This window comes from Toxotes jaculatrix, chromosome 16, assembly GCF_017976425.1.
Source record: "Toxotes jaculatrix isolate fToxJac2 chromosome 16, fToxJac2.pri, whole genome shotgun sequence".
Taxonomy (NCBI): Eukaryota; Metazoa; Chordata; class Actinopteri; family Toxotidae; genus Toxotes; species Toxotes jaculatrix.
Window position 1 is genome coordinate 20,653,046 of NC_054409.1, and position 274,762 is coordinate 20,927,807.

General features: G+C 40.4%; 5 protein-coding genes and 2 long non-coding RNA genes across 9 annotated transcripts; 3 read left to right on the forward strand and 4 right to left on the reverse strand.

The window, feature by feature from the left end:
• The first annotated feature begins 8,452 nt into the window (after positions 1 to 8,452).
• ptger4b (prostaglandin E receptor 4 (subtype EP4) b) lies at positions 8,453 to 12,789 on the forward strand. The gene is made up of 2 exons (XM_041058968.1): positions 8,453 to 9,621; positions 11,116 to 12,789. Exons 1-2 carry the CDS (start codon positions 8,845 to 8,847, stop codon positions 11,692 to 11,694), a joined length of 1,356 nt encoding a protein of 451 aa, XP_040914902.1. The 5' UTR covers positions 8,453 to 8,844; the 3' UTR covers positions 11,695 to 12,789.
• Positions 12,677 to 27,047, reverse strand: ttc33 (tetratricopeptide repeat domain 33). Its single transcript, XM_041058970.1, has 5 exons — positions 26,834 to 27,047; positions 26,182 to 26,412; positions 22,573 to 22,654; positions 19,341 to 19,472; positions 12,677 to 16,747 (listed from the first exon to the last, which is right to left on the reverse strand). Exons 2-5 carry the CDS (start codon positions 26,409 to 26,411, stop codon positions 16,373 to 16,375), a joined length of 819 nt encoding a protein of 272 aa, XP_040914904.1. The 5' UTR covers position 26,412; positions 26,834 to 27,047; the 3' UTR covers positions 12,677 to 16,372.
• Positions 27,048 to 27,643: 596 nt separating this feature from the next.
• On the reverse strand, positions 27,644 to 37,937 carry prkaa1 (protein kinase, AMP-activated, alpha 1 catalytic subunit). The gene is made up of 9 exons (XM_041058967.1): positions 37,752 to 37,937; positions 35,992 to 36,133; positions 33,907 to 34,000; positions 33,563 to 33,707; positions 32,625 to 32,712; positions 32,307 to 32,531; positions 31,582 to 32,101; positions 31,289 to 31,415; positions 27,644 to 30,562 (listed from the first exon to the last, which is right to left on the reverse strand). The coding sequence occupies exons 1-9, from the start codon at positions 37,846 to 37,848 to the stop codon at positions 30,279 to 30,281; spliced, it is 1,722 nt and encodes a 573-aa protein (XP_040914901.1). The 5' UTR covers positions 37,849 to 37,937; the 3' UTR covers positions 27,644 to 30,278.
• Positions 37,938 to 42,450: 4,513 nt separating this feature from the next.
• On the reverse strand, positions 42,451 to 53,103 carry aif1l (allograft inflammatory factor 1-like). Of its 2 annotated transcripts, XM_041059764.1 has the most exons (6): positions 52,992 to 53,103; positions 52,757 to 52,818; positions 50,468 to 50,534; positions 47,852 to 47,893; positions 46,949 to 47,111; positions 42,451 to 44,624 (listed from the first exon to the last, which is right to left on the reverse strand). In XM_041059764.1, the coding sequence occupies exons 1-6, from the start codon at positions 53,014 to 53,016 to the stop codon at positions 44,537 to 44,539; spliced, it is 447 nt and encodes a 148-aa protein (XP_040915698.1). In that variant the 5' UTR covers positions 53,017 to 53,103; the 3' UTR covers positions 42,451 to 44,536. The 2 variants fall into 2 exon arrangements, with proteins under 2 accessions (XP_040915698.1, XP_040915699.1); XM_041059765.1 differs by lacking the exons at positions 52,757 to 52,818; positions 52,992 to 53,103 and adding an exon at positions 51,414 to 51,467.
• Positions 53,104 to 60,267: 7,164 nt separating this feature from the next.
• lamc3 (laminin, gamma 3) lies at positions 60,268 to 181,705 on the reverse strand. Of its 2 annotated transcripts, XM_041059177.1 has the most exons (29): positions 181,152 to 181,705; positions 172,956 to 173,260; positions 159,589 to 159,719; positions 157,535 to 157,701; positions 144,075 to 144,263; positions 142,892 to 143,009; positions 113,678 to 113,776; positions 112,655 to 112,791; positions 112,351 to 112,470; positions 104,472 to 104,670; positions 96,548 to 96,657; positions 94,024 to 94,251; positions 82,449 to 82,637; positions 81,914 to 82,159; positions 80,719 to 80,872; positions 80,472 to 80,614; positions 80,124 to 80,302; positions 77,879 to 78,059; positions 76,495 to 76,739; positions 75,300 to 75,376; positions 74,824 to 74,958; positions 72,893 to 73,112; positions 72,244 to 72,390; positions 71,862 to 71,964; positions 71,169 to 71,371; positions 70,716 to 70,856; positions 70,505 to 70,604; positions 66,617 to 66,703; positions 60,268 to 61,611 (listed from the first exon to the last, which is right to left on the reverse strand). In XM_041059177.1, exons 1-29 carry the CDS (start codon positions 181,534 to 181,536, stop codon positions 61,496 to 61,498), a joined length of 4,854 nt encoding a protein of 1,617 aa, XP_040915111.1. In that variant the 5' UTR covers positions 181,537 to 181,705; the 3' UTR covers positions 60,268 to 61,495. The 2 variants fall into 2 exon arrangements, with proteins under 2 accessions (XP_040915111.1, XP_040915110.1); XM_041059176.1 differs by lacking the exons at positions 60,268 to 61,611; positions 66,617 to 66,703 and adding an exon at positions 68,468 to 69,941.
• LOC121195602 lies at positions 124,153 to 124,597 on the forward strand. Its single transcript, XR_005895493.1, has 3 exons — positions 124,153 to 124,265; positions 124,366 to 124,443; positions 124,531 to 124,597. It is a non-coding gene; the product is annotated as an uncharacterized LOC121195602 (long non-coding RNA).
• Positions 133,751 to 134,120, forward strand: LOC121195603. Its single transcript, XR_005895494.1, has 3 exons — positions 133,751 to 133,777; positions 133,866 to 133,940; positions 134,066 to 134,120. It is a non-coding gene; the product is annotated as an uncharacterized LOC121195603 (long non-coding RNA).
• Positions 181,706 to 274,762: the final 93,057 nt, after the last annotated feature.

A 274,762-nucleotide genomic window follows, 5' to 3' on the forward strand; every position in this document is an offset into this window, starting at 1 on the left:
AGAAAGCTCAGCGCTTGCCGCACATTTCCCTCACATCCAGGAAGTCAGGACGGATCCATCTCTGTCTAAGAAAATGAGTGGCTGGTCAGATGTGTGACAGTTTGGCTTTCCCCCTGCAGGACTGCCGGGTCTTTATCTTTGAACACACACTCATGCATTTCTTCATACTGCAGCTACTCAGTGGTCTCCCTTTCAAGCATGTGTTGTCAAGATAGTACCAAGCAGGCAGAGCCACTGCCATTAGGTGATGAGTCATGACTTAGAAACGATACATCTGTTTGGTGGTGGGAGTAATAATTACATTTTTTTTTTCCTGTTTCTGTTTTTGCATTATAGTACACTGTAGGCTGTATATACTTTTTTGCAGGAGAAAATTAAAATCTTATCTTTAGTTTTTTTTTTTTTTTTTAATTTTTTTTTATTTTACTGAAACTACAGATTTTGACTGCTCAGTAAAGACGAGTCATCTGGCTTCACTTTGTGCTCTTTGTTTTGTAATACCTCATTCCTCTGCGTTCTTCTACTTCCACTAAACAAATAATCTAAAAATCAGCTCGGCAATGTCTAGATTTAGTGATCACAGTGGTTTGATCAAAGTGTTTTGTTTTTTTTTTTTCCCCTGTACTTAGATACACAGCTGTGGATTCTGGTATGATATCAGACTTGCGTGGGTTAATTATTAACCTTTCATTTTGAAAAACCACATATTTGTGTCTGTTAAGGAAGGACAGCATTACCTGGAAGTTGACATCATCTCACAACGTCGCTGACCTTGTTAAAAAAAAAAAAGCATTTGGGTTGTGTCTGTAGCCAGTTGAGCTGGATTTTAACACACATAGATGGCTACTATTTACTGTACATACACAATAAATGATTGGTACATTGAACATAGTTCACTTATTCGGTTCAGTCATATTTTTATCAGCTGAGGAATTAATTAGATCAATTTCTTCTTTTATTAACACTGAGAAAACTGTATATGCTTTCGTAACCTCCCAACAAAGCAAGCATTTCGTACTCAACAGAACAATCTTGGCTTCATTGCACTGACCCCCAGTCCCCTTAAAAATCCATTTTTAAGTACCATTAATCACATTCAAGACTCGCGAAAATGCTCTATAAATAAGTTACTATTATTGTTATTATTCCGCGTTACTATTCTTCTGATACGGTCACAGTAAATTTTTCCCATGGGTGCTCAGAATTGACCTTGGGTGCCATAGCTCCCAAGATCACATAGAGCAATCTGTGTTTTTGTGACCCCTGAGATCAGATTTCACTTTAGTGTGAACTAAATTTGGAAAAAAGATTTTATTACTATCCACAAAACAAAAACTAGGCAACTTATTTCTTATCTTATTTATGCTCCATTGGTGGAGATCTACAGCACATTGCTGTGTTATTGCTCAAGAAAACACGGATCGGTGTTGTCATGACCTGTTTCTCACTTTAATGACAACATTGACATGTGGTTCATGCACGTATTTAAGCTTATGCAGATGACACAGCTGTCTATGCAGGTCCTTGATGTATCGTGGGCACTATTGTGTGTGGTCAGGTGTTAAGCCTAGTCTGACCACCTTTCAGTATTGCTTGTGTAACCTGATCTGACTGTACCCTCACTGTGTGTTGTGTGCAACCATATTTGAATACTGACGTACTACATGTGAACAGACATGAACAAATAACTGTGGTTTTCATAAGCATTTTTACGGTTAACAAAATGACGTAAAGATTCTTGCCCTGTTTCAGAGACAGTAGTTGCACAAAGAATCTAACATAATGAAATTTGTCTCAACTAATATTACAGGACTAGTTCTCTGGCTGTGTCCTCGTTGCTGCTCGGACGCTTTGAGAGCAGTTAAAATCTAAATCTGACTCAACATTTGCTGTGGACGGTGAATTACTAGACATAACTGTCTCTAATTGGATTGCTGTTTCTGTTTCAGCTGCCATTGAAATATTAAGAAATTCTGTTGTCAGCCCAGCCTCCATGGTAGTAATAGTGATACCAGGGGACTCGCCAATACACAAAATGTTAAAATATATTAAAATACTAAGAATGAACTATAATTAAATGTTTTCAAGCAGGTTAGAAATTCTAAATGGAGGGATATTTTACTACGTGTAGATATTGTATGAATGATTGCTTAAAAACGCATGGTTGTTGAGAGCAGGCTGCCATCGGCCGAGCAGCTTTCGCTTCCACTTTTTGCCATCAGTTGTGTGTCAGTGTTTATGGATTCTCTTTTAATCTGTTTTAACAACAACTGATCCCACTGCTGAAATAATTTCCGGAATGTTTATTGGGGTTAAATCAAGAATACATCCTCGTCCCAAGAGTTCCATGCTGTTTTATAGAAGTGGGGGAGTAACCTGACTCCCCAAGGGAAGGGGGGGTGGGGGGGTTACTCCTTATAAACGACATGGGAAGATTGTGTGGGATGTTTGATTAGCTGGACGTTCTCTAGGGCAAACACACACAGCCATATGCAGAACACCACCAGCCAGTTTCAGAATTGTGCAGTTTCATTTTATAGAATCAATAATACCACTGAATTTGTTTTAAGGAATGCAAGAACTGACAGGGGAGTACAGACAAATCAGGACTTGCCTTTCAGTGATCTGTTCCCTTATTTAGAACAAGGAGGATCTTCAAAATTTAATAACGCTCTCAAGCTGTTGGCACTCAACACAGTGCGAGAGCAAAACATACACAGTCATAAACCGCAACAGTAAAATAAACAACAAAATACAGATCTGCACTTGTAGGCGAGAAACAGAGAATGTGATACTGACTGGGACATTCACACTCACGTGTAAACATAAACTGATTTTTTTTTATTCTTAAGTCCCAAATCTGTTAATTTACTCAAGGTCTCACAGAGTTAGGGAGCACGTCAGCAGCCAATACATTTTCTTTGTGGTAAATGGCGTTTTCATTAGATCCCTGGGGAAAGCTGAGCTATCAAGGAATCTGAGGTTTTGTCAAATGTACTGACTCCGCGAAGTGGACCTGAGTTGAAATGGGCAGAGGGATCGAGGTTGGGGGGTGGGGGGTTTGGTGGTGGTGGATGGGAGGCTTGGTGCTTATACCTCCCTGGGGAACTCAAAAATTTCTCTGGTTTTCCCAGGGTGGGATAGAACTTCTTGTCAGTCTTTAGGCACTCGCTTAGAATCAGCATTCCTTCCCTACATATACAAGCATCCATGCTTTTTCAGTCAGTTTCATCCACTGAAGCATATGAGATCTGTAAGTATTACGAATATTAAAATACAAACTTCTTTGCTTGTTCTGCACAGACCTCCACACAAATTTATATGCAAGTGTCTTAAAAGTCTTAAAAAGACTTACAGACCGGCACTGCCAAGGCAAATGTTGGTTAAATCTCCTACATGAAATCTCCTACTGTCTCCTGAGTTTCTGCAGAAAAGATAACCAGTGCCAATATGTATTACAGGTTTCTTGAATACATCTTATACTTATCCCAACAGATGGAGGTCATCACTCACTTCTGGGGAAAAATGTATCATGAGTTAGAAATGCACCCGCAGTGTTATACTAGGAATCTATGATGTCCAGTAACTCAATCCGACCTTGCTTTTACGTTTGACTGTTTCATTCTTCTGAAGCCGTTTTATTGATAAGAGGCTTAAAGGGGAAACAAATGATACAGATTTACACACAGGAAAGTAATGCACAACCACATAGAAAAAGAACTAACTTATAATGTCTCTGTCATTTACACCTGTAAAAATTTGTGCAGTTTACAGAGGCTAACAGGTTCACTACATCTGCAGGTGCTGTATAGCGTACTGTAAACACATCATTGCTTTGTGTTCTGTCAACCAGCCTGACTGGTTGGAGCGCACTTCCTTCCTGTCAGGTTGTGGTGCCTGACGACCTTTTTCTTCTTCTTCCATCTAGTCTTTTGAATTGCTAACTTCATAAGTGGCCGTCTAATTGTATATTAGTGCATATTCACAGGTCATGCAGGAAAGGTTTGCTTTATTGGTGCGTCTATAATTTATATTTTTGTGAAGAGGACAATGGAACAATGGGAAATGGTGTCACTTATAGTGACTTATAGATCCTACAGAGAATTATCACCTGAATCTGAAACGACTTACTGTACACTACCTGCCCAGTACCAAACAACAGACAGACAAAGTTAACAACTAGCTGGTGAACATAACCGAGAATTTAGCAGCTAAATAGCTAGATATTTCCCTTAGGAGTGTCTAGACAAAAAAGTGAACTGAAAGAGAGAATACTAGAGTCACATCCATCATTAGCTAATGTTACTGCATTACTGCTGGAAAACAGCATTACTAGCCATAGTTTGCCACATTAACTGAAATGATGGAAGTCAGTGTTGTGCAACTTGTTTCCGAAAAAATCAGTTCTTGCAGGTTTAAGCCTAATTCTAGGTGTAACTCTGAACTCTATTCTTACAGCATGTAAAGATTCTACGCCACCTCAAATATTTGACTAATTTGTGAAGGACAGACCACAGCAGACATGTCCCTGGGATTACATCATTGTTCTTGTTTTGCATTTAGGTTTTATACCCTTGGGTGTTTACAGTTACTCTCTGCTGCCAGGCATCGTGTCTCAACAGTTAAACATTGTGCTGCCACTCTTATCGCTGTGCCAAAGCCACATCAAGTATAAATCAGACTTCACTACTTAGTTGGTCATTTTGTTTGGTGAGTAAGGTAGCTGCTGTCCTGAAGGGAAAACCATGTACAACCCAAGACACTGTCATCATCAAGCAGAGGTGAGGCTTTTAAAAATAGACCAGTGTATAATGATAAACATGATAATAAATACTGTATAAATAGTCATAACCAAGTATAAGCAGGATTTCAAGTAAGTGTTCCACTGGAATGAGGAAAACTCTCTTTTACTATTGCTTGAAATCTATTTTGTTTACTTGAATATGGCTTTAAGGGTTTTTCATAGTACTCCCATACCCAGATGAAAAATACTGAAACAGTATTTGATCGCTGTAATTGTTACTCTTGTTAATATGCAAAGAGATACCTCTCCAGAGATACCACCTGTGATATAATCTGTGATATAATCCATGAAAGTCCATGCTCAGTGCTGAGTACTGTATGTTCTAAAGATCAGTAAAATAAGGCAGTCTGAGGTAGACAAATTAGGCGGGTATCTATCAAAATTATGGTCTTTTTAGTTCCAAATTCCTTATTTTTTTATGTAAAATATTTTTTGCGGCCACTTTGGACAGAAGGAACAATTACGGTACCTCAATCGTAAACTCAGAGTGTCGTTTTGAGTCACAATTGAGAAAATGTAAATCCATCTATTCAAGACATCTGTGCAACTTGACACCTAGAAACAACGACAGGGATGGAAAAACCATTTTGTCATAGCAGATTAAAACAAAAAAAGAGTACTAAAACCTTATAGTGTACATCAAGGGGAGTTACATTACAGGAAGTTGTATTTATAGATACAACAGAAAGCCCAAGCAGATAACAAAGCAGATAAAACATGTCACTTCCTGTTAGCGTGCAAAAAATGTTCTGCTTAATCAGACAAGAAAACCTGTTGTCATCTTGAGTGAAGTCTTGAATCCATATTCATGCCAATAATACAGAACCTAGATGCAAATCAACGGTCATTTTTTTGGTTTAAAAGAAATAGTGAGATTTGATGGGAACAGGCGATGAACATGATATTTTGATGGGACGTGTGTGAACAACTGGAGCAAAATCCAGCATCTGTGCTCCTGCATCCTTGCTAATAGCACTAACTTCAAGCCAACAACACACAAATTAGGGGTGTGCATTACGTTACAAAGGTCTACGTGCATGGAAAACATCAAAGAAAATCATTTCGAGTAGATGGTGGGTATGACTCAGAAATGATTAAGTACCTCCTGATTTGGGCTGAGAATCGCTTCTAGTTCACACCACCACCTGCTTTTGCCACCTGATCTCATGGGATTGTGTTTAAATGACACACCGTTTTCACGGACATTTCGCATGTTATGTCTATGCATTTTAGACTTTTTGGGTGTCAGTTAACAGCATTTTGTTCAGGGATAGGGGTTGGTCAGTAGAAAAAAAATTGCTTGATGCAGATTTAACAAAAGTGCAGGGTTAGTATTAGCAACTCCCCACATATGAAGACATATGTGGTGTGTTTGCTGCCTGACACATCACTTGCTTTATCACCATGTCAGCAAATCAAATTCTGTTTTTGCTGATCAAAGTTTAGTGCTCAGCACCTCTCTCAGGAGAGAATGCTATATTAATGCATTTTTTGCTAATTACAGGATAGCTTTATATTTGTTAAAAAAATATATATACTATTGACTTTGTTGTGCATAATAATAGAGCAAAGCCACCCAGGTCAAAGAGAGTTTTCAGTGCTATGATGCACGTGCTTCCACCTTGTAGACACAGGAAGTGGCACCTTTCTGAAGGCTTCCTCAGTATTTTTGGTGGAGTACATGACACATTTGCAACGGGTACAACAGATCACGCCACCGCCTTGTAATAGTATACAAACACTAACATCCTGCAGTAAAGCACCTTGTTTACAGAGCATCAATAACAGAATTAATTTGTTAGTAATTCTCTGTTTGAGTCAGTGAACACACTGTCAACTTCCTTGTTGACTTGTGTCCTAACAAACATTTAGATATTTATCTGCTGCAGCTGTTTTTGGTGATCACAATCCAAGTAAAACAGAAAGAAGACAAAAATAATGTCAGACATGCAATGAAGATGATACAATGTTTTAAAGCTGTGCCTTTACACTACTTTAACACCACTTTAAAAACTATCCTGATATAGATTAGTTTGTCAAATTGATGTTTTGTAAAAACATATTCGATTTTTACAAGGACAGATTTTGCTCTGCAGCCTTACTATTTCTTGAAATGACTCAGTGGAATATTTACAAGATGGAAACTGTGGGTAAGATGTTACCGCAAGTTCAGAAGTACATTTGCGTGACGCATGAATGTCTTCCCATGTTTCTGACTTTGAAATGCTGAGCGTTCAAAAGAAAACTAGCTAGAATGGGACTCAGCAGCCTCCATACCACTGGCCGAGGTGAGAAATGCCTAATTTCACAATGTTAAGGAAGGTGATAAAAAAAACCTAAAAATCCTGGATTTGCCCCTTTAATCAAGATTTGCACCAAAATTCAGCAGGTTTTTTTTTTTTCGTCCCATCACCAAGTTTGGTGCAAATCAGCTCAGTACTTTTTGAGTAATCCTGCTGAGAAATAAACAAACAAACCAATGTCAGCATCACTTAACACAATTGATGTGTTCAGCCATAGTTTTGTATTCAGAGTATTTTTTACCCTGGGATATTGCTATTGCTATATCTAAGTAAAAGATCTGAATACCAGTGGTGGAGAGTAACTTAGTGCATTTACTCAAGTACTGCATTTAAGTACAGTTCAACTTCTTTTACTTTTATACTTTACATTGTGCTGATAACAGTTACGTGATTTAACTAAAGTAAGATTTTAAATGCAGGACTTTTACTGTAGTTTTAAATTGGGGTATTGCTTACTCTTACATGTTTTCCATTCCAGCAGTATGAAACATCTTAGTATGAAACATCTTACCCGTAATCAGTGTCCATATATGATTGTGCAGGCTATACAACTCAGTGACAAATCCTTATAAAAACAAATACTCAGAGCAGAAGAGTCATTGGTCAACTCAGGATGAATCACTTCTATTTCATTGTTGTTGCTGACTGGGCTGATGCATCAGTGTTTTACTCCAGTAACTAGTTGTTTTTACTACTTTATGTATTTTTGAGAACTTCAGTCAACAACTGGGTCCTAAAAACTTCACTTTCTTAAATGAAGTGAAAAAAAAAATCTGTTAGTGAATTGTTAATGAATATTAGAACCGGTTATCAATCGGAATTGATAACCGGTTGTAAAATTTTTAGTACATGTTTTGAGAAAAGAGGCCTTTACAACTCAAGTATGGACTAAAAAGACTTCATATTATGATAATTTTGCAGCATCATAATCGAAAGAAATGATCATGTGGTTTGTATGAAACATCTTAAAGTAACTAGTGACTAGAGCTGTTAAATAAATGTGTGTGAAATAAAAAGCATATTTTCCTCTGAAATCTGGTTAAGTATAAGTAGTAAATAGCGAAAACACACTCAAGTACCTCAACCTTTTACTTAAGTGCACTTCTGGGATAAATGTACTTAGTTACTTTCCATACAATTTACGTGCACTGTTATTTCTGCAGACTTCTAAATAAAACCGTTGATCTTGTTTAAACTGGTTACGGCTGTGCTGATGTCAACACAAAGACGATGAGGATGGAGGTGAATTCAGGACTGCGAGATACGAGAGGTACGAGAAAATCCAGAACGGCGAAGACCTGAAACCGGGTGTGCAACCTCGAAAACAAATGCGGTGTCCTTCTGACGAGTGCGCTTCTGCTGCATGTGGCGCTTGGCTGAGCAAACAACTCACTGTCTACGCGAAAGGCGGAGGAGGAGCTGGCGTCAGTGGCTCAAGAAGAAACTTCCCTGTCAGTTGTGAGTGTGATAACAATGTGAGGAGCAGCTCGTGGTCTGTGCGCATCATTTGCAAATCCAAACCTTCCGAGTAAAGATCTCCCGTGGATTCCTCTTGTTTTCATTAACTTGGCAATATGTGGAATTTTGTTTCTGTGCCAAGAAGAGACGTTTGGATAGAATGGATTTGTTTATTATCGGAGAACTTGGGGTCCGCGCATTAATGGAAAGTGTCACTACTTAGGAAGTGAGAGGAGAATCATCTCGTAGTGTGAACCAGTGAAAGACGTCCCTGCAGGCATGAACACCACCGCAGAAACGAGATTTCAACCCCCCACCATCCCAGCCATAATGTTCATTTTCGGGGTGGTGGGAAATGTCATCGCCATCGTGGTCCTGCGAATATCACGAAAGGAACAAAAGGAGACGACTTTTTACACGCTTGTGTGTGGCCTGGCTGTGACGGACCTCCTGGGCACCCTGCTGGCCAGCCCCGTCACCATCGCCACCTACATGAAGGGCTCCTGGCCGGGAGGTGAGCCACTGTGCCAGTACTCCGGCTTCATCCTGCTCTTCTTCTTCTTGGTCCAGCTCAGCATTGTGTTTGCAATGTCCGTGGAGAGATACTTGGCAATAAACCATGCATATTTCTACAACGAGTACGTCAACCAAAAACTCGCTGCGCTGGCTCTTGTGGCCATTTACATCCTCAGCACTGTGTTTTGCGCGCTGCCCAGCCTGGGGCTCGGCCAGGTGAAGCGCCAGAAACCCGGGACATGGTGCTTCATCGACTGGAAGAACAACAACACGACAGTCGCGACTTTTAATTTGATGTACGCTGGCGTGAATTCGGCTCTCGTACTGGCCACTGTCATATGCAACGTGATGGTGTGCGGGGCACTGATCCTGATGCATAAGAGGTTCATCCGCCGCACGTCTCTGGGCACAGACCAGCGGCGCCTCGCGGAGCTCCGGCGGAGACGGAGTTTCGGACGATTAGCTGGAGCAGAGATCCAGATGGTGATCCTGCTCATAGCTACCTCCGCTGTGGTTCTCATCTGCTCCATCCCTTTAGTGGTGAGTACTGGAAACAATGAACCGGCGACACTTTACACCGTCTGTGTGCGCAATAGACGAGTTTCAGGCGAGTGTCACACATTTTAACACTGTGAGAAAGAAAAAAAAAATCATTTAAAAAACAATGAAATGGAACAAAAGAAATTGTGCGCCCTCGTAACTACAAGAAATTCAAAAAGAAATTTTGCCAAATAAATAAAATGCTAAAAAACAATCAAAAACAAACAGGCAGGAAATGGTTAAAATGGTGATATGCAACCTGAACTTTGTGTTCCAGGTTTAGATCTTTGTGGTTAAGTGACATTTCTCTGAGGCACACTCCTTTACCATTTTAGCTACAGCAGCACGTACGTTAGTTTCGAGTGTAATAGGAAATTATGTGGCCCCACAAATGATTAGAGGAAACTGTCATGTGTCGTTTGCAAACAGTCCCCGGCAGTTTGCGCCCTCATCACTACACTTCAGCCTGAGCCAGCGCCAAGGATCAGTGTGAGATCTCCCAATGTCACCAAGTGTAGGACGACAAGCTGCAATTCCACATCACAAATCAGTAACGGACAGGATATGTTCACAATGTTTGTGTCCTAAAAAGATAGTCAGGTGTCTATATGTCAACTGACGCTGTTTTTACTTGCTGCTATCGCACCCCCTGCTCATACTGGCAATAACAGATCCTTTCCTAACATGCTTTCAGTGGAAGTGATGGGGGACGAAATTGACAAATACATAGTGTGACAAAAAAAATGAGTAACTTCTAAAGTTTATGTTTCTGTAGTACAAAATCCCCTCTTTGTGTTATTGTCCCTTCGCTGCAGCTCAACCTTTTCTTAGGAAATACTAAGAAGGCATTTGATACTAAAAAGACAAACTTTGGAAGATAAGCACAGGATTTTTCAAACTCACAGTGCTGAGGCTTCATATTTACTTCAGATAAAATTTGAGATATTTGCACAAAAAAGAACTTTTTGTTCCCAGGCTCTTCCATCTGAAGCATGTTAGAAAACTATCACTTCATCTCTCGATGGCCAGTATGAGCAGGGGGAATGATGACAGCAAGCAAAATGTGAACTTGTCCTTTAAGGACCTTGCTCTTAATTGACAACAAGTTAAACATCAAGGCTTGTGCCTTTTGCTTGAAATGATTATGAGACTCTGGGGAAACCCAAGGGCCAAAGGCTCTGGTATGATGAATGACAGTGAGAAGAACTCGTTTTTATTGGCCTCTTGCCATGTCTCCGCTGCCCTGATTGCACAAAAGTCATATTTGGCCAAATGTCTATTTAGATTTGTCCTTTTCATGCCAACTTTGTAGCAACATGTAAAATAAACATTTATTTAAACCACGAAAATGAACCGTAAGTTTGAGCACGCTCAGATTTTTGCTTCATTTGAACTGTTGCTCCATTGTCCTTTATATGACAACCAAAGATTTGTGGATTCTCATTAAGTTCCTCAACGTATCCACCATTGCTGTTTTCTCTCCTGTGTTGTTAGTTGAGGATCTTCGTGAACCAGCTGTACAGAAACCAGACAGAGGAGCCTTTAGGACTGAATAAAGACCTGCTGGCCATCCGCATGGCCTCAGTCAACCCCATCCTAGACCCTTGGATCTACATCCTGCTCAGAAAGACAGTGGTCCTCAAGCTAATGGAGAAAATCAAGTGTCTGTTCTGCAAAATGGGCGGGAGGGGACGGAGGGACGGCGGGCAGTTCCGCTGTGCCGAAGGCCGGCTCTCCTCCTCCATAGTCTCCCGGGATTCGCCGTCACTGGTGTCGCGTGAGCTGCGGGAAATGGTGAGCACCTCGCAGACCTTTCTATACCCGTCTGAGGGAAACACCAGGAGGTCTGGGTCATTTCAAGCAGGGACACAGGTCGGCTCCAGTCCACCTGCTGTACAAACATTACAGGGCCACCAGGAGGTTGAGGGGCCTCAGAGGGGGATTTCGCAGAGTGATTTAGAGGACACAGCGCCAGGCAGGCCACGGAAAGAACTTTCAATGGACCTCAAGGACCCTGCTTTACATGTGACCTTCACAGACGAGACTGCAAACATTCAGGAGAAATGCATATAATGGTCAGCATGAGCTCAGCAAGCATTCATCACTGTAATGGGACTGTCTCGGGACAGAAGATAGGAACTAATGAGAGCACTGCAAAGACATGATAAACTTGGAAAAGCTTCTGAAGACTGAATAATCATCCATCAATCTGTAGATATCTAGTGGACTGCTAATGACATTTGACAAATTTATTACTGAACTAAACACCTATTATTATTATGTATTACTCCTCAGTCATAGCTTACCACTGACACCATATCACTAAATACACTTCAACACCGTCACAATAGCTATATCAACAAAACCACAGAGAACAACACAGCGTTGTAGAGGAGCTCTTTTGTTGCACTTTTTGAATTCTAAAACCACTGCTAGGCTGTTAGTAATGTTTGTTTTGTAGCATTTCGACAACCTGCACAATGACTGTAAAGAATTAATGTTAAAATGTGAACAGTGTTCCATGTTGTTAATTTATTCTAAGTATGAAATTATACGTTATTGTCTTCTCTGTGAGAAGGTCCAGATAGTTTGTAGTCGTTGGTACAAGAAGAATATGCTCATAGTTGTTTTTTGTTTGTTTTTTTGGTATATAGGAGCATTTGTAAACAATTTGGTCAGACTTGGTTGTACCATCCCCTGTATTTTGTAACAAAAGGCAGCTATACTGTGGCTTTTTCACAGCTCAGATACTGGAGGATGTTACGAGGCCTCCTTAAGTAATGTGTTTAAGTAATTGTTAATTTACTTTGTTCAGCCCATTTACTTTATGAGGATTAATCCAACTTCATTATAGTTTTATCTTAATGTAATGTGCAAAGCCTCTCATTTAATCAGCCTTTACTGGGGAGTTAACAAGGGGAATAGAAACTGAAGACATTGAGCTTCTTTTTGGGTTTTGCCTTTTCTTACAACAGAGTTCCTGGTTTAACACGACACTCATGCTACTGCTGCTATAAAGATGGATATGAATAGTAAAAACATGTCTATATTTCAGTTTTTCTGTTTTTTTTTTTTTTTTTGTAGAAACATCAAATTTACCAAAAAATGTTGACTCTGTTGTGAACAAACTAATGTACCAAACTCATAAATAAACTGAAAATAAAAGTTGGTAAATATTCACGTAAATTAAGAATCGCCACTATTTTTCCAAATAAAAACAGTTAATGACAAGGTTTAGTATAAAAGAGAACTGTGTTTTGCATATAGTACAAAGAAGGAGCAAAGAATTTGAAGACAATGGTGATGCATGTTTTTCATTCATTTCTGACACTAATAATAATGCAGATGATCAGTAGTTGCAGCCCGACATACATCTGCACAGAAACTACACTTAGGTTAGGAAAATCAACTCAACCTGAACAATGTCTCTGCTGAATCTATGCTGAACAGAATGACTCTGAGGATGGAAAATAAATTCAACACTGATCACTTGAGGATGATGCATGGCAGTCCAAATATTTATAAATCAAAACAACAAAACCTGGTGGAGAGTTATGTGCAAAGAAAGGCTACGAAGCCTGTCACGAAAACAGTGCATTTCTACGTAGAAACAGATGGAGATAGCTCAAACAGATCCTTACTAAAATTCAAGCACGTCCTTAAATAAATGCTCTATGATAATATTTTCTTCTGCCAGCCTGTCACTGTCAGTGCCACACCTGTCAAGAAAATACAGGTCAGCTTTCCTCCCTCTCATCTCTTCCTACAACAGTGCCGATGGCTAAAACATTTAGCCAGTTCAGATCACCGCTCACCTGCAAACAGATGGTTTCTTCACCCTTCAACATTTCCAGGTCCGGTGTGGCCAGTGTCCAGAGCCTTCCCAGAGCAGTAAAAACCTCCCTCTGAGAACAATAGGCCATTAAAGAGAGATGTGACCTTAGACGGAGAAATCTGTTTAAGCTGTAGTCTCTCGGGAGGCAGGAAATGGTGATTGACAAAACAGTTGTGATAGAATTTTAACAGAGGGCAAAAAGAAAAGTGATTCTTCTTGGCAGCTTGCCCCCTCTTTCCGCACCTCATCAACTCATGCCATTGATACACTACAGGCTGTTTTAGACATTTAAACTCCTGCCAGAAGCCTGTGAAAACAATCGGGTATCAGAAGGTGCCACTCAGAAAAAGGTGAGTGTTGAAATTATCGTAGCTTAGCACGGCACTGGAGCTGAAAGCAACTAGGAATCCAGGAAATGAATGATATAAAATTGGTAACGGTATTTGTGAATTTGGGTAAAAAAAAAAAAAAAAATAGGTCAAATCAAAGGTCATGGTTAGTATCATCCTTGACAAGAAGATCCAACAGACAGTTCTGATAACAGACAAAACTTTCCAGCATAACAGAAACTTAACAGATAAGATTTAATTACTATCACATCTTATTTTCTAGCTCACAAAACTATTTCTGTGCTTATAACGCTAACATGCTGATGTCAAGCAGGAGTAATGCCAGTAATACCAAGTTGCCCATCTCACTTTAAAATGTTAGCATGCAAGAATTTGCTAAGTAGCACAAAACACAAAGTACAGCTGGTGGGAATGTCATTAGTTTCACAGGTATTCAGTCATAAGCCAAAGAATTGGGAAAACTGACAGTTTTGACCTGGTCATGTCACTTGACTAGCTACCAAAGTGATTACAGTTTACTCAGAGGAGGAGGATACATATACACAACTGTTGGTGAAAAATGTCCATCAAAACATTTGAACCACTAAAAGCAATGTCAAACGTTTGGTGGCACTGGAAAAAATGTTGAGGAGATTATCAAAGACTGTAGATTTCATCGGTGTCGCTGCCAAATTTCAAGGCCGTCCATCCAAAAGATATTTCAGTCTCCACTGAAGAGTTGGAACAAGCCAGGGCAGAGGACAGAACTGATACTGTCAGACAGCGTGGAATGTCAAGCTAACATTAGGAACTAGAAACGGTGTATGTTCTCTTGTCATACATACAAGCAGCTGTAAAGTAGGCGGAGTAGGTTTGGTTGGGTAACAGTCAAACAAGTAACGGCAATCAATTAAATGGGTTTTCAATAAACTTGTCATAGATTTGACTGACTGACCAGCCGTTGGACCATCCAGCTGAATGTGTATTTAACCTAAATTCACTTGGCACACCCTGATTATACACAGGTGACTTATTATGCAACTTCTACAAACACCAGCTGCACCAGCAATGATCTGGCTGTGTGGCAGGTAAGGGTGTGACTAGTTATGTAATCATGTCTTTTTTTCTTTTTTTTTTTACATTTGGTTTTAATTAGAACAAATTGTAAGGAGTTGTTCTCTTTGTCTCTACCATATGGACTTATTTAAAAAATTAAGGGTAGCACTTCGTTTCATAATTATTGTGCAGAAACCCGGTCAGCTCAGCTAAACGTTTTGCCGTCATCTGCTCCTCTGACAAGAAAACTTCTGAATATTGTGACATTTTAAAAGTGTGTGGTCTTGGTATTTACAACAGTTGAAAAAAAAAAAACGTATCCACCGAACTTGTATTTTTACATGACCTGCAGTGGTGAGAACTAACCACAGAAATAAATAGTGTAAGTTCAGATCCGTTTTTTTTTTTGGGAGTTATTCACGCAGAACCTACATTACCATGGGACTTCCACTGGCCCTTTTATAGAAGCCTAATTATTTCTATATTTACACTGCCCTACAAAGCCGAGGAGCACCAATTTCTTGAGAACTGAGATTGAAAATGACTTGGTTTTTTGACTGTTGTCCTCCACAACACTTAGCTCTGTAAATCAGTTGTCTCTCTGATGCTGCAGATTACCATCACATCAGTGATTGGTCTCTGCATAAAGATCCGATGCTGAAGCTCAAGCTTTCAGACTTGCGGTTTTCTGTGTTTTGTCTTTTGTAACGATCATGACTTACGCGACTGCAGTCTTGTGGTTTGTTCTGTAGGTCTGTCTGACAATGCAAGTCCTCCATTTCAGTGTGCAGTTGCTCCTGACTACAAAACCCAAAGTGTTTTAATGTTAGTGCAGCAAACAAAGCAAATGATCACATTTGATTAATGTTTATTCACTCACTGACGGTTTGTTGAGCATGTGTGCTCTTTTTAAGTTTGTTTCCCAAACTACAGTTATAGACACTGACACCTCGCAAGTCATTAACATCCAAGCACCGGAGCTGTCTTGCTTTTCCTAAAATGTCAAGCTAACACAGTGAACTACTTGATTTGGATTTTTGTTTATAACTTAAAACTGTAGGATTTTCAATTTCTGAAAGATGATTTCATCTAATGTACTAGAAAAGAAAACTTAAATTTAAATTTACATTAAAGTTTAAGTTTGTAGCTTCACATTAGCATCTCGTTTGGTGATGGATAGATGTTTACTGACTGACGGACTGAAACATGACTTTCAAGCCATTTTTTTAGCTTTCTGCAACTGAATGTGACTTAATGAGGCGGAGTACATTAAAATATTTTTAATTTTTATGCATGCATGTAAAAACTTTACATGCACATTTAACACAATGAACATTAAAGGGATCGAAAAAGTGAAACAACAAAGCACAACTGTCTTTTTGCTTACACTAAAATTTGTCAGTTCCCAAGTTGGCTTCTGAACATCCGGTTTTCATGCAATAGCTTCAGACACTCAGTGGTTCCGGAAATAATTCAATTCAGTCCTAAAAATCAAAAGGAACCAGGATGATTGATTCATGCTGAGAGCAGTTCAAAGTCCCCTTGCTTTGACGAACTGTTTGTCTGCTGGTGCGGCTGTGTCCTCTGATCCTCCTTCTCCAGTGAGTACATTTTTTACATTCCCCTCAGAGTCTATGACCACCGCGGTCCTCTTCAGCTCCTCATAGCGTGTCTGTCGCTCAGCAACGGCCACACAGGCGGCCAGCACCTCATCAGACTCGAAATCATAGTCCTGCTCGAGCTCAGGGGCATTAAGGATCTGTTTTCTGGTCTCCTCCTCTTGCCGAATCTTCTCCTTGGTTGCTAAATTCTGCTTCTGTAACCTCAATGCCCACTCCAGGTCTTCTTGCCACAGGGTGCGCTCTGATGGGCACAGGTGGATCGCAACCTGGAAAGACCTCAGAGCCTGCAGGGACAGTGCCGAAACCAGCTTAGGATTCAAACTTAAAGATTTTAGGGGCGGTGAGAAATAGGAGCACTTACTCAGTCTGTCAGTAAAGAGGACTTTATAGCCTCCAACAAATTGATTAGTTAGCACCAAGTCTTTCAGGCCTGTTTGTGGCTTCATCGTAATTCTCACAGATGAATCGCGTGACATTCACATGAGAGCCGCTGAATGAGCAGGTGGGCTGTATCATCAGCATGCCAACAAGCAAGACCATAACGCTCTTCATTCAGCAGTGCCGGCAGATTTATCGTTTCATTAAGAAGTCATCAATATCTCTTATCTTCTCTAGCTGACTGTGCACTTTCACATCGATTTGAACATTACTGTCCTGTTGAATAGAAATGAAGACGGCTCCAGATGTTTATGAGACCTGAGATCAGCCTTAAGCTGCGATAGTTTGCTGTCTGTGAAACAAATAAATTCACCATTATGTGCCATTTGGGGTGACTGATGAGCTTGTGAATCAGTTCTGACAGGTTTCGGAAACTTGTTGAGAATATTCAAAGTCGAATGTGGACCATTTGAGTAGTCTGGACAAAGATATGGACTCTAAACTTGAACTGGGACTATGAAAGGACAACAGCTTTCCGGCATCTTACTTTTCAGCATTTTCTTTTTTTTTTTTGATTTGTTTTTGTTGGACGATCTAGTGATGCACTGGATGTACATTCTTTGAAAAAACAATATTTATGTAGCATCTCCTGAACTGAACATCTTCATCAGTTTAAGTTAATTTAACAGACGAGAAGACGCATCTGTGATGAGTTCATATCCTCGGCACCTGTTCCCAGTGACACATGGAGCTACACCTCTTATGAAAATCCAATCCAATGTCAGCCCTAGAACAAAGCCTTGTGGCCAACCTGTGGTTAAGCCATGCTGAGGAAGTGTCGTTGATGCATCAAACACCAAGCGCTTAATGACCAGGACAAAAACAAACTCCGGTTTGCCCTATTTGCCTGCCTCGGCCCAATACAAAGGCTTTAACAAAACAAGGACATGTGACTACACGCAAAAAGATCATCTTCATAAAGTACTTTAGCCTATTTTCTGTTCCAATGATTTTCTTTATAAATATGAAAATAAACTGGTGTGACCCTTATACTTTCTTGGTTTCTATGAGCCTTCTTAGCACATAAAAAACCTGCACAGTCAAGTTCAACTGAAAAAGCCTTTGACATATGAACCATAATAGATTTCTGACAAATGAAACTGTCTGTGCCCAAAACAACATATCAAGTTTCATTATGAACAGACTACAGTCTCATCTGGTGTTTATTTCAAACGAAATGCCTGTGCAGGCAACCGGTTTCAGGGAAAAGAAGGTAATGATAATAATGAGATGATAAATGACAACAATGCTGTTGTTCTGCAACGACAGAACAACAGTTTCCAGTATTTTTAAAACATCAACAGAACTGACAAAAAACAAAATCAGAAGTTATAAGTTTCTTTTCCTTGGGTACTTGGGAACCATTTTCCCAGAGTGAGAGGAGGAGGGGAAATTAAAGAATGCAAGAAAAAGAGGAGACTCTTGAAAAGAGAAAATGGGGAATCACTGCACTCACATTTGCACAAACAGGCACTACTCAAACATGTTGATGCATACAGAACCCGAAAACTCGACTGAACAAGCCTCGCTAAAAATAGATGTGCGCTTTTTTCCCCCCTTACTTCATTATACAAGGAGGTGTGTCTATATTTGGTTTAGTTGTAGCTCAAGCAACTTTCAACACTTCCCATTGTTGTTTCTGGTGCCGTAGGACAGGTCTCGCTCTAGGACATGTAGGAGCGACACACAGTGCCATTAGCTGAAAGGTTTCGAAGTTCAGCCTTGTTTGCTTGGCTCAAAATGGGCGAACAGTGTAACTGTGATCCGAAGGTTTAGTACAACCACAGGTCCCAGCGTGTTCTGGGGCAATTTAAGCAATCGTCCAAGCCCCAGGCACCTGGGTGTGCTCTGAAAGACGCACTTCATCTTACAGGCAGGGAGCTTGCAAAAAGTAGTAAACAAAAATAACTGACATATCCTTATAGCTCTTCAAAAACGGAAGACACAACTGATTTATAAGCCGCTACGAAAACAGGTGTAGTTTATTGCAAAATCAAACATTCAAACGTGAACATTCCAGTGGAGGCCATTAGCGACTGACTGCAAGAAGCCATCCATCATTATGCAACACGGCAGAGTGAATTTGGTACGGTCTGTATGCGCAGGTTGAATTTTGCCAGGTTGAATTTTGTCAGCTCAGGCAAAACAGCCCCGGTTTGACTACAGCCAAACAAAGCACTTGGTTTTAATCACCACAGCGAACACAGCCTCAGCAATTGCTAATACGCCATCCCCTGTAATTAGTAAACAATGTTTTGTGATTCTTTTCTCAGGTTCTGTTTCTTCCTACTAAGTCTCCTCCCATTCTGACTCACAAATCCCCCCATCTGTTACTCGCATTTGTTTGCAGTCCTGTATTCAACGGCACGTTGACAGCCTTTGTGAGCATCCTGTTTTCTACTTTGTTGTCATTTTGAGTTTGTTGCCAGCCGTACTCACCAGTTGCACCTCTCCAAGGTTGAGCTGGGCACGTCCCAGAGTCTGCCAGCCCTCCCACCACAGGGGGCGGAACTTGACGGCCATCTCTGCAGCCTTCACTGCTGGAAATACTTCCTGCAGAATGGTCAGTACCTGTGAAGACACATGATGTGGATACAGACTTTAAAAATGTCTGTGCTGAGCATGGAGTTTATTATTTTCAATTGTTTTATTATTTTTATTATTTTCAGTTTTCACCCGCAGTTTGGTTAAATTCAGGCTACAAAACTACATACATGTTTCCGTCTTTCAAAATGGACAAACAAAACAAAATTAGAACTGAACCAGTTAGTTTATTTTGGTAATTAGTAAATGGATTTTTTAACCAAAACAAGATATATTGAGCCGTCACTGTGGGTTCTGGGAAGCTGTAAAGGGTTGCTTTTTTTTCCTTTTTGCTATTCACTTACTTTCTATAGACCAAACAAATAATGGAAAAAATACTTGGTAGAATAATAAATAATGAAAACAACTCTTAGCTGCAGCCCTAAAAAAGACATCTGATAATGTCAGCTTGGATTTTCATAACTTATGGTCAGTATTTTTTTTATTTTTATAGACCAAACTACTAATTGAGAAATGAATATCCAGATTCATCTTTACTGTAAATGATTGTTGTTGCATTCCTGCAGCCCCACTGATGAGACTCCCTGATGAGATTTCCTATACACTGTACAGAACAGGACAATTGCACAGTCATGATCACAAATCTGTGATAATTTTGCTTTGCTGTCATGTAGGAAACAAGCCGTCAAGAGCTGATACCGTTGTGCATATATCTGCATAACAATCTCTGAAAAAAACACATTTTTCACAGATTGTTATTGTTGACAGCAGCATCTGAAGGTTTTTATTGTCCAGCACAGTGCAGTTTTCTGTCTGGTGCTGCGGCTGTGACACAAGTGCCTGGAAAACTCTGTACTTCTGCTATGCAAGCCAGAAGATCATATATGGGTTATATAGGTTAGTACAAGTTGTATATAATTTATAGAATATATTCTTGTTGGTTTCAGAGAATCATCTGTATCTTTTTAATCACATAGTCTTGTGAGACACCCATAAACTTTTAGCCAAATAAACCACAGGAATAAAGAGAGTGAGGAGCAGGGCCTCTTATGTGATCAGCTGTCCTCAATAACACTTCAACAAGAAATGACGAGCACTGCCTGATAAGACTGGATTCATAGGGGTGCATGGCATCTTGGAAGAAGCTTTATCACTGCTCAAACAGCTATGCTTCATCCACAAGGTGTGTCCAGAACGAGCCAGTAACAAAAGTCTCTACCTCAACACTAAAAAGCAAAACAGCAAGAGAGAGAGAGAGAGAGAGAGAGAGAGAGAGAGAGAGAGAGAGAGAGAGAGAGAGAGAGATGTCTGAGTGTAAAGCATCTATGCTTCATTATCATTTTCAAATCAAGCAAGAACCGTTCATTGTAAATTGTGGAAACAATTAACCTGATGACTTTACCACAAAGTCTGCGGTTTTAGAGACCAAAAGAATTGCTTCTCACATCAGGTTGAAATGAGTCATGTAGCCAGAGAAGATGTGGTGACAAATGGAGCCAGTTTCCTCCAGATCACACCACAGTCTGCTGTGACAGGCATACAGACAGAAGCAGGGCTGGACATATTTGGGAAAAGCTGATTGACTTAAATAGGAGGAAAGTGATGAGGGGAAGCCAATGACCAGCGTCAGTGTAGCCACCCTCGTCATCTGGGCAAGTAATGGGGCCATGATGAGGACCAGCTTACTCTCAGCCTAATGATTGTGAATAAATTCAACACTGATAATGGACACTAACAGGTTAGATGTGCTGCAGTCACACACACTGGAGCTGAGTCTAAGCAAAAATGGAAGTCTGCGCTTATGTCATATTTCAAGTCAGTCATGGCATGGCAAGAACAAAAAAAAAAAAAAAAAAAGAAAAGAAAAAAACCCTTTTGTGGTGATGTTCTCCAGGCCTGATCCTCTAATGATTTCCTTCTCAAATATCCTACAATGGATAATATTATATTAGGCATGCAATACTCCAATTGATGTAAATGGTTATGGCTATAAGGAGCAATTTGATTGTATTAGTTACAGTAAATGAATAAGAAATAATGGAGAGAGCTCTGCTCGTCTGAGTAACTCCCCTGGTTTGTCTGCTCTTCCTACATACATAGGAACTATTATCTAAAAGATCCCTACGTTAGAAGAAAAGGAGAAGTGTCAAATGAGGAATGACAGCAGAATAAGACAAAAACAACAAAGAGTCAAAGAGACAAAGGTAACAACCCAAAGGAAGAGGAAGTGAAAGGAACAAGAGAAAAGAAACGGGAAATGGAGCTAAAAAGCCAAAAAGTTAAAGCTGTTGGAAACATGTGGCAGACTTTCAGTGGTGTCCTCACGGCGCTGATATCACTTATCTCACTTAAAAGCATACCAAAGTGGCAGCTGAAAGAGGGCCTATGTGGCCATGATGGCTGATAAATAATCACATGACACACTGCATATGCAGAACTGTTCTGTCTGGCTGTTTGTGGTATATCCTGAACACAAGACCCCTGTTGGATATACCACATTGTTCTACCCAAATGTACAACCACACCCACACAACTCTGGGAGCTGTTGGACTTTAGCAGAAACTGTACTTTTAGTTGAACAAAACGTGACTTCAGCAAAATGCTTTGGCAATTTTTGCATCATGTAAATAAAGTATGGATATTATCTTATTTAAAATCAGTAAAACCAGACTGCACTGTGGAGAAACTAGGGTAACCCGTTTCATGTTTATTTGATAATGTTACAGGTTATTTATTGTTGAAGGATACAGCCCTTTTGATAAAAGACAAATGGGTCAGACTTTGCTGTAGTTTTTAGGAATGTCCAACACATTCAGTCTGATCTAATCTATGTTCTCCAATGAAGCCTGGCAGCTCTGAGCAATGTTTGCTATGTTTAATATTTTGCATTTTGTGGTTCTGTTTCATCAGTTTTGGCCCTTTTTTTTCTACCATCCATTGTGAGAGAAACTATGTTATATGCTATAGGATGGCAATGCTAAATTCAAAATTCGAATACCCCTTTAAGAGACTTGAAAAAAAAAAAAAAGTGAGCCTATCATTTGAAGAACTTGAGTTGTAGAAACGATAAGCATGGTGAGAAAGTGAGAAACAAGAGTAAATATTTAATTATAGGTTTATATTATACCTGAGACTTCATCTCATACAGCAGTGGGTTGTCTGGAGTCAGGTTAATGGCCTCGTCCCACTTCTTAATGGCCTCCCAGTGCCTAAAGAAAACACATGTTTCAAACACACACTGTTATTCAAGTCCACCTGAGAAAACTGGGGGATTCATTACACAAAATGAAACCATAACCTGGATACTACAGGTACACCGTGTACTGGGCATTTGAATTATTTATAGACCTTGAATGTTTGCTCGCTACAATTTAAAGTTACACAAAGTTATCAACGCCCTACACAGACATGCTGCACTACACTGAGTTAACAATGTCTTCATATTGACTTTGGCTGGGGCTTAATTCTGTGCAATGCTAATGAGTGACTCAAACAATCACATGAAGCAGAGAAACTGGACACCCAGTTTTATTGTCTCCACCCTGAGATTACTGACATGTTAATGGAGAGAAAAAGGAGAACAGCCCCATAGCACAATATGCTGCATGGACTTCTTGAAGCTATAAAGCTCCCAACGTACTCCACAACACCTGTCCACCTGTCTGACAGAAGGACAGCACAGAGTATACAAAAGCTGCTGCAGGCTGAATAAACACACACCTCTGCTGAGGTGAACATCACCACTCAGTAGTCAGTTCCTTATCTGAGCTAGTGAAGCACTAAGTTTGGCTACTGACTCCTTTTCAGACATGCTAGCAGAAAAATAAACAGAATTTGCATAAAACTGAGCAGAAGTCACATTAGGCGTCACAGCAGCATCACTCTAAGCAGTTGTCACCACTCTAAGTCTACTGCTCTGTTTTGCATAGTTTTGTTTATGAGAGTTCACAACTCTTTCGATTTTTGACAGATATTCACCGTTTTGACACACTGAACGGACTCAGGAATAAATGCTCCTGTTCACTCTAACTGCTTTCTTGACAATATGGCTGTCACGTCTAAATTTTTTACAGCATTGTGGAGATATCTGGAAAAATTCAAAAGCAACTGAAATCACATGATGAGAACCCTAACACTGATTAGTTATAAAGCTAAATCCAGATTAGAACCAGGATCAAGCCTGAGAAAACATAAACCACTGCTATTTAACAGTCAGAGAGTGTTGTGAGGAAATGGAACTAGAGAAGTCGTGGAAATTTTACCAGTAGATGAAGCAAATGACACTGCAATATCATGTGAGGAAATTAAGCAATAAATACACCACATGGAGCCTAGGAGCTAAAAATGACATCTCTACTGTTACAACAAATCTGTACATAGGTTAAAGACAGGACAGAAACAGGCAGAGAGACATAAAGACAGTTTAAAAAGTAGACTACACTTATCTGTAAAATAGAAGCTCACAATCACATTCAGCTTAAAGCAAGATAACAGCGCTTAACCAATGAAGTGATAGGTTAATCTAAACCACAAAAGTTAAAAAAATAAAATACGCCTTCAGAAGAGGATGAGCATCTGAAATAGTTTATGAAGCCAGATTATATCCTGCAAGCTCAATTTTAGTTTGACAAAACTGACTCAGCATGGCAGCTGGAAGCCGGACAAATCAGCAAACTATGTGGAGTATTTGGATGATGATGTGATGCCTCATACATTTCCCACACCTCCCCTAAACTGGCCATTCAAGACATAAACCGAGGCGACCTTAAAAAGCCTGTTGAGTCTTTATGACCCTAAACTGCAAATGTTGAAAAGTCACTTAAAGACACTCAATGAGCTTTTAACTCTCGTTTCAAAAGCAGACAACAAGTAGTGGCCCAGAATATACCTATATTTACAAGGGAATATACAGTCTACATCTTATAATACTTTTGGTTCTTTTGTTTTGTTTATTCAACCAGGTGTGTTTTATTACTTATGTTTTATTTCCACTTCCTCAATACAATTCATAAATTAAAGTGTCAGACGGTCCATTCATGAATGTACAAAAAGGACAAGGACGTCTGTCATCCGTATTAACATTCTGTGGTGCATAGCAGCTATAAGTGATACTACAGAAAATGTCTTGGTGTGCTGCCGTGTGAAGACTTGTGTGTCTGTGGAGAGTTTCTAATATTTTTCTGCCCTGTACAAGAGGCCATATCTCTAGTAAGATTTACCCTGTTAAATCCAGTTAAATATTGACCATGGTTGGTAAAACATTAGTAATTGTACCAAACTGTGACGTGTGACTCTGATATCTTCACATAAAATAATATTGACTGACCTTAAAAATGAAGGAAAACAGCCAAAAGCTCACATAAAACCTATCCGCACACAATGTGATTTAAGAGGACACTCAGATCACAAACAGGTATTAGAAGAGCTCTTAAGTTACATCAGACCCATGTAAACCTTAGTAATCACAGACTGACATCAGAGGTCAATGTTGTTAGAGGAGAAAAAACTGCTGGCTGACATCCTCCACCAGACACCATCTCAAACCTCTGAACAGCCATTATGGAGCAGCAAGACATCATTTCCCCCGGCAGGATCCACTTTCTCCCCGCAAAATGCAATTACAGGCTGTCACTAAGGGCAACAAGAGCACATCTTCTGGACTAAGGGGTTTTCACAAAGTGATTGTTATTTGGCTAAAAAGGTCAATTATTGTGGAAGAAATATCAGGTAACAGTTTCTTCTAACAAGCAGCTCAATAATTTTTCTACCAGTGTCACACGATGTGATTACAGGATAACATAAACTCTCCACAAATGTTTATTTCAGAAGGTCCCAAATTAGACTGTAGGAGCAATGTGTGGTTTACTGTTATTTAAATATGTCCTTTTAATGACTTTCTCTTTGAAAAGCTTTTATTAAATTGCTCCATATTTTCATTTTACTAACACAGTGTTAAATACTGAATGACAGAGGAACTTCTCCCATGACCAAATCGAAAAATTAACTGATTTCATCCTGAGGAAAAGCTGTTTGGCTTTTGAAATGCAAATCTATCTAGACTCTGTATCTCACCTAGTAATTTCACAGAAATGCCATGAAATCAGAGAGAAAACGTAAAGTATAGATGGCTCTAAGATGACAGTGTCTGTCACGCACTGTCTAGCAAGCCAGTGCGTGTGCTCTGTACAATGGCGCCCTCCTGTGGAGAATTTCTAATGACACACCTCATTATTGTCAAAACTGAGCGCCTTTTAACTACAGATAAATACATTTGGGGACAGTGTGTGTGAGTATGCAGATAGATAGAATTAAGCCCCTGATATCCCGTGCATTAGTCCACACCAGATAGGAAGCCCTCAGTATCACAGAATAAAATAAGATGTAATTGCAATCTTGCTTGCTGTAAAACTGGCACAGAGTATGAAAAATATCTTTTAAAGGAAATAATAGTATATGCATGAAGCTTGTTTGTTCCGTACTGGTCGTTTTGGTTAAAGCAATAACTGGGGAAATATTCAATACCAATGACTTTTACCAGTGCACTGTGCAGTTTTCTAATGACTGAAAAATCCTAACTAATCCCGCCACCCACACAACAATAAACAGTTCTGTTTTTAAGTAATTTAACACAGAATGTACAAAACTTAAGGAATGTTTGCATGTGATTTTTAAAGCTGCCACTGGCAGGATGTGCACAAAGCAAGCACGGAAGACTGTTTTAAGCAGCTTCCCTCACCTGCCCTCTTCAGCCAGCACTGCACCCTCATCCTCCAGCCTCTTGCTCTTTGCTAAACAGTCCTCCAGCAGGACCTCCCGCCGTCGTTTGACGGCGTGCAGCCAGTCCACCCCCTCCTCATCCCGACCTGGTTCGTCATTTTCAGCCTTCTCCGCCTCAGCCTCAAAGTGCTGCACCACTGACTTTGACACCTTCTCACCAACTTTCCTCTTCCAGCCAAACGAAGCCATCCTGCAGGAGAAAGTGTGTGGTCACACGCTGTTGTTCTACCTCACTTGTAAGCAATTTTGTAATTAGAACAAGACTTTTATTATGGAATATCAGAGCATGTTTAGCATAATCTACATCGGAAACTTTACTACCCAACAGTGTGAACTGCAGAGTTTTAGCGCGGCTGCTATAGTTATGTGTTTCTCTTCTTTAAGTACAGCACATATAGCCAGCTATGGAACAGCTACAACTTTAAGAGCAGCAAGTAAACAAAAACAACACTGCGACAAAAACACTAGCTAACGTTAGCTATGGTAACTTAGCTAACTAACACTTGTATAAACTCTTAACACCTCAGTTTGTTTGCGCACACAAAACTACGAGTTGACATTAACATATTTCATATTGTTACTTGAAGATGACAAGAGAGAGGTAAACTCACAGACTTCAACACCTTCCCGTGAGCAAAACTGGACAAGCTATTAGAAGCTAACGGTTAGCCATATTGGTTGACCCTTCGTGCCGCGTTCAGGTCATACCGTTTAAATCGTAATTACGAGTAGCCCAGCCGGGAAAACGTTCACGTTAACCCGGTCACTTGTAATTCCAAGCCGGAGATATAAGGACTGTCCCCTAAATGTGCGACGATATCTCCTACAGACATGTCATCAAACTGCAAAACTGCAAAATGACGGTAAATACCCCACCGCTGGCAGTTACATCAAAAGAAAGATACTATTTTAACACTTCATAAAAACTATAGCTATACTATGTGTGCATCTTGTTCCACTAAGTTAAGCTGTTTATCTGGCGTGCTTACATGGTTAGCACTGGGGCTATCCAACTCAGAATAATGCGTGGACGCTCCCAAGTCGGCTTCACTGAAAATTTTTTTCCCCATTCTGCCAACATTGCGTGAATGCAACATGACCCGGAAACTGTGGAAATATTTATATTATCACTTAAAGAAATATACTCCGAACCAAGCTGTACTTTTAAATAAATGTTAAAAAATTCAGTGATGACCAGTTTTCCATCTGATTAACTAAAGAGGACACTAAGGACTTCTCCTTGCAGTAAACAAATGAATAAACGCAGTAAAAGCAATGAGTACTGTTCAGCTTCCTTGGTATTGTTTATTGCATGAGTGTGATATTAAATTACTATATTTAGCAATATATTTCTAGGTTTAGTATTTCCTCAAATCTGTCAAAAGACTAGAAACACACAGAGAAACATCAACAGAACTGTGTGCAATTTAGCAGTTTATTAGGCAGTTGTGTATACAAATGATTCCAACACTGTCCATTCAGATTTACACTGGTCAATCTGGTAGGGTCCCTTTACACACCAAACAAAAATAGAACAATATTTCTTTGAAGCAGTTCAAAAAGATAGACCGACAGAATTTACCTGCTAACATTCCACTAGGGAACTACTCCATAAGCTGTCAAAAAGGTCACCGTTTCACACATTCATCTTTCCCACAAATCCCATCATGTAAGCCATGACAAGTTTTGTAATCAGAACTTGCAACTGCCCTTCAAAACTAAAAATGTTTAGTTTTACAATATCTTTCCAAGACCACAGTGTGCGTTTCTTTGCCATCATCACTAAATGTCATAAACTCTAGTTTAAAAGTGAGACATAAAGGTCAAATATCAACTAAATATTTCAGTCCACACCTAACCTGCAGGACAGCAAGGAGACAAGATGATCACAATTATTGTCACTCTTAGCAATTTCTGCTGTATTACATTTCTGAAATGTAAAACTGTTTATACAAACAAGATATTTTGGATTTTTAAAGCTGTGGAGAGCTAAACACTGGACACCCAGACTTCAGCAACTGATGACACCTCTTAATAAAAATAAAATAAACCTTTTTTTAAGTGTCTGAAATTACAATGTGAATATGGTTTAATTTACTAAAGACAAAATGAGCATGAGAAAAAAAAATTACTTTTTTTTTGTACTGCCATTACTAAAAAGTTGGGGGCAGTTACTGAGGTCTGCAGTAGTTTGGCAAGAACATCAGGTGTTTGTTTAGTTCTGTTGTAAAAAATCTTTTTCTGTAATGTCAACACTTAGTAATAATATGTGAATTTGTAACTAATAGTAGCTGTGAGTAAACAATACTAACAACATCATTTGTGGACTTCAACCCTTAAAACTGCAAAAAGGTGCCAATAATTCTGATCAGCACTGTATTCCAACTCTTCTGACTTAAAAAATGATTAACAGTACTGATAATGATAAGGCAGCCAAACAACAGACAACACTTAAAACTTTAAGACTGTGGACAGGAAATGGAGGGAAACACATCATACTTAAGATTAAAGACATTTCAAAATACTTTGTGAGATTGTATGCATAAGGTTCTGTCTGACATTTTTATCAAGTATAAATCAGCCACACATTTAAGATCTCAATGCTTGTGTGATGTTTTTTCATTTGTCAGAACAGCGACTGACCCAGCAGGACTTTATAATTACAAGCTCACAAGTCTGTTTCAGGTTTAAACATGCGTAAAACCCTTTTTTCAAGGTCAACCTTCAAGGGAATGTGAGGGCAATCAAAACATAAACATATTTAAAAAATGATAATATTTTGGATGTTTTCACCTGCCAATAGACACTGTCCATGCACTGCATGTAATTGCTACTATTCATTTTCAAATTGAGCCCTGAGGCCTATACACTTGTGATGGATTGGCATTTACAAATTGAATGTAGGCAAAAGGCATTTCACTCAGTCATCATTCTCAAATCCTAATCATTGTACTATAAACAGAAAAAAAGAAAAAAAATCAAAATCAAGTTGTCATTTTAATATGTGACAGTGAAAATGATATTTCTAGATTTTGACTGTCATGGCAAAATATCTCTTAAATGGTAAAAGCAGGCTATATTTATCTGGAAAGACAATCAAGTATCAGAATAATTGTGATTGAAGGAAACAAAACTGTGATATTGATTTAAAAACAAGACAGTAAAAAAGGAAAATATATACCATCCAGCAATAGATCTTAATGCAAGAAAGAAAAAAAGACAATTCCATTTCCAATAGAACCAACACTCTGTCCACTTAACGCACTGATAAATATATTCACGTCTTTATATATAAAAATGTTGGGGACAGACAAATTCAACAAATTTTTACAACAAGGACAAAACCATGAAATTTTAGTCTCTGACAACTCAGATTCACGAAAAAAGAAAACCAAACATAAATCTGATGAAGCATTCTTTTATCCCTGACACAAGACAGAAATACAGGGGTCATTGCACTTCTTGTAGTCCAATGAATGTGATGGGCATGACAACCCTAGTTATAGCCAGTGCAGCACCCAGATACATCTGCACCACTTCTCTGATCCCCACTGAGAGAAAAACAAGAGCAGCAGGAAATAAAAGAAACTTGTGCAAAAGTGCTTCCTGCATCCTAAACGTTTGCCACCCAACTACCCAACCCTTGACATGTGGCTTCTTTCTCTGCAGGCAAAAACTTGGTCTTGTTCTCTGTACTGGAAAGCAGTGCTCACTGGCTACAGTACAGAAAATTCAGTGTAATCACTTGCGTATATATGTATAGGTGGGATGTGGATATTTTGCTATTAAATTGATCAGGAAACTGTAAAACCCCCATCCTAAATGTTGTTCTGTCCTAGCTAGTAAGTAGCTTGTCATTCATCTTTTCCAATAACCCCTTACATCCCCTGTCAGCTCAGTATACATCCCTTCAGCTTTAGGGAACACCAACCTGCATCAGTGCCATGGAACAATCACTTCATCCTCAGCCGGGATGAACTGAGCCATGAATCGGTTGCATGCTTATTGCTATAAAGACACTCGGAGAGGAAAAAAGGCTGGCGATTGTTTTGCAAGTTATCGTGCAAGTAGTTTAATAAGATTTGCGCACATCTCAAAGAACTCGATGGTGTGGCTTCCTGGTCGAGGGACAGACGCGTTGTCCCCCCCTCCAGTTGAGTCGATGGATGAGGTCAACGATGAAGCTAAGGAGCCCTCTGATGCCTTGGTGGGGTGCACAATGCTAGATGTAGGTGGAGCGTCAGCCCCGTCTACATCGTTCTTAATGGTGGTGCGGTAGTTGCCCACAGACCCGGAGCGGAGAGGGGTAGCAGTTCCAGATTTTGTCTCCAACATATCATCTGAACAAAACAAGACAGAATATTTTCTACACAATGCACATACAAAATTACAAACAATGTAGATCAATGCCTATTACCAGGGTATCAACAGGTTTGGTAAGAATAAATAATTGTAAGCCTTAGTGCCCCTATAGGTTTTCTATCATTCTGAGTGGAATGGCCATGAAAAAGGTATTATATCGCATTCTGGTCTGTAATGTCTTAATTTGGTGAACAACAATAAAACGTCTCACCAGTCAGCTTTAGATCTTCTGTATTTCCACTCAATCAGCTTTTGAATTTAATGTCACATTCAATCAGCCTTAAGTTACAACTACAGCTAAACATAAACAGCGTGACTGACTTTGCTGTAGCCTAAAGTCAAAATTTAGTCTCGTTCCCTTTATACAGCATTCCTGCGCTGCATTAATGACCCATAACAACACTCTTATCTCATATTTTCCTTTGAGGTACCACTGAGCGCCTACACAGACTGTGCAAAAGCCTGAGCCCTCAACCCTGAGTCAATCATTTATGAAGTGTGCACTGACGCAGTGTACTACAGGACAGAATCCAGGTAAACACTACCTAGATACAAGGAGCTGAACTCAGGGCTAAACAGAACGTCTTGTCAATATTAACAGGTTATGAACTGTGTTTACACCTGTTTCTTTTCAGTATCTTTTAAATTTCAGGTTTCTATGTTTTTCCATGAAGCCGATACAGAACTGTGGAATTAAAACTTACCATCTATGCTACGGAAGTCAAGGAGGTAGGTTCTACTGTCCACCTGGTAGAGTTGAAGGCTCATCTTGGTTTGCATCCCCGTAATAGGATTCTTCCTTCTCACACGTAAATAATATGGATTCACAACCTGAAAAAGTTATGAAGGGTGAAGGAACTATGACTGTATAAAGCCACCTATTTAAAGGTACTGATAACATACGAGACCCCATTTCAATTTACTGCATTTTAACTACAACACATGAAGCACAGCCTTTTTTCTTCTCTGTGCAGCTCTCATGGAGTTTGTTCCTTACCTTCCACTCGTAATCCAGCTGTTTCATGGCACGGCACACTTCCGACATGATATCATTTGGTCTACTCTGACTACGAATACCCAGGTGCCACTTGGCCCTTCGAACACCCTGGTGCTTGGACTTCTGGGGGTTCAATTCATCCAGGGTGTGCCGAGGCCTGGGAGGAGTCTCCGCCAAGAGGAAGGGTACACGCTCAGGGTGGGGCTTGATAACGCCAGCCACGGCTGCACCAGACGAGGTCAGGTGCTGGTCGTCTAGAAAAGAGTCAGGTGGGCTGGAAGCCAGGTAGAAATCCTTGGCTTCACTCATGATGCGACGATTGTCAATGATGAGGTGGTAGGCGACGGCCAGTGGGTCTTGATGGTTGCGACTATATATGCAGGTCAGGACCTCCTCCTCCGTGCACTCAAACTTCTCACATACCTCCTTCAGGGCCTCATCGTCAATCATGTTGTTGCTGTAGGAGGGATCCTCAGGGAACAAGTATTTGGGTAGGTCCTGTTTGAACCACTCATCCTCTCTGTGGGGGGAGACATTATTTTGGTAACGACAAACTACAGACCATGAATACAATAATATTAGTCAATAATAGTGTCAATAATATTAGTTTAACAAATTCACTTCACTTTTGTCTTCAAAAACACAATCTGTTCTATGATCTAGACAAAAAAGACAGGATGATTACAGCAACAGCTTGACTTTGTAATTAATCTCAGCCAGCTCACCTGATCTCTTTGATGGTGGCTCTTTTCATGGGGTCCACCTGCAGCATGTGCTTGAGCAGGCTTATTACTGAAGGGTTCAGATACTGCGGGGTGAAAAAGATCCCGTCACAGATCTTCTTAAAGAGTGTTGGCACATGATCATCATCGAAGGGAAGTGTCCCACACAACAAGGCATACAGAATGACCCCACTGCTCCAGATATCCACCTCTGGACCAGCATATAACCTGAGGACGAACGAAGAATGAATACACATCTCAGAGTATCACCAATGGAGAATGCTCAGTGCCAAGTTCTAATGATGACAAGAAAAACATTACCTTCCTGAGATGACCTCAGGAGCAGCATAGTTTGGAGAACCACAGCTTGTTCGCAGGAACTCTCCATCTGACATCATGTTTGATAAACCTGCACAGCATTTTATACTGTTATAGCACACACATGCATTTCAAACACTTGGACTGGAATAATGGCACAAGACATGTCCCTTACTTCAACATTTATCTGCTGTACATCCTTAAAGATGTACTGCAGATATTTTGTTCCACCTCAGTGACATTAATCTTTGAGTCAAAGCAACATGGTGCAACACAGATAAAGAAGCACTTTATTCAGTCCTATCGGCTAAATGCTAAAGTAGAATGAATATTATTCCCATTGTGTGGTTTATTTCAGGGTATGTGGTCCACCACGCCACAGCTCAAGCTCAGCCTCCCAGCAAGGAGCAAATGCCTTTTTCCCTCGCAGCAAGAACAAAAATAAGTCACAGGGAAATAACACAGAGCAGTGACAAAATATAAATAAATTCATCCAATAAAAGATACAAAGGATGCACTAAGCATTTAAAAGAATTTGGAAAAGGTATGCTAAAGTGGACTGGCTTAAGGTAAAAAAACAATAACAAGCACCACTTTGTATAAGTAACCTAAGGTGAAATTCTGAGTATGAAAACATGTTTTGCATGTGTTTGGCTTAAGGTAACTTGGGCTTTCTTAAAACAAACACAGTTTATGTTTACAGTCACTGTTTCTCACCACAAAGCACTGCATGCATTCCTTTAGGTTTAACAAATATGTTTAGTGTACGTCCTTAAATGTAAACATGGAAAGCTGATTTCTGAAACCTAGGTTGTTTATATCCGTGGTTATTAGCGGTTAGTCAGAGGTCAAAAGTTCTACCTACATTTACTGAAAAAACCCTGCACTACAGTGTCCGTACTTGTAATAATCTCCTCAGTTTAAGACTGAGACACACTTACCAAAGTCAGCAATCTTGGCATTCATGTGCGCATCAAGCAGCACATTTTCAGGCTTGAGGTCTCTGTGCACCACCATGTGTCTGTGGCAGTAGTCTACCGCTGAAATAATCTGCTGGAACAGCCGACGACTCTCCTTTTCATCCAACTGTAAAAGCAGAAATTAGCTGTTATAAGGTGCGATCTTCTCCAAGACTCAGTTAGATCTGACAATATCACTGAGCAATGCTCATAATGCTGATGATAAAATATACACCTGCTACATATGACAAGACAGAAATAGTGAAAGAAAATGTGGGACACTATTATATCAGACTGTAAGACATTTTCCAGTATCAGCGTATTACCTTTCCATTTTTGCAGATGTAGTCAAAGAGCTCTCCTCCTGAGACATATTCCATCACCATGAAGATATCTGTAGGGGTGCTAATAACCTGATACCTGCAGTAGTGAGCACAGAGTGGAAACCACGGGGGTCATCAACAAGTGCTGATATTACACAATACAAATATGGACAGTTCTAAGTTTATGTTTCATCAAAGAATAAAGAATAACAAAGGAAAAGAGGAATGTGAGCTATTTAATTTCCTTGCTTTAACTGTGGAACATTGTAGAAACATCAAAAATGGACGGTGCGCATGTTTGTTCTCCATGTCTCACCAAAAAAAAAAACAAATGCAAAAACAACCCTCAGCCCATGATGTGTGTGACTCCATTTCTGGCAAAAATTTAGAGTTTAGCAATATGTCTGAAAACATTATGTTTTGGTATTTTCTGCATGCCCTTTGTCTCCCTTGCTCTTAGGTGTTCCGCATCACATAAATGTTCATAAATGATGTTTAAATGTCATTAACTTTTAAAATTCCTAAAAGCTGATCACAGAAGCAAGATAGTGTCCAGCCCGCTCTCAACTCTGGCCAGGAGGAGTTTCCCGTTTCGGTATTATTATTTGGGCAAAAAAACTATCAAAGTCTGGTACAGACTAAACAACCAGACAAAGACCACAAGATTGTGATCACCATTAAATCCATCTGCTGATTGTGAACTATCCCTCATTTACTTGGTTTAGACAAAATTAAACAAACCACATGTGTTGTTGGTTACTGTCTATCCATACAGTCCAAGGCCTAGTGAGACATTCTTTCCCCTTAGCATCCACTCTGGCACCTATCACACCTACATCTATTTACACTACAATAGCTGTGTGACTACACTTCCACATAAGCCACATTTCTCCCCATGACTGTCATTTTCAACATCAAGCAGTAGAACAGGCTTCCAGAACAATTCCTGTTGGCTGCACAGAAACCACACGGTAACCTCTGCAGCTCCGTATCCACGTTTTAAAGTACCGAAAACGGTAGAACAGTACCGACAGTGCAACGGTTCATCGATTACAAAACAGCCGTGTCTGTCTGAAGGTAAAAACAAAATGGTTCCTGTACAGTCTGCGAGAATAAATTCATCTCAAAGTTCAAATCACCCAAGTTTCAGTAGATATGACAGATGTTGACTAACTGCTCATCTCATGTGTCACAGTTGTGATGAATCAGTATTGTGTTGCATTACTTCATTTGTCTTCAGCAGACATTATTCAGACAACACAGACTATGCACTTCGCTTTGCCCCAGTGTTTGTGCACCCTGTTCAAGATGGCATCTCTCTCTCTCTCTCTCTCTCTCTCTCTCTCTCTCTCTCTTTCTCACACTCACACACACAAAACAGTGTTTACATTCTTGCGCATGCATGACATGGAGCTGGTATTCCAGGCAATTAGCCACAACTGCCAGCCAGTTTAATGACCCCTTAACTGTGACCTTGCAGCCTGTGGACATTCACATACCAGGCCGGAAGTACCTCCGCAATTTTCTAACTAGTGTAGCACCATGACATTTTTATGTTACCAAATGGAGTGTTTATTTCAGGCCAGTGGTGGTTACTATCACTGCTTGATGCAGTGCAAAAAAGCAGCATCCGTGCACTGAGCTCGGCTCCCCTGACTACTGTCTCAGTCAGTTCATATGTAAACAGTTAAAGTTTATATATTTACATGTAAAGTTAAACAATGACTCATTCAAAATTTTTACAGCTACTGATCTGTCGGCATCAAAGCGTGCATATGTCATAAGCAATGCTTTGTCAAAAATAAATGTGGACTGGAAGTGACACCATACAGACCTATGTCAATATATGAACACATGAACACAGGCATGAGAAAAGACAATGATGAAGCACAGAGGAGATAAACAAAACAGGCAATAAAGCAGAATGGGCAGAGGACTAATGGGAGAGGAGACTGGGTCAGACAGATATCATCCTCGATGGGTGTATTCTAAAACACACCATTAGAGCATGGAAATAGCTCAGTGGGTGGCATTAATGTGGTGGCGGGGGATTATGGAGCAGCGAGCAGGGTGTAATCTAGGACTTACAGTTTAATTATGTGAGGATGCCTGAAAAGCTTGAGGTTCTGGATCTCCCGGCGAATCTTTCCCACCACATCCAAACTGCGGATCTTCTGCCTGTTCAAGATCTTTACTGCCACTTGGTGCTTAGTCAGCTCATGTTGGCCCACTGCAGGATAAACAGGATGAGAGCACATGAGTGATACCAATTACAGTCCCAGACTCATAAAAGATGAAAAATATCACAATTCAAGGAGAAAATATTATAGAATGACGTAAAACTATTGTCACTGTGAAGGAAAAAACACTTATAAAAATGCCAACTTTTCAGGGGCACAAGAAACACGTTCATGTTTTAAACTTGCTTTAAGTGATTTCTTTGGCCACTTGTGGGCAGCATAAACAGTCTGAACACAAAACATTGACATATCATCACCTTATTACATCATTACAGTGATCCTTTACACATTCAAGCAGTTATCTGATCTGCTGTTGATACAGAAATATTGATTATGGCAACTTTAAGAGTGAAGTGTTGGTAAAAGCTAAGGCTGCATCTGCAAACTGTAAACGTAATGCACACAATATTCCAGACAACTTGCTTTTATCTTTTGGACATGGTTTAGCCAATGGCTCCTGAAGGGGGTTCCCAACCTGACACGTTTGATTTGATCTAAACCCGAGGATGTCATTCATATCAGAACAAACCTACCATGGAGAAAGAAAAAAAATAACATCTGAATGGATGGTTGGGAGCCAGTAAACAGCTGCTACTGATTTACCAGTTGTGCCAGAGGTAAACTATTAACCAAGTCTGCAGTTATCAAGACCATAATCACAGAGCTAAAACTCATCTGCTCTGTGGTCCTCTTCCTTTCATCAAAAAAAAAAACAAAAAAAAACTGAGTGCAGAAAGATGACTCACTGGGACTGAGCTGACTGTAAACAGTTTTTTTGGAGAGGGTCTCGTTGGTTCACTTTAGTATTTTATAATAGGACTTTACCATGTTTTCCTAAGAGAGATAAGGTTCTATGGTGGAACGGGAAACAGCCTACAGAAGAGGTTTTAGTCTTTTAACCATCACATTACCAGATAATGAGGGCACAAAAAATAAGACTGTGAGCAAATACAAATAATAGATGTTTTCTGAAACCCAACAGGTACAGTAGTCCAATACGTGTGGATACACGCAAAGCTGTGTATTGACACACCGATCGTACCGCCCTCTGGACTGACAACATCGGGCGTAGATTCGGTTGGGTTTGCCCAACTCCCTCCCAACACCCTAACCCTCTATAGGATGGCAAACACAACTCTTAAGGATGAAGAGTTAAGACAAAATGTATTACCGAGTTGCAGAACATTAATATATTGTGTTTTTGATTTAAAACAGGGAGAATACCTTGCTAGAGCTAACACAAGTCAAGAGGGTTTACTTCCCGGTGTCTGCCTTAACAAGCGACTTGTGGCTCACTGGCTAGCTCACAACGCAACCGACGCTAACTGAAATATCCGTGCCTTAAAAAAAAAAAAAAAAAAGCTAGTGTCATGAAACTTGCATTGTAAAGCTGTAGCTGACAACTGCAGATCCATCCCAAAAATCTCATGTCAGTGAAAAACAAGTTGAGAATGAGAATAACTAGCGCGGACAACAAGTGTGCTACCTTCCTGGCGTTGCGACAAGTCAGCCCGCACAGCAGGCTACATTAGCAGCTAAGCTAACAGCTCCCATTGCCACCATCTTTCTGTTGGCAGGATGCACAAACGCCGAGACAGTCATACATACCTTTAACCTTTCCAAACGTCCCCACCCCGAGCGTGTCTCCGAGAATGTAATGTCCGATTTTAACTCTTCCTTCATGTTTCGGTTTTTCCGTCGCCATCTTCCCGCAGTGGCCTTGCAGCGAGGTTAGCAAGCTGCGGGCAGAGATGGACTGAACTCCGCTGTGTGCGTCTCTACTCCGGCGGCTCAGCTCCGTGCGGAGGGTAGGAGGCGCCCCGGCTCCTGTGCGATTCGTCAAAGGCGTAGCCAACGTAGTATGTTGCCTTCAAATGCTCTCAGTAAACTCCTAAATCACGCTGTGACAATCAACTTGTCATGCGTGCGACTTATTTGTGTCTGGAAAACATTAGGCGCAGTTTGAAATCTTTGAAAAGGTCAAAGTGAAAAGTGAGAAAATGTGTGTTAGACGTACATGTGATAATTAACGAGACACAAAAGTAATAGCATGGTGAATACAAAAAGTGGAACAGTCAGTGGCAAATTTGAACAAATGGAACAAAATGCAGCATTAATTATTTACAGAGGAAGCTAAACAGTGCAATAAGCATAGCACGGGGAACTGTGCATCAACGCAGCACTGCATTGCTATGCAGTGCAGTCGGTTGTCGTTTTGTTAGGTACACTTAGTTAAAGCTAATGCCGTCCAATACAGCAGTCCTGCAGTGAATTCTACCCTCACGAAGGTTATAGAGTGTTGATTCAACTGCTTGATAACGTGCTATTATAACCTTCATGAAGGAAGGATTTATTGTTAGGCTGTTGTGTTAGACTGCAGTAGTTTCAGCACCTATTAAACTTCTTAAACTGGCAACTGAGTATAAATAGGCCATATCTTTTTATCAATCAGTCTGACCTTCTACATTTTGAAATGACCTTTGTCTATGATAATAATAATAATAATTGACTATAAATGGCAAACTCCCATGGGAGTTATAAGCAGGAAGTTCCATATCTCATCTGGCATTTATGCATTTAGTGATCACAATGAGTTTCATGAGAATCTGGTTCTGTGGTCACAGTGTGGCTCAGTTTTAAATACCTGCCACGCCCAAACATGACTGAGTGCAAAAATCTTGTTTGCAAAGCCTCTTAAAATAAATTCATTCTGGGTTGTTCTCAGAATGATCTCAAATACTGTTTATCTCTGGTGCTCCGATGATCAAAGAATAACTGCCTTAAGAAAATATCTCCTCATTCATGTTACTGAGACAACATGAATCTGATGGTGAAATGTTCCCAGACCCCCATAAAATCATCATTTATCCAAACCCGATTCACTGTGAATGTGCAGTTCTTCTCAAACTGATGAGCTTGCATGGGCTTTCCATAACTAAAAAGCAGAACAAACCAGACCAAACCAGACTGAGGAGAACTTGCTGGTGTAATCTGTTTGAAATTGCAGGTGTCCAATTAGAATGGCTGTCATCGTGTGTCTCAATAAGGCCCAAATGAGAAGGAAATAGCTTATTTGTAGTTACTGAATGCAGTCAGCCAAATGATAACGCCTCAGTAGGTGACCTTTATCCTAGATACATTACTCATCTCCTAGATTATGTGTAACACATTACATTATACACCCAATTAACTATGCTACATTAGTTCCAGATATTCAGCCAATGCAAGAGACATTGTTCTTGCTCCTGTCTCACTAATCTAATTTCTTGCCTTTTACTTAATCAGTCATTTGATTTGCTTTAAGGTTTGAACACAAAACTATGTGAATGTGTTAGGTGAGCCCAGTGGAAGAACTTACTGTAGTGATCATTCAAAATTACAGGGGGTATCTGTTTACATAGATAAGGTGGTCTCAGAGCATATTTGTAGCTCTGTATCAAGAATGAAGCAGATAAACTCTGTTGAAACATGACTGTTGAACCTGAATTCATACTCTGCAAGCCTTGTGCTAATGACAAAAAAAAAGGCATGGCAGAAAAAAAAAGAATCTAAATGAATCTCAACCTCTTGATCAGTAAATCAACTATCATTGCGCTATTGTGTTGTGCTCATTGTGCTAAGTAATTCCATCCCTCTGTGTGATCCGATTCTGCAACCTGGTGGATGCAATATCAAATGCAATTTTAGGCTCTTGTTTCTCAGTTGTCATGCTACACCATCCTATTATTGTAGTAAACTATTCAAGATTAGGAAAGGTAACTGAGAGAAAATTTGATAGAAACCAAGTGTTGTAAGGACACTCGTCAACCCCCAGAGACAGAGTTCTGTACCACTTTAGTATTCATGAGAACAGGATTTAAAAAAAAAATAAAATTCTGGTCTTACTGTACCTCACAGCCTGACAGACTTAGAACCCTCATTGACACTTTGTGAATAACAATGAACTGCTCAGGATGTGAAGAGCTGCTCGGTGACAGTAATGGATGACCAAATTTGCGAATACATTTCGATGAATGGTACTAAGCACCCTCAAAGAACCCTAAATCATACCCCAAAGCACAAACTAATGTACCTCAGAGCAACTTTTTTACAAACCCAAAGTATAACTGAAAGTACAGACTGAACAAATACACGTTTCACTCAGTCAGTGAGTGATTATTAAAGAAAGAATGGCCTGGTCAACAGTTACCATGACTCCCTTGAGACGTCTTGTAGGAATTAACAGTCCCAAAAGTCCTTGTCAGTGACACTTGGTGTATGTTTGTGTGTTTCTGTTTGCTTGTGTGTGTGCTGTTTTCTCTGTATACACATTGAGATTAAACGCATAGTGACCAAATTAAAAGTTTGAAACATAGTGTTCCCATTTTAAAGCATAAAAACTCCATGGGAAGTTCAACACAGCACAGTACATATAAACTGTTATGTTTCGTTCTGTTTCTGCTCTTATTTATCAGGTGGACATTTGTGGAGTGATGACTCATAAATGTCTGTCTCTAAATTAGTTTCCTAGTTTTGTTTTGGGGTTTTTTTGTTTGGTTTTTTGTTAGCTTCACACATTTCAACAGTCCCGCTCTAACCAGATACCAACAGACGTGATCAACCAAAGTCTTCTCAGTGATGACATCTTGTGGCTGCTTGTGGATCTTGCAGGTGCAGTATTCTTTCCCTGCCAAGTGTGGCTCTGGCTGGTTTTTCTTCTTAGCTGTTTAGTAAATAAGTGAAAAAGTTGCTTAGGATGACAAAAGCTTCTTGAATCCAAGACAGTGAATCCAAGGTCCTGCCTATAAAGTAACCATACAGGTACCACTACATATCCTGTTACAGTGTTTTTTGCATTTACTACAGAAAGTAGGCCAAAGGTTAAATTGGGTGTAATAATTCAAACCCTAGTGGGTTGAAATGTCATTCAAGTGACAGTAGCTTAATGAGAAAGAGAACACATATACCTTAACAGCCATTCATTACATAGTAGATTTGGTGTGTTGTGCCACCAAAAAGTGGACACTTTGACTAGTCCAGTGACTCATCGCGATGATAACATCATCTAAGCTCTTTTTCTCTTTTTCCAAAGAACTGCCCTCCAGAGCCACGAAATCCATTATGTTTTCACAGGCTGAACAGTCGTCCTTATGACAAGTAAATTGGATTTATGTGTAAAATCAGTGGAGTGCCCTATTAAGAACACAGGGCAGATGGTAAACAGATTTGACTGTGGTGTGCTTTTATATTTTTATACCACTGTGTCAGAATAAATATGTCCTCATTTCTCAAAAGGTTTATACTATTATGAACTTGTGTTTTACTTAAATTTGTAACTGCATTAAATTGCTGAGAGTGATCTTGATGAAGCCCCTCAGCTCAAGCTGGATTTTAGCTCTTTCGTATCACCAGTTTTCAGAAGATGGAATTCATTTAAGGTAACACTTCACCTCCTTTTTGTTGAGCAGTCTATCACTTTCTTTCACTTTCCAGTCGAATATCTCACCCGTGTCTTGACATTGTGTGTCCAGTAGATGGAAGTGTCTGTGTGAGAGAGGATATAAGGAGCATGATGCCCTGCCCAGGGATGCACTGCAGTGCTACATTCATTATTTCCATGTCAGCATCTGATAATTAATTCTAATTACTACAGGATGATTCAACTTTTGAATTATGGGTCTTGACTCAGCAATAACCAGCAATTAATCAAGCTAAATTACAACAAGTGAGTCAGGGACTTATACAAACCGTTTATATGCTAAGCCGACGCACACTGACTGATGACAGAAAAAAATAGATGGAGTGAGAGGGAAGAGAGTGAGACAGTGGACATTACAGAGAGAAGCCTGAATGTGGCAGCACTAAACCAGGTAATGTAAAGAGACATTCTTTCAACCAACCCGACTCACAATTAGATGAAATACAAAATAAATTTAATCTAGCTGACTATAGAAAACACAGCAGATAAAACTAGTTCTAAAATGGATCCAGCATCCTCATTAGCTGGATGTTCAATTTTTCCATCCAGCACTGACCGTCCAACTCTGTTACTTCGTCCACTGTGCCTACATAAGCTCCTGGCAGTTTATTACATGGGACAGTGATCATCATTTTAATTACAGAGGTGCTTATTATAATCCCTGCTGGATTTGCCTGTTAGCATGCTTGTTAAAGTATTGCTTGTTAAAGTATTGCTTATTATCCTCTGCACTATTCCACACACAAGCAACTGCTCTCCAGATGAAACACAAAACAAATGGCCTTCACATTTAGAAAACAAGACACAGGCGAGCCCATTTAAGGGACTGTTTGCACTAGCAGCTATTTAGTTTTTCATGAAAAAAATTTTATTGCTCAAGAGTATGTAGGTATACAGCTGCACGCACATTATGTGACATGAAAATTTAATGACAAGAGAAAACAAATATGGAATGAAAATGCTCATCTAATTGTTACAGCCAAAGATTCTCACACAGTTTATCTTAATATGTGAAAAAAATGGACGATCATGCAAAACTGAGTCAGATTTGCTGACCTGCAAAATTGATAATGTGAAGGTTTTACCCCTGTGTTTATCAGTAGTGAAAGGCGAATGTGTTGCAATGTGATCTTTTACAACACGTGGATTAAAAGACTCCCTCGCTTGATTGATAGCCAAACTCACTTTTCAATGTATGAGTCAAAGCGCTGCAGTAAATAACATTACTGTATCTAATCTGTCTCTCAATGTATTATGTTATCTCCTGTTATAAACATGGAACAATGGAAATGTGTTTACGACCTGTCACAAAATGTTACTACAGTTTAACAGTGATCTCCATTACTGCAATAACAATTCAAAACTTAACAGGCCAGTGTAAGAATTTTAATTCCTTTGGTGTCTGCAAACAATGTGCATTTTAACAACACTAAAAGATGTAATATACCTATTAGAAGGAAAACCCAATAACAAAATAGTTTAAAATGTGTGTTAAAACTACTACAAGTAGCAAATTCACAGTAAATGGTGTGAGTTACAGGAAAATTTTAAATTGGAGAGACAAACACTGAGGCACAAATTACAGAATTCACAGGACAATGAACCCAGTCCAACAGAGAGAGAGATGGCTGGCTGATGAAAAAAAAAAATCTGGGGGAGAAAGATGAATTCATAACAAAGAGAAATGAATCACACATTTATGAATTGCAAGACAAGTAGAGGATAACCTAAATAGTTAAATCACCCGATAAACAGGTTAAATGATGCAGTGACATAAAAAATAATAAGAAAAAGGAAAGAACAGAGAAACTACACAAAAATCCATCACTTGTGTACTTCACTCACTCAGAATATTGTGGAAATGAAACACCATAGCAATATAATTCAACAGATATTTAAACTGTCTTACCAAATACCAAAGAACATTATTTCATGGTTTTCTGGAATTAGTAAGCTAAGAAGACTGCTTGAACTGAACGCCTGTGTGCACTCCCTCCTTTTTCAATCTGTGTGTTTAAGCTCTACAGTATCTGCATGTTGAGGCACTTGGAAAGAATATGATTGTACTGTGTGTAGTATATTATGTACATTTGTTCTGCTCGTGTGCTTGTAAATCACACTCCTTCCAAATTTAACATGTGCTTAACCCTACAGATCTAAAAGTGAGTTAAATTTGCTGTTCTTCAAGCCACATACTGAAGCCGAAAGTCCCATGGTCAACATGATCTCTTACTCTTTTCTCCACTAAATATTTAATACACATCTACAAAAATGTTTTTTTTTTCTCCAAGAGGTGGCCAGGTTAACCTAGCTACTGATTCCAGATCAGTATTTCGGCTCCAAGGGCCAATAACTTTGACCCAGAAGAAATGGGCTGGCCCTGTAATCTCTTGGCACCTGATCTAAAGCAAGACGCTGACAAAGATTAGCCTGGCAGAAATCCATGCAAGACCACTGAGGACAGTGCAAAAATGTGTTGGAAGAACTGCTTCTTTTCTTCGTGCTTCTCCAAAAGGATCCTAGTCTCACATTGTTAAAACGAATGCATCCACAAAATGAAACAAAGAAACAAGGAAGGGGGTAAAAACAAATCAACCTCTGGAGAATTTTGAGTCTTCCCTTAAAATATAACCATGAAACACTTACTACAAAAATTTAATTTATCAAGCAGATTACATGTACAACTATCAATGCTACATTTTAATTAAGGAAAAAGGATGAATAATAATATTCACAGTCAAACATCATTTAGTGAGTTGTGGTCTCAGTCTTCCAAATAACAGACACCTTGCACACACTGTATATTCACAAAATAACATCCTCGATCACTGGTCCCACACTAATACGACACTCCACGTTCTAAAAACGGTTCAATTCCAGGCAACCATTGATGGTCCCTCTGCTCTCCTAGCAGTCCGGAGGCTGACATCTACACTTAAGGCAGGCTTGCAATGTCCCGCTTTGGAGGGGGTCCCTCTGGCTTGCAGGGAGAGCCATTGGCTTTGTCTTCAAAGATCAAGACTCTGTGAAGAGAGGAATCATGAAATAACAAAAACAGCAAAAACAAAACAGTCAAATACATGGGCAGAGCTTAAAAATATACAGCACACATTATCACGTTACAATCAAATTAAACAGTCATCAAAACACTTAACTTTCTGTTAATCGACTAATCAACTAATCCTCTAATAGCCATAAAGAAAATAAAGTGTAAACATAAACTAAGGAGACAAAAGGTCGGATTAGTGTAAAAGAACAGAGAAGCGTAAACAATGAAATCAGGATGTGTGAGTGAGGAGGGATCATCAGCTCCTGGAGGAGACAGAGAGTCACAGTTAAAGTCTGGATAAGAGCTAGATGAGCAGTAAGTGAAAGGAAAGGAATGAAGGAAACCACAAAGGGACTGAGGGGAATAGTGGTTTAGTCTGTACACAGTAGAGTGAAGGATCTGACAGGGGCTATTCAGAGCGAATGCCTGTCTTTAATTTCCTTTTTTGGAAAACTCTGCAAAGCTCCACTAAGCCCATAAGGAGCAATGATCCCAACGACGAAACCGGCACTCAGCAACTCAAACTCTGGCACATCTCTCTGGCAACCACTCTCTTCACACTACTGACGGCTCCCTCCGCTCCACAAAGCTGGATGAAGTCGGTCAGGTCACCACTGACAGTCATCCATCAACTACTACTGACTGCATGATTAATCCAATAAAAAGTTAAATGTCCTGGTTTTGTAAATAAGTGGATAACTCAGAATATGGTATCCGTTTAATTTATTTGTTCCAAATCTTGTGCTCTGGACTAAATTTAAAGTGATCAACTCTACTTATGATTTTAGCATGTTGCCAAATTAGGTTAATCTGCTCTATGTATACTGAAGAGCTGAATAGATCAAGTGACTGCTTGACTTAATCTTGTTACTGAGTGAAAGTCTGACAAAAATACACATATGCCTGCACATGCAGAGTAGTAGTACTAAGCCAATACTAAGGACCCCTCTGATAATCTAACTGAACACACTTTGTGGAGTTTCATGGCAGAAAGTTGAATTTTGTTTTGTGTAACGTCTAAAAATAACAACAGTTTTGTAGTAAAGATCAATCACAGCTGTTGCTACTTACTACTCAGTTGCTATATTAAAATATTAAGATCTTCAGTGGCCATGTGTTAGATTCAAATCTTTGGTAAACAAACTAGAGTGAGCGACTGTGCGTGCCGCTGCCCTTGTGTATTGCACTATTAGTGACTTTATTCAAAGAGCTTTCACAAACTGAGCCCAATTGTGGAGCCTGACCTCAATCATTTTCCTCTAATTGCAACTAAATCAATTGTTTCCCTGCCAAATGCTTTGAATAGCACAATTCTAAAGCTGTTTTGTACCCCCTACCTCGCCCTCCCCTCACTCCAGAGACAAAAACAGCAGCACACAAGAAAGGCGCTGTAGACCGCTGCAGTAGGTAGGTATTATGACCACTGTTTTTTTCCCCCATAAGAAATATATGCATACATATATATGTATATTAAATACACTACTAAATAAAAACAAAATATGATCACTGAATACAGAAACTTTTTTTCCTAGAATGCTACCAAGTGGACAAGTGAAGCAGGGAGGGAATTAGATATTTATATATAGCGGATGCAGGATTATTGGACACACTTTCGAGAAATGGTTGCGAGCAAAGGAGGAAGAGTTATGAATTTTCTCTGCTTGGTGTTTTTGGGATTATGAGATTTGTCTACTAAATGGTCTAGCCAGCTTAGTCCAGCAGAGCTGACATGCAGCAGCCAAAACACTCTGGCTCCTGCAGTCTGACCCACAGGAAGGCTGCTTTAAAAGGCTTACGCTGGCTACACCAACCCTTATGAGAACAGCCTTATTTATGTCACCTTATCCACCAGGAAAAAACATCATGCATGTGAAAGAAATCATTGCTATTATAAAAGATGAATTCTGTCGACAGAATCTGATGAGTTTTGGTGTTTTTATGGGTTCTGTGTGACTGTCAGTGGTTAATCAGCCTCTAATCAGTTACCTAAGCGCTTGATCCCAGCTAAGGATAAGGATGGGTTGACTATGGATAGGCTACATAGATGGGTTTTGTTGCCATGGCGATTAACCGCTAATGCAGCATGTGGGCTGTGACATCATCGCGAGTCATCCCCAGACCCCCTGCTGATGGATCAAACAATTGGCTGACACGGCACTCGATTCATATCCCCTCTCTCACATGTGTGAACACAATGAACCAACAGATGCTTTAGAGACACATCTAACATCTCGACACACGCAAAAAACAAAAGAGGTCTTTTCACTCACACACACACACACACAGAGGTTTACTTACAGTTTGAGCACAGCTGAGCGCTTGCCCAGCATCATCTTGACAAAGTCCCTGTAGTTGATAGTGTTGCTGCTGCCGCCCGTCACCTCGACGATCATTTTTTTCAATTCCAAGTGGGTCTTGGGGACCCCCAGCTTCTCCATCATCCGCTTCAGACCCATCATATCTGAGACAAGGCACAGTTAATAGTTAGATCCATGACTAGGTGGGAGAACATCAATCATTTTTATGTGTTTATCAAAGAGTGAATCTGACAAGGTTCTAATGAAAGATGCTTTTAAATGGCATGATGGGAAACGCAGGCTTCAGTGTATTTAGAGCATGACTCATACTACGGAGTAGTCTCAGCCTCCGCTGTTTCAATTTGTACCATTGTTTTTTTTTTAATCTGTCTCCTCCTCACATGAACAAGAATGTTTGCGTCAAATTTCATGGCAATACATCTAGTATATGTTGAGATATGTCTGAATTCACCCTCTGGGCAGCATGGATATCTCCACCAAATTTAATGCATCCAGTAGCTGCAACATTTTAGACCAAAGTGGTGGATCAACCGACACTGCCATCCCTACAGGCACTGGCGAAAAAAAGAATTAATATTGTACATTTAGCAGCATATTTCAGGACCTGCAGCCAGAAGCCACATCTCCTGTCTGACTCCTTCACTGCAGTTCGCCTCACATCTGTTCAAAAACCAAAGACCTTTTCACTCTGGTGTACAGTACGGTCTCACTTTACAGACAGGACACAAACACGACACATGAGTCTGTTCAAACCCTGCGCTCACGCTGCTCAGACAATACACACACAGTATTAATTACTGTTCGCTCATGTCAACACTGCACATGGGTCAGCTGACAGTTGTTATCCCTGCTGCAGTTGGTGTTTGGTTTGTCTATTACTCACCAATCTCTCCTTGGTCGTTCAAGTCAAACTCAGCATATTTATCTGCAAAACAAATACACACAAGAGATGATTACTAAGTGTGGTAATTCATGCTCATCTCACACACACACACCACATCTAGTGTAACATCTTCATAAACACCAGTCCCCAGTTGGCCTCATGCATGTCAGCATAACACACTGCCTTACACTCTGCTGACAGCTGGGCTGGCAAAAGGAAGGACACAAACAGATGACAACGACAGGTGTGTTTTTGTGTGTGTGTGTTTTGCATGTGTGTTGGCGGAAAGCAGGCAAAGGGCAGCTGAGTGGGGGCGACATGCAAAACAGATTAAGAGAGTGAGGGTCAGGAAGTTGAAAGAACTTAAAGTTTAGACAGAACAATCAGGAAGAAAAAGAAAGATGCTTGGGATGAAAATTGTGAAGCTCATTCAAATTAAACCAGATTCTTCTAACTTTCAGTAAATACACACATTTGCTTTCTTGTAGAGAATTGGAAGATGCTCAAAACAATTCTTATATTTATCCATTAAACTTAAAGCTGGAGCTGGGAGACTGTTGGCTTAGCAGAAAGACTGGGAGCGGGGGGAAACCACTGGCCTGGCAAATATGTTATCTATCTGGCAATTTTTCATAGATAAGATTTGTGCAAGTGGGAAGAGTCCAAAAGATTAAGAGTATCCTGTCTGATCAAAGTAGTTTCAAAATCACTGGCAGCTTTGCATTTAAATAGTAAATATTAATTACTTTCTTTCCCTTATAAAAGCTCATAATTAACATGCTGCTGAAGTGGCTGCTGCCATGAAATACAAAAAGCAGACATTTTCCCGCTTCTACCTAAACTTCACCTTTCTCTTTTCTCTTGAAGACCACTTTAGTCAGATTACACTTGCTATTTCTGTCCCACAATGGAAGCTCTGTGTGTATTGGGGAGGAGAGAGAGAGGGAACTGTGTTAACTGTGTGAACCCATGGGGAGTGGGACAGGACAATGCTAACCCTGTTCGTAAACTCTGAGGAGTGGGCCTCCAAACACACACACACACACACACACAGAGCAGTTCTTGAGTGGGCCACTTGTCGTAGTGCAGCCTGTTGATCATCTGCAGCCACAGAAAATGGTTCAACTGAACAAAACTGAAGTCTTTAGCGTTTCCTCCTGACCTACATTCCTTCAGCAACTGATGTGACAAAATGACAACGCCATCAACTTATGAATTGCCAGCCATTTCTGCCTCACATATGATTTATTTCTACTTCTCTCTGATGTTCACAGGGAGCTCAGTGATTTCATTTTGATTTAATATGAGTTGTCTGGTGGTGAGTTTGTTCACCAACCCCCACAGTATCATTTGAAGGGGCTATTCCATTTTCCAAAAAAAACCCCTGCTGATAAAATAGCTGAAGTGGGTGATCACTTCCTCTGCCACTTTGGCCTAAGATAGAGAAGGAATTTTTACATCCTTTTGAAAGACATTGACCCTAAAGGCTGATAAGATCTTCACTGCAGGCTTCTGTTCATTTTAAAAACAACTTGATTACATTCTACTTCTTTTTTACTGCATTATACAGAGAAGTGTTTCTAATATTTTGCCCACGTGTGTATCAATAAGGGTAGACTATATATTACCGAGTATATACATCACCGAGTATATGACGCAATAAAAGAAAAACAACTGAGGATATTTATCTTTTATGTGACTACAAGAATAAAGGGAGGTCGCAGGATATTCTGCGAATGCAGGTGACAAGCATCACTCTTATAATAACTAATAAAACAAAGAGAATTATCATTACATTGATTGAATTATCCAAAAACAAAAAGCTTTCTGCAGGCTTCACGTAAAGGAGAAAATGTAAAGGAGGGTATGTTTAAGAATTTTTTGGTCATACGTTCAACTGATGTGATTTGATTGATGGTTAAAAGCACAGTGTTTAGATACCGACCTCTGGGTCACTGGGACAGTATGGAAAATGAAGGAGGGAAAAAAAAAAGCCAAACAGCAATCCTCCCAGGACCTGGGTGTCGGGTCCCCTTTCTGTTTATAAATTACTGCTCCATTTCCTCCAGCAAGCATAGACAGTATGTGGGACAGAGGAGCATATTTCTCATTTCAAGACTTATGCCCCCTAGCAGAATAAACAGCTTTATGGTGTTATTCTGGCTGAAAAATTGCAGATAAAAAAACTCACATTGACAGAAAAAGGAAACAAAATAGTTTACGTGCACCAAGAGCATACATGTGTAATATCTGAGAGGGCGGGGAGGAGTTCTTTGGTAAATCATGCAATTTTATTTCCGTAATTAGCTCCAGCAGCAGTGTTTCGTATTTTCCCAGGAGGTATGAGTTTACCCAGCAAAGTTCTGAATATTCTAACAATAAGCAGAGGAACGCCCCGGCACATTCCTCTAAGGCCACTGAGGACTTGGCCTTGCAAACCTCTCAGAAATCACAGCAGTCTGTCTTTCCCACAGAGAAAAACAAAACGCTGAAGACTTGTATGTGTTTGTACAGACCGACAACATTAAACGAATACTGAGAGTAAGACAAAAGCCAGGAAAGAGGAACAAAAGGAACACACCCTCAACCCTGACTTGGGGGACTGCATTTGCTTACTTTTGAGACTTTCCAATTTTTCAGCCAGGTCTTCTTCATCCCTGTATTTCTGGTCTTCCAGGTATTCCTGAGAAGGAGAGAAAGAGAGGAGGGGGTGAACAAACTGAAAGTGATCAGGAAAAAACAAGTCTTACAGGCTTTAAATGAAACTGAAAACCCTTTAAAGGGTCCTGAGCCAATTTCTAAATTTTCCTGAGAAATTCCAGCAGTGTTATACAACACACATTCAAATAGGTAAGAATGCCCACGCAGAAATTAGAGCGTTAAGTTTCTTAAGCTGATGGAGTTCTGTTGAATGCATCAAAAACTTGAGAGTGATGACTCACAAACTTATGATGCCCCCCCCCACGGACTGTCATTACCCATCACTGTGTTCATTAAGTGGAACACCTCACAAGGGTGTAAAGGAAAGAGCCTGAAGGGAGCTATTCTAATGAAATTCTAATGAAGCAATCTGCCATGTGGGAGTCAGCTTGAATCCTCTCGGAGAGAAGAGAGAGCAAGAGAGACAGAGAGTGAGGCTGTTCTCTGCGGTGACCTCTACGTGTCTGTCAAGCTGGTAATTAAGGGTGAAAAGGATAAACACCACAACTGGATGTTTATCAGGGACACCTGACTCAGCTGAGCTGAATCACTACAGCCACAGCCTCCACACACAGGAATGTCCTCTCACAGACACAATGTCTCTTACAAGTATGCAAGCCTATTTGAGCAAGTGCGGTGCCAGGCATGAAATCTCTGTATCTACAAAGAATGTTTCACAATAAAGAGGACAAATACAGAGTACACTGTATCTCCTCCAGCTGAAAAGTCAGAGACTCTGAGCTGCAACTAACAATTATTTTCATTATTGATTAATCTTACATTTATTTTCTCACTGAATTAATAAATTGTTTTGTCTATAAAATGTCAGAGGATTTTGAAAAGTGCCCTTTATAATCCCCACCATCCATAGTGACGTCTTCAGGTGACATCTTCTTGTTGTATCAGTTCAAAACCCAAAGATAATTCAATTCACAATGATATAAAACACAGAAAACAAGAAAATCATCACATTTAAGAAACTGCCCACAGAAAATATGCCGCTTTTTTTTGCTTGAAAAGTGACTGCAGTGATTAACTGATTATCAAAATAGCTCTTGCACAACTGCCAATGAATTTGCTGCCAATCTACTAATCGGCTAATCATTTCGGCTCTAGTTGCAATGAATGAATATTTTCTACAGCCTAACAGACGCAGGATTTTTGAGGTCTTTGAGGTCACAGGTCTACAAGCCATACCACACATTAACAGTCCAAACACCAAAGATATTCTGTTTAATGTGACATAAAAAGTAAAAAACTGGGACATACTCATATTATAGAAGCTGGAAACTGTGAATTTTGAGCATTTCTACAGTGCTGGGATCTGAATTTTCAATCCCACAGGATCCACTGATGCACTGATCTTTGTTAAGAGTATAATGAAGAAGATAACAGTGAATAAAAGCCCTGGATTTAATCACCGCACAACTGTTATATTTAGACCTATCCGCTTAGGAGTCTGGGGTCATTTCTCTAATGATCAAACGAAAGATATGAAAACAGCAGATAAACCTCTGAGAGGGAACAGGGAGTGTTTGCACAGAAATGTCACAGGCGCTCCCGGCTGCCCTCTTGCCGCGACCTGGTTTTCATGAGGCGGCAGTCGGCAGGCGATGACAGGCGGCCAGCCAAGGCAAATGAGGGAAACAGAGATTATACAGACATCTAGTTAATCTGTGGGAACTACTACCGAGTTATCTGAGGAAAACGAGGCCCAATGGTGGACAAAGAGCTCATTCAGACACCTGTTTCTCGTCGGAACACAGGCGGGGACGGCTCAGCAGCCACATTAAAACATGGGAGGGCCACAAAAAATAAAAAAAAACAAGCTTAAAACTGCTTTTTACCGGTGACCAGCAAATCGATATGATCATGTCAGGGGGAAATACTCGTAGCCCCCTCAACACAGAGCTGTGTGACAGCATGAAGCCATTCAACAAGTAGCGCCACAAGACTGCGGGGGAAAATCAATAAAATGCATCAACAGCATCGCTATGGTCAGCTGCCATAAATGTGTATGGCATTTGGGGGAGATTTATTATTCACGGCACTACCGAGACAGTTAACTCTGTCTGCCTTTGAATCGCCAATGTGGCGTTCAAAACACAAGGCCAATGCCAAGTCAAGTGTACGCGAGCTAATTAAATTCAAATTCCCCGAGGTGCCGTTACAGACGCCGGGGGCAGATAAAGACATCGTGCGTACCTTGTTTATCTCTTCCAATTTTAGCCTTTGCTGCTCCTTTAACAGTCCAAAGGCTTTCCCTCCTGCAAAAAGGAAAAACAGGTTATTTTAATGGCTAGCTAGTTAATATCGATACACGCTTAGCTTGGGACGGTAGCCGGTCGGCCTGCTGATGCTCTATTGTATCAGACTCTAAGCTTAAGCTAGCGATAAACATAACATAGACAAGGCAGTCCCATATTGTATTATTTATTACCTTGGACATTTTGATTTGAAGGCATCCCGGAATTTATCTGTGATGTATAAATCCAGAAAATGAAAAATATCTGAGCCACAAGGCAGCCGCAACTGTCCGCCGAGGCGATACTCCTATTCTCCGTGAGAGATTGGACTCAGCGGGCCACTCAGCACCGGCGTCAAGACGGACGCAATCAGGAGGAGAACATCCGGTCAGGCCTTTCAGAATAAATGTTTCGAGTGTGCCGAACTGATCCAGAAATTGAGCGTAGCATGAAATGTGTGTTCATGTCATTAGATATGGGCTGCAACTAGCAGTTATTTCTCTTATCATCTAATCTCAATTATTTTTTGACATAACATTTTGAGAGAAAATTGTCAAAAATAATTAAAAAAGGGTGAGGTTTTCAAGTAGCTTGTTTTGTCTGACCAACAGTCAAAAACTCAACATCGATGAACTTATTTTGAAGGCAGAAACATCCAAATTCCGGTATCATTGTGCAGATACACTATCCTCATCAATGAGTGATGCTCCTGGAATAAACCGGGACGCTTTTTACTCGCGCTTACCATCATGTGGTGAATGAGGAAAGTGCGTATGAAGAGGGTGTGACCCAGACAACACAGGCAGAGATGGATGTAGACTAAACAGAAATTAATTTCTTTTAATTAAAGCCAACCCAATGCACACACATATATTTCAAAAACAATAAAGGTAAGACAGTCACAACTGAAATCCATCTTCAAATTGCATGCAGATAATTCATATTATATTTGGTCAAAGTCTTCAGTATAATGATTTCTTTGTCTGCTTATGATTGGGTCTGAAGTCATTATGCCTCTAATTGCCTCTGTAGATGCTTTATGCCCCTTAATGTGGTGTAGTCATGTCATTTCAGCCTCATAAAGACTCATCAAACAAAACAGTTTGGTGATGCACTTGTTTTCTGTACAAATCTAATATGGTATGAATGAGTAAATTATTAATTCCATGTTGTGTCTGGTCATTTACGCGACCCTTCCTTCATGGGATAAGGCAGTAATCAAAAACAAATCTTCAATACACGCACCAGGATCTGAAAATACAAAATGAAACTGATAATTTATAGTAAAAATATATCCAGTTAAAACTCCATCCTCAGTAACATAAACTTTTTACTTAGGTTTCAGTGTCGTTATTAAACATTTAACAATAAAAATGTGGTCGTGTCGGTGTCATCAACGGTAATTTGTCGCCTCCTTGTGGCCAATTATTGTAAAAGCCTCCATTTTAGTTGGATGGCGACTGGATCTTGCAAAAGGTAGGTCACCCTGCTTTGTTTAAATTTGGGTTGCACATACAAAGATAACTGTGCCAAATTTGTTTTGCTTTTAGTTGTTTCTGGACAGTTGAATTATTTTCTCTTGAATTCAACAGAACAATGTTTTATACACATTGTGGAACAATATGTAGATTGTCAGAAAAATAATCAGCAACTATTTTGATAACTTTCATACATTTTGGAATTTTTTCAAAGACTATTACTTGATTAATCAAAAAAAAAAAAAAAACTGGCATCAATAATGAAATAAATCATAGTGTGCAAAAATAAGACATATCAGCCACGTATCAGCTTCAAAGTCTCAGTGGACACAACCTGAGCAAATAAACTAATTAGACAGACAGTGTAACAGTGGCTTCACAAGTGTGAGGATATAAACACTGCAAAAAGAAACAACACAAACAAAACAAGCTATGCTCATTAGAGAAACCACAGTATCATAACATCAGAAAAAGACACAAGAAGAAAACAACCATCTACAATTTATTATAAGTCTGTCTGAGTGTAACTTTAGTTTTTAGCCTCAAGAGACACTAAGAAACCACTGCACACTTTACAAGTCTGGTAGTGGGACTCATCTCTGTGTAGGCCTTTTTTTTTTTAGGTTTATTGGATTTTTTTCCCAATGGGGCTCTCAGCTCCAGTGTCTGTGGGGGTGTCATGTTCATTAATTGTTTAATAATGTAGGTATTGTGAAAGCCTTTTTAGAGTCTAACTGTGGGCTATTCCGCCCTATTAGCCTTTCTCAGATAAGCTTGACTTGTTGCTGCTAATTCACAGTTTTAGGGCAGACGTTATTTTTTTTTAAGGCAAAACATTTTGGACTGGCACAGTCTCACCTTATTAATTAGATGGCAGTAATTTACATATGGTAATTCAGAAGTAATATTAAAAATCATCAGTTTCAAACCCAGAGAAATAATTTTCTGTAAATGGTTTTGCTTCTGTGAATGAGCACACACAATAAAAAAAAGCTAGCTGAGGGCAAGGTCTTTATCAGAAATCAGTATGTTTCTGAATATAATCTAAACCTATACAAAAATAAAACAAACCAGTCTTTAGAAAACAGAAAAATATTGTATCAGAAGTCATATCTGTAATTGTGAAGACAGCTGTATTAACATGCTATATTTTATCCTCAGGCACAGAGTTGTATCTTTTGTGGCTTAGAAGCGACAAAAGCTGCAGTGAGCTTTCAGTGTTTTGTGGGCGTATGCTTAAAAGTCAGCGTATTCATTTTACCACACTGCCTTTTAATCTTATTACAGGAGACAATTTTCACACTCATCATTCTGATTTACTGTATCATATTAATCTATGAGACTCTACATTGGAAGCTCACATCCACTGTTTTTTTTTTTTGTTGTTGTTTTTTACATTCATTAATGCAGTTACAGATCATAGGGATGCTTACTTTTAAATAAATAATGACCTGTGGCAAGACCACAGTCTGGTATGAAATCAAACAGACTGCAAAGCTCTTTCAAATTATAATATGTTGCCCTCCCAGTGATTTTCAAGTTATCTTTTTTTATTGATATTCAGAAATGGGTGGCCTACAGAAGAATTCTCCTTGAATGTTTTGTTGAACATGTTGCCGACATGTTGACTCACTGAACAAGTATCTCCATGTTATTCTGTTGGAACTTTGCTCTGCTGAAGGAGAAAAATTGATCTTAGGGAGACCCCAGGATCAGAAAACATTTGTCTGAGCTACTTGCTGTGACTGCAGGTTACAGTCCAAGTCCATCGGTCAGCATATGATTATATAAAGGCTGCGCTTAATCTAGTGTCACAAAATTAGGGGCATTTACTGATTTAGAAATGTTAAGTGTAATTGAAACTGTGAGGTTGCAAAATTCAAAACCATTCATCATACATGTTAATGGGTTTTAGACATTCCAGCTCAGACAAGAAACAGATGAAAAAGGCTGGGCAAAATTGAAATTCAAAGTAATATTCCAGGTAATGAACAAGGTTTTTAAGGCAGTTTGATTGACTAGTACAATTTTGGAAAAGTCAGCCAGTCAGTCCTGTTTAAACTCAAGTTGTTCTTGCCATGAGGCAACAGTAATAACCACTGATCTGCCATGAGGTCATTTAATAATCAATTTTATGAGCAAACCTGGAATAATTTTTAATAATTTCTATTGCTATTTTTATATCTTGTCAAAACTGAAGCAAGAATCACAGAAAATAAAACACAATTGCTATAACACCTGTAGATTTGTCAACAGAAGGAAGCAGTACAGTTCAAATCCCTCATATCAATACAGGATTCTGATCAATATAAATCCACACAGTAGTTTGGCATCAGTTTCCCAGTCTTACAGTCTTTTATGTATCTCAGGAAGATGTGACTATGACAAATGGGTGGAAATGAATAGGAAATTACACATTTCACCCCAGCATTAAACCCAATTGTAACACTAGGGTGTTACTCTAGGGATAATTCTTATCAGGCTTCTGTAAATCTGGTATCATATTTAATATCTTAATATAATGTATAAAATGAGTAATGTCAGTCTTAACCCCTGACCCCCAAACCCTAACTATAATGTCTGATATGAAAAGCCTGGTGTCTACCTAGCGGGAACTTATCCATGTTTGGTCTTGAGCTGACGACAAATATTTTCCACCATCTTTACAGATCCTGTGTGAAATAGAAGAAACACAGCGATACGCTGGAATTAAAGATTTTGCCTGCTACGGTTCACAGTGAGAGACAAGTTCCAACCCGAGTGAGTTTCCCATGCCCCCTGAGATCCCCAGGTCAACAATGAACATCTGGTGGTTCAAAGCATCAGAGGTAACTGAGGGTGAGGGCCATGGAGAATGAAAGAGCTCCAGCAGTGTGAAGACACAGCAGAGAGCGGTGTTACAGTGGAGCCGACATATTGGATTTGACCAAGCAGCACACTGCATTTGTGTGAGGAGTAATGAGAAAGCTGTTTTCTTGTGGTACATTCAAATGTTTGAAAAGAAGTAGAAGGTGAAAAACATATCTGCAGTTTTATGTCATACAAGTTTTGGACAATCAGACTTGATGATGTGACAGCGGGTAAATGGGAGGAGGTTAGGAGGGCAGGCAGCATGTACGGTGGTAGAAATTAGCTTTTAGGCAAACTGTAATTCAGAATTACTGGATGAAAAGGGAGGTTGTAAGTGAATTGGGTCAAAGGTTAAAGGGTAATTGCATCCTCAGAGGGTGTCAAACATCTTCTTAAAATACGAGACACATTTCTCTGGGGACAGAGAAAAGGGACGAATGACTGCAGGGAACTGAGGTGAGAAAAGACTTCATCAGGAGCTAGAACATGAGAAGGAGGAGTCTTGTGGTGAAAATGAGTGGTGAATGGAGGGAGAGGGTAGTAAGTTATGATTAGGTGAGAGGGTGAGAGGAGAGGGGAGAATGAGGACAAGACAGTGGAATCTATACAGCATGTCCTGAAACGCACTTGGGCAATTTAGATAAGACAGCAGCATAATCATTACAGATTAAAAAAAATACTGAACCTAACTTTAAGTTTGTTGCACATTTTTGACAATTATATAATCATTAGAGTTTGCACAAGCAAAACACCTCAACCAAGCATATCGAGTCTCAGTGACCCATTGGCAGATGGAAACAGCTTGAAACAAAGCCAATGCTCTGTCTTTTTTCAGTTTTGATAGTCAAACACACCACATGAGGGCAGCATTGAGTCACACTGCTGTTGCCTCTGTGAAAGCCGGACCATGTTTATACTCCATGCAGTATATTTCTTCAATGTCAGAAGGTAAAGGAGATCAGATACAAAAAATATTGCCAATATTAAAGGATCCCAACATTAAAATAATCATGATAACATAGAAGAATAATGAGAAACTTAAGCGGTTTCACCCTGGCAGATTAATGTGTAGTTAAGATGAAACTGAATACAAGGGAGGTAAATGTTCAAATAAAAGTCAGTGATTTTGGCATGACAGAACCAGAGTTAATCATAAGGAGTATAAAGGCCAGCTAAATCTGCACTAGTCAGCTAAAAGTCTCCTAAGCATATATACTTGATAGAGTAAGAGACTTAGTTCACTACGTTTCACGCTGAGCTTACAAAGATGAATGTCAGAAAATTCTGCTAAATTCTTGCCTAAATCACAACCGAAAATCCACATCAAGTCTATCATACTGTGAAGAAACTGAACAGAAGAAAAAAAAAACTTTCAAAATGTTCAGATATTAATATCTTCCCACACTGAACCTGTGGGTTAAAAACGATTAGTTTCAACTGAACTTCAAGGGTCTCTGTGATAATCTAAACCTATTTATGTTTCACAGCTCAGCTGTTAAGTACTTAAAGTGTTGTGAGTGTTGAAGTAAGACGAGGAAACTTGACTGCAGATCATGTTTTTACTCAAATTATAAGTACTACTCACTTATAAACATCTGTTGATCTTTCGGTACGACTCTCAAATTGTTAACTAAAGCAATCACAACTGACTGGCTTTATTTCTCAACTGAACCTAAGAGCAACGCAGACAACCAGGCTAATTAAATTAATACCACACCACTAATAATTAAAATCATAATTTACATTAAATAATGTACTGTCAGGAAATAATGCAGGAAAATTAACAAACTGTCCTTGACTTTTTTTTAATTAGATTGCCATTAACTATTAAACAATGCCTGATGCACTGCTTAAAAAGTTATCAGTGGTAACAATATTAATTAACTTTATCTTTAAAGTATCATATAATCATTTTACATGATCATGGTAAATGTGCCATTATCATTTCATCTTTCAATTCTAAAATTGATCCATCTATTTTCTTACTGTTTGTCCAGGTAAAAGCAGCCATGACAAAAGCAGGACAGCCCCAAAAACCTCATTATGTCAGCTACTAAATAATAATTGTTTGTTCTGGTTCAGCATCATTCATTATGTCTCTATCTTTGCCTCAGAGAACTCATTTTTCTGCCTCTTTGACAGGAGTTCCCATGTGGGAAATGTCTTCATGGAAACGTCACCACGTTTCTGATAAATACAAGGAAACTGTCAGCTAATCAGACACTGTTATGAACATATTGATAAATGAGGACCAGTGTGATGAAGCAGCAGCTGGAAGCCGCTGTCTTTATGTATGACTGAACCCTTCACCCTATCAAGCAGAGTGAAATCAGCCACCCCCTGGAAGAATCTCCTTTTATCTGTTTATGTGCTCAGTTTTTTGGTTGCTTCCGAAAGCTTGTGGTTTGACGTGAATGTCAGAGCTAAGACTGACCTGTAAACTGAGAGTTTTACTTTGTGCCTCAGCTCTCTGTGTCCCCTATGGTCACATACAAAGTCTGTATTACTACAACTGATGCCCTTAGCGGAGGTCAGTCTTGTGATCTTTCTTAAATAAACCACCGTTTTGTTCAATCTTCTTGAATTGCAACCTTATCGCGGTGGAGTGGGTGTGTGTGCCTCAGTGACCCTGGGAGCAATGTTTTCAGGAACATGAGCTCCTGTTACGGACACCTAAGGCAAACTGGTATCAGATGAGGAGTCAGTAAACAGAATCGTGCCCAGAATAAACACACCGGGGGCCCATTTTTGGAGCCAGGCTGGGGAATGGTGCTCTTACAGAGGTTAGTGACCCCTGTAGCTTTATGGGACACAGGAGCTAAATCTGTGCTATGGTAGACACATTTTTGTGTATTATCTTTTGTCCTTAATTGTGAGTCATGCTCAGATCAAAGTGTTTGTCCAACTTGTGACCTTGGTTATACACTCTTTGCTAATGTTACCATTGTAATGTGCCATCCAGGTGAGGGCTGGGCATAATCTACATCAGTACAACAGCCAAGCTGACCTTGGGTGTGCTCATATGAATTTATTAAAGAATTCTCTTGAAAAGTACAACATGTAAAACACAGAATACAATGACTGACCAATGTATTAAAAACCTAAATGTCAGTGACAACAGTAAAACCCTAAGGCTTGTTTTTATTATGGTTCTTCTGAAGATTGTGTATGTGTAAATGTCTGTGTGCACTCTGTAAGAGTACTGTACTTTGAAATGTCACTGTACTAAGATGAACAAGCATAGTTAGATTAGCACAAAAAGTCTGATTAAGAGCTATACACTTGACAGCCAAAAATAATAAATCAGTGGAGTCAGACCTAAAGATGAAACAGTAACCTGCACTCTGCCATAACCTTGCAGCCAATACAATTTATGAACAGTTATTTAAACCCAGCAAGGATCTTCATCGGGTCTCTGCAGGTGGCCTGAGGAAGGTGCGTGTGAGATTCAGAGGATGAGATAATGGATTCACTGGTTGGTCTGTCAGGGTTGAGGAGACACAATCTTCTATTCATTTACAAGTAAATATCTTTTACAGGGGTTCATAGTGGGGTATTTGTGTAGCATAGCTTTTAACAGCACATCCCAACTGCACATTGAGTATGTCTGCAGTCCCTTGCATCAAACCACTGCCCAGATAAATATTTACAGCAGCATAATGTTAGCTCAACATGTACATCTCATTTCTGTTTCAAGACCTCCAAGTGCAGCCCATTATCATCCTTTGCTTATCCATTGGTTTACATGATACACTACAATTTTTTTTTATATCACTAGGCAGTGCTGTCAACAATGTACGTCTCCATTTAATGCCTCCATGTTCACACATCGGCTCATTATATAATGTCAAAAAATGCATTATTATCAAATTTAAAACAAGGCGGCATTTTTTTGTTGATTTGATCACATTATTAGAAATGATTTAGAAGCTTTCACAGTTTTCACTTGACAACAGACAAGTGGAGAAATTACAGTTACAGCCACATTTTATCTCCTGTGTCATTGTGCATTCAAATAGACATCTTAATAGTAGCTGGGGATCATTTGTAGAACACAACGCAGGTGATGACAGCAGACAACGATGTTACCTGATTGGATGGGGAGCTTACTTAATAAAGCACTTGAATCTGTGGAAAAAGGACATATGCTGTGCAAAAGTACAGACAGATGTAGGGTCTTGTCTCTTTTTCTTCCTGAGTGAATTACCTCCTCTGTTACCAGTCTCTTGCTACTCCTCAGTCTGTTCTGGAAAGCCTGGCTGAGTGGGTAGTGTCGGTGTCCAGGTGTCAGCGGTATGCTTTCACTGTGTGAAGGTTGAGAGCATGTAGGGATTAGTGGGAAGTGGTGTTTGAAGTGGGTATTACTCTTTTTATTCACCTCCTGTGTATCTTTTCTTTATTTGCCTGGCGTGCCCAAGCAGCTGGAGACTGTGGCGTGTCGGGGCACAGCGGAGCGGGAGAGAGGACAGCCAAGTCCTTATTTCAACTGTATAATGAAATATACAAACAAGTTTATTTCCATATTGTAGGTACATTTGTTGTTTTGTATGTACAGTACAAACCTGCATAAACTTGGGGCTGCCCCTTGGGGGCAGCAGATAGAAGCCATCAACACAACGCTGATGTATTTTTATAGTTTCATAGTCAAAATGCAAGCAGATATAAAGCAACATTAGCACTCATTTGAAGTCATGTGTCTGGTCCAATATTTACTCCTCTTTCAACTCTGTTTTGGTTTTACACTAAATCATGAGGGAAATGCCTGGTCCTTTAGCCGCTATGCTCTACTATGTTGGCCAGCCAATTGCTAACTCTGTCTATGGTTTAATGTAGCTAGTTTTTAGAGTTTTTTTCACAGAAAAAAAAAACAAAACGCCTGCTTCAGACAAAAACGACGGTGATGAGCATAGTGCGAGTGAGCCAAAACATTACAGGCTGTAAAACCAAAACAAATAGCTAAAAGAGGCCGAAACATTCAGGCCATACTTCTCTGAGATTTGGTCACTATGAGTGACACCTCTCACATAGTTTTTCTACATGATATAATGGGATGGCATATAAGTAGTAAATGATAACTATGCTCTGTGTTTTTTGCAGTGTATAGTATTTACAGAGTTAAATAAAGACGACAGCATGCAAAAACTCCTTCTCAGCTCTCCATGGGTTGTTCTTCTCAAAGAGGAGTTATTGAGGCTATACAGGTTTCCCCGATAGCAATAAATGCTAGATAACGTAAACTGCACTTACCTGTCGAAGAGAAAAACAACTCAGCTGCAGTTTTTATTCCTTCTGTCTCTCTAAGGTTCCTTCCTCTTTCAACAGGAACTCCAGAAATGTTGTTTATGACCTGACTCTATCATTGCCAATTTGCAAGACATAATGGAAATATTTGGGGACTGAATGTCGCTCCACCATATTTTGCATTACACACGTCTTTGACCCAGAAAAAAATGCTCTGAGCTTAATGAAAAAAACCACACCATTTCTTCTACTAAAGAAACAATCCCAGTGAAAAGTGTCCATACTGAGGTGAGTGGATATTTATTTCTTTTCTTTCATCCATCCATTGTTTTCTCAGAACCAAATCTTCATTTCTAGATACCACTGAGCACTACTGAGAAAAGAGTTGGACAAATTAACAGCAGATAATATTGTGGACAAATTCCAGTCATGGCCCAGCCTGACTGAGTCATGTCCTCTCCTCAGGGTGTCTAATGACTTACTGATGTCTGTGGACTCTGGTAATTGTGCCAAATTTTTTTTCCAAATCTCTTTACACAGAAGTTAGTTTTTGTCAGTCCTGTCACTCCTGCAGTCAAATCAAAGCTCCAGGCTCCTGACTGAGGAGTGAACGTATCTCTGACACAGGCCTCCCTTTTTTTTTTTAAATGTATTTTTACATCACTATTCAAAACAGTGTATTCAAATCTGTCAACATCAATAACTGGCTTCAGACTCATTAGATACCTTCCAACCTAAAAAGTGTATTACTAAAGGAATGAACACATCCCCAAACATTACATGTGATGAATATTGTAAATAGCCTAGAGCTATGAATCATATTTCCCCAGCAGGTGCTTGTGGTTCTCTACACCTTCAAATGTATTTCAGAGCACAGAAACCCCAACAGAGTGGGCTGAGCCATGACTAAAAAAAGCTGTGCTACCTCTGAGACCACCCAAACTTCAAGTCACTATCACGCAAGTGAATTTCTCCCAAGTACAATTATATTTGCATGACTGCTTTTACATAAGAGAGAAAAAAAAATCTTTTTCCTTTAGTGTCAACTATGATATCCCTTACATTTGGAAAAGTAACCCTACAGAGCTAAAAATGATTTCCATTTAAACTGATTAAAAAATAAATGAGAAAATATGTGAAAAGAGCAAGAAGAGAGTCTATACCTTTGCTTTACCATCCACCTGCCTGTATTATGGGGTAATTAGCCTGAGCCTTTTGTCTTCAAACAATATTTAAAACCATATCTACTTTCCAAATGAGCTCCAGCCAAGAAAAACACAAAAAGCACGTCAGAATTAGATTCCCATGACAACCTGACAACGCTCTAAGAGAATTCTGGGACCTAAAAATGGTCTGAGGTCAGAGCAAGTAGAGAAAAGTTCACATAATTGCTTTGTAAGTGCATCCTCACTTTGTGTTTTGAAGGCTACCTTTACCTTTCATATGCTGGCAATTTTTTAAAATGGAACTTGAAGAAAACTTAAGAAAGAAATAAACTTAAGAAGAAATTAATAAAAAGAAAACCACTCTGTAGTTTGAAAGTTAATTAGAAAATATTTTTTCTTCTGCACTAATTAAAATTGTGATATCAATAATGAATCAAATGACTGTGTCCTGTAAAAAAAACAAAACATTTCAGAGTGTTTCCGCTCTCACTCTTTTATTTTTCGGGCTGTAACTATTGTTTTTGTTCATTCTCACCGTTCTCATCTGTCGCATTTCCATGGGTAGCAGCAGGCAACTGTTTTCAGCAAAAACACTCAGATAAGCACTTTGCTGTACCTGCACAGCACCAGACGGACAAGTTATTACTTTACATTTATTGCATTTAATCTTTATCTTTTGTTTTCATCAGTCTCAGATCTCTAAAGTTCTGTGAATTGCACTAATTAAAGGTGCTACACAAATGAAATTTGACTGATTGACTGAAGGTAGCGACCAGCTGGTGAAAACACTTGAGATTTAGCAACTAAAGAGCCAGACATTCCCACAGGAGTCAGAACAAAACCGAGCTAAAAGGAAAGTAAATATTGGACTATAACCCAAATATTGGACAATTATTGGTCAGCTTTCCCATCAATCATCCATGTGTACTCTGGATAGCTTCAGTGGTTCACCACAGAAGATTTTGTTTGTCTTTAATACACTGATCTAAATCCTGTTTCATCTCCCATCTCTCTTTAGCATGTTCACTCCAGTGAGGCCATGGCTTTCATAGTTAATTTGGGTTCTGTTAATAATTCCCAGCAGGACCCACAGTATGTTCGTCGTCTTTGGGAAATGTAACAGGACTTGAGGCGTGAAGTGTGATTGTAAATGAGGTTACAATTATTTCATCATGCAAAAACCCTTTTCTTTATAGTTTTAACTCGAATGATTCCACTTGTTGCAACATCGGAAGAACATCTATTTTCAGTCTTGTCACATCGCACTCTGACTTCTCCTTTACTGAAACAACAGGAAACCTGAATACACGGAATTATTCTATTTACACTAACAGCCATGTTTTTAACAACATGTTTCTAAGTCACGTTTCTTGGCATGTACAGAAGATCATAATAACACACGTGATATGCTGTAGCGTGTGTTGAGTATAGATGCTGTGCAGTCTAATAGAAAATGGAGTATAATGCAGTATTTTAGTGCGATGACAGAAATATACCCAACACCAAGTTTAAAATGCATTTCTGTATCAATATACAAATCAAAATATACTGATGTCAACTGAAAAGCATTTATATGCATATGTTTACATGATTTTAAAAGGTGAGTCACAGATATAGTACAAATGTCTGTGCAGTTATTTGTTCAGGGTTTTCTGAACCTGCGGTCTTTGACATGTTTATGAATCATCCGACATTTATTTTTCCCCTTGTAATGAGCCCGTTTAATCTCTACACCATGCTCACGTTACCCAGCCCCTGTGTGATAACTCCATGCCAAAGCAATTTAAAGAGATGAGAAAGGCAGCAGCTCTTGGAGGAGCTCTATTTTTCTGAAAGTTCATGGGGCATGGCAGGGTTCCAGGTGAAAAAGTGAGGATATATGGTGTGGCCACAAATATATTTAGTTTCCTTTCCTGAACTCATTTGATGACTAGCTGTGAAGTGGGACGAGAGGCACAGTGGGGAGTGTGTCAGTAACTATCTTTGATGTTGCACTTGTGTTGCCTGCTCAGACCATGTCAGGCGTCTGCCTTCTGTGCTGTGTGTTTTTGTGGATTTACCAACTTTTTTGTGGATTTTAAAGCAGCTAATTTGACACTGACATGTTTTTCTTGGGAAGGAATTAATAAGCTACAGTTTTCTTTATTCTGGTTATCTATCCTCAGCACATGGATGTCGTGTGAATGGCATCCAACGTATGACCAGCACGCATCTGTACAGCATTTACAGTTCATTGGCAGTTTCTGGCTCTTGTTTTATTATCGCTGAACCAACTCCTACACTGGGCAACAGTTCTTGGATCAGAATAACTTATTAACAAAATGTATTATAGCCTCCCCTGCCAATTTAACATTATCTGCCCACAGCATGTTGCATTTCTGCTCATGGCGATTCCCTTTTATGCACATGGGTTTTCTCTGTGGGAAACTTTTTTGGCAGGAGTAGACTTCAGATTTGTACAAATGGACAAAACTTTGACTGCTAAACTAAAAGTGGATGGAGTGCTGTTATACAAGAACTTATCCAAGTAAAGTTGTAATTGCATTTTTATCAATATTTTTATCAATACGTTTTACTCCATTGTATAAATAAATCTCCCCGAACTCTCCTGGGTCATGGGTGACCTCACAGCAAAAAAAACAAAACAAAAAACAAAACAACCCCCCCCCCTCCAAAAAACAAAAATTCTAATGTTAAAATTGTTTGATTAGTATGTAAAGCCCATGTTGTACTTAATTTATTTTGGGGTCTTAGCCTCATTTGTCATGTATGTAGCCTTCAAGTGATTAAGATTTATTTTAAAAGGCTCTAGTTGAGTTAGCTGGAAACTTTAAAAAGTCAGTGGGAGAATGTGTTTTCAACTGACTCACTAAAGCTGATAAAATCTACCAGAAAAAAAAGGAATGGTTGCCAGGTGGAAATGCCTGCTTTTGTCTGAAATCAAGGACTTGTCTCAAAAACTACTCTCTTCACCACCTAAAATCTTGAGTCACTTTAATTTCAATTTAGGAATTCCCCATCTTCAGAATCGACACTACAATAAAAACGCTGGTGTTAACAACAGAATGATAAAACTGTACTCACTAAAGAAGAAGGGTGAAGCAGCAAGTGACGCTGAAAGACACATTTTACAGGCGGAAGGAGGGTTGAGGGAGTTCAGCTCTTCAGAAACTGGGAAAAAAAAAAAAAAAGTGAGATCAAACTGAAGAGAGTGTTCCTCTCATGCTCTCGTCTTTCTTCTTGAACTTTCAGTTAACAACACCAAAGTTTCTCTGTGATTCTTTGTGACAAACACATTTGCTTCAGAGAGTTTTTGGTTGATTTTCACCCCTTTTTTAACACCTTTATTGAGAACTGCAAGTAAAATATCTGGTGTAAAAAGTGTGAATAGATTTTGTTTGAGACAAAACCTCTTTTCTCTACTGTAACTGTTTATTCTCTAACTAATGATTCACTTTTGCTGAAACCTTTACATCACAGCAGTGCAGCATAAATGGTTGTACTAAAAGGCTGCCCTTAACTGTGTTTTGTTTTTCTTTTTAATCTATACATATTTAAAATGTCTGGGAGCACAATTACTTTTGGTGATGCTCTTGGTGATTACTGACCCAGTCTGAATATCAATGGCTGTTCATCAGGTGGCGCTTCCACGCTGTTCTCTGAGTTAAGGAAAACACTGTGAAATGAAGCCCATCCACACTAAATGCCCATTGTTGGCTAACATAAAGCTGTTGGTGCACATTACTTCATGCAGACGACATTGTAATGAGGCGTCCCCAGCTGCCTTTAATGTGGATGAGAGCAGATGATGACTACATCATTAGTCCTGCCTTTTAGAACATTTCTTTGCTGCACCAGTAGCTGTGGACGTGAAATGATCGAGGCAATATCAATATCTGATATTAAGCGATTTATTAGTTCATGTATTATCACATCATTTGAATTTGATTCATAAATAAGCTGTATTACAACTCACTTGAGCACGGCTATTATTTTACCCATTCAGAAATAATGTTTCAATAATAGCAGTATTCACTGCAATATGAAGCATGAATATTGTAATGAAATAATGACTTTAAGGACTCTGCGCCGTTCTCTATCTCCATGCTCTCAACAGTCATGAATTTTGATTTCATTTATGGTAATGACACTCGTGTGCACATGGCCACTAAACTGACTGAAAATTACTACTCTTAATTCCTGAAACTTTTAGCTGCATTTATCCACACAATGGATTTCCATGAATGTTCTTCTCTGGGCCCCTAAAATGGGAATTTTTTTTTTTTTTTAATCAAAGTTTGCTGAAATCAAAATTAGAAAACTGATTATCTTATTGCAGTGTTCAACAGAGGTACATTGGTTTCTTTGACCTTATATAATATTCAGTACATCTGTATTAAATTTGTTGAAGAGAGAAGAAAAAAAAAATCACATATACAAGATGTGAACATTTCATCACTGGTGTCTGAGAAAAGCTGACTACGAATGTTATAAAATATTTAATTTGAGCAAAGCTTGACAATCAATGGGTGAACCAATATCAGGCACAGCATTTTGTTATGTTTAAAGTACTTATATTTGTGCTATTGTGCTATTTCCCTGACAACAAAGACAACAATAACACAAAGAGCATATTGACTTCACAATGATCTAACTGCTCGGTGGAGTTGCAGGAATAGTCTGACATTTTGGGAAATACGCTTATTTTCTCTCCTGCCAAGAGCTAGATGAGAAGATCGATAACACTCCCATATTTGTCTGTTAACTTAACCCAGCGGTTCTCAAACTTTTTTCTGATGCCCTGCTTCAGCAGCTGAAAAAACTTTACCCCAACCCATGACAGTGATAAATATCTGACCAAAAAGAAAAACAAAAAAAAAACCCCAAAAAACCCCCCAAAAAACAAAAATGTTGAACTAATCTTTTAAGAAATCCAGACTAGTTCAGTTTCCCAGTACTGTATATGTACAAAGACTGACTTGCACTAATTTGGCATTTGGCAAAGATGACAAGATGAGTGACAACAGACGCAAATTCAAACTCTGATGCCACGCTGACAATGTCAATTTGGCAAAATTCACAAACGACAAACATGTTTTCTGAGGACTGATTACGTATTTTATTGTTTTTGTTTTCCATGTGTTCCATGAAGCACCAGCTACAGTTTTAAGCTTTTTATCAGCTGTGAGTAGCTCCAGCACAATTATGCTGCCATACAATAGTATCCCTCCCATAAAAAATTACATTGCGGTATGAAAAATGGCCCTTTCAAGTATACTTCATGGTGTAATGGTTTCTATGTGAAGGCCTTATATACTCCAAATATGACTATAAGTACTATAAGTAGATGTAGATGTGTAACTGGTAGAAAAATATGTCTCTTACATAATTTTGGTATATCATCACCTCCCAAGTCTTGTCAATAAAACATTATCAATACCATGAGGATTAGCTTTTATATTTTGGTCACCTGGATTCAGACAGTGTGAGCAACCGTGACCCCAAGACATGCGATGTTGGAGCATTTGATAGCGACAGAGACAGAAAAATGGAGAAACTCCAAAACAAGAGAGGTAGGCACTGTAGGAATCCTGAACACAGGTTGTGTGCTGTTGAAGCCTGACCTGAACCCCACTGAGGCCAAGAGGACTAATTGTTAATTAAGCCAGGCTGATGAAAAAGAGCTCAAGTGTAAATGAATGTGTCAGTCTGGAGGAGCACTCAGACACACCTTTTACCCCCACAAAGGAAAATCAGCATTATTTTAAACTTGACAGTGCACTCCAGCAGTTCAGAACGGTTGGTTATTATTCATGGTGAAATTAAAGTTTGGATGTTGTTGGTGAAAAGAAAGTGGGAGAAAAAAATTAAGAAAAAAAAAAAGCAGGAGGAAGACCAGGTATAAATCATGGGAGACAGTAGAAGACTGCGGCTTTTGGCGGTAATGTGTGCCTGTCAGTGCACTGTGGTGGTAAATTGTACCTTTGGGCAAAAGGTGTAAAAAGGGAAGAATATAAAAGTATATCAATGACATTTTTGAAGTTGAATAAAAAATGACCACAGACCACTTTATTAACAAAATCCTCCTAGATTTTTCTGATGTTCAGCTGTTTTATCAATGACTAAATCCCAGTCATCTACAGTGTCTAGCCCTTGCCTGTTCCCGTGGCCTGGGGGCAGGACTGAGGCAAGTTTAAGGTAATGTCCCTGAGACTGTCTCTCTCCTCCATGATCTCCTGTAAGTCCTGTTCAATGAGGGACAGCCGGCTCTGCTGCTCCTTAGCAGCTGACTGCAGCTTCTGGATCTTGGAGCCCAGCGTCGGGCTCTCCACACTCCCACGGAGCATGCTCAGACGACGCGCGGTCTCGTTCAAGATCCGATCAAATCGCTCCAGCGGCACGTTCTCATCTGGTCCGCAGAGAGGACAGATGGGAAAAAACAAGACAAGGGCTTCAAGAGTTTCTGCTCTGTTCTGAGCGGCGTAAGTGAAAGTCCTACATCAGGGATTCAAATGGTGGATGAGCCTACATGATGACCTAATTACAGTGATTTGGTCATTATCCTTGATGTCTGATGTTAACATACTGACAGTGCCAGATCCCGGCCCTTCTAGTTAATTCTACAAACTGTACAATACATTATACAGGAAATGGGTTTCAGAATCAGGAACAGAAAAACTTTATTGATCCCTGCAGGGAATGAATAGGTCAGATAATAATAGGTGAGAAATACACAGCAGAGTTATTTTAATACACTGAAATTTACCCACAAGAAAATGCTGCTGGACCCTATGAGCAGCAGTTTTTCTTACTTTACCATGGGGATAAAAATCTGGGAAATATTTCCATGTTAAATGAGGCATTAAAAAGCACAGAGCTCTTTAGTGATTTGACATTTAAGGTATAATGAAGATTTATGAGTTTTTATAGACACAGAAAGACTAAAAATTAGCCACGGTGAGAGTGACTTACCAATCTTACTGATTAGGTCAGTTAGTGTGACAGAATAAGCCTCCAACTGGAGCTTGGCTGCCTCCATGTCTTCCTTTATGTTGGTCAGGGACACCTCGGGCTGGGAATAAGAAGACATAGTCTAGAAATGGCCTTTTGAGCTGCACACAGGAAGCACCGATCAATATTCATAGACTCTGCTTTCAAAGGTGTATATGCCTGCGTCAAGTACCTCTGAGGTGATGTGGGAGTTTGCTGTGTCAGTTAGCAGCTCATGTTCAGCCAGCTGTTGTAAAGCAGAGTCTACATGGGAGCTGAGGTGAGCAGATGCAGTCCTGGTGTGCTTGGCCTGGGTCAGAACAGCCTTGGATTCCTGCACACAAAGAAAGGAGGAAAAATAAAAGGCGACCAACTATTGAATACATGTTACTCACAGAACAACAACCGTGCTCTGAGGCTGTGCTTAGGAACAGTGCTCTGAGCTAAATGCTAATGTCAGCATGCTAACATACTGATATTGAGCTGGTATGATTGGAAGGGATTTTGTTGTGAACCAAATTACTGGACGAGCTTGGCCTGATGATGGCACTAAATTAAAAGTTAAGATTCTTCCTCTGGAAGATCAGAATTCCACAAATCCATCCCCAAAGCTGCTCCGCTAACAAATAAAAACAAAGACTCATACCTTTGCTAGAGAATGTGCTGTTTGTTCCAGTTCCTTTGTGGTGTTGCTGGAGAGGGTGGAGTTTTCCAGAGCTGGTTTTAGCATCTTCTCAATCTGTGATACTCTTTTCCTGACATCAGCTAGGACCTTTTCCTCCAGGGGTTTCTCCTTTTTCATTGCGGCCTTGGTCTGGGCCTGCCGACGGGGCCACTCCCTCACCATGTCTGAGGTGAGTTTGGGAAGAAGGCAGGTAGTAGAAAGAAGACGGATTCAAACTTGTATTGTATCATTGTTTTGCCTACTTGCTGAATTTTATGAGGACTGTTTTAAATCTTTTAATTATATAACATCTGCTTATCCTAATTTACTATCTGCTTTACTGTTTAATGAAATTCTGTGCAGACAGAACTACTTCAGATTCTCTTCATGTATTATAAACATTCAACTTTTCCTTCAGGAAGTGTATGCTGTAATTCCACTCCATTACAATTTCCACACAAGTAGCTGCTGCATTCAATACATGACAAGTAGGTCAAAACATCACAATGGCGATGACATATTTATTATAGTGATACTTGAGTCTGTGGCCCTGTTTATTTTCAGTCTCAGTACTTGACATTTCTATCTGAGTAGAATAATTCAGTTTGACGTTCAACAGAAACAATGTTAGAGAGTGAAGAGCGAAAACGATAAACACGCTGGATCGAGACTCACTTCCTAGTTCTCTGTGAAGGGCAATGGCTTCTGATTCCACCTCTTTCCCTGACACCACGGACGACAAAGCCATGACCTTTGCCCCTTGAGTGTGAGCTTGAAGCTTTGGAAAGAGACAACAACATGGAATCCAAATCTTTAATGTAGAGTAAACTGGAGGGAAGGAAAACGACCCTTAGGAGGCGTAATGTTTACCATGTGTTAGCATGTTAACACTTGATAGTTAGCAATAAAGATAAAGTACAGCTCAGGCTGATGGGAATGTCTTTAGTTTTGGAAGTATTTCTCAGTATTATGCAGTTTTAAGAAATAAAAAGGAAAATTCAACACACATTTAACATGTCTGAACACAACCACCAGTTGCTGCAGTAAATGTAGTCACCTCAGTGATGCCATCCACCATCTCCAGGTTCTTATTGGCAGTCTTTTTAAGAGGATCCATCCTGTCTCCGATCTTACTGATGAGATCATCTTTGGTCTGAATTTGCTGCTCCAGCTCTCTTGTCTGTCTTAGAAGCTCATCACCCCACTAAACAGGAAGCAGGAATACAAAAATTCAATGCTTGGGTTTAAACAGCCTCATTTTGCTTTCCTTATTACTTTCGCAAAATCTTTCTACTGACATTTAGAGGGGGCCACATTAGCCTGCCTGTTTCTGTGCCATTTTACAGTGTTTTGTCTGCTCAGAGTTGCTGCAGTGCTTAATCGCCCTCCTCTGGAACAACATGTACCCCCATGAGCAGCGGATCCTGCCAGAATCTCCTCTCCTGTGCCTACTCTGTGTCCCCCTCTGAAGGCTCGCTTGCCAAATGTTAAATCAAGACAAAAATGAAGTGGAGTTAACTGCCCACTCTTCAAAAATGAGAGATGCTTGTATCTCTATACGAGCCTAGTAAATTACCCGAAGTGATTTCTTATATAAAATGAACAACTATCCCACCAGCTTTATTATGGTTCACTCATTGGCCTATAATGTAATATAATAATGCTTCAAATCCCATTTGTGCCCTGCAGGTGGTATCCAAACTGACCTCTGTTGAATGGTTGGTTGGATGCGTTTGGTTGAGCTGTGTTTGGTCAGGCTCTGGTGATGGGCTGGCATCTCTCAGAGCCAGCTGATGTAAGGATGATGTGATGTTACCCAGGGCAAGCTTTAAACCAGTAACTTCCTCCTCCAGGGACTGCTGTTTGGCTACAGTATCATTCACCTGTGCGGTCAGATTCTTCTTCTGCTGCTGCATTTGTGTTATTCTGAGATGGAAGAAGAAGAGTGAGCTGAGAAAATGCGGTAAAATATAACATCCACTTTTGCATAAATAATCTTTGTATTAATATCTGGATGTCCTTGTTTGTTTGATGTACTAGCAATATGGTGATGAAAAGAGACACTATGCCTCAGCCTTATTAGAGCTTCACATGTATTTCATAACATCTGGCACATTAAGTTTCATATCTTATGTTAGATAAATTTGAAAAGGATCACGCCGTGCCATATTGAAATCAATATAAATCAGGGAACAAGACAATAGGGTCTCTCACCTTTTATGAATTCATGAAAGGTGTTAGGCACAGAGCAGTAGATGTTAAAGTGCCGTTCTTATCACCTCCACATCTGTGATGATTTCCAATCTGTATGTGTACGTGTCGCTGCATTTTTTTTTGTTTTTTTTGTTTCAAATCCTGTGTGCACAACAAGCACATGCAGTTCTTTTGGGCAGCTAAAAATAATTCATTTTTACAATTATTCATTTAACACGTTTGGTGGAACACTGAAATGCTGCAACATTGTGCTTTGAGCTATTTTTTGTGCTTGAAACTTGGATATTGCAAAAAGGCACATTTATAAATGACAAACAGGTCTTCTTCGGAAGGATGACGTGACTTTCAAATCAACCCATCTGGTAAAGGTCTGGTTAAGTAAAGGCAACTAAAGCTTCCTGGTTAAGCCTGAGTGAAGAGTGCCCATGCTGTTAAAAGCAACACGTAGGAGAGGGGATGCAAACAGTTTACCTGGTAGAAGAATAATTCACATCCTTACAAACCAAAACAAAAAGTAAACATATTCCTTTGCAAATAATGGTTCTTATTCCCACCAGAAAACTAAGGTCACACACATTTGTGGTTCTAAACACAGAGGCAGATTATCATAAGTCTCTCTCAGTAAACACTGGTTGTTTTAAGTGTTAAAACAAATAAGAGTTTCTGATGTGAACAGTCCAAGCTACTGTTAAGGATACCGGTCTTATCTGAGGTAATACAGAGCTATTGCTGGTGACTTCTTGAATACTGTTGTCATTTTTCATATTGGATAGCTGTCCTGTCTATAAAATGCATTTGATCTGCCTAAATACCACCACATGGGGAAATGTGTGTGGGAAATGCAATTTTATGCTGCCCATCTGTGCATAAAGTGCTCAATCCACAGCCTATAAAATGACACAAACACACACACACACGCACACGCTGTCGTACAACAGTGCTCCAAAGATTAACAGAACGGTCCTGAGCCAAGCTGACTACTGTTAGAAGGGGGTAATCAATTTTGAGTTCCTCGATTCTTGCTCTCATCATGGCCACCGGAGGGCTTTTTGCATCATTCTGTCTAGCATTCAGGATAATCCTCAGAGCAATCACACGCTAGGAGATGTAGCGAGCGTGCTGCAAATCCAAGAAAGCAATAGGCTTACAGTGGAGAGAAGCCGTCCCCCTGTGGCTAAATGTCTTACTCCTAAACTCCAGTGTGCTTTAAGAGGCTGCTGTGAAGAAGAGACCTTGAGCTGAAATACAGGGATATGTGCACTTTGTTAGAAATATACTGCAAAATCATAATAATCCAGGGAGTCGTGCAGCTTGTTGGGATTTTGCAATAAAGGATGCTTTATGAGAACAGGAGACATTCTCTCTGCTTGTGCTCGTCTGCGTGGGCGTGTGTTTGGGTTCGGCTTTTTTTTTTTGGGCTCACTGCTTTGTTAGGTTGCTGATGTACTCCTCTGTGGAGTTGTCCTGCAGTAGATCCATCAGGAACGCAAAGGTCTGCTTTGAGGCTCTTACCGCCCTGCTGGCTACGGCCTCAATGTGGTCCGCTGTTTCCCTGTGACTGCGAGGGAGGAAAAACGGAAGACAGAGTGAAAGGAGGGCGAAAAGGGAAACAGTGAGGAACATAGAATAACAGACCATTACAACTGCCTAAGGAGAGATAAAATGGATTTTAGCGTCGATGACTTCCCCTCACTGACTCTCCAGTCCAGACCAGATTTCTGTAACTACCACATAATAGCACTGCATACTCTGAGCAGCCGAAGGCATCGATTCACAGTGGCCTAAACACAATGTAAGAGACAAGCTACAGGAAGTAAGCCAGGAGAGATGAAGTTCCACAGATTACTACAGTGGTCTTTGCCTTTAATTGGCCACTATAAGTCTATTGACCTAACTTACCTTTCCATTAGGACCTGTGAGTCATTGACCATAATGTTCCATTTGTTAGGTCCTGACACCATCTCAAAAGGAATGATCTATGAAAAAGGCAGAGAGGGAAAGCAACATACTGAGCAGCTCTCAGAACAGAAAAACGTTAAGTTTCGGCCTTGAAGAGACTTCAAACGTTTTGACATGTTTAATTAAATCAAGTGAACTAAAGTTTCCATCTGATAATTAAAGGATTTTTCACACAACAGCTGACTGACGAGGTTTTTTTTTTTAGACCCTGCACTGTTCGCTCAGAAAATTTTGGATCCGTGTGAGAGCTGATAGAAAATTCTGGGGCCAGTCCAGAAAAGCAGTCATGGGTCTGCCTCGAAAAGTTGGTCTGTGGTGCACTAACAAACAATAAAACTCATCTAATGAACCTCTCCACTTAAATATATGTAATCAAAAAGGTTCAAAGCAGGGGCATATGGAAAAACCTCCCTCAAAATAAATCCCCTGAAGTTTTGTCCTGATAAATGTAATGTGTATACAGTCGAATGCAGAATCCTTCCCCGAGTGACATTTAATTTGAGAAAATGCAAATAAAAATGGGAAAACTAAATCAACAATTGACACAGTAGCATTTTTTCCTCATTTTGGGGTGCTGCTCTGCTTATTAATATGGAATTAAATTGCTGCTGCTTCAGGCTTACCCAAGTGATAAGGGCTACAGAGGTATTTCTGCGCGCGCACACAGACACACAATCAGAAATAGAGAGCTATGCACTGGCAAAACAAGTTCTCTCATCTCCTCGAACCTAAATAACATGGCAGCAGTATCCATAATAGATTCCTGCAAGCGTCGAGCAGAGACAGCGAAAAACCTCGTGGTGGGTGAAGAACAAGTTGTTAATTTTAGCGTCCATCAGACATTGGTTTGAGTTTGCCACTCAGAAGGAGGAGGGTGGTGGTGTGAGGGTGGGTAAGAAATATTGTTTTGCTTTGGGGGGATCTTTGCGGATCTATACAAAGGAGCTCCACCAAGAGTAGTACACTGCAGCTTCCCATAATAGAGACAAGAAATCAGTTGTGTTACACACAATATCAGCCTGTTTTTGTAACGTGGGAACAATTACACAGCATTCTGTGCAATGCAAATACCTGGAACATATGCCAACTACGTGAACAATTAACAACGAATTGAGGATGTGTTTGATTTGCCTACCATGTTGTCCAGGTCCAGTGTTGCCTGCTTTAGCTGTTTCTGAGATGCTCTGATCATGAACACAGTGTCTGTGAAGGTTTGACACACAGCCCTGCTCCCTTCATCCTTCCCCCTCTCCTTCCCCTCTTCCTCTGTCATGCTGATGCTGCAGTTCAAAGTAGATGTAATGCCATGCAGCTGGGCTAAGAGCGTGCCTGTAGAAGCTTCCAGCAAGGAGAATTGTTTTATGAAGGCCTCTCGCGCCTCTGAAAAGAACAAAGAGCACAAAGCAAATAAAACCACCTTAAGACCTTCACACAGTATTTCACCGGGAATATTTTTCTTCCAACTCTTTGTAGCTAGTAAGCTGTATTTTAACAGATCTCTCAGTTACTGCGCAAGTTCAGACTCTTATCTTTCCAATCGATCTCTTTGTAGTCAGAAAAACTAAAACCAAATGAAAATTCTGTCCAGATGTTAACACTTTTGTCACAGTCTCACTCTGTGTTCTGAGCTGTTTCAAGTCAAACTGGCTGCAGAGCCGGTTTGGAGCTGAGTGCAATTAGTACAATATGTCTGGATGTTTGTTGTTTCATTTTGTTGCATACTGTTCTTGTCTTTTAGTCTCTTGTTTCTTATAAAATGAGAGTTAACAAGTGTGTGTATGTGTGTGTGTGCCCCAGTGTGTGGTGTTTTCCCTCTGTGTGTCCACACAGTGAGCCTGTCGCTCCCACGTACTCATTAAATCATTATTGAGCCACCCACTGTCTTAAAGAGCACGGCTGGTAACACAATGCGTGTGTATGTGTGTGTGTAAGTATGTGGGTGTTGGGAGGGCTATTGTTAGACAACTGTTATCGTGATTGCAACTATAATCATAATAACCCAGGGATTAGAGATGCACTGCCTGTCATATAAATAGGGATTAAGTTGGTCACACGGCGCCTTGTTCTATATTGTTATGATTTGTCTCCATTTGGCCTGTGCAGCTGAGCCTGTAAGCCCTTTCCCCTCCAAAGATAATGACGATATATCAGCATTGTGTTAAAGTAATTAGGAGAGGTTTGTATTGTTGCCTGCTTCCTGATTTAATCGCTTTGTTGTGTTGTATCTGTAACAGCGTCACACCAAGGAGACACAGACAGAGCAATAGCCCATTTGCAGAACGCCGGGGGTGGTTTCACGTCAAATTTCTTAGCCATGCTCGCTGGTCTCGTGTGTACTGATATGGCATGTTATCAACTCACAGCCAAAATGTGACACAATGGTTACAATGGCACATAAAAGCTTCATGTTTCGCAAAGCAAAGGCTGCCAAGTGTCTCTTCAGATGTCATGACCACATAGGAAACATTAAAAGGAGTGACAGGCCAAGTGGAATTATCTTGGCTTCTAGCTGCTGTTACCTTGGAAGGCCAGAAAATCCTCCAGAGCATTGGGTAGAGTATCCTCCCTCTGGTGCTCATGCTCATAAACCCTGGCCATGTGATACTTCAGCAGGTGGTGCTGCTTCCCAAATCTACCTCGGCAATCAAAGTGAGCCAGGAGCTTCTCCAAATCCTGCAGGCGAGTCCTCAGCTTTTCTGCCTGTAATAGCACCGACATTTATCACTGACGGCGGCAATGAGAATACAGATTTTGCGAGACCAAAAACACGGGGCAGCAACAACAAATAACAAAAAAAAAAAAAAATATATATATATATATATATATATCCATCCAGATCTGTATTTATTTATTCAGACATGGGGATTGAGCTAGGACTCTGATTCTTGGTACACCATAACATCAAAATGTAGTATTTCAACAAAAGCAATGAATAAATGAATATCAACAACAGGATAAGGACAGAATACAATTTTGATATCCGCATCCACTCGCACTGTTCTCTCAATAGCATGAGGCCGAGGAAGGCATTTCAGGAGATAACTAGATTAGACGTCTTAGAGAATGGAAGTCCAGGTGTGAAAACCGAATGACGGTGCTGTGATTGGCACCAATTTGTTGACACTAAAACTTAAATGGTTCAGACCTAAAAAAAGAGCCAGTAATCTCTCTTTTTCAAACCGGGAGGCATGTGGCACGTGCTGCAGATGTGTTTAACAAGTTTGTCGTCAGTCAGCGAAAATATCTGTGACTGCTGATTCTTTATAGTTAGCAAACAAGGTGTTAATGAGCCCACATCTTCCGTCCAGTCATTTTAACACCAGGTACAACACATGATTTATAGAAAACACTGTCCTTCTCTGCAGTGATTCATTCTCGCCTTTGAACAAGAACCATGTATCTTTTTCATTATTTTGTCCCATTCTTTATTTCACCGCTTTCCAGTTTCTTTTTAATATCTTTCTTGATCATCGATCACACATATCTGCCTTTTTCAACATTCTCCTTTTTGTGCTTGTTAGTCTTTTTCCTTCCTGTGCACAAGCCAGAGGAAAATGTGAGCAGAAAGATAGAGAGTGGGAGAGGCAGAAAGGGAGAGCTTGGGGGAGACTGAGGACAGTGAGAGTAATTGCAGGTGCTCAGAGCAGACAAGGCTCGGGATGTTCACTGAATCGCTAACACTGTGGAGATCACAGCATGCATTCACACAGGTACAAGCTGGTCCAGAGAGAACACACAGCCACTTTACCTGCAACAAGAATATATACAGAGAAAAGACAGAACATGTCAGTGGTATTGGATTGGCCTCAGAAGGCGAATCCAGAGACGCAGCACCTTAGCATATGGACGTGGGTTACAGCAAATCTAAAGGGACAGAAAGACGCTTCACAGGAGATCATTAGAGCAAATGTCTCTTTCTGTTTCACTGCACATCCAGTGTTTACTTGCAGTCTACAAATACAAAACGAGCCGTATGGCGGCCATGAGGGTCTACAAAGGCAGGATGTGTTGGGGGAGTGTGCTATTTCAAGAACAAATTGCACCTCATAATAGCAAGAGCCAAGATACAATCCATACTTGATGTAGGTTTGCAAAACATTTATATGAACACGGGCAACAATGTGTACAGCGAAACCACATTAATAAACCCAAAGAGGAACAGAGTGAAACGTGGAGAAAGAGACTTAAGATTCAAAGTATTAGCACATTTACTGATGCAGGGTACTTTATCTGACAACTGTAGTTACTCTTGCCTTTGCATATGAAGATTAGTGTAGAAAATAATAAACTGATTAGTTGATCAACAGAAAATTAATCGACAACACCAAACAGCAGACAAAGTTAGCAACAAGCTGGCAAACACCGTGAAACATGTAGCGGCTAAATAGCCAAATATTTCCCTTAGGAGTTAGTGGAGACCAAAAACAGAGCTAAAAGGAGCTAGCTAGCTTTGGCGAGTCAGTGAAAACCTCCAAACTATAGGCTGCCTCCTTTTTTATAATCAAATAAGACTTGAGCATGGGAAGCTTTGAAGTTGTTTAAAGATGTCTGAGCAATGAAAGCAAGAAAGTGAGTAATGTAGCTAATTAATTTGCTGTTGAGTAATTGGTAACGTTGCGTAATTACTTTTGCAACTGAGTAATATGTAAGTCATTCTATGTAGTATTTTAAAATTCCTGATTTTGGCACACCTGAACAGTGGCCCTCACACAAACACACATAAAGGGGGGAAAAAAAAAATCCAACAAACAACCATAAACTCACCTGTTTCTTGACAAGGCCATAGCAAACTGGGCATTCCTCACACTGGTGTGTGGCTCTGTTGTGGAAATAGTTCACTTCACATTTGTCACACTTGTAACCAACGAAGCCCTGGCGACAGAGGCAGGTGCCGTTACTATGACACTGCATGGAAACGGAGCCCATGGGGTCACAGTTACAAGCTGGGAGAGGACAAAGGACAGCAGGAGGGGACCACAAGGAGATGGGAGAACAGCAGAGGAGCAGAGATAAACATTCAAAGAGTTAAGGATGCCTTCATGTGTGATCTGTATTAGAGGATTAGAGGATGGTACATAGTGCAGCTGTGATGCCTGAAGTAAAGTCCTGTACCTCTGCAACCCTGTGACGAGAATCCAAAGAAGCCTGCACGGCAAAAATCACACAGTCTCCCCTCCACTCCTGTACGACACACACACTGTCCTGTGACTGGATGACACGCGACGGACGATGAACCGATTGGATTACACTTGCACCTAAGGAGGGCAGGAAAATGATTCCTTAATAACAGATTGAGTTTGTGAGCTCATTTATTTTATGGTTTCATACAGATCCACCTAAAATTAAATAAACTGTTTACCTTTCACATCCTGCACCTGGTTGGAGGTTGAAGAAGCCAACTTCACAATAACTGCAGTCCCGCCCGGTCACATGACTGAGGCACTGGCAATTTCCTGTCTGCGGGTGGCATTCAGTTACATGCCCTGAGGTTCCAGCTGGATTGCAGCTGCAGGCTAGAGAAAATAAATAAAACAATTTCATAATTAAAACAAACATATCTTAAATGTTGCCCATGGATCACCTTAGCCCTGATGACTTTTTATTGATTTGATCTCAGAGCGCTTGAGGGTAAATGGGAGGAAATGACAGGCAGCACCAGGGAGACTCGTGGATCCCTCCCTCACATTGTTCCATAGAGAAGTACAACCTTAAAGGCAGAACTGAAGTGTTGTAAGAAAATCAAAGGACGAACACGTCACTTCTATTACTCTTTGGGTTTCTGTCCACCTTTTATAACTCTATTTGAGTTTCATTCACTTAGACCTTGTCCCAAACCAATGACTCTCTTCTTCCTTTTCTTTCTTTGTTGGTGTCTCTCTGACTCAAAGCCATTTGCTCACCCAATTTTCAGCTTTTGCCTTTCATGACTCGAGTGTTTCACCTGTAGAATCTGAACTCCTGAATTGATTAGTCAAGTCCTTTCGAATGCACTGCTCTCTGCATTCCTTTAAAAGCTCAACCCAAGGCCACGCAGTCCTCAATGGAACTTGTCCCGAAAATTCAGATTATCACTTCAGATCACTTGACTCTACAGAGCAGGATTTCTGATGGCGTGTCATCACGCTGAGTGAGCTTTCAAAAATTCTTAAAGATCCCCTGTATTTACATATTGTAAGAAATAAAATACTCTATAAAATATTAATTTGTGTCCTGATATGGATTTTCTATGCCAAAGTTAATTTACCATGCAAATAATGCTCCTTCTCCCTCTTTGTAAAATCCTGAATCTATGAATATGCAATTATTGTTAATTTCAAAAGTTTAACTCCTGGACAAAAGACGTCTCTTATTCTGTCCATTCTCAGTGTCTGTAAATTGGAGGTTTCATGTTTGGACATCACACTTGCAAAGTTTAATACCAACACCTTTGTGAGTGGAGGCGGCCTTTTACAAAAATAAAATCTTTTCTTTGCTCCATTTCTCTCACTAAATTATAAACATAACATTGAATAAACTGACCAATGTTCCATCAAAGTCCCTCCTCAGTTACTTACGCTTGCACTTCTGGGCCGCTGTCTGGTTCATGGCATCGCCGTAGAAACCTTGCTGGCAGCGTTGGCAGTGGTCGCCCTCTGTGTGTCCCAGGCATTTCAGACATCGCCCAGTGACACGGTCACATATTCCCACTGCGTTGAAGTCCATGTTGCCGTTGCAGTCGCATCTCACACACGGTCGAACTGCCCCAAAATGTCCCAGAGGGTCACCATAGTAACCATCTTCACACATCTGACAGCGCATCCCTACACAAGGGGAAAGGTGAAAGAGATGGGCATGAATTAGATGGATGACTGAGCTAGAACACTGTTGGAGGTCAGTCTTATGTCTCCTCAGAGTTTGTTATAATTAAATTAAAAACAGGTGGCACAGCAGGATGACAGTCCCCGCGAATGAGCTGCTTTAAAGCCATGTTCTTTTCAGCATAAAGCGCTCATGTGGAAATGTTCTTATCAATTTGTTCTTGACATAAAGCTCATTATTTACTGTGCAGTGCCGTAAAAGTTATTTCACGTTGTCAGCGGTTCATCTCACCTGTCTGTCCTAGAGGGCAGTTGGTACAGACCACCTGTCCTGTCTCTGCCATTTGGGCACAGCTGGTACCGTCCGGGCAAGGGCAAGGCTGACAATCACCAGGCGTGCCAATCAAGGCGTTACCATAGTAACCATCCAGGCAGTGTTCACAGGTCATCCCAGCAGTGAAGTCTGAGCACTCACACACACCTGAAACAGAGAGGGGGGGGGGGGGGGTAACAATTACACGCTCCAGCTACACACATGCACACCTGTTTATATACGTGTTTTTCACACTTTCACACTGGTTTTGACACAAATAAACCGCAGAGGGTGGTGTTTTCCTTATGTCCAGCAGAGTGCGCTGTGTCTCTGACCATAGCTGCAGCCCCTCCACACAAATACAAGTACACTCCACAACCCAACCCGGAATGAAAACATTCCCCACAGCCCACCATGGAGAGCAGAAGACAACTAAATTCACCCTGACTATAATTGCTTTGGGAAACATAAGAGCCAAATGCAGTCCGAAAGACCTTCAAGACGTAAAGCAATTCCCCCACCAAGTGCGAGAGATTACCAATTCTATGGCGTCCTAAAAAGAAACTGTTGTTTCAAAAGCCTTCGGAAAACAAACCACAGCTTTGAACCACTTTCAAGGATTTGTTCACGTGCAACATGTGTCGATATACACATATATACACCAAATCCCTGATGAATTCTGCTCCGTTTATTGAGCAGACTTTCAGTCCTCAGTATGCCATATTTCAAATCCAGTAAGCCACAGGCGGTGATGAATGATACAACATGATAATCAGAGAATATACCCACAGCAGTGAAGAAACTGATGCTATGTCTAAGCGGATGGCATGACTGTAAAAGGGGAAAAATGATGTAGAGTAAAACAACCCTGTCTCCTGCTGCAGTTCAGTGACCTGCTGTGGCTCGTCAAAAAGCCGAGATGATAGGACCCACAGCTGCTTTCTCAATTTGTGCAACGGCAACCTATGAAATGAAACAGTGAAAATTTGACATAATATAATGTGGCATTCTAATTTAATAACTGATCGACTAAAGCGCGCCACAAAGTAATAAGTGTTAACGTTCTTGGAAAATCCCAAAGAAAAAAAGCAACTGCTCAGACGCTTACAAAGTTAAATTCATCTTAAGATCACAATGAGCAGATATTCATTAAATTTTAATCACCATTTATGCATTTTAATCTGTAACAAAATAATAGCTGCTTCTGTGCTGGGGTGTGAAACCGCAAGAAGATATTTAGCATTCCTGCTGCACTGCATGATGTTTTGCTTTTAATATTCACTGAGAGCCTGGATATCAGAGAACTTACACTAATTTGAATCATTTTTAAAATTTCAAAGTTTCTAAAATCACTTCAGCATGGGTTGATAACAATAATTGCGCTGATTTTCTAGAGAACACCAATAAGATCTCAATGCATAGCAAATAATCCGCAGGCATCCGATTTTACAGAGCCCTCATTAAAATTTCCCATCACTCCCATATAGCCTACGGTCTGATTCAGTGAGAAGCTCTTCGCTGTGCATTTTAAAATCCGCTCGCACCACTAAATATTGGAGTAAAGAAATTCTTGCCTGTAGTTATGGGGCCACTGCAACCAGTATCTCCCATTGCTAAATAAAGCACTGTTAACTTCAGACCTGTAAGTCAAGTATATCAAGTCAAGTCAGGTCAGTTTTTCATTTTTATAACAGACGTTATGTCAGGTCAAATTTCATGTAGAGAAGGTCCTTTTAAGTCCCTTTAAGAGTGAGGGGGTAATGGTAATAATAATAATAATAATCAGATTAATAATAAGGCTAATGCTAATAACAATCATAAGACTAATAATAATGATTGTAGCAGTGGATTTTGAGCAGGGTCATGGGGGCAGTAGGTGGTTTGCAATCACACATCCAGACTCTGCAGCACCTGCAGAAAGCGACGGGAGGTAAGAGGAAAGAGGAAGCACAAAACTACAGGAGAGAAAAGATACAGGCTTAGTAACAGGCATTAATGGGATGTGAATGTGTACAGATGGAGAGGAAAAGGAAGAGAGGGGATGCATCATGGGAAGTCCCCGGTAGTCTTGGCCTATAGCAGCATAACTAGGGGATGGCTCAAGAGGCTTTATCATAAAGGAAGGTTTTTAACCTACTCGTAAACGTGGAGAGGGTTTCTGTCTCCCGGAACCAAACAGGAAGGTGGTTCCACAGTAAAGGAGCCTGATAGCTGAAGGCTCTGCCTTCCATTCTACTCTCGGAGATTCTAGGAAGCAAGCCTGCATTCTGGGAGCACAGTGTTCCAGTGGGGTGATAGGGAACTGTGAACTCTTTAAGATATGATGGTGTAGGTAAGGAGAAGGATTTTAAATACTTGTCTGAATTTTACATGGAGACAACGCGGAGAAGCTAATATGTGAGGAATATCATATAATTTCCTAGTTCTTGTCAGTACACATGCAGCAGCCTTCTGGATCAGTGGAAGAGTCTTTAGAGACTTGTTGGGGCAGCCTGATAATAAGGAATTGCGATAATCCATCCTAATAGTAACAAACGCACAGGCTAGTTTTTCTGCATCTTTATGTCACAGGATGTGCCTGATTTTTCAACATATATGAGATAAAATAATGACTGCATAGATAAATTGATCACACAGCCATTAGGGGAAACAATTATCCCATTGCATGATGAAGTACAGACTTCTGGATAAAAATCATTAGTTCTCTGGTGAGTAGAGGTGAATAATACATGACTTCCAAGCATGTAATGCCAGTCACTTAAACAGAGTATTTAGTAATAATGATTGTTCGTAGAATAAAGAAGTGAATCTTTCTCGAATTTCACAAGGCATACAATGACACTGATGGTGTGCAGTGTCAATCCCCAATGAGCCATAGTAAATTTAATGGCAGCAGAAATGTGCTGACTTTACTGAGTGTGAAGATGACTGAGCATGATATGAGGCAGTGGAGCCACAGAGGGCCTCCTTGACACTATTATCATTCCATCGGCTCCTCGGAAAAGCTAACGGCATGCATCACAAACTGTCGCTGAATGGCAGGATCGCTCATCACATGATATTCCTCATCGTTATGCTAATCATCATTACTTCATGACATCCGTGCAGAATGATTTTTATCAATGAATCAATGACCGTTCATTCAGCCTTAATGAACTGGGATATCTGTGAAGCTCCCAGTGGAGTTGCACACTTTGAATCCTTTGACAAATCCACACAATCCCACTATTCTGCTCCCGCCCCTCTTGTACTCCTCCCCTTTCAGCCATGGAGCTCTGCACTCCAGCTCACCACTCTCTGCCTGAACCCTGCTTGTCTTTTCTATAAGGGAAAAGCAATATTTCTGTATGGGAAACAAGCAGTCTGAGTTTTTTTTTTTTTTTTTAAGGGGAGCCCTCTATCATACACACATCACACTCCAAAGAGCTCCTTTCTTCCAGCACTCATTCTACCTGTACCTCATCCCTCCACTATGCTCCTCATTGTACTCTCTCTACATAAATACACACACGCTCAGGACTAATGCACTTCATTAAGGCAGCCACTTGTGGAGGATAGGAATACATCAGAATACATCACTCTGGGGTAGCCGCAGAAGCACGGGCAGGCACTATAGAAAGAATGAAAGAGTGGTTGTTTTGAATTCCACCTCTTTCCGAATTTCTTTCTTATTCAGTGTGTTTATACTGCATCATTCAGTGTTCCTCTCAAACGAGTGCGATGAGTACCTCTTCCAAAGATAGTGGTTATCATTGTTTGCAGGAGCCTGTAATAGCTTTAACACCAGATGGGGATAGAAAATGGGAAAGGAAACCCAAGGAGAAATGGATTTTAAATAAGTATGTTTTTGTTTAGGCAGAAGATCAGAGCACGCCTATCTTCTGTTATTACATTCTTGCTCTCAAACTCTCCAGATTTATTTACTGACCAAATTGAGGTTCTAAAGATCACTGCATGTCATTCTGCACCATCTTGGGAGGTCTTTCCGAAGGAGAGGGGCAACATGTGGGGTCTTTGATGATGCGTAAGCCAAGAAATACAAGTAAAATAAAGTCACATGAGCTCAAAGCAACATGTGGCTGCATCAGTTATGTGTGAGTGTTGAGACGATTTCTTGCTTTGCTCCACAGCGCAAATACCTTTAAAGTGATTTTTGAAAAACGTAAAAAAAATAATTCTAGACAAAGTCTTAAGTTTTCTGCATAATATAAGCAAAATTACAAGAAGGATGTAATGTCAAAAACATGAGCTTTTCAAGACCTCCATATTTTCCAAGAGGCTTGTCTCCTTCGCCCACTGGAACATTAAAAAGCTTCGGGCCAAGGAAATCTATTTACTAATGCATGTGAACACCCTGTTTTAATGAAGGAGAGAAGGAAACAAGGCAGAAAGAAAGAGACAGAGACTGAGAGAGAAAATTTCGTCTGCAGCTCTGAGGCCTCCAGGGTAGAAGTTGGGGTAAATCTGCTGCAGGACTGTTTGATGGTGATGTTACTCTCTAATTTAACACAGATATGCTGCCAGCGCTGGCTGCTGCAGATGTGGCTTGTCAGTGGGGTCTGAATGAGTGGACTGCTGCAGAGGGGAGAGGGAGGATGTTGAAAGAAAAGAGGAGGGGCTGTATATTCTGTCCACCCCCATACATAATGTGCACAATACGAATGACTGGGGAAATATGTTTTGTCATACTGTGACTGTGGAAAATAAATGCATCAATTCCTGTTTTGTGTATAGAGGCTGTCAGCCAAATTGTAATGGCCAAGGCCCTCGGGTATTGGGGATGGGAACACTTAGAGCAGTGGCTGTAGCTCATGTTGCCTCGACCAAAGTTCTGGGTCACCTACTGTAGATGCTGTGGAGGAGCTCTATAAACCATTTACTGTGCATTTTACTCTGATCAAATGTCAGTGCACTTGTGAAACGGATGCAGCAAGCTGCTAAGTAAGTATCATATGTCAATATCATGATTTAGCGTCACTATCAGGTCAAAATAAAAACTGTATCCAATTAGTCTTGTTTACGTCCAAGGCTCCTCTAAATGTTTCAGCTTTGTGTTCATACTTTTTGCCCAAATTAGCATGTGAACGCTGCAAACATTAGACATTACACATTAGAATACGGATGTTAGCATGTAGCTCAAAGCACCACTGTGCCTCACAGAGCCACTAGCATGGCTGTAGACTCTTTTAAATCAGTTTCAATGCTACTGGAAGAGGTCAAAAGAATCTAAATGAGCCTATTCATGAAAATACAATGCTTATTGTAGAGAAAGTCTCTATTTCTGTCTCAATGCCTTTCTCCATTGTCTTCAACCATAAGCACCGCTACATAATACAAAATAATTAGCATACACAATAGTAGGCTAATTTGGCACAAAACTGTAATTTAATATTTTTTGATTTCAAAAGCCACACACACAATCAAAGGCCACACTGCTGCTTTCAGCCTTAGCAAACCAAACTGAGGGAATCATCTGATTAAGTTCCCCATTTCTCCTTATCAATAGCCAATTATTTATGAGAAATCACATATTAATTAAGTTAACAATGCTTTAACCAGACATCCCAGTTTTTTCAATATATCTCCTGCACAAAAGCGTATTGTGCAGACTCATGCGATGCACTTGAAAGCATTAAAGATTTGAAGATGCAGATCAATGTGGATCTAAGTGATGTTTGTGTCCTGGATCCACATTCACAGACAGACTGCAGATTGTTTGCAAAATAAACAGACTTTCGGTTAAATAAAAAGAAGTTGCGTTAAACCACGTTTTCACGACTTACTTCGGACCTAGCTATAATCTTCCGGCTATGAAGAAGGCCAGCTATAGTTAGCTGCAGCCTGCTGACCACAAGTACCTGGACGCAGCATGTGCATCGTCCCTACAAATGCTAGTATAAATAACTGTTCCTTGTCCTGTTTCATAACAGCATATGCTTGTTTCTCACTTTTTGACATTTGTGCGGGGCCAAATTTTTGAATAATGCTCAGTGGTTTTGCATAGCTAAATGTCACGCCCACTGCAGTCTGGTGGAGGAGGTCGAGAAACGGCAGCTTTTTTTTGGCCTTGGTCTGTGAAGGGGAACGGATCACCAGGGGCTCCTGCAGCAAAATACATTGAAGTCAGCCTAATAAAGGCCATCATCCAGAGTACCTGTCTCATTGCATCAATTAAGGTACAGACGAAGAAATGACCAAACATGCTGCTCATTACAATACTCATTAGAATGCTAGGGTAAAACGGAGGATACTGTGAGTCAGTATTTACCAACAAAGGGCCGCTTTAGAATGAGACAGAGGAAGCAAGGGCGCACATTCCCCAAATGCCTGCTTAAATGCCATCTTCGGCTCTCTAAGGTCATTAGTTAGAAAAATCTATGGGAGAAAGTTGAGGCAGACAAACTGATGGGGAGTGAAGCTGGCTCTAGCTGGCTTATTCAACCCCCTAATCTCTCTGGTGGGTTGTATTTGTAGCAGGCTAAGCCCTAAGATGCCTGGTCCGTATCAGCATGATGGGGATATGAGGAGCGACAGTGAGAGCAAAAGGAAGTGAGAAGGAGGAAAAAAAAAAAAAAAGACTGATGTAGTCAGTTAGAATGAATCTTACCATGTAATTTCTCCAGCTGATCCTATTCAGTATGCTTTACTTATCTCCTCACGACCAGTGCGTTTATTTTACACAAAAATAAATCGAAAGATAGACAATGAGCACACTCAGTCTGCCTGCCTTGGTTTCTAGCCACACTGTCAGGTTTCACTGATCTGAAAAAGATTCATCCTTTTCCTTGGTGAAATTAGTTAAGACAAGAAAGATTTAGCACAACTAACCTGGTGTATTGACAAAATAAATGAGAGCAAGGAAGATTACTCTGCCTAAAAACAACCAATAACAAGAGAAAACCTCCAGAAAACAACAGAAGTAAGAACTCTATCTGTGTATCCAGTGGTGATATTAAATGTTAAAAGAAATTACAGATATGTGACTCAAAAAAAAAAGAATATTTAAAAGTCTACAGCCATGCTAGCAGCTCTGTGAGACTGTAAGCTAAATGCTAACATCAACATGCCAATATGGTGATAGTGACAATGCTGATATGTTGCTCTTATAATGTTTACCACGTTAACCATCTTAGGAATGTCATGAATTTTGCAGGTGCTATGTATTAAATTATTAAAGTGTTGGACAAATAAAAAATGTGACCTGTTCATCTTGAAGGGGACATGATTGTCTAAAAGTGATCAAACCAAATTATCTATCTAATAGATGATTGATCTGAATAGATCTTCCACTGAAGATCACAAGTGTCAACCTCATGGAGGCCCTGGGGGAGAAATAAGGGGATAGTTCACGTAATTAATATTCATGGTGGGTCAACTGAAACACTGACGTTTCCTAAAGCTGTGGCCTGGATACAAAGAAATGGTCAAACGCAAAGGCTGAGATATCCTGACACATCATTTCATCATAATGTGACTACATAGAGTCTTTTCATCAGACCCTCCCAGTCTGGTAAATGCCCATGTCTTTCAAAAGCCATGTGTCCCCTTTGAAACTCATACTTTCTGTTAAAAATGTGCAGCCCGCTCAACTATATCACTTGAGCAATTTTCTCAGACTTAAGAATACTCCCTCTAGATTCACACACAACATTATACAACTATTTTCACAGGCTGAGTAGTACTTCCTATGACTTGTAATTTGACTTTGAGGAGTTCCCCGTTGAATTAATTTTGAACTCATACTGGGTGGAACGGGCTTCCTCTCCCAGATGGCATTGTTCTCTGAGGATGTAAGTACAAGTGCTGTGCACCACGGAGGACTAACACAGGTCTATTAGGAAACAGGGCTAACAGAGGAGCTCTAATGCAGCACCCTAATGCTCCACGTCCAGCAGAGAGTACAGTGTCGAGAGCATCATGTGTTTCATTTGTTTAGGTGATTAATGAGCACTACAGCGTGGGCTGCAGAGAAAATTGAGTGTATCCGTTTTATCCATACATTACGATCATCTCTCTCCTTCCTCAACACCCTCCCTTGAGCTTATTAATTGTGCTCTCTACCCAATTTTATGGATGGTGTGTGTGCAATTAACACAGTGTACCCACTGTACAGAAGCAAATCCGGTCCAGTGGTACACTGAAATGACAGTTATGTCCAAAAGTGGAAACACATGTGCCACACACTAACTTCATCAGCCCTGCAGCACGAGCGCACGGCAGAAATCACTATTTGCTCGTTCCACCACAAATATTAACATTTCCAATCTGTTTTGTTGCGCTACAGCAAATAGAACCGACGCGACTCAGAGTGTTAATAAATCATGATTATGAAGCACCATTGGCTGCAGCTTCCCTCGGCAGCCAGTGAATAAACTCCATCCCAATTCTGTCTGTGGGCACACCCTGCATGATGATACAAGTCGTTAGGTAATTATACAGCAATTAAGATTCTGATAGGAGAAACAGCAGGTTGGTCCGCCCTCCTGGTGACAAATGATGAACAGGGTGTCTCTAATCGACTTACTTTGATAGCTCCCCTTGACCTGAACTTATAGATTTATGGAGAGCTTCTGCTGTTTGTTTGCTTCCCCCTCTTTTTTTTTTTTTTTTTTTAAACCAAAGACGAGCCAGCAGGCCTTCAGAAGATGACATGCCATCATCCGTTTGAAAAATAAAGGCTAATTTTAACTAGCTTCTTTTCCTGATAGTCAGCTAATGCTATTCAGCCCAAAAGCTTCACGCCAAAGGACACAGCACACAAGGGATTTTTGATCCATGACTCAGAGGACACATCGTTTTCCATATTTAACACTCATTCATCATTTGCATGGCACTATAAATATTTTTAAAACATCCTCAAAAGCGTGTGTGTGTATGTGTGTAATGAAAAATCTTCACAGTCTGTGGGGACTTGTAAGGTGTGAACTCTATTAAGATGCGATATTAAGATGCTAAATGCTGCTAAGCTCAACCTATTTAGCATAAACCAAAGCTACTTTGATGTTAAACAGTTAAACAGGTTCATTAATAAATAATGCAGTTTTCCTTCCAACAGCTGAGAACACAAGCACATTTGTGTTCAGACTGCCTAAAAAAAAACATTCTCCTACATTCTGACACTTCCAATCTTTGTAAAGAACACACAAAATGAACTGACTTTTTTTTCCAGCTCTCACCACTTTCCCTCTCACATCTGCTCTCAGAAGAAGTTGAGGTTATTGATAACACCAATTCCCGTTCTATATAAGTACTTAAAAAACCGCATGGATCCAACTGTATGGATGTTGGGTACCATACTAATAAAAAAGGAAATACACCTGTGAAAGTCATGAAGATATCCAGGGAGTGGAAACATGAGAGGAGTCTGCACAGAAGGGCGTCAAGGACGCTAAAAACAAAGTCAAGGTGACTGGGGAGAGCAGGTGCAATCCTAGCTGAGGAAGAAGGAAGCAGAAGACAGCAAGAGGCTGACTAGGGAGTCAGGGGAACAAGAGGAGGCAGAGAGAAGTGCGTGAGAGAGGGAGACATCCAGATTGAGAAGAGACATAAGAGACACAGGAAATCTGCAAGCAAATTAGACATCATTAGCCAAGAGGCGGTTAACAAGTCTAATTAGGGGGGAGGCAGGCAGGCAGTGATACCAGACTTGCTTCCGGACCTCAGACGCACACACACACACAGTCATATAAACACACATGGAGTCACAAACATAACACACACTCTCAGCCAAAGCTTCAGGCATCTCCTAACTAGGTCAGATCTCTGAGACTTTAAGTCGCAGGGTAGGGGAGGGAGATAGAGAGGAAGAGAGAGATTGAGGAAAGATAAAAGATGGAGGGTGGGACCTTGGATGGAATAGTTGTCTGCTCTTGGTGAGATGGAGAGACTTGTTTAAAGCTGTGATAGTGAGATAGTGTGGAAAAGACTCAGGGAGAAAAAGAGTGCATATAGTAAACAACCACAGACACACACGTATAAATAACTGCATAGAGTTTGACTTGTTTACACAGCCAACAGCTGCTGTTTTACTTCTGTCATTTACGGAACGTTGTGTTTAGGACATGAAGCTGAAAGAAAACTGCAGCTGCCGTTACTATCTCCCATAAAAAATGTCAGGTGCATTAAATACACACTTCTCCTTTAGCTGTTATTATGAGATTAGCTGTGTGAGATGAGGATATTGCTGTATTAGTACAGCCATCCAGTTCTCAGTTTGAGTGATAGCTTGCCAATGCCCCTGAGGGATGACTGAGCTATGTTCCCTTGAAGCAATGATGACTGAATGTCAGTTCTGGAAAGACAGAAAAATGCTTCAGTCGAACAGCCGGCATCTCTTTCTGTTCCCTCTGCTCTCTCAAAGGCACAGTGACAGAAAATATTGTCTCAAACAACCACTGATGATCCCTCATCTCATGTTACACGAGCTGAATGCTTCCGAAGGATGACTTTCTTGTCAATGTGGCAACCTGGATTAGTTTTATACTTTATAATAATATAGTACTATTCTAAATTGTTCTGTTAACAATGAGCAAAGCATGTTGACACAGCCAGTTCCAAGAGCAGCGACTTATGAAATGGTGGGCTTTTGATTCACTCTGTGAAAACTCTCTGAAGTTACTCAAACTATGTTATATGCGAATTTAAAGGGAAGAACATTTTTTCTTTTATTTTTTTACAACTTGAGTCACGTAGAGTACTTTGGTTTTGTACTTCCTTAAATTAGGGACATGAAAGAGACTGAGAACTCAAAGTTGATGCAATAGAGGCTGCGACATTCTGACTTTTAGTTTCTAGCATTGGTCAAACTTATCATGCCATGTTCAAGTCAAATGTGATGGATGGTGGAAGGACCTGCAGGCAGACAACAGCAGAGCTGGCTGTGTGATGGTTACAAGTACCGTGAATTGACCATTCATCTATTAATTTTGGGATTTAATACCTTGAGCAACAGACTTTGGCAGCTGTGAGACATCCATATTTGTTGGGTTTTCAGACACTTTCATTTTGTTAGCTGAAAAATCTTTCAGCTAACAATGTGTCAGTTGCAATTACAATGATGTTGATGTGAATGCTATTTACAAGTCGGAAACTGGTAATTGCAGTAACTCTTCTGTGACAGCAAAGGCAGCATTAGACCCTCTCTGACTGGAAAATATAAACATCTTTCAAGCGTAACTTTTTGTTAAGTGTTTGTGGTCTCAAGTTTCAGCAAAAGCTACTCCAGTGATGCTCCATAGGAGACATTATATTGCTGTTTTCACAGGCTGGAGCCATCCTCATGACTACTAAATTGACTTTGGCATGTACTGTAAAGTTGGTGAAGTTCCCTTTTAAATATAATAAAATAAAATGCTCTGAACCTGATTTATGAATTCACCTTTTCATTTTTGGGGGGATTTTCTACTTCAACAGGAGTCACTGAAACAGAAACATTGGTGATTGGCTGTCAGTGGAGTGGCACCCAAATCATCATGCCCTCCTGACGTTTTCCAGATTTATTATTTGAATTCAGTTGTGCACAAGCCAAATGGGCTGTAAATGTTTCACTTATTACCTGTCTCTGGATGGCAGGTTCCGTGCTGGTGGCAGTTGCATGGCACGCATGTCGAGAGAGGCCCTCTGCCAGGGACTTCCCTGGTGTATCCTGGGATGCACCGCTCACAAAACTGGCCTGCGAAGCCTGGGGGACAGGAACAAGATTCCACCCAAGGAGCAGGAGGGCTGACTGGACCAGAGGAGATTAAAGCTGAGGTCAGGGTTACACCTGCGAGCTGCGATGTGTCTGGAGAAAAGAGGAAGGAAGGGAAAATATGGGAAGAGTGCCTTGTCACAAGACAGACGGTTACAGAGGTCAGTAGTAAACTGATAACTGTTGCCTCAGAGGCCTGTTGAAGTGTTTGGGGAACCTGCTTTTCTCTGGAATGAGGGGTGTGTGTGTGTGTGTGTGTAGGTGTGCTTGTTTGTGGGTCTCTGTATCTCATTAAGAGGTGGGTTATTAGCATTTGTTGCAGTGCTGTCCCTCCTTCCCTGTCTCATTACAGGTTCTGGCCTGTGATTACAGTTTACAGTCTGACACACACACACACACACACACAATAACAGATTCATCCACCCACATGCCCGTAAATGCCACACTTAATGCTCACTCGCACACGCACGCACGCGCCCACACACATACACCCGTCACCCAGGGAATCTTTGATATAGCAAATGAATAAATCACTGCAGCAGAGCAAGACGAGAAGAAAAGGAGACAGGAGACTCGGTGGAGGTATGTCAGACGTGCAGTTCCTGTGGGGTTTCAAGATCCCTCTCTCCTCTCATGAATAGTGATGGCGGCAGGCCATCCTGAACCAAATCCCTTTCACCCTCTACTCTCTAAACCACATCCACTGAACACAAAATTACTTTTGTTCCTGTTCCTTGAGAGCACACAAGAAGGACAGATGGTAGATAGATAGACAGAGTATGCTGTGCACGTATGAGTATGTAGGTTTGTTGGATAAGGAATAAACCAAGTGTGAATGAGCAGCTGCATAATGAGCGAAATCTGACTAGAAGAAACAGTGAGGGCTGAGAAAGTGGAAGAACCAGAGGAGAGGATGGACGCTGACTTCTAACAAGTCATGATCCAGCCATTCCTTCAGCGGTGATGAAACCTAGTTCATTTGCACCTCTGAGGGATAATCAGTAGGCAAGTCTGTCCTCTCCCCTCTTCATGACTCGCCTTAGCCTCTACCCTTTACTCTCCTCTACCTCCTGAATTCTATTAGCTCGTTCAGCAAGGGAAAATGTGCAATTAAAACAGTTTTCAGAAACCGAACCCATATTTCAGTTAATTAAAAACATTTCGTTTTAAGTCACGCTGTGCAAATTCTCTCCATCAATCCTTTCTCCAAGAAACCTTGTCAGACCAGTTGAGGTTTTAATTCTTTTGAATGGCTCACTGCAGCCTCACCAACTATGACAATTAAGGTATCTTTAGGTACCTGTGCATGGAGTCATTAAGCCACTAATTTCTCTTAAACTTCCAATATGGCTATGCTCTCTGTTCAAAACCCATTTTCTTTCTTGCAGAGACAATTAATGGCCTTCACTGTGGGTGTAGCAAAAGCCTACGTTTATAGTCTAAAGACAATACTGTTATTAAAATAACACACTTCTGTTATAAGAGACTCTCTGTGGTGTACAGAGAAATTTGAGGAATGAAGGAGACTGTGAGAGGGAGAGAGGAGAGAGATGCAAGGGTAGCTTTATGGGATTCTGATATTAAAGTTTGCCAGGCAGTCTGCAGCGATAAGGCACTTATAAAGCTGCTTGGGAATGAGTTTGAGACCTTACACAAATCATTAAGAGTTTCTCCCCCATGTTGTGCAGTAGATGCAGTGTAAACCATGTGCTTGACTTTGTTTGCACGTTCATGTGGGTGGGTGGTTACAGGAGACAGTTCGATGGAATATGCATGACTGCACTGCTGTGCTTCTGCAAACTTCTGTGCCAGTCCTTCTGCATGTGCAAGTGCACGTGGAACTACACAAGAGTGTGTGTCACATTGCCTGCGATGCCTGCAACTAATTAAAATGGTGTAAGTAGTGTGAGAAAGCTGGTGATTTTGGCCAGCTGTTCTGTCTTCTTGGTGCTCTAATCCGCCGTAATTCCTCTCAGATCCTGCCTGTACTTTACAATGCAGACTATCAGATGGAAAGGCAGGAGGAACATGATAAAAATAAGAGCAGGATTTCAAGGAGTAGTCACTAACATCTGGGAATAAATGTCCCGTTTTCTGCTAAGCCAGATTTGGAACAGTTGCACTATTCCCTGAATACAAATACTGTCATTGTTTTAGAAAGTATGTTTGGTGCAACTTTAACAATTTGTGCTACTGTGTGATGAAAATGTATTTTTAATCGATAGAACTGTGACACTTTTACTGGTATCATTTGTGAATGGCCATGAATTCAGCAATAATATCACATAATATTTAATGTCAAAAATAAAAATGTCAACAATAACGCACTGGGTACAATGCATCCCAAACTAAATGTGTTACACACAGCGGCACACAAACACACACTTACAGTTGTGTCCTCCAGCGTTGCTGATTCTGATAGCTGTCACGTTGTAAAGGAGACGCTGGAAGTCAAAGGCAGACAACGCAGGTTTAAATCTCACCTCATTTTCATGGAGTCTGTGAAAGTAGAAGAGAGAAATAGATCAGTTACAGTATGTTGGTACAGTGCATGCAAATGCAAACATCATCACATTAAACAGCCAAAACATCACATTTTAAAAGGTACAAAAACCCAAACAGAGAAAATTTGTTTGTGTGGGTGATTTATGGAACGGCAGAGTGGTTTCTAAAGCAATTTTAATTACACTCCACAACTAAGAAAATATGAAATGCCCTGCCACACATACACTTGATTTTTTTTTTTTTTTTAACAGTGGGCTATCCAGAGCAGCAGACACATACAGTCCGAAGAAAAGAAAAAAAAAATTATAAGTGCTGACAACACATATCCAGGGTCTTGATCACTGAGCTCTGCCATCTGCTGAAGAATGTCCTGAAAAGCCAGGCTGTACAGCTGACATCTGCCCGTTTTACTCCAGGTATCATGCACTCTTTCCATCTTGATGACAGGTGCTGTGTCAGCTCCACTCAGGTGGTGTTGTGTTATAAAATGTTCTCGCACTATTGTGTTTATAAAGGACACCTTATTTTAAAGTGCCATCCTGTTACGATAACCTTGTAATTATACACATAGCAGCCTAAGTCAGCCCGTTCATGTGTGAGTGTTCAATGACCCCTGTTTTAACAGACCAGGTGCTCACAGCACATTAACTTGTTTTCAAAATTCTTTATTTTGTGCATGGCCTCTGTCTTAGATTCATATTTACACTGTGCACATGAACATGTGTGTGTGTGTGTGTGTGTGTGTGCCTTCCAGGCTTGCCACACAGACTCTGCGCCATGTTAATGCGGCGGGTCCTTGTTCCCTGGCCTGACATGTAGGCACAGTAATAAAGAGAGGCAATTACAAACTGGGCCTCAAAGCCATGGTAATGGAGCTGGTCAGACAGCGATAAGCAGAGAGTGCATGAAAGTGAACAAACTCCCAGTCATGCTTTCCCTATGGAGCTTCAGTGTCCCTTTTAATCAGCAACAAGCAGAGCGCGGAGAGCCGCGCTGTAATTAAGCCTGCTCCACGGAGGATGAGTGGAGATCATCAGGAGAGAAAAGCCCAAAAGAATACTGGACATAGACACGCACATCCACACACATCCCCCTCCCCACACGCACACAAGTACCCTTAGAGAGACAAGAACAGAGATGAAGATACAAGGTGAGCAAGAGAGCAAGACATTACGGTGAGGGGGGGAGAAAGAGAAGCAAATAAATGATAAGGTACTCAGAGGGTAAGTAAGCATATCAGAGATTGTAAACTTGAAAAATACAGACAAGATACACAAATAGAACATGCATAGAGATATGCTGTTAGCATAATCTAACTGTGCCATTCTGCCTTTTAGAAAATGACACATTTTAATCAGGTTACTAATATCAATACATCCTGTTAATTGTAATTGTAATTGAATGTACTGTAAATGCAAGCAGCACAGAGGACAGAGTTTTTGGCCTTTGACTATAAGGGTTACTGAATCATAAATAAATTATAGGTTTACCCAAGGACATACTGTAGAAATTCCATGTATCTCCTTGCTTTGCTCACTCTATAGCAAAAGTTTGTTTTTTTCATTTTTATTTTGCCTGCAAAGTCCACTTTCTGTTCAATATATTTAGCTGGCCCTGATCTATGATCAAAGTCAGTAAATGTTCAGTACATGACAGAAACGAGCTCAGTGCCAGATGGACCACACGCCCGCACTACAACCAGTGCTCTGCTGACTGTTGTGAGTTGGTTCTTTTTTCTTTTTTTCTTTTTTTTTTCTTTTTTTCTTTATTTATTTTTTTAAAAGGAACTCATATGAGCAGCTTCCTGACATCCTTCTTTTGGTCATTAAAACAGAGAACAGCTGATCACTCTATGCAGAGCCTTTATCAGTTGTAAAAAGTGACTGAGCATTTGAGAGGTGCCTCGTGGCACAAATATTATACTTCCATGATACAGGCGTCCACACACACAGCTACAAACGAGGCAATAAAACCTCCCCTCCCACTGCTTTCATGGAAACAGAAAGTGAACAGAGGGAACATCAGAAAGTGGACGTTACCTTATATAAGCTTATATACAGCCTCCTCTCATCAGCCCCCTCTGTTTGAATCCCTGCTCTATCATATATTTTTCCTTCATCTGATTTTGAAATGATTGCACCAGGTGGGAACACACAGCCACTTAGCGGGTTACCATATTTACCCGCTATGAATACAAATGCTGCCAGTCAAGAGAGATGTGGAGTGTGTGTTGTGCTTTTTTTATACTTTCAAACACCTTTAATGAAACACTTATTCCCTTTTCTCTTAACGTGACTATTTTTGAGGCATATGTTCCACCTGATTGTTGCAAATCACACTGCCAGGTGGCCACATGGATTAATGTGTTTGTGTGCATGTCTGCATTTGTATGTGTGAGTGTGTGTATATGTGTGTGTGGCAGAGAGAAGAGGAAAGAGACAGGGATGAGGGAATGACATAGAGCATATACCGAAGTGCATCTGTGCATGTACCTGACAAGTGTAATGAGATCTGTAGAGAAGTTTTCCAGAGAAGAACACTTAATGACAGTTTCTGTCCCACATGCTCCAGAACATTTCAGTGAGGGAACCACAGACCACCTTTAGCCTGGGCTCTTGGTGCTAAGGGGAATCTCATTACTGGAGTGCAGACACCAGAGTGAGCGATGGAAGCACTAGAGGGGACAGAAAGACAAAGGCTGTGTCCCACATTCTGTCCCAGCTCAGGGGCTTGATCCACTGATGAAACTCAGATTTAGATTCAGATTCATATTCAGAGAACTTTACTGTCATTCCCTTCACATTCAGGGACGTATTAGGAACGAGATTTTGTTCGAAACTGTTAAACAAGGTGTCTCCTGGACTCAAACACCAAGTGCTAATTCCAGTGGTAAAAGTGTGACATGTTTTATTATCAGTATGAACTGCGATGTTGCATGTAACTACCAAATAATGTATGGGGTTAATGGTATTTACATATTTACATATCTTCGTTTTCCTGTGGTGAACAACAACCCATGCTGCCAGCAAGAGCAAACAGTGGAGTCGGTGAGTGATTTCAATTATTTTCACCCTGCAGCAGCCTTTTCGATTACCACCTAAGTGGTTTTGGATTGGTCTCTATGCAGGCCTGCTGGTACCAAACCTGGCAATCTCACTGAGATGACAAGACTTCACTGCATGCAGCTGTTGTTCATAAAGAAATAGCATCTAACCTTCCCTAAAACCACAAATTGTCCGAATTAAAGCGATCACTGATGCATTTCTGTCGATCTTGACATTAAGATATAGAGTGTTTACATGCAGCAATGCTTTCATACATATGTGATCCAGCAGCTTAATGTGCAGAGTCGGAGTGATATATACAGAGACAGGTATAGTCCATCGTACAACAATCGCCTTGCCAGTAACACACTCGGCCTCCCTTTCCCATCACTTGATGCTTCACTTGAAGTGGAGATCTCTGCTTTTACCCACCAGACTAAAACAAGTTTCAACAAGACTGACCTGTCCTTTGTCAAATTCTGTTTTCCACCACCACAGACAACAGCAGCACAAGTATATTGACTCCTGCCCAAACTGCCAACAATCGTAGTGTGATTCTAGACAACCGACTGCTGAGTGGAGCCTTCATTGCAGCCACAACGTAATCCTGCAGGTTTCCACTTTACAGCATCCATCAAACCAGACCTTTCCTCACTGCTGTTTCTGGCCAGGTCTTTATGCTTTAATCATCTCCGATCTGAACTAGTGCTGCTTCCCTCCCAGCAAACTACAACTTACACACTGCTGCAACCTACTTTTCCTTCAACTTCTCCAAAATTTACCATATCACTGCTTCCGAGCAGCAGCCAACACCCTTCTGCCCATTGTTATTGAACTGTAAGCATGTGGAGGCTCTACAGGACTGTTTTGAGCTAATGGACTGGAACATGCAGACAATGCAGAGCTTCCCAGCTGCACAACATGTCAATTTCCATGTGGACCCTTAAATTGCATTAAACAGTTTGCTGTTGTTTTTTTTGGTTTACTTTAAACAAACCCTGGAAAACAAATAAAAATAAATCCCTTCTCGGGGAAGGAGAGGGCTTCCAGGGCTGTCTACAGGGATGAAGTTAAGTTGGTCTGAGGGTGTTAAAAAGGAGAATTAAAGATAGAAACACAGGGGCAGAATTGAAGACAAATTGCAATAAAACAGTATGAAGGAGGTGCTGAGTGGGATGAGAAGGATTACTGGCTACAGGACGCCAGGCCAAGTGGGGGAAGAGAACAAAAATAGAGTGAATAACTTAAGCCTGTTTTTTAACAGGTTCAACCGGGAGACCAGGCCAGCTGCACCCACTCCCCCAGGTTGACAGGCCTAATGAGATCTCTCCACACAATGTGACTGATTGCACTACCGCTTCCCCACAGACTGTCACACCAGGGTTCACCTCTTCAGCCCCAGACTGCCTCCTCCAGTCACTCCCGCCTCTGCACTGACCACTTTACCATGAAGGGCAAAAAGGGGAAAAGGCCTGCAGGAGTCTTGGTAGAGAGCAAAGCGGTGCAAGGAGGATTTCCAGCAGAGAGAGTGGCGGCGGAACAATCCTGCACAGTAGACACTTGAGGGTCAATATCAACAGCAAACTAGAGTGGCCTGAGAACACCGAAAGATCATAAGAGGTCAGAGTAGGCTGTGCCCTTAAGGAGGGAACTACATGTTCCAGCACAGTCTGCCTTTTTTTGTATGCTGGTGCGGCAGCAGACTTAATCAGAAACCTGAAGGAAAGGGCTGATAATGTAACTGTACATGGCACAATGGCATGGAGGGCAACTGGACCTGTAGGCCTTGAAGATGTTTCACCTCTCACACATATCCATAGACCCCAGTCATATAAATGAAGGGATCTCTTCATAGCCAGTATGGACAGGAGGAAACTTACAGTGACCAATGACTATTTCAATAGATAAAGATAAAGTTGAAAAAAATGAAAACTGTTCCTTTAACTTACCTGCATCTTGAGTTAGCTTGGATAAAAGAAAAAAAAAACTAAAATATGTCACAACATGTACTTGTTTAGACAACACAAATAAACTCAGGGACACGGCGCACTAAAAACTAAATGCAGGGTGGCACAAGACTGCTCAATCAGTGCTTTCGTCTCAGTTTCCAAATAGCGATGCTAATCAACTGTCTACAACACAAACAAACTATTACACTGACACTGACACATGCACAACTTAATATAATCTAACAGTAGACAGCAAGAAAACAAAAACAGCAGACTGCCAGCTACGAGTAATGTAAACACCATCAGCTCTGTGTGAGAGGAACTGTGTCGCTGCTTGATTTTGATTGCTGCTATCTTTATCACAATATCCAGCCTGATTGCTGCAGTATTCACAGAGGTGCAGTTGTCCTTGAATTATAATAAAACCTATACCTGCCTGCAAGGCCTAAGTAATATTAAGATTTGTTTGCTCTCGCCACAAGGTGGTGGTGAGAAAATCCCAAAATATGCATTCATGTGAAATCGCTCCATGAATTTATATTTATATGTATATGACTGCGATCTCAAGCGCGCTTCCACAGTACAAGTAGATGTGGGAGGCTATAGTATATATTATACCAGAGTGAGTGAAAACTACTCAGACATTTAAAACCGCAGCTGTTAACAGCAAAGCGCTGTGGTAGGTCAAAGATGTTTTAACTCAGAGTCACAGATAAAAAATATGAACAAAATATTTAATTCAAACTAAACTTTGCCATTAAGTTAGAAACTCTCAGAGCCAAATAAATCCTGGCATGTGGGCTGCAGCTATCCATGCCATATGAATGCAGGGGATGTTTGTCTACAGAGCTCTGTGCAAGCTGAAGAGTGTGCGCACACGCACACGAGCACGCGCGCACACACACAGAGTGTAATTCCCTTTAGGAATACATCACCAACACACCTCTATAGATTCTTCATTCTGTGCACGTTCTCTGGAGTTATACTTGGCTTTCATAAGGTTTACAGCTTTTTAATATAAACTACAGCATTGTATTTAGACAGCGATAGTTTTTTTAACAACATTTCTTATGTATTGTATTGAAAGACAAAACAAGAAGATCATACACCTGATTTCCTCAGGCAGCTCACCAGATGTTGTTGAGAATTGCCAAGATTGCTTTATTTATGGTCTTACTTTTTTTGCCATTTCTACACCTCAAACTCCTCGCAGGTTTGGCTGCCAACAAAATATACAGAACAGCATAATATTTCAACCACGTACCTAAAATAATAACATAGTAAAGCATTATCTGTATTTGAACCCCACCTTTAAAAAAAAGTTTTAAAAAATAAGTAAGAGTATTAACTGGTAATGGTCCATGTGGAAATCAATAGCAGGAAAAAAAAAGTTCTGCCAGTTTTACCAGTTAGAAGTCAGAATTGCATTGGGCTGTACTGCATCATTATTTTTGCTGGAGATTGTATTTACACTTGGAGGAAATCCCAGGTTTGAAATGCCTGTGATAAAAAATGAAATGAAAACTATTGACAAAAGTCTGAAAAGCCCTCAGCCAATTGCATGCACTGTTTAAACAGTCCCTAACTGAAGCTTATCGGTTTTCTGTCTGTCAAGTCACCAAGGCGGCAGGATTCAATACTAAACCAACATCAGTCAAGCTTTATCCTGCACTACTCAGCCCATGTGGTGAAAACCATTTTTATGATCATCATATTATTACCACACAAATTTGGATGCTGTTTGGATCTGTTCACATATCACTAGCCATTCATGTCCAAAGAATGTGTTCACACTTGCTTACATGCCTGAGGTTTATATGGCGGTCTTTTGGTATACTATTTATACTTTACTTTTTCTTTACTCCTTCAACAGCCTAGTTTTCTCTTCAAGATCAATAATGTTTCATTTCATCCGCTGGCTGTTTGTTTCCAATATAAAACCCTGCTGTTGGCATATTAGGCTGCAAAGGGACCACTACCCACATACTGTACCTCCAGGCCATGGACCCACCCTCCACTCCATCTAGTGCTCTGCATGTGGTCGCTATAATCCACTTAACTCTCCTTCCCCTGCTATGATGTGGTCATCCTTCCAGCAGGACCCCCCTCCTCTGCCTCCTGGAGTCTAATAGTGGAGTGACCTCCCCACTTCAGTTAGAATATCAGACTTTTACAAGCTCCATCGATTGAAGAAGTACCTCGTATCCCCCACTCTCCACTCAGTATATTCTAGATGCTTTGCAATATATTTACGTGTGAACACCTCCTACCTAATATCCACCGTTTTTTTGGAATTTGTCAGTTGAGTGTAAATTTGACTGTTCCTAACCTTTAGTATCACTTTCTTGGACTTTTGGTGACTTTCCACTGCAGCATACATGTCATGTCACTCCAGGTGAGACCCTCTGCTAAATGTATAAGATGTAAAAATGGAAATGTAACGCTGCTGCTCTGTACCTGCCAGATCTACGTGACAGCCAGAGCATGGAGGTGCTGGCTCATCACAACATTCATATCCTCACATTCTGCTGGGACCATGACAGCACAGTCAATGTGGGTGAGCTGTAATCAGTACACGGGTGTCCTGGATAGTCTGTACTCTGCGGACTCTATATATATTGTAACAAGGAACAAGTCAGGCAACAGGGAGAATGGGGAAAAACAAACATCCCAACATCCATTCTCATGCACACATTCAGGCAAACGCTTTGGTATTTTCCGGAGAGACTCAAGTTCACCAGTAAAAAAAAAAAAACTAAAAAAAAAAATGTGCATAGACTCACAAACTGACAGCCCCATGCCTGCATCCTTGTACCTGAGAATGAAGGAGTGCCGCGGTGCGAGGCCGGGGTCATGGTCAAGCACTGGTTGTGGTGAAAGGTCAGCAGACAGGGAGATTCCAGAGCCTTGGAGGAGCAAGGTGACGTGGTCGGGGAGCAGCTCGGGGGTCTCAGAGGTGAAGGTGATGGAGAGGAGCTGGCCGTAGCTGTAGGCTTGGTGACCCAGGAATTTCTCTAATGTGGGAGAGGGAAGTAGAGGTTGGATGTTTGAGAGGTGAGTGGAGTCAACTATGCCACCTATGTAGTAAACACAGACATGTAACTGTATGCATGCAAGTGTGTCGTGGTAGAATTTAGAAATGTCCTCCCAGCTCCTTCCTCTTTCAGTCTGTGAGTGTCTATGTGTGTGTATGTGAGGGCAGAGGGGTACCACATATAGTCCACTGCAGGGGTCAAACTGTAATTAACCATCCTCTCATCTATGGCTCATTACAGTTTTCTGCCTCACCCCCTTTTCTGCGGTGCTTGATCCCAACCCCCAAAAACCGTGTAAAGAAAAAACATGCACAAGTTTTGATATTTAAAAAGAAACAGGCAGAAAAATGTAAACAACACTACTGTAGAAAGCATCAGTTATGTTCTAAAAATGAAAAAATCATAACAATTTCTATAAAAAACCACTACGCTGCCATTCTCTGCCAGCTCTGGGTGAGTGAGTGGGCAAAACTGACAGGTTGCATGCTTGGTTGCCACCTTGTTTTTGAGCGTAATCGTGTGTGAAGTACATCCTGAGCTGTTCTGGGGGCTGGGAGTGCTGAGGACTTGAGTGGGTGATTCTGCTTACGAGGGGCCTCTGGCGTCAGTTTGGGCAATTCAACTGCCTGATCGTCTAATATCTGCTCAACCAACAGCCCTCTTTTATCATCTGTGTTGTGCCCCTGTGTACATCCACCGCCCACTCTCACTGTGACACCTGTGCCCCAATTAATCAATGTTTTCACTTCACCTGCAAGAGTTTGGCAAGAACCCACTTTCTGAAACTCTGAATTGAGGTTTTTAGCTGTGGAGAAGCTATTACGTTTTAAAGTAAAAAAGCAATGCAATTAGTATTTGAGTGAAGTCTAAACTGTTTCTTCTTTCATTATTTCATGCATTTCAAGGTCCAATAAAGAATACCATTTGCTTTGCAAATCACATAGTTTGGTTTATTATACATTATATTATTAGTATTCCTATTGTATCTCTCAGCTACTTTTCCAGCTGCAGTGACACTTGCTTTCTGTTTGGCACCAGTGTAAGTGAGTTGAGTTAAAAACATTTTTTTGATTTCTCTAATTTGTCTGTCCTGATGGGGCTGGTCTTTTCCACAGTGACAATGTCCCCATCCATAGGGCATGAGGGGTCACCGAAGGCTTTCGTACTCACCTGATCTCAATTAGTTCTGGTGGGACACATTGGCCCAACACCTTACTAAGACACTTCATTTTAGTTTTTTCGTTTTATTTGTCACAGTCTGTATTTGTATTTATCATTCAACTCATCAATATCAGTATGTGTAGGAAATGAAAAACAGGCAGTGATGAAAGGGGAAAGGCTTCAATTACATGGCTAATCAATAGCACTTTCTGTTCTTAGTCCAATAAGGCATCATTCATGTCAATGTGACTTCAGAATCAATAGGAATAGATAATTACAGCCAATCAGGAGCAGGGCGAGCAGCTTAACAACCACAAATCATCACCAGTGAAGACAAAACACTTTCTCAAGTGAAATGAGCTGTCACAGATCTCGGTGTAGTTTCAGAATCAATACATATTGATGACAAGGAATAAAAAAAAAAAAAAAAATCAGCCAGTAAGGAAGGAAAAGAGGCTTAGATTAAATCCATCACCACTTAGACAGGAATGCTTTCAATGAGCCCTCTCACATCTAAACATCTTAACCAGTGAAAAAACAACCAATATGGAAAGGGTGCAAGGACTAAATGAAATGACCGATCAATACGCACTCCCGAGTATGTCAAGCCACCACTCATACCAGGGCAAATTTAGATCCAAACACATAAGTGACTCAACAGGATGTGGTGATTGGAGCTAAACTACGCCTGCTCACTATGTTCAAGAAACGAAGAGACAAAAATCAGAAATGGTGCTAAATGTGCACCAAAACTGATGAAATAGGAAAACTGAGTGGGGAAAAAAAATGAGCACAGTGAAAGACAAATAGATAAACTGAAGCATAAAATAATTCAAGTATTTATTTATTTAATATTCTGTAGAGAGACAAAGCTGGCTGTAAAGAAAAGATGTAAAGCTTTATATTTATTCTCCCATTTTTATTATTTAACAAAGTGAAATCTTTATTGAAGTATTCTGTTATATTTTTGACTGATCTGAAAACATTTAATTGTTTTTTGTCAGTTTCTCAGCTGCACATAGTGCCTCTGAGCTAAATGTGTGGAGGTTTTTATAAAATGCAGACATCAACCCGGCTCTCTGGTCTCTGAGATGCTGCAAATTTGCTGTTTTATAAAGTTTGGTTTCTTCAGGCAGTTACTCAGACGCACATGCTACTTAAGCTGCACTCAACAAAACAGCATCTGCCAGCAGATGGCCATTGTTGCATTAAGTTTATAAATGAGAACAGTCTCAGCAGAGCCACTATTTTTTGGGGGGGAACAGAAAACAGGCAGTTAGCTATATTTGGGGAGTGACGCACTGTAATAATGAATAATGTAAGAAACTCATATTCACAGAAAATAAAAGTCAACAGATATTACTTTTGAAATGATTTATAGGAAATATATACTGCATATTCCTTGCATAACGGTGGGTAATGAGCCCAGTAATAATATTGTGTGACTAAGCTAATATTCTCATATTCTCTCCTAAAGTGCTCCCTTATGATTGTAAGAGGTTATGTTTCAGGTATAGCTTGCTGGCCATTTCTCTGCTGAGGTCTGATTTGCATCAGTGGGGTTCCTGGGTCTTCTCTCTCTGTCTATGAGGACAGAAGTACCAAAGAAATAATTACTCACAACCCTAACAGACCGTTCAACAACGGCCCCACTGGGGGGCCCTCTCCAAAGTAATGAATCACTATAAAAAAAAACAATGAAAGGATTATTCATGTGTAAGTCTGATCTGCTGTCCATGTATTGCCAGGGATTTATATTCATTATTTTATCTCAAATGACAAATAGGAGAGAATTAAAAAGTTTAGAAATCTCTAGATACCAAAGCGAGAAAGCTGCGCACATGTGAGAATGTACTGTATCTCCTCTCACAATGCTGAGATGCACATTTTCTTTGTAGCATTCGGTGTATTCCTGGTACCATCTGTCAGTTAACTGATCAGTCAATCAACAGGAAGGTACAATAGGTGAATTATCATATAATTCATTCACTAAAAATTCACTTTCTTGCCAAGAGTTAGATGCAACGGCCAGGAAATGGTTAGGTTAGCTTAGTAAACAGACTGAAGCAGAAAAACACAGCTAGCCTGGCTCTGTCAAAAGGTAAAAACAGAGCCAGAGCCAGAGCCCACCCCCTCAGGAAGAGTAGTGTCTTTCCCAATATGTTATAGTTATTTTTTTTTTTGGCAATATATTTCAAACTGTTGATCAGACAAAAAAAGCAATTTTAAGCTAGTTCAAGATGTCAAATTGAGCTCTGAAAACTGAAAAATTCTCAACAGATTAAATGATAATAAAAGTAAGTGCTGCAGCCCTGCGTTAGTCCAAATGATGTGTTTATTCGAATCAGCATATTAAAAAAAAAACAGAGTGGAAATTAACCAAAGCTTCAGTCTGTGCCACTCTATTTCCATTTTGTTTCTATGAATCTGTCAGAATGATCTGAAGTCCACTGACTGTGCAGCTGCTGACACTCTGCCAGGAGCGCATAAAGCCGCTATCACAACAAGTGATAGATGCCCGTATAACTTTTGGGGAATGGTGGAGGAGCTCACGATCAATCAGGGGGTTTAGACTTTGCTCCAACCAAATTAAATCAACTCCATTTCAATTAAATCACTGCTGCCTCGCACAAACACAAGTCCCGCTGAGGCTCTAACATCGACCACCGTGCAGACAGTGTGAGGGCAAAGGCTGGATGGACAAACTTTAAAGTTCTAAACAGGTCCAATACTGTCAGTACACTGAGTCTCACACTAAACTGCACTGCCTGCAGTCGCAAAGGACGTGACCAGAAACCTGATTACACGAAAGGAAGGAAGTTTCATTTATATTCAAGGGAACTGCTAAACCCCAATATACATCATATATGCATATGCAGACTTAAACACAGGCACATTCGGTAAACCTATGAAACCCATGATGATTTATTTCTGTTCTTTAGTTGAAGTAACAGGGGACCAAGTGGAGAGTGGAGCAGAGCAAACTCGGGGTCGAGTGTGAGCAGAGATCAATTCAGAGGACTTGTCTCAGCTCTGAGGGTTCTTGTCCAAATGTAAATGAAGGAGTCATATTGTTCTTTTATTAATAGTTGTTTAGACCAAAAATAGTACTGCATTAAAATACAAGGGGCTTTGTTGGTGTGGGAACTGTGTTGCTACAGGCGCATAATGAAATGATGGAGGAAGTATGATTTCATTAATACATACTCTGGAAGGTTATTACGGCTAAAATTGTTCTAGCCTGTCTCAACAATTAAAACACACTGTTGAGCAGAAATATGTCATTCATGTTATAAAGTAATCTACCAGGAACGTACGAGTGTGTCTGATAAGCCAACATAGTTTCTTTCTTATCGTAAGTTGATCCATGTGATTTTGCCTGAGCGTACAGCATCGGAGCCTCCATTGTGCCAATGCTGTGGTCTGAAATGAAGGAGAATACTATATGTAGGTCTGAACAGCCTTAGGGCCCCAATGGTTTTAATCAAAGTGCTTGCCAGATTGTCTAACAGCATCAGAAATCCCCTCATCCCAACACTTTTCCGACTTTGGAATTGGCAGGACAATTTTTGTTGACTTTCCGAAACAGACAATCTAACGATCAGATCTACACGGTGATTGGTCAGGTGTGTGGAGTTGAGAGAGTATTCACAGTCTGAATTTCTTCAGAATGCTCTCTTGTGCAACCAAGAGCAAGGCCATGAATGAGAATTAAGAGACTGCCCAAATGATTCATTGTGTAAAGACAACAGACGCTGAAGACAGAGAGCTCTTGGAGGGAGGTTGGGGAGGCCGTGGGATGCAGCCAGCAGGGGGTGAGAAGGGGGTGTAACAAACACCTCAGTTTGTTACAAGAATACTGCAATCTTTTCTCTCCTCGAGCCTCACTCAACCAACCAATCATTCACTTTCTAAATCCATTGACTTCACCTCTGCTTCTATTTTTCTGTACTTCATATTCCTTGTTTTTATTCCCTACCTTCCCTCCCTTCTTCTATCTCTCCAGTCAGATGACAAGGCCTCCAGACTGGATTACATGCAGACATTGGCGCAGGTATCGCTGAGGTTGTGTGAAGCTGCAATTGCCGCTTAAATCAGAGTGACAGGTAGCCTGGAGCTGCTCTCATGGATCTTTGCTCCTTCTTTCTCTCCTCCACTCCTCAGCTGTGCACAAGAGCAGCCATATGCTGCTCTCTTGCCTTCTTGTAGAGGGTTATTTCATTAAAATTCTGTCTATCTTTCCCTCTTCTTTCCTCTTTTCTTACAGTCTCCCCGCTGCTTCAGACTTGGCAGGTTGGCCTGTGCTGCAGATATGGAAAGGATCAACATCGCAAGCTTCTCAGCAGATGGCTGTAAGGACTTATGTTAGATGACGTCCCCTTCAGCATGAAATGCTGCTCAGCCAAGAGAGCCACAGTTACTGTCCAGCAGATTCAAGTGGTGACCACGGTTGTTGGAGGCAGGTCAAAGCAACTGTTTGGGGAGGTACTTCATGTTTGTCTATGATAGTTCCTGGCAGCTGCGCTCAAGTGGTCAGTCTGTTGAGTCACCACAGGGACTTGAACTCCGCCTGTGTTAACTGTCAAGCAGATGTCCAGGATCAGGAAGAGGACAAGTGGCAATGCACATGCTTCAGAGGGAGAGTGTTCCCAAGTGCACACACGCAAACACACACACACACACACACACATACGTCTACCTACGCAGATTTATTACTTGACACACTAGTAGTGAAGGGAAAACAGGAGGGAGGACAATTTAAGTCATTTACAAGAATGAAATGTTTTCATGCAGTGAAAAAGAGGATGCAATGCTGACGTCCTGACTGGCGTAAGTGCAATGTTGGCCTGTTGTGAAAGTCAAGTGAAATTCTGCACTCTCCCTGTCTATTCCAACAACTCCTTGTCAAACACTATTGAGGGAGAATCTGTGACGTCTTATCCTCGTCCAAGCACCAGCTAATATTTCTGGAGCCAGGTGAGCTACGCAGATCCCAAACGCTCTTCTCTCTTGCATCACCAGCTCAATAAAAAAAAAAAAAGTGATGATTGAATCCTGTCTCTTATGTGGCAGCTTAAGCCCGGGACAAACTACGGTGACAAATACATTCCTGGGAATCATAGAAATTGCAGTTTGTATGGTGTTTGACATGGAGTTGTCACTCAGAATTATCTCTTACTTTGTTGAAGAACACAGTGGAGGGATTTCAGCACAAATATAAATTAAAAGTAAAAAGAACAGAGACAGAGGCAGCGTGAGAGAGAATTCCAGAGCTACTTCCAAAGCCTCTGCCGCTCTAGTCTAATCTTTAAAGTAACTGTACACATGCACCACTACAAAAAAAAAGGCAAGAGAAAATGAGATCATTAATAGGGATGGCAAGGCAATAGATTTGTGCATTTATTATGTGGAGAAACAACATAAACAAGCACTGGGCGAAGTAGATAAGCAGGCTGCCACAAAGCTGCTCTCGGCCAGTTGGACCACTAATCTGTGTGGCCTACAGAGACGTCACTATAGACTGTGTGAAGAAGAAAGCAACTTAAAAAAACCCCACTATTAACCATGTACACTTGTAATTACACATATAGTGCATATGGCAGAGCATGCAAGCATTCATTATGGACTTATGCTCATATCACGTGTATGCACATGCACACACACAAAAAACCAGCCAAACTTGCAGATCCAGAACTTATCAGTGCATTTCTAATGACATTCTACAAATTATGTCTGACCACCAGGCTTTGTCACATCCTCTTTCGCCTGTGAAAATTTCATCTTTCTAAAAAAAGATGCCTCCAAATGGAGTTGTTCTCTGTGATCACGCATTTTGGGCATTAAACCTCCAGGATGCGGAGTTAATGGGATTGCTCCTGTTTTGCTTCCGGCTGTGGACTGCATGGTGGCTGGAGGGGCTGTGAGTTGATGCCTAGAACCGACTTAGTGGAGACAAGAGGAAACCAAGCCAATTTTCACTTTGTTGCTTCTCCAGCAGGGCCTAGACATCCAATTCCATCAGGCCTTTGCTGCAGGGGCAGCTGATAGAAATGGGCCCTAAGTCCTGTAGCAGGGCCAGTTTATTCCCTTATCTTCTAATGGCTCTGATAAGGAATTGGAAGAAATGGTGTCAGAATAACTGCCGTATGACCCACTGCCAGAGACCCTGATTAATCTCACTATACGAAACAATAGGAACAAGCTATGAGTATTACACATGCTCTACTAACACTAATATCAGCAACAATATGATTGAAGCTGCAACTGCTGCTTAAATCAGAGTGACAGGTAGCTCAGAGCTGCTCTCATGGATCTTTGCTCCTAAATAAATCCTCCAGCTGTAGCAACAACTAGAGGATTTATTATCTAATAACACAACTGTCAACAATGCTAAAACATCTTCTTTGGGACTCTAACCCACCCATTTGACCCAACCTGAGGTAATGATCTGTCCTAATGGATGAATTCAAATCTCTATTATTTTCCATTCTAACTCACCAGGAGCTTTGTAGAAGCCAATGTCGTCCTCACTGAGAGGCAGCAGGTAGACTTCACCTTCCTTCCACAGCAGGGGGTACTCCTGTCCTCCAGTGAACTCTCCCACCCAGCCATCCTGATCTGAGGAGGTTAAAAAAAAAAAAAAAAAAAAAAGGTATTTCAAAATGTGAGCCATAGCTATTCTCCTCTCATGATATATATGATAAATACTAGTGTTCAAAAAGAGCTTAAGTGGTTTTAATATCTGTGATTTTTATTACATATAATAAAACCTTATTAATGGCTGGAGAGCCTAAGACAATACCTTCAATAAAGTCGGAAGTGACGTTGACAGCAGCGTAGTGACTGGATGAAGAACAGGCCAGGGAGTGGCCAAAGCAGAAACAAGGCTGACAGCCTGCTGGATTTACTTGTTGTAGGTTGAAAAAGCCTGGCTTGCATCTGTAGGTACACACACATACACACCCTCGTGCTTAAAAAGTTATTAACATGCAGATGCTGCATACACGCTTCATTGCAACTATTTACCACGTCCTTGCCGTAGTGTTATTCTTACTAATCTCTTTAAGTTGTTCTCACTGCAGCAGTTGGCGATGCTGGCCACTGCAGACTGCAGCACTAAGGAGGAAGGCACCAAATGGAGCTCAGCTGCATAGACCCTGAGCTCTGACCTACGGACACTAGCTGGCATATGGGTGGGAAAGGAACACTGCTAAAAATCAGCCACTACACTAGTCACATTACACAGGAGAGGGGCCTGCTCAACGAGCCATGAAATCAGCAAAAAAGTCAACAAACAGGGAGCACGGAATTATTCAGTGGTTGGAGACCTGGGGCTGTGTGTTTTCCTAATGTCACAGCAAATTTATCCGTTTGATCCTGCATCCCAGAGGAACAAGATAAAAACAGACAGGGAGAAGCAGAGGCTTGGTTATTGACATATTGTTACAGCCACACTCACTGTCCACAGAGTCCAAAGGATGGACAGCCCCAAAAATGAGAGAACTTTTTAAACAAATTATTCCCGAATCTTTACTTTTTTTATTGTTCACCTGTTCTTCTGAACACTGAAGAACACCTGTTCTCCAGTGCGTCATTCCATCTGAATGACGCACTGATCTATCTGCTGGGTGTAATATACTTAATTTATATTTTCCAACTAACAAATATAATTTAAATAAATAAAATATAAATGTTTTGTTCTCAAAATTAAGACAAATTAGTAATGACTTCAGTTGTTCTACTGTGTAGGACTTCCAACAGTTGCCTTGGTAACCACAGGCCATGTACGCACATAGGTGACGCAAGCAACAAGCTTATAACACACCTGTTACAGCTCTGTCCCTCCACGTTTGGCTTGCAGAGACAACGTCCATCCAGAGGAGAGCAGTCGTCCACACTCCCGCTGGGGTCGCAGTCACACGGCCTGCAGACCAAATGTGACATGAAGAGGAAAGATTTAAAACCACTACATCTAATGGATATGTGTGTGTGTGTGTGTGTGTGTGTGGGAGAAAATGATGTATAGTTCACAAAGAAGAGCTAAGAATGTCAAAGACAAGGACAATTTAATGTCACAGCTTTACTGATCTGCATTAGGGTAATCTCTATTTGCTTGCCCCTACCTCCAGATCACAGATGGTCAGCTACACAACAGCAACTCTGCAACCAGTGGGGTGTCTTGCTCAAGGAGACTTCAACAACATGGATACCTGTCTTGAGGCTTAAACCTGGGTTTCCCTAAAAACTCACTGACCCCGTCAGTGTGTTTTTGTCATCGCTGCACTCATTCAAAAAGCACAACAAGTGTTCCTGTAACAAATCACCAACGCCGAGATGCTTGATAGCACACAATCCATCATTCAAAATTTAGACGCTGAGCAAACAACCTTGATAAAAGCAAATGAGTAGGTGTGTGGGTCAGCAGTGTCTTGGATTATGTCAAAATGTGTTTGATCACCTTCATTGATTGATTACTTTTGTTTGAAACTGTAACACAGAATCTATTTTTAATGAGGTGCTATTACAAATAATTCAATTATCCCAAGGCAAGCCGTCTCTGCTTGTTTCTGCTCCAGTGGTCTGAGTAATTCACACCTCAACTCAACAGCCTGATTTTGCTGCATGAATGAGAGAAAGGTGTGTGTGTGTGTGTGTGTGTGTGTGTGTGTGCGTGCGTGCATGCTGGCATGAGTACGCGTGTGTATTGATAAAATCTTTGTCGTGAAAATAATTCTTAGTAAACTACAGGCCAAATTACACTATTAAATTGCACAATTACATCATCAGCCTTTACATCCATTACCATTCATTTAAGCTGTGTTTTTGGCTAACTGGCTAACTTAGACCCAAGATTCATTAGTGGTGCATTGCTTTGCATGCACACTAGGCACCTCTATAGCAAAGCTATAGAGGTACCTAGTGTGCAATGCAAAGCATGCACACTATTGTTCTTGCGGTTCATCTTCTTCTTCTTCTTCCGTGTCGACTTTCGGTTCGCTACTCCTCCCACACCGTTGAGCGCACACTAACAAATGATACATCAAAACGTGCGGCTCGATCGGACTCGGTGTGCTTGTATTTTGTTCTCCAGAATATTCACGTTTCGCGAAGAAATTCGCGAAAAACCGGCCGAAATTTTCCCATAGAGAATGGCTGGGAAATTTTCAAAAAAGTCGCAAATTCTCCCCTTTTTCAAACAGTATCTACTCTGGCATACTTTCACCTAGAAACACCATTCAAACTGTAAAATGTAGACACAAGTCTCGTGTATTCGGGGTGTATTCAACTTTTTCAAAAGTTGTGTAGTTTTTGAACTGTGAGCTCCAACTGATCATGAGTGATTTTGAAAAAATTCAGGCTTTTCAATGATTGTGTATTGCGGAATGTTCCAGGCTAGAGTGGGAGGTTAGAGTGGAGAGGCTTTAAAAAAACTCTCTGAAATTTTTTTTTACACGACGACTACGGCCACAAATTTTACTCTACAGCAGTGAAATTCTCCAAAGTTGTAGCCACACTTGTCCTCTCTCTCACAATGTGTTCATTTTTTCTGTAGGATTTACGGTTTTTCTTTTGCGTGCCTTTTAGTGAGAAGAGGAGCTCTCAACTGCTCCATTGACTCCAATGTTAATCGAGCAGAGGATTTTTGGAGAAAAGCAGAAAATCCCCTTTTTTGAAACTTGCTGTAAAATCCACATTTTAGACAGTAGGACCATAAAAAATAGATTCAGGTCTTCCTTAAAGTCTTCTCTCTTTGACGGTGCCGTTTGTTTAGCGATACCATGTTTTGTTTTTCCATGGATAGCAGTTGTTCGGCAGGCCCGATTCGGCCGAAAATGAGCTCGTCAGAGCACCTGTGAGCTGCCTCAGCGGCGGGAAAGCTCATCCCCATGGCAACCGTGACTGCAAGAGCTGTGGCTCTCTCTCTCCCTGTAACAACTCTATGTCTCTCTGTCTTTGTAATTAAAACTATAGCAGAACTATAGGGGTCAAAAGGGGGCTGTGCGTAGACACAGACACACACACACATACACACAGTCAATATTTACAGAGGCACACAGACACACACACAATAGTCAATACTGGGTTGTGCGAAGGCACACACAGACAAACACACACACACACACACCCACAGTCAATATTGTGCGGTGCGGCAGCACCGCACAATATTGACAGAGGCACTCAAACACAAACACAAACACAAACACACACACACACACACACACACACACCCTCACACACAGACTCATACACACACACACACACACAATAGTCAATACTGGGTTGTGCGAAGCACAACCCAGTATTGACACAGACCCACTCAGGCACACACAGACACACACAAACACAGACACACACATAGACAGACTGACACACACAAAGCCAATATTGTGCGGTGCGCCAGCACCGCACAATATTGACAGAGGCACTCAAACACAGACACACGCACAGACTCATACACACACACACACACACACACACAATAGTCAATACTGGGTTGTGCGAAGCACAACCCAGTATTGACACAGACCCACTCAGGCACACACAGACAAACACAAACACAGACACACACACACGCACACACACATTCAGACACACACACACACAATAGTGTCAATACTGGGTTTTGCGAAGCACACAACATTACTAGCAGTGCAATGCACCACTCTCGCGATTTCCCAAAGGGAAATTGTCTAGTTAGTGGTGCATTGCTATGCATGCACACTAGGCACCTCTATAGCAAAGCTATAGAGGTACCTAGTGTGCAATGCAAAGCAATGCACACTACTGTTATTCTGTGGATTTTTCTTCTTCTTCTTCCGCCCCGACTTTCGGTTCGTAACTCGTCCCACACCGTTGAGCGCACACTAACAAATGATACATCAAAACGTGCGGCTCGATCGGACTCGGTGTGCTTGTATTTTGTTCTCCAGAATATTCACGTTTCGCGAAGAAATTTGCGAAAAACCGGCCGAAATTTTCCCATAGAGAATGGCTGGGAAATTTTCAAAAAAGTCGCAAATTCTCCCCTTTTTCAAACAGTATCTCCTCTGGCATACTTTCACCTAGAAACACCATTCAAACTGTAAAATGTAGACACAAGTCTCGTGTATTCGGGGTGTATTCAACTTTTTCAAAAGTTGTGTAGTTTTTTAACTGTGAGCTCTAACTGATCAGCAGTGAATTTGGAAAAAATCAGGGTTTACAATGAGTGTGTATTGCGGAATGTTCCGGGCTAGAGTGGGAGGTTAGAGTGGAGAGGCTTTAAAAGAACTCTCTGAAATTTTTTATTTACACGATGACTACGGCCACAAATTTTACTCTAGAGCAGTGAAATTCTCCACACTTGTAGCCACACTTGTCCTCTCTCTCACAATGTGTTCATTTTTTCTGTAGGATTTACGGTTTTTCTTTGGCGGGCCTTTTAGCGACAAGAGGAGCTCTCAACTGCTCCATTGACTCCAATGTTAATCGAGCAGAGGATTTTTGGAGAAGAGCAGAAAATCCCCTTTTTTGAAACTTGCTGTAAAATCCACATTTTAGACAGTAGGACCATAAAAAATAGATTCAGGTCTTCCTTAAAGTCTTGTCTCTTTGACGGTGCTGTTTGTTTAGCGATACCATGTTTTGTTTTTCCATGAATAGCAGTTGTTCGGCAGGCCTGATTCGGCCGAAAATGAGCTCGTCAGAGCACCTGTGAGCTGCCTCAGCGGCGGGAAAGCTCATCCCCATGGCAACCGTGACTGCAAGAGCTGTGGCTCTCTCTCTCCCTGTAATAACTCTATGTCTCTCTGTCTTTGTAATTAAAACTATAGCAGAACTATAGAAGTCAAAAGGGAGCTGTGCGTAGCACAGCTCCCTTTTGACAAAGACACAGACACACTTACACATACACACACACACACACAGTCAATATTTACAGAGGCACACAGACACACACACAATAGTCAATACTGGGTTGTGCGAAGCACAACCCAGTATTGACACAGACCCACTCAGGCACACACAGACTCATACACACACACACACACACACACAGTCAATATTGTGCGGTGCGGTAGCACCGCACAATATTGGCAGAGGCACTCAAACACAAACACAAACACACACACACACACAGACTCACACACAGACTCATACACACACACACACACACACACAATAGTCAATACTGGGTTGTGCGAAGCACAACCCAGTATTGACACAGACCCACTCAGGCACACACAGACACACACAAACACAGACACACACATAGACAGACTGACACACACAAAGTCAATATTGTGCGGTGCGCCAGCACCGCACAATTGACAAAGACCCACTCAGGCACACACAGACACACAGATACACTGAGACACACACACAATAGTGTCAATAATGGGTTGTGCGAAGCACAACCCATTATTGACACAGACCCACTCAGGCATACAGAAACACAAGTACACACAAATACAGACACACTCTGACACACACAGAATACACACAGACACAGACATAGACATAGACATAGACATATATATATATATATATATATATATATATATATATATGTATATGTATATGTATACATATAAATGCGTGTGTGCATATGTGTATATATATGTGTGTGTCTATATATATAAAAAGAGAGAGAGAGAGAATTACCAACTCAGAGTTTCCATCTCATTTTATAACATTCATTTGTTGGAATTATGTCAGTTTTTATACTTTTTTTAAATTTACATCTTTGAAATAAATTTCATTTCAGAGTTGAAAATATAACATACATGTGTTATGTTTTATATTTTTATGAAGGTTATTTATTTATGGAAATTCTTTTAGAGATAATATTATTTTTTTTAAATATTTTTTCTAATATTACAAAAAGGGATAACTTTTCAAAATCAGTGTTGTTGACATATCCTAAACTGATAATCCCTGCACAAGAAAATACACTTTGCATTTGCATTTAAAGGGTAAAAATTAATTCACAGTCTCTATACATTGTGAGGAGTGGAGTTAATCACCAAAAAAATAAAAAAAGAAAGTAAAAAAGTTAACGTTTGTGTTTTCATTAATGTGTTGTATTATAATACATTAATAAAAATAAATATTAATAATGAAATGCAGTGTGACTGCTCGGACTCGAACGTGTGAACGGCGCATACGTGTCTGTGTCAAGTTCACAGATATCGGCCATCTGATTTGACAGATCACGTCGGATGAGACACAGGAAGACTCTGATTGGACAGTTCCGTGTGCATTTTATTTCGCCTTGATATAAAAGCACTGGCCCGGGGCTGATCGACACCCTTTGATCTCATCATAGGTAAGAGGCTGTTCTGTTTGACACACATTAGCATACTGAAATTGTTAGTAAAGGTGGTTTTACTGAAGCTAGATATTATTGACGTGTGATATATAGTGATTTCTCATTATTGTGGAACAAGTGGATGTACTTGTTTTTGGTCGGTCTGTTTCTGTACAACTATGTTAATCCGAGCTAGCTGCGCCGTTAGCTCCGCTAGCGTCGTCCGCTAGCGCCGTTTGCTTGCTTCGTCCGCTTCCTTTGCTTCGCCAGTTAACTGTTGAGGAAGAAGTAGCTAAAGAAGCTAACCAAGCTGCGTATGTCCGTTATTCTTTAGCGGAGCAGCAGACGGAGCCTCCTAGCTCCGTTAGCCTCCGCTAACAGAGCCGGAGCTCCCCTCCACTGCTCGGAGTCACGCTCTAAGCCAATAGCGGTGACAAACATTAGCGTACTGACATCGTTAATAGACGTGAGATTACGCTAGACATTACTGTATTGTGATTTCGGTTAATGTGTTTAATTATTTGTGGTCGGCCTGTTGCTATATAAGAACCTTAAGTCTTGCTATCAGCTAACGCCGGTACACGGTTGTGGTACATCGGTGACATCAAAGTCAACGCTGTTCGCTCCGCTGCTGAGAATCGCGCTATAAGCAACAGCAGTGACTTTGTCTTTTCTATAGAAAAGCATTACGCTCAGCGAAAAGCTAACGGTGCTAAAAGTAAGCTTGCTGAAGCTAGACATTACTGCCTCATGATTTGTTGTTTAGTGTGTGACTGTAGTATTAAATACTGCCTTTTGACCAGGGAAAAACACCGTTCTCCCTGTGTTTTTGCTTTTGGTAATGTGCATTTTGCTGTTGGTAAAATCTGTTACATTTGCTGAAGTTGGTGTTATTTGTGGGTGCATATTTATAGTGTTATAGCAGTGACTTTGCTTTTTCTATAGAAAAACATTACGCTCAGTGAAAAGCTAACGCTGCTAAAAGTAAGGTTGCTGAAGCTAGACATTACTGCCTCATGATTTGTTGTTTAGTGTGTGACTGTAGTTTTAAATACTGCCTTTAGACCAGGGAAAAACACCTTTCTCCCTGTGTTTGTTTGGTTGTCTGTGATAAACTGTGACTTAAAGTATTTTTTCTGGAGTTGGAAAAATATCATTCTTAATTTTTTTTAAATAAAGTTTTACACTCTACCTTGATTAAGTAGAAAATGAAGTATTTCATACATGAGTGTTTTTGCTTTTGGTAATGTGCATTTTGCTGTTGGTAAAATCTGTTACATTTGCTGAAGTTGGTGTTATTTGTGGGTGCATATTTATAGTGTTATAGCAGTGACTTTGCTTTTTCTATAGAAAAACATTACGCTCAGCGAAAAGCTAACGGTGCTAAAAGTAAGCTTGCTGAAGCTAGACATTACTGCCTCATGATTTGTTGTTTAGTGTGTGACTGTAGTTTTAAATACTGCCTTTTGACCAGGGAAAAACACCTTTCTCCCTGTGTTTTTGCTTTTGGTAATGTGCATTTTGCTGTTGATAAAATCTGTTACATTTGCTGAAGTTGGTGTTATTTGTTGGTGCATATTTATAGTGTTATGGTAATTCTTTGTCTTGAGGAATAAACTATTACTATAATACCATGTATTATAAAAATGTATATAGTATTATAATTACAATCTATTATTGTTATAAATTATGAGATAGAATTATAAAGTAAATTCTGTGCCCACAGACACACACATCATGACAAGCATAGATGTTTAACGTGTCTGTTATGCTATGAGCATGTTCCTACTATTGACTTGTAACATTTGAGACATTTCTTTTTTTTGCAGATAAGATTGAAGGTTTCCAGTGCTGTCCCAGCTATTGATCGTCTTTCTCAGAGCAGTATCACCACATCACCCACACACAAATTCACTACATCATTGTTTCATCACTCTCTCTCTCTGCTGTAATCTGTCCTCACATCTGTGTCACATTTCATTTTATATATTAAGTTAGGCATATTAGGTATAGTTTAGATTTAGGTTAGGTTCAGGTTAGTTCGTTAGGTTAGTCTATCTAACGTTTGAGAAGCATTTCTCTTGTTTTTTTTTTTTTTTTGTCTTGAACTTCTGTCGGCAGGATGCCAAGGAAGTCCAAGAAGTCGGCGGCGGCGAAGCAGCGATGGAGGAAGCTCGACCTGGAGGAGCTGACGTCGTTCGCCCCCCCCCTGGAGGTACTTACACAGTAGATACGTTTCTGTGTTACAATGACAAATGTCTGCATGAAAATGGCTGTAGAAATGTTACATCTGTTGCTTTCTTCATAAGTGCTGAGTTCAGTATGGAACTGCCATGTCTTTGATGTTACTGTTTCATCAGACGGTGTCCCCCCCGGCTGGAGAGGAGCCTTCCAGAGGGTCAAGGACCAAGAGGACCAAGGAGACCCGCCCCCCCTGCTCCCGAGCTCCAGTCAGCAACGTACGTTACTACCACAACTCACTCTCACACAGACATAGAGAGACAAGTTTAATGTGCTTACAGTCACACATGTACTTGTGTTTAAAATGTTTGTATTACTTTTTAAATTTGTGTTATATTTTGTTTGAAAGTGTTTGTTTTTATCTTAGCTTTATTAAATTTCACTGTTCATTTTATGAGATGTAAAGTCACCTAGAGAGTTTTGAAAAATGTTTATGATTATTATTGTTATTGTATCTGTCATCAGGCGGTTGGATCTTCACCCCCAGCCAAGCCGTTCTGGAGCCCGGGTGATGTGCGTGCCGAAGTTCGTGCACGTGAGTATCTACCTGTTTTATCCCTAAATGATCCGTAAATCTATTCATCATCAATATTAAACTTTTGAAAGTCATTTTCTTTCCTGTACTTTTTTACTGGTAAAAATGAATGATTGTTGACATTTCCTGCTTTGCTTTCCTTCATTCAATTTTACATTTATCTGTCTTGTTCTTTACTAAACAGGCCGCGGTACTGGTTACCGCCATCGGGTGCTGAGGTGGCCAACTTCAAAGCTCACTGGACGGAGCCACAAGTTGGTCATCCCACCGGAGTCTCCTGACAAGAAGGTATTGTTATTATTGTGCAGTTTATGAAGGAAGTAGTTGATCTGGAGAGGCGTAAATGATTTTCATGCTAAAGAAATCTTCTCTGTTGCAGTTCATTCTGATTGTTGGGGACTCCCATCTCCGGTCCATTGCTGACGGGTTCGCCGTGATGCCAGAAGCTAAGTATTCTTTTGGTATCATGTCAACCCCTGGGGCTCACGCCGCTGAGCTGCGGACTGAGGTCCAACATGTTGTACTTCCTCGGTCCCCTCATGCTGTCTGTGTTCTAGCCCCCAGTAACAACCTGACTGCCAGCAGGACCATCGACGAGGCGGCCGTCGACTTTGCTCGTTTCCTCACTGCTGTGAGGAGCCGCTGGCCGGAGGTAAGCTTTATTTTATGCCTGTTGTATTAGTAGTAGAAGTACATTGATTAATTAGATTAAATGTATGAGTTTTTAAAAATTAATGTGTTATTATTTTAATGTGTGTGATTTTGAATGAAAATGTAAATTGGTAAGAAACATGTTTTGTTTTGTAAAATTTTGTTTTCTACAGGTCTTTGTGCTGGACTTCCCGCCCCGCCTGAAGGAGGATGAGACGCACCAGGTCCTCCTTCGGCAAGAGTACCACCGCGTGGCAGCTCGTATGGGTGTGTAAAAAAATAAATATCATCTCAATAAAGAGAAGAATAAGAAATGTACTTAAAATGTGTGTGAAAATATAGTAATGAACAAAAAGTCAAAATACATGTATGGATGTTTTAATGACTGTTATTTTTTTTTTCTCCCTTTTATATTTTTAGGGTTGAGGTACTTCCCTGCGGCGGAGCACTTCCCCCGTACGCGCTTGGAGCTGTGGAGCAGAGACGGCGTAAGTAGTATATCTATGTGTGATAGAAATATTCTAATAATTCCTTGTGTGTTTATGTGAAATATTTAGTCAACAGCACCTACTTTTTTTTTTTTTTTTTTTTTACAGTTGAACTTTGTCTGTAAATGGGTTTCTATTGTTATGTCTGCAGGTCCATCTGTCCGACCGTGAGGGGATGGGGATCCTCACGCAGTTGCTGTGGAGCACCACGGACTGGTTCCTCGAGACACCGCCTCCACCTCCCCAGGTGTCTCCTACACCTTCACCGCCACTTAGGAGATTCTCTCCTAAGCTGGTTGTGAAGGGTGAGGTACGTGCTCCACTGTCTCCTGACCCCTTCCAGTGGAGGGTTGTGGGTCAGAGCAGCAAGGTAAGGTTTTTCTTTTATACTATTTTGTGTGTTTACATGTGTTTATGAATACATTTTTCTCAACGGGTTCACAGTCGTAATTATAAAAGCACCTATTTAATCAAATATGTCATCTAAACTTTACCAGTCGCAGGTTTCCGGCCAGGCCAGTGTGGCTCAGCAGCGGGTGAGTTATTTTTCTAACTTTTTTTTTTTTTTTTTGTCCTTCAAGTTAACTGGTGAGTATTTAAACTTTGTGTATTTAACCAGACAAATGTTCATGTGTCTTTGTCTTTTTTTGTGTCTTTCACAGAAGGAGGAGTCCTTCCTTCCACTGAATCCAAAGTGGTTCAGTGGCATGGCTCTTCGTGCCATGGAGGAAGTGTCTCCTTCTGACCTGTGTGGCGTGGTGGACTGCAAGTCTCCTCCAGCGGGCAAGAAGGTAAATTGTGTGACATCTCTTCTCAGCTGTATTATAAAGTTTCATCTTGTTCCTTACAGTTACTGGTGCTATGCTTTATTTGACCGTGCAGGTGGCCTCCCCGGCAGCAGCCAGGCGTCGCAGGACCAGGGAGAGACGCCCCCACAGCCGCCAGTCTCCAGTGAACAACGTATGTTACACAATTGGCACACACCGTCAGTGTTTACAGTTGACATGGCGTTTTCATGGAGACATAACTACACTGTCCTCTCTGTCTGAATTTTAATATATTTGTCATCTGTCAACAGCTGGTTGGATTACCTCCAACCGGGGTGTCACGGGGACTGGAGGACGACGCCCCCTCCAGCCCGGTTCCTGTGGTGAGACGGTCCAGGACCATGGACGGACACCCCCCCCGCACCCAAACTTCAGTGACCAACGTATGTTACTTTCTGCCAGAACAAACACAATCTCACACAGAACACACAATGTCTTCACTGAGACATGAAGTTTAACATGTTTGTTATCATGTGTCAACAGCTGGTTGGATCGCCTCCAGTCAGGTTGTCCTGTGGTTTGGGTGATGCAGCGACCCCCTGCTGTTCTCCGGTTGCGAAGGTAAATATTATTCCTCTTGAATCAAGTCAATAATGTCATTAAAGTCTCTATTGTACTGAATTATTATTATTTTTCCCAGACGGCCAGGATGAAGACCCCTTCACCCCCTTCACCAGCTGTACCCAGAGCCCGTCGCTCTCCTCGCCCAGCTAAGGTATTTACTCCACAACTGACAAACACAGAACATTTACTGTAAAATCAGCTGTAACTACATAAAACTGCTTAATTTAACATTTGTGATAGCATTATCTTTCTCTGCAGTTCACAGATGCCAGTGAGTTATTGAAATACATTTGGGAAACTTTTCTTGTATCAACTTGGTGTATTGTGTTGCCTCATATATAAATATTAATTGGTGTTATCTCTTATTAAAGACCGTCCAGACGCCATTTCCCTCATCAACCAGCTGGCCCTGGATCATCGATGATGGACTCTCCACCTCTTGTTCCCCAGCTAAAAAAGTAAGAACTTTTATATTCGGGTCTATCGTTGGCTTCATAAAGTGTTTTTGTTTGAGGCAGAGCGCTCTTGGTTTTAACTGAAATGCATAACAAAACTAGTTTTCATTTTTAAGCCTTTTAATAATTAAAAAAAAAAAAAACCTTTCTGTGCCATTGACTCACATTTCAATTCAATTCAATTCAATTTTATTTATATAGCGCCTTCCACAATCAAAATTGTCTCAAAGCGCTTTACACATGTAAAGAAGATTTTTTTTTAATACACTGCCATTGCAGTATAAATTAAAATGTTTATGAATATTTTCATTTAGGGAAAGGTGTGACAAGTCTTAGGGATGTAGGAGGCACAAATTTCTCTTTCAAACTTTGTTCAAGATAACAAGGGGTGACTAGTAATTTGATTAAATCTGCACTAGGTAAAATGCTATTAATCACATTTGCTGAAACTCATTTCATGATTGTAGCACATGAAACAGGTCATTACTACAACTAATGTTAATAACTAATAATAAATCTAATAACAAGTGATGTAATAATGATATGATAAAATTAAATTAAAAGTAAACCTTTATGATAATGATAATAATTTATCCCTATTTCAGGTTACTCAGCCGTTTAATGTAAGTGTTAGGGCCAGTCATAGTCAGAGCGACATGAGGTACAGCGACTTCTCTAGAAACCACCAGTGTACCTGCATGTCCCTGACTTTTCTGGCGTATGAGAACGAGGGCTGTCAGTTTAACACTGCGGCCCTCGATAGGGTGCTGGCAAAGGGAGATTCGCTTTATGTAGGTGTAAAGCGACAGCTCATCCTGGAGAACAGATTCCAGAGTGACCATCTCACTGTGGAAGAATTACCAAAACAAGTCCTGACTGACACAGCAATGTATACTGTCCACATGCCTGAAATTAGGTGTGGACTTGTAAAACTCAGTGGCAACCAGGATTGGTGTCTGCCCCTTGCCACACAGTTAGAGTGTCTGTCAGGTGAAGTCAATCTGGCTTTAATTATAGTAAGTCCAGAATGCATTGCAGTTTTCCGCAACCGATCAGGCATGTATGGTGTGTATGATTCACACTCAAGAAACACGGTGGGCTTACCTCACCCCAACGGAACTGCAATTATGAAGACCTTCTCAAAAATCAGTGACTTGGCTGAACACCTGCTCAAACTCTTCGCAAATCGCGGACCTTCTGCCACTTATGAGTTTGTGCCGGTGTCATTCGAAGCCATTGGTTCCCAAGAACGTCCTGATGCATCTCTGGCACAAAATGTATCCAGGACAGCTCTCCCACCAGCACCAGAAGTTCCTAGTGAAGTTCCTAGTGAAGTTCCTAGTGAAGTTCTCCTTCCGCCTGCCAAAGCCTCTAGGAAAGTTCTCCCTCCTGTAGCAGAACATGTCTCGAGGGCACCCCTCTCATCAGCAAGTGTCTCAAAGCTGCCTAAGCAACGGCGACGAAAAGCCATTCGAAAAGCCAGTGTCAGAACAGAGCAACAAGCACTAGTGTCATGTGAACTTAAAAGGAAAAAACGAGCCCAAAGTCAAAAAATCAAATATGCAACGTGTTCAAGATTTAGAATGAAAAAAATTCAGAAAGAAAAAAGGAAATATTCCCAAGATTTTCTTTATCGAATCAGAAAGCAAAAAAGCTTCACCGAAAAGTACAAGGCAGATCCTGCTTTTCGAACTCAAAAACAGAAATCTATGTCCCAGAAATATAAAATTAATCTTGATGCTAGAAGACATAAGAAAGCATATATGCAAGCAAGGTACGCATGCAACCAGGAGTACAGGCAAAAAAAGAAGAAAAATGCCAAAGCGAGATATAGTGATGATGCACAATTTAGATTGCGCTGTATTCTTCGTAATCAGCAGAGATTGAATGAATTGACCAAAGATAATGTAAATTGCATTTTTTTCAAAATGCATAAAGCTCTCAAAATTAAAAGAAAATACAGACAAATTGTCCCCCACCGTCCCCAGCCCCTGATCGATCCCGTAATGGAAGTAGCCATAGCTTCTTTTCGGGAATCTATTAGACATGGCCCAACTTATATTTGTACAGTGTGTAACCGAACAATGTTTCCAAATCAGGTCAAAGCATGTAACAGGGGAAAATATAGCAAAAACCTAAAAGTGGCAGCAGCATGCTTGACAGGAAACTTTGTTCATTTTTGTGATAGCGAGTGCTCTTCCCCTTGCACTATGCCACAAGAGAGACTGTCTGAGTGGATATGCTATACCTGCGACAATCACCTTAGCAGAGGATGCATGCCACCCATGGCAGTCTGCAACAATTTGGAGTTAGCGCCCATCCCCCCAGAATTGGCTGTACTTAATGTGCTAGAAAGGCAGTTGATTGCAAAAATCCTGCCTTTTGCGAAAATTGTTGCTCTGCCAAAAGGCCAACAGAGAGCTGTTCACGGAGCCGTTGTTTGCGTTCCATCAGAGGTGGAAGCAACCGTGAACAGTCTGCCAAGGCCTAGGTCTGAAGCGCAGCTGCTTCAAGTAAAACTAAAAAGGCGTATCCAGTACAAAGGATACCAACATTTTTATACTGTCAACATGAAGAATGTACTTGCTGGCCTGGCTAAATTAAAAGAACAACATTCGGACTACAGGGACATAAATGTTGACGAGAGTGTCTCTTTCGACAGTCTGCATGGTGAAGAGGAGAACATTCCAGAGGCAGACTGGGACATTGATTTAGAAGAGGTGTTTAAAAGTGAAAATGAGCCAGAACAGCTAGAGGTTCCTCGTCAGCAAACCACGGCCGCTGACGAAGAACAGGAGGAGCTGAGACCGGGCCTGACACTGGACACTTGCATGCAGCCCCCCGACATTGCACAGGAAATCCTTTCGTATGGCGATGGCATATTTAGTGTTGCACCCGCGCAAGGCAACCAACCGGTCGCGTTTTTCGCCGTACCAAACTTAGAGGCCATGGCCTTTCCTGTGCAGTTTCCGACAGGTGAGAACACATTGGATGAGCGTCGAACCGTCTCCCTGTCCCCGAGCCTGTACTTTAATTGTCGGCTCTTTGCTGCAGATCCGCGCTTTGCAAGTGACCAGAGTTATCTTTTCTTTGCGCAATTTGTTACAGAGACTCACCTCGCGACGCATAGCATGTCTATTCAAATGCGTAAAGGAAAGTCTAAAACCCGTGACGGCCGTACGGTTAATAATCTCATGCTCCAGAATAGGGACGAACTTGAACGGCTCATTATGGACCAAGATGCGACCAGGTTCATGCAGCCCCTTAGAGGCACTCCAGCCTATTGGCACAAAACCCTTCGAGATGTCCACGCCATGGTTCGTCAAATTGGGAAACCGACATTTTTTGCCACCTTCTCCGCTGCTGAGATGAGATGGCCTGAGGTCATAGAGATCCTCAAAGCTCAGCAGGGCGAACGAGGCGACTTTTCAGACTTAGACTGGAAAGCCAAATGCGATATTTTAAGAAGCAACCCCGTAACAGTGATGCGCGTGTTTGAAAAAAGAGTGGACGCTCTGATGACGAACCTCATCCTCTCACCGGCGCAACCGATTGGCGAAGTAGAGGATTATTTTTACCGCGTGGAGTTCCAAGCCAGGGGAAGCCCGCACATTCACATGCTAATTTGGATTAAAAATGCGCCTAAATTTGAAGACGACCTCGATGTAACGGTTATGGAATTTATCGATCGATACATTAGTTGTAAAATGCCCGACCCTGACACAGATCCGGAACTGCACAAAATAGTGTCAGAGGTCCAGGTGCACAGCAGGAAACATTCAAAGTCCTGTAAGAAGGGAAATGTTTCCTGCAGGTTCGGCTTTCCAAAACTTCCGATGGATAAAACATTCATCACCAGGCCCCCCACTATTGATACCCTCCAAAAGAAATGTCCAAAAGATGCAGACTACATCGCGCACGTAATGGAGCAAAAGAAGTCCCTCGATAGACAGCGAAAATCGGCCAAGAAAAAGCTCCAGCCGCTCAGAGATCTGCTTATGGATCCAGGCGCTTCGTTCAGTAGTTTGACAGACTTGCTTTGCCAGTGCAAATTAACTTACGATGAATACTTCGATGCCGTCGAGCTACTGGCAAACAGCCATGTCGTGATACTGAGGCGCCATCCAAATGATTGTTGGGTTAATGCCTACAATCCCACATTAATTAGAGCCTGGAACGCCAACATGGACATCCAATACGTCATAGACGACTACAGCTGCATCATGTACATGATGTCGTATGTGTCCAAACCGGAGCACGAGATGACGGAATTCCTTAAGAACGTCGTCAAAGATGTTAAAAATTCGAACGTCAACGAGCGAGACGAAATGAAAAAAATTATGCAGGCCTACTCTAAACACAGAGAGGTCAGCGCTCAAGAGGCCGTAGCTCGTACCTGCAGCTTGCGCCTCAAGAGGTGCTCCCGATCCGTGGTGTTTCTTCAGACCGACGAAGAAGGTCTGAAAATGAGTCACCCCATGGGTAGACTGGAGAAAATGGAACCCGGGTCAGAGGACGTATGGATGTCGGGGTTGCCTGAAAAATACGCCAACAGACCTCTCAGTGCAGAGTTTGAGCGTATGTGTCTGGCCGAGTTTGCGTCCGAGTACAGGGTACTCTACGGCCAGCAGATGGAAAGCCAAAAAGCCATTCCTTTACAAAATAATCAAGGCTATATTGTTAAGAGAACCACAGGAAAACCAGCAATCATTAGATATACTCGCTTCTCTGAAAAAAAGACTCCGGAAAAATTTTATAGAAGATTGCTGAAACTTTATCTCCCACATCGATTCGACGACGATCTGAGAGATGAAGCGTACCCCACTTACGAACAGTATTATAAGCGCGGTGTGAAGTGGGGTATGAGAGTAGATGACATCGTGGGTCGCAACCAAAAACGTTACGAGGGCAAAGGAAAAAATATTGAAGCTGCGTTGAAAAAGCTTCAAGAGTGCGGTCCTCTCGTGAATGCCTGGAACTCTTTCGCGCCCGAAGTCGAAGTGGACCGGCTGGAGTGCCTGGCTGAGCGTGAACCTGTAGATCAGGACCAATCTAATGAAGATGTCCCGGAATTTGACACTCGGAAGGACAGGGGGAGCTCTATCATTAGGATAGAAGCTCCAGAGTTGAGTCCAGACTTTGTTAGGAAAATGTACCAAAGTCTGAACGAAACTCAGGCTTCCGTTTTCTACAGCGTTCGACAGTGGTGCTTTGATCTTGTCTGGGGCCACGATCCAGAACCTTTTTATTACTTCCTGACGGGAGGGGCTGGATGTGGCAAATCACACGTGATTAAGTGCATTCACCAGGAGGCAACCAGAATTCTGCGCGAGCTCCCGAGATTTCGGGACTACGCAGACATGTCCCAACCCGCAGTGCTGCTGACCGCATTCACAGGTACAGCAGCATTTAACATATCAGGCCACACGTTGCACTCCATCCTAAAACTGCCAAGGTCCTTGAAGCCACCTTATCAAGGTCTTGGGAATGCACTGGACGAAGTCAGAGCGACACTGTCCAACGCTGAGATTCTCATCATCGATGAGATATCTATGGTCTCCAAAGAGCTCTTTGCCTACGTGCATTGGCGATTTCAGCAGATCAGGGGAAACCGGAAGCCATTTGGAGGCATGTCTGTCCTCGCTGTAGGCGACTTTTATCAACTGCCGCCCCTTGGTAAAGCCAAGCCACTGTGTGTGTACGAGGAGACCCAGTTTGATCTCTGGAAGGATAACTTCAAAATGGTGGTCCTGACGGAGATCATGCGACAGAAAGACGATCGAGCTTTTGCTGAACTCTTGAACCGTCTCAGGGTGAAGCAAAAGCAAGATCCTTTGTTAGATGAAGACAGGGTCTTACTTACGCAGGCAGTGGCTGATGGTCAACATTGTCCAGCACAGAGTCTACACATCTACGCCACAAACAAAGAAGTAGACCGTCACAACGCCGACACCGTAACTGCCCTCCACAAAGATGCGATTGGCATTGCAGCTCAGGATTTCAGAAAAGACCCCGCAACTGGCTGCATGACGTTTGTGTTTGGGGAAATTAAAGGACACAAACGAGATCTGCCTGACAACATAATGGCTGCTCCAGGAGTACGCGTTATGTTGATCCGAAATTTAGATGTGGAAGACGGCCTTGTGAACGGTACATTTGGAACCATTGGCCACATTGTAACTAAAGCACCAGAAGGCGTCAAGCTGATTGGACTGGTGCTGGACAATCCTACAGCAGGACAGAGATTCCGCCGAAAAATCTTAGGTCCCTCAGATAACTTGGTGTACATCGAAAGATCTGAGGAGAGCCTAAGTAAAAAGAAAGGGGTTGTTCGGCGGCAGTTCCCCATGAAGTTAGCTTTTGCCTGTACGGCCCACAAAGTTCAAGGAATGACCATGGCGTCGGCGGTTGTGTGTCTGAAGCGTGTTTTTGAACCGGGTATGGCGTACGTCGCTCTCAGCCGCGCAACCTCACTCCAAGGTCTCACCATCCTTGACTTTGATGAGAAAAAGATTTATGCTGACCCCGAGATCAAAGCAGCTCTGGAAAGTATGGATCATGCATCTTTCCAGAGCTGTAGACCATTGTTACAGTTTTTACAGTCTGTAAAAGAAACTCCAAAGGTTCTGACCATTGTCCACCACAACACTCAGGGCCTGCCGTGTCACATGGTAGACCTGAGAGCACATCACGAGCTCCAACGAGCAGATGTGCTTTGCCTTACAGAGACTCATTTGTCGGGGTCTTCTGTAGCCCAAATTTTTCAATTGGAGGGATACACCGTGTTCACACGTAGCCGACAGCTGTCTTACAACAGCTGTGTGGACATGGCCAAAAAAGAGGGAGGTGGAGTTGCCGTGTACTGTCGAGACAATGTCCAGGCAGAGCCTCGCCGGTACATGCAACAGGTCAGTGATTTGGAGTTTCTTGTTGTTAAAATTGAGGCTCCAGTCAAAGTTCTAATCGCGACTGTGTACAGACCGCCAAATTTTGCATTGGGAATCTTTCTCCAAAATTTGAAAAACCTCCTGGACTCATTGGACATGCTCAATCACCAGCCCATCATTGTTTGTGGCGATTTTAATGAGGACCTCCTTTCAAAAGGAAAAAAAAGTATCAAAGATTTCTTTCAGTCCAGAGGTTACACTCAATTGATAACCAATTCCACAACCCAAAAGAACACGCTCATTGACCACATTTATATTTCAAATTCAGATAAATGTCTTCAATCAGGTGTTCTGCAAACATATTACAGTTACCACAGTCCGGTTTATTGTATTTTGACTGAGTAATAGCCTCTCCAGCCAACACGTAGCTAATTTAGATGTAATTTATGTCAGGATTGTGTTTAAGTTTTTAGGAACTATGTATGTATTTTTATATATATATATATTTGTTAATATGTAAATGTTTTTGTTTGATAGCTTTGTTGTTACAGTGGCACGTCTTGGCTGGAAATGCTTTTATATTGTCATTATGTAAATGTAATTGTATGTATGTATTTGTGTATTAATTTATTTAAGAATGGGGTCAGCATTATTTTCTCATGTTCTTCTTACCATCTATTGAGATGATGAGAACAACTGGGTCACTATTTAAGATGTATTGTAGGACGTTATTGCTAAGTTTCCTTAATATTTATTTATTTATTTATTTATTAACATTGTAATATCTTATTTCATGTCCTTCTCATCATCTATTTAGATGATGAGAACGGCATGTGTAAGATAATGTTAGCTGTAAAACAGTAGAATTTTGTAATTTATTGCTAAGTTTCCTTAGTATTTATGTATTTATTTATTTATTTATTTAACATAATTTATTGCTAAGTTTCCTTAACGTTTATTTATGTATTTATTTATTTATTTAAGATTGTAATATCTTATTTCATGTCCTTCTCATCATCTATTTAGATGATGAGAACGGCATGTGTAAGATAATGTAAGGTGTACTGTCATAGAATTTTTAAATTAATGCTAAGTTTCCTTAATATTTTTGTATTTATTTATTTAACATTTAACATATTTTTTGCTAAGTTTCCTTAATATTTTTGTATTTATTTATTTAACATTTAACATATTTTTTTGCTAAGTTTCCTTAACATTTATTTATGTATTTATATATTTATCTATGCTAAGTTTCCTTAATATTTTTGTATTTATTTATTTATTTTTATAACATTGTAATATCTTATTTCATGTCCTTCTCATTATCTATTTTGATAATGAGAACAACATGTATAAGATAACTTAAGCTGTAATGTAATAGCTTAGCTAACGTAATTAGTTACATTAGCTAAGCTAAGCTTACATAAGCAATCATGTGTTTTTGTTATTGCATGCAATGTTTCTTTTATTTTTTGCTGGGGTGAGGAGTGTCTTTCAGGAAGGGGTACATCCAGCTAAGATGAAGACCGAGCTGCATGTCAACCAGGTGCATCACAAAGTAAGTATGTCTCCTTTTTTAAGTTATTCGTGTGCATTGAGTGATTAAACTAAATGATGATGTCATTGTTTTATAGGATGATCCAGTGAGAAGACCTCCACAGGACTTCAACAAATCTCTCCACTGAAGACAACCAAAAAAAAAAAAGGGAAGTCATATTTCATTAAATTCTCAACCTTCTCTTCAACTGTTTTCATCATTCTTTGAAACCTGTAATCAATTTGTTTTTTAAATCTTTCAATTATACAAGATACAGAAAGAAGACCTCCAGAAATCTGCAGCAAAAATAAGGTAATATTTCATAAAATTTTAAACTTTCTCTTCAAATGTTTATATCAGTCTTTGAAACCTGTAACTAAATTGTCTTTTAAATCTCTCAATTATACAAACTACAGGAAGATGAAGAACCAGAAGACTGCAGCAAAAATAAGGTATGTAATATTACATGAAATTGTAATTTTCTTTTAAAATGTTTACATGGGTCTTTTAAACTAATTTGTCTTTTAAATCTAACAACAGTGACCCAGGAAGAAGACCTCCAGAGGACTGCAGCAAGTCACTCTTCATTGAAGACATCAAGCCAGCAGCAGAGAAGTAAGGGACATTTAACATTTTATGTTCTATCTTATACTGTCAGTTTAGGTATGTATGTGTAAATACATGCTTGGACAACACTTTCAACCCACCTGACTCAATGAATAATGTTTTTAATATTTTAGGAAGAACAACAGCAGACTCAGGATGAAGAGCTCTACGAAGACGGCCTCCTATGCTCGTCTTTTGTAAAAAGTTCATCTCTTTTGTGAAATGTTTATCAGTTTTTGGAAAAAACAAGTTTATCTTTGTTGTGAAATGTTAGTTTATTACTTTTTGAAAAAAAAATATTAAGTTCATCTTTTCTGAAATGTTAGATTGTTACTTTTTGGAAAAAACATTTGTGTTGCAAAATGTTAGTTTATCACTTTTTGGAAAAATTAAGTTCATCTTTGTTAAAAAAAAAAAGGTTACTGTATAGCTTTTTGGAAAAAATAAAATGTTCATCTGTGTTGCAAAATGTCGGTGTATGGCTGTTGAATTGCTAATTATGTTTCAAGTTTATGTTTAGTTTGTGACAAAGACTACAGATGGATACACAGAATGAATGGTAGGAGGTGAAATGAATTCATTGTATCATTGTGGTATCATAGTATTGTATCATAGTATCATAGCATTGGCAATCCTCATTTCCTAATGAAAATGATTGGGACTGGATGAAAAATGAAAAATTCTTTTTTAAACATCTACAGCTCTGCCATACGTAAACCTAGAAACACAATTCAATGTACATGAAGTCCAAATAATCAATGTGGTATTCAACATTTTCACAGCTTTTAGTCATAGGGCACACACTCAGAGATTTGCACAGACACACAATAGTGACAATACTGTGCTGGACGTAGTCAAAGATTTGCACAGACACACAATAGTGACAATACTGTGCTGTGCGTAGCACAGCACAGTATTGTCACTATTGTGTGACATAGCTACATAAAGACACACACACTTACATTGACACAGACACACACACAGACACCCACTCAGATAGATACACACTCAGATAGACTTATACAGGAATGCATTGGTATTAATACTAGCGGTGCAATGCACCACTCTCGCGATTTCCCAAAGGGAAATTGTCTAGTTAGTGGTGCATTGCTATGCATGCACACTAGGCACCTCTATAGCAAAGCTATAGAGGTACCTAGTGTGCAATGCAAAGCAATGCACACTACTGTTATTCTGTGGATTTTTCTTCTTCTTCTTCCGCCCCGACTTTCGGTTCGTAACTCGTCTCACACCGTTGAGCGCACACTAACAAATGATACATCAAAACGTGCGGCTCGATCGGACTCGGTGTGCTTGTATTTTGTTCTCCAGAATATTCACGTTTCGCGAAGAAATTTGCGAAAAACCGGCCGAAATTTTCCCATAGAGAATGGCTGGGAAATTTTCAAAAAAGTCGCAAATTCTCCCCTTTTTCAAACAGTATCTCCTCTGGCATACTTTCACCTAGAAACACCATTCAAACTGTAAAATGTAGACACAAGTCTCGTGTATTCGGGGTGTATTCAACTTTTTCAAAAGTTGTGTAGTTTTTGAACTGTGAGCTCCAACTGATCATGAGTGATTTTGAAAAAATTCAGGCTTTTCAATGATTGTGTATTGCGGAATGTTCCAGGCTAGAGTGGGAGGTTAGAGTGGAGAGGCTTTAAAAAAACTCTCTGAAATTTTTTCTTTACACGACGACTACGGCCACAAATTTTACTCTAGAGCAGTGAAATTCTCCAAAGTTATAGCCACACTTGTCCTCTCTCTCAAAATATGTTTACTTTTTCTGTAGGATTTACGGTTTCTCTTTGGCGTGCCTTTTAGCGACAAGAGGAGGTCTCAACTGCTCCATTGACTCCAATGTTAATCGAGCAGAGGATTTTTGGAGAAAAGCAGAAAATCCCCTTTTTTGAAACTTGCTGTAAAACCCACATTTTAGACAGTAGGACCATAAAAAATAGATTCAGGTCTTCCTTAAAGTCTTGTCTCTCTGACGGTGCCGTTTGTTTAGCGATACCATGTTTTGTTTTCCCATGGATAGCAGTTGTTCGGCAGGCCCGATTCGGCCGAAAATGAGCTCGTCAGAGCACCTGTGAGCTGCCTCAGCGGCGGGAAAGCTCATCCCCATGGCAACCGTGACTGCAAGAGCTGTGGCTCTCTCTCTCCCTGTAATAACTCTATGTCTCTCTGTCTTTGTAATTAGAACTATAGCAGAACTATAGGGGTCAAAAGGGGGCTGTGCGTAGCACAGGCCCCTTTTGACACAGACACAGACACACACACACATACACACAGTCAATATTTACAGAGGCACACAGACACACACACAATAGTCAATACTGGGTTGTGCGAAGCACAACCCAGTATTGACACAGACCCACTCAGGCACACACAGACAAACACACACACACACACACCCACAGTCAATATTGTGCGGTGCGGCAGCACCGCACAATATTGACAGAGGCACTCAAACACAGACACACGCACAGACTCATACACACACACACACACACACAATAGTCAATACTGGGTTGTGCGAAGCACAACCCAGTATTGACACAGACCCACTCAGGCACACACAGACACAAACAAACACAGACACACACATAGACAGACTGACACACACAAAGTCAATATTGTGCGGTGCGCCAGCACCGCACAATATTGACAGAGGCACACAGGACAGAGGCACTCAAACACAGACACACGCACAGACTCATACACACACACACACACACAATAGTCAATACTGGGTTGTGCGAAGCACAACCCAGTATTGACACAGATCCACTCAGGCACACACAGACAAACACAAACACATTCAGACACACACACACACAATAGTGTCAATACTGGGTTTTGCGAAGCACACAACATTACTAGCAGTGCAATGCACCACTCTCGCGATTTCCCAAAGGGAAATTGTCTAGTTAGTGGTGCATTGCTTTGCATGCACACTAGGCACCTCTATAGCAAAGCTATAGAGGTACCTAGTGTGCAATGCAAAGCATGCACACTATTGTTCTTGCGGTTCATCTTCTTCTTCTTCTTCCGTGTCGACTTTCGGTTCGCTACTCCTCCCACACCGTTGAGCGCACCCCAACAAATGATACATCAAAACGTGCGGCTTGATCGGACTCGGTGTGCTTGTATTTTGTTCTCCAGAATATTCACGTTTCGCGAAGAAATTCGCGAAAAACCGGCCGAAATTTTCCCATAGAGAATGGCTGGGAAATTTTCAAAAAAGTCGCAAATTCTCCCCTTTTTCAAACAGTATCTCCTCTGGCATACTTTCACCTAGAAACACCATTCAAACTGTAAAATGTAGACACAAGTCTCGTGTATTCGGGGTGTATTCAACTTTTTCAAAAGTTGTGTAGTTTTTGAACTGTGAGCCCTAATTGATCAGCAGTGAATTTGGAAAAAATCAGGCTTTACAATGAGTGTGTATTGCGGAATGTTCCGGGCTAGAGTGGGAGGTTAGAGTGGAGAGGCTTTAAAAGAACTCTCTGAAATTTTTTATTTACACGATGACTACGGCCACAAATTTTACTCTAGAGCAGTGAAATTCTCCACACTTGTAGCCACACTTGTCCTCTCTCTCACAATGTGTTCATTTTTTCTGTAGGATTTACGGTTTTTCTTTGGCGGGCCTTTTAGCGACAAGAGGAGCTCTCAACTGCTCCATTGACTCCAATGTTAATCGAGCAGAGGATTTTTGGAGAAAAGCAGAAAATCCCCTTTTTTGAAACTTGCTGTAAAATCCACATTTTATACAGTAGGACCATAAAAAATAGATTCAGGTCTTCCTTAAAGTCTTCTCTCTTTGACGGTGTCATTTGTTTAGCGATACCATGTTTTGTTTTTCCATGGATAGCAGTTGTTCGGCAGGCCCGATTCGGCCGAAAATGAGCTCGTCAGAGCACCTGTGAGCTGCCTCAGCGGCGGGAAAGCTCATCCCCATGGCAACCGTGACTGCAAGAGCTGTGGCTCTCTCTCTCCCTGTAACAACTCTATGTCTCTCTGTCTTTGTAATTAAAACTATAGCAGAACTATAGGAGTCAAAAGGGGGCTGTGCGTAGCACAGCCCCCTTTTGACAAAGACACAGACACACACACACATACACACAGTCAATATTGTGCGGTTCGCCAGCACCGCACAATATTGACAGAGGCACACAAACACAAACACACAGACTCACACACACACACACACAATAGTCAATACTGGGTTGTGCGAAGCACAACCCAGTATTGACACAGACCCACTCAGGCACACACAGACACACACACAGACACACACAGGACAGAGGCACACAAACACAGACACGCACAAACACACAATAGTCAATACTGGGTTGTGCAAAGCACAACCCAGTATTGACACAGACCCACTCAGGCACACACAGACACACACACACACACACAGTCAATATTGTGCGGTGCGGTAGCACCGCACAATATTGACAGAGGCACACAGGCACACACACACATACAGTATTGACACAGATCCACTCAGGCACACACAGACAAACACAAACACAGACACACACATAGATAGACTGACACACACAAAATCAATATTGTGCGGTGCGCCAGCACCGCACAATATTGACAGAGGCACACAGGACAGAGGCACTCAAACACAGACACACGCACAGACTCATATACACACACACACACACACACACAATAGTCAATACTGGGTTGTGCGAAGCACAACCCAGTATTGACACAGATCCACTCAGGCACACACAGACAAACACAAACACAGACACACACAGACACACACACACACACACACACAGTCAATATTGTGCAGTGCAGAAGCACCGCACAATATTGACAGAGGCACACAAACACATTCAGACACACACACACACAATAGTGTCAATACTGGGTTTTGCGAAGCACACAACATTACTAGCAGTGCAATGCACCACTCTCGCGATTTCCCAAAGGGAAATTGTCTAGTCTTCTTTTTCTTCTTCTTCCTTCCCAATTTTCGGTTCGCTACTCCTCCCACACCGTTGAGCGCATACTAACAAATGATACATCAAAACGTGCGGCTCGATCGGACTCGGTGTGCTTGTATTTTGTTCTCCAGAATATTCACGTTTCGCAAAGTTATTCGCAAAAAACTGCGAAAAATTTCCCATAGAGAATGAATGGGAAATTTTCCAAAAAGTCGCAAATTCTCCCCCTTTTTCAAACATCAACTGCTCTGGCATACTTTCACCTAGAAACACCATTCAAACTGTAAAATGTAGACACAAGTCTCGTGTATTCGGGGTGTATTCAACTTTTTCAAAAGTTGTGTAGTTTTTGAACTGTGAGCCCTAATTGATCAGCAGTGAATTTGGAAAAAATCAGGGTTTACAATGAGTGTGTATTGCGGAATGTTCCGGGCTAGAGTGGGAGGTTAGAGTGGAGAGGCTTTCAAAAAACTCTCTGAATTTTTTTCTTTACACGACGACTACGGCCACAAATTTCACTGTAGAGCAGTGAAATTCTCCAAAGTTGTAGCCACACTTGTCCTCTCTCTCACAATGTGTTCGTTTTTTCTGTAGGATTTACGGTTTTTCTTTGGCGTGCCTTTTAGCGGCAAGAGGAGCTCTCAACTGCTCCATTGACTCCAATGTTAATTGAGAAGAGGATTTTTGGAGAAAAGCAGAAAATCCCCCTTTTTAAAACTTGCTGTAAAATCCACATTTTAGACAGTAGGACCATAAAAAATAGATTCAGGTCTTCCTTAAAGCCTTCTCTCTTTGATGGGTCAGTTTGTTTAGCGATACCATGTTTTGTTTTTCCATGGATAGCAGTTGTTCGGCAGGCCCGATTCGGCCGAAAATGAGCTCGTCAGAGCACCTGTGAGCTGCCTCAGCGGAGGGAAAGCTCATCCCCATGGCAACCGTGACTGCAAGAGCTGTGGCTCTCTCTCTCCCTGTAATAACTCTATGTCTCTCTGTCTTTGTAATTAGAACTGTAGGAGAACTATAAGGGTTTTGACAAAGACACAGACACACTTACACACACACACAGTCCATATTGTGCGGTGCGGTAGCACCGCACAATATTGACAGAGGCACACAAACACAGACACACACACACACACACACAATAGTCAATACTGGGTTGTGCGAAGCACAACCCAGTATTGACTCAGACCCACTCAGGCACACACAGACAAACACACACACACACCCACAGTCAATATTGTGCGGTGCTCCCGCACAAGATTGACAGAGGAACACAAACACAGACACGCACACACACACACACACACAGACACACAGATACACACATACAGACACACACAGACACTCACTCATATAGATACACAGATATACTTATACAAGAATGCATTGGTATCAATACTAGCAGTGCAAAGACACACACAATATTATACTAGCGGTGCAATGCACCACTCTCGCGATTTCCCAAAGGGAAATTGTCTAGTTTTAATTATCATTCTAAAACACAGGAATGTTGAACATTACAGATGTAGACCCTCTATGCAACTGACCAAATATAACAAAAATAATTTAAAAAGAATAACACTATTGACTGCTGATGACCTCAAACATTTCCTGTAGTGCCTCTCTTGAATGTAAAAGACAGCTATTAGCTTAAAAAAGCCGCCTAAAGTCAGGGGCTGTAAAAACAGAACAATTAGCAGAGAGATGCTAAAAAGCTCAGCAGAGCTGAGAAAAAGTATTTGTCTGGTAATTGTCTGTGAGTTCATCACTTTGAGCGAACCCTTTTGCATTATATGTAGTCATTAGATCTGTTGTTCATGTGCAAATATTTATCAGAGCAGCTTTACAGTCATAAGAATAAATATCAAAACCTTTCATCTACATTGTCCGTCAAAGCAAAAACTCAATGTCTGTTTGTCTGTTTAAAAGTCAGACCACTACTTGGTGTCACAGTATCCACAGTTAGGCAGTGGTAGAAATAATTTTAGCACCAGTCATTGATATGCGATTCAGCACCATCACATCTTAGCATTCCCTTGGCAGGTAGAGGGGGGTCAGGGAGAGCTAGGATGGACTTCTTATGAATATAAATACTACAACATACTTCTCACATGCACGCACACACACACAGATACAGTATGCACTATAAAATGCATTTAAATGTAGGCTCAGATGCACACACACTTAGCAAGAGATCACTCAGGTTAGAAAAGTTGGAATTTGCTTTTCATCACCAAAATGTATGCAGCAGGTCAGTGCATCTGCAAGCTGCAACAAAGGGTGCAGAGAAACACTGTGTGAGCGTGCAAAGCCTCAGAGGTAAATCACTCTTAGATGCGAAGGCAATTCTGCCTATCTTAAAATCAATTCAACTCACTGAGCTTATTCTTGTAGAATAATGAAATGATCAAAATATAAGTACAAATACAGAAAATCAATATTTCAACAGATGTATTAATTTTGTTCTTATTCAGGGTACCAACTTGATTAATGGAGAGCAACTGCAATCAACCATCAGTTGGACAATTGTGAGATATTTTTCCAATCAGTGGTTAGTTTGTCTCTGCAAGAAAACACTAAACAATATGTCTTTAAGTAAATAAAGGCATTTATTGACTACATGCTAAATAGTACAATGACACTAATGAAGTGAAGCACTGGAATGAGAAAGTATTACTAGCAAAGATCTGCAAATAGCCTACTAATAAATAGTTGGTGAGAGCTGAAATGTGATGAAGTGGATTTTGGTCAGTGAAACCAAATAAACACGAGAATCTGCAGGCTATGTAAAACGAGACCACACTAACCTTAAATATAAAGCATTAAGCACTCAACTATCTGTGGAGGAAAGCAGAGAAGTTTCTAAGGCTAAGTTTCTCCTTGGGGTTGGCTGCAGCTAAAGCTGTTCTCTCTGAAGTTTCTGAAGGCAGCAAGGTTGGAGTCACCATGGTAACAGATGGAGGAGACCACACGGTCTCTGGCTTGGTTCTAAAGGATCTTCAAACACCAGATATTGCTCTCCTGTTGGTCAGGACAGCTGGGTGACCATCCAAAACACTGACCACGTGACAGATTAGAGGAACAAATAGTAGTGTTCTGATTGACTTAACCGTTCACAGGTTAATGAGCTGAACTGAAACCACCGTGGTAATGCAAATATGCTGTAAATTGAGGCTAAACCTCTGAGAGGCAAAACACAAGTATATAGAAAACATTTGGTTTTGGTGCAAGAAAAAAAAACAAAGAAAAGAGCTATAGAAAAGCTCTGTTGAGTTGAGGGGAACTGCAGAGTCTGCTGATAATTCTCTGTGTGTTTGTCACTACAAGCGAACCCCCCCCCCCCCCACATGACACGCAGACATCAAACCATAGTTAACAGTTTGTGGATCCATGGTTAAAATCTGTTTTTAACTTTGTAGTTACATCATACTTGGTTATAATGAACGTGTGCTTCCCCTAGATATTTAACACATATACTTACAGAAAGCATGAATGACTGAATGAATAAAATATCCAGTTCTGAGTTAGACTGAAATTGTTGTTGAAATCTTGATTAAACTGAAATGTTGATTTACTCCCAGTTCATGTTTCCATGTGGAAAATTATAGCAGTCTAGGCTGTTAGACCTGTTGTTTGTGGTTTGACACTGTATTTGGCACATCCTGGCACACACTGATAAGAAGGCCACTAATTCACATTGGTGTCACATAGAGAAATGAGAATCCTCTTGTTTACTGCTGCTTTGTAATTTGATAGATTCAGGCTTGGCGGAAGTTAGATGGCAAAATAGGAAATATTCGTTAAAGTTTGTCTGCTCGGCTGTTCTAGTTAGATGTTTTTCCTTTTTGCTTCTGTGCCATATCTTTAGTTAATTTTTAATTCTGTTATCTTTTGAACATTTGCTTTGTGTTTGTGTGTCCTATGTGTCAATTTGTCTGTGGATCTGTGTTTATGACGTTTATGGGTGTCGCTCACCTGCAACCACCAGGACCAAGCGAGTGGAAGCCAGCTCGACACGTGTCACACTTCTCCCCTGTCACGCCAACTCGGCACGCACACCTTCCTTCTACATCACACTGCAGGCTCACTGAGCCTGAAAGCGACAGCAGACGGATCGTGCAAGAAGAAAAAAAAGAGAGAGAATGTAAAGAGTGCACATAGAGAAGGAGGACAAAGGGTACAGAAGAGGACTATTTTCAAGAAAACTGAAAACTTCCCTTTCCATAAAGGTTATTGGTAAATTACACGAAATGGATTATACTGATCCATTTCATCATTAATAATTTGTCATGGCAGGGGTAACCGAACACCCGTTATTGTATTCCTTGTTCAAAAACCCCTGAGATGAGCTTGGAAGATCTGTGTATAACACTGTAGCAATACCGTAGCTGACATACTGTAGCTTTAGTTAATGGAGAAAAAAGACTAGATGGGGTACTGTGGACATGAGAGAAAAGGGAAGCCTGATGGAGTCTGCTATAACCTTTGATCAATATAATGGACTCCAACAGCTCTGTGCAATCACCTTACACTGTTTAGGAAACACAGAGGAAAAGACAGCTAATGTATTTGTTCATTTCTCCCTCTGGTTTTCTCTCTTCACCTTAAGGATGGTGTAATTAGGAGCCCAAACATTTAATGTCTCTTCACCTAAAATCAGACTGTGTTTAATGAGCACTGAGTCTGATAACGTTCAGAGAGTCAGCTGGATCAATTTACAACAGCAGGGCTGAGTAAAGTCATAGATTTCTTTAATGGTCATTTGGGAAACTAAGGCGAGGATAAATCTGATGAGTTGTACAAGACATGAGAGGAACAGGATTGTATGAATTATGAAATAGAAAAGATTCTACTCTTAGGCAAGGTTTGGCAGTTGAGTAGTCGATGGGTTAGACTAAATATTAATGCAGTGTTATTAATGATTTAAAAACATTTGGCCATAAAATTTGCAACAATTAATCCTTGGAGTCCTTTTTGTCTGTAGCTAAATTTTGCTTATGGCGCCTCATTGTGCCAACACAGCATTCCAATTTAACCATAATCAAATTTGCTCATTACAGGGAAGACAAAAGTAGGGAGAAATGATGTTGGCATGGATTATAATTACGGTTCTTAAGTTATTATCAAAACAATTAAGGGTTTTATATCTGCAGTTTACCATTGATATTGCAGTTGCAGGGAAGGCAGCGTTCTTCAGGAGATTTCCTGTAGTGGTTCTCTCTGCAGCGCTCACAGTGGGGCCCATCAGTGTTGTCTCTGCAGCTCACACAGCGCCCCCCACTGCCAGTGCTGCGATACTGCTCCATGTCAAACACGCACTCGTCTGATCTCCCACTGCAGTTACACTCTGCGAGCAAGAGAAGGAAAGCAAGAGAGACAAAGAGCAAGAGGTCAAGTGAGGAGAGACGTGAAGGAGGAGGAAAGAGCAGCCACAGGGGAAGAGGTAGGCAGAAGAGACAACAAGGTAAAGAGAGCGAAGACAGAAATAGACAAAGGGGAGAGACAGAGGGAGGGTATATGTGTGAGAGATTATGTGTTCTGGGATTGGATCATAATTTAGAGGCTCGTTGCTAATCTCATTTCACACAGGCCTAATGAGGAGCCAATCGGCTGTCAGGGGGCACTTAGATAACAGTAATTCATGTTTATACAAGAGCAAATTACTCAGCTGATAACACACCATCGCAGCTCTCATACCCCTCACATCAAATCCCTCCTTAGTTTACCAGTTGCCCTGAGGGGGGATTTAGGTGAAATTGCCCATTTTATTATGAATCAAGCTGTCTGTTGTGCTGGCAATAACTATACGATTATTCCTTCCTGTTATTAAAGAGGCTCGGAAGGGTTCACCTTTTTCCGAAAGATAACAAATTATTATTAGTCACTTTGAAACGTAATGTACAAACTTGGGACTGGTGGTGGAAAAACTTAAACGAGATACAATAAAGAGTTCTATGTTTCATTTGGCTTTAATTGGCATAAATGAAATTCTAATTAGTAAATAAGTTCACACAGTCTTAGAAAAACCTGCATGTATCCTTTGTAATTAAGAAACATGCTAATCATCATTACATTATAAACCCGCATTAATTAATCCTTTGGCTACATGGGCAGAAAACAACTGGCTGTTGATGTTCACCGACACAAAGCAGCATTTACACAGAGTCATGTCTTTGGTCACCTAGTGGATCTAAGTATGATCTCCTCTCTCTTTTAGCCCTGTTTTCACCTCTACCAACTCCTGCTAAATGCTTCACTATGTTGCTAAGTTTTTTGTCTGTTCTTAGGTGCTGGGCAGCAGTGATACACCTTACAGTGACATGTTACAAGGATTTGAAATTATATTACGATTGCTGATCCCAGTAACACACTGTTAATAACAGAACTACTTAATGAAGTGTCAAATTTCTTCGTTTTTCACGTAGCTCGTCGAACGCTGTGTACAGCGGGGTTATCAGAGCTGAAAACTGCTGCACTCAGCATCTGAATACGATTCTGACGAGAGCAGTGAAAATGAACTGAAACAGTAAAGCTGTGGGCCCCTAAACTACAACAATGAGCTTAGAGAGGTGAGGAGAATGGCAATGTCATCCTCTGTGGGTTCTTCACTACGAGCGACTCCTTTCACATGTTAATCTGAACCCCTGTAAATACAAAAACATTGACTGGTGCAGCTTTAAGCATCTGTCCTGAAATTTTTAGGTCTGATGGATGAAATGAGAAGATAATGCAGGAACCAGCCTTTGCACTGCTGGGAGTAGCTTTCTGAACACAACATGCATCACTTGACAAATGCTGAGTCCCTTGTTATCACATCTGCAATCCCTCTGCCCATGGGGCAACAGAATCTGACAAAAACTGACACTCCACATTGAAAGGCACTACAGCATGACTCAGTTCTGATTGGCACTGGCGGGCAACTAGAGCACAAATAGGACCAGCCGGCTCTACTTTTCACCTCCAATCCACTCTATCCATTTCATTCTAGCTAGCTGTGCTGCCACTGCTGGTCAGGCTACCCGTTAGCCAGGTGGCAGTGCTGTCAACAACCAGCCTGAGCTTCTGTTGCATTTCTTTCAGTGATACAAATTCATGTTTACTCTGGCAACATCTGATAAAATGTGATGTAACCTATGATGTTTACTGTTATTCTGTATGAACGTATGAAGCTAACCGATATCTCAAAATTATGTTTTACTTGTGTAACTTCAGGTCTCTCAACAAGTTGCGTCAAAATGTGCGTGTGTGTGAACTGAAGTGGGGAAAAAAATGAGTTTGCTTAATTATGGTTTATCATCCTGAAATGAGCTTCGGGGGAAAGTCTGGTTTTCTGATATATTTGCTAATGTTTTAATTAGTTGCTGCCCCTGTTTCAGTACCCGATGTTTTATTAAGCTTTTCCTTTTGCTATTTCTATTTAGTTATTTCATTCGGATGTCTTCACTATAAACAGATCAATCCCAACTATTCTTTATATGTATTTTTAATATGTACCTGTATGTGTATTTCTTAAATGTTGTAATGTACATTAGCAGCCTTTGATGTTGATGCCATTTTGGATGTCAACCTCCTTTCTTGAATGAAAAGACATCAAACCATTAAACACATTATCATAAGCACGTTACAGTGTTGCAGCTTGTTCTCCATTTAGGTAAAGGGGTGAATATTAAGTGTAGCAGAACAGTTTCAAGGTGGTGCATCTACGTGGGACGAAGACTGCCACAAGCAGTGCACACATACAGTAACAGGATGTGAGACAGAGAAAATCACTTAAAGCTGTTTTTCAACGGGTTTAACACAAAGACCACTACACAGCTTTCCATGGCCCCTGTTTGGCCATCTTGACCACATTTATAGGTCTGCCCACCCACAATCATCTCTTCCACATGTTGCTTTCCTCAATCCTGCCCTGGGGACCACACAGCCTGTGCGTCACTGCCACTGTGGAAGCTCCATATAAGTAAGGAGGCAGACTCAGTCCACACTCAGTACAACAGCACACAAAGGACTCTTTCCTGTGATTGATGGAGACACATCCTCAAACACTATGCCTCATCCATTTTTGGATGACCTTCAGGGTAGAAATCTACAGGACTGCAGTAGGAATATTTTAGAATATAACACTAAAGGCTGTATTGGTGGCGAACTGCAGCCTTCTCAACCATAAATTCTATGTTTCTTAATTACAAAGAAGACACAGGGACATGTTTGTAGTTGTCCTGTATGCTAAGGTGAAAAAGAAACACCATTAAAACTCGTAATTGGTTTTAATCTGGTGGCTAATTGGTGTATCTTTACACTAATTAGGGCCCGAGCACCGAGTGGTGCGAAGGCCCTATTGTTTTTGTAATGTTTATTATTATTATTATTATTATTATTATTATTATTATTATTATTATTATTATTATTATTATTATTCCTCCCAAACAACTGCATTTTTCAACCCCTTCCCATGCTCTAAAACGCCTGAAATTTTGCACACTCATCAGGTCTGGTGAAAAATTTGATATTTTGTGGTCCTTGTAAATGGGGGGGGCAAAATGGCTCTGCAGCGCCCCCTTGAAATTTTCAAAACCCCCCTCCCATTGGGCTTAGTTTGTCATAGGTGCATGAAAATTGGTACACATGTTGATCATACCGAGACACACCAAAAAGTCTCTTGACACCATGACCTCAACCCAACAGGAAGTCCGCCATTGTGGTCGGAAGTTGGCGATTTTGGCGAATTACACCATTGGTATGCGGACGAACTCGTGCTAGGGATTTCACCCGATCCACTTCATATTTGGTGGACCTCACCTCAAGACCATGATGATCAAAAGTTATCACAGAGTTTTCTCTAAGTTAAAGGGCGTGGCCTCTGTGGCCCGCCAAAGTTTGGTGGCGTTTGGTGAATTTGCCATGACATTTTGAATGGCTCTCACGTCCACATACTTTATCCAAACATCTTCAAACTTTATGAGCATGATGAGGGCTCTGCCCTGAACGCCTCCATATGTCAAACTCCCGCCTTACTCGTGGCGTCCCCTGCTGGTAACAGGAAATGACCTATTTTTACTCTGAAGTGTACTGCTCCTTAATAGTTGACACCATCGGCTTGGTTTCTGCTCTACAACCTTCCCAACTACTTGGTGAAGCTACATTATAAAGGCCGTGAAGCTGGGTGCAATGGCATCTGTGTGGCGGTGCGGCAACTGACGATCCCTCGCCGTGAAATTACGTTTGGATTTGTAATGCCCTTAACGACCTCCTATGATCATAAAAATTCATACACACGTTCTTGGGGGCTGGTCCTAGACTCTGATGGGGTTTTTGTAATTGGGCGGGGCAAAATGGCTCAACGGCGCCCCCTTGAACATTTAAAATACCCCTCTCCATATGGGTTTTTTTGGAATACGAAGATGAAAATCAGTACACATAAAGAACACTTCAGGACGCACAAAAAAGTCTCTTGACACCATGACCTCAACCTAGCAGGAAGTCAGCCATTTTGTTTTTGGCGGCCAAATTTGAGTGCTTTCCACCATTGGTATGCGGATGAACTCGTGCTAGGGATTTCACCCGATCAACTTCATATCTGGTGGACCTCACCTCAAGACCATGATGATCAAAAGTTATAACAGACTTTTCTCTAAGTTAAAGGGCGTGGCCTCTGTGGCTCGCCAAAGTTCGGTGGCGTTTGGTGAATTTGCCATGACATTTTGAATGGCTCTCACGTCCACATACTTTATCCAAACATCTTCAAACTTTATGAGCATGATGAGGGCTCTGCCCTGAACGGCTCCATATGTCAAACCCCCGCCTTACTCGTGGCGCCCCCTGCTGGTAACAGGAAATAACCTGTTTGTACTATGACGTGTACTGCTCCTTAATAGTTGACACCATCGGCTTGGTTTCTGCTCTACAACCTTCCCAACTACTTGGTGAAGCTACATTATAAAGGCCGTGAAGCTGGGTGCAATGGCATCTGTGTGGCGGCGCGGCAACTGACGATCCCTCGCCGTGAAATTACGTTTGGATTTGTAATGACCTTAACCACCTCCTATGATCCTAAAAATTCATACACACGTTCTTGGGGGCTGGTCCTAGACTCTGATGGGGTTTTTGTAATTGGGCGGGGCAAAATGGCTCAACGGCGCCCCCTTGAAGATTTAAAATACCCCTCTCCATATGGGTTTTTTTGGAATACAAAGATGAAAATCAGTACACATAAAGAACACTTCGGGACGCACAAAAAAGTCTCTTGACACCATGACCTCAACCCAGCAGGAAGTCGGCCATTTTGTTTTTGGCTGCCAAATTTGAGTGCTTTCCACCATTGGTATGCGGATGAACTCGTGCTAGGGATTTCACCCGATCAACTTCATATCTGGTGGACCTCACCTCAAGACCATGATGATCAAAAGTTATAACAGAATTTTCTCCAAGTTAAAGGGCGTGGCCTCTGTGGCTCGCCAAAGTTCGATGGCGTTTGGTGAATTTGCCATGACATTTTGAATGGCTCTCACGTCCACATACTTTATCCAAACATCTTCAAACTTTATGAGCATGATCAGGGCTCTGCCCTGAACGCCTCCATATGTCAAATCCCCGCCTTACTCGTGGCGCCCCCTGCTGGTAACAGGAAACAACCTGTTTGTACTATGACGTGTACTGGGTAGAAGAGGAGAGGACATAGGGGGACTCTGGTACTCTTGGCTGCGCCGGCTGCGACTCCGGTGGGTCGCAAGGGGTGCGAGGGCCCGTCATCGCTGCTTGCAGCTTTAATTATTTTATGTTTTTTGGTTTTGTTTTTTGGTTTTATGGTTAGAGGCTCTCACAGCACTTGGTTAAGGTTAGGAAAATATTATGGTCTTTATTAAATATTGAAAAAAGCAAAAGTGACCTGAAGCACAAGACAGGATTTGTTTACTTCATCAATATTTAACCTGAAACTGGAATATTTCTCCAACCTTAACCAAAGTGCTTTTGTTGCCTATAACCACATCCCGAACTCAGGATGGTCTCCAATATCAAAGTCCTGAACCTTGTACGCCTCCTCCACTCCAACCACATCCGTATAACCTCCGTGCAGTACCAGGAGGCACTTCCTCCTGTCAATATGAGGCTGCCACAGAACAGAATGCAGGCAGCAAATCACATTTCTCTCATACAGTGTTTGGCAAAAAAAAAATATATTAGTGTTAGAAATGTAATTTCTAGGAGAAACAGTTTGTGTTAATGATGATAACCTGTCACAGCAGTCTGGTATGAGCAGCCACGAATTCATTATCCTGTGTCATACAAGTGGTTTATTTGGTAACAGTGGTCAGTACAGTAAGTCAAGAAATTAAAGGCCAAGATCAGACCCCATCTTTAAATGAACCTTCGCTACAGTTCCTGAACAAGTGGATGTCTCCAAAACAGAAAACAAAAAAAATCTGCGGCAGGAAAAGGGATGGACTATGAGCCAGTGGCACTAACCTCTCTTGAGAGGCTGATCCTGCAGCACTTCAGACTCCTGCTGAGGGCTTCCGAGGACTTTTTCATTTGCATATCATGCCCATTTAGGCGTGGACACTGCCCTCACACTGCTCCTTGAGGCTTTGCATTATAGAGATTAGCCTGGACACACAGTGAAAGCCATGTTCTTCTTTATCTCCAGTGCTTTTAATAGCCTTACAACTCAGAATAATCTTTCTGGCTGCATTGTATGGTATAGGAATACTATGCAAAATCGTTAGAAACAAAGGTAAATAAAGTCATATGCAGTAATAAGTCGATTCAGTGCTGTGATATCAAGGTGGTTTTCAAACTTGTTTGTGGTATCATCCTTCTGATAAACAAAATGGTGGTGGTTAACTCTTGTCAGCATCAATCTGAGTGTTATAAGATGTTTGATCACAGACAGTCTGCTATGGAAGAAAAAAAAAGGAAATTAACTACTGTGATGCAAGTACTTCCTGAACTACATTCTTTCTTGTATGACAATGTCATCCAAGAAAAGAGCATGATGTGCAAATTAGATGAAATAATAACAAATATAACAACAAAATATGAATCAATGAAACCAGTTAGAATGAAAGAAAAAAAACCATCAGCGAAAAATTAAGCTACATCAAGTTCTTCTGGATTATGCCAACAAATTCACTGAACTCTACATCAGTCGTCTTTCAGCAGCAAGGCATGGTTTTGCAAGGGCAAAAGGGGGTTGCCACTGCATCCCTGAGGTGATGCAGTCCACCATTCGCACTTTATATGAATAGTTTCTTAGCACTGTTGCAGAACACATTGCAGACAGGAAGCACAACCCCTGCAGGCACAATGATTTCTCATTTTTACATCTAATTTGCCGGACGAATGAGATGCCGGACTAGCCGAGAGAGTAGAACATCAGCAGTGGGAAAAAAAAATAAAAACACATTCTATGAGCGACCATGCTGCATATATATCTGTGCAACCTTTAGTATAGTGTTACAGACAAATCAGACCTCTACTTACTTCACACATCATTCAGCCATTTAGGTTGAAATGTGATTTTTGGTTTCGCGAAAAAAAAAAAAAGCAGCACTTGCAAACAAGATTGGTTCAGTTGTCCATCGAGGTTGTTTACAACACCAGAGGAGGGTTCATGAAATAAAAACTCCATTCATGCCAAAGGATAAGAAGGTAAGACAGAGTCTACAGTGATATGTACAGAACTGAGGCATGTCATGAATCTGTATTTTTTTTATAGCTATATAACAGCAAAGAGAAAACGGTTGGCAACACTTATGTCATAGTCACAAGCACTACATGTTTATATATACAGTTACTGTCACTGTATGGGTTTGTGGGACTATCAGGGTCACTTACTCGTATGTTTACATCATCAAAACAGCTTTTGGTGTAGTTTGTAGCCACACCAGTGTGACAAGGACATAACATCTTGCCGCTCAAAGTGACTTCAGAGAAATCATCTTCAACACGAGTGCAAAAGGAGACAACCTTCTCTCATGTAACAATGATCAAACTGGAAGAAAGAAGTCTACATGGAGCATTTTAATTCAAACATAAAGCATGAGAGGAAGTGTGCCAATAAGATGACACAGTTTCTTAATTAGCTTAAGTCGATGCATTTAATGAATGCTTAGCAAGACATTCATCCAGCTCATCATTTAAAGTCAGAATGATTATATGTTTTGAAATGATCTGCATAGATGAAGTAAAGCCATTCACAGTATGAGCTTTTGTAGTGTATAATGTAGGACTTTAAAGAACATACATGATATGATTTTTCTACTTCTTTCCACTTTCACACATGCCTCTACTAAACACACTTCCCTGCAGTTGCAGCTGTATGTTATAGACTGTTCCAAATCCCAATTAGCTTTCTAAAGTACCAAAAATATATGTCAAATGTCCACCTAAATAAATATAATACCGCAACTGTGGAACAGTATGTACAGTGAATTGTCCATTAATCACTGGTGGTTCCTTAGGTGGGTGTGTTAATGAAAGGCAAACTGCAAAGCTCTTTCTCTGCTAATGTATAGGTGCAGCCCATTTACCATTTAAATGTAACTGTGATTATACTCAATAAATAAAGTCCTTGTCCCCCCACAGCGTGCCTGACTTCTTGTGGAATGCAGGTAGCTGAGTTCACACAGACCAGACTCCACTGCACGGAGAGAAATTGTAATGCGGATCACGTGGACTCAAACATGTGATAGTTGAGGCAGAAAGGACTCGGCAGGAAATGAAGTGGAAGGATGTTGACAGGTGTCAATTTGCATTTTGGGCATTTTGGGAGGGAAAAAGCAGATTTTAGATTTATTTCACTCTGCTCTGCTCATACTACAGGGGAAATGCAATGTGGTAACAGATGATCAGTATAGTACATATTCTGTACACTCATTTCATTCAAATATCAAACTTCCAAAATTTGTACAACAATTGACAAATTAACAACTGAAAAATAAAAATGAGTCAACACTACCATATATTCCACAACTATCTGTGCATCAAAATGTATGGTTTTCTGAGCCTCATCATCATGTAAGTACATGCTGAGAACAGAAAAAGAGTACGAGGAGAACAACATGAGATGTTTACGCCAATAAATGTCACAAACCACAAAAGTAACAAGTGGGAAACGTTCGATATCCAAACACCTTCATGTTCTTCAGAGTGAAAAATTACCTTTAGCAATTAGCAGTCTTGTCAGAGCAATAAGGTGATGAATGATCTGGAACACAGCCTGTTTTAAGGTAAGACAGCCCATTCTTCTACTGTTACTGTGGCTGATATTGGAAATATCTGTCAGGCTTTGTGATCAGTGCTTAGGTGATCAGTTCGACTGAGTTTAGAGTTTCACTGTATGACTTGGTGACAGCTGTCAGTGCTCCAGATTGATTACTTTGGAGCAAAAATGCATCATGCTGTAATCCTCACATTTCCCTAAAGGAAAAAAACAAAAACAAATTCCAAACATCCCCTGCGGCTGATAAGCACCACTTAATAAAAACTGTATCTTGGTTATTCCTTGAAGAGTTAACTTTGTGTAGGATGAGCTGACCTTTAACCTTTTGGATGTAATATATCACCACGTCATCACTTTATCCTATTAGACATTTGTGTGTAATTTTGTCATAATTAGTGTATGAATTCTTGAGTTATGGCAAAAAAAAAAAAGTTGCCTCCAGCCACAGAGGCATTACAAAAATAAAATACAAGGGGACAAGTAACAACAACAAAAAATACAAGAGGAAATTAAACAGAGTTCAGGCTTAAATCTACTTCTATTTCTATCGTATTTCATAGTCGGAGTACTACCAGGAGGCTTAGATGATGTGTATCTGATTTATCTACAGTGTTATGAAGTGTTGTATTGATATTCAAGAAAATGATCACAGTCTCCAAGGTACAACTGCATCCTTCAACATTAAATCAGTGGCAAGACAGGATTTAAAGTGTCTACCTACTGGAGTAGCCTCAGGCTAAGCTGATGACAACATCAAACAAACAACAAAAACCGTGAAGACCTGCGGCAACCTTCACGCGCTAAAACTGATTCCAGTCTCAGAGGTGGAGAATCTTGATGAGAATGACATCCCATTACACATACATTAACACACACAGACATTCACACACACAAATGGCAAACTGTTACACAACCCTTTGCATATTTCTCAACATCAATTTTAAGACCACCAAGCAAACAGCAGGCAAAAAAATCAGCAATCCAATATCAAGTTTAGACAAACAACCTTGACTTATAGTGAAGTTACTAATAAAACCACTCAGACACTGAAACATTCACGTAAACTCACATAAAAGGCCCCTAAACCTTCCATTCACCACCCGCTACTACTATTTACACAATAACAGAAAAGATGGCCGCAATAATCACAAGTGATTGTTACTACCTCTCTCCTTTTTGTTCTTTGAAAGAAATTCTAAATCTGAAGTAGTCTGCCTAATAAACAGTTCTGAAATTACAATAATGGCAATTAACATGCAACTGTTTTTCTAATGGCCAGGATATGTAATAGGACATGGTGGTTAAGAGGGTTTTTTTTTTTTATTGCTTATCACAAAATAGTCTGCCCAAGATTACACATTAATGGTAGAAAATGTTTAAAAATGCTGCTGTCAGGTGGTATTTGGTAAAAGAATGCGATGGAACCATTCTGCAGGTTGATATAAAGTCATTTCATATGGGAGAACTATGTTAAATTTTCCTAACTGACCAAAACATTAAGCCATACTGACACACATCAAGGGTCAAGGGTCACCTGTGGGTTTGCCTGAATATGTTTGAATTACTGTGCTTGTTCACTGCTATTTCAGGCATTCTGGTTGATGTAGATTATCATTCACCTAACACTACACTATTCTATTCTATTGTCCTGAAATGCAGAACCTTTGAGAAATTGATGCTTGAGTCATATCAGTTGCATACAGTTATAAATATCTGAGATAAAAACCCATTTTACAAACACTGTTCTGCAATTGGATTTTCCCGGGTGAATGTATGTAATACGATTCTGCCAGTTAATTATGTGAAAGAGAAAACTACAAATTTAAGTAGCAAGTTTCAAATCCTCACAGTAGATTTACTGCGTGCAGTGCCAGAGAAGCATGATAAAAAGGATTTAGAGGGTTAAAGAGGCAGAAAGACACCAACGCAGAAAATAAGTAGTTTATTAACTGTATATCACTTTATTTTTATATTGTAAAGTTCAGGTTTTATCTTAATTATTTTCTTGTTGTTGGGCTTTGTGGTTTTCTATCCCTTCAAAGGTCATGAGTCTCTTATAGTTTATCCTCCCTGCTAAAGAATTATTTGCTTGAAAGGGACACGACATTTTTGCCAGATTTGTTGGAAATTGTCGGCTTCTATCAGCAGTGACAGCAGTCATCATGAATAGCCGACGTAATTGCACTGCACGTGTTTTGTCTCACCAGCACCTTTCAAAATGTCTCTTTTGTGCCTCAATAATTGGAGACGATGCTGCAAAGTGTTTGCAGATTAGGTGCAGCCTCTTATTTGTGCCATATACATAACTATAATATCTCTGTCAGGTTCTGTTGCTGTGTTGTCAACTGTTGCTGCTGTACTTGTGCTCGAGTACAATCACGTCAATATGGAAGTGTTTCAGGTCTCCGAATGCCGACCATGTCCATTATGTAAATAACATGGCACTAGCAATACTGCACTTCTTAATTTTTTCCTTTAGAGCTGCGTTAATAATAATGTTTTTTCACATCTTTATATAATAAAAAAGGTCATGCTACAAAAGAAACACTCTAAACACTAGATACCTGTTACACAAATACTAATCTCACACCTTTTGAGCTTTGAGATTAGTAGGAGGGCTGAGAATGACAAAAACACAGCACGAGGTGTTACCTTGTTGCTAATGTTCACACTTAAAGAATCATATCAAGTTAATCACAGCGACTAAATAAATACATATTAATTGCTACGACAGAAAATTTCCACAGCGAATCACGGCACGACTGGAAAGTTTAGCCACGTGGTGAAAAAAGGCTGGTGTGAAAGAGGTGTGTGTTTTGTGTTTCAGTGCATTTCTTTGATTTATTCTAATTTAGTCTTTTTAAATATTCCACGGTAGAATGGTGTTGGAAGATACGTAAAGATGATAAGACATCAGAATTGGTATAAATGTGTTTTCACCACTTAATTTACAGAGGGAACTAGACTTTTCCAGGTCGAGAACGAATCAGGTGCATCAGGTGATGCAGTATACAATGTCACTAAAAACAAAACACATATCAAATGTATTGAAGTTCAGCAAATTAATGCATGTGCTAAACATAAAAACTTGTTCTCCGAGTTCCTGCAAAGCCAGAGATCATGTTCCTTTTATTCGATAAGGCCTACTTTATATATTCCTCTGAAAATACACCTTGTCCATTTCATCTTATTTCAGTGCAGTCTAAAATTACATGCAGCAAAAACAGTCTCAACACATTTTAAACAACAACAGCTTCATTTCTGCCGTTGATAAGTTCTACACATTTACACACATACAAGGATCTCATTTAGTTTATATTTTTCTACTTGAGGTATTTAATGTATTTTATTTCCCTGATGCAGATTTGCTTATTGTAATCATCAGCAAATAAAATCTCATCTTTGTCAAAATGTTCTGCCCAAACACAGAGAAAGTATTATGATGACTGTTCCAGTGCCTGACACGGAAATATAAAAGGTTGATGTGGTAAACTCGAGGCAAAATGAGTTTTGTGCCAGATAGAGATATGCAATTAAACTGTGCATTCCTTCATACGCGTCAACATTCTGCGTCTCCTTTATACGGCATACATTTATTTATTAATATACTGCATTGATTAAGTTGGGTGCAGTCTATTTAAGACACCATCTGCTTGGAACCAAGAGTAAGAGTAATTAAAACAAGCTTGCTGCTTAATAGAATTCAGACCACAAAACAAAAACAATTTGCGAGCCACTCTCCTTTATGGTTTTTATCCCTCAGCCAATAACAATTCACCCTCGACAGTATTCAGTAAAAGTACACAGTGTGATGAGCCAAACCTGATAACGCTCATGGCAATTCATACAAACATATGTGTACCCACATCTTCCAGGAAGCAGTTATTATCAATACGTGTGAGCATATTTATAGACTTTACAATGCAGTCGTATTTAAATTATTATGTGCTGCAATGCAGCCAAAAAATTAATTTCACTGTTGTTTGTTTTTGTTTAAAAAGTGATAACTGAGATGTGTTGGCAGACAAACAGGTAAATGTTGTGGGAAGATGTGTTCAACATAAGAAAATGCCATTCAATTTACAACATGATGAGAATTAATAAAGTTTAGTTTATATAAACACTCGACTGCTATACTCATTGTCAGACTGTAATCTCTTTATCCAAAGTGATGCAGTGTAGTATCTACTCACTCAAGCAGCAAATGCAAAAGCTTCACATGAGGAAATCAAAATTTAAAGATATACTGGAGACTGAAGAAAGGTGGTGCACTGATGGATTTTTTTGGGACCTTTGACAGCCTGATCGCGCCACTTGAATTCAACACCGTCTGACTGATTTGGCAGAGGTCTGTACCTGATGGGTTTGTGACACTGGCCCAGAAGTAGGCTACTCACTCAGACATTCGTTGGCGGAGTCCCCAGTGGCCCTGGCCCAGGGTCTGTCCTGGTAAAAGGGGTGACATCTCTGGCAGTCAACTCCCACTGTGTGATGTTGGCAGGAACAGACCAGGCCACCATGTTGCCCCTCAACACACTCGCTGGCGTGACCGTTACACTTACATCTAAGGGAAACGTAGACAGATAGTTCTGTAAAGGTTGCAAGCACAAGTTTTTCCATACACACTCCCTCTCTCCGTTCCTCCTCGCTGACTGCAGACATACTTGTGCACACAGTGAATGGATTAGAAGTCAGAAGAGAGGGTAAAGTGAAAACGTATTTCTACCGTAAGGAGTTGTCACTTCCTATTATCTTTCAAGGCATAAACACAGCCTGAGATGAGGTGGGGTTTTCATTCCCCTTCAACAACTGCACTATTCATCTGTGCAGTCAGTGCTAATACGCTCACACTGTCACAGACTATAACAGCAATAACAGAACAGTATCTCTATGAGTGTTAATATATGCATGTATATTCAACCTACACATGCCCATATTTGCTTACATAAATATGTTCTTGTGTATGCACATCATTTCCAAATTTGTGTGTTTAAAAACTTTCAAAAACAAAAGCAGATAAGTCATTATTCATGCATCAAAGTCAAATTTCACAACAAATTTTTTTAATATCTGCTAATCAGCTTTCCCTCTGTGTGTGGAAAGCCTTTCATTTCCTATGAAGCACAGTGGCTGCTATGCCACACAGAGTGTGTGTACTGTCTCCTGGCAGTGTTGCTGGCTCTGTCAAGTGGCTGTGATAGGGGACAGGGACGCTGAGTGGCAGGCTCTGTCAAATTTAGCCAGCTGTCCCGGCTCTAGACGTAAGCTCGCCTGAGGCTCAGACCCAGTTATTTCTGTTGTCATCGAGGCGACAACAACCTAGTGGCTCTGAATCCACATATCAGATCTCTCTGCTGGAGTAGACTGGAGCTGCTTAGTGATAATTCTGACCAAATATGTTATGAAGGGGTTGACTTGAGCTGTTCCGGCAACATGTGTGCAGTAAAAAAAATATGTTGAGTTCTCATGTTACACCAAAATAAAAAGATGCATAAACAGCATGTTCCATATGTGAAGCGTTGCCACCACAATTCTAGCACATTTTCTTTTCACAGAACTCCACCTTGTGTTATGGTTGCAATGATATTCTATAACCACAAGGAGTCTTTCACCTGTGAATAGGATGGGTCGAATTGCTGAGGTGTAGCACTGAGGTGTAAAGGCATGTGTACAGAAAGCACTGGTACAAAGCTAACATGTTGTCATGTGGGTCTTTCCCCCAGGTGTTGCAACATTGATGGATAATTTGTCATGCTGCCGCAGTGATCCTGAGTGTTTATGACAGGTGTCAGATCAAGTTTATATTCTTTCTGAAGGCTTCATCTCAGCTACTTAATTGTCCACTTCTATCTGCAGCACCAAGGTGCAGTGTGGTCCTTGGCACCACGTCCTCTCTCATTACTTTGAGTTATAAGCCAAAAGAAGTGGAAGGAGGACGGAGGGCTATCTTGGTTTACCCTATCTGATGGCAACCTGACAGACGGCAAGGTGTTTTGGGGTTTTTTTTTTTCCTAGCAGTTTTGCAAACAGCTGCCCTTTTAAAGATTATATACAGCTTTTAAACAGCAAATTTACACTATTAAATGTGTTTTGAAGGGAAGTTAATTCATTCCAAAAATGTTTTTATCAACATAACAAGGGCATTTTATTTTGAACATACAGTATCCGCAATATCTGGAAAATATTGTGGTACTGTTTAATGACTGGAAAAGCCATGCTAACTTGAAACACTAGATGGGAAAGTGATTTTCTTTACTGGAAACCATGATGTTTCACAAACATTAACGTAGTGTTTAAATCTAACAAAAAGTGAGCTTTTTACGTTTTGGCTCAACCACAGTTCGATGGGACAAATTTCAAGGTTAACCTCTAAAGTGACTCATTTTTCAACATTTTGTTGGCTGTGCGGGCTGACATTGCCCTAAAAGGCACATTTTTAGGTGTCTCTTACCTGCCGCCCACAGAGAAATCAGAGATGGCATAGAAGTACGAGCGCAACACTTTAGCATCCTTGAAGAACTCGTCTCCAAAGGTGTTAAGCCTGTCCAAAGAGATGAGCAGTTCAGTGGCTGTCACCCATTCCTGGAAAAGAGAAAAAAGGTCGGGAAGAAGAAAGGATCAACAGGGTGAGAGCGATGTTAGAAAACACCTTCTGATGTCACCCACTTCAAAAAATTGGAGGAGAACCAGAGGGGGACGGTGTGTCGGCTGCTGCCACTCTTGGAGACACAAGGAAGCAGATAGGAAGTAGGAACGAGAGGAACAGGGCTTTAATGAAGAGAGACCACAGAAGCAAGGCTGTGTAAGACAGCAAAAGTTGACTGAGTGAAGAAAAGAAAAAGTTGGAATGGTGAGTTTGTGGATCAAGGAAAGGAGAGAGGGGTGATGGTGTTGGTGGTGATGGCAGGGAAGAGAGCAGATGTAATGGAAACATAATGAGCGCGCTGTAGGAAACTGAGTTAATGTCAAAAACAGAGGTGAAGAAAGAAGGGGATTAATGGAGACAAAAGCCAAAATATGAAAAAAAAAAAAAAAACATTAAAAAAATAGACAACAGTGCAGCACTACTACAGTATAATGGATGGCACTTGGCAGAGCTCCCATCCCTGATATGATTTAAGTTCCTCTTTTTGAGCCCACTGCAAAGGTAAAGACAGGATGAAGAGTGGGAGAAGAAAGTGAAAAGGGATAACACAAACAGAGGAAAAGCAAACGGGAAGTGCAACAGTGGGTGGAAGATAAAAGTGAGGCCAGGTAAAGGGAGAACAAATGACATGAGGAATCTCTTACCTGTGAACCAACTTTAAAACAAATACCTGGAGAGAAACTTTCTGTCTGTTTCTTGGCTGGTTTGGGACTCTGTGGCAGTCCTGAGAAAGCTGGTAATGTACGTTTTGAAGCTTCTCCCCAGAGGTGTCTTTGAAGTGTGGCAATGGGAGAAAAGGAGATTGGAGTGGATGGGCTTCAGACTAAAAACATGTGTGATGAGTTCATTCACTCATGTTTTTCTCAGGCGCTACAGTTTGCCAATGGTGCTAAAGTCCATCAGATAATACCTAACAGTTAAGACTGTTTTTTACCTATTTTAGCCTATCCAAATATATGTACAAATTCTATATACATATCAAATATATACCCTGTTATCTTAATTCTATTTTGGAAAGCCAAACATATATGCCACACTATATCTTCTACCCTATCTACCTGTCACGCCACCAGCATGTTGACATTTTTGGCTTTTGCTGAAATGTCTTAACTGTTAAATGAACTGCCACAAAATCTAATGTACTTTATATTTAGTGGTAATTTGCCAATGTTAGCATGTTGACTTGTATCAGAGCACAGAAAACAGTCCCTGCTGACAACCTCATTACCATGCAATGATAACACTTAAAGAAGTCAACTTTAATAGTTTATACATCTTAAGACAAATTTTGAATGTCTGCACCTTGATTTTCATACGGTAAAGTTTTTCTTGGAGTTCTGAAGACTAAGAATCATGAAAATAACTGGTGTTAACTGGCCTAATGAGAATTAAGCAAATGTAATAACATTTTCATTCTTTAGCTTAAAAATAGTTACCATATAAAACAACAAAGTTTTACTCTTTGTTCAGCAATTGAAAAATGGAAAATGGCTTAATTGGTTAGTAGCAAGAAATATAACAAAGATGACACAACTAAGACCTCTGAGGCTTTCTTCATAGGCACCTAATATGATCTCTCTCAGCTTAAAATAGCCTGAGCAGTGCTGCAGTAACAGAACTAAGTTGCTTAGAGGCTTTTTTGATCTCTCAGTGCAACTGCCATCCTCCCGTTTCAAAGGAGAAGGGTCTTGGGATTCAGACCACCTGCATGTTCGGTGCCTGACATTCCAAGAGGCAAACTGCTGGGGCATCAAGAGGTCATAGTCCCTTTACTGGAACATCTGGTGTGAATATGCTACACATGTGTTCCTGATTGGTTTAACCCTTACATGGATGGTGTGAGCATGGCTACTGGACTTCCCTGACACCTGTGAGTTAGCTCTGTCAATAAGGTCTAATTAGAAGACTTGTGGCCCTGTGTATAAAAATCTCTGATTAACAGGTCTTTGTAATGAGAGATTATTTTTTAATTTTAACTAGACCAACTGGTGGCTCTTTATCAGCAAAACTTTGTTCTGCAGCTGTAACTCATCCCACCTTTCGTATTCTTACCTGAAATGCTCTCTCATTTTACTTTATACCTCGCCTCTTTATTTTCCTTTCTCCCCTGATGTCGGCCTCACCTCTACACTCCTCTGGCTGCAGTGCACTTCTGGATTTCCAGACAGTTCTACCAGGTTCTACAGTACCTTGGCAGCCCACTGAGAGCTGTTGAGCTGCTATTTTGTAGTAATCGTAACTACAGTGTTGCAGAATTGAGTGCAGTTGGCTGGAAGCGCTATTGTTCCAGCACTTGCTTATCGACTTTACCCCTGCTTGACATGGCTCTACTGGCTAATGGGGTTTGGACAACAGTGAATGACCCTGATGCACTGCAGTTGCCAGGGTAAACAGATGCTCATTCTTCATTTTGTGCTGCACTACGTGAACATAACGTGATTTTCATCCATGGTTTATGAGAGGGGCTGTGAAGTCTGAGATGGGAAACTGAGCAGCAATGTAACAAATTAAGGTAAGATGAGGGGCAGTAAGGTTGAGGAAATGTAGAGGAAAAAGAAATGATGATTTAACTTTGCAGGAGAAAAAATTGTTCAGAACAAAGCAAGAGAATGCACAGGCGATAAGAGATGATTCTCACCCTGTGCTCACTAAATATCTTCTTATCCATCTTCTCTTTGATTTCACATCCATCTCTGCCTTGTCATCTAAGCTGTACTTCCATGTTTAGTGCTGGGTTATCTCAGAGCCAGATTTTCCTTAAATACAGTGAAACGAACAAAATCGTCTTCATAATGTCCTCATAATTAAATAATACAATACGAGATGTGTTCAATCAGTGAGGGGGTTACACAGATGGAAACAGGAAGCAGTCTGACACGGAGGCAGTTTGAGATATTTGGTCATAAACCAAAGTCATAAACCAAAGTACTGGACAAATTCAATTTGATGATCTGATCTGATGATGGTGCCAGATGAAAAGTGAAAGGATCACCAATGTTTTTACAAATCATTAAAAGTGGGACATGAATGTCTGTAAGGAGATTTACGACAAACCATTTAGTAGATGCTGAGGCATTTCAACTTGAGCCAAAAACAACACTAGAGGAAAAGTCAGGGGATCACCAAAATCAGTGTGCTTCATCCTCTGAGAACCATGAATGTCGGCACAAATTTAATGGTAATTCATCCAAAAGTTGTTAAGATATTTCTGACCGGACCAAATTGGTAGATTGATCAGCTGACACTGCTATCTCTTAAGCCCTACTGATCACTAGTGGTTAAAACGATTTGAGCAAACACAACCTGTGAAAGAAGACATGAAGAAGAAAGCCAAATATCCCAAAAGCCAACAAGCACTATGACTGTCAAAAAGACCCCCAACAAACAAGAAACACTTCAGTTGGCAATAAAGTAGGATCACCTTGTGCAAAGCATTAACAAGAGAGCCTTACTGGTTCTGACAACAGAGAGACTCAGGGACAGAAACATCACTGTACAATGAGAGAACTGTGTAACCACTCTTTGTAAGGTCATATTTATTAAAAGTCCAACTGTGCACCACTAAGGACACATTAGTTGAAATTAATATCTGTGAATCTGTTACTAGTGTGCCCTCCCTTGGATGGTTTGTTGTTGTTGCTGCTTGTATGTCTTCTTCTGTCTGTCTCTAAGCTAAATAAACCATTTTTTCCCCATTTTTTTAAATGTTATTTCAATATGAAGCAGTGAAACTAAATGTTTCCAATACATAACAAGCAAAGGACATGACCTGCCCTATTGCTAAATTATTAAATAAATGATTAGCACAAACTGATGATCATTACAGTTAAAATGCATGAGATTCACACCTCCACTAATGAGGGGACATTCAGGACACTGATACTACACAGCTATTGTTTCAAACACTCAGCTCTCGTGCTTTAACACATACACAGATGATAAAATGTTTTAAATGCATTGTTAGCATTTCAAAATTCTTACACGCCATAAAAGCAAATACTCTCTTCCATTTATCATAGAGTACAAGACCATTATCATATGGAAGAGTTATTAGTTATGCTTGGTGGAACACTGCTAATTGTGTAATGAAAAGCAGACATAGTTCCAAATATCACTTACTGCACTGAAAGGAAGCAGTTTCTTAGGGTTAATTAGTAGTCAGCCCATACTTATTATTTGTGCAAACCACAGCAAAAGCTTAATTAACTTTGATTCTCACTCCCTTGGAATTTGAGCTCACAATGCTACAATGATGCTGACTTAGGGATAGGCAGAGGCGTTAAGAGTGGCAATGAGCCAGTACTTTCCCTAAGACAATAACAGTCTAATGATTAAATGACCAGGTTCACGCACACATAGACATACATCGGGTCACACACAGCAAAGTTTTTTATCAAACCCAGTTTTAGAGGTCATCTCCGCTCAGGGGTTATAAACCCTCATCCTCACCTCTAAAATCTCTCTTGTCTGTCTCTTCCCCTGTCAGTCTCCTTCCCTTCTCCCCTCTCCGTTTCAGAGCATTTCCCTGAACTCTGAAGCCTCTGGCTGCAGGCAGTGCCGGGAAAGAGAGCTGTGTCCCTCATTCCAAAGTTAATAACTTTTTAATATAATTGCTTAAGTTCACTGTGCCCTCAATATGTATTTTTCCCCCCTTTACTCATTGTCATTCAATGTTGAAGCTCCAATTTGCCACACAGATTCTAGAGAGAGTGAGAGAGAGACAGAGAGACAGAGGGAGAGAGAGAGAGGATGGACTGGTGGCAGGGGAGACAGACAAACCGTTTTAATGGATGACTGAACAAATTAAATTTGAATTCATACAGCAGCTTTCATCTTCTGCCTGATTATTGAAAAAAGAGCGCTTTACAAACTTGACAACAGAGCCCCCTTTGAAGTAAGCCATTACTTTTGAGAAAACATCTAAATGCCGCGTTACGAGGTGACTGTTGTTTATTCCAAATCAACATCATTTGGCAATGAAAACACACTGCATTGGATCACTAGCATAACACAGAACACTATATTTATGCAGACGACATATGCATGAGACAAAAAACCTGCACATTGAAGTGTCACCAGTTGTCTTTTTTTCCCCAATGTAATTTTGCTTTGACCTCTCAAAATGACAAGGAGATATATTTTAAAAGCAGCTGATGAAGCGTGTGAAGTCTCTATATTGAAACTACGCGCTCCTCAGACTGAGGCACAAGCGGCAAATCTGCAAAGGGATTAAAATGCTAATAAAACAGGCAGGATGCAATTCCTGTTTTAAGCCTCATGAAATATGCATAACTCCGTATGAGCCATATGCAGAGGAAATGGCACACTGACATGCCACAGAGAGGAACAGAGATCATTTTATGCTCTGTTGACAATCTGTATGTAAAGAGCGGGGTTTTTAACCCCTGACACAAATGCCCAATCTTCACTTCCCTGCGAGGAAAGCCAATTGAAATGTGAATTCTAGGAATAAAAAAATCCTTAAGTGATCTATTCACAGTATTATCTGTCACTGAAGCATTCTGAAAACAGAGACGTGGCTTTTTACATAAATTAGTGTATGTGCACACATCAAGACTAATCACTGATGCTTGCGTTGACTTTAAAATGCGTCCTTTTCTGTGGTCATGCAAACTGTCATTGGTTAAAATGTTCTGATGATGTGCCAAAAAAAAAAAAAAACACTGACCGTCAGACATACAAAATATGGCAGGCTACAGCCCCTTATGTATGTATGATTTTTCTGCATTAGTTGGATCAGTGCTCATGTCTATAGAAATGCAATATTGTAACAAACAACTCTAGAAAAAAAAACAAAGTGCTTGGGGCATTTACTCTGATTACATCAACTTTTTGAAAAACACGGCATTCACAAAATCAGATTCTAAGGCTTGTTTTATAGATGTGTTTTCATCAAAGCCAATCACCGTCTACAATCACAGCACTGAAATCTTTCCTGCTTCTCGGCTGCTTGTGCAAGAGCTCTGCAGGGTTTAAATTCTGAGGAATAAGAGAGTTAAATGCAAGTCACCTAACTGCAGCTCTTTTACTGCAGTTCGACATGAGAAAAGGTCAACTCCTAACAACGACAATGGGAGGTCATCGCGTGTGGCTCTCTGGAAGTAGAAGAGACTCATAAAGGTGCTAAAAATGTGACAGATATCCTACATGTATTACCCTTATCCCATATTACTCATACAAAAACCTCACAGTCAGCCAATATCACCTCCATATTGCAATATAATCATATTCACGCAGACGAGGTTTGGCTTAATGAAGAGGTATGTGAAGATGAAGGACTTCTTCAGGGAGTGTGATTGCTGCTAAAGTGCTATTTAGCAAAATTGCCAGGCTCATGTAGAGATGACAACAGACATCCACTTGATATGTGGACTAACGTAACAGGATTCACAAAACTGTTGAGACTGAGACATGATGAGGGAGTCATGATGTCTCTCCTTGGAAATTTTGCAAAATCTACAGTACATTTCACACAGAGGCATTTGTGGTTTAAGATATTATATCAGCCTCAAAGAGAAAGGAAGGGTAGGTCTGATCCTTGCCTACACTGCAAATAACTAAGACCAAGGCTATCAAAAAATGAGTTGCTGGCTTGGATGTAATTAGTAGAGCAAAGGCACTTATAAACAGAAAACTCCTCCTCCTCATCATAATCATCATCATCATATACAACGCCCCTCTGCTTGCTCAGATTGCTGGGGAACAGCCTGGTTCCCAACACCACTGCAGCATAACAGAACAGAGGTTCAGGTTCAGTGAGTGATCAACAGAGCTGCCTGTCTCATGACAGGCCACAGCCTGAAAAAAACCACAGAAAGACAGAGAAACTTCTGCAGATAGCTATAATTTCATCACAGTGGAAAGGACAAAAGTAACTATACTGACAGTGGGTTTTATAAATCTGTGCATCACACAGCCTTCCCCGTATCTGACAGAACTGTTACGAGGGGTTTCACCACCAGCCCAAAATTGGAGAGGCGGGAATAAGTTGGACAGTTCTACAAAAGAAAAATAAATAATAAAATAATAAAATAAAAATACTCTACAGGACTTTAAATACAGACCGTACCATCTGTTTGACATATTTTAAGTGTCTTATTGTTTGTTTCTAATATACAGTATTATCCTGGTGAAATAAAGTATAATAATAAGTATAGTGATATAATAATATAGAAATAAACTACTCACTATTTACAGTACAGGGGGAAAAGCTTTTTGGATATGTGTAAGGGGCTGTATTTATTGTCTAAAACAAATAGCTTGGATGCACTTCCCTCCCTGTTGCCCTCTCCTCCCGCCTTTTTACGCCTTTCATCTTATATTCAATAAATAGTGCTGTTGTGGGAATGATATTTTTGAGTGCTGCTCTCATTCCCGCCCCTTTGTATTGAGTTGCTTGTCTTCTTCTTGTTTTTCTAGTATTTGTAGCTCAAGCTGGAACTAGTATGTTACCATCAAAGAAGAGTATGTCTCATCTTCATTTTTATGATTCACTATGTGGAAACAAATCCTCTTTTGCATTCCACTCACTTTGTTTTTGCATCAAAGAGGACGGCTGATGTGTTTTTGTCTCTGCTCACTATACCCATCTGTCCCATCACCCTTAAAATAGAGGGGGAATGAGAGATTTAATGAAAGAAATGGTGGAATTGATCCGCCTTTTATTCTAATGGGAGAACAGATCACAGTCAATTATGGGTCTTCTCATCTTGTTGTTTAAGAGGAAGGCTGAGAGGGAGCGGTGGAGTGAAGGAGAGAGGGTGTTTGGCAGGTCTGTTGAGAGATTTGCCACCTAATCTATGTATTCTTGGCTTATATTGATCCCCCACAGCTTTATAATCAGTGGGTCGATGTCATCCAAAGCATACTGAAATACAGCCAGGAACACCATTAGTAGTCAGGTTTTAATGTAACTGAAGTCCAATCACCCGCCCATGCACAGGCTTTATGACTTTACACGACCTCACCATGAAAATAAAAACACCTAATGGTTCAATAGATCAACAAGATATGACAATATTCCCTGGTTATTTAAGCCGTTTCAACACTGTGACTGGTGAAGAAAGACTGAGCTTGTGTATTTTTGCACATTAATTATGATTATGAGGAGTAATCAGAAGCTTTAGTTGTTGAAATGAAAGCACAAATAAGTTTGCATAACAGAGCTTATTAATTCAATACTAATTTGTGTTTCACAATAATAAACAGTATATTCAGAAATATTAATGTTAACCTTTACTTCACTCCAAATTATTTTTTTTTCTCAGCACATAATTATTTAATACGAAGAAGCAGTTTTGATAGAGATCTTAATTATGTCATACACAGAAAATAAATCATTCAACACTTTATGATACTATTTTATACAATAACATTGTACCGTTTACAGGAGAGGGAAGTAACACCTATACAATAGAACAGAATCTAACATTGACACATGTATACAAACCTTTTTTTTTTTTTTTACTGACTGAACACTGTTAACCCCCCCACACACACACACACGCTGACCAATGTATTAACTGATTGATTTTTCCATCCAGCTGGTCACAGTGGTGCCACATACACCAAAGAGCAGGAATGATCACACAAAGATGTTGACTGAGGAACAGACAACGAACGCACCTGGGAATCAAACTCTCCTAGATAAATAGACTGAAGGCTTTTTTTGATGAGTTTTCTGAAGTGTAAAAAACAGAATCATATGGGTATTTATTGGAACAGTGCTGCCATCCTCAGAGGCCTGTATCTCACAAAGTGATTTCACCTCATGATGAGACTTTACAAGATGCATAAAAGCAAAAAGTGCCCTCTTGTTTTCGCACCTTACAGTGTACAGATATAATGGGATGAATTCAGTGTGCTGTGGACACACAATCATTACATACCACTTCCACTGAATTCTGTGACAACCGCACAAACTGACAAAATGAACAAACGACTGAATGTAAGCAAGTAAGATAACTTCAGTTAAACTCAGCCTAGGTGAGGTTTTGGGCAAGCTTTCTGGCAAAAAAATAAAATAAAGTTTGCTACCAGATCATTTTTGCTTTTCTTTTCCTTCCATGACTTGTAACTAAGCCTGGGTCATTTAAGATTATGGCAAGTGTCCCCCACCCCGACCACAATGCCCTTTCTTCCTATCACACTACTGTTGATCTCAGGCTACCTGTTTCTTGCCATGCCTCCTTCACATAATCCTTAGTCCCTTAACTCCTTAATCCCACATAATCCTTTTTTCGTGGTAAGAAAAATACTCTGTTCATGCATGGAACATGTATTTCCAACTACACAACACAATGCTCACTTCACAAAATTTCAGCAAACCAGGTGAAATTCTGTATGTCCTACAAACCTAGACTCCAGCTTGCTATTGTCCCAGCTTCCCAGAGTCCACATTTATTCAACAGAGAGATAGAGAGGCTGAAATAGAACAGTGGTGGAGGGCCAGTGTGAAGGGATTAATCAGAAAAGGACAGTTTAATAATCTCTGAACTAGAAAACCGGGCTGCACTACCTTTTCTTGTAAGCACTTTAAAACTGCTCTCATGCAAAAAATGTAGAACTACCAGTGCAGGAGGTGAAGCAAAGTAATACACACTGAGCAGGAAGAAAAGGGATGAATCAGGGAATAATGGGGTGGAGAGAGACAATCCTTGTGCATGTGGAAACTTCCAGAGAGGTCTTTTTTCAGTGTACGTTAAGTGGTTAGTGCTAAGCCACAGAAATATGTTTTTTTATTTTAATCCACTCTTCTTTCTTTGTTGTCCTTGCAAGACAGATGAAGTAGAATCTCTGGACTTGAAGCTCAGGAGCCAAATCCAGTCCTGCATGCAGATTCCTCTTTCATGCGGCTGTATGTCGTCTTACTGACAGCAGCCTGCCACACAATATGCTCAACCCGTAGCAACACTAAAGCTAATCCAATAGTGCATTTTATTTCTATTTTCACTTGCTGCAAATGCACGGGGACCTCACATAGCAGAGATGAGGAGAAAATGTCTTTATCCTGCTGCTCAGTGCAGCTTAGCATATGCTTGAGAGCTGATGTGGCTTCACCACTTCTGTCTTTCCTCCATCCTTTCCCAGTTTAAAATGGGATCACTCTTGAGGAAGGCTGCCTCTTTCTACTCTGTAGGAGGCTGCAGATATGTCACCCATTCAAAGTGCCGTGGTTGATGAGAGGGGGGGTTTTATGAGGAGACAGCATCCGGCACAGAAAGCATCTGTGTGTTAGGGTGGGAGGGGGGGGTGGGGTTAAGGTATTCATGCTGGCAGAGATACCATATGTAGCCCTAAGGGCTTGTCAGCTGCATCACTCTTTTTTCCTTTTAAAATTCATATCTTAAGGAGGTTTAGAAGAGCAAATAAAACAATGTTAGTGTCACAGTAAATCCTCATCATTTACAAACTATTAGAATCAGCCAACGTGCTCTGCATTGCTACAAAAGTGATTATTTGAAGATTTAAGTTACTTTTATTCATCACTTCACACATGTATTTTAAAACTAACCTTTATGAAACAGCTTTTATTCACAAATTAAATATATTTTGTTTAGGGGGAAATGAGTCAAACATTATTCAAATACACCAGCGCTGGTGAACAAAAAGCCATTACTCTGCTAGAGTCGAGCTTCAGCAGTTTTTCACTGAATGTCATATTCAGAGATTTGAAACACAACATGTTTCACAGATGAGTTTCAAAAAAATAAAGAGAGAGCTGGGAAGAAATATTGCAATTTGGGTTGGCTATAGCTAAACATCTTTAAATTGATTTATAACAGTCATATACACTAAACAGCAGATACACTGGCAGGCTGAGCATCACATATTCTCCAAAAAGTCCCGCGTTCTTATGTTATTAAGTTTTGGAAGATGGCTTCTTTTATAGAGGTGGGAGCGGGTTATGGTTATGCAATGCTGCACTGCACATCCTTCACATATCCTCCAAAAGACACCCTTACTCATCTTATTTAATGATGTGGAGGAGGACAGCTTCTCTTACACAGGTGGTAGTCTTGCATTTCCAGACCTACTTCTACACTATATTTTAGGAGAAAGGTCAGACAGAAGAACATGCCACCATTAACACTGTCTTAAGGAACATTTTGCTCATGGCAGGAGAGGGGCATGACTGTGGTCTGGTCATTGCAGCATAAAACTCCCTCTGAAATAATGGGAGATTATTGTTTAAGATGTATGTCCACTACAGGGTGGGAATTTCTGTTGTTGTCGTAGAGACAGGGAACAAAAAATAGCAGCATGCAGAAAGAGTAAGGGACAGTGGAAAAAATAAAAAGGAAGAATGAAAAAACTTGGCCTGTGGGAGGCCAGGACATTGTCCACATCCTGTGGATCAGAATGTGGAGGTGGCTGTGGGACTTCAACTAAGAAGCAATAAATTAGATTCTGAATGAGGTTTGTTCTCTATGTTGTTCCTAAAGAGGTCATTTAAGTTTGTTTCTCATTCCGTCAATGGGCTTTAAAAGACTTGTTGCTTTACTGTATTATTTCTATTGCCTCTGCTCTGATTGGTACTCACAGTACTAAACTGAAGGTTAAGGAAAGATTATGGTTTTGGTTAAGGACTGAAGGCACAAAACAGGGCGTCTTTCCTGTATTAATAATTAAATGACTTTATCCAACAAGCCTTTGTTGCCTAAATCTATCTGAAAGCAGGACTCAGAACGTGAACCCCGATCTCCAGTATCAAAGCCCTGCACTCTGTATGCCCACCACACACTGTAACCACTGCAGGGCCTCTGTGGTACAAGACGGTAAAACACTTGGGGGGAAAAAAAAAAACAAAAAAACTGAACATAATCATCCGGTTAAAAACATTTTACTCTAAATGTACTTGGCAGAAGAAATTAGTAGTAGATAAATACACAATCATTCAAGTCTGTCTCCTACAAATTTAAGTAAACCAAAGAAAATGAACCATCAGCAGTTGGCTAGATGTTTACATAGATTTCAGTTTGAGACTGAAAATCTGCAGTAACTAAAATCTCCTTGCCCATCGGAACCGGAGAATCATAATTTAATATCCTGATCTACTATTTCTGGCAACGTATACTCATGGTTCATCTGCTCAGAAATCGAGGTATTCCTTATTATTAATGTATTTAGCATCATGATATATCTTCCTTCAGTAGCTGGTCCTCTAGGATTTCTGCTCTAATTAGCTAATTCACATAATTTGCCGTGACAAGGTTCCATTCACTGTATGCACCGATCAGCCACAACATTAAACAGGCAGATACATTAAATACACACAAGACAGCAGCGAAGCAGAGCATATACATGGACAGGTCCGTGCATGCATACTCACAGCCCTGTCAAAGAGTCTGCAGCAAGAGCTTTATTTACTCATTTTTAGCCAGGCTTTACTGTGCCCACCCCTCCCAGACTTGCCCTCAAGAGGTTGCCATTAATTCAGCACAGCCCTCTCAAGGCGTCATCAATGTTAATCAGAGCTAAACACAGCATTAGATTCCCTTCAGCTGCCTCGAAAAGGGCTTGAAGGCATGAATATACGGTATATTTGTATGGCTACACTGTCTTTGTTTATTTATAAATGTTGGAGAGTGGAGCGAGTTTGATGATTCACACTTGAGGTGTTGACCGAAAGCATTACATGCCATTATAAACCTAAGCTACACAGCACTGTTACAATGCGCTACGTATGTGATGAGATCAGACCTTGTGTCTAGAGGTTAATAATAACTCTTTTTTGAAGAAAGTTGTTCACACTGTCAAACTGAGACATGTCTTTCCCCAAAAGTTGTTGAAATAAAAATATTGGAAAGGTCAACACTAGCAGGATCTAACATCCATTTTGGGTTAAGGCCTTGAAACCTAATGCATTAAAACAGGCATTAAAAAGTAGTAAAAAGTTCAATGTTTTTTGTGTTTAATCTATATATAACATTTGTCTCTAATAAATATTTATTTTTCATTAATTTGTGTTTTAATTGTTTTTAATTGCTACACTCAAATTTTGCATTACAAGAATGTGTGGCAGCTTTTTAGTTAGTTGTTCCTGCTAAATCACTCAGATAACAGATGAAAGTGGAGTCACGTTGACCAAAATATGGGGAGGAAAAAAAAAGCATGGCTGTAATATTTATACAAACGAAATGTGGCCTCACCTGCAAAACCACGCTTTGGTCAAAGTTGTATGCACTGGGCCGTCCCTCCAGGGTGGAGAAAGCCACGTTTCCTCCACTGAGGGGTGAGATATCACTGAATTCATCCGTACATAAAGCAGTCCTCTCATCATCTCCTGGGCGAATGTAGGCCTTAGCATCCTTCCCATAGGTTTTCCTACAAGACGCACTATAATATTGGTAAGGCAACCAGGGCCCGTCGTCCTCCGTGCGCTTGTAGATGGCGAAGCTCTCCGGCCGACTGGTGTAGAATTTCAATCGTACATAGGTTATCTCAAAGGCCTTCCCTGTGGAAAACAGACATGATTAGATTTGAATGGAATCATTGAAAGAATTACTGTTAGAAGTACATCCATTGTAGTCTACAGTTAGATCAGGGGCTGGTTATGTAAGAGACAAATACTGTGGGGTGATAGTTTAGGGCCCAGGAGCAAAGAAAACAAAACTGACATAATTGCATTATAAAAAGACAGAAAACAATAGGGACAGGCTTAATTTCCTGTGCCTCTGTGCAGGGTAAATGAATGTCATTCCTGCAGGAGTAGAAGAATACCCAGGATTATTTTCTTATTATCCAGATCATAATGGACCTCAGAAATGAAACATAGGTCAAAGGCAAAGAGACAAAAAAGTCTTTTTTCTTATGTTAACTGTAGGATAGAATAGGGCAATGAGCGCAAAATCACAGAAGGGAAAAGTGCCTGTATAGTCAAATCTCTGGTTAAAATACAGAATGATGCAACATCTGAGACATGATAAGAAAGCAACCAATCTGATCGACACAAAAGTGATTAATCAAACATGCAAAACACTAATGACTGCCATGAGGGGCTGAGCATGGCACTGAATTAAACATGTCCTTGATTGAATGACATAAGGTGAGGTTTTAATGGCGATTTGTGGGCACAGAAAGAAGCAGAGAGGAAGTAAGACTTTTCTTAGACTTGTATTCCCCCTAAAACAGTGATTTGACTTCAATCTGCGAAAAAGGAAAATGGGTTTCAGAGCACAATCTGTGCATCTGGAGGATCCGGAGCAAATGAGGAGATATACCCGGATTTCCATTTGGTTTGGTGTTGGGGGATTTAGCAGATCAGACTAAGTTGTGTTATAATTGGTATCACATTGTAACATAAGAAATGTCTGCAAAGTATTTTTGAAGGTGCATAGCAAATGGAGGCACGAGTCTCCAAGGTCAACCCTGTCTCATAGAAATTAGGATTTTTTTTTTTTGGATGAATGAATGAAAGACTTTTTTTTTAACAGCCAAATATGTTTCATACAAAACATATTTGCTATTGCAGTTCAGTTGTATATGTATTTTTTTATTAAACAGGATTTCGAATTAATGAGACAATGCTTCCTGTGTGGAAAAGTGAAGTGTCCTTATTTGGTTTTGTAAGAAAGCTGACATCTTCTTCCTTAATCTCAAGGCAAACAGAGAATCAATGCTTCTTTATGATTGAGTGGTGTCATTTCCTCCCATTGTTTACTCACTGTGGACACTTCAAACAATAATCTTGGAGCCATATCAGACACACTTGCAGAGTTATACTTCCTGAGTACAAACACACATTCAGAGTCTGCCAAATATTGTGCAACTTGAAAAAGGATTAACTGTGCAGACACAAACTGGAGTCATATTGAGACCAGAGTGAGAAGTAACATGTAGAACAGGCTTCTTCATTGCACTCTTGGGGATTTTTTTCTACATCATTAGATACTGAGTCTCCGCCACTCTGCAAATTCGTAGAGGGATGCCATCCTCTGGTACAGCCATAATGACATCTGTTGCGTTTCTCTGCCAAGTCAGAAACAAGCATCTCTGTCTCTTTCTCTGCAGCAAACTCTAATGGTATCCTTCCTTTAGGAGCCCTAAGATCATTTAGCTTTCATTTACTCCCTGCATGAGGTGAGCTCAGCCCTGCTGAGACTGAGACAAAAAACATAAAAGAGGCAGAAGATGAAACATTTGTTGGATATCCCCTGTGATGAACTGCAGACTAATTGCAAATGATATTTGTATGTTTGTATGCATAATGTTTAATGATTCGTGATTCATTCTCTTTCAGGAGCGCATAGTTTATACGGGCACAACAGAAGGGGGGCTTTAGCTGTTAGGTTTTAACAAAGCAAAGCTGCATACAACAAAAACTACCTAAAGAGAAAATTTGCCCTGAGACAGAATTCACACATTTATCTTCACAGTTTGGATATCTCCGTTTGAAGCTCTCTCTTTGTTCACCAAGCGACAGGTCTTTAAGCGCTGAACACTAAGACAAGTTTGATAACACAGTAAAACTGTGTGACTTTACAGGACTAAGCCAGAACTTCGTGAAATCACAAATAAAACCAAAGCTTTTCACATTGTGCACAGACACAACAATAAAACGACTGCTTGGACATATACTACTTTAAGAGGAAGGGCTGGGGGCTGCTGAAGTACTGCATCTGACCTGTTCTGAGTCATCCATGTCACCTTAACACAGCTGCTCTCGTCTGCCCAGACTGAGAAAGGCTTAGACGAAACTCGCCACAAGTACTGTAGACTCAATATTTACAATCTGTTTACTTCAAGCTGAGATATTTGTGATCAGCAAATACACAGATGAGTGGGTTTATCTTGCCTAATCTTGCTGCGCCTAAAAGTTTAGAAATGAATTCCTAGTCTCTTACAGAGAATTGTGTCTCATATGCACACCAATAATCTGGCTGTGAGCGCGTCACGCCAACTGTGGTAGACTTTTATCATTGTTTTACATCGGAGACAGGATGTTGCTTTTCTTTGACGGCTCTGAATGAGAACCAGCTGTAGACATCAATGTGTGCTGTTTGAATGTGTGTGTGTGTGTGTGTTACTCACCAAGTCTCTGTGGGAAAAATCTGACCCCAATTCCTCACCAGCAAACCCCCCAGCATCTTCTTTTTTTTCTCCCCCCTTCTTCCTCATTATGTTTTGTTTACTCCCCTTGAAGCAGCCCAACTCCCCCTCTTCTTTCTAGTCTTCCACAGACCCATTCTGACCTGGCTGCAATGTGTGTCCCTGCATCCTAGTGCTGTGTTTATCATCCCAGCATTTGCCTGTATTCCCTTCAGAGAGCGCTTGTTTTGTTTGGAGAGGCAAAAGAAAACAGTAATGTCAAAGGCACCCCCCACCAGCAACCCAGATGGAACATAGAGCTTTCATACAGACGATGAGGATGCCACACACACAACATTTAACGGTATACAGTTACATAAAATTGTGTGTTATGAAAACATAATGATCCTTCTTTTATGAATACTGAGTGCAGGTAGAATAATCCAAAGGCACCGGGTATTGAGAAACACATGTTTGGCAATAGTGCTGAAATGAGCAAAGGTCAATTTAGTCTGAGTGAGACAGACTTGTGGGTGTTTGGTTTGTTTGAAGAATAACAAACCCTCCAGACAACGCAAAACATACCTCTGCAGCAGCAGCAGCAGCATTGGCACCTTTCTCCAGGAAAAGAACCAGCCAGAGATTATAAACAACAAAGCCTCAAAACACAGCCAGACATCTGCTTGCTATTGGAAATCAATATTCTACATTTGACGGAGACACTTCCTGCTTTCAGAACACGTGATATAACAGTTTGTGTAAAGTCAAAGTTCTGACATTTTCAACCTCTGTCATCATTTTGTCCCTGTCTCTTGTTCCTTTGAAGCAGAGCTTTTTGATGGGGGAGCGCCCACTCTCCACCTACAGAGGAGGAGGGAGGAGATCCGACCTGTCAAGAAAATTTCTAGTTTTGAACGGGAGCTGCCTCCCCTGACTGGTTGTTGGAAGTCCAAACACACACACACACACACGTACATTTCTGAGCAAAAGTTTTAGGTACTTTAGATGTTAAGATGGTAGCAATACCATCAGGGGAGGCATCTGATCTGTCCCAGTTTCTTTCTGCAGCATAAAAATGACCCCAAACATACAACCAGAGTCATTATCTTCAGTAACAAGAAGAACAAGGAGTCCTGCAGCAGATGGTCTGGCCCCCACAGAGCTTTGATCTTTCATATCATGGAGTCAGTATAGGATTACATGAAGAGACAGAAGACATGGAGAGAGCCTAAATCCACAGAACCATGGTAAGTTCTCCAAGATACTTACACCTCTGCACACAAATTTTAAAAAGGTTTTAAAAATTTGGTAGTCAAGCCAAATACTTTTTTTCCCCCCCATACTGCAGTTTGTGTGAAATTAGTTAATAAATAAAACCAATTTATGGCATTGTTTTTGGAAGCATGTCCACTTTTTGTTTAGTGCCTAAAACTTTTGCACAGTACTGAGGGTATAGCAAAGGTGATTCTAACCACAGTTCAAGAGGATATAATCAATATTTTCATAATAACAACGGATCGAAATACTCATTAAGACAACTCTACTGAGAATTACGTTAACATTAATTATATGAATATGGCGCAATCCACGGTGTCATACGGCATTGAACTGGATACTCTTTTTCACAGTTGAAGCAATATTACAATAAATAACGCTATCAGAAAAAAACTAAATTTCCACAAACACAGCATCCAAAACCCACAGAGTACCACTAGCGAGAGTTAGTTGTTTACATAGTTGTTTTTTTTTTGTACAAGACTACAGACAGAAGAAAGCGCGATAATTTGTAGCTAACAAGCTAACAAGACAGGTAACGTTACTTGGTACAGCATTTCAAACATCAATCCAAATAATCCCACTAAGCTAGCAAAGTTGTATATTTAGATCTTCGTGGCTATAAAATCTTTGACTTTTTATGCGGACAAATACCATGATACAGAGCAAACAAGGAGACAACAAGTAATGTGACTAATGTTAGAAAGTACGTAGGTTAGCAAACGTTCTACAGTTGCTGCTGCGAATCTAACACGCTAACAGGCAGGGAGGTCAGGTCATTTGATGTTAGCGAAACCCACACGTGACACAGGTACCTGCTTGCTAACTAACCTGCTGGTATTAGCCATCACAAACATTAGCAAACAACACGGACCCATAAGCTCTGTGAAACTAGCGAAACTAGCGAAACTAGCGTTCCTTGTGACTGCTGCTACAACCGAATTTCCCCACGAGGATTAATAAAGTAACATTTAATCTTAATCTTTACACACCTGTCGAGTAGAAATAGAGTAACCTCCGCATCCGTCTTCACGTCGTTCAACCCTCAGAGGTCTCTCCACCTTTTGCCTGATCATAAAACTTTTCATCATCAACAGACAGGTCTATCTCTCCTTCTTGACGAAGCAATTATGTTGAATGAGATTGGATTCAACAGATTACCATGTCCCAAAATTACCGTCTCTAGCACTCGCTCCCGCACCCCCCCTTCTTCTTCTACTACTTTTTTTTTATGCACGACCACCTACGCCCCCTGTTGGCTGGAATAGTTCCATGTGGCTTTACAGAGCCAGGGCTGCGTATTAGATAAAATCACAGGCAAAATCTCAGTTTTCGCCTTTTTTTTTGTTTGGGTCACTCTTACCATAACTACAAGGTCAACATTTAACAGCTGTAACAGCATATTTCCCTCAGGAGTTGGTGGAGACAAAACGGAGTAAGAAGGAGAATGGGCTTACACCCACCAGGTGGCCAGAAACATATTATATACATATTATAGACAACCTGGTAATCGATTTCATCTACTGTTCAGACCCCAAATTTTCCCCAAGATGTGGTCTATGTCTACAGCAGGAGTGGACTGATGAAAATTATCAATGTATAAACCCATTATTTTCCCATTTGTCCTGTACAAAAAAAAAAGCAGGGAGGGTTGAAGTATATTTCAGCAGCACATTGCGCAAAATCAGGGTACCTGACAGGTCACTACAGTTCTAACTCAGGGTAACAGATTTTCCCTGACATTCAAACCTGTGGGCAAGTTTGAGTCATCAGTCAAAGGCTGGGGAAAAATTCTTGTGTAACAAACCACTTGAGCAATTTATATATCAACCATCTTTCAACTAAATTACCACACAGTAACATAACTTTGAGAAAATGAATGAATTAATAATGCTCACTGTGATGGATTGGCTCTACACAGGCAAGTGTCAACTCTTTGGAAGTTGATTTTTCATACTGTCTTTCAGTCACTAGGTGCATATTAATTTTTAGAACAGACAGGTTGATTTATCATTCAAGATGGTCTTCTTATTTTAGTCTTATCAAGAAAGCCAATACACATATTTCTTAAAATGTATTGTTTCTTTCAGAATAAATAGAGCACTAAGTTTTCTGGTTTGGTAGCAATCAGTGGCAAGTGCGGTGAAAATAAGCAAAGACAAGACAGAATAAACAGCAAGCTGCTGTTTTCAGCCTCTATATTCAATTTATTAAATGTACTCTTTACAAAAAATATTAATTAAAGTTAGTTTAATATTAAAGGGGGACCCTGAGCAATAGTCGTTTGGGGCCCCAAATTGGTGTGAATACCCTTGTCGATAAGAAACCCTCTGTTACAAACACATACGCACCAGAACATTCACACTCAAACACGGCTCAGCAAATAAATGGAAGTGGGGAAGGTAATTTCATAGAAAGATTTGCATTAATTCTTTGTAACATTAATCGGCACTATTTAATTCAGTTAAAGTGACAAATGTGCTGTGTTACTTATTTCAGCAGTTTTCCGCAGCATGGTAATGGGATAATGATGCTAATGGCTCAAGCTGGTCTCATAAAATTTTGTAAAATGAGGAATGTCTTCAGATGCAAATATGTACGCAGTGCACAAAAAGTGAGGCAAATGCATTTTCTCAGAGGAAAAGACTGTGGAGGAGGAAATCCTTAAAATTCTTTTTTGCTTTTCAAGTGCTATTTTTTTTTTGTTCTTTTAGAAAACGTTGCTGTATTATTTTTATTTTATTTTGCAGTAACTGTGATTAAAAAAAAAAAGGTGTTTGACTACACTTAAAAACTCCTAACTAAATTTAGATTTAAGTGTATTTCTGAAGAATTTCCTTACAGAAGTTATATGAAAACTTTCACCAAAGTGAAGGGAAAATAAGCATAATTTCATGTGACAGTAGACCTGCTGACCAACCAAAAGCAAAAAACTCTGGCTGCAGGGGTCAATGTTATTTACCACCCTGAAAACTAAGTGTATCTTTTGAATTCCAAATGGATTTTATGTAAATGTCTAAGAAACCAGTTGGACCTTCTTTCCTTATTATTGAGTTATTCCTGCCAAACTTGGGGCTTTTCTGCAGGTTGTCAGCTGCTTGTTTCCTGGAATTTCCCTGAAAATATTTAGTGGCTATTGTTTACAGACAGTTGGGCAGTATGCTGTAGAAAAACCTTTTGATTGCTGAAATGAGAACAATGAATTGAACTTGTCGCAAGAAATCTGTTTTAATTTGTAACCTGATATGATGTGAAATGTTGATTTCAAGCTAAAATGGTTATATAAACGTGAGCATGGTCTGGCACCAGTCATACTGGAGACAGCTTTCTATGAAGGCTGTATGTTGTGGCTGTATTCTAGTCAAGTTCTGGTCGAATTCATACCTATAAAAAGCCTCGTCAGCTTGAGTTGTGACTGCACTGTGGCAGCCAGATTTGGCTGGGTTTGTCACCAATACTCCATGGGCGTATGTGGGCTGAATGAAAGTAAATGTGGGCCATCACTCAGTTGCTATCTAGCCATGCTAGATGGAACTGTGTGTTCTCCTGATCCACTTTAAATCCAACCAAATTCTCAAACATTCCACTGTGGCTATGCAGTCACACATAAGCCATGTCTGGGCCAAAGACTTTTTTTTATGAAGACAGATCAGAGCTACCACTGAATAATACAAATCATGTGTTATTGAGGACATCTGTTTTGTATTAAAGGCTTCCCCATCAGTGGTCTTGCAGTACACAAAACAATGTATTCTGTCACACAGAAAATAAAAGTGAAAAACTGATGACACTTATATTCAACTACCCCGGAAACCATCTGCATTCAGTGAAGCACTAAATCTATGTCTGATATTCAGATTCTATTCATGGACACAGCAAATACAATGCACATAAAAAGCTTTCAAGCACTTTAAAATGAAATAGGACATAATGTGTAACATTATAAGAACAAAGGCCATAACTGAACCCTGAGCAAACACATACTATAAACTGAAGAAAGCTTGGGCTCAGACTGAACTGCCAATGCTCTGTGGTGCTCTTACCCAGATGGAGGGTGAGGTTGACGGAAGTGGGGTGCTGGATACCATAGTACATGGACTGGCTCTGCCACCATGTAAGCTCCTCATTCCTGTGGAAGTCTGTCAAGAGGCTGGCATTGTGGCTCAGGTCTGGGTCTGATGCGTTACAGTAGTGGCAGGACCGCGTTGAACCAGTCTGCATGCAGTAGTCCTCAGGTGGGGAACCACACACATTTGATACCTCCACAGTGTGATTGAAGGCAAGGTTTTCAAACTTGGGCATGCAACGGCTCGGGATACCCTCCTCATCATAGCAGGAGTCCATTGCGGCCCAAACAAGGAAGTGGCAGTGTAGATGCAAAGAGAGGAGAAGGGCCAGCGGAAGAGTCACAACAAAGGATGAATCCATGTCTACAAGCGGTTACAATCGCATTCACACTTCACACAGAAGCTCTCACCCTCAAATACTTTGATACAGAAATGAGAACACATGAAGACCCTGATTTGAGAGAAATAATCCAACAACAGAAAATAAGTCCAGTCTGAGAGTGTCGTTTCTCTACTCTCTGTTCGGTCTCTGTGAGTCTCCAACATGTGTTGTCCCTATGTGGACTGGAATGAAGTTTGTGTAGAAACTCCTCTCATCTGGAGCAACATGAGACAGACAGAGGAGGGACAGGGGTGGGGGCTGGAGGATAGAAAAAAACTCCACAAAACTTCTCCACCTGCTGGTCAATATAAGCACCGCACCACCATCGGCTTTGGTAAAATAATCTCATTTGATGAGAAAAACATATTCTGTAACATCTTTAAATAAAGGAGCAGTCAGGTTGTTACACCTCTGGGTATTCAGGTAGTGAGTACCAAAGCACCTGCATTCACCACTTGTAGGAACGCAACGCACAACATCATTGATATGGTGATAAATGTACTTGGCAGGTGGCCCCACAGCAGGACATTCTGGTATATGCTGACTGTGGTGATTCACAGTGAGGACTGGAGGTGCTAAAACTGCCTGGAATATTTCAGCAGGCACAGGTCATCTCCATAAAGGGATGTCACTCTGGGGAGTTCTGTGACCTAAAGGGACAATTTATTTATAAAAATAGAGGAATAAAAGAACACTATGCTGCTTTTTCACCTAGATCTGCTCTAGACTCAGCCATCGTGAGAAGTCTCTATCCCTGTAGTTCTTGATGACTGCAATTTTTTGGCAACAATTTTTTGTTTTGCTTATTGAACATGTGTAAGATGTAGGATCAAAAAAGTACACAATAATATGAGCACATACAGATTTTGAACAAACTATTGTGATGAATGTTGGCTCAATAATGGCAATGGTCTCATTTCAATTTCATTGCTGTTTATGCTAAACTGTCAAGATATATGTAAGTTTAAAAAAAACGACATTCTGTTGGGAACTTGTGATTTGCCAGGTGGCTTCTTGCGTGTGCTTGCTCCATGGGTCTGTGCACAGCAGCCACTGCAGTGTCAAAGTAAAATGAGTCCCACGAGTGACAAGTACAACAAGTGGTTGTGGAGAGCCACAACCCAGTGATGTGTAATACTGTGCACTCTAATCCTCTTTCTATGAATGACTTTACTTTTGCCATTAGAAATTTGGCACAGTCATTGAGAAAGTAAGTGAACATTTAAGGTGACAGAGCAAATCAGCACTCGTACAGTTAAAAAAATTATTAGGATTAACATTGACAAGGGAGTGTTTGAAATCAAGAGGGAGACAAAGAAATGAAAGAACAACAAAAGAAGGAAGCATAGGGCAGACAGCGTGAAATACAGAGAGACAGGTAGTGTGGACAGACACATTTAGATGCTGTACTTTTATGATCCCAGTGGGATTTACTGCAAAGTCTCTCCCATATCTCCTTGTGATTGTCTTGATTTATTGGGGCTCTATCAGTACTCAGGCAGGGACATAGTAAAAGGGACCACATCAATTTGCAGTGAAATCCTCTGCTGGCTTTGGATGAGAGCAGGCCTGGCTTCAAATCTGTTTGGTTGGATGTGGATCAGCCATTACGAAGAAGAATCAAATGCCTAAGCAAACAGATTTTTATTCATCAAGCAGGTTCATAATCACACCACCTGTATGTACATTTAGAATGTGAGAACACAACTGTTGCATATGACAACTACATGTTTGAACAACATGCAAATAAAGCACTATCTGCATCAACCAAGGAAAAATCTTGGAAGAAGGGAGGTGTGGGAAATTGTTTTTCTACAGCAGAAACCTGCAGTGCAGTTTTTCCTGAGGGTAGCTGCAGATGAGTTTGCCTGTCCAGGTCTTTTAAATCAGGATGATACTGTCAATTCATCTGCGGAGAATAATGTTTCTGACTTTAGTTGTGACACATTTGACAAGCGAGGGAATCAAAGTCTTACAAAAAAGTTCAGTCAGCAGAAGAAGTCCTATTCTTGACTTCAAAACTGTGGCCAGTATTTGAGTTGACTGAATGAGCTCAGCATGGAATCTGCTGAAGCTAGGGGGGGAAGTCTGCAAAGCACCCACGGGTATTGCCTGGGACCCCCTACTGTTTTGTAACCATTCAGATAAGTCAACCACATGCTTTTCTGTGACGCAGGAAAAGAAGATAGACCACACACTCAGAGCCTGAGACTCAGCTTGTCAAAATCACAGTGCTGACTTCATAAAAACTGGTTCTCTTTGAAAGTCACGTCAAATAAAAGCTGTAGGACACAGCTGCAGAGAAGTACATCTTGTATACATATAGCTGCACCTTTTCTGAATCAGTGTCACAGTTGTATCACCTAGGAATTTGTAGTTTTGGTTTAGAAAACACTCTTTTGTCACTTCCTTTTCAGTACCAAAAATGTAGACATCACAATGTCACAGTGTAAACTGTAAATCTCTGTTTAGGGCATTTAAGGAAACAAAAAGCACTGGCAGCCATCTGGCTGGTTTGGGTGATAATTGGCAGTGATCTGTGTTTACCAGAGCACAGCCGGCTCCTTTTGAATCCCCTCCTAAGCCTCTGATCGGACAAAGTGTTAGACTGTCATGAAACGACGGTCTCGCCATTTTTGCAACTGAACGTGAGTATGGACAGAATATTAATTTCAAATGGAGTTTGTTTTGAATGAGATTACAGAAATCTGTCTGTTCAAACTTCAGACAGATTTCTTCTCATCCATCTGTTTTCTCTGCTTTAACCTCTTCTGTTTCTGCCAGTGCTTTTTTCTGTCCTTTGTTTTCCTTTCCACTCATGTCTTGCTCCCCCGGTTCCATGTAATACTTCAAACTCCACTCTGCCCTCCCACTTTCTCTACTCCTATTCCCCGTGCATCTTACCTCTCATTCTCGTCTCCCCCTCTCTCAAAGCCACAGATCCTTTAGCCCCCACCTGCCACCTACCTCTTTCATGCTGCAGATTGGTGCAGCTGGCTGTCATAACGTGAAGCTTGTTGCACTGAGACTAGCAGGTATGGCCTCCTTTTTATGATGACACAATGTCGTAGCGATGAGTTACGCTTTCAAACAGTGATTTGATGTCACAGCTGTCAGCGCTTCACTTAGCAATGCAGGGGGAGGCTGCCATATCCCCTCAGGGAATGCGTTATCTGACAAACTAATGAGCGCTGCACAACTGCCACGTCGTCACAAAAATTTCCTGCCATCACACTTCTTTATGAAAGTCCTCTCTATCCTGACAAAACTGTATTACATCTATGTATAACAACCCTGTTTATGCTGTGTGATGTTTTGGTCACAATATGATTGCACACAAAGCTGAAGAGTCATCCAACTTCATCGAGGTGCAATACTAAGTCACTGTAGAACATGTTGAATTAGATAAAAAGTCATAAAATATATAAATTCTGTAAATCAAAATGACCATGGGTGTAGTCTACTGTTCAAAAATGTGATAATTAACTAAATACAGAATCTAAAGTCCCACTGCATCTAACATGTTGATTATCCATTAAGCCACAAACTTAAATATACTGCACTGGCTGTACACATGGTCACATGACTGAAGTTAATAACTAAAGCTTTAAGAAACGGGTGAATGCATGTTACTTAGGAGAATAATGATGTTGGCATCGAAAATAATGGATGTCTGTTGCTAGGAGTACAGGGAATCAAAAAACGTTGGCAGTCGAAGCAAAGTCACAATCATCTGTCATGTTCACTCTAGGCCAAATAATCAAAAGATGTCTGGTTCATTTAGATTTGATTTCATACATAAAATTCATACATAAAAATGATTTTTGATGCGGGTGTTTAAATGAGTAAAACACAGGAATGCTTTCAAGCTGTCACAATGAGAAGTCCATGCTTCTGCTTCTTCCGATATGACGTGAATGTGAAGGAACACCAGCTGCAAGCCAAGTAAACAAGTGTGGGCAATGCTAAAAATGCTAAATATGGACCATTATAACAGAAACTTGATAAGATTTCTGTCACTGTTACTGAAGGATATGTAACTGCAACGTGAATGTTTTGGGGCTGAAATGACTGCTTTTATTTGCTTTTTTGATTTGACCGGTGAAGATGGCGGTGATCCTCTGGGTGTGCAGGGATGTACAGTGCTTGGATCTGCTTACAGAGTGGTGGCACTAAAAGCTCTGTAGTGATTTATGTGAAAAAAAAATCACATTTTAGCACAAACCAGAAAAAAAGACTTTATTTCAAGTACAGTGGTCCTATATATATTTTTTGTCCTTTCTGATTCAAACAGAGCTTGTCTAGACCTGAGTGTATTTAATAAGCTCTATAAACCTTAAACCTCTGACTGTAAGTGCTGGAATTAGTGAAGCAGTGGACAGAATTTAAAGCTTGATAATTCTGCAAACAGTGCGGTATTACTCGTATTGAAATTCCAAAGTTTTGATTCACTGTTCTGTACCTTTGACTTATTTCACTAAACAAGACTGTTTTTTTTTCAACACTGCTATGAACTGCACTAATGAATTACCAGGAATATTTTGTGGCCATCACAATGTTGGAAGTGTATTGTCAATGGGAAATAATTCAGAGATCTCCTCAGCTGCCCAGTATAACTCACCCCGCTTTTCTGCTCTGTATAGTCTTAGTCCACACTGTATCTTCCTTCCAGGGTGATTTGTCAGTGTCCAAGGTTGATATGAAATGAATTCACCATTCCAGCATTGGGAACACTGAGCAGAATAAACAGATCGATTTGGAGACTGTTCTCCAAAACTGTTTCAAAGTTTCATGAGACCTGCAAACATGGTAATATGACACTCCAGCACAGGGGTGCTGTTAAGGGAAGAAATCTTTTCAAAGATTTAGGGGGCCTAGAGCAAGACAGGGGCCCTGTAACAAAGCACAGACTGTAGATATTTATTGTGTCTGAGCTGTTGTTATGCTGTTGTCAGAGGCCCAGAATTTGCAGCTTCGCCCCTGCTCATGCATCCTCCAACAATTCCTTCTGTTATTGTAATATCAAAAACACACATTTTCGGAATGGATAGCAGGGACAAACCACATTTTCTTATCTCTCTGTCCACCCATCTTCTTGAGACCAACAGCTTTTTATTCATAACATCCCTAGGTTTAGTAATTAGTGGACTGTTGATTAAAAAGGGGCTTTAGAGAGAAAGAACAGATCCAGCAATTACCCAACATATTAATCCCCTTCAGTGGCTTCATTAGAATGCTCCACGTACCTTGGCTTCAAGTTTTACATTTAAATTTGACTCTGAGATTTTTACACTGCAATTTGCACTTTTAATTTGCACCTCCCATAATTGGACATAGCTGCTTTGTGCTTGAATTGGCTTGTAAGTGGAACCAATGTTCTGCCCTCCTGTTTGTGTGACTGACTGTGAGGCCCCACAGGTTTGGAAATGAAGAAGGAAACAAACAACTTTCATGCGTCATCCCAAAGCTCATTTTCTGTATGCTTTATTTCCTCCCCTTCCTTGCTACCACTATACTACTTTTCTCGTGAAGTAACCCATGGAGGGGATAAAAGGGAGTGGAGCACAGCAGAGGAAAGGATGGTGTGAGGAGGAAAGTGGAAGATGAGTGGTTTATTTGCTATTCCACCATTTAAAGATCCCCTCAAGACATTATTCAAGTCATATACAAATATTTTGAATAATAATTTGTGTCTGACATGATTTTCCCCAGAAACCATTCAATTATCGTGTTAAAAATTCTTAAAACTACATCTACTGCAGAGGTAGGGCTAAAAGGGACATAAATTCTCCTGCAAGTCACAAATGCAATATTTGAAGCATATGGGCACTCTTGATTTCTGCTTGGCTCTTACTAGGCATGATATTTAAAAAAAAATGTGAAGTGGGCAGTGAGGGCAAACAGTTTTGTTCCAGGCTTGACAATGTGCTATGTGGTGATGCAGGAAGTCGAAGGGTGAGGGGAACACTGCTAACACTGTTGGTGTGCTAATGAACGAAAGATACATCTGAGCCTTGTAAACTTTCACCATGGCTGAGGAAGCACTAACGACTGCAATCTAAAAAAAACCCCATCACCTCATCACCTAAAGCGTGGTTAAATGATTCCTATACATTTTGCAGTGACTGTAACACTTACCCAGAGTGCATTCTCCATCAAATCAGACTCCACCATTGAAATATCAAGTAAGGTGGTCACACTAATATTGATTTGTAAAGCGTAGAGAAATAGAGGAGGGAATAGTGGGATTTTTCACATTGTCGCTGCAAATCCATACTGTTAAAGCTTCGTCAAGCATCCACAGGCGACATGTAGAAATTCCCAGGAGATAAAGCAAAAACACACAAAACCGATTATCATCCAGTAACAGTACCATAACTATGGGCTGTTTCTATTGTGAAAGATAAACATGATTCATTCATGTTTAAAAGCTAGACCTACGGCTGTTTTAAGGTGCTCCATAAATCATACATCGCACATGTTTCTTCAAGTGGGCTTACAACTGTCTGGCCCTCTTTTGTCCCTGCTCATTTTTCATGAAATAATTTACATTATTTGAGGTTCACGTTTGTGCTCCTAAATATCCACATGCATCATTTACACACATACAGGCTCATAAACACATGCAGGCAGGGAGACCAGGTCACTGATTTAATGGCTGTTCCACCCTAGATGAATGGAAAATAGGAATGTGGGTGTTTATGTTCAATCTTTGCAAATTTGACCTCAGCGGTACGTGATCACAACCCGCCCACACATGCAGTTAATGCACACACATCATTGCACCCTCCTTACCTCCCCTGTTCCTCATTCTCTCCCCTTCTCTCACCGTATGCACATATAATACTTCCATAAACACATGCACGTGTGCGCGCACCTGTGTGCATACAAACACACAAGGCACATACTCACACACCACACAGCACCTTAAGGCAAACAGGGTCTGCTTAATGGAGGTAGTGGTATATGTGCTCTGCTCATTTAAAAGTCAGTGGAGGGGGGAGAGGAAGCAGGCTGGGAGGAGGTGGGGATGGTGGAAGGCTACAGGCTACAGAGAAAACTGCAACACAAGGGGACAGGACAGATGAAGAAGAGGCGGGGAGACTGTGAACAATAGGTGCAAATGACAACATTAATCCTACATTAGGGCCATCACTGAAGGGGGTGTACATGCATGTGCAAGCAAGGCCGTGGAAGTGCCCTGAATATTGCTGCAGTGTTGTTTTTCAGTGTTCTATGTGTCTCACCTGGTGTTATTAGGACACATGCCAGAGATGAAAAGACACAGCGAGAAAGTGAGAGGAGAAAATAATTTCGCCTGATGCTGGTCTTATCCAAATGGCCTACGTTCCCATGAGTGAAACAGCCTGAGCTGTGAGCCTGAAAAATATGGAGGATTTGAGCTTAGAAGCATAAATGAAAGCACTGAAATGACCGAAATGTCCCATTTACATCTGAGTAGTGCAACTTAATGATCATTTCAAAGTAAGAAGCACGGGATTATCACTGGGAAGCATTAGTTTTAATGTCTGTGCTGTTGTTATTCCTTTTCATGTGTTGATATATACCCTCTGATTCCTATAGGCCTAGTTTATAATGACATTACAGTGGTGGCCATTTGTCAGCTAATGGTTTTCCTTATTGACCTCTCTGAGGCTTACGTCAGTGTGGTGGCTGTGATCAATCCCGAGGCTAAGCGCTGTAGCGTCCACCTGCTAATTTTCCTCTTTTCCCTCACACAACTGTCCTATTTTTCTCAAATGTAGAGATTTTTTCCGACATGGTTGACCTGGTCTGGGCACACCTCCAGTCTCTTCTTCCTTCCTTCTTTAGTTTGTGGAAGATTATGTGTGTGTATGCAGTGTGTCTCGGCCTGTGTGTTGTGTTACAAATACAGTGTATTTTGGAAGCGCTCTGGGTGTGATGAATAGCTCCAAGGCGATAATTCATGCAGATGTTCCTGCATGCTGGTGTAATCGCACTCTGCATGTCTGCTCTCTCCTTTTGCAGTCCAACTGATGTGTGTGTTTATGGGAATGTGTGTGTGCATACTTGATGTGTAACTGTGTGTTTGCGATAAAAGACCCACTCTGCATTTAACTGATATAAAACTCTATTAATTTCTTAAACCAGTCCTTCCCGAACAGCTCCAAACTTTTACTTAAATGTATCTGAAAATATTTCCACCTTTCCATGTATTCTCTTGCTAAAATGGAACCTTCATCCCATATCAGCTAACAGAAACAAGCACTGAAAGAGCGAAGCCTTTACACGTAAAGTGTAAAAGTCAATGCATTATTCTTACAGTAGTTCTGGGGCACAGTAGAAAAATGACACAGTGATAATGAAAATTGATTTGTTCTCTGTGTTTTAGTTTGACCGTGGGAACACTTGGCAGAAATGTTACTCCAGTTCAATTATTTAGTTTGCACTGTGTGCAGTTACATGACACCTCTTCTGTATTCTGCCCGTGACTTCACCCTGCACTCTGTGACAGTGTCGATGATACTGTAAGAAAATAAATATCACCAAGGGATGTTGTACCTGACTTTTCAAATGCATGTGCAAAGTTAAAAATTGACTGTGTACATGTGTTGAAGTCAAACTGCACAAGAAATTTTAATCCTCAAAGAAATCCTGCATGTTCCAGTTGAAGACATAACTATTGTTGTACCTTGTTTACATGTGACAGGAAAGGTAAAGGGGTTGGCATACTGATTTTTGTCGAGAACTGCTTTGTTGCATCTCTACTTAAGTCTTCTTCAGTGCCTCATGAATGTGACTATACACGGATAAGCTCCAACATTGAAAGCAGTTACTGGTTTTAATGTTGTGACTGATTGGTGAATGCTCTGGACATACAGTATGTGTTGAAGGGTATGCTCACATCACTTGTATCGGTATTAACCCCTTCCCCAACTGTGCAATTAATGATTCTCTGGAAGAGATTAGGACTTTATGGTAAAAGTATGCTTTTCTGAGCTGCTTATCATGGGTGACCCCAACTTCAATTGGTTCTGCAGGATCTCCGGCAAGCTTACAGAGCTCAGTTTGAAAATAAATAAATCCAATAAATCTTTTATGCTGATGATGACATCTTCTATGGCTTCACAGCAAATCAGGTCTTCTCCAGGTTGCAGTCTGCCTTTGATCGCCTAATTAACTGAAATCTTGTTTTATAGTTCAAAAATATTTAATGTGTAAAATGGTTGTTTCTCCATAACACAGAAAAGACAACAGAAAAGACAACAGAATGCAAAAGAGATCTTGATCTCAAGGAGACTTCCAGAATAAATTAAGCTCAACAAAAAATCAACAAGGAGGAACCTTTCACCTGGCAATCCACACTGAAACAGAATTTACACATGCTCTCTGATGACCTCTGAGATCTATAAACAAGCATAGCTGTCTCCCAGAATTAAAATAAACTGTATTGATTGAGAGAAACTCTCCCGAGTAGCTTCACTGGAAACGGAGATGGTTTAACACTCTCCACCACCATCATACATACACTAAATGAGGGAATATAATTTGGAAGAAAGCCGTTCATCCAGCCTTTGGTGTTTTTGAATCATACAGGTGCACTGAAACTTAATAACATGCATGAATTCCCTAATTTATTGGTAAAGTAGAGAAATGATCACAAATCCAACCATTTTTCTGTTTTACTGGGAAGAAAATGATGCCAAGTGCAACTACACAAGTTAGAGTCACTGTCTTGTTTCTGCCTTTAGAGAGACCTGAGGTCAGTGTAAAGTCATTTAGAATGTAGAAGTTAAAAATAAGAAAATATTTTAGGTTGTTGGTGTAAGATCATCATTCATCTTCAGATTCTGACATTTCACAGCCCAGCTCAAAGGGGATCTTTTTTAAACGCCTATGTCAGTGTTGTGTCGACTCATGTGGTCTGTGGGTGTCGTGGGCATTGTGGGTGTTTTTAACTGGTGCAAACTTTGGATGAGTGTGTTATGTAAAAGCACACTTGTGATGATCTAAGCACTTCTGTAGTTTGAATCATTAGGGATGCTGCAGTGTACCATAAGAAAAAGTCATCCTGAACTCAACTGGAGGACAGTACATGCCTCAGCATATATCAGTGTGCATCCTCATACTTGGCCATCTATCTCATTATTATTCCACCCGTATGTACTCTCCATTCCCTCACTTCATCAGTCTCGTTGTAACTAATCAGCTTGTTTACCCTCACCTTTTCTTTCATTCAAGACTTGACCTCTCATGTAAATTATCTCTTTTGCGTGTGTTATACCCCTCCAAGTATTGCACCATAACCTTGGTAAACATACCCCCAGTGTTACTACGGCAAAACTGAAATTGACCGACTGATTATTTTTTCTGTGCATGATTCAAGTAGGTTCAATCAACTTAGTCAAAAACTGAGCTACAGATATATGTGCGAAGTAAAATAAGTAAAATATATATGTCATTGAGAGACAGAAAATGCACCGGAGGCACAACCAAGTGGTATTTTGGGGGAATTTTTTATGCGTCTTTTTTTTTTGCCTAGTTTACAGACAAAAGATAAAAAATAAGTGGGACGGGAAACTATGGGGTGCCCCTTGGTATTCTACCCCAGACATTAATGGTGGGACTGTTGCTTGTGTTGCCGTTACACTTAGAACACCTATGAGACCTATGCAAAGCCCCTTGAAGATTCATTATAAAATAAATAAAACTGACTTGATTTGACTTGGGGACAGAGAATGAGAGGGACATGGAAATCTCTGATGAAGGTAATGTCCATGACTTGTAGCAGCAGTAGTGGCGGGTGAGGACATTGTTGCTGAAGAGTGTTTTGTTTATTGCATTGGAATATTGTCCACGTAGAGCAGTTGAAGTGTTCAAATGGAAAATCAGGTTACATTGTTTATATTTCATTTTAATTTTCAAATTTGAATTAACATTAACATGTCAAACATTAAATGTCAAACAGCTTTTCCATTTCCTTTTAATATGGCCATTGAACTCCAGTACGAGTTTGTGAAAATGAAAACTCAAATTGAATTGTTGCATTTTAATTTTTACTCAAATAACACATACATATCTGGAAAATTATAATTCTATTATGCAAATACGATGGTAAGAAGTTGCTGTTTCACAGACTAAAAGTTTGCACAGGGGCCTTACTGTTTTTCAGGGGTGAGGATGAAGGGAAAGATCTAAACATCCACATAAAATCTAGTCAGTATTTGTTAGTTACAGTCCAATTTGTTTGCTTAATTTAGCCTTCTGGTGAGATTGCTAAGAGTGCAAGTCAAGACAGGTGTCTCATTAAGCAGCCTAATGAAAAATGCTTAACAAATCATCATTGTTTACAGTATGTGCAGACACTTTTGACTGACTGACTTATACGGCACATACTGCGTAACAGCTGTTGTATGTAATTATTTATTTAGTAAAAAATGAGCTTTTTAATAATTAAAAAAAAAAAAACTGTAGCAAATATGGAAGCTGTACTGCACAGTCCAATGTGGGAATAAAGCCATTGCACTGTGGAGAGCAGCTGTATTGTGCTGCCTCCTAAGGTACATGAGTGGTATGAGAAGTATAAAGAATTGCTGGTGTGGAGTACTGTTGACTCTGACCATAGAGGAAAGCCATCCACCATATTTACTCCTCTCACTGTGCCTTGGCAGCACCACGGATGACTTAGCTTGAGACAAACATCTCAAGTTGGCAGTACGAGGGATAATTGACATTTCTGTTCTTCACTCAGTCATCAAGTCTTGCTATATTTGACTCGACAAACGCACTATTCACTGGACCGTCACTGGTCTTTGCTTCGAGTGTCCACAATGCCTGTTGAATGTGGGCCATGTGAACACTCCCAGTTGAGCTCTGCACATAAATTGCATTTTGGGAATAGTGCATTATTACAGAGCTGAATAGTTCAAATGTTGTAAAGTTCAAGGAGACAATTACGTGCCATGTGTTCCTGCATGATATATTGCGTGATAAAGATTAATTCCTTCCTCTTTTCTTTCCCTATCCCCATTGAGTAGGAGGAGGTATAGGAGTGGAAGGACAGACCACTTAACCAGGATTAAAGAAGCTCTGTGTATCCTCACTGATATTGCTCTCTTTCACACACTAAGGCTTTATAGCATATTTTCACTCTTGCCCCGCTCTTCCTCTAATGATACCAATCCTATTATCTTTCTCTCTGCCCCACCACCAAGGCCTTATACTGTCTCAGTTCAACAATTTCTGCCTCCCTTTTAGTACACAATCTCCCCGTATCATCCTTAATGTGTTCCTTTCCTCTCCTCCTTTTTTCTTTCCTTCCTTCCTTTCTTCCCTCTTCAATTCTCTCATCTCCCGCTGTAGCCCCCCCACCGCTCTTCTGCTCTCAGGTTGTCAGATAAAGGTGAAGATCTTCTTTAGAGTGCTTGGCTCTGCTTTTCTTCGCCTTTAGGTTTTTTTTTTTTTTTTTTCACCCCCTTCTCCTAACTATAGAATTTTCTTTTTGAGCTCTAGTGGTGGCATTTCTGATTGGGCTGGACTGAGGAGGGAGATCTTTGCAGTGAGTGACCTTTGTGGATTTCTAAAGCTCATTATTCCTCATTGGGCTCAGTTGTGGCGCTGTGGGGAGTGGCACAAGTCTAGTGACAGCTGCTGCTGGGCCAGTGCAGATTCTGGTGAATCTTTTTTCTTTCCTCTTTTTTTCCCCTCTCATTCATCCTTGTTCTCATTCCCTCTGCTTCTCCTTCTGACCTTTTTCAGTCATTTCATTAACTTTCTCTGTATTTCCATTTCAGTAAACCCTTTCTATGTCTTCGCTCCATTCTTTCCTGCGTCTATAAGCTTGGCTAACTCACACTGGCAACGACAGAAATGTCATAATCAGTTATTCCTCTTTACACATTCGCATTCGTTATTAAGATTGTTGTGTTGTGCATTTTGATGCTTCAATAAATGTCACTGTTTAAACACATTAGTAAATAGAGGCAGGATAAATTTCAAACTAATTTGACTGTTTTTTTTTTTTTAACTTGTTTGATTTTTATTCTGGTGCTGTGAAGCCTCGTGTTGATAATTATCCTAGATTTCACGTGTGAATGACTAGCTGCTTAAAGTCAACACTGTAGAGCACGGAAACTTATTTCAGTCAGAGACACTAATATGATTTACTCTATGATTTCACTTTTCACTAACACAAACGACTTCAGCTTTCTCAGTTTTCATGGCATGCAGGTGTGGGTTTGTTTGTGGACAGCACTGATATATGGCTTCCTAGAAGGATATCTCAAAGTAAGAGTTTTGTGATGGCTGGCAAGATGGAGGCTTTCAATTCTGTTTCAGGGTTACAAGAGAAAGAGATAGAGTCTGAATAGGAGGTGTGTTTTCTCTGGATAAGATATACTGTATATGCTGCTACTGAAGCCTGAGGCAACAATATTTCATCTGCTGTGACTAAACTAGTTTTAGTACATTTCATTACCAAGATTTCTGAAAGACACCTTCTTTTTTTCCCTTTAAACATCGTTTAACACCATCTTCCAACTAATGACATTTGGACGAGAGTTTTACTGTGATGATCCAAACTTCATTACCCACAATGCCCAGTCAAGACATGGAACTGGACAGTCTTTCCAGAACAGACAGTCCATTGGTGATAAAGCAAGAATGTGTTTTTTAATTTCTTTTAAAAATGAGAGGTATGTCAAATGCAGGCCTGTGTCTTTGTTCTAATGTACTATGTAATGTGAAATAGGAGATATTGTTCAGTCAAATAGATTTATTAAATAAACTTACAAGTTCATAGTGTTACGGAAAAGAATAAATAAATAAATAAAACCCTACAAAGCCAAACATTAAGACAAGATAAATTAAACACTGGCGGCTGAAATGTAATTAAATCAATGGAGCTCATCACGCATTCAATTGAGTACATTAAAGGCATTAAAAAGCATTGAAAACCTCCATTTTTGCTGCGATAGCGCTGAAGCATTCTTGCCTGGCCCCCAGCTTGGCTTGCAGCTATTTTATTAGCAAAGACTATTTAGCCTCACTCGCATCCATGGCAACACACCAGTTTAATGTGCCTACCTTATCATGTCATACATATTTCTTAGAGATGAAATGCAATTTCTGTGATTCTGCTGGAGAACATTGGATCACCCACAGACATGGTCAAATGACAGTCACTGGCCTCATTACTGACACAGGCTGAGTTTGGCTGTTCTATACACGGTGAACGTTAATGAGCAGAAAATCAGTATAGGATGACATTCTTTGATGTATGAGCCTGTGTGAGCATTGACATACCAAGTAGTTAGTCCAGGTGCTGGTCACTGCAGTTATGACATAAATTCCAAACTTAATTTAAACCCTGTCTGACACTCAAGGATCTTTAAATCACAATGCTGTTTGACCATGATATATTCCATGTAGACATGCCTGTAACTTTACAGTGAAAAGAAATAAGTTATTGAGTGAATAAAAGTAAGGTGTCACATTCATCTCTGCTGGCAGTGAAGGGCTGTGGTAAACATCCTCGCTACACTCAGTGCTATAGGAGGTCAACAGTATTGTGTGATGTCAAATCACATTTTCACTGTCAGCTGAGTGTATTCACATGAAGTGATCAAGAAGATAGTAATTCAAAGGTCAACAGGACGGCTGCAGAGAGCAAGCATGAATAAATAATACATGCCACATTCAGAGGGTAAGCGCATTCACTTTGGACAGACGCTGCTGATTAAATTTTCACGTAGCTTGTATGGACAACTCTTGGATCCTGATGCCAGATGGTTGAGATGTGGGTTTTTAATAAAGAAGCTGTTTCCAGTGGAATCAATAACAGCCTCTCTACACAACACAGTGCAGCACCTGGGGAAGGAATCCCACTGCAGCAACAGCAGCCTGCCTCTCTCCTCGACATGCTCGGGAGATTCTGGCGTGTAACTACAGCAGCTGTAATTGCAAGTCATTGAGATTCATTAGCGAGCTTCCTTCCACAACAGAACAAAATCCATACAGAAGTGCCCTTTTGGTGATTGTGTCGTCGCCCCTCCCCCCACCGCCAATGACTTTGATGGATGAATATGTTTGGATAGAGTTCACACATGAAATGCTTCTCACTGTCTTGTTGTAAGAAATGCACAGCCAGTTGACACTTTCTTGAACATAATATTGTCAACACTGATTGTGAGGAGAGTGCCCACAGGATTAGTCAGACATAAGTGACACACTGTGGTAAATACAACGCAATTAACCATTAAGTACCATTGAGCTCACCTACACCTTTTGCCAGTAAATTAGTCATCTTTAAAACCAGCTTGCACATGCACTTGATGTGGATTAAGTGCAGAGATAACACGTATAACACATTTTCATATCATCAAATCTGCGATCTGTAGGGTCTATAGGTGTGGCTGTCTGGATGTAGGTAGCTGGAAGTTGATGCTTGGGGCTGAGGACTTGGAGATCTTTGCTGTAATGCTTCAACAACAACAACACACGTTAACTGGTACATCATTTATAGCAGTAAAGCAGTAAACAGTTTACAGTAGCTGACTTGTCACCCTTTTTCTTTATACGTGGTGGCATGAATATTAGTCAAATTACTATGTCTGTTTGCTCCTGGCAAATCCAATTTGCGTCTCAAATTTGACCTTTAGGACTGACTGTCCGAGTTGTAATTTGCAAGCAATCAAGCTGAATTGTGTGTCAAGGCAAAGTCCATGTCATCTGCATTTGTTGCTGTGGCAACACCATAGGCACATTCATGTATGTTTGTGTCCTTTGGCATGTTTTGCTGTGCATTGCAATGGACGACACCAGAGACAGAAGAGATGCAGCCCTGTGCACGTTGGATGCCACATCAGCGTAAGACTTTCAGCGTCCAAGCTGAGACAAATCTGTGTAAACGAAAAGTGAATTGGATTTTTTTCATGTCTGGATGTGATATCACTGTCCAGTCTGGATAATTACACTGGGTTGGCTGCCAGTCTGAACATGAGCTAAAACAAGCTTAAATGATTTTTAGTTTATATTCAGTTGAGTATCCATGTATTAAATACCACCTGTGCAAAGATTAATTACAATTTACAAGACATAATGAATTAATCACATTAATGAATATAAAGAACAGTATATACACAGTTTAAACAAGAAATTTAATTATAAATTACTAAAACAGCTAACTATGAAATATTACTAATTTTTATACAGACAGTAACAAGTTATTAATTATAATGTAATTTAATTTCAAAATGCCCTTTTTCAAACACCAATCAGCTGCTTCACCACTGTGGTTCAGACAGAAATAACTTAACAAGCACTTGATGGATTATCATGAAATTTTGTACAGACATCTTTGGTCCCCAAGGGATCAAGCTTACTGACTTTGGTGATCCTCTGACTTTTCCTATAGTGGTGCCACCATGAAGTTGGATGAATTGGTGTGAACTTTGGATCAAGCATGTACTCCTCAGGAGGTGCTCTGTCAAAATTTCAATTTGACCAATACCTTGGATAAAATAAAATTTTGACCCTGCAAAACTCAGCCTGAGCTGTACTTTATGTTTAGCTCTAATTAGCAGATGTCAGCATGGTAACATGCTAAACTGAGATGGTGGACATGGCACACATTTTACCGCACATTTGTCAGCACAGTCTTTGTGAGCATGTTAGCATGCCTGTGTCTGTGCAGCCTCACAGATCTGCTAGCATGGTGAAGCATACTTCACTGTGGCATTTTTCTTTCACACCAATCTTCACCCCTTTGTCCTTCAGCTGTTCACATACTGTCAGCTTCTCTGAAAACCTTGGCAAATGCATCCAAATGCTCCACACAGCATGTTAATGCAAGGCACAGAGAGGTTATACTAAGAAGCTGACAAAGAGTTAACAAGACACTTGGTCTCACTCTGTTACTTGCCTTTTATTGATGACAGTGGGGAAAATATATGCATTTTACATGCAAGCAATAAAGCACACTGGGCCTTCAGTAAACAACTTGGTCTTTAGGCTACCTGTGTTCTGCTAAGGGAGACTGGCGTCTTTACATTCTCTGGACTACCACAAGAGACAGCAGATGCCAGGGAAATAAAGATTAGAGGGATGGAGACTCAGAAGGGAAAACAGAAAGGGATCTGGTGATAGACCAGGCAGGGCAGAGAAAGTAAACAAAGAAACACAGGGAGATGAGGAGAGAAAGAAAACGTGAGTGATAGCAGAAGAGACAGTCAAAGACAGAAGTGAATGGTGAATACAAGAGAGATGGGCAGAGCTTGGATTAATGTATACTGTATGTGTGTCTGTAGTTCTTTATTGTACATGTATAGCCCTGCACCTTTCTCTAATGGAAGAGTCATTTTGAGATGCAGTATAACAAACAGAAATTATATGGTGCTACCACTGATTACCTACAGGAGTCAGGTCCATTCACGAGGCTGTTTAGGCTGTACTCTCTGTGCCTTACTGCTGTATGTCTCTAACTCTGATAAATTGCACTGTTTGGGCCTTTCTCTGCAAACCAGATCATATTTCATGCCACACAGCCCAGGAAGGAGGAAGGGAGGGCTAGAATGTAAGGAGGAGCAGGTCCAAGAGGAATATGAGAAGGAGGAAAAACAGAAGGTGGAAGAGAAAAAAGGGTGGGGGGTTCACAAGTGATGTTGATCACTTGTGTCCCTGGAGTGAGAATTTTAGGGCTAAAGCCAAGTATAGAGTAGCAGAAGGCGCCTTGCCTCGGGGGCCATTTGCTTGCATAGACATCCATCCTAATCCAGAAAGTCCGGCCAGTTGCCATGTACATCCCACAGGTACTCGATACACATATTAAAGAAGTTCATAGCGGATGGTTGCAAGAATAAATATGATCCCTAAAAAGCATGTATTTAATGTGACTGTTGTTTTATATTTATAGGTGATGTTTACTTTGCCAAAATGTAAGATTAATGAATAGGCAGTCCTTGAGTGGGTGAGTATTAGATGTGAACAGACAGAACTGTTGGCTGAGGCTTCCACTGCCTTTCATTTGCAAGATGGCTTCATTTGGTGTGGGATGATAGAAGCACGTCCGCTATCAACTGCTGTTTATGATCACCAAGAAAACCATCTAATTTATGTTCCTCTTACTAGATCCACCAATTTTATTTCCATTAGCAAACAAAATGAGCTGATTTCCTCATCCACACTGATGATAATTATCATGTCGTATGTAGATGATGACAAAAATATAAATAACTAAAACAGATCACAGTTCTTTCTTTTCTTTTCTGCTGTTGAAAATATTTATTTCTGCCTAAGTTGCACTTGTATTTTCTGTCACTTGCATCTGTCAGTCGTCTCTCTCATGCATAACCGAGGCATGCTGAGCAGTCACTTAGGCAAAAATGACTGCCTATAATACACAGAGGGGGCCAAACATGCTGCAGGCTCAACAATTCCACTCATGTCTTTTGAATGTGTGAATATAAAGCAGATATAATTGACTGTACTAGCAGCAAATAAAGAGAGGAGAACATTCATTTATTTCTCTAACCTCTAATGCTAGATAAAAGCAGAATTTGACAGGGCATTTGTTCAAGATATCTGGATGAGAGCAGAACGAGAAGCAGTTGGAGAGAGAGGGAAAATAAGTATGTAATTCTGATAGTTCAGGGAGGAACTCAGAGATAGGGCGAATTTGAGGGAGAGTGCAAAAAGATAGAGAGAAAGGGGATGAAATAGTGGGAAAGATGCAAATGTCCTGTGTCGATAAGCAGGGAGCCAATCTCAGGCGACATATGGAGCAGCGTGGAGAAGGAGCTCCTTCAGCATGAGTCTTATCTGCAGAACGACTCCTCTTCAGCCTGACTGAATGACTAATCTCCTGTTCTGAGAGCATAACAAGACTGAAAGTATACAAAGACACAGGCCCCGAGGAGATGGAAGGAGCTGGCCAACCTGGGAACACTGCAGGACATTTAGCCTCAGGATATAGGTACAGAGAGACAGAGGGATGCTGAAATGGAGTGCAGGAGTAAAATGATTGACAATATATGAAGGGAGCAAACCGCAGACTGCTGTGAATTACTATTCCAAACAAATGACACCTGAGCAAAAAAAAAAAAGCAGAGAAGACAGGCAATATAAACAAGTGAAACAGCAGAAAATGCTACATGGCTTCAGATAGTGGTGGCACAGAACCTTCTCTGGGTTAGAGTATGGATAAGTGAACATGAACATTGAGTCATTTGTCACGCGAATTTCCCCAAGGAGAGTCACCTGCGGCATGCCTGAACTCTCCCCTACCCACCGCCGCCCGCCACTGATTTTCTCATTTAGACCTCCACAAGTAATTAGAGTTCATTATGAGCATTCCTGATGCAATTACTTAGCTAATGGAATCTAATTTAAAACCTGCAGTCAACTGCCCCCATTGTTTTTGCTTCCCGCAATGGTGTTCATACCTGATATTATCAAGACCTTTAAATCACTGGTGGCGGATGGAGCAGGATGGAAAAGATGTCTCCAAAGATTTTATTTTGTTGCAACATTTAAGTTGTTTTTACAGTTGTGTTGGAAATCAGAACACATGCCCACAGCTATTTCAAGGACTGTGTATAATAACTGAGACACAGTATTGTGACTCCCCGGTGACAAATTTGACAAATTTCAATAAAATGTCAGAGTTATTTTGCTGGGCCATTCATCAGAAATAAATCACTTTCAGTGGTCTCTTTCTTAGAAGAGGAATGTTTAAAGGCACATCAGCCATTCAGTATACACTTACATAAAGTTGGGGTACTTGTGAGAGACAGATTAAAATAGAATGGTCATTGTCAAAAACAGCAGAGGTCAAATAGCCCCACCTTGTAGCATGGGTCAAACTCCAAAAAACACTGGATCCTACTCTCTCTATTATGTAACTCAGTAGTGGAAAGTGCAACCACCCCTATTATTTTTCCTTTGAGTGTCAAAGTTTCCACTTTTTATGAACTTGTATTAATCAGAGCTGGTTGTCAACCTTGCAACTGAGCCATAAAGTACTACTGGGTCATTGCATGCAGTTTAATAATCATTACAGAAGCAGCCTGTGCACCCTCTCTCTCCCACTCCTTTGGGTGTTTCTGCCTCTTTCTCATGATTTGCATTGCAGATACAACACTACAACTTAACACAATCACTGTTGGAAACAAGTGTGTCTGACAGGGTGGCCCTTTCAACTACATATGAGTGATACACAGACTGGTACAAAAGTGTGATATGGGACTTTATTACTTTTCAAAAACATTGCCAGTGGCACGTTACTGAGAGCTGAATAACAAATAAACCAAGCTCTTTAAGCTACCAAATTCAACTATAAAAACAAGATGAGTGGCACACAGTCCAAAAGCACTGTGACTGTGGACTTGCATCATGTTGCTCCCAGATCCTGATGCATAAGAGCAATGTTTCATCTGAGGCTTAAGCTATTCCCTGTTGGGAGATAAGGAGCCATGTGGTGATGCATGTTTATAACCTTTGATTTGAGCATATTCACATTCAGGAGCGTTGCTACAAAGCCAGCCATGCAAGACACATTGACTTTCTGTGCAGGCCATACAGCTCTTTGATATGACCAGACATAAATCATGAAAGGACTATTGATTTCTGGAAAGGTGCAACATTAAAAGATCATAAAAAGAGGCTTAATATGCAATTCATAAAAATATGATAGAAGCAAATACATTTTTGTCATTTTCTTCTACCATTGTCTTAAATGTGTCTCTCACAAATCTGCCTGATGACGTGTAGGTTTTACTTACTTATGCTCATGCATAATACTGCGGACCACTGAAGGATTTGTAGAGCCACTTTCTAAAATACAAGTTGACAATGTGTTGAATCAGGTTTCCTTTGTTCTGTTTGACCTTTAGTTTGACAGCTTTACTGAACTTTTCATTCAGACAGGTAAAATCAGTGGCTGTCTTGTTTTTGGTAAGGCTCCACATCCCAAAAGCATAATAAAGCTTATAGATGATCATAAAGGCATCGTATCAGGATCCTAATAAATAAATAAACAGTTCACAGTGCAAATTCACTGCATAGCTCATCAGAGTAAATGATGACAATTAAAACAACAACAACAACAACAAAAAAAACCCCACTAGACTAATTTCTTAATAATTGTGTCTCGGCCACATTTTTACATGTCGTATCAAAACTTGCATTGCTGTCAGTAATAAAACCCGGGTCTAATGACCTTAGACAAACTTTCTCAATTCATTCTTCAGTTGAAGGAAATTTTAACTGCCATGATTTATTACCACAGGTTCAGTTTACAAGTTTCACCAAAGAAAAAATTGTAACTTGAAACATTGTAAGTACGATTATGTGTCATCTGCATAAAATTGGAAGTTAAAAATTGCAGATGATGGATTCCAGTGCCTAACTGTACAAAATGAACAGTATGTGATTGAGGATTGACGCCTAAGGCAGATCACAGGAGTTGTAAACTTAATATGAGGAAAGGGATCTTGCCTAAAGGAGACATGACATCCACTGTGTAAGTCTGAAACAAATGAAAAGTAATGTCTGAGAGTTCCTCTCACGTTTACATTCTCCTACAGAGGACAGGGTGGTCCTCTGCATCAAAGCAGAACTAGAATTTAGTTAAGACCAGACAATGACTTCTGTCATTATAATCACAGCGTTCCAGGTGATAAGTTTGATGAGCAAGTTAGATTTTTAGACATGCTTTTGGAGAACATTAGTGGAAAACAGTAACAGATCAGATTCTGAAAATATTATGACAAAGGGAATCAAGAATTCCTTACTAAAGGTTTAGGCTAGTTTAAAATCTAAAGGGAAAAATATCTGCAAACAATGAGTTTTTGCCTTTGCATAATGGAAATAAAGTAATTTGGTAACATGGAACAAATTGGTCAGCCTTTGAGCAGAATTACTCATGTGTGACTGCTTATTTGGTTGTGATTTAAGCCTTTTTAAAACATAGTCACAAGTCACAGTTGAGTTTTAGCGCTCTCCAAAGGTTAGCCTGGAGTTACAAATAGCACCCCCACTAACTAACTGACTCATTCCCTTACTGAGTCAACAGCCCATCGTTTACAGGTTGAAAAGAAGAGTCTGGTTGCCTTTGCCTCCTGCTTTGCCTTTGCCTTTGAGCCTTGAACAAATGACTTCTACACCACAGAGCGTCCACACTCCCTATTCAAACAGCTACACTGCTAATGAGTCTTCCATCAATTCTTTTATACTGTGTTACAGATTTATGATGCGCTGTGCATTTCAGGAGTTATAAACACTGTCATCAGTAAGCAGCATTAACGCCCACGTGTTTTGAAGCTTCAGCAGGAATGACTGCCGTAATACTCTTTTTCAACATTTTCGAAAGGTGAAAATCTGCTTTATTTAAAATTTACACTAACATTGTTAGTTAGTTAGTTAAATGCAAATCAGATACAATGAAATGAGTTCCATTCAAATGCAGCAGAAATCTATCTATCTATCATTTTCATTTTTTAAAGCCTGGTACAGTGATTTAAAAAAAAAAAAAAAGAGATGGTCTTCCCAAGAAAAATGGGAGCATAAGTCACTTCAGCAATGAGATAAGATATGTTTATGTTCAAATGACAAAACCCTGTGGAGTCTGTAAGAATTGTGACTCTTGTCCCTGGCAGCAAAGGGGGAAGTCAGGAGACATTGTTATAGACAAAATGTCAGACTTTAACATGATGGATTGCTGTTTGTTTCAATTTCCTAGTCAGCGCTGGTTATTTTTATCCATACGGTCATTTCCGAACCTTAAGCAAGTGCTTATTATTGTAAACATGACAACAAAGGTCACAAAGCCTTCACTGAACGAAATAGTAACGGTCACCCAAACCATGAAACCATGATCTTTCCCTAACTTAGGCAGGGTAATCACACACTGAAGTCAATTTTTTTTTTTTTATCTCTGTGGCCACTACTAATGGAAGGAGCTGCTATTCATCAAAATGAACAAAATACTGGACGGTCATACTGGGCACAGTGGTCTGGAGACAAAATGTATCCAGAAATAAGTTTCCTGTACGTACACACACATAAACTGTGAAACAATATACAATAAACATTACACATAGCAAAGCATCAGTATCTTAGATCTGATATTTAGGTTGTATAAGGCTTATTTGTAAGGAGAAGCTTTCTGCTGCTGCTCTGTCAATGAACAGGAAAGTCATCTAAGAGTCAGCTGAATGCTTAATTGTTCAGAGGAGCCTCCAGCACAGACTATAAAAGACACATGATGAACACCTTGAATCACATGTGTGAACAGTATTCTCTATCGGTAAACTGTGGCCAATCTAGTATAACATTCAGTTTACAATGAGTGTAAAAAGGGAGGCTATTCTGATGATACAACCCAGAGAATAAGTGAGTCTGCTGCTGCAGTGTCCTTCTCTCCATGGCATGTGAATTAAAACACACCTTCATTCTTCAGAGAGCCAACAGGTATCAAGTACAGAAACTGTTTGGTCACAATGATCAAATTCACAACGTCTGAGACCTTTGAGACCACTTCTACTGCAAATGAAAAGCAACTCTTCCATTTTTTTTTTATGTGCCTGTGTTCAGCCTGCTCAGACGCTGCTGAGACATAAACCCTCTCTGTCTCTCTCCATGGTTCTGAAACTGTCAAATGCAGACATCCTTTGCATCTCTATCCATGGTGCTGAAACAATATCCTTATTCATCCATTTACATGTTTGCCAGAGAACATATTCCACAGTTTTGAAACTACATGCTCATATGATTAATATAAACTGTGACTCTCAGAGGGATAGTGTAAAATTACTTTTGGCTTTAAGGTAACATGAGACAACGATGGTAAAGGAATGGAGGGAGTGGTCAAACAGTCATTTTTGAAGTGCTACAACTCAACTATAACCTTGTTGAAACTTAAAATACAATTTTACAACTGCATGTTTACTACTCTATACTTTGCAAGCTGATTTAATGATATTTGTCACAGTGGATGATATTTAATTCAACTTGTATGAGAACTTAACCTTATGGGAACTTAATAGGAAAGGTAATTTAAAAACGCCAAATGTCTTGATGTATCGGCTAAAGGCACTAATGTAGATGAAGAAAGGGAGTGGGAGGTTTGAATTACTTAAAGCAGTACTTACTACTGCAGACTCTATAATTTTCAGGTTTCAGACTCAACTTTTCAAGGCAGTTTTAACTGTCTTGCCTGTAAGATGAAGAAAAAAATGTACCTGCTATGTGCTTAAAGCGCTCTAAGCAAAGATCACGCATACTCAAAACTCTCTCAGTAACTGTATCATTCAAGTACTGGGTTTGATTTTGGATTTTCATTATTATCTACATTTCTTTTTCTATTCATCATGTCTCCTTTTGTAACTGCTCTCCAATAATGTGTGCAAACAGGAAAACGGCGTTTGCGCCCCAGTTCCCCAGCTGTACATGGCTGTTAACAAGGGATAGGGCCCGTTGTGTGATGAATACACTGACAGTGGAGATGGAGAAAAGGGTGCACTTGATAATGAGGCATTGCATTAGACAGCTACAGGCATGGTGCAGTTTAAAACGAAGTGAGAGAAGAGGAGGGTGGGGGAGTATAAAATAGAACATGACAAGACTGTTGGATCTCTACTTATTCTCTCCAGCTGAGCTGTAGTTTGATCGCAGCACTGGGACTAATTTCTTGGCAGTTTTCAAGCAGTCTGCCTTTGTAGGCGGGCAATGGTTTAGATGGAATAACTTGAACATATTTCCCTCCAGTCTCTGGGCTTGAGAACTGGGACAGTGAGGATTGCTAATTGAGTCAATTATAAGGGTATGTGTGAAGGACAGCTGAATGCTCCTGTTTCACATAGAAGTCTGCCACACATCAGACAGGGGACTGTCTTATCTACTGCTTATATGTATGCAGAAACACTGTCTGGGTGCCAAATTCTTAACTTTCCACTTTTCAGTTCTCAGATAGGCGTGCACACACAGTAAACTTTACCACATGCCTGTTAACTCTCTTCATCCATCTAGACCAGCTATTCAATAGATGATGGTTTGTGCAGTCTAGTGGCACTTCTCTAGACTGCACCAGCAATATCAGAAAGTATTAGCCTGTATGATGTTTCTGAAGGCTACCAGCCTCTCACAGAGGTTTGAGATGAGAGATGCTTTTCTTCAGCCTACAGGGAACCATAAGACGCTCACTAATGGATTATAATGAGCTTAATTTGCTCTAGGATGAGTGATAAGGCTGTGAGAGCACTGAGGCATGTCTTAAGCCTCCATTTTACCCATATTTCATACCAGGGAGGTAAAGAGGGAGGGAAGGGGCATTAGAAGAAAGTCACTTCCTTCTAAAGTGGACAGAAAATGAAGAGATGACAAACATATGGACATTAATAAAAATCCATTGACACTTTTCCATGTCATGTTGAAGCACATACACATAACCGCTACCAGTTAAAAATGGCACCTGTTTTGGAGATATTAAATTTAACTTAATTGTGAAAGGCTCAAAACATTGCAAAGGGGCCCTGCAAACAATGAGCTGTTATTTCTGTGGGTTGAGTGTAATCCCCTGTTCAATATTCTGTTTGGGTTTTGGAGCATGATTACATACTGCAAATGTATAGATCTGGGAATGCTGAACAACTGAATGGCAACAGAACCTTGATGTACGGCAGGTTTGCCTTTGTAATGGCCTGGTGAAGTGCAGTGGATGAAAGGAAATTAACTCAGAGCGGGACATGTACAATAATTTGAGCCTGTCACCTGTAGCTTGTCTGGAACCTGTGGATTAGACCTTGGTTTCACCCTCTAACTTGTCTCCCCCACCCTCCTGAAGCTATAATTATTTTCCTCTTATCTGTCATATTACATTGCAGACACACACCTACATCCATGAGATGCTACAACAGTGTCAAGCTTTTAAGTGGGCAAACACAATGTGCTTTTCTGATCTAATTAATGCACCAAAGAAAAAGGAAAACTGACTTCCCAAGGGCAGCTTTGCCCAGGCTCTGCTAATTAAATCTGGGAAACATGAGTGATATGCTTCCTGATCAGATGTGACAGCTAGTTCCTTGGTGCAGACAGCTACAATAGGTAGGGCCACACATTCACATGCACACACACATAGTTGGACACACACACACAAACAGGTAGAACAGTAAGGGATACTTAGATGTCTGGCAAATTCCCAGGCCCGTGTTCAGGCTGGATCTCTGTTTAAGTCTAGAAATGCACACAATGAAAAATAAATAAATATTTATGCACCATTAATAGAAATGAAACATTCCACGACTCGAGACGTAAATAATGTATTTTTGTCGGGGTCAGCATCTAAGTTAGAAGAAGGCAGAAAATGCAAATAATAAATGCACAGTATAGTCTTTCTTTGCCCAGAGACCTCGCTGTGGAGAGTTTTCACAGTTTTTACATTCAGTAGACAATAGTGTTGACACCAAGGTCTGTGAAATAAGCAGATTTTTTTTTTTTTGAAAGACATGTTGCTTTTGAGTTTTTTTAAATGGGATTTTGGAATATTTTGAGCACCACAAATAAAACTCCTCTCTGCTCCATTAACACAAGAAGAACAGAAACTCTCACTGCATCATACCAATGGGGATTATGTGAGTGAGTGCATGCATGTGTGTGATTTGGGTGATGTTCCTCTCTGCTACAGATCACAGAACCTAACAAATGACAAATGTGTAAAAGTGCATACATGCAACAAACATTTACTCATACCACTTGTCGATGTCACATCACCATCTGCCTCTATATGTTTAACCTTCCTCTTAAATTCAGAATGAAGAGTCAGCCTCTTCAGCATCTGCTAATGCCTGTATCCACTTTACAAACTGAGAAGTAATTGATAAAGTCTTTTCATTCCCACGTAACTTCTAATTAAATGCCACAGCAATAGCCAAAAGGGCAATTAATGAATTATCAGCTCTTGATAGCAGCAACAAAAGAGCAACTATTACAATGCAAAGACAATCTAATTAAAATTCTGTACTTCCATTATTGTTCATTAGCATTTCAATGGGGCCTTGTCACATAAATTTCTCCGGTTTGTGTCATCTTGTATGTGGCTGATGAACTGACCTGTGCTGGACATTTTTTTTTCTTGGGTACATGTCCAATTTTCTGCACTCCTTCACCGTGATCTGCAGCTCATCAGCATATTTTAAAAAAAACGGGTAAGAAAGGGTCTAAGGTCTAGTCAAGGAAGGAAACTGCCAGGGAGCTTTAAAAAAATGTAAATGTTTGGTCAAAGGCAGCCTCTGGCAGGATCAAGCTACAACATTTCATTACATGAATGTGCTGAAGTGAAAGTTTTAGTGGCTAAAGAGATGATCCCTTAAAATCAGTTGCAGGTTTCACAATAGCCATTTTATCCATAAACAGCCAAGTAAAATGAAAGAAGTATGATATATTATATATATATATAGAGAGAAGGGTGATGTGTCCTTCATAACAAAGCCCTGTGGTTATATAAACAGGATATACACCCTCTGGCCAATTAGACTTGAATGTTCTCCATTGTCATGGAAAAAAAAAAAATCCCTGTGTTATGACTTTAGCACAACAATGCAACAGGTGTGGAAAACTGCTTAAACAGATGTACGTTTTTTTCTAGATTATAAATAAACGCAAAGACTGACGCAACTTGTGGAAAGGAATGGAATATATAACATTCGTAATGATGTTTTCATTAGTGCATATTCACCTGAAACGGGTGAGGGCAGCGGTATTCAGCTGGTGGCAATCTGTGACCTTACTGCTATAAATCCTACGCTCAGGTCCTTTAAGAAACACAGTAAAGAGGAGATTATTGCAGATACTGCATTGCAGATTAATTTTGCACACACCCAGTTTCAAACTATTAGAATTAATTGCTTATTGATAGGTTTTGTCCTTCCTTTCCTTTTTCTGTACTCCCCTGTCTGTCTCTGTGGCAAGCTTCTATCTTTACTTCATTATTATTCTTTGCTGGCATTCTGTGGTTCTCAGAAAATTACCAAGTCAATTTAGAACCACTCAATAACAACCTGATGTACTTTAAAACACAACTATGAACGAACGCAGGGAGAAGAATCAGCGTTTAGCAGCTTTGTCCTTGCCCCTCACCCTGGCTCCTGTTGATCCATCTTCCCCCAGGTTCAGAAGCGTATACAAACCCAAGCCCAAGGCCGGCAGGTTGTGTTTTTCTTCCAGCCTTGAGCTGCTGATCCCAGAAGATGCACATGATAATAATGTCGATTAACCTTGACTCATGACCCTTTCATAACGATACATTTAAACATTGCTTTATAGTAACGACTGCTTTCGTTCCACACCGGCTTTCCCCTTTCACCTCTTTATGGAATAAGGTCAAACTACAGTCTCAGGGGATCAATATTGCAAACATGTTTATTTGTATTAAATAGAATAAACACATTTACACACACACACAGACCTGCTCTGAAACTGAAACAAGCTTTTAGGGCAAATTTTTTGTGGTGTGTAATCAGCAAACTGCTTTTCCTCCATACAAGATCTAGTCTGGAGATTCTCATACATTGCACAGTCATACATACAGCATTTAAAACAGTGACATTGCCTGCTGAAGCAGTGGACTGTGAGGAGCTGCCAGTACAGATGGAACGTAGCATCTGCACTTTAAATCTAGATGCATGCATCACTCCTCATGATTCACTCAGTCACAGTCCCATTTGTGCTCCAGTGACAGTGTATAATCATCACATAGGCAGATAAAGTGGTAAAATACTTAACACAGCTACTTATTATGTGATGAGGAGCAGCTCGGGGAGCCAGGCAGGTGGACAAGACTCCTTGAATTCTAACCCCTGCACTTTTGGTCTGGGTCTTCGCAAATTCAGTCATATGTACGGTGACATTTTTGAAGTGATCACGTCACGTCTGCAAGCCCGCTGAGCTTCAAGGTTATAGATTGCGCTGTGAGATGGGCAATAGTCAGTGATCTTCACCGTGCTATTTCATCTTCTAACCACATAATCAATTCCTGCACGATACACAGTAAAGTCTGCTGCCTTACATAGATCTGCCCACAATTGTCTTATTTATGTGATAGTATAATGTTTGATGTACATAGTAACATTTCCCATTAATTTAAATAGCTAACAATTGACGGTGCTGTTAATGCTATACTGACAGTAAACCCTCAGTGGAGGAGCCTCACACTCATAAAAAAGATGGTCAGATTGTTTTCTCACTTGGAAGAAAATCAGCGTTTGCCTTTCTGACTCTGCAAATCACAACATACAAATCCTATAGTAAGAAAATTATTGCCCCAGGGGAAATATTTCTCCATAAATTTATTTATACAACAAATCAATGTCCCAATATAGTATACACCGATCAGCCAACATTAAAACCAGTTACTGTTTTTTATGTTGTGGCTCATCGGCATATTTAAACCTAGAATTATATTTTGAGGGGTAGGCGTCTTTTTTGTGTGTGTTTTTGGCACCACATTAGACACTCATGGAGACGTGCACTTTCAGTCTGCACAGGGAGTGAAGTCTGGGTATTTGTATTCAGGCTCTGACTAGAACAGGTATAGACAGAGGGAGAGGGAGCACAGATGTCCCCATAACAGTCAGATTCTTTTCCTATTGTTTGCTTTCAGTACTTTTCGGGCCTTCTTTATGTTTTTGTCAGCTTGTCTTGAGGTGCTCAGAGTGCCTCTCAAAAAAAGCAAGGCGGCTGGCCATGAAAGGCCGTGTCAGAACTTTGAGAATAAATTTTAAAAAAGGTGCCCTCCGCTGCTAAAACGCATTTTCTGTGATCTGCCTCTATCCCCACTGTTCCGCTCTCTGCGGTTTATCATTTACTCTGTGCTCCCACAAACCTCACTGGTGTCGCCTGTGTGTTCTCATTACCACACACCGCATACACATCTGGGCCTGGACACACATTGTGGCGCCGCAGGTCAGAGACAACTCCTCTGAGGTTCAGTAACACAAACTGCACTCATTCCCTCACCAGAGACAACTGGACTGTGTCAGGACAAACATTTTCTTGCCCACAATATTGTTTTTCCTATAAGATGATAGTGGAAGAAGGGAATTTGTGTCTTGCCAGAATGTGCCCCTTATAGCCGGTTGCGCTCCCATCAGTCATGCTCACATGGCTCCATCTACCTTTGGCGGGCCTGCCACGTGTGATTGTGAAAGAAGGTTGAGCCTGCAGAGAGGCTGAATGTATAATCTATAATATGTGTATAATTTTGAAATGTTGCTTCTTGGAAGCTGCTCTTTGAGCACAAGAAAGGAAAAATCAGGTCACCTTGGGCCGGTATAACTGCGGATGGCTTCATCTTTGGGAAAACAAATTTTTGTTTTCTACCCTGGTGAGCTGGGAAGTAAACATCTGACATTTAAATACCTTGTTAATTTGTATTTTTTTTTCATTGAGGTAAATAGCCTGGCATTGTACTGACATGAAATTCACTGTTTTCAAAACTGTTCCAGTAGACGATATGGACGTGACTGTATCAATTAATTTCCCCTTATTTATGCCTTTATCTCCACAATGTCAACTAATACATAAAAAAAAAACTATAATAATTTGATTAATGCCAATGTAGTCCTCTATCTTAAACTAAATGAGCTTCTTTTCCTATAGAAAATTATGACAGTAGAACCTTGCAGCTAAATATTAAAATCATTTAAGATAGAAACATTGAATTTTATTCTCTTTTTTGTGTGAATAATATTAGCAGTGAGTTCAAAACAGAACTTAATTTCCTCCTATTCATGAAACTTTTTTAAAAAATGTTGTAAAAACTTTTAGGTCTGAAGTGACCTTTCAGGAATTGCCAACATTTGAAAATTTAAAGCAGCACAATTATGAACACACACACACACACACACACACACACACACACACACACACACACACTGGTATTAATGAATTCAGATAAATTTTAGAGTGAATTTCATTCTTCGCTAAAAACTTTAAAACAGCTGTGTGCTTAAAGTGAGGGGAAGAGTAGAAGCAGTGACCCTGGACTTTGTCTGAACCCACACAGCTTGGATTTTTAAAATAATAATGTGTCACTACATCAACTGTTGGTGACTGTGCAGACTCTCAATGGCCCAAACACATCCACTCTGTTCCCTGGCAGCAATTTGTCCTTGTCAGATATGCCTCTGAGTCCTTGGTTATGTAGAATAGATTGATCCTCATTCAGTGTGTTTACTGTACACATTCACGTTGTGAAAAATGCCTGATTATTAATACTTGCAGAAGATTTTGTATTAATAAGGTGCCTATATGTGAAGATTGATGGTGTTTCTTACTAAATAATGTTCGTGGATGAATTTCAATACAGAGAAGAAACTCTTATTCATCACTTTCTCATCACTAATTGAAAAAATATTCTGACTCATGAGAATCTGGAGTCCATGTGAACTGAACTCAGTCTAAAGTTATTGCATTTATAATCTCTTACCCTAGGTATTTAGATGTATACAGAAAAATAACAGGTTGTCCACTTGGACAGCAAACTAGACTGGACCAGGGACTCTGCGGTTCACGACACGAAGGGCCAGAGTCAGCTGTTTTTCCTGTTGAGGCTCTGGTCCTTCATGGTTTGTGGCACCATGCTGCAGATGTTTTATGAGTCTTTTTTTGTCATACTGAGATCTGCCATGTCAATACATCAGTTCTATTCAGTGGTCAGTGAAAAGTGGGCACTTACTTCCCTTCAAATGTGGTTTGATCAAATACAAATTACATTCCACTGTGTTATGACATTTTGATGTTTTTCATGATTTAATTACATTTTTAGGAAACAGAGTGATTACAACTAGGGTATTTTTATAATATAACATGAAATGTGTCCTCATCAGCTCTTTGAATATATTATCTTTTTTTAGTCACTCAAATAGCACTTTATTATTTTTTTTACTGCCTATAAATAAACACTACCTGCACCATATAGTTTGCAAAGCAGCTCTTCCTCAGTACTTGATTTTTCTGTTTTTATGGGTTTTTTTTGCTTTTCTTTTTTTTTTAATAGAATGAAAAATTCAAAGTCAGCTCTTTCATTTTGCTAAAATACCGCAAACAACCATTAAACCAATTTTCAGGAGAATTAGAGTTAATATTAGGCCTGTCTACAGCACAAAGCATAAAACTCTGCTTTTGTACTTAATTCAGTATTTATTATAATCATATGAACTGGTACAAAGTGGGCCAACAAGCAACAATGGTGGGTTAACAAACTACAATTTGTTGGATACAAGCAGTGTTTCCACACAGAATTTTTGTTCTATTGTCCTCTTTCATTCCCCTGTAAAACCACAAAATGGAGCGCACACACAGCAGGTACAAAATGAGAGAGAAGTAAGCGAATATGACAAACCTGCTGCTGATCGATAAAAAAAGATGCCAAATCTAACCAAATATATCTAATAAAACATTAACATGCATTTCCTCTGTGACTCTTCGGTTGCTTGCTCCCCCAAAATCACAAATCAAGTTGAATGAAGTCACAGCTGACTGAGGCCTAATAGAAGTCTTGAAGTAAATTCACTTACTGTAAATAAATAAGTTAATAAATAAGTTAACCGCGTTGATTCATGAGTGACTATGCTTTTTGAGAGAAGACAAAAGGGGGTTATCTTCAAGTAGCTCAGCTGTTAAAGTCTTTAAATTCTGAACCACACAGCATGCTAATAAATAATAGTCCAGTCTCCATGACACTGATGGTGTTCACATCTGAAGAGTTACTGTGAGTCACAAATTTCACATTTCAGCCAAGGATTATTTCATAATGTTGTGTTTGATCACTCCAGTGCAACTGAAGTCTGTTGTCTTTTTTTTAACCTAATTGATTCATGGATTACAGAGACGTGGCTGCTGTTCTGCTTGACTTGAAATTATGCAGATCATCACGAGAGTTGAACTACTTGTTCACACGGATTACCATGCCACCTTGTGTGAAAATTCTCACACATAACCAGAGCCGCGTTCAGTTTTTAGGTGTGTATTGGCAGCACACTGATTTGACAGTGAAAAGGAAATCTCTCAGCAGCTATGTCGACAGCAACATTTTTCGTCCTACGAGGTAATTTCCTCCTGATTGTAACCACAGTGTTACACAAGTCAAGTAAACATCCTGCAGAGTGAGGAGTAGCCCACCCATTTCCAATACAGTCATCTTTGAAGGGCATGACTGGAAGCCTCAAACAGCACATCTAATGATGAGTACGTAAAGAAATGGATGAAGAGAGATAGGAGGGAAAAAATATTCCTCTAAGGACAGTGATAGTGGATGGTTGAGAACAGAAGCTGACAGTGTCCTCATATGGGATGCTAATATATTCTGGGTGAAAGTGTGGTGCTCTCCTCATTAGTAGCCTCCTAGTTTGACAGAGGTGTTGGGGTGGCTGCCATTCACCCAGGCTAATTATCCAAAGTGTACACTGAAAAACCCATTTCCTCCAGAACCTGACTCTCTGAGAAAATAACACTAACACAAAGTAGACCATTTTCTGCGAATGATTTGTTTGACTAATGGCTTTTTATACAGCTTCAAGATGCACGCATACTTGATGTATCGTCGCCGAGCAAAATCCCAGTGTTGTTTGGTAATTTTTCATGTTATGTTATGTAGGAGTTGATATGCTGTCTCAGGTTGTAAAAGAAACAAGACCATGACATGAAGAACTCTACTGTAGCAGCTCTGAGAGGTTGTACCGAGAGCAGTGGTGCTTTGAGCTAAATGCAAACTGTCATAGCTGTCGAAACAGCTCACTCAAAACCATAACTGTCAACCTCATGGTGGCGCAAGATTAAAATTTGTTAGACTCATCCTTTGAAGACTATGTACTGTATGTCTGCACAAGGTAATCCATCCATTAGGTTCTAAATTTTTTTAGCCCTGGTTGAAGTGGCTGACAGACTGAGAATGTGACAGAATATGATTGAATGAATGATTTTACCACTATCTTGCTTTAAAACAGTAGGAAAATAATTAAAAATAATTTATCACAGTAAAATTTAATTTGTCTAAAACTGTGTAAAAATGGACAAGATAATGAAAACAACGTGATGCTGGTATCTGAAAACACCAAACTGTATGGAAATTGCATTTCCCATTTTACAAATATCAAAAAAAGAAAGCTGGCTGTTTGGTCACCTCACAGATTGGCTTCAAATTATCTGTTCCCAGTGAATAATGGTGCAGAGGTCAGTTGCAGACTTTTGGGCTGTCAGCCTCATGGCCTCTGGTGTACATGCACATCACCACAAACCCCATTAAATTGCAAAAAAAATGTTCAAGAAAAAAAAAAAAAAAGAATCATTATATTGGAGACAGACATTAGCATTGAAACATGTAAAAGAACAAACAAACAGAGGATTTGGTAATGGAATAAACTAATCTGATCTAAGAACCCAAATAGAACCACCTGCAAAAAGAGCCAGTTCCAGGGAAAAATGTTCATTGTGGAGGCACGCAGCATTAGACTTACTTGGAGAATGTGCTGCCACATATGAAGGCATTTTTTTCTGCTAATAGGAGGGAAGGAGGGTATTAAAACTGAGTTAGTCTGTGAGGGAAATTTGACCATGTATATAAAGTTAGATGGTCTCAAATTAATTTTATTCACTCACTCATTTTATGGCCCATAACAAGTGGGCACTTTTGTTACTGTCCATAACATTAACATGTATCAATGGGTTAGACTCTTACGGAATCTGTATGGCACTAATGCTTTGCTCTCCATGCTGAAATACTCCTTAATGGTGTTTTTATGGTTTTTGTTTGGATGAGTTACAACGTGTTTTTCTACAGAAAGTAGTGGCTCATGCATAAGTACATTTCAATGATGTCCTGTTGATCAGTAAAAGAATAATTAAAACATAGAGTTTCAATAAAAAGCTTGATGTCGGGGGAAAAAGGACATTTGATTTCCATTTGACTGCATTGGAGCTCATTATCTACCACTGACTGTGGTGTGCTTTTCTGCAGAGAGAATTATAAATAACCCTAAATACATATGGAGCGCCTGAAAGAAAGCTGAGATTAATGTTTCATCGCATTCTCCATTGTGGACAGGAGGGGCCAAGAGGCATAGAAACAAGGAAGATGCACACAGTCTCCCAACCAGGGACAGGCTGCTTAGACTGTAATGCAACTTGTGTGTGCAGTCGAGGAGAAAAAGAGTTGGAGGTGAAGCGATTTTGTGACACTACAGGTAGTTCAGGTATGGAGAGTGCACTTGATGAGGTGTGATGGGCCTTAATTCAAACCTCATCAGGCAGCTGGATAGACAACCACCTTCACACACTTTGATTTCCACTTGTTTCATCACCTTGTTCAGGTCTGTTCAAGTGAGTGGAGCAAAGTGCTGTGACAGCCTGTATTTAGGAACAATCCCTAAGTATATCTACCGAGCCACTGAAGGTGTACTTTCTAGTTTTCGGTGCCACATAAACGTTTCAAAATACGTTCAGCATGTTCAGTTCTTTTGCTCGGAAAGCAAGTGAAAACGAAGGGCCGAAATAAAAGAACACAAAGGTGCAATTGAGTTTCATTAGCGTGAGCTGAAAATGTAGATCGTAAATGCCAGTAAAACAAATGCGGACATCACAGGTAACATCACACCTGAGCAAAAAGAACTTGAAGTTTAATCAAGCCAGTGCGGTGTACTGGTGCAGAACATCACACCTCTGTCTTTTAACCGACTGAGCGGAGTGGGGGAAATAAAATCAGCAGGCTAGGATGTGGGCTGTCTGTAATCAGGTTTCACCGCCTTTCCCTATCGACTGCTGGGTCAAGATCATATAAGCATGCTGCTATGTCTGCCCACCATCCTGCCTGTCTCTCTCACTTGCCCTCTCTCTCAATTTCAGTTTCTCCGTTTCGCTCTGTGGTGTGTTGTTCTGCTATTTTGCCTTCAATGTACCAGTGAATGTAATTCAGTTTTGGAATCAAACAGAAGGTGAATGGGATCAAATTTGATGTCGGCCCATTATGAACAATGAGAGATTAAAGCTCTACATTGTTTTTTGATTATTACATTGTGTTATGAACAGTGTATTGTAGTTTTTGTCATTAAATACTGAATGTTGTGTTTGTAGCCAATGCATTCCTAATGACACCTTGAATAGCATTTATGTGTAGTTTCAATGAGAAGAGCCTCTGACAGGGGCTATTTCCTGGTACATTTATATATGAGAAACCTCAAAAGAATTAATTTGTATTGTGAGAGGCACTCACTGACAACAATGGCAAGTATGTGTGATAATGTACCTATTGTGGTATTGTGTGTTTGCAGGGAGGGATTTTATAGTGCACAGGACATGACATAGAGTCAGCATGTAATGAGCCTTGATGAAACTTAATAGCAGTATTGTGAGATGGGGAGCGCTCCATTTCACCGTGATGGAAGAGCCTGTCTTTTAAAGATCCATTTGCGTCTTACCAAGGTCAGCATTTTGTCTTTAATGAGAGCAATTGTATGGAGGTGCAGAAAATACTGAAACTGCCACCTAAACATGAATACATACATTAATAAAATATATTAGGACGCAAACTAATGACAGCACATCTACGGGTTAACATCACGCTCACAATTTATAAAACTTAAAGAATTTGATTTGAAAGTTTCAACAGGATTTTGAAGCGTTACAAAACCTTTTTACGCTTAGAAATGAATATGTGCAAGAAGTGCTGCTTCGTACTCAAAATGACTGCAGATTCATGTTCGCAAAGTTACAAAACCCCAATGTGCCATAGCCAGAAATATCTATTGCATCTGTCATGTGTTCAGATGATTAAATGTTCCTGACAAGAACCCTCATGCAGTGATATGAAGCAATCTTTGCAATGTGTCATACAGTTTCACATCACACCACGATTCTGCTGAAATTCTTCAGAGGAAATGGATAAAACAGGATCCATACATTGTGATCCCAAAGTATGTTTGAGTTCATTTCAATACAGCTGTCATCATGGTAAGAAATTATGTTGTGGACTTAAGCACTGCAGTTATTATGAGAAACATCTAGTGAGTCTATATCACATGATGTATTATATCAAAAGTACTAAAGAAAATATGACATTTCAACCTGTCATGAAGCCGGGCTCATTAACTGTTCTCTAGTCTGAACGATTTTGCAGACGGAAAACTGGAGGAGTGGGGATAGAGAAAAAAATATTTTATTCTATTATACTAAAAAAGAGTATTTTTCTGTGAAAATCTGTGACAAACAAAAACAATGAGCCTTACCTACACTTCACTGAGATTCAAGGGTGACTGCAACGAGAGATAATGGGGTTGGAGAGGAGAATCAAGTATCTGACTCCATTTACTACTGTTCAGTTTCATTTTACAAGCCACTGACTGGGAGGGTCTCAGACCACAGGACATGGAACAGGAGCTAATGTGTATGCATCAGTATACTGGTGAGAAAATCATACCACCCTATGTCAACCAGGACTGAGTCTACAGACATGCTAATGACTCTGTGAAGCTCTACTTTGGTAGAGGTGTGATTTCAGCAGCATGCTATCGTGCTCACACTGACAACAAAATTTGCATGCTGGCGTTTAGCAGATTTAACGTTCACCATCTTAGTTTGGCATTTCAGAATTTTACCATTTGCTAATTTGCTGACATTTAGTTGGTACAATTCGTACAGCTGAGGGTGCTAGGATTGCCCTTAGTTTTGCAGGTTGTTGGATATGAACCAAAGTCAAATGCTTTAACACCCATCCACCTCGGGCACTTCCATATTTGCTGCACTACAAGAACATAACGTCGCACTACTACCTCGATTGACACTGAATAACCACATTAGCCCCGAAATGATCCCAGCCACCTACAGTATTAGTACTCAGGACTTCATTAATGTGGACTTAGAATGTTGATTCATTTGATCCATCCTTATTTCTACGAGCATCATGTGGATTAAATTGTTGCATACTATAGTGTCTTTGATTGGCAAATCAATTACTTTGAACTTTACTCTGTTGATTTGTTTGTGCGAATTTATGCAATGAGCCCTCCACTCCATGGACAACTTTTTGGTTTCTCCCAAATGGTTAATGGTTCTGAGGAGGATGTTGTGACTGAGCAAGTGATTCAGCTGCAGTGAGTAAACAGAACTGTCTCTTGGACTCCATCTAGAAGATGGTGATATAAACAAAGAATAATCAGCTTAGGCAAACACGTCTTCATTTTCTGGAATCAACTTTAATGATTCCTCATCTCTGAAAATCATTACCTTGTCAATCAGTCGTGGCGCACTGAAACGACTTATTTTCATCCAATAATCCCACAAAAGCCTTACAAAAAGGTCCCTGTGTGCTATGTATGTTGTGGTATATGTGTAATTATTTGCTCTGTTCTGTTCTGAAGTCAATTAAAGAAGCATTTCAGAGCCACATAAAATGTTTCCATTAGCAGAGCAATATATTAAAGTATACTTTTTGAACCCTGCTGGTCAAAGCAGAGAAGTCAAGGTTATTCTGTCCTTCTGAGGCTTTTCTTCTACAAAATAAATCTGCAAGTTACCAAGTGGAATCTTAATCCCACCACAAAGAGTGTGTGATAACATGTTTTGGAAGGTGACTGGAGAAAAACCTGCTCATGTGCAGCCGTTTCTCAACCCAATTATCCTTGAAAATGCTTAGACGCTCACAGCATACCCCTGCCTCAGAAGTGTGAGCTGCTGCAGCGTGGCATATACCACCGATTCATTTCATGCATGCTACTGTACATCCGTCAGGCCGTGTGTGGAATTTCTGAATCATATTAATTTTGCCATGATGAGAGATTAGTACAGAACATCGATTACAACTGTTAATCTGCTTAAATGCGTCTCATTGTTTCCTACTGTTAACATCTGTGACAAAATATAAAACATGTTTTTGTATCTGGAGAAAAAGCATACTCTCACATACTGTGTGGCCTAAAGGCTAGAGAAGCAGGTTTGTGACCAGAGGGTTGCTGGTTCAGTCAGCTCCACTGGCAGAATAATCTGGGCAGTGCTTGCCACCACTAAGGTGCCCGTGAGCAGGGCCACATACACACATCTCCTCCCCTAGAGCTGGTCAGTGGCCAACAGATCAGGCTGTAGCTATGCTGGACAACTTCCATGTGCACATATGTGTAACGGTGGGAATATGAACAGTGAGTGTTCACGGAAAGAGGAGAATTGCTCTGAGCAAATAGATGAGTTGAGATAAAGGGAAAAAAATAGTCAAATAAATAAAATCATACACAAATTTTATCATCTAACTTTGAGACATGTAAAGTTGAAAAAATAAATGGATTAAAGTTGTTAGAAGCACATCAGTAATTCCAGATGGATAAATAACAGTTTAGGTCAGTCGATGAAATCCTAGAGTCTTTGTTTGATCCGAGGGTTAGAAGATAAAGACGTGTAAAGATTTGAAGCTAGTAAGATCACCTTGGAGTGTCACCGTTGCTGCAAAACCACTTTAAAAGAGGCAGCGCTCACTCCTCGCAGACTGCCTACCTGTCACCTGAAGCGCCATCAAACCTGCTGTGACAGACTGACATGAGGGGTGTCTGGAAGCTGTCTTCCAGCCAGACAGCCATGTCATCTTATCCTGGCATTTGTGGAACCAGGGGATTAAACCCAGTGTTAACTTCACAAGCAGAGAGCATCCCAAAGACTACTTTGCATGATGAGACAGTCTTGTGACAACTGGTGTTTGTTTATAGTGGATATTAGTGGAGTTTGCAGTATCAGTGACATTGTTGGATCAAGACCATTACAAGTTTAATGATGTGTGCCAATAAAGCACCATGTAATCAATGAGCCTTATCAGCAAGATTATAACCATTTAACAACCTCAAGGATAAATGACAAATTATTACAAGTTCATACAGTTATTTATTTATCCCTTAATGAGCCAAACAACCATTTACACTGGACACAACTAGTATAATATGGCATAGTGTGTCATGTACTCTGATTTCTTCCTAAAGACTGTGTCTGGGCCCATGAAGTGGTGTATGAAAAATGACAGACTCATGATCTTCATAGAACACCAAACTGCAGACACACAACAATGTAAGAACTTAATTGCTTTACTGTTTTCTAGTCTTTGATGTCTCTTCCATCTCCACAAATTGTTACGGCTTGTTAGAATCTGGACACAAATGCAGACATGGACAAAAGATAGTAAGGAATTAGTGGATTTACTGTGGAATTAGGGAAAATTGTCATGATTGTGGTGATGGAAGGCTGGCTGAAGAGGAGGGCAGGCTGGCAGTTGCGCAAGGGAGCTGGCCCACAGGCTGTGGTGGCGTGGCCACATGAGGAGGGCTAAGTTAATCCTGAACACAGGAGAAAAAAAAGCTGGTTAAAGGCACAAGGAAAAGACAGGAAACAACTGCAGTATGCACAAAAAATGCTGAAGTGGATAAAGGAGGGACTCCCACACTGATTGGTGGAGCAATGTGGATGAAGACCTGCGATTCATACACTGCAGACTTGACGAGTTGATGGGAGACAGGTGTGGAGGTGAAACAGGTTCCAGGTGGGGGAGAGCCACACCCATATCATCAGTGCACACACACACACACACACACACACACACAGACAGGGGAAACAGATGGAGACAAGAGGGAGAGAGGGAAAAAAACAGGGAAACACAAGGAAAAAGCTAGAGTCATGGCCCGAGCCAACCTCTGCTACTGCAGTTCCCTTCTTATCTAATCTCAACACTTCTCACTGAGTGAAATCATCTTCATAATCTGCAGTTCACTATCAAATAACCCCAACAAATTCCAACCAGTGTGCTTTTTAGGATGTGTACTTTACCATGCTGTAATTAGCACTGCCTCTTTTTCCTCAGTCCTGCTTCCAGACCTCTCTCCATCCTGAAAATATTTATTTTATGAGATATTCCTGGGACTGTCGTTTCTTGGTTTAATAATAATAACAATAATAATAATAATAATAATACATTTTATTTATACAGCGCTTTTAAAAGGCACTCAAAGACGCTTTACATAGATAAGTAATTTGCAAAACTTGCACACAAAACTAGAGCAGCAGGTGAGCAAAAAGGAATAAATACAGTAAAAGAGAAAAATACAAAAGGCGTACTCTTATATAAAAGCATCAGGAACAGCACTGAGCCTTAGTTAAAAGCAGCTAAAAAAGGTGAGTTTTGAGAGCTTGTTTTAAAGCTGGTGAGGGTGGTGGAGCGTTTAATGTCCATGGGGAGAGAGCTTCTCTCTTACTTGTAGCCTACTTGTATTCTCAGTGACAACTCTGCTGTGACTCATACCCAGACATCCAAGACTGTTTAATCCCGAACAACCAAATTTTGGTTCATGGCCTGTATTGCAGGACCTCCCCTGAGGGATCAGGGACACCCTCCGGCACTCTGTCCAACTTCTTGTCATCTCCCATCTGCACTTCCCTCCGCTTAGCTGGGCTCCCAGAATACTCTTAAGCCTCTCAAAATTCATTGAACTTATACAAATTTCCCAAGTCTTCCACTCTCACTTCCTCCACTGGCTGCCTAGAGCTGGTTATATCAAAGTCAAAAACCTGGTGTTTGCATGCAGCTCCCATATAGCCTTTGGCCTGAACTCTGGAATGACAAAACAGTTCCCACCTTGTCAACACAGCCATCGGACTCCTTTACAACAGAAATACCTCCCACTGTGAATTTACTTTTATTTCTTGTTATTTTTTTTCCTGTATTCAAGAAAAAAAAGGCCTCGCATCACAAGAAGTGAACATCCTACAGACAGCTCAAAATTATTCATCGAGCAAAACTCAGCCGTGGTCTGTTTTTTTAGAAAACAGCAATTAGCAGCTAACGTTAACCACCATGTCCAGATGTTTGACTGATACTGTATGTTTTATCATGTTTTTAGCATTAAGCAACGTAGGGGTTAGTTGCTCAAACACAAAATCTTTTTGATTGGCTGCGATGGAACATGCATTGCAATGATTAGTTGTTGCATGCACTGTTGTTCCTTCGCTTTACCGTAACAAATTCTTACATCGGAGGAAGGTGAAAGGAAAAGCTAGCCTAAGATTGTGAGATCTATAGCCGTTGCATTATGGCAGCCCTGGCATTAGCATTGTGAGCATGCTAGCATTAGCATTTAGCACTAAGCACTGCTGTGCCCCAAGTACAGCCTCACAGAGCATGGCTTAGTCTCGTTAATTATATAATTTAATTTTTCACTGCCTACCACTACCCCGCCTACTCATTTAACCCAGGGTGTTTTTGTCACGCAATGCACTCCAAAGCTTTGTCAGCTTTTGCTATGCATTTAAGCTTATTTTGTGATGTAGCTCTTTTCTTTCATATTGGTATGGTTCTCATTTTGTGACAGTCCTCTCTAAGCTGCTTGCTAACCTTCGGTCAAGCGTCTGAAACCCTTTCATGGCAGCAAGATGCAATGGATTGGAGTATTGTACTTCTTGTCTTGTGTTTTCCTTTCTGAGAATGGAGCAAGCACTCTGTTCCAGCAGTACAATGCCATGTAAAAAAAAGTATGACTCTTTGGCGGAGGCTGATCGGGCCTTGTTAGTGTGAGCTCTGCCTGAGAAGACATAAAAAGTGGAGTTGAATCAGTGCATAGTTCCACATATCTGCTTGGATGTTCAGACTGAGGTAGGAGTTTTTTGACCAAGACTTGTAACAGTGATTATGCATTGAATCACTATACATTGAAAGAAATGGTGGTAAACTTGTAGCCAGATTGTTCTCTGGCTCATAGGGAAATTAAAGGTCAATAAAACCGTCTAATTGATTCTCAGGCTTACAGGCAGTCAGTGAAAAGAAGATAAAATCGGTGTAATGTCATCATGCCTTTTGGCTCCCGGAAACAAAGAATGTGTGCCTGAACAGACACTAAATTAAAGAGCTTCCTGCACAGATCACTTTCAGGATCACATTTCTTCTGTTTTCTACTTTATGTGATTTATTTGCAAGACGGTTTTAATGTGTTGTTGATAAGCTCAGAGGAAAGAAAGTTTGAGTCATAGGCTTTTGATCACTGTAACATCTCTTCAACCACAAAATGCAGGTAAGAGATGTTTGATCTCTTGAGGGATGTTGAACTTTTTAAAATACGTCTCAGTGGAAAACTAATAAATCCTCTGAGCTGACAAGTTTTTAGAGACTGTAGCTTCACAGTCTTTTGTGTAAATAGCTTGCTGAAAAAAAGAGCTGTTAATGGTGTTGAATAAGAGCCTCCCTGGGATTTCACTAACAAAAGTAGAGCCATTTTTATCAGATGAGTTTTAAAGAGGTATCTCCAGGGTTACAAAAAAAAAAAAAAAAAAAAAAAAATCAATTTTCAAAACAACAAAAGATTACAGAAAGATAATTTGACTGAAAATCTTACAATTATAAACGCATTTAACTGTGAGCCTGCTGATCAAGTAAATTAAAAGTGCAATTAGACACAGACAAGCAAATCATTAGAGGTTCATTAGAGGTTAGCTTTCTGATGGACATGCATGTTTGTTATTCATAACGCTCATGTTATTCAAGTGAAATGTCCTGATTTAGAACTTTGTCAAACTGAAGCTGTGTTAATTTGTTTTTTGATGGAGTTGCTCTTCAGTGCTTCCCTTACATTCAGTTCTCATCACATGGAATTCTCTCTTGCTAGCTCGTGTATATATGAAAGAAACAGGATGCGTAAACAAAAAAAAGCATGTTGCATTTATTGCAGTGATTCAAAATGTTAGACTAGTACTTCGAGTATTCCAGTATACCAGTGAAAGGAAATTTATCTAGTACTTTTATGAAATCTCTTTGGCATTCAATTCACGAATTCATACAACATTACTAATAACCTTCCTTTGAATAGTCTTTGTCTCTTTCCAATTCATGAAAAACATGGACGATTCCATTATTACTCTTATTTTGCTAATGGATTTATAGACTCATACACTTTAGCTTGAGTAATTAATTTGCATGTTCATTTTCCTTGTGGATGTGGGTTTTGTCCAGTTTTCATTTACCCTTTTATTGCACACACATATTGAATATGCATATGATACACTCCACTAATTTTGTATACACATTTATTTATTTATTTATTTATTTATTTTTTAATTTAATTTTTTTTTTTTTGTTCCTGCACTTTAAATGTGTTCACCTGGTTGAAAAGCTTTGCTAAGTATGGGACAGACAATTGTATTAGAATACAAAGGATAGCATCAACACACTTGGATTTGCACAGTCTATTTCCCCACATACAAGCAGGCTTTTTTCAGGCAAACAGAATGGAGGGGCATTCAGGTGTAGATATATGGACATTCTGGTGATTAGTCCCAATGCAAAACACCTGTGTATCACAGACACAAGCTGTCCTCTGTATTTGTTTCTGCATTGTCACAATTTTGCTGTTTCTTTAGAATTTTTACCTTCACATTTGTGTCTTTTTATTCTCTGTGTTGCATCAATCATAAGCCAATAAAAAAAACAACAACTTTGGACAGCATGTTTGTCTTTCTCGTTTGCCCTTTATTTTCCCTACACCTTTTTATCCAAGAACTCATCCACTCATCTTTCAAACCTGCTTTAAAGCCTTGTTGTTGTTTTTCCAAAGCCTGTGCAAACAGTGGGGCTGGAATAATTCATATGGCAACTGGGATACATTTGGGTGTAACACTTCCTCAGGCTGTTCACCATCCACCATCCTACATTTGTGTTCCAAAGAGTTTCCTGAGCATGCAGCTGGAGAGTGCGATACCCTGCCAGCTCACTGCTTCATTCTCCTGTCCCTTTCTTCTGCTTCTGCTCTCTTTGTGTGTACTGCTCCAATTTCTGCTCAACTCTCCTTGTTACTCTCCAAACCGAATATTTTTTCTTTGCGTTTTTGTAATTTTTGCATGACTCTCATCATCATACATTTCTGATGTCTCTCCAGATAGAAGTTTTGTAGTTGTTGCTCTGGAAACCTGGAACAAATTAACTCTTATTTATGAATTACTAGTCTAAATTTGGTCTAATTGTGCTCACTATAAGGGGGAAAAAAAAAACAAACCTCGTCACTGGCGATGTACTTTTTGTCATCATGACAGCATGTGTTCATGCTTTATTTGGCACAATGCACTCCTATTGTAGCCAACCCAATCATCTGCAAGCAATAAATCAAAAAGGCCAATATGAATAGAGCTCCCCTGTTATTGAGTCATAAATTAAATACACATTTCCTCAGATTTCGTCGATGCTAGGACCTTGCATGTGATGCATCATGGAAGTGACAAAACCAGTAAATCAATTTATGGCAGTCTTTCACAACATAGATAGAGGGACTAAATTTATTCGCATGCTTGGATACTATTGCAAAAGTATCAGATACAAGAGGATAAACGTTACTATCCGTGAGTAATTTGGTTGATCTTAAAATAGTCTCAAAAAGGTTTTTTTTTCCTGTTTGCAAAGACCATTTTTGTGTTTGTGAAATATCAAATATTTGGTGTTGCATGCAAGAGAAAGTAAATAAATAACTAAAGAGCAACTCTGAAATTGGTGTGGATAGAAAGGTCCTACTTGTTTGCTCCTGTTTTCTTTTGACAATGTCTTCCTGTCAAGCAGGAGTCATATGTTGCATGTGACTAAAATATAAATCCTCTTAGTACATAAATGAATAACGATATGAATAGACACCATTTTATCCATACAGTATTTGCATTGCTTCTCTCTCTGAGCAAATAATTACATCATGTGCAGGAAGCTGTAGCATACGAAATGACTGTCAGATGATACATGCAATTCACAGTTCAACTGTTCATCCACTCACAAGCGTTGATTTTCCTTGTACCATCCCATGAGATTTCCATGTCAACACATGTATCCAGCTTAATAAAGATTTCTCCACACTTCACATCTTTGACATATCTGCTCTGAGAGAGGTCACAAGGGGAAGCAAAGATGAGAGAAAGTCTATGGAAAATGTGTTATGTATGGAATAAAGCAGCTCTATTGCCAGACCAATGCCTTTCACATTGTGTTTTGCTTGTGGACTTCAGCAGGGTCATCCAGACTGCTAGAGCTGGCAAGCTAATGGCTAACATTCCTAACATGCCACCAAACTGGGAATAGGCAAACGCTGGTGAGTCAGCTCTCAAAGCTTTGTTCAATTTTCTGTGTACTGTGCTGTTTACTCCCTCTGGCAATCTGTTTTCAGGATAAAACATTTCATTCAATGTAGAATATGAAGAGGAAAAAACAAAGCTCTCTGAGTAAACTGACTTTAAAGTGGATTATGCAACACAGCTAATGAGCTCTGCTAGCTTCCTCCATTTTGGACTCTCTGACTCTCTGTTAAACGGTAAACATCAAGGCAGTTTGCTATTGGTCAACAGCATAAAGTTCCATAAAGTTGAACTTGACAGGGAAACTTTGTGCAGGTATCCATTGAACATGGCAATTCCATTAAAATAAATTGATTCTATCTTAAATCAGTATTACATGCTGCTGTATCTGGGCCTAAACAGATAGCCGGTGTCACAATAGGTAAAGTACAAAAACAATCAAGACCTACAGCACGGCTGTTTTATTGAGAAACTTTTTTTTTTTTTTTTTTTTTTTTTTAACCATTTTTGATTCTGCCATTGCAGGTCAGAAATGTTAAACTCCTACACATAAAGGCTTTAAATAAAGAGACGGATAGATGCAGGGAGAGGCAGACACACAGATATTCAGGTCTTATCCACATAAATTGTCTCATCACAAGTCAGGATGCCGGCTAAGAAAAACCTTAGCCACAGTGATGAAAGCAGAATGATGGTATAAAGGTAAACCCCCACCCTTGAGTGGAAAAATTGTCATAGTTTGTGAAATTATGTCAAGTTATGTTTTTGTCTCGTGTCTATTTTGTCTCGTGGTTTCCTGTTTTATTTTGAAATCATTGTCCTTGTGTTTCTTGTCTCATTTTACTTCCTGCCTTTGTCTGGTTTCCCGCCGTTGTGATTGTTTTCCCCGCCCTAATTGTTTCCACCTGTTTCCCCTTACCTGTTGTGTATATATAGTCTGCGTCTCCCCTTGTTCTGTGCTAGTTCGTCTTGTCCTTTGTCAAGTGAACCAGCGTCCTTATCTTGTCCTCATCTCTCATGTCAGGTTTTGTTATTCTTTTGCACTTTCACCATCTCATTTTGATCAATCGTTTTGGCTTGTTGTTTAACATTTTTCCTCGTAAGAGTGAGTTTTTGTTTCCTCGCAAGAGTGATTTTTCGTTTGTTGTAATCTTTTGTTTTCGTACCTTTTTCCCCGATTGGGTGATCCTTTTTTTGTTACTTTGGTTATTAAAGACTTTGCTATTTGATCCTTTGTTTTGGAGTCGTGCATTTGGGTTCTGTCCTAGATCAGTCGTGACAAAAATAATGTAAACTGTTGACGTTGTTTCGACCAAGACAATGTTGAAATAGATCAGGCTTTGATGTTGTTTGGATAAAAAGTAGTAAGAATAATGTGTAATTCATGTAAACATGTCTGTTCTCGATGAGTTTGTCTAGTGTGTTTTTAGAAAAAGCATTTGAAGTCACACAAGCACATTCAAAAATCGAGATAATCATTTATTAATCACCATAATCATAAAATGCAATGTTTGATGTTATATTTCTTAAAGCAGGTCCAGACTTATCTCTGTGCTGGGGTGTCCTTTCTATTTGAATATGGAAATCAAGAAAGCCATGATCAGTTATCAGTATTGGCAGATGGCAGCCTTTCCCGTCCTAAATAATTTTAGTCAAACAATTTAAATCATTTTCAAAGAGATAATGTTTAATTCACTCTCATCTTGAAACGACAGCATCATTGTATACATCGTCAACCATGTACACTTAACTGTAACATAACTTTACAGCATGCAAAACAAAACATCTGGTGCAAGGATGAGTCAAGACTTTCATTTAGGTCTATGATTTAGGAGAGGAAAACAGCTAAATGTGTTTTTAGTCTGTGGTGGGTGGACATCAGTCATGCTCCAGCCCCTCCCTGTGCCAGGCTTTTGTGGGAGAGGCTGAGTAATTACTGTCTGCTCCAGAGCAAGGGATTGGCTGTTTGCCGCCCCTCTCCCTGTTGCCCTGGCAATGCCGCACTGTTATTGATAAAGTTGATAAAGAAATGCTTGAGCATGCACCTGACAGATTAGACCTGAAATCCTCTAGGTGGGGAACAGTAGCAGCCAGACAGCATACAGGGGACAGATTGTCCCCTGACAATCAACAGCTCACTGAAAAGTTTGGCTCAAGTGCAGGGACTGGGAAGAATGTAATTTTCTGTAGATTTGTTTGCTTTGGTTTGTCTTAGTTGCTTTTAGATAAGTGTTTATGGCAGATCCAGAGGCTGTGGGCTGAGAAATGAGAGCTTTGTTAGCTGAGAGAGCAGTGATTGGATGTAAACACGGGCTGACTGACATCTGAGAAACAGCCAAGAGTTCCAATCACTCTAAAAACTAAACAGACTTGAGTCTCAACAAACTAAAGTTCCCATCATGTCCCCACCAGTCTATGATGAGGACTTTCAGATGCAAATAGAGTGAAGCCATGTGATTATTCTTGTAACTACACACCTGTGCCGGATTTGTAAAAGCCTTTCTTTGAGCTCTACATTTGGTGGAATCATCTGGCTGCAGTGTCCTACATACAGTATAATGGTGTACATCAAAGATTTCATAGGAAATGATAACTAGAATGTATTTTTGCTGTTGTGTGTACATTGTAAATACACTGCAAATATTAAGTATAGTTCACACCAAAAATGCATGATACCTTGTACAGTTAAAATGTGACATTAAACTGAAGTCTGTGCATGAAGTGCATCTTCATTCAGAACAGTGTCTAAAATGTATTAAACCTGATAAACTTTAACAGCCAAAGAGCCTTGAGCAATAATGAATCCATTTTACTTGCTGGGGAGAATCCAATTAATGTCTGCCAATCTATAAATTAGATAGGTATTTCATCTGTCAGTCAAGCTGTCGGTTTGATGACATGCTTAGTGAGAATGGGTCTCGGGCATAAATACTGAAATTCTTAAATGGTTGCAATATTTGCAGATATTATTTGCAAGTACATTCAAGCAGAAAACACTTGAACACTCCGCTAACTTGAAAGATTAGAAGAGGTGAACAGCGAGTTTTGTTTTATTGTGTCTTTTTTCTTTGTGCACTCAGTGTCGTGTGTGAATGACAGGAGGGTTTACGGAGCCAACATGTTCACAGCTCATGTGTGATGACCACAGGGGTGTAAATGATACGTTGCAACACATTCACACTAGTATGTTTACAAGTCCTGAGTGAGAACTGGCTTTTTTTTTTTTTTTTTTATTTTATTTATTTATGGCAACATTTTGCAAAAAGATGCACAATATTCAGATGTAGTTAACAGTGGCTAGTTTCCAGTTGAGCAGGATTATACATGTGCTTAGCTGATGGCACACAAATAGTAATTCGCAGTGGTAATCAGTAAGTAATGCTGCATTTGCATTAATGACTGGATTTGATGCAGTCCTTAATTTGATGGGTCACAAAAAAAAGTAACTGAAGTGCACATTATAAGGAAGTAATGATGAGTCACAATCTGCCATTTAGCTGTTGATTCAGAGAGTTAATCAGGAACAGTTTATTAAGAAGACGATCAGTGCTGAGTCACAGATACTGTATCTAGGAACTGATTCTTTAACAGAGCATCCTGCAGTTTGCAATCAATGATTATCTGCTACTTCATCCTTGATTCCCCCACAGTTATTTAGCATCTAGTTTTTAGCTATTCGTTAACAGCTTTTTCCTGACTCGTTCTTTGAATTTTTCTAGGTGCACCAGAGGAGGTAAATTATAGCAAATAGCGCAGACCAATCATCACACAAATCATACTTTGCTAAATTTATCAAGGCTGTGAAAGAATTTGTTTTGATCGGGCCCCCTGCAGTTTACTAACATGGCTGCTTGTGTGTCCTTTTGTTTACAAGCCATAGTTGACTTGTATTTGTGCAGTGATACCCTTAACAAACCAAATCCAATAAAGCAACAGTGTAATGCTTATATGTTGGATACTAGTACAAGATGCTTCACGCTTGATTCTTGATACTCTTGAGGGATGCGGGGCACAGAGCCAGGTGAAGGCCAGGCATTTGTGGCACAGCAGTGAGGTGGCAGGTGTTGTGTGGTCTGGCAGGAGGAGCCTGGGCTGTCTGCCTGTGGGTGTTGATTGACAGATGGGTAAAATAGTGAACCCTGTCTGGAGAATCCCCACCGTGTGATGGATGGAGGTGTGACCGAGGAGCAGTGGAGCACATTTGGATGCAGGGTATTAATCTGGTTTGACAGAGGAGGAGCAGGCGCTGACTCTGCCAGCTAATGTTGATCCAAGTCCAGTTTTTAATCGTATGCATGTTTCTCATCTATGTGTAATTTTATCCATTTCATTCCAATATTACGTTTCCTTTGCGGCATTTTGAACCATTTTCCAACAAATAGCTACACTGCACATGGACAACACCTTCTACTGTCACTTAGACCAGTTTAATTTTATTTCCCCAAATCTCCTTAACATGTAAAACTGAGGCTGAAACGAGGAAGAGATAGGGTAGTGAACACAACATTTACTCTAGTTCTTTCAGTTGCATTTCACTACTTGGAGAAAAACGAGAGAAACATCTGTGGCAGCATCACTTACCATGTAACTGTCATTTATCATGGTATTTGTTCCCTCCACCTATCCACTTGTCCATCCATCAGTTTAGCCATCCAGACAGACAGCTGTTTTCTGATTGCATGGAACCTCTCAGGCTTTTTATTCAGTTTTCTATTAAGCATAAAAATAGGTAGAACTCAAACTTGGATGAACACATCAATAACAAATGCAGTGACAACACTCCACTAGCAGGGTGTTTATTTATTAGTCATTTGTAAGAGATGATTTGCTTAACAGTCTCACTGAGAACTGGATATTTTTAAATTCGCACTGTTGGAATTGTATCACCTGTACCAATGACTTTGAAGTACTGTGCATTTCTAAATGAGTTAAATCCATAAATCAACTTTCTTGGCATCAGCTGAAATTCAATTAACCCTGTCTCTGACATATCTAATTTCATGGATATAAACAATTGTTTCTATCAGACACAATGAGACATGTATATACATGCATGTATAGAAAAGACACTATGGTTGTTTGGGTGATATGAGCTGAAACAGCATCTGCTGAAACAGACACGAGGATAAATAGTCCACAACAGCATGACAGTGCCATCTTACTACAGTTGCCTACATGTTTATGTTTACAAGTTAATTAGTGTTTCTGTCTCATTTATAATGTTTATGAGTTAAAACATGTTTCTACTAACAAGTGCAAATATTGTAGCATTTGTATTCCTAAAAAAAAAACCCAAAACAGTTGGTGTAGTTGTTTTCAACATCTATCAATACAAGTGATTTGACAAAGACACTCATCACAACAAATCCACAAATGTGCCCTTTCCTGATCCTGTCAGCCCAGACAGAAGGTTTCTCAGCAGGATCCGTTTCCAGCAGTTCACCTGTCTCCTGAGTAGGATGGATGCGCCTTCATCAGTAGACTCGGCAGATGGGGATTCCCCAGGTGCATTTGAAAGGATACGGCGCAGATGAATCAGTTTTATTAATTCACGTTTAGTTCTTGAGGGCCTTAATCGTGTGAAAAAATGCATTCCATCACATGACCTTAAACAGTAATTATATTTTGCACAAGCTATCCAGCATTGTTTGACAATCAGGATGAACATCAGTTGCCACAGGTCACACAAAGTCTGAACTGTGATGTTGGGGAAAGTGGCAGGTTAGACGCAGTAGCTGACATACCTTTTTCCCAGGAGAGAACAGATGCTGGAATTCATGTTAAGATGGCAGTGCACTACATTTAAAATACAAAATTTGCATCTTCTCACAGTTGTCATCACATTATCATGTGGTTATTATAATTTTTTTTTGTTATATCTGCCTTTACATGTAGATTTTGGCATCTTTCAGGTGTACCTGCATCACAGCATATTCACACTGGGGAAGTGGAAGCATGACAACAAGATGAATCACTTCCAGGAAACTGATCTGTTGTATTGTGGAGCTCTTCACCCCCCCCCCCCCCCCCAGACTCCACTGATGCCCCACTCCCCACAGGCATCCCAACCAAGCAGGAGTCACTAGTGCAGTGATGAGGACATGATTGATGCCAAATGTGTTTGATCAGGGTGGGGGCTGATCCTGGGTCGCTGCAGCAGGGGGTGAGTGTTTGTTTCTGTATCACCTGGGTACACCTTCTTATGTAACATCATAAGTTTAACGGTTAAACTGTGGGCTGTAAAGATACGGTTATGTCAGTTAACCACACAAAATATCATTCAAGTAATTCACAGCTACTCAACAAATGGTCAGAAGAGATTAAGTTAGATCTGGAGTTACAAATGCATTGAAAAGACAAGGCAGGACATTATAATTTTTTATTTTTTATAATAGTTTTTTTTTACAACTGATAATCATTTACTATTAGCGATATCAATAATATCCCGCTGTACAAACGTAAAAAGTGCATCACAGAAAAGGGAATTAATGACTCGATGTTGGATCCAAAGGACCACTTCATGACTAAATGAGTGAGTCAGTCAAACATAACATAGTTACCTATTAGTACCACACGTGGCCAGATTATTACTACAGATTTTCCCAGAAATCCAATTAGAAATGTAGTTAGGCCCAATTAACATCAGACATGGACATAACCAATGTGAAGTTTTATATACTGGACATTCCCTTTTACCTCACAAGGTCGGCAAGCATGACTTTTCATTACCTTGGAAAAAATTACAAATATTAAATTGAATCCGTTTAACAATCCAAATGTATCATCAGCAAAGTGAGCGTTAGTCAAAAGTGTCACTTAACACTTTTGAGTATAACTTTATTCGCTCTCGGTTCACATACCGCAAACTTTAAATGGGGCTTCCATATTTGCTCTTGATCAATATTTGTTAGATTAGCCCCCTCAGCTCTTCTCCCCTTTCAGTGAGAATTTCAGTCTCCAGCACGGACGGTACGCACATCTCAGTCATACATTTTTTATTCTCAAATATGAAGATCAATCAGAACCTGTTTACTTTGAAAATATTCAGCTGGGTTTAATTAAAAGATCGGACCTATGACACCAGTTCAGCTCAGCCTTTATATTGTGCTATAGGTTTATCTTTTCAATATCGTCTCCCATTTGTAGGTTGCTGAATAGGCTAACCTCAGTCTGAATGAGTCTGAATGTAGGTGAAAACTCACTAAATTACAGATACTATATATGACCTCACAACAATCAAAGCTATGATAACTGGTTGGGATTACTTGTAAAGTAACTATTACTGAAATAGGAGATTTGTTTGATTTATTTAACACAAATTTCTCTAACAGCATTGATACTGGTGCCTACTGACTTCACTCCAGACTATATCCTTTCACAGTGGCAGGATCATGTCACACTGGCTTGGCTTTATTAAGTAAAGAGCGGGCAAAGTCTAGTTGTTTGTCACTCACTGTGTCCACTTCAGCCTCGCACCCATTTTCCATGTTGGTCTGTTTGATCCCAGTACGACTTAGTGTCACGCAGGAATGAACTTTACCCTTACACGAGTTAAAGCTGATCCCATGGTGCCCTACGACACTGGAGCGTGAGCCATCTGTGTCCTGTGGTTGGTGTCAGGGGTGTGGGCAGGGACGATTGGCCGTGTTGGGGCTACTGAGCAGGATTAAACCCTTTTCCTTTGATCTGGAATCCACTGCATTAAGGCTGTAAGAGCAGACAACCATATATCTACCACTATTAAAATTAATGAGCCAACTGTCTAAACAAGTCTTCCTAAGTTTTGATTGATTTCTGCTTCTACTCACTCATTTCCAATATACAGTATCAACCAACTGACTCTCATTAATATTCCCCTCGGTGTCTCAGTGTCAGTAATACCCTTCTGTGCAAGCAAACATGAAAGTGTCTTCATAGCCAAAAGAGAGAGATTCATATTAAATGATTTTTGATGAAGGTGACCCAGTCTGTTTATCTACACTTAGGTGTGTCATAGGATATTTGTGTAGCTGGAGACTTTATTTGCAGATTGCTAATAAAGAATGTTATTTTAATCTATATTTTCATTAAGCAGTAGTCACTATTCTCCTATCATTGACATGGCAGGCACACTGACTGACAGCCAGACAGCAATCTATGACAGTCGCACACATATGACTCTGTTGCTGCAGTCAAAATACACAAATGTACTAAAGCCTTTTAGTTGCAATGTCTCCTTTTTGTCTTTTCTTTTGCACCACCAACATGATGAGACGGTCTTAGATTGTATTGAAGTTTCTAAAAGAACACCTGATGAAGGCATAAAGGGCTCTGTCACAACTGAGGAAGGAAAAAAAAATCACAAAGCCATCACACGTTAAGTTTTTTAACATACAAATAACCAAAAATGGCTTCCCTGCTGCAAAGACAAAGGGAGGGTCAGCTGGAGAGCTGGCTGCATTAAAGTAACAATCTTTTCTGATTGAGTGAAGGTGTCCTCTGTAACTATATCAGATTGCCTGCACACAAAAACTGCACAATGTCTGTGAAGATCTAATTCTACCTGCTGCCAAAGCCATTATTCAGGGAATACTGTGTGATGAGGCAGCTAGGAAAGTTGATATAGTGCTGTTCTCTGACAAAACAGTAGGCAGGGACATAAATGAGATGGCCCAGGATGTTTCATTGCAACTTTTGGAAGAGGTGAGAGCCAGCTCATATTTAATATTGTTCCTGAATGAAAACACAGATGTAACCGATGTCGCGCAGCTGCTCGATTATATTCTGTGTCTCAGTGAGGAGCATTTTGTGGAAATGACAGTTTTTTTAGTCACCATGCCACTCGGGAGGTTTTGCAAGCACTCACTCACATATATACACTAACCTTTGCTCAGAAGCTTTATCTGTGAAGTTGTTATTATTGAACAAACACCTTTACTGATCAGGTATGGACTTAAGTGAGAAAGTAAAAGGGATTTTCTGGAGGATAAATTAATAATTTCCTCTCTGACAACAGGTGTGACGATTGCTATCAATCCCCAGAATCGCTCTCGAAGATGTGTGAAATTAACCAAGAACACATTGCTCATTGCTTCAAGCACTTAGAGCATTTGCAGTAATTTCCTGTGATGACTTTTGGTGCGTCATCTAATGGTTGTCTGGATTAGTTGTGCTGTCTCTGATTCTAGTTGTTTGTCCCTTCATCATCATCATCATCTGTTTCCAGATCAGAGCAGATTGGAGTCGGCCTTAATCTGAGAGATCCACATTGCTGAGGCAGCTGCTGGCTGACCAAGAGGTTGGCACTGCCACCACCTCGTAATGACCACGACAGCTGGTATGGCACAGTCTCACATCGTACTGTTTGAAGACACAAGTGTGTTGGATCATTCTACACTGTACATAAATTTGAATTCTATATTTAATCATAAGACAAAATGTACCATTACAGGAATACTGTTCATCCCTAATACACTCTCTCTCTGTTTTCTTTTTGCTCTCCATACGTTTAAATCACTCTTCTCATTTCCAGTGCTTTCCTACAGATTCTCTTCTCTCCTCTTTTTCCAGTACAGATCCTCTCTCGGAGTGTGCTGCAGCAGATGCTCACTGAGCTAAAATCTGGATGGATTACAGGATCTAACAGATGCTGCTACTGGTTCCACCAGCCATGCTGGCTACCCCAAGTCAATCACAACTCAGATATGCATGTGTGCATCCACTGTAAAGCATTTTTGTCACAAAAGAGCAGCCAGTTGAAGGCTGCAAACAGTGAAGACTGCAGTGCAGTATTTAGAATGTAATAACAATGCTTACATTTATGAAAATACATGGTTTTATAGATGCAATTTATTTTACATGGATTCCTGAGAAAATCTCCCAAGATAAAATTCAGAAACTGACTGTCGAATAGTCATTAGAATTCTCCGTCTCTCAACATCTTTTTGAAGAAACATTCCCTCCTCTTTTATCGGTGCAGCTTAACGCCTCCTGCAGTGGAAGCTGCTGGATGTGGTGAAAATACAATTACAAAACTCTGTTCTGATCTTAATGCTTTCATCCAGAGGCCCTTTCACCCTGCTCACTGACAACCCAGTCCAACCAAACAATTTGTGAGAATCCTCTATAACTCTCTGCCGTTTTCTACCCTCTCACTTCTTTCCTTTTGTCTTTCTCTGAATAAAGGGCACTGTTGACCAGTGAATTATGTGTCAGGAATTTCTGCACACCAAACCTTCTTGTTAAGCTTTTCCTGAAGCGCTGCTAAAGTCTTCATCGTACTGAGGGAGAATACGTACATTTAAGGAAACTCACACACTGATCAGAGACACGGAGCAGCTCATCCATATTTATACCTACTTTACAGATTTAAGGATGTGAAAAATAGGCGAAAAGACATCACACCAAAACCTTATTATACCACGTTTAGGTCCTCTTTACTACTCACTGACAGACTCCCTAAAACTGCAGTTAACAGTTTTTGTTCCCTCTCAAGGGTATGTGCAGCCCTAACTGAGACTGGCTGAGTTATTCTGTCTAAGAAATACAATAATAATACGACGAAGGCATGATGGCAGAGCCAGCATTGATTGCCCCTGCGTGCTGGAAATACACTGTGCTTTGCTCTAGGAGCAATGGTGTGGAATTTTTTTCTGTCTATAGAGTGCAAGAGTTATATATATTGTTGTGAATTATTGAGTTCAATATATGGTGTGAAACTAAAAAACAAACAAACAAACAAACTTATTTCAAGTCACAAAATAATAAGACTAGGAAATGAGAGCCAACCTTTACAATGCACATATTCTCGCTCTCTCTTTCTCTCTCCACATATGCATGCCATAAGCCAATGTCTAAAAAATGTTGTTTCAATTTGATTCATCTACAATAAAATAGTGTTTTGGGAAAGTAATTTGCAACAGATGGCTGGATGTAATTTTGGATGGAAGCGACGAGAGAGTGGCAAAGTACAATTCAAGAAACAGATACAAAGAGAGGAAATATTGCTCGATGCTGAGATGCATTACTCTGGGAGCCAGAAACATTTTAAGGTGCTTCAGTTGGGTTAGGGGCATTTTGGGAAATGAACACTGCAAATATGTGCTTTGAACCAACACTATATTACATACATCTCTCTGTGTCAACAATATCAACTGAGAAGACAGAATTAATAACAGCGTCCTGACATTAATAGTGTAAAAGTTAGGGTACAGAGGTGAGGATAGTTATATACACTTACTTTTTACTCTGGCAACCTCCTAATCTGCCTTAAATGTGAATAATCATTTCACAATGTTTCATGAAGCATGAAGGATACACAAAGGACAATTAAATAAAAGGACTTTACAACATGTAGAGCACACACATACACTTTTATTCCTAGCTGCGGGACATATAAGACATGGAATTGACCTGTAAATTAAATCTTCTCTTGTACTGTGCTAACTAGAGATCATCCCCTTTTAAATACCATAGGGATCTTCACATAGATCCAAACATCATGTAGCGATCATCATTCATATTAGCACAGTTGTATTTTCTTTCAATATTAATAAAAATACATATCTCGGATCATTCAGTTGCACTTTGGGGATAGAATATTAGAACAGTAAAACAGCTTCAGAAGAAACATACACAATTTCCACTGCCATGAACAATTGTGGATTGTGGGCTAGGGCTATATTGTGTATTTGACTGTAGGTGCCTGAGGGTTCATATGATGAACAGTCACACTGTGTATGCCCGTACACCTCACTTCATGTGTACTATAAAATGTATTATGCATATTGGGATGAATTCTGAATCTTGAGCCTGTCTTGTGTTTTACAGCAAATCTTATAATGTATTATAAAATGGATTTGGACTAATGACTGTATGTTGTGTCTTGTCAGTGTGATGGTTCTCATATAAAATAAAATATTCAGCGCCAGATATCTATTATTCTTTTCTTGTATGGATCTGTGCTGCATGAAGACCAATGAAGCAACATCTGTCTGCTCGTCCATGTATGCTCAAGATCTTCTAGAAACACCGCAGATGTATTGGATGAGAGAAATCAAAGATTTGAATGATAACATCCAGAATATAGGGAGAGAAGAAAACAAGGGGACAGCAGACAGTGTGAAAAGAGAGAGGCTCTCAACAGAGACCAGTAACACCTGTTAAATTTATGTGAACAGCTGTCCCAGCGGCAACCTCTGGGATAGCGGAAGCCCACAGGCTTTTGGGACTGAGTGCAGTTCTGTTGTAAACATCTATAATATATGCACTGAAGGTGTGTCTCAAAGCACGGATTACAGCCAGTAAAACATATGTGTAGGGTAAATCTGAGGTTTTCAGTTACATTGAATACAATACATTGATCTTTATTGGGCCTCATTTCCCTCATCTTCATGACTGATTTAAATCACAGTGTGGCTGTTGTGCAGCTGGTTATCTGAAATACTGATTGCTCTAAGGCTCTTTTATACAGCTTTATGCCCATTCTCTCTGTAGTATGAGAGAGAGAAAGAGTACAGCCTTCTGTCAAAAAGATTTATGACCCCGCCCATCGAACCCCCCACCCCTGTATGACATCACTTCCTAGACCCTCCCACTGTATCCCCCCCGTCTCTTTTCTGACATCACTTCCTTCATCCTACCCCCTTCATTGTTTTTCATTCCATTCAAGACAACATGAAATAAATATAAATAAATAGGGGTGTTTGATGTGAACATTTGTGTGTGTTTGATGTTAACATTTGGGTGCTTGATGTAAACATTGGTTGTAGAAGCTCCTTTCCATGTGCTGTGGTCCTCCTCCTGCTCCTGCTTGTCCTCCCTCTCTGCAGAAAGTATCACACACGTGCTAAGTGACAGAGTTTCAGATCAAAGGAATAAAAATACAATGTTGTAGACTCTAAGGCGTCTTGTGACGAGGCATTTGTTGATTTGAGCACGTCGCAAAGGTGAGAAAATAATGTCCCCTTCCTCCGTTTGCTACAACTGCTTCCACACCCTCTTGGGAAAACCCTCCTCCAATTTGCTCCCCTTGCTTCTTTCCCTGGGAAAACCCCTCCCTACATCATCACACCTCTCCAGCAATTTTCTGCAGGATGATATAATATAAATGTGTATATATATATATATATATATATATATAAGCGTTTATAAAAGTTCTGAAAATACAAACTTTAAAAGTTGTTGTCCTTTTCCCGTTCTTCCATGGTCCTTACTCTCTGCAGAATGTCTGAAGGTCCGGATCTGCACAAAGTTTCACACAGAGTTTCATATCAAAGGGTCAATATGCAATGTTGTAAACTCTAAGGCGTCTCATGACAAAGCATTTGTTGTTTAGGGTGCATCAAAGAAAAATAAAAACAAGTATAAATGTGCAAGTGAGAAAGTAACGTCGGTACATAGGGATCGGACTACACCGGCAAGATGACTCGTGGTAGGAATATGAATTTATCAGCTTTATCCTAGGGCCTTTAAAAAATACAAAAAAGAAAAAGCAAATAAAATATCTTGTTTTTTCTTAGAGGTTGCCGTTTGTGCCGAGCTGGAAGGCCTCAACTTAACGCAATCAGACTACGGTAGGAGTATCTGAATCATAAAAAACAGCTGCTGGCAACAAAGAGCTGTACGCAGGTCACTCACTATAAATACTTACAGATTTAGTAGAGCGCGCTGAGCGGTGTTTTGGGAGATCGGATACGTCTGTCGGAGTGTGCGGACAAGACAGCGGGGACGAGGATTTTATGCCGACCGTCTGTCGATCTAAAAAAAAAAAAAAAAAAAAAACAGCCTGAGACTCCGCCGTATTAAACGTCAACATCAGTGACGGTTTTTGGCACGGGCAAACCGGACAGCCGCCCGGGGCAGCATCACATGGGGGTCGGCACAACCACCTGAAAAGAAAATCATCTGCGCTGCTAAGCTGTTTTCTATTATCTATCATAGTACTGTGTGGGAAATTCGCCAATTCGCGCCGTCCTCGTCTCCCGACATGCACCACCAGCATATGCATGTAGAAACGGCACCCTGACTCAAGGAGGTGGTTAGGTTGGAAGAGTGTGGGAATCGTCCATACTCACGGTCCTCTAACACTCGAGGCTCCGACACATGCGCAGTAGCTCAAGAAGCAGTTGTATTGAACCATCGACGTGTGGTTTTGTCACTGACGTTTGAAGCAGGTGAGTGCTTCAGACGTCATACAAATCACCTGATTGGTTCGGTTTGTCATGTGAATCACGTGGCGGGATCGAGTGTGTTCAGAGATAGAATAGCTCTGTATAGTGGCGGTCATTTGAATTTTTCTTTGCAGAGTATGTCGGTTTGTTGAGTTTGTTAGGTGTTTTGAGAGTTAGTAGTGTTGATAGTGTATTTTTGGAGAATCAGTGTATATAGAGCAATAGATATATAATATAAAACCTGTAGAAAAACTATAGTTTCTTAATAAAAACTCAGTTACAAATAAACAGTTACACAAGCACACCCACTGCCCTGTTCTTCAAGCACACCCTCTTTACCCACGTACTCATAAACCTCTTTACCAACGAAGCCCAAAACATTCCATGATATAATCTGTATTTGCACCAGTACCATGTGAAAATGACATCAGTCTGTATTTGTAGAGCACATCTCATGAATGTACCAGCACCATTTCAATGTTTCACAACACAAAATATAAGTGAAGATTATGTAGGGTTACAATCAGCCAAGCAAAATAACAAACATGGTCTTCTATTATTATTATTATTATTAGTCCACTTTACCATCTGGTGCAGTCAAACAGAAAAGTACTATTTATCTAGCTCCATGACAGTCAGACTCTCCTTCTCCCAGCATGCCCCAGCAGCATATGCATGTATAGACGGCACCCTGACTCAGGGTGGTCGCTGGCTTTATGGAGAATGTGGGAGCCATCCCCATCTCCCAGCATGCTCCAGCAGCGTATGCATGTATAAATGGCACCCTGATTGAGATGAGAGTGCACAGGCTCTCCGGCCTGCTCGGGGGGCATTGCACAGCCCGAGAGATGAGCATGAGAGCGCCTGGAGGATGTGTGTTGTCAACCAGAGTACTCATTGTTGCATCACCTGTTAACCTGTTCATAATTGTTGGCTGTGTGCATTGTTCTGTTTCAGTGTCAGCCACCATGGGGAAGTTGGTTAAGTCCCCTGAGTGAAACTGCAGTTCATCAACAGATCTATGAAGCATGCTGTCCTCCTCAGAAATTCCAACAGTTAAATGACAATAAATGCAGTTAAATCACAGAAACTATCAGGATTTCAATGATTTGGTTTGGGTTTTTTTGAAAGCAAACTTACTTTTCTTGTTATCTGTGAAACGAATCTACTGGCCAATGGGATGATCATCATATGACTCCTCTTTGAAAAAGATGAGATCGGGTTCCCTCTCCATCAAGTCTATTGCCTACCGACAAGACAGGTAACAAAAAGCTGTGAACATAAAAATCATTCGGTCATGTCTGTTAACTAAAGAAATTATTGCACTGAAGATGAAAACCAAAACCAGTTGGTAAATGATCCACTGACCTGTACTCCCATGCTTGTCATAGCAGCAGGCTCCATTGTGTCTTTTCTGTGAGAGAGGTGTTTCTCTTCTCTCCAAAAGTCCATACATGCAGAAAATGGGTTGATTTGGGTTGAACCGCGACAAGGGGGCATGGTGCCCTATTGGACATTACTGTCCGGAGCGGCCCCGTGACCCAGGGGGCATGGTGCCCTATTGGACATTACTGTCCGGAGCGGCCCCGTGACCCAGGGGGCATGGTGCCCTATTGGACATTACTGTCCGGAGCGGCCCCGTGACCCAGGGGGCATGGTGCCCTATTGGACATTACTGTCCGGAGCGGCCCCGTGACCCAGGGGGCATGGTGCCCTATTGGACATTACTGTCCGGAGCGGCCCCGTGACCCAGGGGGCATGGTGCCCTATTGGACATTACTGTCCGGAGCGGCCCCGTGACCCAGGGGGCATGGTGCCCTATTGGACATTACTGTCCGGAGCGGCCCCGTGACCCAGGGGGCATGGTGCCCTATTGGACATTACTGTCCGGAGCGGCCCCGTGACCCAGGGGGCATGGTGCCCTATTGGACATTACTGTCCGGAGCGGCCCCGTGACCCAGGGGGCATGGTGCCCTATTGGACATTACTGTCCGGAGCGGCCCCGTGACCCAGGGGGCATGGTGCCCTATTGGACATTACTGTCCGGAGCGGCCCCGTGACCCAGGGGGCATGGTGCCCTATTGGACATTACTGTCCGGAGCGGCCCCGTGACCCAGGGGGCATGGTGCCCTATTGGACATTACTGTCCGGAGCGGCCCCGTGACCCAGGGGGCATGGTGCCCTATTGGACATTACTGTCCGGAGCGGCCCCGTGACCCAGGGGGCATGGTGCCCTATTGGACATTACTGTCCGGAGCGGCCCCGTGACCCAGGGGGCATGGTGCCCTATTGGACATTACTGTCCGGAGCGGCCCCGTGACCCAGGGGGCATGGTGCCCTATTGGACATTACTGTCCGGAGCGGCCCCGTGACCCAGGGGGCATGGTGCCCTATTGGACATTACTGTCCGGAGCGGCCCCGTGACCCAGGGGGCATGGTGCCCTATTGGACATTACTGTCCGGAGCGGCCCCGTGACCCAGGGGGCATGGTGCCCTGGTAGCCTCACGGCATCGTTTTGTAGGTGACTAACAGCTATGAACAGGGGCGGGCTGGCCATCAGGAGATTCGGGAGGTTTCCCAAACGGCCAGTCCGTTCCCGACCGGTGGTCGGAACATTTTTTTTACCCCATAAAATGCAACATCAGCGTACCGCAGCAGCATGTTCTCGCAGCTGCAGGTGGCACAGAGTGGAACGTAACGTTAGACTGGGATGACCTACTCTGCAAAGAAAAATTCAAATGACCGTACAGTAATGTCCAAGAGGCCACCATGCCCCCTTATTATTATTAGTCCACTTTACCAGATGGTAAAGTGGACTAATAATAATACTAATAATAATAATAATAATAATAATAATGATAATAGAAGACCATGTTTGTTATTTTGCTTGGCTGATTGTGACCCTACATAATCTTAACTTATATTTTGTGTTGTGAAACATTGAAATGGTGCTGGTACATTCATGAGATGTGCTCTACAAATACAAACTGATGTCATTTTCACATGGTACTGGTGCAAATACAGATTATATCATGGTATATTTTGGGCTTCATTGGTAAAGAGGTTTATGTGTACGTGGGTAAAGAGGGTGTGCTTGAAGAACAGGGCAGTGACTGTGCTTGTGTAACTGTTTATTTGTAACTTAGTTTTTATTAAGAAACAACAGTTTTTCTACAGTTTTTGGACTCAATCGGTTTCTTCTTTTACAAACTATTTCCCCAGCCTTGGAAAAAACCTGTTCAGACGGCACAGAAGAGGCTGGGGTGTGTGTGTGTGTGTGTATTTATATGCAATGAATCTATATGTCTTGTCTATATCTAATGTTTTTAGGATTATATATCTATATACCTATCTATATACCTATCTATATAACTCTTTATCTATATATAATTTATATATTATTGTATTGTAGGGCAATAGATATATATCTATTGCTCTATATACACTGATTCTCCAAAAATACACTATCAACACTACTAACACTCAAAACACCGAACAAACGCAACAAACCGACATACTCTGCAAAGAAAACTTCAAATGAGCGCCACTATACAGAGCTGTTCTATCTCTGAACACACTCGATCCCGCCACGTGATTCACATGACAAACTGAACCAATCAGGTGATTCGTATGACGTCTGAAGCACTCACCTGCTTCAAACGTCACTCAAGTGCTTCAAATGTCAGTGACCAAACCACACGTCAGTACAGTGGTTCAATACAACTGCCTAATGCACTGCCGCGCATATGTCGGAGCCTCGAGTGTTAGAGGGCCATCAGTAGGGACGACTCCCACACTCTTCCAACCTAACCACCACCTTCAGTCAGGGTGCCGTTTCTACATGCATATGCTGGTGGTGCATGCTGGGAGATGAAGACAGCGCGAATTGGCCAATTTCCCACACAGTAATATGATAGATAATAGAAAACAGCTTAGCTAAGCATTTGATTTTTTTTTCATGTGGTTGTGCCGCCACCCATGTGATCCCGCTCCGGGCTTCAAGCACACCCTTGAAGCCCGGTTACAATGTGATGCCGCCCCGTGCGGCTGTCCGGTTCGCCCGTTCCAAAAACCGCCACTGATGTTGACGCTTAACACGGTGGAGTCTCAGACGTTTTTTAGACCGACGGACGGCCGACACAAAATCCTCGTCCCCGCTGTCTTGTCCGCACACTCCGACAGATGTATCCGATCTCTCAAAACAGCGCTCAGCGCGCTCTACTAAATCTGTAAGTATTTATAGTGAGTGACCTGCGTCCACAGCACATGGAAAGGAGCTTCTACAACCAATGTTTACATCAAGCACCCAAATGTTCACATCAAATACATGTACTCTTTCTCTCTTATGAGTCATTGGATGCTGACAGTTATGGAGAGGGACAATTAAAATTTAATGTCACTGCTAATTCACTTGAAGATTTATTTCTTTGGACATATTTTATAAATTATTAGCTTCAAGTCATTCTCCTGCCTGAACTCATTGTACTCTACATTTTTAAGGTTCGCATTAAAACAAGTTGCATATTTTGACAGTTTAGCAATTAAACCAAGGTACCTGTCTGTAAACTGTTCTTCTAAATACAGCTTCACAGGTTAATTGGATCTTTGATGTTTTAACCCTGTACCTCTTGAAAATCAAGATGCAACGCCCACCACCTGCTTGCCATATTGAGAGGTCTATCATCCTTAATACTCTGTGGGCAAATGTAATTAATTTCCGTGTAAATAATCATCAGTCTGTGCGATCTCTTCACATGTTTAATTTTCACCTTTGAGAAACAGTGTGAGCAATAATCCACCGTCTTTCCAAACTGCCTCCTGATCATATACAGTTCTTATGTAACAGGTTTATGTTTCATCTTATTTTGTGATATCTCACATGTGGCTTTGACTTACAACTGAACATTTAGCCCACTTTGTAAAAACAATACTGAGATATATATCGTGTATCAAATTTCAGCCTAAAAATAGCGGCAATATGAGTTTTGGTCCATATCGCCCAGACCTATTTCTGCTTATCCTGTTCAGTTCAATGTTTGCGTCTCAGTGTGAAGTTGTTTTCCAAATGCATGGACGTATGTATCACAAAATTTGTACCTGAGCCAAACAGGCAAAGCCTGCTACGATGCCTGCTCTTCATTCCCCTGTGGAGGTTCAATCAGGTGTGACTCATGGTGAATAAAGGCTTGGAGGACAAATGGAATTCACAGTGAGCCGCCATGCTGACAAGCCTGACATCTTCTTCTCCTGTAATTGTCTTTCCATGTCTCAGCAGGTCAGCAGAGATACAGCTGAAATGTGTAGTGTTGAATTTGTGTCTCTGTGTCATGTCCAAGGAGGGATTTTAAAAAGGCAAGGCAGAGATTCTGATCAGCTCTTTAGATCCTCTTCATTTAACACACAAGTAAATGAGCTTTTAACTATTTATCCCAAAGTGCACATTTGTTCTAATATCCCACACAATACCAAGTCATTGGTCTTCACAAGAGACTCTGGTCAGCAACTGTAGTTCACGTGGTTCACTACTAAATTGGGCGTCACATTTCACTACCATTAAAATCCACCCTGCTCCGTAAGTTTTAAATATAAGTCCAATATTCTCTCCTTTTAGCTCTTATTTGCTCTTAGCCAACTTCTGAGAGAAATATCTGGGTCTTTAGCTGCTAATTCCTTTACTATATTCACAAGATAGTGGCTAACTTTGTCTGTCTTGGTGCTGGGCAGATAGTGTACAGTGGGTTTTTACACCTTTTGTCAATGGACATGACTGCCTGTTGCGTCTGCAAACAGTGAGGAAGATGAGAGCAGTGAGACTGAACCAAAGCAGGAAAGTTGAGGGCCACGAAACCAAAACTGTGCAGCTGAGTGAAAATTACATGGATTTGTCTCAATGTCCTTTTGACATCCACACACAGTAGTCATTTGATCCATTGTTAACATGAAAATATTGATCATAACAGCTTTAAAATTCAACATGATGAGAACAATCTGGTGTTTGATCAAGCAATTCTTGACTTTATAGCATTCTTCTCTTCAGCTGGTTACCTTTATGAAAACTTAATGCAACGGCCTCTGTAATCTTGTTCATTTGTGATCTAGACAGGTAGAATTTGTCTCAAAGGGCTAAAACAAAAGGGCTGCCAATTTCAGTGGAAGAGAAAAGCCTGAACACTCCCTTCAAAGCCGAGCAGAGCCACACGTGTGGCGCCCTGGTTGTGAGCAGCATTGAGGCTTCACATCTGATGAAGATGATAATATAATGACAATACCATAAAGCGTTATCAATACACACAATGAAGAAATATTTAATGTTTTCCATGTTATGTGATTAGATTTACATGTGTGAAACAGGTGAAGCATTTCTGCTGAACTGGTCATAAGTGACTGATCATAAGATGCTATTACAGTGAAGTTTAGTGACGGTGTGTAAAGGCAAGACCCGGTCTGACCACAGTCATATATCAATATGAATACAACTCCTACATGATTTATAATACAGTGAGAGTTTAATTTCTTCAGTGAAGGAGTGAAAGTGAAGTGAAGAGGACGGAATAAAGAAACATTTTATGGGAGATGAAGATGATTTATGCACTAATTAAATGAAAATGCTGTGCTAAGGAGCTCACTGTGCTGAGACAAAACAGAGAAGGCGTATGAACAGTATGTTGGGATGAATGAGAGAAATTTATCTTTGCAACAGTCCAGGAGGCTTTGAAAGACTTGCCAGCGTGACTGACAGCTGTCAGTGTCTCTGAAGTGCAGATGATGAAGTAGGGTGGTTGATGTAATATTATGATTAAAGCATTAAAACTTAAACCAACATGGGTAGAAGGAAGCATCCATCCATCCGCTTTCTAACTCTCTCATCCTGGTCTGTGTTATGGCCAGGGGAAAAAATGTCTTCCTAAAGACACAACTGCTGACTCAGAGCGAAAAGACTGGTGTGATGGCACTTGCTGACAGCTTTGTAACCATTCTGTAAAATCAGCATTTTCTGTCACCATCTCTCTGATATAAGACTTAAGCAGTGATGGAAGGTTACTCCGAGAAAGAGATTACACTCCTGTGACTGGATTTGATAATTGTTACTCAATGAATTGCTCGTTGTCCAAATATTACTCATTTAGTCACATCTAAAAACAAAACAAAAAACTTTTCATTTCAGCTCTTCAAGTCACATACAACTATGGTGCACGGCATGGAACTTAATCCTTTCATCATTTTTGACCTTTAGGTTTACCGAACAGGGTGAAAACTAAAACCATAACACTCATGGCACTTCATTACAAGAAAATCTCTTCCACTCACCGCTTTGTTCAGCGGGGTTGGTGTTGCCAGCGTTTAGGCTTTCATAACCATCAGCAAAGACACTCAGGAGTGATTTAATGAAAAGGTCAGTAACTGATTACACTGACCACTTCCCTACTGTCTGACCAGCAGGTGGTCGCGGCCTCTCTTTCTCTCACCTCTTACTTTCTCCCTTTCTTCTCTGCTCTCTACGGTCCTTCCTCTCTCACACTCTGCCAGGCTGCAGCTCCCTCAGATGTTACCCCCCATGCTCTTTGCTATAGAACTGTGTACATGATGGCTTGTGATCTTATGATGAAATGAATCCTAAATGTCTTCACTCCTTGGATGCCTGGGATGACTCTCTCTGACTATCTTTCAATGTCTCTCTCGGGTTTGGGATTCCTCTGCATTGATGATAATGGCCCACAGCTGTGAATCATCAGAGTGCAATCATTATCTCTCAAATCTATGCAAAACAAAAAAAAAAAACAAAAAAAAAAAAACAGATGCCTTACCTGACAGGCCTTGACAGTTTCAGCTACATATTTCCATAGACAGTGCTGGGTTTATTCCAAGCTGCTGTTTTACCGGCCTGTGAACGCTGCATCATGTGCGGGGATTATTTTTCTCTCCTTTGTATTTCATTAACAAAGGTGAAATGAAACCAGGCTTGGGAAAAAAATAAAATGATTTGAAACAGAGAAAAAAACATGAGCAAGGCTACATTATGAATGCAAACATTCATCCTTTAACATGATCATTGTTAGACAATGTAATGCTTATTGCTGTTGGTATTAAAGTACAGAAGAAGTAAAAAATGTCACAGTCGTTTTAAGGACTGGGTATACAGTGTTAGCCATGTTACTTGAGAACTGCAATCAATTGCTTATTACACATTATTCCCTGGAAAAGTAATTACATTAGCAATATTATTCTGGCGAATACTTTACACATTTATATTTTGTCTGGCTCAATATACAGCCGGTTCTTTGGACCAAGCCCAGCCTGCATACAGCATGACTGTCTGGTGCTGCATCAACATCTGGACCAATTTCGGTGCACACACAGAAAATCTTGCTGGCTGTCAGCCAACCCTGGAGGAGCCAGCCTCAGTCCAGATGGAAGTATATGGGCCAGACACGGGTTGAGGACCCAAGCATAACTGGGCCAGAAGCTTTCACCAGAAAAATTTTGCTATCTGGGAATTACTCAACAGAAAAAGTAATTAGCCCACATTTACATTACTCGTTACATTATTTTCATTACTCAGCCCAGCTTCATCAAAGGTGCCTCCAATGCCTCACTCCTCCAGCTCCTGCTAAATCAACCATCCATCTAACTCCTGGTGAGACAAATTGTCAAAGTAACAGAGCATTACTGCGATTAGTGAATGTAATTTAATTACTGAATTTCAATTATAATCCTCTATGCTACTCGCTACAGAAAAAAAAAAAACAAAAAACGCAAAACTTGTCAAGTTAGTTTGTTAAGTTTAATGAAATAATATGTTAGTGTCCATCACACATCAGCTTCAAGAAGATGATTATTATGGTACAGAGTCACTATAGCCTTAAGCATGTCAGAACTATATCTGGAAACAGCTCAGTTATATTGTCAAAATCAACTGCATTGCACGTATCACACACTGGGAAAGTCAAGAACTTTGCTTCGATAGTATAATTCCACATAATGCCATAGAAAGGGGTACTCATGCCTCCTATTACTCTCCAATTCCAGGAACTGTTTGACATCCTAAAATTTCATTTTAGCCGTATATTCAGTTACAGACTGTTCATGATGTTTGACATGATTTGATCAGATTTCTGACCTTAACTGAAAATGGAATGGATCCTCAAGAGGTTTCTGCATTTATATGTCACAGCTTTTGGGGTGCATAATTTTGCCTAAGGGAGTTTTCTACTCAGACTAACTTGCCATTTTGTTTCACTTCAGTCATTTATTTTTATTTATATGTGATTCATCTATTTGAGCTGCTAAACAAATAAGTGATTTGCATGTGGGTGGTGATTTAGAGGTCTGAAGCCAGGCTACTGTGGATGGAATCTGTTGCTACTCATTGAGACTCTGTATGGGTGTGCAAATACACCTAACTTGGCCTGACTAGTAAATTGGAGAGTTGAAAACACAGACACCATCAAAGACTTAATGAAATAAGAGCTATATTATGACTCTCCCCACTTAGAAATGTTGAACTTGCCTTGCCTATAAAAGAACGATCTCCTTTGTAATCATCAAATTACCATACCCTTTGATATTATCTTCCTTCTCATTAAAGCATCTGGTTCTGAGTATAACATCCTTATTTTCTTACAAATAATGTGAAAACTGCAAAAGAAAACATCTATTTATTCTTTGTAGCCGTAAAAAATGGCTGGTCTTTCACATTATTAGCACTATAGTGACAAAGGTTTGAGTCTCAGCTCTGGTCGTCTCTTGCATACAGCTTGCATGGCCTCCCTCTGGGTGACACAGTTACCTTTGATGCCAAAAAACAACAAATTCTTCTGCCATTGCAATTTACAAAGGCACTTGCCTTGGAATTGGATCAGGCCCCTCAGAGCTGCCCCACGGCTCCTTAACCATTAGGAGGGTCAACTGCAGGACAGATGTCACCATGGGGGTCAGGAAAATATGCTTAACTTGAACCCAGTCCTAACGATTAGATTAGATTTACCATTAACCCTACATTAAAATAAAATGGAATTTTGTGCTATAAAACTAAACAGAACCAAAGGCCCAGCAGAAACCACCTCCAAATGCGGTGGGGATTAAATTTTTACAGAGCAAAATACAGAATAAGAGCTTGTTCACATCCTGCATTCAAATGATCAAGCACTCTAAAATGATAGGTAATGGGTTCACTGGCAAGAGTGCGCCAACATGAGAGTGACATTTATTTTAGAACATGGAAAATGAAACACAAACATTTTTGACTTCAGTGTTACTTCAGTGGTCACTGGGAGCATTATCAAACTGCTGTGCTGGAGTATATCAACACAAATCTTGCACCATAAAGTAGCCAAGCCAGAATCGAATAAAAATACAGTTTTAGATATATCCACATACTCCTCCACCCACCTAACGCACACAGTGAAGTACATACACAGTTGTGTCCACCTGGCAGGATCAGAGGAGGTCAACCCAAGGTTATCAACATTTGTCTTACATATTGATCAAAATGTGCCACTGGGAAATGAGAGGTCAGAAGGTGACAAACCAAATCAAAGGCAAATGCTAACAGTGACGAAATGTGTGAAGTGCGTCCCTCCACCCCACTCCCCCAAAGCGCTTCTGAGGGAGCAGTTAACCAGTGTAAATTACGCTAAAATTTGTGAAGTGACATGGGCTCTGAGACCAATTAGGTTCAAGGCCGCAGGGCATCACTGAATATACCATTGCTGCCCCTCTCGAGAGCATGTTTCTGGTCAGAGAAAAACAACATATAAAACAGGCACATACACATGACCACACACAAACACACATCAGAAAAAAAGAGTTTTCTAAGCCCATCTAAGATACATTATGCATGATTTTTAATGAGGTGGGGTGATTCAGTGGTTCTCCAGTGTAGCTTGTTTTTCACCTATATGTGACCATTACTTTTTTTTTCTATTGCAGAGGTTCATGCATTATTTTACAAAGAAGTCATATTATTAATTCAGCCATAGCAAAGCTACATAGCTTGTGTTATTGATCACAGGATGAGGTCCAATTGCTTGTTCAAGCACATTTCAGCAGAGTGAAATGCTTACCATCACAGGGACTTAAACAGATTTCTTCAGATGAAGTATCAGATTACCCCTTGTGTTGTCTTAGGGGTCAGAAATGACCTGCTACTATTTTTAACAGCAGAGAAAACCCTCTAAATTATATTTTTTCAGCTTGAAATTTGATAACTTCCTAGAGTGACCCCAACATTAGAAAAACTGAAACACTGCCTTTGTTTCCATGAAAGCCGTACATAGAAAAATTGTCTGAGGGCCATTTTTGACCCAGCAGTTATAAAATAATTTAGACACCACAAACAGACACAAACACATGCACCTACACACAATGAGAAATTGCGATTTTGTGACACACTGATTGTGAGCCACAGACAAAGCAAAAACTTTCTTGTCCATGTGCAGCACCTCCCCTCCAGACTTGAATCGAAATAACAGATGAAATAAATCACCTCAATATTCTACATATTCATCACACCAGCCATTGAAAAAAAATCATCCTGAAGATGACCAATTTGGAGAAGATGGATGAGACTGACTTGCGTGCCTACAAAGGGCTGCTAATCTTGAAGGGTGTGCATAGGTCTCGAGGCGAAGCTGCACCTAGTCTCTGGGATGCAGACAGTGATTTTCCATGCCACGATGCCACTGAAAGTCTTTCACACTTTCTCAAGAATGGTACGATTTGATAACTGTGAGTCAAGACCTGCAAGATGTGTGAGAGACAAACTGGCTGCCATCAGTCTGCCACACCTCTACAGCCATGGGAATCACACAACAGTGGATGAACAACTGGTTCAACTCAGAGGTAAATTTTTGCTTTCACGTCTTTCATGTAAGTCACTTTCACTGTTAATTCTATTATGAATTGCTGTAACATTATTGATTTATGTGACTGTTTACTGTGACACTGATACTAATTACTGATAGCAATCTCTTTTGTAGAAAGGACACTGTCCTTTCAGACAGTATATGCCCAAAAAGCCAGCGAAGTATGGCATCACGATATGGGTGTCCTGTGACTCACAATCCAGCTTGGAAGATGCAAGTCTGCGTGCTGTACTTGATGTGACAGATGGACTGAGGGGGCACAATGTCAGATGTGACAGTTTCTTCACCTCTTAAGAACTCAGCCAACAGCTCCTGAAGAGGAAGATCACCATGGCTGGCACAGTAGAAGAGAACAAGCCTGAGCTCCCCCCTGCACTCCTCGCAAAGAGGCCTTCTCATCAAAGTTTGCCTTGTTTCTTACCCTCCAAAGAGGATCAAGAATGTGGTACTCCTGAGCACAGTGCACAACACATCTGAGATCAGTGATCATGACAGGAAGACAGCCATCATTCTGGGCTACAACCACAACAAAGGAGGCATGGACAACCTGGACAAGGCGTTTGGAACTTACAGCTGTAGGATGATGACTGCTGACTGGTTTTTCTTCCAAAACATCATGTGTCCTCATATGATGCCTTCGTGATATAGAACAAGATCAAACCTACATGGATGTCTAATAAGAGGAACAAGACAGGGTGTTCTTGGAGCAGCTGGCAAAGGCACTTGTCACCCCACACATTCAAAGAAGGGAACACTTCCACACCACAGCTGTAATGCAGTACTTGTGAAAGCTGTTCAGCGGCCTGAATTTCCACCTGAGGCTCCAGCTGGGGCAAGAGGCAAGGGGGGACAATGCTTTTTCTGCCCCCCCAAAAAAGTAACAAACACAATGTGCTGCACATGTAAGAAATACATCTGAAAAGTCAATGGCCATAGAGTTGAATACTATCTTATATGGTCCGCTTGGGACAAGGGGAGTATACAGAATGTTAAGTCTACACAGGGGTTGCAGTCTATGTTGTGAGAATAACAGAAGGCAGAAAATGAACACATGACTTGTATGAAAGCACACTAAAAGGATTCAGACAGTTATGCCAGCCTGAAACATCTTTGTTTGCTTTGCATCTTGACAGAACACCCCACAAACAGACATTTATGACAGACTGTGTAGTTCAAGATCGGTCCACCCATTTTTAAATGTTTAAATGTGTTTCAAATGCTGGAGTAGATTTATTTTACTATAGCAGGCTGCAGCCTTTCAACAATGAACCTTTTTAGGTGGGCATGTTGTTTCATTAATATTCATGTACATAAAAATTGCCCTTGACTTTCACTGGTTCTGTTTTATTCTTTTACAGTCCCATCAGATCAGCTGTAACTCGCAATTCGTCTCTGGGCTCTCTTATTTGCTTCCCTGGACCTATCATCCCTACTCTTATTATTCCTGTCTCTGCCCTGTTTATTTTGGCCTCTGTCATCTCTCATACTCCATCCACCCACCAGGTGTCCACAGCCTTTCTCTCTGTCTCCATATCCGCCTGCTCACCTGTTTTCTATTCCCCATCACCTGAGCTTCCCTGCCCACTCACACACCTGTTCCCAGTTTCCTCATCGTCCCAGCCAGTGTTTAAACCTTTCATTCCCACCAGCTCCTTTTCAGATCATCTGTTTATGTCACCATGTGACTGTGAGCCTACCTATTGTGGCTGCCTACCCACAGTACATACCTACCTGCCTGCCTGCTTGTCCATACCTCTGCCTTTAAGCCTAATCTTATCCTTTAAAGTAAGTTCATTGCACCAGCCTCCCTGTGTGTTTGTGTTTGGGTTCTACCTGCATGTGCTGCTACAACTGCAGCATCCTATTACTAAACAGATTTCAGACCATCATAAGCCATCTGATACCTTTTGAACTGATGAATGAAGCTTGTATGGTACAGTGTTGAACAGTACTGAATAGGCCACAGATACAGATTTAACTGCGTAGATCAAAGTAAAGAACTTGCAATAACAAATAAACTCCATACAGGGATCCCATGAAACTCCAAAGCTCAATGAGTGTGGTGTTTCAAATACACAGATATTTCGTGAAACTTTAGACTTCGTCAAACAGAGGCAGAGAGGACGATAGTAAAATATGTAACTGTAAGGAATGTAGAAATTAGACTTTCAGTGATTCACCGCCGAACACAATGATAGGGATTATCATCACAGGCCACAGGAAAGTGTCAGACAGGTGGCTTAGGCAGGTCAGCTCTCATAAGTGTTTCAAGGACCACTGCGATCCATTGAGTCTCACTGTGTTAATAACTTTGACCCTTTTTTTTTTTTGTAGGTTAGACCTATCCCTCTCAAGTGAAACAGCCTCCATCCACACAGTATAAGGCTCAGCTCTATCTGGGATCATGGGCTCATCAGCAACAAGTAGGCGCGATGGGAAACACTCCAAGTGAACTACTACTTCATCAATGATAGGTTTAATAATATCATCTGAATTCCATCAAAACAATAGCAAGGAAAAAATGTCATACATGCTGATAAATACTCAGAGTGTGTAACACTCCACACTACACGTATGTTACACAGTGTTGGCATCTGGCTGAACATTTGCCAGAAGAAGAAGAAATGAGGTCAGATGTAAATTTATTTTGTCAAGAAATTTGTTTGCTTTCTGCAGCCCAAGTACTTCCAATACCAAGGGAGAAATATTCTTTTCTACAAGTAACATTGTTCACAGAGATGAATTAGGCCTTGAAAGAACAGCCCTGGAGTCATGTTGAATATAGTGTTTCATTTCAACTCTTAGGTGCACATTTGGAATCAGACTCTGAAGAGCAAATCATGCAGACATACAGTGAGCATGTCAGAGGCAAAAAAAAAAAAAAGGAAAGTCAATACTGCCTCACTTCATCTACACAACTGGACCAACACAGAGATACCCAATTTAAAAAGTCTGCAGGTATGAGAGAGCGGGTTACAATGTAAGGCTAAACGGATGTAATGCTAACAAACCCCTGATAAGATGGATATTCTGATAAGATAAATGATCGCCTCTAAAATAAGACTCACATAAAAAGAGGGATTGTGTTTGACAGGAGTCTACAGAGAAAGAAAATCTGGACAGCTGTATGTGGGTCACCTTCACCTGCAATCACTGAGTGATGTTTTTCCTTCTTTCTTTTTTTTTGTTAGAGTAAGTTCAGTGTTGAGACAAAGCTGTGTAGAATGACTGTCTTTAGCTTCTCTGGCAGAACAAAACTGTTGAATTATATACTTATCACTAATGTGATTTTTCTGTAAATCCTAAGTATGTATTTGCCTTTTTTCCCCTTGTCCACTCTCGAATATATCCAGTTTAACATTAAGCTTAAGTATATGAAAGGCTGTTTCTACCACAGTTTTACTTTAGCTTATAATAAAGAAAAACCTGGTACATTTTATCTGAATCAAGCGAAGAGGGTGTAAATGTGCTTCACAACCAAACCACATTGTATCGAGGTTTAACAATAGTATGCATTAGGGCACTACATCTTCAAACTGAGTCACGCTTTATTAACCAGTATCTTTCATCAGTCTTTTCTTTCATGAGGACTGTGTGGTTAAAGATGAATAAGACCATTTGCTATTTGTAAGAATTCATGAATATTTACTTTCTTTGGCAACAAAACAAATAGATTTCTCCACTGCTCTCCATGCTGTATAATTAACCGTAGCTTACTAAGAATGTGCATTAGCGTATTATTAATATGTCATGACATTAGAAAACAGAGCCTGGTGTTCCTTTCTTCCTGCTATTAAATGAGAGGCCAAAGGCTTTTCTTCTATTTATCTATATTATGCATGTGGTTACTCAACACACACTGCATCTGTGTGTGCATACTGTATGGTCCTGCTGGACCTCATCTGTTCAGTGCATACATGCATCTAGGTATATCCATTAACATTTTTGTGCGTGTGTGTGTGTTTGTGTATTTGGAACTCTTTATTCACTCTCGGACAGTAATTCTTTGCAAATGTGATTAGATGTGAGTAGAACTCATCAATCCGTGGAGATGAGACAGCTGCCCTGGAGCAGTGGATTAAAGCCAAATGAGTCAGTCTGTGGTGGAAAACAGCACCAAGTAACTCTACCCACTACCCAACTACCACTTTGTTCGTGGCTCCATTGCCAGCTGAGAGTGAGTCATCTGGTATTGATGCTGGTGTACCCCCAGCTGAAGCTTTGTGGACAGCCACTGGACTGAGGTCCTCACATGAATCAGTCACAGTGTGAGCGGCTATATTTGAAACACCTTCACCTTTATCCATATTTCTCAGGCTGTAAACCAGCCCAGTATCCCTAAATCTTTATGTCAATGCAAGGCAGCAAGTTAGAGTCTGACTGACATGCAGGAGACTGGGCCACGAAATTTCTGTAACCATAATCATGTGTTTTAGATGCCTAACCCTCAACTGTGCCCTGATCTTAAAGCTAGATTATTTTTGAAAATAGTAGATCTGAGGAGCAATATTTTTTGTGTTTCCCTGTTTTGTTTGTGTTCGTGCACAAGCATGATGCAATACACTTTCTTGATAATGGTTTCTGTAACTTAAATAATTGTATTCTGGTTTGGCCTTAGAGTAACTGCACCATTTTCACCCAACCATGCATATGTTTTTTTTTAAACCTTCCAACATACCATGTAGCAAGAAGCACAAAAAAAACATGAATGTGTGATTTGCCTACCAGGAACCATGACACCTGCTGAATGCAATCATTTGATTCCTTGAGCAAGGTGAGAGTAACATCATTTTTTATCATGAGTATAATGCCTGCCCTGAAGGGCTGGCTTTCTAGAGGCACTGTTGGCTACCAACTAATTCCACTTCTTGCCTCACATAAAACTGGCTTTAGTTTAGATTCAGCACCATGTCTTTGGAAGAAAATAGAGCACAGGCATGGAACCCAGGGGGTTTACAGAGCGTGGACCGATTGCTTTTAACATATCTTGTTTCGCTTTACCCTCTCCACAGCGTTAGGGAAAGTCAAGAGCTTTCCACGTGTCCGGTAGATGGGCTGTACAACTGAAATTTACTGAATGAATTTTGTTTCAGACGTTTTACAGGATGGTGGAAAGCTCTTCATAAAAACAGTTCCTTTTCAGTCAGACCACTTTGTAAAATGATGAAGTGTACAGCTGGAGTTCTGTGGCTTTCATGTAATGCAGTTAATTTCATCATTATCGAGAAGGATATGTTTTGGTTTCGCTGCTTTTTGATTTGATAACCTGTTATCTATGAAATACGTCTGTGAAGTATTCCAGTAAAATATTACTGCTATTATTGTAGACTAGAAAATTGTACTGAGTCTTGATGAATGCTGAATGTCTTTTACATTAAGACGGATGTAATAGCAGAGTGAACTAAATACATTTACTCTAGTACTGTACTTAAAGGGACATTCTACCAATTTTACACTTGAACATCTGTTTACTCCTCAGCTTTGTAAAGCTTAAGAAATTTGTGTAAAATAACCTCATTGACGTCACAGGGGTCTAACTTGGGTGAGTGAAGTTTGAAAGACAGGGCACTTTTTGTCTTTGGTCCCCTGTCATTCTGGAAATACAGTTCATCTGAGTACCACCTTGAATTTATTTTGCACTTTGTTTCAGTTGTTTTAGGATAATAATGAATTATAGACAGAAAAGGCTTTGTAAAATGTCAGACTTTTGCAGATTAAACCACCAAACACTATAAAATGCTATACATATAAGCCTCACTCCCTCAGGCCCCTGCATAGATGGAACCTCAGGTCGTTCCTCAGCAGTCCAATAGATGCCCTCAGGCTTTACCCCCTGTCCCAGTCACCTGACCTCCCCACCCACACACACGCCTGTTTCCCAATTATCCTGCCAGTATTAAAACCTGCCTGTTCCACCTTCTTGCTGTGGACTTCAGTTCCAGGCAGCCATTAAAATCACTGCAGCCATTCCTGCCTGCCTGGTCTCTGTCTGCATTTGGGTCCTCCTTCCTTTGCTCCATTTACACCCATCGTGACACCTCCAGTGACAGGTGTCATTTGATTCCCTTATAGTCCTTCCACCACTGGGGGGTTATGGGTCATAGACTATGGCTCAATCATATAGCATCAGCTGCATATCTCCCCGTGTTCATCCCCTCTGCCTTCATCCTCGTCCATCCATCCTGATTACACCTCTAATGGTTCCTCTTCACAGCAGCCACCAACTGTAATGGAATTATGCTTGAATGAACAGCCGTGTCTCTGCACTTCTCCCTTTTTCTCTCCTTCTGTCTTTTTCTTTCCCTCTTAACACACACACACACACTCACTTCTTCCAATTTTCATTTACAGAAAGCTGTTTGCACATTAAATACTCCAATGCATTCACCACTACTGGAGCATGTAGGGAAAAAAAGAAAGAAAGAAAGCAGCATTACTGTCAAATTTTCAGATTTAGAGTATTTATTGCTAGTCAGAGGATGGAACAGAACAAACACTGCAGAGGCTCCTCACATATATCCAGGGTGTGCAACACTCCATTCAGCAGGAAAGATAGTTCATCCTCTCCTCCTTTGCCCTCGGTTTCCACAAGAAAATGCTTTTATAATCGCTCATAGTTAGCATTATTCTTCGATTTCACCCACCACCCCCTGTGCGTCTGTCTCTGCCTCTCCACGTCTGTATTGTGACACTGTAGTGTAGCCTCTCGCTCTCCTCAGGGAAAATCATCCTTCCATCGTCCAACCCCGCCAGCCTTATCAGTGACAGGGGAGAGATGAATAAGGGATCAAAAGAGCCTTTTCTCTCCCTTTTTTCACACTGTCAGGTTATATTTACTCTGGGTCCCAGTGGCTCAGCACAATGCCACACACACCAATTACACATGACAGGCTTTTTCATTTCTGGGACCCGTGGTGGTGTGGCTGTGTCGCTATTGAAACCTTTCTTCCAAATGTGTTCAAGGGCGGACCAGGAACATACCTATGGAGCCGAGGGTAAATATCCTTCTCCTGAAGTCTACAAGTTGTTGTTTTTATAACTTGATTACAGTAGAGTATAGAAATAACCCTTAAGTTCTGGGCTTTCCTGGAATTTATGCATAGCCTGTTTCACCGTTAGGGTTGTTGGCACCCCTGAATTTCAAGAACATAATTCTGAATACTTTTAGAAATAAATGCAAATGAACCAATTTTGTATAACCAGGATATTTTAATAAAATTTCCAAGGCTACTGAAGAAAACTTCAGCATAGGTGTGAGTGAAATAATACAATTCTTGGCACCCTTCACTAATATTTAGTTGCACAACCTTTGGCAACAATGACGAGCTCTAAACATGCAGAAGCTTTTTACATCTACCATTGCTGTGTGATCAAGCTCTTTTAAGTTTGCAAGAGTCCCTTTTGCAATGGCAGATTTACAATAGAACAGAAAATATCTTTATTGTCCGCCAGGATGGAAATTTGTCTTCAGCTTACCAAATACAGAGAACAATAACGTACGGAATAGACATGCGGTTGGTACAGATACAAGTTCACGTCTAGTTTACCTATAAGAGTTTTGCAAGCATTAGTCTTTTTGCGCCTTTCTTTCAAAAACAGGGTCCTCCTTGACCTGTGCCTGAGGAGTCCTACTTGGCTTAGTGTGCAGCATAATGTACAGGCTGAACCCACCACTCCAGATTGCTCCAGCTCGTAGATTTTTTTTTTCCCCACAATACACAGCAACCTTTGCACACTACCTTGACTGAGTTTCTTCTTAGCAACATATCGTGGAATCATCTTAACAGTTTTATGACTGTGAAACCTCTTGATAACATTACGAACGGTTGAAACAGGAATTTCAAGATCTTTGGTGATAGCCTGCCAGGCTTTTAAATTATTATAGCATTTTTGATGCTCTTAGCTCTCTAGTCTTCACTATTGTGAAAAAGAAACTGGAGATAATCAGTCCCTTTAGGTGCAGTAAAATACCATCATTCATTGGTTAATTCAGGTCATGTGAACACTGAAATTTAAGCACAGGTTGTCACAATCTGCCCTTGGACTTTTTGTAGTTCCTGTTTTATTTTGTTCTGTTGTGTTTATGATTGTTTTACTTCCTGTCCTTATGAGTGTTCCCGCCTCTGTGATTGTTTGCCCCGCCCTGATTAGTTTCACCTGTGTCTCTTTGTCCTCCCCTCACCCTTTGTCAGTTCGTTTGTTTGTTCCTAGTTTTGTTCCCTAGTGTCCCTCAGTTTGTTCCCTACTTTCTTTATTAAAATATACTTCATCGCATCTGCCTGCTTGTGTGTCTGGGTTCACCTTTCCCCTGTGCTGCTGTTCAGCCTTCTTGACACAGGTGAGTCTTATTTCTCTCTTTATTTTGTTTGAGGAACTAATTTCAATTCATCAAAAGGGTGCCAATAACTGTGTCCAGGGTACATTACGCGAGTCTTGAGTCTTGCTTGTGTGTGTGTGTATTGTTTTTGTTCAGTAACCTTGGACATTTAATGAAAATATTCTGGTTACACAAAATTGGCTCATTTGCATTTGTTTCTGAAGATACTCTGAATTATGTACTTGAAATTCAAGGGTGCCAGTAATTTTGACCAGGACTGTATGTCCCTCAGAGCATATTTTACAGCAAACTAAAATGGCCAAAATGTGTTAACATGAAAAGATATAATTGACAGAAAAGTATCACTAAGCTACTGTTACCTCATGTGAGACCAATTATCATCTTGAACCACAAATGGGCAGCTTGTTCGGCAGTGCGATCCATCCGTGGGTTCTCTACTGGTTCAAACGAACCCTGCTGCAGAAAAAAAAAATCCCCAAATCCCACAAATCATTTAAAAGGAAACAATAGCTAACAGCAGCAGGGAAGCCGATGTAATGACCCATGTCTCATTCTTTTAAAGGATAAACAGATGCCTCTTTTTATTGTTTTGTAAAATCCATACCTTCACTGCAGCGTCACCACATGTCCCGGCACTGCACATCTGATGGTGTCCTCTGCTGCTAAAAGAGGATCAAAGTTAATAACTAATCCCTGATAAAACAGGCAATTTAGTTTTGCGAAACTAAAGCAGGCCAAGTTTCCCAGTGTGTTTGAGTGTTTACCCAGCCCCCAATACAATGTGCTAAAACCTTGGCTCTGGTGTTGAGAACTGGCAATAACCCACCACTTAATGAGTAAGGCCTACTGCTGCTCCTGCCAGGCGATAATCTTCTCTTGGCATAACCAAATCAAGCATAGAAATGTTCTTATCAGGAAGGAACAGCAGACTTCCCCCCCAAACACCCAAAGGACCCCTGACTTAATTGATTTTTACCGTCCCAAGGCACCTCATTCCGTGCGTCAGACTGTTTTATTTACTGGACTGCTTGTTTGGGTGCTAGATTATTTTCTGCCTGTCTTCTTGCCCGTTTGATTTGATGATGCGATTTGGTCCTTGATGGTGACTGTGCAAAAATAGCCTGGACAGGGACGGTTTTCCTCATATTCACTCATGTTTGAAACATGTTCTGTAAGTTTTCTTCAATTGAATTGCTTGGTTGTTTGCCTACAAAGTAACCCTCCCTCTTCAAACTGCTGTACGATGAAAACTTAATGAAGTCTTTGTTCAGGTAGGCGTTGTTTGTTTTTGTCTCTGTAGGAGAATTCCTACAGATTCTAAACTGCATGATCCCATTTGCAGCAATGTAAGTGGACTTCAAATAAATGACATACTTTTTTTTTTTTTGTAGATTTTTAACAAGACTTCTCGACAATTCATTTGTGGGACCCCGTAATACATCAGAATCATTTTAATCACTAAGACAGATCATGTTTGCAGGCTATGGTAGACTAATCTGTGTCAGTGTATTTCAAGCCTTTTAGAAAAGAGGGTTATCTTTAAGAACTCTCTGTGTACTTTAATGAGTCATGCTTTGACTATTACAAGGATCACATTAGAAAAGCTTACTTTAAGTGTGTTTTTAACTTTAAACTACTTTGTCAAACATTTAATTTAGATGCAACAGTCGCACTGGTTGTAAGTCATTAGATCCAGCAGAACAAAGCTCATCACATTTGTCCTCCCAATTCTTATTCTTTTCCTTTTTTTCCTAATTGCCAGTTCCACTTTTGCTCGTCCCTGGGGCTAGCATTAGTCTCATCATGTTTCGCCATCTTCTTGTCTTTTTCATAAAATATTGCGTATTTTCAGTTGGAGGAGGCAGCTGGGTAATAGGTCTATCCTTTTTACAATAATGAAAAAGATATCTGGTTGTGTAATAGGTTTCTAATTGTCGACTGACAGAATCACTTTCACTGATCGCCCCTCATGCTTGTGCTGTATTCGTGAAAACCTCATTACTGACCACATTTTTTCTCCCAATTTGTAAAGACTACCTCCTCTATACTGTGGGGCTTGTCGCTACAGTCTCACTGTTACATGAATTCTGTGGCTCTGTTTATGCCAAAAGTTATAAAAACTGGTTCTCTAAGGCATAAAACTATGTGCTCAAGGGCTCAAGAATACAGTTCATTTCCTGTAAAAGCTTAACAACATTCAAATGATGACACATTAATTGACTTTGGGGCACATAAATGCAACCTGATGTCATTTGGCAATTTTTTTCTGGTAGAAACTGACTTGACTGGTTCATTGTGGTTTCTGATACATAATTAGTCACACACACAGGTTTTTATACCTGGCGTCTGCTTTGGTGGAGGTGCACTGACCAGTCACTCTAGAACATTCTCATTATAGGCAGTTGTCCCTCTTATAAAGCACATTACCAGTGTAGAGAGGACTGAGCACATTCTCAAAATGTGTCTTCAGCAGTCCATTTATTTGATTGAACTTAAGTGGGAGAGTGTAGGAGTTGGATAATTGTTGTTTCATTACTCCATAGTCAAAGTCTTCTCAGTGGATTCAGCTACTTGGCTGCCCAGGAAGATTTCTTTCCTGGAAGTATTTTTTTTTTTTTTTAACGGTTTTTAATTTCCCTTCCCAGTTTGTCAGATAGACAGTCCATTATAGCAATTTGGCTGTGCAACAGCCTTGTCAGCTGTAGACCGTCAGCTCCTGCACTCCTTTACCCTTCTTTACCAGCGTGGAATGAAGTGCATACAAAGTGAGAGCAGCATACAGTTTGGCATTCTGTTGTTTACCTCAAGTAAATTTGCATACACAGGGATTAAATCTTTTCTGCCTATACCATTGATTTGGGGCAAGCAAGTGTTATCCATACGCGTTGTCACAGACAAGAAGTGTGCTATGGATCTATAATTTACATATATGTAAATGCCAACATTGCAGTCAAATGAAAGCTTTAATTATCTACATGCTGTATCACCTCACATCCTAAATATTCAAGTGACCATAATCAATATTTTTATAATGCATCAAATGACTGGAATGTGAAAAGTGAGACAAACCCTTAGAGGTTTGCCTGATTTTTTTTTTTTTTCAGTTCCTCTCAGCTCGCTGAAGCTTCACAGTGTCTTTTCTTTCATTGTTTTTGCTTTCTGACCTGCAACTTTGTTGTTTTGCCTGTCTGGGTCTGCTCTCATTGCATTGTTTTTGGATGTAGCAGGCAGCAAAAAAAGTACAAAATCCCACTTTGTGCTTCTTATGCAACACAAATGGCAGACATACAAAATGAATGAGCAACTAGCGACAAGTAACAGTAGAGCATTAAGTAGGTAATGAGTGAGGCCTTTCACTCATGAATTAGTGGAGAACAAAACAAAGCATAAAGGAGTGTGATTACTGGACTTAAATTCATCAGGTGGACACGAACACTCCTCCAGATTAATGTTACTCATATTACTCCCTGCGGTTCATATACATTCAAATCTAGCTGTCGATACTATTGCTGCAAAAATACTTTGCTGTCTAGCACTTTACAATGACGGTGCACTTCTTCTACTCCTCTGGTACACAGTAGGGAAGGGCTGATGGATCAAACAAAAGCAACTGCGATAGTTTTTGTTGTTGTTTTTTTTAAAAATACAATTTGTGATCTCATTATTTTTTTCATTTGCTCTCATTAGGAAAAAAAAATCACGTTATTTGCAAGTAAGAAGGCAAAATGTAGATAAGATGAGACATCGTGTGCTCATTCTGTCCTTCTGAGAAATCATTTAAAAAGGGGACTGAGCTGTTTGCAGCTTCACCTGTGATTAAAATGAGTACTGCAAGTGACAGTTTATGAGAGCCCTGCATCTTTTATGCTCCCTGAGCATCGTAATCACCTCTATATTTAGAAGGGAGTAGCGTCTTCTTTCCCATGTTGTCCTGTAATTTGTTGTCACTGTGCCATTGCTTGGTACAGTCACTTTACTGCATGTTTTCACTCATTCAGTTTGTCATTCCATATAATTAAGACAGCAGTGAAATAAACTCGTAATGGATCGGGGGGCTCCTGCTAAAGTTAGCTAGCTTAGCAGATCTCAGTAACTGCTGAATATATAACTTTCCCAGACAAAGAAACACTTGATATGCTACGGACAATAATAAAACTGAAGTAAATTTTCGTAACTAGTTAAAAAGCATCTGCATACTGCAGATTATCCATGAGCAGTGCAGTGTCTTGCATTTTGTAGGTAGGCTGTAGTTTAAGTTCAATGGCAATTATTTTTTTAGAGTGAAATAATCAGCCTAAAATGACATGAAATGAAAGCATTACAACCTTTCTGCCAGTTTGCTGTTGAGTCTTTTTTATCCTCAACTTTATTGCTTCTGTAGTTACTGTGCTGTGCCTTTATATGTGCAATTTATCACAGCTTGTTAAGATAAACACATATTTTGCATAATGGATTTTTTTTCTTACTTCCTTTTCAAGCTCACTGCTATTATTCTGTTTGTATTACAGCACTTTGAACCCAACAAGTCCAGTAACACAATAATAATACTTGAGTACCACACAAATTCTGGTTTTTGCAGCTGTGGCGCTGTGTTTCTGAACAGCTGGCAAGTAGCTGTGCAAACCCACAGGGAACAGCGCTGTCTTCTTTCATGTTCACACTGTACACTGCAGACTTCAAAAGCAACCCGGAGTCATTATGTCTTCTGCAGAATGCCTCAGGTGACTCTGCAGTAATGTCAGAGCTGAGCAGGGATTGAGCACAGGAACCTGGTGGACAACTTTGTTGAGTGATGTAGTGCGAGTCACATATAGTTCATTGTGGGAAAGAAAAAGGTAGGGAGAAAGAGATATATGACCCTTTATTTTGTTTTTTGTGAAATATTTGGGTCTACATTCATGCTGACACAGGGGCTACCTGCAGGGATAGTTGGTGAACCAGCATAGCTGACAGCCTAGCTGGGACATGTTAGCATTTGTCCGTCTCAATAGTTTCCCAAGCTTCTTTATGATTTATCTTTACTGCCCTATTAAAGATGGAAAACAATCTCCAGGCTAACAAACTCACCCACTGCTTGCAAATTGTCAATTAGCAAGCCTGTTAGCTTCTTAGCTAACGGTACAATAAGTTCACATGGTTTAGTGAAGACGTATTGGTACCATTGATTCCTGTCTCGTAACTATCTACAAACCATGACTCTTTTGTGGAGCAGTTTATACGCCAAAAGAGAAAGTGGAAATAAAAGTGGATGGTGCAACACTGCTAATAAGATATGCGTCATCCATTTGGGACTCTGTCTCTCTCTCTATTCCCTCAAAGGTCAGCACTATCAAGATGGCTTGCTGTTTGTCGACGTTGCAAATTTGTGGGTCAAAGTTCACCAAAGTTGAAAACCAAACGAAAAATTTGCATGGATTTACATTTCCCCAGCGATCAAATCACTAACCACAGCAATGAATTGATTTTGCCATGAAATGTGTTGTAATTTCTGGCTTGACCCAGCCTATGGACACTGTAGGACTGGAAATTATGTGAGGACTAGTGGTGTAGTCTAGAAGGCAGTGGGCATAATGTTAATTTACCAATCCATCCCCCCTGTTTGATCTGTCTTTCTAATAATAGCATGTGCCAACACTTCAAAACATGACTAAGTGCAGACGAATATCATTTAAAACAGGTGCACAAAATGAATGTCATTACATGCACATGGCATAAAATGATATCAGCTTCAGGAGGAGAGCGACGCTCTTTTTATTTTGTACAAAGTAATGTTGTGTTTATTGGTTTAGTCACTGCAACAAGAATCCTCAATTGCACGGTATCAAAGGGGCATGACAAGACATTAACCCAAACTAAGGCGTTAATTGGAGGACTGCCAAGAGCTGGCACATAGCCAGTGTTGAATTCTTGTATCTTCATTGTGCTTTTGCATGTCTGCTCCTTAGGAAGCACAGCTGGTTGTGGAGAACACCTTTGTATTGGTATAATAAAGTCATTCAGTTGCCAGTACAGAGATCAATGTAAATGTGATCATAATCCTTTGGCTAAGATAACTTAAATTTATTTTTATGTATTGTAGAGTGTAATTATTCAGTTTTATTTCTCATTTCTTTTCCTTTTGTTTGCAGTGGTGCCTTTGAATTGTTTCTTGTTTGTATTCATCCTTTCTTTCTTGGATAGACAGATGCCGTTTGTGGTTACTGTCTGAGTAGTACACCAATTTAGTATTGTCAGACTTGCAATAGCGACAAAAAAGATGCAGCAGATTCTTGTTGCAGAACCAGAGATATTGTCTTTTTTATTGTCTTTCCACACATTCTTCTTTCTTGTCAAAACCCAGTGCTGATATACACAACTTGGCTGCTGACAGTTAAGTCAGAGATTTGGGTGTGTTGTGCTAGTCATGGTTAATGTTGCCTCTATCTGCTAGACTCGAGCAGAGAAGAGGAGCAGACTGGAGATATCTGGTAAATTCGCTTCTTTCTAATTCCATTTTTTTCATTTTCAAATTTGTAGCTTTCAGCCCCAACTGACATCGACAAGCGACATCGCTTGAGACAGTTTATCAGACTTTGCGCAGCTCCCTCTGGAGCTACTCTGGGATATTTTTAATTTGACCATATTGTTGATTTAAAGAGATCTTGGCAGGATTATGCCCTCACTCCCCAAACATAAGGTACTGAGCTCATGCAAATTAGTCACATTTGAACACAATTCTTTGGAGAAACAGAAGATCCAAATTTAGAAAGCCGTCACTGACTGACTGATGGCAGGGTTTAACTATAAACAAATATCCAGCCTGTTTTTCCAAGTATCAATTATCATCATGTAACACTTAATATCTTTGTTGGCATTGTGTATTAAGATTGAAGATGGAGATTCAAGATGGAAGGCCAAATACAGAGGCGAGCTAATGCGTTTTGGAGCCGATCCTTTCACGTTTGGCTTGCTCCCCAACTCAGTAATTTACAGTATTTGTACACTGATTTTTTTTTTTTTTCCTTAACACAAAGATGAAAGAGTTGGAGTTGCTTTCATCCATGGCCACTCAACTTACACATCCCTCTTCCATCACAGTGCCTTGTTACCTTACTTTCTAGCCAGGAATGGATTCAGTGGGTTGACATCTGTCCTGGCCTATCTGCCACAAGCTCAAATAGCTGCATTATTTCAAGCAGCAAGACTGCGATATTATGATTATTACATATCATTTTCATTCTTCTCTTTGGTTCTGTCTCTTTGGTTTCACCTGAAAGTGCACTGACACGGGCTGAGTGAAGTAGCAAAATTTCATCTCTTGTCTTTGGTATTTTCACACACATTACTGCATAGCACCACAGGAGAGGCTATCGCTCTCTCACATGCTCCCACTGATCTTTTTCCAGAGCTCTGTGGGGACACAGTGCAGTCTCATGAACTTCTGAGAAATAATCACAAACTTTCAAATGCAGATTACATGCTGTAGACTCAAATTATGTACACATTACATCCTTCCTCCATGATTTGAAGGCTGATTGTGAGAGAGCAGAAGGCAGCCCACAGAATATCATTTTGAGACCAGTTTACCTACACAGAGTACAGTAAATGGACAGATCCACATGTGCAAAGAATGTGATGACAGGACTGTCACAGGCTGCTGCTGGTGCACGCAAGCGGTAATTGTTACTGAAGTGGTGGTGACAAAATTTGCACTGTACCTTTTTTTAGAGATTTGCGCCACAAGCTGAAGAATGTGAGAATAATGAGTCTTTTAGAATATAATGACCCTTTATCGCTGAGAATAGTCTCTGTATTTAGTGTATCTTTCACTTCTGGCAGGCTATACTCTCTGTAGAGCTCAAATGAAAACATGGTTGTGTGTTCTCTCTTACCCAAGAGCTACCTGTAGGTTCTGAATGTTGAAATGTCTTGTTTGCAGGGTTAGATGAGGCGTCTTCCTACCTTGCTGTAAATAAACATCAAGCTGCATTTGCATGTGTACAGTGTCATTTTAGAAACCAATATCTAAACAGTAGCAGCAACAAGCCAAAGTTAAGAGGGAAGAATGTGCTTCGCGTGACTTTCCATATTAAGCTGAACATATATGGTTTGCAGCTTCAGGGAGATTTAATTGAAATTAAGTCACATTAAGGGTTGGGCTGCACCACAGGTAAAGGAATGTCCCAGTAGGGGGTAAAGAGTCTTCGTGGAATTATAAGACATTACAAGAACAAGTATTTTTGGATTACCTCCTGCGTACTTAATTCCCAATCCTCCAAAGAGGTACAGATTGGACTTAAACCACTGTGGGAGTACAGCCCTACATGAAATAGCATTAAAGACCTTACATTCCTTGAGAGGGCAATAGGATCACATACTTGTGTGTTATTGGTAGGTAAGCTTGTTTGGTGCCATGAAGTACAATGCGCTGAATAAGAATAGAGACTGAGGACACAGGAGGAAATAAGGGAAACAGGCATGGTGAGAGCTGAGGTGGGTGTTGATTATAGTGCAAGCAGAGGTTGCAGGTAAACGGTGCACATGCAGGTTGATTTCTACTGTTTGCATGTTTTAGTAAGCATCAAATTTTGACTTGCGTTTTGCTTTTATGATGTGTGTGTGTTCCCAGCTTTCTGTCTGCTTTCCTAGCTCCAAAAGAAAGGGTGCAATGGTGGGTGGAGCAGTATAAGCTTGCAGAGGTGCCCGGGAGCATTGCTCATGGGAGGCCTGTGGATAATTACAAACCATTCAACAAACACAACTCGGCGGCTCACTGAGACATCCTGACGGTGAGCCAATAGGCAAACAGAGCTAGAGATGGCAAAACATGGAGTACATGAGTCATACAACATCAGCAGCCAGATTGGAAACAGACATCGAAGTTACAAGGGCAACAAAGGAACACCTGACTCACTGAAGAGGATGGAAGTTGAGGAGGATTTGACCACAGCACAGAGCTCAGAATATTACCAGTTCTATAAATATTGTAAACTATGACAGAGACGGAGTATGATCATACTTAATAGCTTGGAGACAGTAATGAAGAGGGTATGTTGGTCATAAAATATTGAAACACCCACCATATTTTCACGCTTGTAATCATTACAATCACTTTTGTGATCATCATCAGGCACCACCATCACTTATGTAATTCCATCTCCCAGATTTAAGTCTAATTACCTCCATTAGTAAATGTCACCTCAATCTGCAAGCAGACTCGGTGTACTCACTGGACCCTCTGTGCTCCAGAATGTGTGTTCGCAAGTGTGTGTATGTGTGAAATGTTTGATGAAATAGCTTTGCCCCACAGGGTTGATATTCTAACTGAAAAAGGGAGAGGGCAGAGCGAAGAGCTCTGCAAAGAATCTGATGTATCAGTAACCTCAATCATGTCTCACACCTATGGCTAACCTCGGGCTAAGTTAGGGAATTAACAGAGCAGCCAGGGAGAGATGCAATACTGCCTTTGACTTTGCACTTCAGAGGTGTGAGCGCTTTGCTCCTCCTCTGGAGAATCCTGAGAAAGACCATCATTACACATTAATAACACCAGAGACTTCTCCCTCAGCCTGCACAGCCTCTGTTTGTGTCCCCTATTGATTTTTCTCTAAATTCTTGTGATAGTATAGGGACTGACACTTTGATTACATTTACCGTTATTCGGTGTGTGCACTATTTTGTGTATGTGCATACTTGCAATGTAGAGTGAATTTACTTGTGCTGTGTGTGTATCTATATGTACATATATGCTTCTTACTGAAAAGGAACAGCTGTTCTTTTTCTATACTTGTTTAGCAAACCTTAGGGTGTTGTCCCATGTCCAACTCAAAGCCATTCAGTGCTGTTCTACATTTACCCATAATGCAGATCATATTCTTTATTCTTCTGTCATATTCTTCTTCTTTTTTTTCTTTTCTGTCCCTTTTTTTTTTCTTTTTTTCTCTCGTTACTCTGTCGTTTTGCAAATTATAGGCTTGGTATTTTGGGAAGGGCAGTTCACTCTGTTGGATCTTCACAGTTCTGTGCATTTGTCCTGCTGCCATTCCATGCGTGAAAATTCAAAAAAACACAGCCAAGGGAAAAAAAATAAATAAATCACGGGCAGCAACACTGAACCAAGTGCAGAGCTTGACCAAAAAATTACACAAAAACAAATGCTTGTTTGGATATCAGGACACATAGAACAGCAAAGCCATTAAAGGCCTGCATTGTTTGGGCTAATTGTGGAGATAAACAGCTCTTCCTGGGAGACCTCTCCCCTTTCTCTGAATGTCTCTGGCTGATCAGGTTTCAGTGACATTCAAAGACGGGGCCAGAACTAAGCAGACACATGAACGCACACACCTGCAAGCACACACATTATCAGACAAAGACATGACCACCAGCTGGTGTGTGCAAGGCTCTACCTAGAAAGGTTTGCTCCACTGTATATTTGGCAGTCCTCCCTTACACCATCTCCCTTGATATTAAAGTCATGGCTCATTCATTGTATTATTACAATATTTTGTTAAAAGGCTGGAAGGATATAGGCCAAATGGAATAGCCCTGCAGTTTGTCAGCAAATGTGCAATGTTTGCACATTTTGCTCTTTTCATTAAATAGGAACCATGACCTCAGGGAGTACTGTAAAAAGACATTTGGTGTTAACTGCCATTTGTTCCAGTATGCACAAGTCAATATGTCAGTGTTTACATATGATATATGGCCCACTCTTTAAGGAGTGTTTATGAATTCCTACAAAGGAAGTAATGTGTCCCCCTGTGTTTCAAAGCAAATATAATTTATGTCAGTAAAAATCACTTTGGTTGTTTAGCAAACATAAAGTCACTGTACAATTTATCACGTCATGAGAACATTTTTCCGAATGAGAGCTTGATATTTACAGAGATTAGGAGAGCGACAACAAAAAACATGGAAGAAAAAGAGATACGTATCAAAGTGACTATTAAAATATGCTATAGCTATAAACCGTACATAAGCCGCATTAAATTAAAAATGAGAGGCTTTTCTTCTCTTTCCAACCCTTATTGTTATTCTTCAGTTGACTTCTTTTGCTCTCAGTTCAGAGAATTGATTCCTCTAATCGACCCATGATGCCTTAGACTGAAGGAATTCATGCCACTGATCTTTCAGTAATTATTCTCAAAAATTGTTGCTGTGATGTCCTCTGAAAACTACATGTGAAACTAAGAACTTTCATGAAACTGTGTTCGTATTCTGGGTTGTTAAGCTCTTCTACTCTAAATCACCTGTGTCACCAGGCTACTGTCAAATCTGATCAAACCACGAACACACACATTACATATATTACTCTAGTATTTTTGTCCCCAGGTGGCCTGTCATCCCTGACAAACTATTCCACCTTTACAAAAGACCCTAAATCCACTGGTGGATGTCAGACCTGCTGACAAAACACATTGTGCAGCAGTGACCCTAGTTTGCATTATCCTCACCCCACCCTTACTCCTCCCCTTTGTGAGTGCAGGTTCATCACAGGGATGAGTAATCACACTCGTGCTTTGGTGCCTGTGCCAATGATTAGACCTCTAATCATCTGTCTATCAAACTACCTTAACTGAGCAAAAACATGACCACTCCGGTGGGCCACATTATTGATAGTAATGACTCTGTCTACAGGAGAATGGGGGTCTTTGTGTGCTGCTGTGCTGCCTATCACTTGGAACAGAGCACACTGAAAACTGTTGAGGTGGGAATTGATTTCTGTAGGAACCTGTTGGTTAATTTATACGTGGATTTCAAACACAGGAGCGCTTATTCAAGTTTACTGTGATAATCCCTCACAATAATCAATGGTTTAATACACAGTGGGAGCGTTTCCTGTTTGATAAAGACCGGCCAAACAAAATCCTGCTTCTGAGACAGCAATCGATGATAAAAAACTAAATCTGGTACATTTTCCTCCATTATTTTCAGCCTTAGCTTTAATTTTGTAAAGTGGAGTCATATTTAGCCTTGCCTAGGTGCAGCTAAATGTTCTGTGAATGTTTATTGTGTATCTTGCGTTGTCTGTCTACATTAAGTCTTGATCTTGTGATTTATGTGCCAACCCTGAATGATCTCAGAGCTCACCTCAGGTAAACCTGTGAAAATCAAGGGAAGGACTCTGGTGGTTTTATATCTGATTTCTGAGAAATAAATGAGGCAGTTGCCTCAGTTTAATATTCTGTTTCATCTTTTTTTTTTTTCAACTATAGTGAGGTTCCTCTGCTTTAAACTCCCAAACAAGCAGCCCTACTTCTAAAGGCTGTCACTCATATTTGAAATGCTGGGTGATGTCACACCCAGTCATTAACACTTTGAGAGAATTACTAAACCTGGTCATGTATCCGGGTAAAATAATGTTCACACTGTGGCGTGACAGTCTACATAATGTGCTGCAACCTTCGGTAGATCTGGAAAGAAAACGTTTTTGTTCTGCAGGAGGATTTATGTTACACTAACTCGTTACAGTCTCAAGTCTACTCTTTACACTTACATTTGCCATAGTGTGCTGCTGTTTGGGTTGCCGTGGGATAGGAGGGTCCCCGGTGCGGGGGAAGTGAAGTAGCAGGCGGGGTGGCAGCGGCACAGCAGTCGAGGGCAGGCGGGCACCGGGAGAGAACGCTCGCTTTGAGCGCGCCGCGCGCACAAAAGGAACGCGCTGATTGACAGTCGGAGGCACGGAGCGCCCCGTGCTGCACACCAGCGGAGCAGCCTAATCTCCTCGTACCCGTCTTGTCGAAGGCATCGCTGTGAAATACCAGCCAGATCAGCCGGGCGCAAGTAAGGGAGG

What these genes read in the sequence shown, in the direction of transcription:
- ptger4b (XM_041058968.1), top strand. Translation starts at nt 8,845, where the DNA reads ATGAACACCACCGCAGAAACGAGATTTCAACCCCCCACCATCCCAGCC. An exon ending in TCTGCTCCATCCCTTTAGTG is followed by an intron (nt 9,622 to 11,115) that starts GTGAGTACTGGA and finishes CTGTGTTGTTAG; the next exon opens with TTGAGGATCTTCGTGAACCA.
- ttc33 (XM_041058970.1), bottom strand. Translation starts at nt 26,411, where the DNA reads ATGGCTTCGTTTGGCTGGAAGAGGAAAGTTGGTGAGAAGGTGTCAAAG. An exon ending in TGTATGAGATGAAGTCTCAG is followed by an intron (nt 19,473 to 22,572) that starts GTATAATATAAA and finishes GTGTCTTCACAG; the next exon opens with GTACTGACCATTCTGCAGGA. An exon ending in ACCTTGGAGAGGTGCAACTG is followed by an intron (nt 16,748 to 19,340) that starts GTGAGTACGGCT and finishes CTGTCCCTGCAG; the next exon opens with GCTCTGAGGTCTTTCCAGGT.
- prkaa1 (XM_041058967.1), bottom strand. Translation starts at nt 37,848, where the DNA reads ATGGCGACGGAAAAACCGAAACATGAAGGAAGAGTTAAAATCGGACAT. An exon ending in ACATCTGCAAAAATGGAAAG is followed by an intron (nt 33,708 to 33,906) that starts GTAATACGCTGA and finishes CTGCTTTTACAG; the next exon opens with TTGGATGAAAAGGAGAGTCG. An exon ending in TGCCAAGATTGCTGACTTTG is followed by an intron (nt 32,713 to 33,562) that starts GTAAGTGTGTCT and finishes AATGCTGTGCAG; the next exon opens with GTTTATCAAACATGATGTCA.
- aif1l (XM_041059764.1), bottom strand. Translation starts at nt 53,016, where the DNA reads ATGCCTTCAAATCAAAATGTCCAAG. An exon ending in AATTGGAAGAGATAAACAAG is followed by an intron (nt 50,535 to 52,756) that starts GTACGCACGATG and finishes TCTCCTTCTCAG; the next exon opens with GAATACCTGGAAGACCAGAA. An exon ending in CGCTCAGCTGTGCTCAAACT is followed by an intron (nt 44,625 to 46,948) that starts GTAAGTAAACCT and finishes CTCTCTTCACAG; the next exon opens with AGTCTTGATCTTTGAAGACA.
- lamc3 (XM_041059176.1), bottom strand. Translation starts at nt 181,536, where the DNA reads ATGGATTCATCCTTTGTTGTGACTCTTCCGCTGGCCCTTCTCCTCTCT. An exon ending in CTGCCCTCTAGGACAGACAG is followed by an intron (nt 82,160 to 82,448) that starts GTGAGATGAACC and finishes CCCCTTGTGTAG; the next exon opens with GGATGCGCTGTCAGATGTGT. An exon ending in CAGCACATTCTCTAGCAAAG is followed by an intron (nt 70,857 to 71,168) that starts GTATGAGTCTTT and finishes CTTTGTGTGCAG; the next exon opens with GAATCCAAGGCTGTTCTGAC.